At 34.7% G+C, this 276,814-nt stretch overlaps 13 protein-coding genes, 2 long non-coding RNA genes, 24 other non-coding genes and 1 pseudogene across 55 annotated transcripts; 34 read left to right on the forward strand and 6 right to left on the reverse strand.

Annotated features, from left to right (window-relative positions):
• Positions 1–4,611: 4,611 nt before the first annotated feature.
• On the forward strand, positions 4,612–8,997 carry LOC110632017 (probable sulfate transporter 3.4). Its single transcript, XM_058148895.1, has 13 exons — positions 4,612–5,003; positions 5,498–5,546; positions 5,635–5,842; positions 6,124–6,295; positions 6,430–6,495; positions 6,591–6,704; positions 6,790–6,906; positions 7,032–7,158; positions 7,239–7,525; positions 7,629–7,819; positions 8,029–8,114; positions 8,417–8,493; positions 8,596–8,997. Exons 1-13 carry the CDS (start codon positions 4,674–4,676, stop codon positions 8,737–8,739), a joined length of 1,968 nt encoding a protein of 655 aa, XP_058004878.1. The 5' UTR covers positions 4,612–4,673; the 3' UTR covers positions 8,740–8,997.
• A 1,967-nt stretch (positions 8,998–10,964) lies between these two features.
• LOC110632018 (uncharacterized) lies at positions 10,965–13,406 on the reverse strand. The gene is made up of 3 exons (XM_021780106.2): positions 13,104–13,406; positions 12,173–12,399; positions 10,965–11,431 (listed from the first exon to the last, which is right to left on the reverse strand). Exons 1-3 carry the CDS (start codon positions 13,325–13,327, stop codon positions 11,424–11,426), a joined length of 459 nt encoding a protein of 152 aa, XP_021635798.2. The 5' UTR covers positions 13,328–13,406; the 3' UTR covers positions 10,965–11,423.
• Positions 13,407–14,353: 947 nt separating this feature from the next.
• Positions 14,354–18,971, reverse strand: LOC110632016 (MAR-binding filament-like protein 1-1). Its single transcript, XM_021780104.2, has 4 exons — positions 18,582–18,971; positions 16,811–16,854; positions 16,581–16,721; positions 14,354–16,256 (listed from the first exon to the last, which is right to left on the reverse strand). The coding sequence occupies exons 1-4, from the start codon at positions 18,859–18,861 to the stop codon at positions 14,547–14,549; spliced, it is 2,175 nt and encodes a 724-aa protein (XP_021635796.2). The 5' UTR covers positions 18,862–18,971; the 3' UTR covers positions 14,354–14,546.
• Positions 18,972–21,572: 2,601 nt separating this feature from the next.
• LOC110632019 (FCS-Like Zinc finger 10) lies at positions 21,573–24,737 on the reverse strand. 5 transcript variants are annotated; one of them, XM_021780108.2, is made up of 3 exons: positions 24,491–24,737; positions 22,222–23,304; positions 21,573–22,119 (listed from the first exon to the last, which is right to left on the reverse strand). In XM_021780108.2, the coding sequence occupies exons 2-3, from the start codon at positions 23,202–23,204 to the stop codon at positions 21,966–21,968; spliced, it is 1,137 nt and encodes a 378-aa protein (XP_021635800.1). In that variant the 5' UTR covers positions 23,205–23,304; positions 24,491–24,737; the 3' UTR covers positions 21,573–21,965. The 5 variants fall into 5 exon arrangements, with proteins under 5 accessions (XP_021635800.1, XP_021635801.1, XP_058004880.1 ...); XM_021780109.2 differs by having other exon boundaries at positions 22,222–23,307; XM_058148897.1 differs by lacking the exon at positions 24,491–24,737 and adding an exon at positions 24,231–24,476.
• A 3,712-nt stretch (positions 24,738–28,449) lies between these two features.
• On the forward strand, positions 28,450–30,776 carry LOC110632020 (trihelix transcription factor ENAP1). Its single transcript, XM_021780110.2, has 2 exons — positions 28,450–28,644; positions 29,021–30,776. The coding sequence occupies exon 2, from the start codon at positions 29,360–29,362 to the stop codon at positions 30,602–30,604; it is 1,245 nt and encodes a 414-aa protein (XP_021635802.2). The 5' UTR covers positions 28,450–28,644; positions 29,021–29,359; the 3' UTR covers positions 30,605–30,776.
• A 5,123-nt stretch (positions 30,777–35,899) lies between these two features.
• LOC110632021 (heat shock 70 kDa protein 14) lies at positions 35,900–41,673 on the reverse strand. 2 transcript variants are annotated; one of them, XM_021780113.2, is made up of 10 exons: positions 41,520–41,673; positions 39,023–40,263; positions 38,366–38,593; positions 38,157–38,252; positions 37,849–38,070; positions 37,515–37,709; positions 37,275–37,421; positions 37,004–37,153; positions 36,785–36,915; positions 35,900–36,556 (listed from the first exon to the last, which is right to left on the reverse strand). In XM_021780113.2, exons 2-10 carry the CDS (start codon positions 40,190–40,192, stop codon positions 36,343–36,345), a joined length of 2,553 nt encoding a protein of 850 aa, XP_021635805.2. In that variant the 5' UTR covers positions 40,193–40,263; positions 41,520–41,673; the 3' UTR covers positions 35,900–36,342. The 2 variants fall into 2 exon arrangements, with proteins under 2 accessions (XP_021635805.2, XP_058004881.1); XM_058148898.1 differs by lacking the exon at positions 41,520–41,673 and adding an exon at positions 41,310–41,480.
• Positions 41,674–42,707: 1,034 nt separating this feature from the next.
• LOC110631958 (regulator of telomere elongation helicase 1 homolog) lies at positions 42,708–149,739 on the forward strand. Of its 12 annotated transcripts, none has more exons than XM_058148907.1 (24): positions 42,708–42,894; positions 43,350–43,606; positions 43,966–44,114; positions 44,591–44,672; positions 44,771–44,918; positions 45,098–45,254; positions 45,476–45,759; positions 46,099–46,144; positions 47,200–47,341; positions 47,428–47,582; positions 47,677–47,768; positions 48,279–48,377; positions 48,479–48,547; positions 50,060–50,146; positions 50,873–50,932; positions 51,022–51,152; positions 51,285–51,342; positions 51,418–51,523; positions 51,839–51,906; positions 52,008–52,628; positions 53,255–53,400; positions 54,236–54,374; positions 55,255–55,327; positions 55,424–55,879. In XM_058148907.1, exons 1-22 carry the CDS (start codon positions 42,793–42,795, stop codon positions 54,330–54,332), a joined length of 3,156 nt encoding a protein of 1,051 aa, XP_058004890.1. In that variant the 5' UTR covers positions 42,708–42,792; the 3' UTR covers positions 54,333–54,374; positions 55,255–55,327; positions 55,424–55,879. The 12 variants fall into 12 exon arrangements, with proteins under 12 accessions (XP_058004890.1, XP_058004891.1, XP_058004884.1 ...); XM_058148908.1 differs by having other exon boundaries at positions 55,464–55,879; XM_058148901.1 differs by having other exon boundaries at positions 54,236–54,318; positions 55,260–55,379; positions 55,464–55,879.
• On the reverse strand, positions 56,028–57,305 carry LOC110632027 (transcription repressor OFP14-like). Its single transcript, XM_021780117.2, has one exon. It carries the CDS (start codon positions 57,224–57,226, stop codon positions 56,342–56,344), a length of 885 nt encoding a protein of 294 aa, XP_021635809.1. The 5' UTR covers positions 57,227–57,305; the 3' UTR covers positions 56,028–56,341.
• LOC131181293 (U1 spliceosomal RNA) lies at positions 73,632–73,791 on the forward strand. The gene has a single exon (XR_009149919.1). It is a non-coding gene; the product is annotated as a U1 spliceosomal RNA (small nuclear RNA).
• On the forward strand, positions 74,160–74,356 carry LOC131181233 (U2 spliceosomal RNA). Its single transcript, XR_009149859.1, has one exon. It is a non-coding gene; the product is annotated as a U2 spliceosomal RNA (small nuclear RNA).
• On the forward strand, positions 75,569–75,685 carry LOC131181291 (U5 spliceosomal RNA). The gene has a single exon (XR_009149917.1). It is a non-coding gene; the product is annotated as a U5 spliceosomal RNA (small nuclear RNA).
• Positions 76,490–76,651, forward strand: LOC131181067 (U1 spliceosomal RNA). The gene has a single exon (XR_009149694.1). It is a non-coding gene; the product is annotated as a U1 spliceosomal RNA (small nuclear RNA).
• LOC131181211 (U2 spliceosomal RNA) lies at positions 81,077–81,272 on the forward strand. Its single transcript, XR_009149839.1, has one exon. It is a non-coding gene; the product is annotated as a U2 spliceosomal RNA (small nuclear RNA).
• Positions 82,704–82,819, forward strand: LOC131181245 (U5 spliceosomal RNA). The gene has a single exon (XR_009149871.1). It is a non-coding gene; the product is annotated as a U5 spliceosomal RNA (small nuclear RNA).
• On the forward strand, positions 118,884–119,000 carry LOC131181292 (U5 spliceosomal RNA). Its single transcript, XR_009149918.1, has one exon. It is a non-coding gene; the product is annotated as a U5 spliceosomal RNA (small nuclear RNA).
• Positions 119,749–119,910, forward strand: LOC131181078 (U1 spliceosomal RNA). Its single transcript, XR_009149705.1, has one exon. It is a non-coding gene; the product is annotated as a U1 spliceosomal RNA (small nuclear RNA).
• Positions 137,991–138,186, forward strand: LOC131181222 (U2 spliceosomal RNA). The gene has a single exon (XR_009149849.1). It is a non-coding gene; the product is annotated as a U2 spliceosomal RNA (small nuclear RNA).
• On the forward strand, positions 139,620–139,735 carry LOC131181256 (U5 spliceosomal RNA). The gene has a single exon (XR_009149882.1). It is a non-coding gene; the product is annotated as a U5 spliceosomal RNA (small nuclear RNA).
• Positions 149,740–150,598: 859 nt separating the features above from the next.
• On the reverse strand, positions 150,599–153,300 carry LOC110642443 (transcription repressor OFP14-like). Its single transcript, XM_058148049.1, has 3 exons — positions 153,061–153,300; positions 150,808–151,410; positions 150,599–150,610 (listed from the first exon to the last, which is right to left on the reverse strand). Exons 1-3 carry the CDS (start codon positions 153,298–153,300, stop codon positions 150,599–150,601), a joined length of 855 nt encoding a protein of 284 aa, XP_058004032.1.
• A 2,621-nt stretch (positions 153,301–155,921) lies between these two features.
• Positions 155,922–156,083, forward strand: LOC131181239 (U1 spliceosomal RNA). Its single transcript, XR_009149865.1, has one exon. It is a non-coding gene; the product is annotated as a U1 spliceosomal RNA (small nuclear RNA).
• Positions 156,084–159,257: 3,174 nt separating this feature from the next.
• Positions 159,258–159,453, forward strand: LOC131181178 (U2 spliceosomal RNA). The gene has a single exon (XR_009149806.1). It is a non-coding gene; the product is annotated as a U2 spliceosomal RNA (small nuclear RNA).
• A 10,827-nt stretch (positions 159,454–170,280) lies between these two features.
• On the forward strand, positions 170,281–170,397 carry LOC131181296 (U5 spliceosomal RNA). The gene has a single exon (XR_009149923.1). It is a non-coding gene; the product is annotated as a U5 spliceosomal RNA (small nuclear RNA).
• Positions 170,398–171,162: 765 nt separating this feature from the next.
• LOC131181304 (U1 spliceosomal RNA) lies at positions 171,163–171,324 on the forward strand. Its single transcript, XR_009149931.1, has one exon. It is a non-coding gene; the product is annotated as a U1 spliceosomal RNA (small nuclear RNA).
• An 8,144-nt stretch (positions 171,325–179,468) lies between these two features.
• On the forward strand, positions 179,469–179,630 carry LOC131181023 (U1 spliceosomal RNA). The gene has a single exon (XR_009149652.1). It is a non-coding gene; the product is annotated as a U1 spliceosomal RNA (small nuclear RNA).
• A 4,580-nt stretch (positions 179,631–184,210) lies between these two features.
• LOC131181122 (U2 spliceosomal RNA) lies at positions 184,211–184,406 on the forward strand. The gene has a single exon (XR_009149750.1). It is a non-coding gene; the product is annotated as a U2 spliceosomal RNA (small nuclear RNA).
• Positions 184,407–185,891: 1,485 nt separating this feature from the next.
• LOC131181287 (U5 spliceosomal RNA) lies at positions 185,892–186,007 on the forward strand. The gene has a single exon (XR_009149913.1). It is a non-coding gene; the product is annotated as a U5 spliceosomal RNA (small nuclear RNA).
• A 417-nt stretch (positions 186,008–186,424) lies between these two features.
• On the forward strand, positions 186,425–187,221 carry LOC131181004 (uncharacterized). The gene is made up of 2 exons (XR_009149640.1): positions 186,425–186,756; positions 186,991–187,221. It is a non-coding gene; the product is annotated as an uncharacterized LOC131181004 (long non-coding RNA).
• A 1,588-nt stretch (positions 187,222–188,809) lies between these two features.
• Positions 188,810–189,205, forward strand: LOC131180685 (uncharacterized). Its single transcript, XM_058148050.1, has one exon. It carries the CDS (start codon positions 188,810–188,812, stop codon positions 189,203–189,205), a length of 396 nt encoding a protein of 131 aa, XP_058004033.1.
• A 766-nt stretch (positions 189,206–189,971) lies between these two features.
• LOC131180686 (uncharacterized) lies at positions 189,972–190,406 on the forward strand. The gene has a single exon (XM_058148051.1). It carries the CDS (start codon positions 189,972–189,974, stop codon positions 190,404–190,406), a length of 435 nt encoding a protein of 144 aa, XP_058004034.1.
• A 130-nt stretch (positions 190,407–190,536) lies between these two features.
• On the forward strand, positions 190,537–191,648 carry LOC131181005 (uncharacterized). The gene is made up of 2 exons (XM_058149315.1): positions 190,537–191,045; positions 191,372–191,648. Exons 1-2 carry the CDS (start codon positions 190,553–190,555, stop codon positions 191,383–191,385), a joined length of 507 nt encoding a protein of 168 aa, XP_058005298.1. The 5' UTR covers positions 190,537–190,552; the 3' UTR covers positions 191,386–191,648.
• An 18,119-nt stretch (positions 191,649–209,767) lies between these two features.
• On the forward strand, positions 209,768–211,246 carry LOC131180687 (uncharacterized mitochondrial protein AtMg00810-like). The gene is made up of 2 exons (XM_058148052.1): positions 209,768–210,133; positions 210,278–211,246. The coding sequence occupies exons 1-2, from the start codon at positions 209,768–209,770 to the stop codon at positions 211,244–211,246; spliced, it is 1,335 nt and encodes a 444-aa protein (XP_058004035.1).
• A 2,426-nt stretch (positions 211,247–213,672) lies between these two features.
• LOC131181034 (U1 spliceosomal RNA) lies at positions 213,673–213,834 on the forward strand. Its single transcript, XR_009149661.1, has one exon. It is a non-coding gene; the product is annotated as a U1 spliceosomal RNA (small nuclear RNA).
• Positions 213,835–222,739: 8,905 nt separating this feature from the next.
• Positions 222,740–222,846, forward strand: LOC131181166 (small nucleolar RNA R71). The gene has a single exon (XR_009149794.1). It is a non-coding gene; the product is annotated as a small nucleolar RNA R71 (small nucleolar RNA).
• Positions 222,847–229,508: 6,662 nt separating this feature from the next.
• On the forward strand, positions 229,509–229,704 carry LOC131181134 (U2 spliceosomal RNA). The gene has a single exon (XR_009149762.1). It is a non-coding gene; the product is annotated as a U2 spliceosomal RNA (small nuclear RNA).
• Positions 229,705–231,189: 1,485 nt separating this feature from the next.
• Positions 231,190–231,305, forward strand: LOC131181288 (U5 spliceosomal RNA). Its single transcript, XR_009149914.1, has one exon. It is a non-coding gene; the product is annotated as a U5 spliceosomal RNA (small nuclear RNA).
• Positions 231,306–231,983: 678 nt separating this feature from the next.
• On the forward strand, positions 231,984–233,014 carry LOC131181006 (uncharacterized). Its single transcript, XR_009149641.1, has 2 exons — positions 231,984–232,062; positions 232,297–233,014. It is a non-coding gene; the product is annotated as an uncharacterized LOC131181006 (long non-coding RNA).
• Positions 233,015–242,120: 9,106 nt separating this feature from the next.
• On the forward strand, positions 242,121–242,282 carry LOC131181045 (U1 spliceosomal RNA). Its single transcript, XR_009149672.1, has one exon. It is a non-coding gene; the product is annotated as a U1 spliceosomal RNA (small nuclear RNA).
• Positions 242,283–246,857: 4,575 nt separating this feature from the next.
• LOC131181145 (U2 spliceosomal RNA) lies at positions 246,858–247,053 on the forward strand. Its single transcript, XR_009149773.1, has one exon. It is a non-coding gene; the product is annotated as a U2 spliceosomal RNA (small nuclear RNA).
• Positions 247,054–256,254: 9,201 nt separating this feature from the next.
• LOC131181290 (U5 spliceosomal RNA) lies at positions 256,255–256,370 on the forward strand. Its single transcript, XR_009149916.1, has one exon. It is a non-coding gene; the product is annotated as a U5 spliceosomal RNA (small nuclear RNA).
• Positions 256,371–258,454: 2,084 nt separating this feature from the next.
• LOC131180688 (uncharacterized) lies at positions 258,455–271,667 on the forward strand (annotated as a pseudogene).
• Positions 271,668–276,814: the final 5,147 nt, after the last annotated feature.

Below are 276,814 nucleotides of genomic sequence, written 5' to 3' on the forward strand. Positions count from 1 at the left end.
GCTATTGAGCGTATATTGATGAAGTGCCAAGAGAGGAAACTCTATACCTGTAGAGTACAAAGTGACCATACACCATAGGAGCCATAGTTCCTCGAGAATAAGGTCCCTGTCGGGATGAATGCTAAAGCAGGTTTAAAAAGGATTGTCAGGGATAAAGAGAGAGGAAGAGGGGAGTAATCCTCTCAGGGTATTTCTAGCACTAAGGTAGTGAAATAGATGATCTTTTGCAAATTGTGTTATTTTTGGAATGGGTTGATTGGGAGAGCATCCTGGAGGGAAACTGTCTAGTGTGGGGATGAGAAAAACAAGGGTATCTAGAGAGGATGAAGAAGCCATTAAGATTAAGGAGAATGTAAAATGTGATCTGATGAGGTGAAGTTCTCTGGGTCTAGACAGGAGGTCTGGGATTAAATTATGCTTTCCCTTTATGTGCTGGATTGTGAATTTATATTTGACGAACCAGTCCTTTAGCCTTAACAGCTATGGTTCTGGAAGTAACTTGTTCTTGAAGTCCAAAATCTTTGGGAAGGATGAGTTGTCCATGATTACAGTGAAATGGTGTCCAATGAGATGAAACTCTAACTTTTTGATACCATTCTTGACAGCCATGATTTCTTTATACACCGAGTGATAATGCTTTTGGGAGTCTGGGAACTCACCACTAGCATGTCCACAGATGTATTTTTCTCCTTGAATTTCTTCAATAAGGACAGCACCCCAGTGGGTGTCACTGGCATCAGTTTGGAGCATGCGATGTCCTGTACTGGGAATCTTAAGTGATGGTGGATTTGAAGCCACTGCTTTAAGAGCTTTGACTACCTTTGTTTGTTCTTTTCCCCAAGGAGGTGCAGTCTTCTTGAGCATCTTTGAAAGCTTGCAGGTGTGAGTGACAACATGAGGAATAAACTTTTTGATGTAATTAACAATGCCTAGGAATTGTTGTATCTGTTTTATCGATAAGTCTTTGTCAGAAAACTTTAGCAATTCTTCTGCAATATGTGGCCCTGGTTGATATTTTCCATCGTTGAATCTCATTCCAAGGAAATCAATATCAGATTGTGCCAAGGAACTTTTCTTTTCAGACAGCATTATGCCATAAGAGTCTACTATGGATTGAAAAGTGGTCAAAAGTGCTTTATGAGCCGTGACATATTTTGAGAACAGAAGAATGTCATTAACATAAATAAGGGCACTGTGGAGTATGGGCTCAAATATTTTTGTCATGGCTTTTTGGAAAAGAGAAGGTGTTGTCTTTCGGCCAAAAGGGAGAACAGTCCATTGGCATTGGGCTATGAGAATGTAGAATGCAGTCTTGGGCCTATCTATAGGTTCGATACCCAGTTGTCAAAAACCAGCCTTGAGATCAAACTTTGAAAAGATGTGGGCTTCATGAAGTTGGGTGAATAGGGCTTCAGGCTTGGGTAGTAGAAATTTGTCATCTTGTAGGAAATAGTTAAGAGGCTTATAATCAATTACGAGCCTCTTTTTGCCTCTCAGTTTCTCAAAACGTTTTTCCACATAAAAGGCTTGGCAAGTCCATGGAGAGGATGTGGGTTCTATTAGGCCTTGTTGAAGTAACTGTTTACATTCCTCTTGAGCCAAAGTCAAATCTGTTGGATTCATTTCTAGGTGTGATGCCTTGGTGGGATTTATGTCTTCATTCAACTTAAATGGTAGATGGATAAAGAACTCTGGGTTTTTCCATAAGGGGTGATGATGATGGAATGCATGAGAATCTGCACAAGACTTCAAGAGAAGTTATTTGGTATTCTTGGAATTCCATTGAGGCATCTGCTAAGGAATATAGTTTAGGAACAGAAGTGAAAGGTTGGAAGTGTCTTTTATATTTCAATCCCTTTGGCAGAATCTTCAAATGTTTTGCTTGCTGGTATAAATCAAACTCAATCAGCAAGTCTTTATTAGGGAGGTCTGATCCAATGATCTTGGTCCAAAGGATGCAGGTGGGAAAAAACTGAATACCAATGGGTTGTTTAGTAATTAGGCTAGTTTTGAAAATGTTTCCATCAGCTACTTTGAAATGCTCTGTGTGCGGGATCCAATATTCTGAAGGGAGTATGGTTGGATTCATCATACTCTTATGGGCTCCAGTGCCAAGAAATCCAATAACATTTATCGGCCGCTCATATTTACTGGGCAGAACATGTAATGGGACCAGAGGGACAATGATAGTGTTTGGGCTGTAGGTAGGGCGAGAGGACTGGATGTTTTGGGCCAGGTAAAATGGGTAATGGGCCTCTGAGTCAGATTTTGAGCTTTCTGAGGATGGGGACTGGGCTTGGTCAAAATCAGTATCATCTTCTCCAAGGGCGAAGGCAGTTTCTGTATCAGGTTCATCTTGTTCCGAAAACAAGGACTCTATGTCATCATGCTCCAAAGAGATATGAGAAACTTGTTGGATGTGCTGTAGAAGCTTTACAGTTTTGTTTGGATTCTTGGGATAATTTTTTGCATAGTGCCCTTGGTTTCCACAAATGTAACAACAATCAGATCTCTTTGTGCCCATTCTTCTTTTCCTGAAATATCGGACTGGCTTCTTTTCCTTTCGATGTTTGAAAGGAGGCTTGGATCCCGAAGAACTGGAATACCTTTTATAATGACCTTTCTTTTTAGGCTTACATTCACAGTTCTTTTCTTTGCACTTGATGGCAAGGTGGGACTTTGGCAGATATTCTTCAGTGTCTTACTGTTGTCAATAATGTCTTTAAACAATTTCTGTTGTTCACACATTTTTTCAAATAGGCCAGTGTCATTTGGTGTATTTCTCCAATGGTTATAGCATTCATAGCTCTGCGAGTGGCAGCAATGCTATGATGTAGCTCTGGTTATAATGCTTCTGGGAGGGAAGCAACATAGGTATGCCGCAGGTTTATATCATTGTAGCCATTCAGTAGATAGTAGTACTGGACCATACGCTGGTAATGCTTTTCTATATCCATTCTCTTCAAGGAATAATAACGCATGTCAAAGAATTCTTGACGTAGTTGTTTGTTATATAAAGAGGCATCTCCAAGAAATTCAACGAAGATCGCATTGATTGCTTGCAGGATAGTTAAGTGACAAAATTGAGCTTTGTGATATTCTCCAAGGAAAGCGAACCAATCTTGAAGAGTACTAATGGTCCGAGAAATAAATTCTCTGAGAACAGCATGGGAATCAGCACCTTCTCGAAGCATTTGGATGTCTAGCCAGGCTTTGAATTCTGCAAGGCGGTCTCACCATTTGGATGGAGGTATTTCATTCAAAGTGAACCATGGGCCTGTGCTGGGCTTTGACTGTTGTTGGGTATTTGGGAGACCAAAATCTAATATTGGATCATCTTTAGGAATTTCTACAAGGGGATCTTGGGCTTGGGGAGGCCCTGTAGGGCCTGTAGTGCCGCTGGTGGAATCCGTGGTCTGAGAAGGACCGGTTTGAGATGAGGTTGGTTGCTGTGGAGGATCAGCCATGAGTAGAGTTGTAACATCCATTTTCCCAGATTCACTATCATCACTGGAAAAATAATCTTCATTATGGGAAGAAGCATCTTCTGAGTAAGAAGGAACATATATCATGTGCTGAGGTGGTGGTTCAGGATACATCTTTTCTTTGCCCTTGTTAATTTTTCTTTTGGTGGCTTGGGATTCATCAGAAGATGATAAACTACTAGGCTTATATCTGGAGGGTGCCGGAGGAGGTATTGGTCTATAGAATAAGGGGGATGGATTATAAGTTATAGGAGTAGGATCATAGTTGAAAGGATCAAAAGGAGAGTAGGTAGGTTCAGGTATTGCAAGAAAAGGATTTTGTGATCTTAGGGCAGAGAAAGGGCTATAAGAAGCAGGTGCTTCGGTTGGCCTGTGAAGGTTTGCTTCAACTTGAGCCAATTGCTTCTTTAGTTTTCTGATCTCAGCTTCCTTTTGGGTAAACTCCATACCAAATCTCCTTTGTTGAATCAAGGACTTAAGATCCTTGTCAAGCTGTACAATTTTTCCTTGTAATTCTCTGTATATATTATGGGCAAATGCAGTAAAGGAATCCACCTTTTGATCAATGTGTTGAGTTCTCGTAAGAACTTGATGTAATAAATTGGTGGTGTGAATTAATTCTTGCATTCGTATCCCCTATGTTATTATTATTATTTTTTAAATATTTGCATTTTTGTTTAGATTTCTCCATTTAGGATAATTATGCAAACAATTTAATTTAATTGATTTATTTTATAAAAAAATATTTAAAAATTATATTAAATGAATTTATATTTACTTTTTAATGTTTACTATTATAGTATTTTTAATCAATTTTTATATATTAAAATTAAATTTTCTTTTTATATATTTTTAAAGATGTACATTCTTTATTAATTTAATATTTAAAATATTGATTTAATATATTCAAAAAAATGTTATTAAAATACATCTCGGTAGAGTCGAATTCCATTTAAAAGAAATTAGAGTTTTTACCCTGGACTCTCATGCATGACCAAACTACCCCTAGCACATCAAAACCATGTGGTAATAACTTTGTCGAAAACACATTAAAAGGACAAAAAAGCCCCTACCAAACAAATATAGACAACTGTTGAAGTAACTGGTTCCCCTATAAATTCAAAGCCACGCTAATGTCTTTCTTCAGCAAGTTGTATTCTCACTTCTTGTTTTCGCTTTGGTTAAAACATGGTCATCAATTCTAATAGAGTAGAGGATTTCTCTAGCCATGAAACTGCTCTCAGAATCACCACTGAAGCAATGCCACCCACGGAGATACACAGTGTGTGTCCGCCGAACCAACAAACCACCCTCCAGAAACTGAGGCAAAGGCTTGGTGAGATCTTTTTCCCTGATGATCCCCTCTACAGATTCAAGAATCAAACTTGGAGCAAGAAATTGCTTCTGGGTCTTCAGTTCTTGTTCCCCATCTTCCAATGGGGTTCTGAATATAGTTTAAAGCTGTTCAGGTCTGATATCATCTCTGGTCTCACCATTGCCAGTCTTGCCATCCCACAGGTAATTAAGAACTTTGTATTTTATATGAATACATGGAAATGTCTCATGTACATGCATACATATATACAAGTGTGTGTGTGTTTGTGTGCATGTGTAGGTATGCATGTGATGTGGTGCTAATGGTGTTTGTCATCTTATGGTTTATGAGCTTTAATGGACAAACGATTCTTAGTTGGGGTTGCCATTTATTCTTTGCACTTTTCTATGTATCATTAGAGTGGCAGTTATTATTAATTTAAGCCTAATATCAAATTTTAATTTTTTATTAGTGAATTTTATTCTCATTTTATTCTGTCTTTGTTTTGTCTGGGAACATGATTCTTGTCTTAATATTTGACGTTATTTGGCAATCAACATGAAGATCAATTCATTTCTGTCCTAATTATATCTGGATAAAAAGTTAGATTGTAAAAAAAATCACAAGGGTTTAACTGTAAATTGGAAATGAATGCTTCTACATTTCCAGTGATCTGATAAATTTTCTTATATTGCAGGGAATCAGTTATGCAAAACTCGCTAATTTGCCACCTATAGTTGGGCTATGTTAGTATCAAGTATTTGAATTCAGTTATAAACAGATGTAAAATATGATTTTCGAAGTAAAAATTTATAGTGAGTAATTTTGATGCAGATTCAAGCTTTGTACCTCCATTGATATACTCTATCCTTGGAAGTTCAAGACACCTTGCTGTTGGTCCAGTCTCTATAGCATCATTGGTGATGGGGTCCATGCTGAGTGAGGCAGTTTCTCCTACTGAAGATCAAATTCTTTATCTGAAATTGGCCTTCACTGCTACCTTCTTTGCTGGTGTGTTTCAGGCTTCTCTAGGTCTACTAAGGTAAAAGATCACTTCATTTATTCCTGTTATGAGAAGTTGATAGTGAGTTTTGGCTTGAATTTTTATGATAACAACTTACTCTTTTGTTCTTCTCTTGATGTTGACCTCAATTTTTACTGAACAAATTTCACTAAAAACAAAAAAGCTGCTTCAAATTTGCGGCAAATTTGAGCAGTATCATTTCTTTGACAAAATCGTAAGAATTTGATGATGAAAAGGAAACATGATTCCTCTGTTCTTGAATTTGAACTGATATTGCTTTTATGATTGTATGATTGCAGGCTAGGCTTTGTTATTGATTTTCTCTCAAAAGCCACTCTTGTTGGATTTATGGCTGGTGCAGCCATCATTGTTTCACTGCAACAGCTAAAAGGGTTGCTTGGAATTGTTCACTTCACCAGCAAGATGCAGTTTGTTCCAGTGATGTCCTCTGTTTTCAACAACAGAGATGAGGTAATTTTCTCACAGAAGGGTTCTTTATTTTGCAATTTAATTGGAAAATAACTTGTTGGGTCAAATTATTGAATGAAATTAAATTGGTCTTTTTTAAGCATTGTATGGTAACACAGTAGCAATTAAATGTGCAGTGGTCCTGGCAAACCATTGTCATCGGCTTCGGTTTCCTAGTCTTTCTATTAACAACAAGGCATATTGTAAGTGCCTCCATCTTGCCTAAAAAAATACCTCAGTAATTTCTCATATGACTGATTATAGTTCTTAACTTTCAATATTGGATGGATTGACACAGAGCATGAAGAAACCAAAGCTTTTCTGGGTGTCAGCAGCAGCTCCATTAACATCAGTGATTGTCTCTACCCTTTTAGTTTTCTGCCTCAAGTCAAAGATTCATCGAGTCTCAATTGTAAGAATTGACAGCCAGCTTAAGCTCTGCTACTTCTATATTAGAATCATCTGTACAAGTTCTTTATGTGCACTTCTCTTAACAGATTGGTCATTTGCCTGAAGGCTTGAATCCTCCTTCAGCAAATATGCTATATTTTAAGGGTGATTATCTGGCAGTTGCTATCAAAACTGGCATTGTAACTGGAATCCTATCTCTCACTGTAAGTTGCCCATATAGTCAGTTAGTCACTGCACCTGCATGTCCAAATTTGGGATTCTTAGCCTTCTTTCATAGTAATCTTAGTCTTGCTAAATATTTCCGTCTTTTGTTTTTATTTTTTTCTAGGAAGGAATTGCTGTGGGAAGAACATTTGCTGCACTAAAAAACTACCAAGTTGATGGTAATAAAGAAATGATGGCTATTGGTCTCATGAACATGGCTGGTTCTAGTTCTTCATGCTATGTTACAACAGGTGATGGTCCTTTTGTAATTTTAACTTTTCATGGTAGTACTGACTGTGATTCTCACGACTTCTAAACCACGCTGTTTCAGGATCATTTTCTCGATCTGCAGTCAACTACAATGCTGGAGCACAGACAGCAGTTTCGAACATAGTATTGGCTTCAGCTGTACTTGTGACTCTGTTGTTTCTCATGCCTCTCTTTTACTACACTCCCAATGTAATCTTGGCAGCCATCATCATAACAGCTGTGATCGGACTAATTGATTATCGGGCTGCATATCAATTGTGGAAAGTTGACAAGCTTGATTTCTTGGCTTGTTTGTGTTCCTTCTTTGGGGTTCTTTTCATTTCAGTGCCTTTAGGTCTTGCCATAGCAGTAAGCTCACTGATTCCCTTAGCTTGTCCCAAATCTAGGCTTTAAAACAACAGAAATGAATGGATAAGACCTAACTTGCCTCATTTCCTGGCTGGGAATTCAGGTTGGAGTTTCGGTATTCAAAATTCTACTGCACATCACAAGGCCAAACACTCTAGTTATGGGAAACATACCAGGAACTCATATATACCAGAGCCTTAACAGATATAGAGAAGCTCGAAGAGTTCCTTCATTTCTTATACTCGCTGTTGAGTCTCCCATGTACTTCGCAAATTCTACTTACCTCCAAGAAAGGTTAGTTCACCTTTAATTCCCAATACTTGATAGCACTTGCTGCTCACAAGCTTATTATTGGCATAGAATTTGAATCATATCTCCTAATTTTGTCAATTCAAATGATAAGCTCAATACTGCCAAGCTAAAAAATGACCCCAATTTTGCTAGAGTGATCTTTTTTACAGTGTTGAGGTCGACGTTCTGAAATGAAAGATCTTCTGTTGCAGGATATTAAGATGGGTTCGCGAGGAAGAAGAGAGGATAAAATCAAATAATGGAAGTACTCTTAAATGCATAATTTTGGACATGACAGGTATGTCACCTTTTTATCTTAAAAAAATGTTGTCATTTCTTGAATCTATCTCAGTTCAGGAACCTACGTAAATTCCATGCTGGTAGTACAAGGTTCTTCTAATGACACTAGTTATGCAATTTATGTATGTCTGGTAGAATAGATTTTGCATCCGAGCACTTTTCAGCACAAGATAAATGCATGAAGGCACAAAAATACCATGTAAAATACAACTGTGGAAATATTTAGTTTTCAATTCAACGAATTGCAAGACGGGTTTGCAGCACCAACACTTACAAGTTTTTACCTCTTTGTTTTTTCAGCTGTTACAGCCATAGACACAAGTGGCATTGAGTTGGTGTGTGAGCTAAGAAAGATGCTGGAGAAGAGATCTCTTCAGGTAAGACCAAGTCAATTTCACAGGATTGCTTTCCTGGTTATTTCAAGGTATTTTACTAATGGTGGTGCTTCTTATAACTTGGTCACTTTTTTTCTTATGCAGCTTGTATTGGCAAATCCTGTTGGAAGTGTCATGGAAAAGCTACAGCAATCTAAAGTACTGGAGTCCTTTGGATTAAATGGACTCTATCTTACAGTTGGAGAAGCTGTAGCTGATATCTCGGCCTTATGGAAGTCTCAACCATGACTTCCTTGAGGTTAGGACTTAGCACAGTGGGAAAAAAAAAATTAAAAGATTGACTTTAACTCTCAGATAATGGCAAGTTAGATAGGAAGAGCTGTAGTCAGGAGAGGACTCATCTTTCTCTGTTTGAGTTCAATCAAGGCAATGGGAAATGTTGCCTTCTTTTTGAAAGAGGGAATAGGTGAAAAGTATGCTCTTTTGAGAAGAGATTTTGAAGTTCTTAACTCTCAACAAAGTTAATGAATTTAATTTTACTGCTGATTTCATGCATATTATGTTGGATAGAAGAAAGCTGTTGGAGGTATCTGTTTCATTGCCATGAAAATATATGAAAGGTAGAGAGAAAAAAAAATGAAGATCATGGACAAAAGGAGACTCACACTCACATCATCATTAACACGAACAAATCAATGTGCAAGATAGATTAACAGTGAGATGTAAGAACTTATACAATCAAAAGAATTGCTTCTGCTCCTCAATAAACCCAGAAATTGTAGCTATAACCCAGAAGGTACAAAGATCAAAATAAGATGGAATTTTGAATATGATCAGAAGCTTCTCTTATAAGCAGCGGTTTGATTCTCAGAATTTGTGCAACACTTGCACAGATCCGAGCACTCAAACTTGCTTTTAAACGAAGGTAGGAATTCTGTTGGATCTTGAAAAGTTCCATTCTAGCTATTAGTCACTGAAGCATCATTTACACAGTAAACCCCTTTGAAGAACAAAGAATTTGATGTTCCCTTTATTGATATTTACGTGTGCAGTGTGCAATATGTACTGCTTGGCTTTTGCAAATATGACAAAGTTGAACTTAGAAAAATGCTAAAAATGCTAACTTTAAAAGTGAAGCCATCCTCAAATCTGAACTGAGGAGATGCCACAAAAAGAAAAGAAGTACGGCTCTCGCTTACCACCCCATAACACCACTATCTAAGCACTGGCTATCTAAATTATTCTTTTCTAATGACCCTCAACACGGATTAAAAAACCAAACACTTTCAAAGGGATGGTGTTGGCTCTTGATTCTCTTCTATCCGGCCATGCACACAGTTCTGGGAATCTGATGTTCTCGGGAATCATCACAGCAAGGTATGGCCATTCCACAATGATAAGTAAATTAAACTTTCCATTTTCATGGGTAAAACCATGTTTTTACTAGGATAAATTGCACCCATGAGATTTGATACATATGCTTTCATTTCTAGTGTTTCAAAATTAGTTACTTTCGTTCTTGAAATTTTAATTTTTAATTATATTTTAATCTCTAAATTTTTATATTGTATTAAAATACTTAATTTTGGATAAATTATACAGATAATACTTCAACTAAGGAATATGTAATAGTAAGGTATCTAAATTTCAATTTGTAACTTAAAACCCCTGATTTTTAATTTTAGGTAACATAAAACTGACTTCTAGCAACCAGTTTTTCTATTATTTATGCTGATGCAACATCTATCAAAATAAAAAAATTATATTTTCATAAATTGATAGTTTAAGATAAATAGGTTATAGATTAGGTTATGAATTTCTAAAATATCAATTGTATCAATTTGTGCAATTTAAGTCGTCAGCGCCATACATAGGGATGGAGAAACTATAGAGAAATTAATTATAAAATATTATTTTTAAGTAATTAAAACAGGTAAAAAAAATAATTCCTTTAATTTAATAAGTAAAAATAACTTAAAAACTAACTATTAAAAATCAAAGAGAATTTATATTAATCTTAAAAATTTGTGTTATAAATTAAAATTTAACTTACTCTTATGTACTCCAAAGTTAAGGTCTATATAATTTACTCCTTTAATCTTTCAAAAGCTTATACATATCCCTAATGACAATATAAAGACAAATTATTAATCATGAAAAAATAAGTATCAAAGTTTTTATTAGGCCAAACCTCAAAGCTTTTAGCAGTTTATTGAATAGAAAATGTCAAACATTTTCACTATATTCTAATTTTGAACAGAGTAATTATAGCCAAACTTATTTGGGAAATTTGTGGATAACAAAATGAATCAAAATAACAGTTTAACACCTTAAAATTTTCAATTTTGCTGCTACAGATTTTAAAAATCGACTACAATTACTACAACTAATTTCAAAATTAGAACATTTGAATATGATTGTCAAAGCGAAGAGGTTTGGCTTTTTCTATCCAATTGGCCAGCTTTTAGCACGTTATTACCTTATAATTTCTAGTTCATGCGTACTATGTTGAGTAGCTAAAAAACAGACCTATTATAAAGATTGAACAAATCAATGTTAGTTAACAGCCCTACAAGAATTCCAAAGACAATGAGAAACAATATTTTCGCAGTTCATGGAAATTCGTCTATATGTCATATTAAAATAAGGCACAGAACGAGAAAATAATATCAGAAGAACAAGAAGCATCTTCCCCAGAAACCATCCACAATTGTACACTACTAGTTTCCTGACACAATGCATACCTAGTCTCGCATGCTCCACTCCCCATCATTTACACCATCTTCTGCGCCATCTTGTATCATTAACTACAGCATAGTCAATAGAATCAGTAGGCTAAAACTATTCATCCTATCATAGTTTGGATTTCATATCTCACAAGCTTCATCCAGGAGCTCCTTCAAACCATTCGATGATCAAAAAGTATGGGCCCAAACAAAGTTTGCTCCTGCCTATGGAGTTTTCCTTGTAAATCAAACATCTGCATGGAAATATATTGTCTGTGATTAAAAACATCATTCATGTTACGATAGAAATTTGTTATCATCAAATTGGCCATTGGCCTAGTAGTTCATTGCTCACACCTCAAGCCAAAGTGTTCCAGAGTATTGAGATTCTATTATCAAATCCCAAAGTTAACAATTCCCTTTTGAAGGGATTGTACTTGGTTTTTATAAAATGGGCTCTGGTGAGAGAGCGTGATCCCCCACCAAAAGGCCAAATGGACCTCCCAATAATAATAATAATAATAATAATAATAATAATAATAATAAAAGAGCATAAATCATTAGAATAGAATTATATAAAAAGGCGAAAAAAAAGGTCCATGACCACACTTGAACCAAGTCTTGTTCAATCTGAACACCTAAAAATGAGGCTTGGACTCGGCTCATTCACTAAAAATAAAATAAATATGAAGCTTATCATGCACGTGCACCTAACTGACAAAAAATGGCTCAGTTTGCTTGCAGCCGGCCACAAACACGAATACCAGCTGCATGACACAACACATTATGTTGGGCAACAAAAGATCACAGCAAAACCAAAATAGATCCTACTCACAGAACAAGGCTAGTCATTTCTCAATAACTGGAGTTAACTGTAGTCCCTCAAAAGGAATATCACAAAGGAAGAATTAGGGAAGAAAAAGAAATTTAAGAAAAAAAAATATAACAAAATTCTCTTAGGCAGTTGCCTAACATATACAGGGATAAGTTCTTACTTGATCGGTATCGTGTAATTGGAATCTCTCGGAGTTCACGTCTAATGCACAGATATTCACCTAGTAAAGCCATCACTGCAAGTCCAGTACCATTCACAATCCACCATGTTATTGAGGAAGGCCAACCTCCGTATATAATGCATATAAAGAGATGGAAGATGTAAAGAGTTGCAGAAAAATCAAAGCACTTCTTTGACCTCTCAATCAAGTGAAGCATATATCCAGTTCTACATAAACCAAACAAACAAAAATAGGCAAGTTTAGTATATATTATAAACAAAATACAGTAACTGTACATTCAAATGCTACCAAATACAGACATGAACAAAATCCATGCAAAGGTATATGAAATTTTCTTAGAGAACAGCAAATTTACAAATATAAACAACAATCTTTCCTACTGACATCAATCATATCAACAGAAAGAAGAAATACATGGCATCTCCAGTTCTCCACACACAAAGACAGAACAGCTGCTCAAACTACCTGACCAAACAGGAAATGTTAAAACCAGAATTTGTTGAATTCCCACTATCCAACCCATATTAAAAGCATTATATATTCCAGGCGTCCTTCCCAGGCACTGCAGAAAACTAAATATCCTTCTAATATCAATCAGGAAATTGAGGGATGTAGTCAACTAATAGATAGCATAGCTGATGTCAACAAGAAAACGTTTATTTCCTCCAAACCTTTACGGTCAACAAAATGTAACTAATAAAATGTAAAGCAATACCTTAAATAGTCAATCATACTGTATAAGCTACATTTCTGATGAATTAAATAGACTAAAACAACACGAGGGATTCAAAAATTATTTAAATAGCACAGGAAAAAAAAAAACTCTAAAAACAAATAATTCGGGTTTCTACAAGTCTAAAAATACAATTTCAGGCAAAAAAAGAAAAGGTAAAGTTGATCAAACACTTACCCAGCAATGGAGCTGAGGAGAAAGGAGGTGATTACACGCCAACCGGTGATGGTAGAGGTGGTGACAGCAACGAAATCAAAGAAATAGACAAGACTCATGCGAGACACGCGAGTCCCAACAAGAATCGATAAGAAAGAACCAAGCGTGAGATAGTAAAGACATTGAAGGCACGCTATTTGGGCAACAATTAACCATGGATCCCATACCACTGCACCATAGAACATGACTAACCCTAATCCTAACACTGACCTAAACTCTCCAAAATCAATCCGCTACAGAACCAACTCGAAATTTTTAATCCCCACAAAAAAAAAAAAAAAAAAAAAAAACCACCTCTAGCAAAATCAAAATTCTCGCCCCATCTTAAGCTTTCTGAAAACAGGAAAGAGAGAGAGAGAGATTTTTCTGAATTTTGAAGTGAAATTTGTGGAAATGAAAAGTGGATGGATTGGATCCGAGTATATATTCGATTGGTAAAATTGAGGAAAAAAATTGTGAAGAAGCAAAACAAAACCCTAGATTTGAATCGAGAGAGACACGAAGTGACTGTTTATAAAGAAGATTGAAGAAGAAGAAGAAGAAATAGCGATTAGGAGCATCCAGGCGACGCTCATTTTTTGGAGCTACTAAATTGTGCCGCGCAATGTAAAAGCACAAAAGCCACCTTTTTTTATTGCCGACAGGTGACAGCTTCATTCGTAGTAGCGCGATAAGGGACAAATACAGTACATGGGAAGCCAACCAACGAATCCACCTGAGAGCTTGAGACCTAACCCAGCGCACCAAATGCCTCCTATGGCCTCCTTATCCTTGGAGTGTTGGTGACCTGCGGGGATATTCTTCTTCTTATTTACTTCAAAACATACATACATATGTAAATAAATACTTTATAATTAGTCCTAAATTTCAATTTCAATTAAGTATTTTTCATTTTATTAATGATTAATGGGGTCCAGTAGTTTAAATACTCAATCTTGAAGTTCAATTTTTATTATCTTGGGCAGTGGTTATGATCATATACACATATAGGTGAACCAACTAACGGCTAATTAACATTCAACACCCAAGACCCAGTGAAGATGCAATGCTTTCGCCTACTCACTCAATTTTGGAAGAAAACTATCCCACAGATGTTTGCAGCAACATTCAAATGATTAAGTAATTTCTATTAGAGGAGGAAAATTTCTGCAAAATTTTCCAGAAAAATTTTGAATCTGATCTAATATGCTTGCAGCAAACACCATGGGAAAGATTATGAACAAGGATTTCCTCATTTTATGCCTCGAGATCCCATCTATACAATACATTGGCATGGAGAAAATCTCCACTGAAGAAATGGATGAAAACCTAAAAATATATTGTTTGAAGGATGATAACAGCAAAACAATTTAGAATATGAAACTAATCAGATATTAATATTGGCAGTTCGTGTAATACAATACTTCATTGGGAGCTAGCTCTTCTTCTTCTGCCAGTTCTCTTTGCAGTAACAGTGACCTTGTCTTCAGCTTCACCTTTCTGAGATTGATGCTCTTTTTCTGGAGCTTTTGAGGAATTTATCTTACTCCTTAATCGTAATATTTCACCCTTGGCAGAGGCCAACTCTTCTTCAAGTTTCTTTGCCTTCTTCTCCAAACTCTCCCTTTCCTTTCCAAGCCTCAAGACGATGTTATGGGCATCTTCCATATTCTCTTGGGCCTCTTTAGATGCATTCTTCTGCTCTGTTAGGGACTTGTAAAGCACCTGTTTCTCATCTTCAAGGTCAGAGATCCTAGAATTAGCTATCCCTAACTCCCCAGAAAGTATCAATGCATTTCGATTCATCTCATCCAGTGATTTAGTAGCCTCTTCTAGATCTGTTTCAAAAGATTTTCTTGCCCCATTGTCCTTCAATATTTGATTCTCCAGGCTTTGTAGCTCTTTGTTCAAAGAAGAAACTAATTTTTTCTCTTCTCTTAGTTCATTGGCTGTGACTTCAGCTTTCTTACAGACATCGACTAATTCCTTCTGCAAACTATCACGATTTTCTGTAACAGCTGCCAGTTCACGGGACATTAATTGCAGCTCCACTGTGGTTTTCCTCAATTGTTCCTTCACTGCTACAATCTCCTTAGCTAACACTTCACTACTTTGTTTCACCTTCTCAAGGCTCTTCAGCATTGTTTCTGTAGCTTCAGCAAACTCAGCCTGAACTCTAGAAACCTCAGCCTCAAGCTCAGTGCACCTATTTCTTGACAGCTTGAGTTCTTTTGCCACATCAGAAGCCTCATTTCTCAGCTTTCCAAGATCTTCCCGAGTGCTTTGAAGTTCATGTTTCAGATTCGTTACATTGTTCAATTCTGTATCAAGGATTTTTCTCAAATCTTCCTTTTCCTGTGTCAAATCTGTAATCATGGCTTGGTTTCTGCTCACTTCATTCTGAGCAAGCTCAAGCTTCTCCTTTAGTTGGTGAAGCTCATCTTCTTTTTCTGCCAACAACTTAGCATCCAAAGCAGCCTTCTTTTCAGAGGATGACTTCAGATCACTGAATTGCTCCTGAACAGCATCAATTTTCTTGTTAGAATCACCCCTCTCAATGATTAAAGAACTCACTGTCAAATTTAATTCATCCACCAAAGAATTCTTCAATTCCAGTTCCTTTCCATTTCTCTGAAGTTCATCTTTCAATGCTTTGATTTCTGTGTGTGCCTTGGCCAGTTCATCTTTTGTTTCCTTGTAGGTAGAATTCAAGTTCTTCAATTCCAGTTCCTTCCCAGCAAGTGAAGAGATGAGATGTTGAGCATTATCTTCCTTATCCTTGAGCTCTAAACTAAGCAAGTTATTCCTATCTTGTAAGACTTCAATTGAATTGAGTTTTTCCTTTAGTTCTTGTTCATGAGCTTTCTTATCTTCCTCAGCCTTTGAAAGGCTGGTTTCTAGACCATCTATTTGAACTTTGAGCTTGTCAACTATTCTTTTCTCATTTTTCAGCTCCTGTCCTAGCCCTTTAATTGTAGTGTTAGCCGATTGTAGTTGGTTCACAAGAACCAATTGTTCATCCTTTGCCTTTCTGAGTTGCTTTGTCCATTCTTCCTGTTCATTCAATAGCTTTGACTCAAAGTTCTTCTCTAAGGACACAATGGCAGCTTCCTTCTCTTTCAGTTTGGCTGTCATCTGTGCATCCCACCAGTTCATGTTAGTTAAGAAAAAACAATCACCAAGCAATGCAAAATAGAAGAAGTAAGTTTGAGGAAGCCTAAATTAGAGAGGAAATAGAGGATTTCTTCTGCTTTGAACACATAGATAAAGAGAGATTTTAAAAAAGAAATAATTAAAAAAAAAAGTTTGGAATCCTTGAACATCCAAAGGCACAAGGGGTATTTATCTTAAATTCTCTCAACAGAGAAATCCCCTATGGATTTCTCTTTGAATATTCAAAAGCATCATAGCAAAATTAGGTTCTTTGCAAAACAAGACAGAAAATCAGCAGTAACTTACAGATTCTATTGCTGTTTCAGTGGCTTTTTTCTCTTTCTTAGTCAATGCAAAGAGTGCACCAAGCACACCCGTACCAAATATACCAAGTCCATTCAGGACAGACAAGAAGGGATTTGGTGGTGTATATCTTTGAATTGCAGCCTGTCCACAAACACAACCAATTAAGAACATATAAAACAAAAATTCATTACTAGTCTGTATTTATTTGTGAATGAAGTAGAGATTCAGACCCCTTCTTTTTTGTTATCTTCAAGTGTCTTGAGCTCACTTTCTTCTGAAATAAAATAAATGAATACTTAACAGTTAAAGAAGGAGATGATACAGATGGGTGCCAAAAGCAATCATTATAATTAAGAAAATAATTTTCCTTCAAGGGGAACAATCAAATCATGTGGGACAGGTGCCACAAGCAATCATTATAATTACAAAAAATATTTTTTTTCCTTCAAGGGGAAAGATCAAATCTGTAGGAGAGTCATCCGACATAGATGTAATACATGCTATATCTTGCTACAAATAATGTTAAGCCTGCAGGTCATTACTTGATCCCACAAGGCTTCATAGAGGATTTCATGTTGTTAAATTCGGGGAGAGTACTGATAAAATTAAAATTTAATTCATTTTAATTCGGGCTTATATAAGTGATTAGATTGCTTTACACATCAACATGACTAGCCAAGTTAATGTTATAACCCAACCACTTATATATTGCCCTTTTTACTTCATATTATTTCAATGTGGGATTCCAACACTTCCCCCTCAAGTGCAACCACATGGTTGTCACTTGACAATTAGTTTGTATTTTTATTTTTAACCCAATACGAGCCCAATTATACAGTCTTATGGGCAGTTGAAACCCACAATCCAGTTGCTCATATAACAAAACTAGAACACAGAGACATTAAGTTTCCGATAAAAAAAAAAAAGAAATAGTAAGTTATCAAAGCAAAAAATATATATTATTCACACAAAACCTTCATTCCATCAGTATTTAAAATAATGGTATTTTTCATTTTACATTAGACATTGACATGTGTGCCATTTATCTAGAAGAAAGGGAAGCGACCATTTACAGTACGATAAATCAGCTAATCCTCCAGGTCCTTGGTTCTAAGATCAAACCAGAAAAGAAAATGATATAGCTATCAAAGACTCTTGTAAGATTAGAAGTATCATTTTTTTAGATATATGCAACAAGACCTTAATAATTTTATACAATTATGATACCACATAAATTCTTCTATTCTTTAGGTTCAAATAAGCAGTTCCAAGGTGTTTGACACCTTCAAGAATTTAGTATTCACTAGCTCAGGATTCAATATTTCAGTGAACTAAACTGCCTTAACTTAAAATTTGATAAACTATCCATTTATTCATTTCACTTCCCATTTTTGCTTCTTGTTTATCCACCACAAGATCCACATCCCAAACCCTAAACTTCATTAATCATTAATAAGAACCCTATGACACTCAATGGAGGAAATTTTTTGACGTAGTAATGTTCATAAAGAGACTATCAGAAATTTTGAAAGTTAACTGGAATAAGTTTGAAAATTAACTGGAATAAGGGCATTATTATATCCAAGAATCCAGAATACGACTTTAGATAACATTCATTATGCCCCTTGAAAATATTTTAAAGGAGGTACCAGAAGTTAGCCGAAACCGACTATAAGTTCAGTCCAGCGCAAAAAGAGAACATCAAATCAACCAGCATGTCCAGGTATTTATAACCAAATAGCAACTAAAGTAAATGTTTACACTATCCCAGATGCAATAACCTATGATACAAGAACAAAACCAGCGTTTACCCCATACCATAAACAAATTATACCAAGAACCAGCTAATAGAACTTGAAATAGCAAAAGCACACTCGTATCAGTTCTTATCCTCTATTTGAAGAAAAAATGTGACGAACCCACATCACCCAATTCAACAATTTCCAATGCTAAAAACAAAAAAGAATCTCGAAAAGGCAAAGAAGTGATAAAAACACTCACTTGTAAGTGAACCTTCAAGAGCTCTGGCTCTAAGTTGCAAGAAGGGAAGAATCGAAATACCCACGAAGAGAACCGCTCTCTTCTTGCTAAAAACGATATCGTATTGATCTTCTTGGCGAGTACAAGCAACAGTAATTGCCCTCTTCTTTATCTTGGTCTTCCCATTACAGCTCTTGACATGGAAAAAAACAGAATGGGAATGAGAAGAGGAGAAAGTAGAAGAAGAAGAGGAGGGAAAATAAGATTGTAACAGGTGTGAGCTTCCCATTGCAAAGCCCATGGCCTAGTTTTGTCGATGCAGATAAAACAGAAGCGCTATAGAGCCATGGTTTTAGCGTGGACTGGCCTCTGCTATATCATCCCAGCCGTGTCACACTCTCACTCGCCGTTGTTTAAGCCTTTAGCTAGTTCTTGGACTTGATTTGCGAAATTGTCCTTATTTGCTGAAGTAATTATCAAAAATAAAATGAAAATGAACAAGGTTACCAAGGGAAATTACAGTATTCGTGCCCTATATTTCTTTAAAAAAACAAATTATTATATTTCGACCCAAAAAACAAATTATTATAATTAAAATTTATTAATTTAATTTTAAATTATTTTTTAACTTCCTCTCAGCAATATATCTAAAAAAGTGCTCAACCTTTATCTTGTTTTTTTCTGCCAGTAGAATTTTGGCATCTTATCTTCAGCCTGCGAATCATAGGTTCCCACGTCAAAGTTTCATAAAATCATAAATTTAACATGCATTTTTTATAATATATAAAATAATATTTTTTGAAAAACTAATTTTAAATTTTTTACTATATTTTAATAAATTGGTGAGGATTAACTAACATTTTATTAATAGGGACATATCCGAGATCAGCAATTTTTATTAATATTTTTGAAAATAAAAATATGCTTATTTTAATTTTGATGTGCATTCAAATTAAATCAAGTTGATATAATATATTAGTTGATTTGATTAAAAAATTGAGACTTCAAACTCAATTTTAGTTCATCTAAGTTTGTAATTTTTCGTTGAAATTCAACCCTAAATATATTTGAACTCTGTTTAATTAAATTAAGTACTTATTTTTTAACTTTAAATAACTTATTAAAATATTAAAAATGGTATATAATTGAATGCTGTGATTATAAAAATAAGGATAATATTGGTATTTTTAAATATTATTAGGATATATTATCTCTTATTTATGATTTTTTATTTATTTTAATTAATTTTTTAAATTTATAAGTTAAAATAAACACTAATTTACTTTTAAGTAAGCTTGACTAATTCATAAGTCAAAATTAAATACTCTCTAATTACTATTAAAATTTTGAATTAAACTACTTACTATTCTCAAACTAAATTTTTATAAAACTTGATTGAGAGATTATTTAGTTTAACTTATGAAAATCAACTCATAGACATGTAGTATTTATAAATTAATTTGGGCTATTAAGTATTTAAAATTTTAAATAGTTATATGTTTGATTAAAGTATTTATAAATGACTGATTACCAGTTAATGTGTTTAATAAAAAAATAGCATATAAGTATATTTATTATTAAAATAACTAAAAAAATATTAAATTAGATTTATGATAAAATTTTAAAAATTAAATAAGGATAATATACTAAAATACTTACTTAAACTATGATTTATAAGTACTAAAATAAAAAGTTAGATCCTCAATTTATTTCTTTTAGCGTACAAACTTAACTTATAAGCTAAAAAAATTATTGTAAATAAATAAATCAACTATATTTAAAGCTTATAAATTGATTTAACCATCTTATAAGTAAAAATAAACACTCTTTAAGTTTCAATATATATATATATATATATATATATATATATATATATATATATATATATATATATATATAAAATAGTTTAGCTAATTAAGTTTAGTTACCAAAATGAAGCATTCACATCCACACCTCAAATGTTAGGGCTTGAAATTATTTTCTAAAAGAAAAGAAAGAGGAGTTGTTTTCTTAAAAATAAAGAAAAGAAAAGAAGAGTAGTTAGGGGATGGAAAACTGGAATAACATTGACATGTCACATATTTATGTAAAATCTCTATGTTGGTCAGTTTATTCTCTCAACTACTGCCTAGCTATCATATATTTGCATGGGGAAGGAATCAAAACTATTGAAGTCAAAAGATTAATAAAATTAATTAATTAACTGCTTATCAAAGGACCATTTCATTTTATTCTTTACAAAGGGTATTTTGAAAGTTTGAACATCCCATCATCATCCTTGCTCTGTTTATTCTTTCTTTACAGGAATATAAGAATCTTATGCTTGATTTCACAAGCTTTGGGTGATAAAAGAAAGATTTATCAGGTTGGTAACCACCCTTCTTTGTTTCAGAGACTCGTGATTATTATTATTATTAGAAGCCATAATTTCTTGGTTTAGCTCTAATCTTTCAAAATCCCTTAATTTTCAATCATCAAATTGGTGGTTTTGGTTCCTTGATCATGGCAGACATTATTGTATAAATTTATTTAGTTTTACTATTTATGCCTAAAGTTTATGTTCATGAGCCCCACCACTGCAAATGGTTGGCTTCCCAGCCATTGACTAGCAAGTGTGTGTGTGTGGCATTCAAGGCTCCCCAGCACCAGACAATTCCATAGACTCTCATTCTGGCCTTTTCAAAAGCGTGGCTGTGATCGTCAACCAAGTTGGTGTTTCCCAAACAATGAAAAATTGATTGTTCCAAATTGCAAAATTACTTGCCAATCAGATAATACAAATATCAATATGGGGTTAAGATACAGAAAGAAAAGGCTAGACACTAACACAGAGAAATGTGAAGTTGATATAGAAACATGCATAAATGCCTAACAGCAACTTTTTCTTTGATATGGTAACAAATACAAATAGTTGTTGGCCACTAAAGATGCAATTTATCAGAAGCTGGAAATGACTGCAGAGAAATTTGATTGATCAAAATTTCTTCAACTGAGTATCTAGAGAATGTCATATGGTATATAATGATGAGAAGCTTTAATAATGAGTTCAATTGGTTCAAAAGGCAACTACATGAACTCTTGATAAAGGCAGGACAATGAAAAATGTAAAGAAAACTGATGAGTGAGGGCTCTTGGCCACTTCTAACCCATCTAATAGAAAACATAGAATCACAACAATCTAAGATAATGTTTATGCCTCAACTACAAAAACAGAAACTCTATGCTTGTTGCTGCTCAGGAATCATCGATGCCTTGAAAGCTGAGACACAATCAGAAAATAGTATTATTCAACCTTGTAATCATCCATGATAGCAAGCAGATACACATAAACAGCCCTTTGGAAACAGATGATCCAGTTGTTCATCACCAGACATGAGAGTCTGAAGGGGGAGCAACATCAGCCCATTATATAACAATGGGCACATTTGTTAGGAAAAGATCTTCATCATAGCTGGACGCAGGAGAGCTTTTGGGGGAAGCATTACAAGTTTTCTCTGTTTCATCCTCGACAAAAATTTCTTCACAACGGCAATCAAAACTGCAAAATGCTTTCTCACCTCTACAAAACATCAAAAGCCACAATATGTACATGATAACAAGCTAACTTCAATGGTCAGAAACAGAAGTAAGGCACTTCGTACACAAAATTTTGAGGGCATACCTGTAGATATAAATGTCATCTCCTTTCTCCAACACTTTTTTGCAAGAATAACAGAAACTCAAAAACTTATCAGATGGATAAGGAGTTGGACCCTCCAGGCAATTAGCCTCTTGAGGCAATTCAGACCCCAGATTTTGTGTCTTGTCAAAATTGAACAACTCATTTGTGTGACATTCCAAAATACAGTCACCAAAAATGTGAGTTGTTTTAGGGTTTGGACCATAGGAAATTATACAAGTATAATCCTCAGAAAGCTCAATCTCACGTGCAGAGATAGAACCTACATACCCATGGCTAGAACCAATGGGTACTGGAAGCGAACTTGATTTGCTTTCCAAAGAATTATCAGTTCGTGCACCTTCACCACTAAACAGTGATAAACTTGTTACAGTATTAGTTCTATTCTCTGAACAAAACTTTTTAGAACTCAAAGGGGAATTGGGGGATAAGCTAATTGGAGAAGAAATTTCAAAGGGTTTAGGTTCCATCTGGACTCTATCATTCCCAAAGAGAGAATCAGAATCAGATTTACCTAATTTGGGGTTATGAGTTTTGGTTTGTGATGGTAGCAAAAGCATGTAGTCTCTTGGCAAAGATACAGAGTAGCCAGTCTTCACCTGTGATCCAAATATTATATTCTTCCTCTTTGGTGAACTAAGAACTTCACCAGTTGATTTGGTTTCATCAACAAGTAAATTTATGATGCTGAGACCTACTTTACTGCAATCCCATTTCTTTTGATGGCCATCCTGGGTTGGAAATCTTGGAGACTTGTGGCTAAATGGGTTGCTAAGATTGGAGAAAAAACTGAAGTCAAGAGGAGATTTAGGGCTCCTAATTGAGTCAGAATCTGATGAACCTCTAGAACCGAACCCCACAAAGAAACCAGGAAAATTGAAAAATGAGCTGCTTATGTGTCTCAGGCTAGAAGCATCAAATTGGCAATGGGATTCTGAAGCAGAATCAGCCATTAGTTTGAACATGCATGCTCCTTCCTAGTTCCTAGTTCCTAACATGATCTGCTTCTCCTTCTAAGCATAATTAAGAGCCTCTCAATGCTTGAAGCAAAATACTGGCAATTTCCTGCTGTAATAGTCGAAGTTAATAGATCAAAGAAAAGCAGAGAGCATCAAAATCAATAGAAATTGTGACAAAACTGTCAAGAATTAGCCTGAGAAATGAAGCATTTAAAAGAGATGTGTAACAATGAACAACATATCACATAATTGTTGCCCATGATGGCAAATCTTTGGTTACATTAAAGCTCCAAAAAGATTTTGAAACATTTATGAGCTTTAAATGAAATCTGAGAACCACATTCAAAACAAGTCACTAACAATAGAACTTCGCTTATAGACCCATAAACGTCACGATATAATCTATAATCAATAAAAGCAAAAGATCTTAAAAACCCAGAAACCAGTGAATAAATTCAGGACTAGGAATCCTATGACTGCAGACCATTAAAGAGAGACATAAAAGAGGCATAAAGATCTCTTAAACACAAATCAACAATAAAACTATTAAAACAAGTAATAGCAATCAGCAAACTTGTAAGTCACGAGCATGCAACAATTCAACATGTAAGGCAAAGGCTTGAGAAACATTAGTTTATAATATTTTCATACACAAAGAAGGACTAATGCAAGCATATATATGGAAATAAATAAATCTAGGCCTATAAGTCATCAAGACGGGGAATGGTCCAGAAAACAGTAGATCAAGAATCCCCCAAGTCCCCAACTCTCACTCCCTTTTCCCCAGAGAGAGAGAGAGAGAGGCATAGAAACAACAGAAGAAATGCATTACATTCTTACTGAAAGAACCTATATCAGAGAACTTTTCTATAAAATGTATCACTGAATGACTACCCTGATCATATGCATCACCAGTGCTATAAAACACAAAGATTTAGATTTTCACAGGAAATAAATCAAAATCAAGCATGCACAAAAAGTGAAAGGATGGAAAAGATAAAAATACCAAAAATGGAAAATTAATTACTTTACCCCTCAAATTCCTCAGAGGGTGCTTAAAATTAACATCAGATCAATGTCACACAGAGATCCACAGCTTGCATAAAACAGAACCTCAAAAACACCAAAAACCAAGTAAAATAATCTGACAAAAAAAAAGAAGTAGAAGAACTGTGGCATCAAATAGAGGCCAAGGATAGAAACTTCAAAAATACCCAAGAACTAATGCATCAAATGGATCATCGATATAAGCTATAAAATCAAGCAAAATAGGAGAAACATGAAAAAACCACCTGGGTTTCCCCTTCTTAAAACTACATAGAAGGGCCGGACAGAAACACAAATGCAAGTAGAGACACGTACTGAAGTGGACAAAGCACGAGCACAACTCCCCCTATATATTTCTCATTTCAGCTTTATTTTTTATTTCAATTTTATTTATTTTTATCACTTCTCTAGCATAAAAATCAGAGCAGCAGTGAAGCACTGAGACTTCTGTAGTTCTGAGACACACACACACGGAGCCACCCTCTCTCTCTCTCTCTCATATGATTAAGAAGAAATACGTATGGTACACAGTATTGTATTAAACTACGTATATTCCATGTTTTATAGCACAAGACAGGACAGCTTTTCTTAAATTGTATGCCATTCACGCCCAAAGAAGTTGTACACTGCAAATCTGGCTACAGATTGTGAGAATCAGATCCCTGAAAATACAATGTTTTAGAACTACCTTTTGATTTTCCTTTTCAATTTTGTTTGAATGACAAGCAAATCTCTTTTCCCACTTATCTTCAAATAAATTTAAAATTAATAATATTTTAAAAAATATTTTATTTTCTTAATTTAAAAAAATATATTTCAAATCACGATACAAGACAAAGCTATCTATGTAAATGTTATCAACCTCATTTTATAATTACGAGGCTATTAATTCATAATATAAAATAAAATATTTAATAAATTTACAATTAAAAATTTAGTAATTAATTTACTTAATAAAATATAAAAAATAAAATTTTAATTTATTTTGATGTCGCATAAATTATCAGGAGATGATGCTTCTTATTATATAACTTAAATGGCAAGTAAATGATAAGTAGATGTGGTCACGATTGATAAAGAGTGGGGTCCACAAAAAATGGTGCTTGTGTTCTATACCTTAAATTTTCTGCGTGTAAAATAAAAACACATTTTCAAGAGTTTAAGAGGAGTCAGCACTAAAAGACAAAATAGGAGTTGTTGTTTTCGAGTGACCAAACGGCTGAGTCTACCGATGTTTTCTGTTGTGTTAATGGCGAAATTCTGAGGGAAAATTTACCCACAATGCCCTTTACTCGGTTACATAATATTTATTATTTTAATTAAAATTAAATTTTTTTATATATATTATTTAATAATATAATATAATATTTATATTAATATTTAAAAATTAAAAAATAATTCATAAAAAATTATTTTAATTAATTTTTAAAAATTAAAAAAATATTTTATTTATAATTAATAAAATTATATCACTATTTTTAAATTTAATAATTAATTTAATAATTATTTTTATATAATATTTTTATTTTAATTATTATATAAATAATTAATTATTAATATTTAACCGTTAATGATAAAATTTATTAATTATTATTATTTCTATTAAGTAATATTAATTATTTTAATAATTATTAATTATTTTAATAATTAGTTATTAAATATTAATTTTTAATAATTAATTATTTATATAATTATTAAAATAAAAATATTTGATAAAAATAATTATTAAATTAATTATTAAATATAATAATAATTAAATATTATTGACATTAATAAAAAAATTCTTTCAATTTCTATAAGTTATGAGAGATAATTTTTTAAAAAAATATTTTTTTTAAATTAATATAAATATTATATTATTAAATAATATAAATAAAAAAAAGTAATTTAATTTTATTTAAAATATTAAATATTATTTTAAAAATTATTATTGAATAAAATTTTAAAATAATTAATATTATGTCGTCTAATTAATCTAACTCTGAACTAACGGCGTGAACATGGCTTAGAGCTCATGATTTGGTGGGTCCCAGAAATGGACCCCACAACCGCAAAGAGATATGAGAGCTTTGTGATGAATTATGATTCCCATTAAGGCCCTTGAGAAAATTATATTATAAAGTCGTTTTTATTCACAGTTTGCTCTTGTCGTTTTGTGTGAGTCAGCTTTTTTAAAATTTTTAAACATCCTTTTTTTTTTGTATAATCAATCAATCAAAAGTGCAAATCACACGCGTCGATTTGTATTGTTCTAATCCAACGGTCTAGATTGGGAGATTCTCTGTGAAGAGTTCAGATCATCTGACGGGAAACCAACTCCTGCAGTGGGGTCCACCACTCGTGTTTGGCATGTGATGGAGTGAGGATTGAATAGGGATTTTGGAGTGACGTAACATGTTTGTTGTGGCTCACAATTTATTACGATTGTGGAAAATTTGGCACGTGCGTTAAATGGAACAGAAAATATCTTTAAATTTTATTATTATTAACATTTTTTATTTTATATTCTGAAAAATAAATCAAAGCATATTTAATATTTATTTTTATTTAAATACTTTAATATGTAATCAATAAAATTTTCAAGTAAATTATTATTTCGATTTTAAATATTATTATTATTATTATTTTAATACTTTTATTTTTTATTTTAAAAATTTTAAATTAATATATTATTTAATTCATTAGTTTTAATAAAAGTATTTTGATATTTTTCATGAAATATCAACAATTAAATAGATTAAAATAAATTAAATGACTAAAGCATTTAATGAAAATAAATTTTAGAATTTTCCAATTTATTTTTTTAAAATAAAATAACGAAAACTAATTATAAAATATAACAAATAAGAAATAATTTACCCATAGGCTACTTTTTGTATGGGAAGAATAGTGATTTAAAACAAAAGTTATAAATTATTTAAAATATATTAATTGGTCAATACCAATTAATGTAGGACTAAAACCCTATGTAGGTTAGGATTCTTTTACTAACCCTTTTATCTCATTCCATATATGACCAACTTTATCTTTTTTAAAACCATATTCATTAATGAGTGGATCTTTAAATTATATTGATTAAATCATTTACATAATAATAATTTAACTTTTTATAATAATTCTAATTAAATTCAAACTTTAAAATTCTAAATACTATTTTTATTTTCAAAAAATAATTTATATATAAAAAATATTTTTAATGAAAAATATTAAAAAATATTTTTCATAAAAATATTTTTCGTTAATCGATTGTAATAATAAAGTAATAGTATGTATTTATATCATATATGTATAAATGTTTTAATATTTCAGTAAAATTATCAATGTATATAAAATAAGAAATGATTTAATTTTTTTTCTAGAAAAATATTTTTATTGACTATTTTTTAAGTGTCCTAAACCCTAAAAATTATAAAAATTATTTTTTCGTGAAATAAATAAAATCTTAATATTAATTTTTCTAGCGAGTATAATCGAGTGCATCTAATATAAATTCATCATCATATGAGAATAAATTTAATGATCACTAATCAAATATTTGTGTTGAGATTTGTGTAAAATTAATTGAAGTATATATAATAAATATATGAATCTAAATACAAATATTTAATTTAATAATTATTAAATTAATATTCATACGAGTTTGAACTTTCAATAGTCGCATTAGTGCAACATTGCATTTGTTAAGACTCATTAGATACGATTAGTTATTATTAAATTTGTATCAATAATATAAAATATTTTTTATATAGTGCATCCAGTTAAACTCAACCTTGTGTAAGAATAAATTTATAACCGTTAAATCAAATATTTTATATCAAGGTTTATGTAAAGTTAATTAAAGTATATTTAATAAAGACACAAATCTAAATGTAAATATTTAATATAATATTACATAATTTTATATAATATTAACAATTCTCAATATAAAATTAATGATAAATAAATATTTATTGAATTTTAACAAGGTAATATTACATTACTTAGAAAAATTATTTTAATGTTATTGAATTAAAATTTACGGTAATTTATTTTTTATATAAATAAGAGTAGAAAATAATAATGTAAATATAAAAAATAAATGAGTTAAGATGTAGGCCAACTTGTAAATTACATCTGATCTGACCATGGGGAAACTTGGGCCGGATTTTTGGGCCACCAAAATCACATTGAAAGCACCGGGCGTAAGGTAGCTGCAACCCTTCCTTAATCCCCAATTTTTTTTCTGTCCATTTTCACATTTCTTGTGCTTTTCATCTTTGATTTTATAGGAGACTTGTATCCATTTGTCTTCCATTCCTTAACTCAGGGGTTTTGTTTACAAGCTTCAATTAATGTTTAATTCGTGAGAAAGTTCGCGATTTTCACTTCTTTCAAGTATTCAATGTGATTTTTCTTTGAGGTAAGAGACACGGGCTTTGTTCTTCTTTTTATTATGATTTTAGCTTAAAAATGGGTTTTATGGGTCTTTTTTTTGTTTATTTTGAATGATAGGGTCTGTTTTCATGGGGTTTTGATCATGTGGGAAGAGAAGAAATGGTAACTTTTAGCTCAAAAAATTTGGGGTCTTTTGAAAAAGAAAATTTGAGGGCTTTGTTTCTCCTAGATTTGAATTTGATATGGAATAAGCGAGTCTGGTGATCTTGAACTAGATTTTTAAAAAAAAATTTGTTTGGTGGATGATGTATTATATAATTTTATGTTTTTACTATATGTTCTAAAATTTTAATTTTTTTGGGTCTGGTGCGATGTTTCTCGAGTATTTGGTCGTCTGGAAGTGAAAAGTAAGATTATCTGTCAGCAATATTCTTGGGTTTTTGCTGTTTCTGGGACTGGGTTTATATTACACGATAAAATTGTGGAACTAAATATGGCACCAGAAGCTTTTGCGGTGTGTTGACTTGTGAATACTGATTTGGTTAAGAGCAGGGAAGTTGAAATTGGGAGTGGAAAGTGAGATACTTTGGGGATGAAAGGAATCATAGTTGGTGTTGGGAGGAGTTGGATTTTAAAGTGAAGAAAAATTGGTAATTTGAAGTTATTTAGAGGCTGTAGTGGATTCGTAAAGCGAGTTTTTTTTAGGTTTACTCGTTCTTGAGGTTGAATTGTGCTTAAAAATGGATGACACTGAGGATGATGCAAGGTACCCCCCAAACCCATATGGTGTGAATCACCAGCAGGGTTATGGTTCTTCAAATCGACAAAAACTTCCTGTGAAGAATGCTCCATATTCCAGGACAGTTGGTAATCAATATGTTGATGTTGATGAAGAAGACGAGAATGAAGAAGAAGAAGAAGAAGATGAAGAGGAGTTGGGAAAAGACTATAGAGAGAATAATCAAAATAATGGTATCCGGTATGTGGGAAAAGATGTGGATGATGGTGAGGAGGATGAGGATGACGATGATGATGAGGATCCAGATGTTGATGAAGAAGAAGAAGAAGAAGAAGAAGAAGAGGATGAGGAGGGCAATCAAAAGAATTATAGCAGGAGGATTGATGATGTTGATTTGGAAAAGCATCCTAAAAAACGAAAGCTAAAAAGCTTAGTTTCAAGCTATGAATTTGCTCCTCGTGTCCCGGCACCTCCTGTTACAACCTCATCAGCTCCAAAACCCTCATTTGCTGGGCGTAATCCACTCACTGATTGGACTGAGCATGAAACTTTTGTTTTGCTGGATGCTTGGGGTGATAAATTTTTGCAACGTGGGAGGAAGAGTCTTCGTTCTGAGGAATGGCAAGAAGTTGCAGAGAAGGTATCAGAGGTATCAAAGATTGAGAGAACAGACACGCAATGTAGGAATCGTTTGGATACATTGAAAAAGAAGTACAAAAAGGAGAAGATTAGTCTAGCAGAGACAGGTGGCAATAGTAGCACATGGGTTTATTTCAAGAAGATGGATATGCTAATGTCAACATCTGCACAGCAAGGCGGGCTTTCATGTGGGGTGGACTCAGGAGAGTATGTGTTCATGAACCCTAGAGTATACCTAAACCGTGCAAATGGGTTGGATGAGATGAGGGATAGTCCAGGCAATTCAGAATCAGCTGATGAGGCAGAGGATGATTCAGATGGACTTCCACCAAAGAAGAGAAAGTCTGGAAGGGACCGCAGTGAAAGATCCTCATTTAGATTGCTGGCAGTGGCAGATTCTATTCAGAAATTTAGTGAGATATATGAGAAGATCGAGAATAATAAAAGGCAGCAGATGTTGGAACTAGAGAAGATGAGGATGGATTTCCATAGGGATTTAGAAATGCAGAAAAGACAGATAATGGAGAGAGCACAGGCTGAAATAGCTAAAATTCGGCAGGGTGATGATGATGAGAATGATCTTTCTGCTGATAATGCCAGTGGATAATGTTTCTAGATCTGATTTGCATCTGTATCATTAATTAGCACATTTGCTGGTTGTTGTTGTTGTATAATGCTGAGGCCTTCTTTTACTCTTGTAAGGCAATTGAATTGTTGGCAATATTGTATTAGCTATAACAGAGGAAATAATAGAATGTTTGAGGATTTATTCAATCAAATTTACTCCTAGGTAGATGTAATCAGCCTATTTTTTAGTTTTCTTATTGATTGCAATTGTAATTGCTGGCAACTGAGCTGGATCTTGTGATGGAAGATCTGTGAGTTTCTTTGCCATGATTACAAGTTTGACAATTTAAGTTATTCAGTGCCGAGGCTGATTTCTTTTAGATTTTATTTCTTCCTTTAAATGGACTAGTTTCATAAAATAAAAACAGGATCTATGGGAAGGCAAATTAGAGCTATTAAACAAAAGGTGAAATTTATTTGAAATAAATTATTTGCAAGAAAATAATAAATTCTCACACAACTCAAGCAAGAATTTTGTGCAAGATGTTTGGAAGATCATGCAACCTGATCTAAAATGGTCTTTTAAGGATCTGAACTATTGTAAAGGAGAAAGTGCATCCTGAAGCATTCTTGCCCCATCTTATGTTTTGTGGACGAAGAGTGATAACATAAAAAATGAAAAACTAATGATAAATAAAAAGCACCAAGCAAACTGGTATGACAGATGAAAGCTGCCATGTAAAATTTCCATTTCAGTCCCAATAATAAAGGCTATATCCATATTGGAATAATGAGCTTGCATTTGCTGTATATGTTTGTGCTTCACATTATGTAATTTCATTTGACAAACATGTATTTCTGATATTAGTTTCTCATGATATGTTAGCCCTCTGATACCAACTCGAACCCTCATAGTAATGGATTGTGTCCATATAGATTTCAAATGGTTAAGTTCTGCACATTATCCCATTTTGAATACAGCACAACTGTCCTTGTTCCTAATACGTTCAGTTCAAAGAGGAATGATGTTGGAATAGGATTTCCATTAGAGTGTCTGGTACACCTTCGAAGTTGGGAAAAGCCATGACATCAAGCTTGCAGGAATAGACTCCTCTGTTTCCCAGTCATACCAGGGATCAAAGTTCTGTTGGTAAAGTTTCATTTGTCCATCAAGCCCCACCAAATCGAAGGGACCTAGTACCAACAAAAGCCTGTTCAAAGACCCAGTTTATATTTTTGCTGATGATTTAAGCCAAACAGCAATAGTAACTTTGTATCATACACAGGATGCCGCTTCTTAATAGGAAAAAAAAGAGAGTTCTGTACTGCTTCAACTTTGCCTCAACCAAAATTCCAGTGATTTTCATATTTGAGCAGTTCTGCAGGTGCTTGGCTGTTCAAATGAATGTTTGTTGGGTCTCTCTAACACATTATGCATCAAAATGAGCTAGTGTTTCACACTGCTTCTAAATTTGCAGAGGTCTATTAATTTTCACCACAATAATGTAAGCTATGCCTTGCAGTTGGACCTGCAGTCGAGAAGTCAACCACTTAGCTAAATTATGGCAAATTCAATGAAAGAGCAAAGCAGACAAGCTATTTCAGAAAGTCTTACTGTAATGCAAAATTATAATGCATATGTCATCAGATAACGGAAGATTCAATTCTGCTCCAGAATTTCATTAAAGGCTCTCTCTCTCTTCCCTAGGACATTTCGTTCTCTTTAATAAGATAAGGAGGAAGGTTAGTTGACCCATGAAAATGACTTGCAATGCTGTTTCTAATTGCTTCAAATGTGAAATTTTTTCAAGTATGTTAAAGAGAATCAAGACAGAGGAATGCTCTTACATATATAAAAGGGATCCCACTCCTACTTTACTTTCCAAGTGGCTTCATATGTGTTAAACATTTTTATGACTAGAACTACTTAATTTTACTTGTAAGGAAAAAAAAAAAAAAACTAACTATAGAATTGACACCATCTGCAGCTTTATGGTTTTAAGTGATCAGAAAATCGACTTTTGGGAATCATATAGCCCATCTCCTGCGATGATTCTCTGATTTATTATAATTTTCTACTTTTTCTCAAGTAGGAGCACTAGTCCAATTTCCTTAACTTGATGTTATTTACATTAGCTCAGTGACTGTTAAGTTCACTAAATATAAACAAAAAAGGTGCAAGCCCCTCATAGCAGATATTCTTCTATTTGATTATTACTTCAGATAACCAACCTTCTGCTATGCATTTGCCCATACAGATTTACTCTCCTATTGATCATGGTATAGAAAAGCACCAGATAACCAGGAAAATGAGGCACCACTGGGCCCCAATGGTGTGTTTATGAATCATAAAGTACATCAACTGTAAATAAGAGCATTGTAAAATTAGCAATACCTTAGGGAAATAATATGACATCACCAGGTCTCTTTCACAAAAGAGTAGCTGCATGATCTTCATCAACCTTACCAACTGCCCCAAGAATTGATGAATAAGTGATGCGATCATATTCAAAGCCTTTTGAATTCATCTCTTTCATCAGCTTGGCAGCTTCTTCAAGCATAACAGCATGACTCAGACAGCCAAGAACAATGTTTTGAGAAACTGCATCTGGCTTAGTCATGGAATGTTTCATCTTCATGAACATTTTAATTATCTGGTTGGGACTGCCTGTCCTACCCAAGCCATTTAGGATAACGTTATGTGAGTTTATGTCTGGAAAGCAACCATTTTCCTCCATGGTTCTCAGCAAGGAATGAGCTTCTTTTATCATGCTGGCTCTTACCATCCCTGACATGAGTGCGTTGTATGCATAAATGTCAGGCTTGCATCCAAGTTTCTTCATTTCGTTAAAAAGATCTAAAGCATCAATAAGACAGCCACACTTCCCAAAATGTTTGATCATTACAGCATATAGACGAGCACTTGTACATCCACAATTCTTGCAGCTTCGTATTGTTTTACCTTTCCAGGACTGTTGATCAGGCTGCAATAGGCAGCCGGGCAAGGAGGAAAACCCTTTTCATCCATCTCTTCGAGACTCCAGAGGCAACAAAGCTTTCTCAACTCTATTTGTTTTGCAAAAACCATTAAGAAAAATTAAGTATATGAGCTAAGAGCAACGCCATTTGCTTTCATTTTCTCAAACCATGAAGCAGCCTCTGAAGCTGGAGCGTCGCATCAAATAAAGCTTTAATTATTGTTGTGCACCGCGGAAATGTGTAAGCTGCAAAGAAATAAAGCAAACATACAAAATACCAATATTTACGTGGTTCACCCTGTGTGTCAACATAAGACTACATACACGAGCATACTATCTTCCATTATCAACAATAATATAGCTATACTAACCATCAATCCAAATACACCTAAGGTAACCCATACAACATAGTAAATATATTAGTTAGTACTCTCAATCTCCTCTAAACATAATCCAATATATTTACCATTAGAACACTACACCGTAAAGGGTGTCTTCAACTATATAGGCAAGAACCCTTTCACCAATGGACAAAAATCAATTCCTCTTGAATTATATGTCCTTTCTACACCTTAGGCCTAAGTCTCTCTCCACTGCAATGGGCAAAAGCCCCTCATCAATGAAAAAAATAAAATCCGCAGCAATTGACAAGGTCTCTCTTTACAATGGGCGACAGCTTCACTCGATGAGCTGAAAGACACTCTCTTCAGTGGGCAAAAACCACTCTCTTCAATGAGCAAAAGCCAAATAATTTTTTCTATCATTCTCCTATTTATAGTGTTAATTACTTCAATCCTTATTTGATTAAGAGTCCTACACAATTTAGTAATAATACTAAAATAAGAGTTCTACTCATTATAGAAAATATTTCTAAATCAAATATTTCTCCCACTCAAATTAATTAAGAAAAACTCTCTCCCAAATCCCATTAGAATTTTGAGTCATAATTCTAACAACTACGAGTCACCAAATTTGGTTTATACTGCCAAGCATCCAATTGGTTAAAAATTTGTCTGGAATGTTAATCAAATTATTTATGAACACAACATCAGGCTTGCTACCATCTTTTAACATATCCAAAAACACAATGTAAGCATCATCAGCCTTCCCAGCGTTTCCAAGCCCCTTAATTCACCCTGGGTAGGTAAATACAGTCCAAGTGTAACCCTTACTATTCATCCCCAGGATCAAATCCAAGGGTCTCTCATTCTTCGCCGACACCGAAGATGTGATTTCATTTGCTCACTGAAGAAGCATAAAATATGAAAGCTACCTGTTTGTTTAACTCTCTCACAGAGATGAGTAAAAGTTGACACTGATGCTTTGAAGCAATAGATTTCAAAACCGTCTTTCCCATTTGCCTAAAACTCTTTGCATAGAAAATTTGGGATTACTTCACCAATTCCACGAGAAGACTATCTGACGTCACCTTCCAACAACACCTGAGAGAACCACAGACCATTAAACGAAGGTATCCTATACAATTCCCCCAAAATTTGCAAGAGCTAAACTTTAAAAGGAAAAGACTCTTGGCTCTGGTAACAAAGTTGTTGAATTATTCCCATGTACCCACAATCACTAGGATTCAATGACAGAAGGCCAAAAGATTCCTACATATTATCTTGCATTAAAAAGGTTCAAGAGTATCACAAATGAATTTCAAACTAAAACAAGGAGTACAAAAATCCTTTTTCCGCCCTTCTTGTTCAATGTGTCATCTTTCTTCATGGAGATGGAGAGAAGGGCGGGCTGGAGTACCCCGAACTCGAAGCCAAGTATGAATGGAATTAGCTAACAGAGGAAGAGCAGAACAGAAGACGGAAGAAATAAGTCTAGCGAGCTGCATCTGGTCTAGGTTTTGGACCATAGGAATCGAAGCCCATATAGCTCTTAGTAAGGCACATGAAAGCCTTTTCTTCTTTTATTAAGGATCATTTATGATTTTTTTTGTTAAATTAATCAATTTTATTAAATTAATACTTAATTTTAAGTACATGAAATAAACAATTCTTTTTACACATTTCAGGTAAGTTGTTAAAGTTTAATATGATTGGCAATTTCAACCAAAATGAAAAAGAACGTACATATAAAAAGCTTGCATACCAATGTTAATTGATGAAAAGTACATTTTTATTTTCTTCCGTATTACTGTTTTACATTAGTGTTACTTTCTGATAAATGTAATTTGGTGTTTAGAACAATGAAGAGACCAGCTGACCCAGTCGCTCTACCTCAGGCCATTCAGTCCATAGAGGCAGATTTTGCTTAATTAAATTTGTCTTCTTGCCTAAAAATAATATCCTACGTTTTCAGCTTCCCTTCGTTGCTGTCATATGCATATATCCAACTTGCCAACATTTTAAAAAAATGGACACTCTTTTTTCAGCGAAAATAAAATAGAGGACTTCAGTTTATAATCAAAGCAACAAAATCAAGACCCAAAACGAAGTTGGTAAATCGAGGCATATCCTGAGATCAAAAAATAGTAAAACACTTGGAATCCTTGAAAGTGTAAATTTCTACCCAAACACCAGAACTCGCGTCCGACTATAAAAGACCAAGTCTTTCACCTTTCTCTAAGAAACCCTTCTTTAAAAAAACGGATTCTAGAGACTCGCTGATAAAATACTAAATTTTTGCAGACCATTCAACAGAAAAGGCGTTACAGATGGAAATGGAAGTCGTCAAACATCCCACATGCCTCCATGTCAGCCCTCACCAAAGAGTTTGTCTCCAGCTCAAATAGTTCTTATACAAGATGAAGCAAATTTTTTCAACTACGCAGGCCTGTTCTGCTGAATTATGCAGTTGGGCTGTCTGACTTTTCAGTGTCCATTGGTTCTCCAGATGCTGGTGGAACCTCATTGTTGCCAGCTCCTGTGTTCTCATTGGCACCAGCATTGGCATCTCCACCCTGTGGTTGCTGTTCACTTCCCTGCGGAGGAGGTGTTGCCGGTGTTTCAGGACTAGATGGTTTAGCTGGTTTTGGTTTCGTCATTATCGGCCTACAGAACCTGTCGAAGAAACGTCATAACTTCAGTAATATTTCCACACAGGAGAATAACAACTGACTCGAAGAAATTCACACAATATTACTATATCATTTTTTCCTGTGGAAATGGTCCACTGCAATAGACACCATTTCCCACAGTACATCTTGAGCAACAGGCAAAACCTTCAATTCTCATCATATAAAAAAGAAAATGAACAAATATGAAACAGCTATAAGACAATAACATTACCGGTCAACCGCTTCTGCTTTCCTTCTCACATCAGCTGACAATAGAACTGGAGTGGCATATTTAGGAAGCGAGTCCTGCTGCTGCCTTTTCTCTCTTAACCAGGCTTCTGCTTCTACACACTCATTCAATACCTATAGAATATCGGAGCAACAGTTCAAAGAATACCAAACAAAGAAAAAAGACGAGCAACCAGATACAGAGAGATTGGACAGCCTTTACCTTCTGCTTCTCAGCAAGGTCAATGTGATCAAATTTAGGATCACTGGACATTGCAGCCTCTCTGTAACTATTGATACAATAAGCAAGTTGATCGATTACTGATCCCCTATCTGTGTACTCTCTGTAGCGCTCTTCAATGGGATCACCTTGCTGCAATTTGTTACATCATTAAACATACATGGCAAACAAGAATAATTAACAGATAAAAGATGCAAGGAAAAGAAAGAAACACAGCAAATAACCATCACCAAGAAATAAATGAGACGCTCACGTTTTTGAGCTCTTCAAGCTTGGCAATGTAAACACCTTTGGTTTCATCCTCACCATCTTCATACAACCAGTCTTCAACCTCCTGCAGCTTGGTTGTGAATTCTTCCCTCTCTGGGTCCGTAACAAACTCCTGATATTTGTCACAAAGCTGGAAGAATAAAAGAATTAGTAGTCTACATATAAACCACTAACCAAAGGCTGTCAATCAAAGTAACGCAGAAAGTCTGCAAGAAAAATCTACCTTGTTCCTCATATCATAGACATAGGCTTCCACAGCATTTTTCCTGTCTTTGGTTTCTTCCATAACCCGATCTTGCAATGCCATTTCAAACTCCTTTTCTATTGCTTTCTGCACATCTGCTGGGGGCATTCCACCATAAACTAGTTCTGCAACAGGTATATTTGTCTTCTTTACTTTCTTCTTTGGAGCCTCAACCTAACAGCCAGATGCAAGTAACCAGCATAAGTACAGAGCATAATTCAAGAACAAGAATACCATTTTCTACAAAGCTGATGACATTTGATAAAATTTCATATAAAAAATCCTGTTAATCTACATATAAGGGTTAACTCACCTTGGTCTCGGTTTCCATTTGTGTGGGCTTGTCCCCAGATTCAGGAACACCATTTTCAACCCCAGAAGCTTCAGCAGTTCCTTTAGCATCTTGCATACTGACATCAGCCTCATTACTACTGGGAGGAGCAGCATCACCAGGTGCTTCATCAGTGTCCATCTTGGTAGCTTCCTTTGTTGGCTCTTTTGTGACAGGAACTTCAACCTCTTCTTCCTCCAAAAGCTGACACAAGCACCGAAGACATAAATGAAGTGTTCAAACAAAGATAAAAACACTGCAACTAGATTGCAAATCTCCACAAGACTCACCGTTGCTGACTCAACAGACATAATTCCATGCAGATTTAGGCGAACTTTCACCTTCACTTTTGCTCTCTCACTTGATGAAGATTGGAAAGGACCAATCTGCCAAAAGAAAGAAAGAAAATAATATAATAATTTTGAAACTTAGAAAAACATAGCCATCATCATGTAATCATGGATTGCAAATCAATGACTTCTGGAAGCTAACTCCTTACCGTATACGTACTGATCTTAGCAGGCACCTGCAGTTCGCTCACATCAGCATATTGTACATCGATGGTGAATGTCCCTGACCTGTAGAATGTCAAAGCCTTTATACTGGGTATGGGATTTCCCTTGGGAAAGACAATAGTGCTTTGCTGATTATCTGCTGCTCCATTCTGCGAATCTGGTGCAGCACCTTTCCATGATAAAGCAACTGAAAATGGGAAGCTCTCATGGACCTGCAGATAAAACCATAAACCATTTCATGAAGCAAATCATGCACAGAAAATGACATCGACACTGCAAATCAAACCCTTCAGTAAAGGCACAATTCAACGCAATAGTAGAACCACTTTGGATAAAATAGCATTAAGCTAACATCATGTTAATGCAGGCATAGTCGTATCCTCTGACCAATGCCAACTTACAAACGCAAGTGTAGATTTCTTTGCACTCTCCGATATGCATTATCAAACACAAAGCAGAGATTCAAGAAACGATCTCCACAAGGCAAATCAAATGCTTCAATAAATGCACAATTTCAACAGCAAAAGTAGCATTGCTCTATAGAATTGTCCAAAGCTAAAATCATTTTAGAAATAGTTGTATCATCTGACCAGCATGTAAAGCCGGCAGAATAAGAAACAAGTTAAAAGAAAGGCTGTTACCTGGAACTCTCTCACTTTGAAAGTGGGACTGAGAATGGCACACTGCAAAGCACATCCCCTGGCAACACACTCACTGGCATTCATAGTACGCCTAGGCTCCTTCCCAAAGAACTCGGTCAAGATCTTGATTATGGCAGGTATGCGAGAGCTAGAACCAACCACCTCAACCATGTGCACATTATCAACTGTCAACTTAGCATCTTGAAGTGCCTTCTCCAAAGGCCTTTTAACACGTTCCAAAATTGGAACACAAATCTGCTCAAACTCATCTCTCTTAATGAAGCCTCTAACATCCTTCTCATCCATTAAGCATTCAATATTCAGAGGTGCCTCAGGGTTGGCACTAAGAACCTTCTTTAGCTTCTCACAAGCAGCTCTAAGCCTAAGACAAGCCCTTGCATTCTGGAAAACATCAATCTTATACTCTTCCTTGAACTTAGCAGCAAAGTGATGAAACAGAACCTCATCAAAATCTCTACCGCCCAGAGTCCGATCGTAAGAATGAGCCAAAATCCTGAGTTGGCCTTTTTTGAATCCAGCAATGCACACTTGCATACTTGCATCTCCAATGTCAACAAAAGCAACATTCAATTGATCATTCTCAGGCAGATCAGTCTTATAAATACCATATGCCAATGCTGTAGCTGTGGTTTCATGAATCAAACGAAGAGGATGCAGTCCTGCAATGGTGGCTGCATCCAAAACAGCCCTTCTTTGGAGGTCAGTGAAATAAGCTGGAATTCCAATGCAGCAATCCACCACTGCTGCATTTAGATTCTTCTCAGCTATGCATTTCAAATTTGACAACACCATGCCCAAAACTTGCGTTGGCGTAAATGTCTTCACTTCACCTAAGTACCGTGCATGAATCAAAGGGAACCCATCAGGACCTTCAGTTACAGCAAAGGGAAATGACTTGAGATCCTTTTGCAACTCAGGATCAGAGAATTGGCGGCCAATTAGCCGCTTAATCTGAGATATGGAGTTTTTGGGGTTCATCATAATTGAGGCAGCTCCTGCAGTCCCAATGAATCGCTGTTTGTCTCCGAAGCACACAATAGAAGGGGTTTCACGCTTTGATTCATCATTAAGCACAACATCAATCCCTCTTTGCCGTGCAACAGCTACAACGCTGTTGTCATTGCCAAAATCAAATCCAACCACACTCATTTTTTTTATAAAATTTACTGATTTATGGGGTAAATCGGTGTAGCCGTCACAAATTTATGTTGTAATGTAACCTGTATGAAACAATCTATAAATCAAATGTACTACACAGTAAATAGACCAATAAGAAAAAGCATGTTCAACATAAATTAGCATTTACTGCATGGATGTAACTTAATCCATCAACATGAGAAATCATACAACCAAATGGAACATAATATTAAATCATACTAAATCCTAAAACAATACCCAATGAGTGTGCAATCAATACACATCAATGTTTTTGCAGGTAATGAGAATCATTCAGTTTCAGGGCCAACAATAAAACCATCTAAAGATCATTACAAGCAAAGCTCATAGAACCAAGCAAAGGGAAGAATCTAGCACATGTACACAAATATGAAGCCATGCATCTAAATTGAATTTAAATAAACTTCACTCCAAGATAATAGAAGAAACTTAAAAAATGAAATCATCACAAATCATAATTAAGTGCATGGTTCAAATAAATCATTACTCACATATCAAAATCCTCATAGACATCCAACAAACAAAGGTGAGATAATCATAGTTTAACAGCTTTCCTATTTTCCATGCAATAAAAGGAAAAAAAAATAAAAATAAAAAAAGGTTAGAACCTTTGCATTAATTTTAAACCTAGGGCAGTTTTGTTGCAGCAAGAAGTGTACCCACCTATCCTAAAAAAAATAGCACGACCTAGACAGACAGTTAATTATATGGAGAGCTAATAGCACAAAAAAAGAAAAATTACTAAATAATGTGCATAGATTAACACCTGCAATGTTCATAAATCCATTATCAAGAAACACCAAGGATAGAAGGGAAGAAGCAGAACCCAAAATGCACATGCAAATGCTAATCTACCTAATTAATGTGTAAAATTTGAAAAAGGTTATCACATTAATGTAATCAAAAGGAACAATCAAAATGAGGGAGGAATAAAACAGCACAATCAGTACTAAAAACAAGCCCATCAACAAATTTTAAAACGAAAAAACTCAAATCCATAACAAGCTAAATACGATCATCAAATCTAAGCAGCGAATTACCAAAAAAAAAAAATTAAAATAAAACAAAATAAAACAACCGCCGCCTGTACCTGAAAAGCCGAACCAATCTAGTAGTAGAATCAAACAATCAGAGACACAAAATCCCCGTTACAAAGCTAAATCTCAGAAGAAAAAACACAGATCTACAAATTGCATCAAAATAAATAGAACATGGAAGCGAGACCTAGATTGACTAGCATACAAGAGAAATAGGCGAGGAAGAGTTACAAGAGAAATAGGCGAGGAAGAGTTATTTATACCTTAAAAACAAAGGAACAGAGGAGAGGCAGAGGTGGCTATGCTGTTCTAGAAATCTCTTCCGTAGCGAAACGAAAAATGGAGCGTACACCGGAACCTTTTTATTGCGAGTGTATCGCATTAGACAATATTTTATTTTCTTTTTTTTATTTATTTAATTTTTTGTTTACTATGGAGAGGAAGTCAGTGGGGTCGACCGGTCCAGGTGGTCCTGGAGGTGTCTAGACTCTGCGGTTCGTTCTTTGCTTTGCTACGCCACTTCTAGAAAGATCTATTTGAACTAAACGTGAATCAACGTGAGATTTTACTCTTGGGCTGGGCTTGTTCGATTGAGGTCCATTATTTTTTTTTTAAAATCTTATATTAAAAGATTTTAGAGAAATTATAATAAAATAATTATAATAATTCAAAAAATTAATAAGAGAAATTATTAGAGTCGTCAATTAAATTATAAAATTTTAAATTCAAATTTTAATTAAAATTAAATAAAATTTATTATTATATAAAACTAATATATAATGCACATTAATCTCGTAAAATAATTTTTTAAAGGAATTAGAGTTCAAATAGTGCAAAAACAATTTTTTAATTTAACATATAAACTATTAATAACAGGTAATATATTTGAATGACATATACATTCAATTGCAAAATAAATGAGATATACATTTTATTTGAAAATTTGAATGAGATATACTTTTGTTTTTATATTTGTTTTCTTCTTATTTTATTTTTAAAAATTATATATTTTATTTTAAAAATGTGTAAATATGAAAAAAGCACTATTATTGGTGGAGTGTATGTTTAACCTTCCTTTTAGGCCCTTTAACAGCATCAATTGTTTTAATTATTATTAATTATTTTAATAATCATTACCTTTTTTACTATTTATTAATTATTAAATTTTATTAAAATTAATTATATTGAGGAATTTTTTTGAAATAAAAAATAATATTTTTTAATTAAATTTAAAATAGTAAACATTACTTTACCTTATTCGTATTCCACTAATGAGAAAATTTCTTTCATCTAACAATTTAAAATCATCCAAAAATTATTTTTACATAACTTATAGAAAGAAATCATAATATAAGATGTATGTAAGAGCCAAACGACAGCGGTTTAACCAAAACCAATGGCGGGAAAATCATAATTCTCGCTAGGGTTTTATTTTCCCCTCTCGTTTTCTTTTTATTTTTATTTGTGAAGACTCATAAAACTTTCCAGCTATTTTCTTTCACTTTCTCTGAATCCAAACTGAAAAGGAAAAAGAAAATGCCGACGTACAAGATTAGGGGAATCGACGTCGACTTCCCGTTTGAGGCCTACGATTGCCAGCTCGTTTACATGGAAAAAGTCATCCAGGCTCTCCAAAGCGTGAGTTCATAAAACAAGTGTCGTTTATTGTTTTCCTCGAGCTATCGTTCTAATGTTGTGCGATAAAAATCCAAATTTTAATGATTAACGAAATTTATTTCATAATTTCTGTCGACTCATCATTATGCGCGTCATTTGATTTGTTTTTGTTCCTGAAACTGGTTCATAGTTGTTGCTTTTTTTCTAAATAATTTTGTTTTATGAGTGAAATTGGCTTCGATGTACGTTATATATAGTTCCTGTGTCTACACTATTATATGACTGGGGGGCTTTTGGCATTTTTGTGTTTTTCTTTTTGTAGTTTTACAAGAATCATGTTGTTTTAACTACTTATTGAATTTGATTTTGACATGCTATGCAGTTTAATAACTTGAACTCAATTCTGTGAATCTGTATCAATAACATCACTGGAATTATCTGACACTTGTTGCTGTTGTGCATTTATGATGTGGCAGAGATGTAATGCACTCTTGGAGAGTCCTACTGGGACTGGGAAAACTCTGTGCCTTCTGTGTGCTACATTGGCTTGGAGGAAAAGTTTTGGTCCATTTTCGACTGGTAAGATTGAAAGGAATGGTCGGACTGCAGGAAGCAAATCTGATGATATGCCATCAAACTCTGAGGGTAATGGCCTTCCTACCATAGTGTATACTTCACGTACTCACAGCCAGCTTCGGCAAGTTATTCAAGAGTTGAAGAGGTCAAGCTACAGGTTGGAGTTCATCTCCTGTCTCATTTCTATTTTACAATTAGGTTTTCAGGATTAGATGGAACGTTAATTTTCCTTAATATGATTTTATTGTTTTATTTCATGTTTGCTATTCTCGTGGTTGTGTAGTAAGATGTTCCACAGCACTTGTCCACCATATTTGTGTTTTGAATTGTTTTCTTTATTTTCTCCCTCATGATAAGAGCACTTAACTATGGGGGAAAAGAGTAACAAATACTTTTTGAAGGGATCTGCCAAAAAATTGGATTTGATATAATACCCTTCATACCATGACAGGCCTAGCAAATCAGTCTGTTATTGAGTTTAGACCTTCAATGTGCTCAATTTTAGTCAATATGCAGGCCAAAAATGGTAATATTAGGATCACGGGAGCAATTGTGCATTCATGATGAAGTCAGTTTACTACGTGGAAAAGCACAGACAAATGCCTGCCACTTTGTTTGCAGAAAGCGGGAAAAGAGTCAATGCACTCATTATGCTCGTGTTGGAGGTATTTAATGTGTGCATTCCTGCAAATTTGATTAGATATTTCTGTATGTATTCTTTTGCTAATATAACTATATGTGTATTATAGTGGTAACCTGAGAGCATAATGTATGTGTTTCATTTTATATGAGCTGAATTATCAAGATACTAATTATCAAGATACTATTATAATTCAAAAAATAACTTGGATTATCATACAGTACATGAAAATTTTTGAGGGTGCAATGAATTAGCATATCATTAAAAGAGTCCTTGCCAGGTTTTGATGATGTGTGCTTTTGTGCTAGTGACTAAATTCAAAATTCAGCCTGATAAGGATTTTTTAAAGCAATTGAGATGGCATTATGGTTTCTGGACTGGAAACTCCTGATCATGTGCAATGAATATGTCAAATAATTGTGCTTAGTATTTATTTGTTCTTATAATAATTATTTCAACAAAATCTGACTATTCTCTCTGCACTTTGTGCTTTCATTGTAGACTATGTGCGGCACAATCCCCATCTCGGAGATGAACCTGTTGACATAGAGGATTTGGTTAATATTGGAAAACAATTTGGACCGTAGGTTCTATTACTGCTATTCTTTTCATTATGCTGTGCTAGTTGTAAAATCCATTGCTGTTGGTATGGTGTTTACGTTCAAATGATAATGATTGTAGGTGCCCTTATTATGTTTCAAAGGAGCTCCACAAGGTGGTAGATATTCTATTTGCACCTTATAATTATCTTATTGATCGTAGCTATAGAAGATCTCTTAAAATTGATTGGGACAACATTATACTGATATTTGATGAAGCTCACAACCTGGTAAGTCAAAACAGTTGAAAATTGTCTTCGAGAAAAATGGATTGGCTCCTGATACTTTTGAAACAATAAATGTTGATTTTAAACCAGCTTACTTATTTCAGAAGCTAAATGATTTTCTGATGGGAACTTGCCTCTTAAATTATATGAGTGAAGATGCTTATGTGATGCAAACAATGCAGGAAAGCTTATGTGCAGATGCAGCATCTTTTGACTTATCTTCTGGGCTTCTGACAGCTTGCATTTCTGAAGCAAAATCTTGTATTGACCTTTCTGTAGCAAGAAGAGAAGAATCCAATGATAAATCACGAAATCCAGATAATTTTGCTATTCTTAAAGGTATTTATTCAGTTAATATATTGAGTGTATCCTTTATTCTACAGCAATGCCTACTACATGCAATTTTTTTTCTCTCGTTATTATATGCAATATAGGTTAGAATCTCTTGGGCAGTATTTGCAGCCATTTTTCTGGAAACTCCAGTTTTTTTTTTTTTTTTTGTCTTTTTTCAAACTTTTTATGGTCATGCTTCTTTGAGTGAATTTATTGATCTCTTACAGCAATTCTGTTGAAACTTGAGAAGCGGATTGCTGAAGTGCCTATTGAATCCAAGGAATTGGGATTCACAAAGCCTGGGCCTTACATTTATGAACTACTTGCTGATCTTAATATCAATCATGAGACTGCTACGAAGCTCACTGATATAATTGAGGAAGCTGCTCTGCTTCTTGAGGAAGATAAGCAGCATAGAGCAAAAGGCACAGTCTGCAGGCTGGAAAGTATTGGAGATATCCTCAAAATTATTTTTAAAGAAAAGAACAATGGTCATGCAAATTTCTATCGTGTAAGTTTGTTATTCAATAAGTTGTTCAAAGAATTTTATGATTTACATTGTTGATGTAGCCAAACGATAACAGTTGTGGTTATCACTATTGTATTTTTTTTTTCAGAAAACATATTTAAAGCTTTTTTATACGAGTAATTGCCATTAAGCTGTTACTAAAGACCTGGAAGGGGTTTTTTTGGTTCATATATGGTAAATTCAGATATATGGTAGTACATGACACATTGGACTAGACTGAGTGATATTACCAATCTTGCGTACATCTTTCAGAATAGATGCTGTTACTGTATTTTCTTTTATATGTTGCAAATTTGACATGTTTGTCTCTGTTCATTTTAGGTTCATGTTCAGGAGGTTGAGGCCAGTGCTTCAGATGCCTTAAAAGGTAATTCAAGGACAAAATTGCAGTGATATTTGTGCAAGAACCTCATTTTATGTTTATGCTCTTATTTTCTTATTTGTGTTTGTTTGACTTACCAAATACCAATTTAATAATTTTTTCTGCAATGTAATAAAATATTTCACACATGTTTAATGCATTAAATAAGCTGTAATTTCTCAGTAAGTTTTGTAAAAAAATCATCTTGAAGAATATTATTGATTTACCTCTCATAACAAGGAGCCTGACTTGTTTTCCTAGAATTAGAATCTTTCTTGATAACGAAATAATTATTCGATTCATGAAGCGAAGCAGTTTAATGGCATTGGTGGCAGCATAGTGGAGAGGGCTAACAGATTTTGGTTATTATGGAGTACAAATATTAGGGCACTGGTTTTCAAATCATTTGAAAATGCAACATAGGTCTCAAGTTCAACTTGCCTAGGGCCTTTGCTATTTATGCGTGTAGTTTGCAAATGATTATGTGCATACTTCTATCAAATTGTAAAATAGTTTGACAAAGCATTGTGATTGCGCACTAGTAAATTATTATGAATCAATAAAAAGCATTATTTATTTGACTAGAATACAGAGAAAATAGAGAGGCAGGTCTCTATATGATCTTCGTCTCCCTCTTTTTTTTAAGAATATTTAATTGATAGGTTTAAAAATTTCAATCAACTTTAGCATAAGAAATATTGTATGGTTAGATTTGGCCTGCAGGCACTGCAACATGTCCATTTCAATTATCTACCTCAACAAATACACAATCTGCATCCACATTTTGAGTTAGAGCCTTAGTATTTTCTTGGAAGCTTTCTTCAATATTTATAGAGTGTCTGTAAAACTAGTGTTGCTCCTTAGAATTATATTCTGCAATTCTTTTCGAGTCTGACTGAATGTGTTTTATTTTATGATAAAAACTTCATCCTTGTATATTTGCTTTAAAATAAAAACAAATTGAGTAGAGTTTTATTCAAACAGACCAGTTCATCATTGTTTTTAAAGATTTGCTTTCCTGTGCAAGGCTGGTTATATACATCCATTATTTTCATGTGCAGGTAAAGCTTCTAGAACTCTCAGCTGGTGGTGTTTTAATCCTGGTGTTGCCATGGAAGAGTTCTCCAGGATGGGTGTTGGCTCCATTATATTGACATCCGGAACATTATCTCCTATGGAGTCGTTTGCACAAGAGTTGAAATTGTAAGTCTCTCTTTGCACATCATGTGTTATGATAATGACATTGACTTAAGAATTTCTAAATAGAGAATTTCGTCTGGCTGCCTCAGAAATTTTCCTATTCGGCTGGAAAACCCTCATGTCATATCCTCAAATCAGATATGGGCTGGTGTTGTGTCAGCTGGCCCTTCTGGCCGTCCATTCAACTCATCTTATAGAAATCGTGATTCAATGGAATACAAACAAGAGCTTGGGAATGCTATTGGTATGTAACACAATTGTGAACGACAATGATAGTTTCTCAGTTATCTGAATTTTATTTTGAGTGACTATTAAATTTCATGAATTTTATCTTCCAGTCAATTTTGCTCGAATTGTACCTGATGGATTGCTTGTGTTCTTTCCATCTTACTACCTTCTGGAGCAATGTGTTGGGTGCTGGAAGAATGTGGTAAGGCATCAAGCTGATCACTTGTGTTGCAAAAATTTTTCCTGTTATTCTGTATATATCCACTTTGTTTTCAATTTAGTTCTACTGCTAGAATCCGTTTCAATTATTTAATAACAGAATTCATATATTTGGAATAATTCTTAAAATGATAAAATTCAATTGAAGTTTAGTGTTTGGAATAATTGAAAAGTGAATTGGATTTATATAATTTTGTACACTACCCCTAATTATAGTAGTACGAATTGCTTTTAATGGTGTTTCTAGTTTTCATTTTCATTGATAGGCCTCACAGCCATTAAATTAATAACTTGAATTCGTGCAAAATCACTTCTTTTAAATGATTTCCAATTCTTGCAAAATGTTGTCTTCTTTTCTCTTTTTAAACGTTGAGATTCTACCACATATAAAGGGGTTTCAAACATGATAATAGAGAAAATTGAATTGAATTCTTGAATTTTAAGACTTAATGAACACACTGATCATGTTTATTTATGTTTTGGATTGGTCCAGAGTCTAGCAAGTTCAACAACAATATGGGAAAGAATATGCAAACATAAGAAACCTGTTGTAGAACCTAGACAATCTTCACTGTTTCCTTTGGCAATTGAGGTAACTAACACTATTTGCAAGTTCAGTTATCATCCACATATTTATTGTTATGTGTCATCACTTAGCATGTTTATTGGATATATACATGTGTGTTTGGCTAGGATTATATGGCTAAGCTGAAGGATATCTCAACTTCTGGTGCAGTTTTTTTTGCTGTGTGTCGTGGTAAGGTATGCCTTTGTTTGGATTTTTGTTGAGCTCTTTTCTGTGGTGCTCCGGCAAACTTCTGTCCGCTGCAGTGAGTTATGAATAGGGGAAGACATTTGCTTCAAAATATTTTTATTTTATTACTGCTGGATGTCTTTAAAACCCTTCATGATGATGTGGTCTTTTTAAGATGCATATTGTTGTGTAGCTGTTGACGGTTGTCACTTTGCTTTGTAGAGCCTCTGGAATATCGTGACATCTAATTAATAATTCAATGACAACTTACGAAAAGATCAAGTAGAGGTGCTGTAAACAAACAAAAAACCAAAGCTTGTGCTATTAATGGCTTTGAAGATCTTTACTCTTGGTTTGTATCAGTGGTTGGAATGAGTTTGTTGGTGCTATGAATCATGAATTCAAATCGCAGCGAATGTAACAGAAATGGGGCTGTTGTGGCCACAGCATAACACTAATGACCTAACGGCTGCAAATTTTTAGAAAAATTTGCAAAATGTAGGAAACTAATAGATATTAATAGAATCAATAAAATAAAGAGATTCAACTAATTAATATGCATAAATATATTAAATAAAGATGTTAGATCCATGACTTATATTCTTTATCAACAATTATCTTGACTAACTAGAATGACATAGAGTAGAGGATCGAAATCTAACCTTAACTAATAACTTTTTAGTCCTTCATACATGATCTTTCTCTTGATCTTCAATAAAATGTGAGATTATTTTGAAGTGAAGTGAGTTAAAGTAATGAAAACCAGAGAAAGGGATTTTTTGAAAAAAATGAGTGTCAAAGGCTTGGGAAAGTGGGTTTGATCTGCTGCTGTCTCAAAAAGAAGAAGAAGCATGTTTCATTTGGCAAAGGCTGTAATGGCCTTTACTTAATGGAAAGCAAATGGAGAACAGCCTCTACCATTGCATAATGGTGGTAACAGCCGTTACAATAACAAAAAAAAAAAAAAAATCTCTTTAGATAATATGTTTGACGATAATGGTACCCAAAAAGCTTTGTATAACGGCCATTAAGTACCATAAGTGCTTTTATTTAAATCTATGCTATGAATACCTCTAGCATGGATTATACAAATAATAAATAAATATCTAACAAAAGAAATTCCCACTTGCTTCTTATCTGCTAAGCTCTCAGCTGCATTTTATCTACTAGCTTTATCAAGTGGAATTTTCTTAGTGTGATCCTTAAATGGATGTTGACCACTTGATAGTACAGTACCATTGACAGTTTTAAGCTCCTAAATGATAAGTCAACAGGATAGCTGTGGTGTAAATTTGCTGGTGGATATTGAGTATAAGTTGTGTTGCATAATCTTTCCTCAAATAATTTGCATTTCTGAAATTGTCTTTGCTTGGTCTAAATTCATCTGTTGTTTTACAAATCGTATTTGACTGCTAATAATAATTATGTTTGTTTCAATTTTTAACTTCATATATATACCATGAAAATTATTCCCAGTGTCCAGGGTTGTCTGCCATGGTTGATTGCTACTAATTTGTCAGGTGAGTGAAGGATTGGATTTTGCTGATCAGGCTGGAAGAGCCGTAGTGATCATTGGTATGCCCTTTCCCTCGAGAAATGATCCTAAGGTTTGATCATCTGTTACCCTGCTTTTCCTTGGGGCTTTAGTTTTAACTTACAGTGGGAGCAGTAATACCCAATGAAGCATTATATGTACATTTGAAATATTATTAGGTTAAATTGCTGGCGCCAAAATATGTTGCTTTGTTGGCCCACAAGATGCTATTTATCCATAACCATCATTATACCTGAGGCTACAGTGCTTTAGTTGATCATTTGAAGATCCATGACGTTTTTTTGTGGTCCCATTTTCATACTGGTTACTTTTACAGATATTGACTCAGACAAACTAAGCGGTTGTTGCACTTATTTTATGTTTTCTTGGGATAGAATTTTTCATGTTTCACATGTATATGTTCCAATGAGTTTACTTATTTTGATTGCAAGTTGGACTTCAAATTTTTTATTTTGTGATGTTGCTGTTTTGATAATAGATTTTCTTCTTCTGTCTCCAATGAAATCAGTCATTTTTGTGTCTTTATGGAAACTCTCTCTCTCTTTTTGGTACTTCTTGAATATTGCTGAAAAAAACAGTAGAGGCACATGCTTGGAATTGGCTTGTGTTGGAATTGGTTTCTGTTTTTTCCTGAAACTCTGACAATGATTATGTTCTGCATACAAAGATACCATGTGTGTCCTTTTTATGCTGGATCTGAGATGTTGGCATATTTCATGAATATAAAGTATTACTACATTATAATTCAAGCTAGCATATCTCATGTTGTGTATGACAGGTTAGATTAAAACGTGAGTTCTTAGACGAACAGTTGCGCTTGCAACGGGATGCGTGCAAGGTAATATCAACGATATGCATCATGTAGGGCATTTCCTTTTGCGGATCTATACCTAAAACTGTTGACTGTATTCCTACTTATTCAATCAGATGTTGAAGTTACAGATTCTAAGCGGAGAAGATTGGTACACTCAACAAGCATCAAGAGCTGTAAATCAGGCTGTTGGACGTGTAATTCGTCATCGCCATGATTATGGCGCAATTATTTTCTGTGATGAAAGGTTCTATCCTTTTCTCCCTCAAATATATGATATTAATTTTTTCTGACCTTTCACTAAAATGTACACAAATGACAAACATGATTGTGATTTAGATTTTTTGTGGTTCTTGCTTAACTATTAAATATGTAACAGGTTTGTGAATTCAAATTCTCAGTCGCAAATATCACTTTGGATACAGCCTCATATTAAGGTACAAGATGTAGGTTTTTGAATGCTGATTTTTTGTCTGCAAAGCTTTTGTGATTACTCATTTCTGCTTTTTTAGTGTCACTTCAAATTTGGGGATGTGGTTTTTACATTGAGCCGCTTTTTCCGAGATGGAGGAGTTCAGGTTCCCACAAAGCTCAAGTCAATACAAAGTGAAGACATGGGTAAAATATCTTCTTGCTAAATGATATTACAAATTTTTTTTTCACTATGCTTTTTGCAAGTATATTTTTTTAATGATATTTGGCAGTTTCTGTTTGGGTTTGATGATCTGCCCTGCTGCTGTGGAACCCTGGGTTCTGATAGCCATAAATAACCAAAATAGTTTATTTCAACCAAAAACTAAATATGCTTGCAGTGGCTTCAACTTATGTGGTGGAAAGATTCTCATTCTTTTTCGTGATTTTAATTAAGTCTTCCATTCCTTTTCTTTTTAAGAAAAACAATTTATGCTATGACGTGGCGATGTATTGTTGCAGAAAGTGCCAAAGAGGTGAAGACTTCACAGCCCGTAGACAAATTTTACCTGGATGATTTTCTTAATTCGGTAAATTTTCAATTTTCCTGAGCATGGCATATTTTTGTTTTGTGGCATGTTCTAGTATTTTTTTCTATCATGAACCTTTGCTTGATCATATTTATCTGCAGACCGCACCGACAGGTCAGAGTTGCGGTGTAAAATCATTGTCTTCTTTTCTTGATGCTAGAAGAGGCAAAGATTTGAGGCATGTGGAGGAGGTTCTTCCAGCCAATCGATCATCTCTCTCTACTTTCAAGGAATGTAAGGATTTCAAATTGAAGTATTCGAATGGTCTAATCTGTAGTGAGAAAACATCTCTAATATGTGAGAGGGAAAATATGCAATGTCAAAATCAAGATAGAATTGATTTGACTGGCAAATCTGTTTTGGATGAAATCCCAAGCAAGGAGAAATTTTTGGTACCATATACTGCAAAGAAGCGTAAAGGATATAACTCAAAGCATGAATTAAAGGGACAGATAGAAAGTACTCAGGTGCATACTTCTAGTGCCAAAAGGTCACATTCAAATAACCCTTATTCCCCTTTTAGTTTGGTGGTGAAACCAGAGAATCCACAGCTTTCTGATGATGGAAGCAGGCAAAATGCTCAAGTTGTTTCAGTATTGCCATGTAAAGATCATGGTATTGCACAGGACTCAAAGTCCCTTACTCAGAGAAACAAAGTTGTTCAGACTACTCTGGTACCTTGTAGTGATGAGGAAAAAAGAGGATCTGCATTTCTGATTCAGGTGATATGTTTTAACAAATGAAGAATTTATAAACTTGGCATTATTTGGTTTGAAATTGTGAAGGAACTACTGGAATAAAAGACTGTCATCTGTCCAGTTTCTAACATAAACATAGGCTGTTCAACATTGACCCACAAAACAGATGAAACTGTACCATAGCTTATGGTTCTTAATGCTGTTTTTATCATGATATGTTGCACAAGGCTGTGGTTGTTAGATTTATATGAGCTTCACTTGCCTCTTTTCAGATTTTAAATTATTGATGTTTTTCTTCTGACTTCAGATATGCAGCTATACCTTTATTTGGTTGAATACCATATGATAACCTCTCAAATATATATTTTTGAAACATATTATTGGAGTTTGTGTAACAATTACTTATTAAAGGATTAAAAGTCCTCTCCACAACATCCTTGGGTTTACTTGCTTTGTCAATATGTTTTTATGGGAGTGAATCTTCCCATCAGATCCTGTTTTTGAGTTGTTAGAACTATTTATGCTGATTTCTTTACATTGTGTTATGTCTTGCAGTAAGATATCTCGTTAAATTAGATTAAACATTTTAACTGATTACATTAACAATTTCTCAACTTTGGTGTTTGACTTTCTATAAAAATGTCTCACAGGTCAAACAGAAACTTACAGCAGCAGAATATAAAGAATTTGTGGGGTTTATGAAGGCACTAAAGTCCAAAGCAATGAAAATAGGCAGTGTTCTAGAATCTATTGTGATATTGTTTTCTGGACCAGATAGGCGTCCTCTTCTTAGAAGGTATGCAAGTGTTACTTACCTTATACAGGAATTGCAAACGTACTTGTTCTAAATTTTTACTTGGAAGTCTGGATCTGGTCTTATTTATTTATTTAGGTATATTCTATGGATACTTTGTTTAAAACAAAGTAAAATTAATTTGTTATAGAAAATAAGGCGATTTAACAAAATTTTACAATTTATCTAATTAGATTTTTGTAAAATGATTTTTTTTCCCGTAAAGTAGTCAATTGCGAAAATTTTATTAACTTAATAGACAAAAAATAACTATTCAAGATCTTAAATTATCATATTTTGCGCAACGTCTTAAATTTTAATTAAAATCATAGATTTTAAATGTGAAATGCTAGATGAGTATATCTTATTTGATCTTATCTATAGTATTTTTTTAACATTATTAAAAAATATTATATAAGTTTTTTTATGTGAAAATTTTTATTTTTGCTGTAAATTAATAAATTTTTTTGTAATTGACTACTTTACGGGAAAAAAGTATCATTTTACAAAAATCTAATAAGATGATTTATATATTTATGTCAAATTAGTTTATTTTTTGTAACAAAGTAATTTTACTTTGTATTAAACCAAGTAAACATAGAAGGCATCTATTTAGGTACTTATTTCTGTTTTTCATGCTATGATGATCTTGTTTTCTGAGAGGCATCATTTGATTGTATAATGTGGTGTTTGTTTTTCAATTGAGTGAGGCATTTGTTTTATCATCTTTCTTTCTCTCCATATTAACACTTTTCAGTAATATTAGACGTAAAGATATCTTTTATTGATAATAGCTGGTTCAAAGCAGGATCTCACTGTACTTTTGTCTTTGTTACAGATTCAAGGATTATATTCCTGCAAAGTATCATTCTTTATTTGAGCACTATCTTGAAGCAAATGATGAAACACTCAATGAGCAAAGTAAGGAGTTCTAGTCCTGTAGTAGACTTGAAAGTCCAAAGCCAGAGACTCAAATGGTGCTATATTTGAATTATTTTTAGTGTTATTCTTGTAGGAAGCGTGTGGTTTGGTTTCCTGGATGATACTTTTGAATTAAAGAAGATTGTATGAATTGGATATGTACTTTGCAAGATATAGGGATGATAAGCTATGGCCATTATTTGAAGAAGCTATATGATCACTGTGTTCAAGTAGAGCTTGGGCTTGTTTTCGTAAATGCTGAATGCTGATTATAGATGTGCTATTTTTTTTCTTGGTTTTATTTTTTGATAATATATGTTGATTTGCAACATGCATTAAGACTTAAATGTGCAATCTCTTGACGGGAGTTCTTGAAATTAGAGTAATGACTGATGGATGTAAGAAGTGTGTGGCTAAAGCATGGAATGTAATTGCATTACATTGGGGAGTGTAGATGAGGAAGTAATCAAGATGAATATAAGATGCTCGAATTTCAGATTGAAGAGGAATTTGGCATCTAGAAGATATGACAACATAAGGTCGTGGGTGGGGTTGGGGTTTATTAGATCCTAGGTAGGTTCAAATCTTCTCAAGCAAGCAAAAAGATAAAAAATGGATTTAGCAGATAATTTCTCGGGTATCTTTGGGATTTGCATGCGTATTTGTTTATAGAATATATGATACGTAAATGTCAATTGGGATTGCATACTTGTTCTTTGCAGCCTAAAGGAATTAAATTAAAGGGGCTTTAACCTTTTTCCTTTAGGATGTGTTGGGGCTTTGGAGGTGGCTTTTTTTTTCCCTTTTTGGCTCTATTGGCATATGGTAGTTTATAGAAGAGTATGACTAGAATTTTTCTTTTTATTCTTTAATTCTTTATCTTTGATATATGTTCAAGGAAAGTTGAATTTTCATTTTCATTTTCATTTTGTACAGTTCAGCAATCGTGATTGGAGAAACAGTATGACTACATCAGCTACAAAACTGCCAATTGAAGCGATTGAATTGTGTAAGCATTTTTTTTTTTACCAGAATCGAATATTCCTGGTGTGGTACAACTAGTAACTAATTGTTCTTTCTGATTCATTGGGATATTTGATTCCAGACTTGAATATTCAAGCAACTAATTGTTTATCCATTCCTAGAAATGTCCCGTGTGATCAGGAAACGCTTTCCTGTATTTTGGTACAAGGCTACACTCCTTGGCTGATGAGAGATGCTTTTTTTCAATGTTTTTGGCTTAAAAGCAAACAAGCTATGCTGATAAAGTCAAGTACAGGACCTGAAGACGGACTCCATCTCTGCTTCCTGGTTTTCATGTTGCAAAGAATTTGGGTTCGCCAATTATTTTTCGCAGAGCAAGTTTACCGTTTGTATATAAGTTTGAACAAGCTTTTGAGAAAGAAGCTGCAATAGGATGCAACATTAATGCCAAGAAAACGATTTGAGCCCTCTTATTTCTTGTTTGGACGCTTCAGAAGCTTTAAAAGCAGGGCATCTGTAGCATAAGAAAACTTTTGTTTATTTAATGATTAATGAAACCGAGTTTCAATTCTTTCTAGTGCTAATTCTTGGTATCTTGGCTGTCTGCTTTCTAATTTTTATTTGCAATTGCCTTGATCAGTTGGATCTTGAAAATTTTCAAAAAGAAAATATTATAATATTGTAATGAATCTTGAAGGGAGCTTTATATTACATAAAAGGGTGCTCATGAAATTTATAACATGTAATTTCTAATTAAATTGCAAATTAACAACAATTTAAACAATTGATTGAGAGTTGGAGACAATAATCTCTTTATGTATGTCATCCATATATCCTAGTGAATCAGCTGCAGGGAACAAGCAACAGACAAAGACTAAAGAGTTCCCCAATCTCTCACCAAAAACCACAAGATTACAAATCTCAAATCTTAAACTAAGTATTCGTGGTCTCGAAATTTACTAATCCAGAAATAAATAAAGCATATTGCATGTGAGGCCTTAGGCGAATGAGGCCAAAAACATACAGTTTAACCAAAATCTTACGTAACATTCCTCAATTTCCTCATCCTCTCTCTCCCAATTCGACAGCTCCTCCGTGGCTTCGCCGGAACTTCGCCTGAACGTTGACGCAAACCCACAACAAGATCCACGAAAGCGCTCAATATGAACTTATGTGACTTCTTCTCATTTAAGTCCAAGTAAGAGAATAGAAGTTCTTGCATGAAATCCCAATTAACCTTCCCCTTCCTTTGTAATCTTGCTTCCACCATTTCCTGCATGGACAGCCGGAAATCTTCATTTGGGCTCCGAGAGTACTTTATCACTGTGATACAGTCGTCAGGGAGTGCAACGTTTATGTTCTTTATGTCAGTGCTATTAGAACAACTTCTTGCAGAGTCAATTATGGTATTGCTGGTTGAGCTTGAGCTTGATTCCCCTTCCTCGGAGGTGACGGTTAGACTCAACCGGGCCTCTTCGATGAGCGAGCTGGACGAACCGGCGGTGACGAAGAACCGGTGCGACCCACAGAGGTCCGGCGGTATTTCGAAGAGTCTAGGGGAGTCATAATGATCGTGATACAATACCCCACGAGGACCTCGAACTCGGTTATCATAATCTCCATCACCTCCTCCTTCTTCTTCCTCTTCTCCACATGTCTTCTTTTGGGGATGATCTTCCTCGTCGTTTTTGATATAGAGAGACTTAAAATTCTCGAAGAGGAAGCGATCGATATCGGAGAGAGTTGCTGCACCATCCCTTTCGTGTCCCTCGTTTAGGCTACGATCTCTGGCAAATGAAGGGGTCTTGGGGTTTTTGCAGCCTGATAAAACCCAGTTCTTAGAAGATGACATGGAATTAGGAGGAGTAGGGTTTTTGATCTTAGAGAGGTAATCTTGGAGGGACTTCTGGAGTTTCGTTGGCATCTTCTTATGGAGCTTTAGGTTACTACTTTTGATGATTTTCTGCTAAAACAATGGATGAAGATATATATATATTTATATATAAATATTTTGGTGGTGGTGGTGACGGTGAGTTAAGATACGGAGGTTTGAAATATGCGTTTCTTTAATCCATCAAGTAATATAAATTTGGAGAAAAAAAACAGAAGGGATGACTTATATTAAATGCTGTACATTTTCAAATTTCACCTTTTTTCAGAAATTTTATTTTTAGGTTGTTGAATTGTGATGATCAACTTGCACGATTAGGGCAAATTAAATACCTTAAATTTTTTTCATCTAAATGTAATTTATTATAAGTTTAAGATATAAAATATATAATGAGATTATTTTTTAAATTTAATTATTTATATATAAAAAAATTTTTCACTTAAAATATAGAGACTATTATTTAAAAAAAATTACATCTAATGTAAACTTAACTTCATATGAGAATGAGTTTTATAATCATTAAATTAAATATATATATCAAAATTTATGTATAATTAATATAAACTATATATAATAAGTGCATAAATATAAATTCAAATATTTGATTAATAGTTATTAATTAAGTTATTTTTGGATGAGAACTAGCTCATATATAATATCTGCAATTAAAGGAAAACAACAAAAAAAATATTTAAGCGTTAAATTAATTATGAATCTAAATATGGTAAATAATCTGGTTGTATACATTAACTTTTTTGTTTTTGTGTGGCAATTAGTATTAATTTGAAGCTGGAGTTATGGATATTCCAATTTATATAAAGGAAAGATTTACTTTACTTGCCAATTAATGAACCTTAATTTAAGGATATTAATGGATAATTTTGACATATAATACCAGACAAATTTCCCTCCCAATAATCTTAATTAAAATTTAATGAAAAATTAACTGTTCTTCACTTTACTTATATTACAGGAAGATTCTGAGTAGATTATTGCATTTGATTTGCATGTGATTCTCTCTCTTCATATAAGAAGAGAAAACAAAAATTATACTTAATTTAAAAAAATGCATTATTAATTTATTATGCTTTAAAATAATATTTTGTTACGTTTGGATTTCATCCTATGAATTTCAATAATACATCTCCCCTCATGCGTCGATATAACAAAAATTTTAATTATTAAAAAAAACAATAATTTCAAATTAAATATTGCAATAAACATATATAGTTTCATAAGGTCAAATTAAGGCATGAGTCATCTTGCATGCCACCGTATCTTTTACTATTATAACACGTTGAGACTTAGCTCTAAGTTGTTAGCTTTTGCTTCGTTCTAAGAGTTAAATCTATAGGTTAACCTCTTATATATATATATATATATATATATATATATATATATATATATATAACACAGATAGGAATCACATTTCTCTTTAAAGATATATAATTGATAATGAATAAATATTTCATATTTTAAAGGGATATAATATACATTTGATAAGTGCATAATTTATTAATTTTACTCCCATCACATTTAATGTTTCTAGGGTATCTTTATACCTAATTCAGTTGATTAAAGTATAATTATCTATCAGGCATATGTTTAGAGAGTTGTTGAAATAATTGTGTTAAATGGAGAATTTTTTGGTATTTGCATTAATCTGACTCTTTCTGTATTTTTCAGGGTTTTGGTGAAGTTCCAGAGCATAGAAGTGTGGAAGGAAGCTTGAAAAGGGCGAATGATTGAGAAGTGTTGTTGATACAAAGTACACGGATCGTGTAAGCACAACCACAGACCCGTGTAACATTCTGCCAGAAGAAATCCAGAGAACCGAGGAAGAAACAAAGTACACAAGCCGTGTAACTTGACCCATGTAAATCCTGGAGACCTGTGTAACATTTTGTGCCAATACAAAACATACCCACTCAGCTCCAGTAAGTTACACGGCCCTGGGCTGTGTAGTGATACACGGGCCGTGTATCCATCGACAATCAGTTTCCTGATTTTGCTCCAGTTGCAGTTTTTGACAAAGAGAAAGACTCTTAAACCTAACCCTAGGCCATTTATTATAAATAGAAGAGGCAACAGCTGACAAAAAGGGATTCAGCAGCCTCTCGACAGAGGAGGATCAGACTTTCGTTCTCCATTCACATTCTAGATTTCTTCAATTTTTTTCCTTTAATTTTCTGTAAGTCATGAATATGAGTGACTAAGTTTTTAATTCAGTTCAAGGGATTCAAGTTTTTTTGAGTGATTTGTGAGACCAGGTTCTTAATTTAATTTTTGTCTTTTTGAATATCTATTGTAACACCCTCACTATAGCAATTCTGTACATTCTATTGTTCCGGTGACTGGTGTCGGTCTGGACAGCTGGAACGCTTGGAAAAATATTTAGACTAGAGTGAGGAGTCATAAATAACTCAAATAATAATAAGAAAAATTTAAGAAAAATTTTAGAAATAAAATACAACCAAGTTAAATGAGCCTGTGCCCTAGCAATGGGTAACCTAGTAGAAAGTTGCGGTCCTCGCAGCTAGGAGCCCTAAACCCAGGGGAAAATTCATGAAATAATTTTTGGGACTTCAGAGAAGAGTCATTGAGGTTTCTATGGCATTAGAATGCCAAGAAAAGGCTTAGAAAAACTTTTAGATCGGTACAGTCGATTTTGGTTTCTTAAGCTAAACGGAGGGCATTTTGGTCATTTCGCTTTCAGAGACGATTTTTGACCAACTTGTCCAGTTAAGTAAATAATTATTATGACATAAAATGTGAATAAATATTGCTAAAAATTTAATTGAAAATGAGTAGAAAAGAAAAGGAAAGAAAATGAAGGAAATTGGTAATTATGACATCACATGATGTCATTAAAATGCTCCCACCTAATCACACTGTGACACATATCTTTAAACCACTTAAAATGAGTAAATGGGCAGAAATAAAAGAAAAAAAATCAGACTTTGTCTTCCTTCTTTCGCGGTGAAACCCACTTCACACTCTCCTTTCCACCATTAAAGCTCCAAATGCTTGATTTCCTAGCCAATCTTACCCCATAACCCTAGGACCCTTCACTAAAAATATTTCCTACACATTGAGGAAGCTTTGGGTTGCAATTTGAAGAGGAAAAAGTGAAGTTAGAGCTTAGAAAAATTCTGCACTCAAGAGGTTAGTGCTACTTTTGTTTATTTTCCTCTTATGTTCCTTGTTACAACATCAATTTAAGGTAGAAAATATGAAATTGGAAGAAAAATAGGCATGTTAAAGTCCCTTTAAAATTTCAGTAGCCCTAAGGTTCTATAAGGTTTCCATGATTCAAGTGAATTATAATTGTGTATTGATGCCATAGAATATGGTTTGATGATTAGAACACTTACATGTAAATTGTTTGAACAAATTGAAGTTGTGGAGTTAGGGTTTGGGAAAAACCTAGGGTTTTGCTCATGTGTTGATGAGTGAAAGTTTTAATGGTCAATTAGCGACTATTTGGCTGAGTATAATGAGGAATTGAAGTGAATTATCACTTTGGATTGAGGTTGGGTGTACTGCCTTGAGTGACCTGCAGGACTAGATGTGAGTCCAGCATGTTTGGGCAGCTATAACTTGATTTGTATAGTTCAATTGGTGCAAGGCCAATTGGACATGAAATTAGACACATAATGGCACAACTTTGATGAAGGAAAACTGTCCAAAAAACAAACTTAGGATGCCTTAAAAATTGACCAAATCTGGGTAGCACCAATTTTGCCTGTGCAAAATAACTAAATGAACAGTGTTCATTCATTTGGTCATAACTCACTTTAAAAATGTCCAATCAACCTGAAATTCATATCAATAGAAAGCTTAGACAATTTATTACAACTTTCATGAAGGACACAACTTCAAATTTTGACCAGAACTTAATGAAATTGCCCACTAAACTCAGGACACCAAAACTGCCAGAATGGATTCTGCCCAGAAATTCTGGGTATTGCCCTATCCGGCCAGTTATTGTATTTAGGCCATAACTTGAGTTACAAAATTTCAAATAGAGTGATTCAAAAAGGGAATTAAATATGACACATAAAGGAACAACTTTCATGAAGAGAATTTTATCAAATTCCCACTGTACAAATGACCAATGGAACAATAATCTTAGTGCTTGAAATCTGAAAATTGTAAATAATCAATACTAAGCTTTGAAATGGTATTGGTAATCAATGCCAACAAAAATAAAATGTAAAATGTGGTATCTTGGTGAACTTAGATTTAAGAAATCTATTATAAATTAAAAGTCAACCTTTGAAGGGAAATGGTCAAGTGAATAGTAACCTCAATAATATTAATGCAAGGGATCAAAACTTAAATTGCAAATGATAAGTTATATAAATAGTGTAATGAATAAATGGATCATGTTAATGTATGAATGAGACATTAGTTCTCATTATTGTAGAAAGGAAAAGTACTTTGAGTATAATGGTATAGAAGGATAATTGATGTGAATTATGATTATATGAATGATCAAATGAATGTATAAATTATAATTGGAATTTGTTATGAAATAATGAAGATTGAAAATTTTCATACATGAGTTGAGCATGAATGGTAATGTATGGAAATGGATATAAATGAAATTGTATGGATTGACTACGGAATTGAAATATATAGATGATGCATGAAATGATGAGATTTTTATTTTAAAATATTATTGAACATTTCAAACAGATGAATAGTGAAACACGTCAAACTTTATTAAAATAGGGGAAATTCCGTTAGTTTCTCCGTCGAAAAATAATTGATATTAAAAGATAATAACTTGAAAATGATTAAAGGAATAAAGTAAGATAAGATAGGGTGCTCCGGCATCGAATGTAGCACACCTCGCTCGGCTACACTGTAGTCGGGTGAGGGGTGTTACATCTATTATTTTCTAATTTCATTGTCTTTGATCTATTGAATGATTTGTTAAAAAGGCCTATTAGTTAATTGTTTGATGTGATCAATTGCTAGTTCATCTTCATAATCCATAATTATTGTGTAAGATTGAACATTAGTAGCAATTAAGTTTTATTGATTATGATCCCAGTTTTTGATAATAACCTAAGGAAACAATATGGTGAATTAAATGATTTATGCTTTATAAATTGTTGTTCAGCTTAACTACTTTCTATTCTTAAAGAAATTATTAATTTGATGAGGATTGCTTAATACCAATTCAGTTAATAATTAGAGTCAACAAGAGTGCTGGGCTCGAATTGATGAGTATAGGGAAGTTAGGGGTTTACCTCGCTGTTTGGTAAATCTACGTTAAGTATTCAATAAGAGATAATTGTATTTCTTTTTTCTATGATCAAATCAATGCATTGAAATGTGAATTACTTTGGACTGAAGTTTGTTTAATTCAAGAGTTTCTTATTTAATTTTAGATCTTAATTTTGGATTTTTGATTTCTTCTTTGGATTGTGAATTAATACCCCCCCCCCCAACCTTTGTTTCTTTTTCCATTACACAAGTGCACGAAATTTAATAATTCAGTCTCTAGGGTTCGACCTGGATTTACCACTTACTGCAGAAAATATTTCATAATTGGTGATTTCAGTTAATTTAATTTCTGGTGGATTCGACACCCATCAAGAATTTTGGCGCTATTGCCGGGGATTGAAATTTATTGGATTTCGTATTTTTAGTGTTAGGATATTCTGTTATTAATTTTGTTTGTGAGTTATTGTTGTTTTCAGGTTTTTGAAAAAAAAAATTATAGTGTTACTATTCATTAAGAATTTTGGTTGAATTAGGAGGGTGGCCCATACCTATTTTGAAGGAAATGACGTTCTGATCAAGATTAATCAATCCATAGGATTCCTTGGCCCCACAACTTGAGACCAAATTCTATTGTTTTCTAGGGTTTTAAGGCATTTTTCTATTTTTACTTTAATTTCTTTTTGTTTATGACAAGAACTTCTCAATCTGGTGAGTTGATCTTTGATCCAGAAGTAGAAAAAATAGCTAAACAGTCGAGAAAATCGGCTAAGCAGGCTAAGCAGATTCCGAGTACATCTGAAGGAATCCAATCTCCAAAGGAGTTAAGTTCAGAGTCGGATTTGGATTCAAATTCCAAAAATGAAACCATGGCTACTAGAACTTTGAAAGAGTTGGCTGCTCCTGATATAAACTAACAGCCTTTGTGTATTCAATACCCTACTTTAAATGTTGCTTTTAAGTTGAAATCTGGACTAATCCATTTGTTGCCTAAGTTTCATGGTCTTGTAGGTGAGGATCCACATAAGCATTTAAAAGAATTTTATGTTGTGTGTTCCAGCATGAAACCTCCAGGAGTTTCAGAGGATCAAATCAAGCTTCAAGCTTTCCCTTTCTCACTGGAAGACGCAGCTAAGGATTGGTTATATTACCTTCCTTCCGAGTCTGTCAACTCATGGAATGGGATGAAGCAGATATTTCTGGAGAAGTATTTTCCTGTTTCCCATGCTGCCAACATAAGAAAAAAATTTGTGGCATCCGGCAGTACAATGGAGAGAGCTTGTATGAGTATTGGGAACGATTTAAGAAACTGTGTCCAAGCTATCCCCATCATCAAATAAGTGAGCAGCTTTTGATTCAGTATTTCTATGAGGGACTTCTACCAATGGACCGCAGTATGATAGATGCTGCTAGTGGAGGAGCTTTGGTTGACAAGACACCAGAAGAAGCAAGGAGGCTGATTGCTAACATGGCAGCAAATTTTTAGCAGTTTGGAATAAGAATGAATCACACACCTATGAAGGTTAATGAGGTAAGTACATCTAACCTTGAGAAATAAATTTTTGATTTAACTTTTTTGGTGAGGCAGTTGGTTGTAGGGAACATGCAAACTATTAAGGTATGTGGAATTTGTTCGGGTTTGGGTCATGCTACTGACATGTGTCCTGCATTACAAGAGGATGAATCAATGCAACATGCTAATGCAGTAGGACATTATGGACAGCCACAATGCAGGTATGATCCCTTTTCTAATACTTATAATCCAGGATGGCGAGATCATCCAAATTTGAATTATGGGGATCAACCGGTACAAAATCGATACCAGCAGCAAAGACCATAAGTGAATCAACCACCTCCACCTCCACCTCCCTCAAATCAAGGTATGTCACTTGATGAAATTGTTAAGGCTTTGGCTAATAATACACAACAGTTTTAATAGGAGACCAGAAACAGCATTCAAAACATAGAGAGGTAGATTTGTCAGTTAGCCTCATCTGTGAGTAAGTTGGAAGCTCAAGGTTCTGGAAAGCTTCTATCACAAACAGTTATGAACCGCAGAGAAAATGCGAGTGCTATACTATTGCGGAGTGGGAAAGAAGTTGATAACCAGACTCCACATGAGCCAATGAAAAAGAAAAAGCAAGGAGAAAAAGAGCCAAAAGAGTCTAAAGTTCCTGAAGTTGAGGTAAATACTGAACCTAACTTGAATAAAGTTAATAATTCTGTTCTTCCTCCATTCCCATACAGGTTGGCTGAGACTAAGAAAGAAGAACAAGAGAAAGAAATTTTGAAGACTTTCAGAAAGGTGGAGGTGAATATACCTTTACTTGATGTGATCAAATAAGTTCCCAAGTATGCTAAATTTCTTAAGAAACTATGCACTATAAAGCACAAGTTGAGGAATAATGAGAAGATCATTGTAGGAGAAAATGTGTTGGCATTAATTCAGCAAAAATTACCCCCTAAGTGTAAGGATCCAGGTTCGTTTTCTATTCCCTGCAGAATAGGTGATTCTAAATTTGAATGTGCAATGGCAGATTTAGGAGCATCTATTAATGTTATGTCAAATTCAGTTTTTCAAACTTTAAATTTGGGTACTTTGAAAGAAACTAGTACCATTATTCAGTTAGCTGATCGTTCTAATGCTTACCCATTGAGAGTAGTTGAGGATGTGTTGGTGCAGGTTGGAGAATTGATTTTTCCTGCAGATTTTTACATTTTGGATATGGAAGATAGTGTTCCCACATCAAAGTCAGCTTTAATTTTGTTTGGAAGACCTTTCCTAAAAACTGTCAAGACAAAAATTGATGTGGATGATGGTACCTTAACTATGGAGTTTGATGGAGAGACTGTCAAATTTAATATCTTTGATGCCATGAAGTATCCTGCTGATGACCATTCTATTTTTTCTATTGATGTTGTTGATTCATTTGTGCAGGGTGTTTTTGAGTTAAGCATAGAGGATGAGTTAGAAGTGGTGATTAGTCAAGGAATTCAAGAAATCAGTACCAATCCAACATTAAGTGTAGAGGTTCAAGATATAGTAATGGTATTGCAGTCATTACCTCCTGTTCCAAAAAGGTATGGAGTATCAAAGATTGACTTACTTGTATCTCACACAAAATTATTACCTTTTGTGGTGCAGGCACCAGTTCTTAAACTCAAGCCTTTACCTGAGCATTTGAAGTATGTTTACTTGGGAGACAATGAGACACTTCCAGTTATCATCTCAAGTAATTTAACAAAGATTTAAGAAGATAGATTGATTAGAGTTTTGAGAATACACAAGGAAGCAATTGGATGGACAATAGCTGACGTCAAAGGTATAAGTCCATCAGTGTGCATGCATAGGATTTTACTGGAGGATGACGCTAAACCAAGTAGAGAAGCTCAAAGGAGATTGAACCCACAGATGATGGAGGTTGTGAAGAAAGAGATTTTAAAGCTACTAGATGTAGGAGTTATTTACCCAATTTCAGACAGCAAATGGGTAAGTACAGTCCAAGTAGTGCCAAAAAAATCAGGAGTCACTGTGGTAGCAAATCAAGATAATGAACTTGTTCCAACAAGGATTCAGAGTGGATGGCGAATGTGCATAGACTACCGCAAGCTGAATTCAACAACAAAGAAGGACCACTTCCCACTACCATTCATTGATCAGATGCTTGAGCGGTTAGCAGGTAAGTCTTATTTCTGTTTTCTGGATGGCTTTTCTGGATATAATCAAATTGTGATTGCACCGGAGGATCAAGAGAAGACTACCTTCACTTGCCCTTTTGGAACTTTTACTTTTAGAAGGATGCCCTTCGAGCTTTGTAATGCACCTGCCACATTTCAGAGATGCATGATGAGCATATTTTCAGATTACATTGATACTTGCATTGAGGTGTTCATGGATGATTTTACTGTGTATGGTGATTCATTTGATGCACGTTTACATCATTTAACTTCTGTTCTTGAGAGATGCATTGAGAAAAATCTTGTTTTGAATTATGAGAAGTGTTATTTTATGGTGGAACAGGGGATTGTTTTGGGTCATGTTGTCTCTAATAGGGGTATTGAGGTGGATAAATCTAAAATTGATTTAATTGTGAACTTATCCTACCCCACAACTATGAGGGAAGTACGCTCTTTTCTTGGTCATGCAGGTTTCTATCGCAGGTTCATTAAGGATTTCTCTAAGATAGCATTGCCTTTTTCCAAACTCTTGCAAAAAGATGTTCCTTTTGAGTTCAGTGAAGAGTCTGTCAGATACAATCGATACTGGCACTCCATGCAATTTTACAATTTCATATATGTACAATCTAGCCAATCTTTCTAAGCTATAGTCCATCCAAAATGGCAAAAAGTGAGCAGACTTGGTCAGTCTGTCAACTATAACCCATACTGCATCATGACTATTCTGTGTCCTCGGAAGTCCCGTAACAAAATGCATAGTTATCCATTCCCATTTCCACTCTGGTACTGGCAATAGATGTAATAAACTTGCTGGTACTTGATGTTCTGCCTTCACTTGCTGACAAGTTAGGCATTTGGAAACAAATTCAGCTATATCCCTCTTCATACCTATCCACCAGTAATGCTCTTTTAGCCCTCTGTACATTTTAGTTCCACCGGGGTGCATAGCAAAAGGAGACTCATGTGCTTCTTTCATAATGATCTGTCTCAATTTCACATTATTAGGAGCACACATTCTGCCCTGATGTAGTAGTAAGCCATCATCTCTCACAGAAAATTCAGGTTTCTTACCCTACTGGACTTCTTTCAGTAGCTTTTGATATTTTTCATCATTCTGAGCAGCCATTCTGATCTGATCAATCAACACTGGCTGCATATGCCATGCAACTACTGTTTGTCCCTCATCATCAATATCCAAACTGGCATATTGTGCTTTCAATTCATGTACCATAGACAAAGGAGAAATTCTGAGACTTTCCATAGTCTTGCGACTTAAGGCGTCAGCCACCACATTTGTTTTTCTTGGCTGATAGTCTATTAAGTAATCATAGTCTTTAATCAGTTCTAACCATTTCCTCTGCCTCAAATTCAATTCCTTTTGGGTACCTAAGTACTTCAAGCTTTTGTGATCTGTGTAGATATAGCATTTCTCTCCATACAATCCAGATCTTCAGAGCAAAAACAATAGCTGCTAACTCCAAGTCATGTGTTGGGTAGTTCCTCTCATGCGGTTTCAGCTGGCGTGATGCATAAGCAATGACATTCCGATCTTGCATCAATACACAGCTTAACCCATTGTGAGAAGCATCACTATAAACTGTGTATTCTTTACCCGGTGTAGGTAAAGTAAGGACTGGAGCTTCAGTCAAACACCTCTTCAACTCATCAAAACTCTACTGGCATTTATCTATCCACTGAAATTTTACATCTTTCCGAAGCAGCTTGATCAGTGGAGAAGCTAACATAGAAAACCCTTTCACAAATTGACGATAATATCCAGCTAAACCCAGAAAACTGCGAATTTCTATGATATTCCTGGGTGGCTTCCAATTAAGGATAGGCTTTTGACAAATTGAAATCTGCATTGACATCACCCCCTATTATCCAGGCTCTTGATTGGACTATACCGTTTGAAATTATGTGTGATGCGAGTAATTATGCAGTGGGAGCAGTTTTAGGGCAGCGTGTTGGGAAGTTCTTTCATGTGATTTATTATGCATCTAGAACACTCAATTCAGCTCAGCGCAATTATTCTACGATCGAACAAGAGTTTTTGGCTATAGTTTTTGCTGTAGATAAATTTCGGTCATATTTGCTTGGTTCTAAAATAATTATCTTCTTTGATCATGCAGCGTTGAAGTATCTCTTGGCAAAGAAGGAAGCAAAACCAAGGTTGATTAGATGGATCCTTCTGCTGCAAGAATTTGATCTTCAAATCAAGGATAAGAAAGGAGCTGAGAACTTGGTAGCATATAATTTGAGCAGGTTAGTGACACAAGAAGATCCACTTCCTCTGTAGGAACTTTTTCCTGATGAGCAGTTATTTAAATTGCAAGGTATGATCCCTTAGTATGCTGATTTGGTGAATTATTTGGTTACTAAGGTTGTGCCTTTTGATTTGAGTAGAGTTAAGAAAGAGAAATTGAAAAGTGAGGCCAAGTATTATGTGTGGGATGACCCATCAGATCAAATTATTAGGAGATGTGTTCCTGATAATGAGATTCAATCTATTCTTACTTTTTATCATGCCTATGCATGTGGAGGTCATTTTGGACCTAAGAGAACAGATAGAAAAATATTAGATTGTGGTTTTTACTGGCCCACTATATTTCGTGATTCATATTTGATTTGCAAAAATTATGAACAATGTCAAAGAACAGGAAGTTTAACCTGTAGGAATGAGATGATTCAGAATCCAATACTTGTTTGTGAGATTTTTGATGTGTGGTGTATTGATTTTATGGGTCCATTTCCTTTTTCCTTTGGCTTTGTTTATATATTACTTGTTGTTGATTATTTTTTGAAATGGGTGGAAGCCAAAGCCACCAGGACTGATGATTCTAAAGCTGTCATAGGTTTTATCAAGTCAAACATTTTTAGCAGGTTTGGAGTTCCTAGAGCTTTAATCAGTGACCGGGGCGCACATTTTGGTAATAAAACTGTTGAGAAATTGTTGAGGAGATATGGTGTTTTCCATAGAGTATCTACAGCTTATCATCCTCAAACAAGTGGGAAAGCAGAGGTGTCTAATAGAGAGATCAAGTCTATTTAAGAAAAAACAGTGAAGCCAAATAGAAAAGATTAGAGTCGTAGACTTGATGATGCTTTGTGGGCTTACAGGACTGCATATAAGACACCCATAGGTATGTCCCCCTATAGATTGGTATTTGGTAAGTTGTGTCACCTTCCTGTTGAGTTAGAACATAAGGCTTATTGGGCTGTTAGACATTGTAATTTGGATTTGGATACTGCTGGTGTGAAAAGAAAATTACAATTGCAGGAATTAGAGGAAATTCGACTTGCAGGAATTGAAGCTGATGCCTGGTAAGTTGCATTCTCGTTGGATTGGACCCTTTGTTGTTACTAATGTGTTTCCTTATGGTGCAGTTGAAATTCAAAGTTTAGGAACTAATAAGGTGTTCAAGGTCAACGGTCATAGACTCAAGCCATTTTATGAAGGGTTTCAGGAGCATATAGTGGATGAGCTCAAATTGAGTAACCCAATTAAGGAGCTTTACCATCTCGAGCTAACGACGATAAACAAAAGCGCTTATTGGGAGGCAACCCATGGGTGGCTTGTTAGCTACAATAAGATTTGTTTTCTTTCCTTTATCTTATTTTATTTTCTAGCATTTTTTTTCCTTTTCTTTTGCATTTGGGCTTTACAATGGGGACAATGTAAGTTTTAAGTGTGGGGGAGGAGAAATTTGTTGCTGCAATCTTTTTGAATATTAAAAAAAAATTAAAATAAATAAATAAATAAATTTCTTCTTATAAGCTTGATTCATGATTCTATATTAACTCTCGGAGAGAAGTGATTTGTCCTTGAAATGACTTTTCTATTTTAGATTGAATTTTTGAAATTTTAGATAAGGTAATAGTAACTTTAATGATGGATTTTCTCTCTTCTCCATACCATAGAACAATTCTTTTGTCCTGCATAAATCATTTAGGCTTGATTTAATGGTGAAATGATTAGTTATGTGTGTTTTAAACTAGTGTCATGCATATTTCAGAACTTTGTTTAATCTATCAGAGCACTTTATAATATGTAGATACATAAATTGGGGGAAATAAAATGCTGAACTTGAAAATTGCTCCGCTATTTAGTTAAGCAAAGTAACCGAGAGTCTTCATGAACCCCATGTCGATTCTCAGGCCAAAAGCTAGCTAGGATATGAGCAAGGTACTTTTCTGAAGGTGATGGTTAAAAAAAAAAAAAAGTAACTGTGACGAGAGAGAAGTACCAATTTCAAATAATAAAAAAAGCCAATTTCTATCTCGCCTAAGATTTGCAAAGAGCTATAATTATTGTGCCTTGATAAATTAGCCTTGTGTTTTGATATGTATTGATTTAAAATTTTATGAAACTTTAATTGTGTGAGCTTAATTGATTTTAAGCCTTTTGTTTTGTGTTGGAAAATTGTTGATATATTGGTATGGTATTGATAGAATTTGTTATGATAATTATTACCTTACTTGCCTCTTCTTTCAAACTTTTAATATTTTGTTAGAGAATGTTGTGATAGGGTAAAGTTAAGGAACTTCTAAGTGGAGTTGATTGAAAGTTTAAGTCATGCTTGAGGACAAGCATGTAATAAGTATGAGGGAATTTGATAAGTGCATAATTTATTAATTTTACTCCCATCACATTTAGTGTTTCTAGGGTATATTTATGCCTAATTCAGTTGATTAAAGTATAATTATCTATTAGGCATATGTTTAGAGAGTTATTGAAATAATTGTGTTAAATGGATAAATTTTTAGCATTTGCATTAATCTGACCCTTTTTGTATTTTTCAGGGTTTTGGTGAAGTTCCAGAGCATAGAAGTGTGGAAGGAAGCTTGAAAAGGGCAAAGGATTGAGAAGCGTTGTTGATACAAAGTACACGGGTCGTGTAAGCACAACCATAGACCTGTGTAACATTCTGTCAGAAGAAATCTAGAGAACCGAGGAAGAAACAAAGTACACGGGTTGTGTAACTTGACCCGTGTAAATCCTGGAGACCTGTGTAACCTTCTATGCCAATACAAAACATACCCACTCAGCTCCAGTAAGTTACACGGCTCTAGGCCGTGTAGTAATACATAGGCCGTGTATCCGTCGACAATCATTTTCCTGATTTTGCTCCAGTTCAGTTTTTGACAGAGAGAAAGACTCTTAAACCTAACCCTATGCCATTCATTATAAATAGAAGAGGCAGCAGCGGACAAAAAGGGATTCAGCAGCCTCTCGACAGAGGAGGATTAGACTTTCATTCTCTATTTACATTCTAGATTTCTTCAATTTTCTTCTTTGATTTTCTGTAAGCCATGAACATGAGTGGCTAAGTTTTTAATTCAGTTTAAGGAATTCAAGTTCTTTTGCATGATTTGTGAGACCAGGTTCTTAATTTAATTTATGTCTTTTTGAATATCTATTGTTTTATGATTTCATTGTCTTTGATCTATTGAATGATTTGCTAAAAAAACCTATCAGTTAATTGTTTGATGTGATCAATTGTTGTTGCGTAAGATTTGTTGTGTAAGATTGAACATGAGTAGCAATTAGGTTTTATTGATTATGATCCCAGTTTTCGATAATAACCTAAGGAAACAATAAGGTGAATTAAATGATTTATGGTTCATAAATTATTGTTCAGCTTAACTACTTCCTATTCTTAAAGTAATTATTAATTTGATGAGAATTGCTTAATACCAATTCAGTTAATAATTAGAGTCAACAAGAGTGCTGGGCTCGAATTAATGAGTATAGGGAAGTTAGGAGTTTACCTTGCTGTTTGGTAAATCTATGTTAAGTATTCAATAAGAGATAATTGTATTTCTTTTGTCTATGATCAAATCAATGCATTGGAATACGAATTACCTTAGATTGAAATTTGTTTAATTCGAGAGTTTCTTATTTAATTTTAGATCTTAATTTTAGATTTTTGATTTCTTCTTTGGATTGTGAATTAACCCTCCCCCCTCCCAACCTTTGTTTCTTTTTCCATTACACAAGTGCGCAAAATTTAATAATTTAGTCTTTAGGGTTCGACTTGGATTTACCACTTACTGCAGAAAATATTTCATAATTGGTGATTTCAGTTAATTTAATTTTTGGTGGATTAGACACCCATCAACATTAAAAAGAAAAAATGACCTAGTATTAAATTTTAGTATTCTTTGTATTGTATAAATATGATCTCCTCATAAATTATAATAAAATGAATCTAAACCTCATATTTATGGTTAATTATTAGATATATCGAGACTCAAAAAATAATGCTCTCTCTCTCATAGAAAAGTTGACCCTCCTTATATTATGAAAAGTGAGTCACATATGATTGTGAGAGATTGCATGTGCACCGAATTCATCTAATAATTTCTTCATATTTACATGAATAAAAGAGTATATATTTTAATTATATTTTTAGTGTATTGTATAATTTATCTAAAAAAAGTGATTGCTGAGAAAATATATATATATATATATATATATATATATTAATTTTGGGATTGCAAAGAAAGATTAGTTGATGAGTTTTAAATGAAGAAAATGATTATTTGTAAGGAATTTTTTTTTTAAATTCGATTTATTATAAATTTAAAGATATAAATATACAAAATTTTTATATTTAATAAATAGTCTTATCATGATAAATAGAATTTAAATAAAAAAAAAATTCCACTATTGAAAAGATTTTGTGAACTATACCGCAAAAGTGCAAAAATTAAATGAAAGCAGCTAGCACAGCAATTTTGAACCAAAGGAGAAAAACGACGCCGCTTATAGTATCCATATCACAAATACTTGCAATGCGTGCGTCAGATTCTCAGCTTCTGGAATTCTGACTCAGATGGTGACGCTATGATTCATAATCATTCACACTACCCTTTCTTTGTTCACCTACTCCCTCCTAATTTAAGAAAACTATTTTGTTCTACTTAAATAAAAATAATATTTGAATTTTGATAAACATATCACAATAAATTATACCCGAATCCAATGGAGATAATTTTTTTCTTTATTTTATTTTATTTTATTTTATTTTATGTCAATAATAGTTAAATTTATTAGACTTACATTTTTTTTTTAAAATAAATCATATATATTTCCAATTTTGAAGGATTTGTGCTCTCTTTTTATTATAATTTTATTTGTTTTGTTATTTTATTAATTGATTAATTGGTATATAGTGCAAAAACAAAAGAACAAATTTAAAAAAAAGAACAAATTAATTTTCTTTTTAAGAGCATATTTTATTTTGGTGATTATCATAGCATATTCAGAAAGAGAGCATTAAACTGAAAAGTGATTAAAAATTGCTATAAAAAAAATATACTTCTTGTCGTATGGGTAACTAAAAGTTTATCGTGTTCCTATCTGTCACAGTACTGAGCGTCTTCAAAAAGATGAGTAAAGCTGCAAAAACTCTCTTCTGCTCCATTCTTCACACATGGCATTAAATCCCACATTGGATAGTTACGAGAGTTGAGAAGCGAATAGAACATATAAGTAGGAAGCTAATGGCTAATCGATAACATACTTACCTGGACGGGGTCAATGAGTGATCAAGGAGGCCCATGGCCTAGGTAGGTGGCTTCCATTGCACTTGGGAGGTGCACCTGCCTAAGGTCTCCCCAACTGGGAGAGTCTACGTCATAATTTGTGGCAGTGGGGGCCTGCGTTCGCGCGGCCCCTGTCAATTTTAGTTCTACTTTCTTATTTGTGATTTGGCTTAGTACAGTGGTGTCTTTGATTTATTCCTTTTATGTTATTATCATTATCTTAATTATCGTCTTATTTTTAGCTGTCATTCTCTAGTGATGATTTGTCCGCCTTTTTCCTTTTTGTTCATACGATGCATAAATTTTTCTCCACGCATAGCATATAATATGCCTCCTTTAGATCCAACTAATTGAATTTTTTAGCTGTCTTGGAAGGACAATATGTTTGTTTTTTAAGGAGGAAGCCAAAACCAATACAATTCTCGTATCCTGCATCGAGTAATTAACAAGAGTTGCTAAGGATGAGAGAACTTTAAAAGAAGCATGAGAGACTGGCATAAGCATACCTTTCTCGGCCTTTTGGCTAAGATCAAGTGTAGCATCTGTTCTTATCAGTTTAATATCTGATACGTGAGCCATCAGTCCGCATGATATTAAATTAATTTTTCTTCGGGAAAGGGCCTATTGCAGTAGCTTGCTACTGGGGCTCACAAGCGTCGCCCCTGCATTGCACTATTGCAAGGGCCTGGCGCATCCCATCAATTCTAGTTTCGTAGCTTCATTCCATTATTATATACATATAATATGGGCCAAACAAAGCATGTTCCCATATAGCTGCAATTCTACATCACTTGAAATCAGTACCCCATACTATTCTATCTCTTTTTACTAAAAAAAAAATTGGCATTTGCCTATTTTTGGAAGTAGAGTTTTCCCTTACCAAAATAAGTTCAATCTTTTTTAAAGCCTTTATTTATATTTTTTCTTGTATATCATTGTTAAATGCCAATAGGTTCTTCATGGAGTTGCTGATCTTTTTGTCTTTTCGTGGCAGTGAAAAGGTTTTTAAGTTAAAATTGGAGCATTAAATTGAATGCTACAAATCCTTGTGTCATTATTTATTAATTTTTTTTTTTAAAATCTGTATTCTTGCTCCGTAAATAATATTAATAAATGGAGGAATTTGCTTTTGTTATGATTTTTGTCAGTGATAATATATATTATCAGTATTTTGTACTTACCCCAAAAAGAAAAACAATATCAATAGGAAAAATCTGAAATTTTAGCAAGCAAACGATATTGTTATATATATATATTGTTAAGCCATTCTCATAAGCGCTTTTGCCAACCAAATATTTTATATTTTTCAGTGAAATTTCAAGTATTTTTAAGGTAAATTCAATGGGCTCTCCTTAAAAACTAATCCTTCAATTCAAGCTATTACTATTTTAAGCTTACCAGCAATATATATATACACACACACAGTGTGCTTGCGGTGGCTTATAGTGGCATACGATAATTTTTGGTTGGGCTGCTCTTATGACGGAGCTTAACCTCACCTCATACTAAGTTCACTCTTTTATTATTCCCATCTCGTGGTTTTTGGCCATTTGGGTGCTCTCCTAGCACTAATTTTTTTCGTAACGTTAAGCTGTTAAACATTGGCAAAAGATACTATTCAGCAAACCATTTCTTTTCCTGAAAAATAGTCAGTTCGTTTCAGAAGGAAGACTACTCGGCAAAACTAAATACAAGAGGTCCAGAATAATATGAATAGAAATATATATGGACATGTATGAAGATGTTGAATGCCATTGTTTGAGTTAACACGTAACTACACGTCACTGATTGCTGCATGTTGCTTGCTAAATATATATAGAATGATGATGCAATCCCACATCGGTTGACAATTAATTCACATAACGCTAAACTTCCTATATAGCTAGTAGCTATCTAAACAGCATTTTATGAAGCCACGTAGTAAACACAAAGCGAACTATTCTTTCGCCTTTTACTAAAGAATACCGTGTGCTTGCTACTCAATAGTGGTATGTGTCTATTTTTGGAGGGCTGATCTCATTAGAGCACAGCCCAAAACCAATACTAGTTTAATTTTATTTCATTTTACATTAGTAATAGGTTTTTTTTTCACTAAATATACTGAATTATATACTGAATTACATAGTTGTCGATTTCATATGTTAGTAGGGATGTTCCACGTGAAGATTATCATAATTTATATTGTTAGCATTCAATAACTAATCAAAATTTTAATTGATTTTAAAAATATTTACTAAAAGTTTTAATTGATTTTAAAAATATTTACTAAACAAAATAAAAAAAAATGTTTGATGATTATAATTAATTTAATTACTAAAAAAAGTTATTATATATATAATTAATTAAATAATAAAAATATTTATAATCTTTTTTATTTATAAAAAATCAACAAATATGATTTATTATTAATAAAAAAATAAAACTAAATTGAATTAAAATAACCAAACTTTATCAATTTGATTCAATTATAACCGAATAATACACATTAAATCAGGAGATATTTATACATTTTCAAAAAAGTAATTGAAATACTTTAATATATGAATTTAACACCATCCCTCATTACCAAAATAAAAAGTTCTCTTGTTCCTATATGTCACAGCTTGAGGGAGCAATGACATATTTAGCATGAACAATCCACGATAGTTGTTTTTCCATTACAACAATTCACAACGCCAAGGATGAGCACTGGACGTCCTCACAAGATAGTTAAAGCAGCGCAAACTCTGTCCTCCTCCCTTTTTCACACATGGCATTAATCCCACATCGAATAGATGAAAAGTTGAGGAGTGAACAGAACATATAAATAGGAAATAATGGCTAACTTACAACATACTTACCTGGACGGGGTTAATGTGTGATCAAGAAGGCCCATGGCCTAGGTAGTTGGCTTCCATTGCACTTTAGGGAGTGCATCTGTCTAAGGTCTCCCCAAGTGGGAGAGTCTACGTCATAATTTGTGGCAGTGGGGGCCTGCGTTCGCGCGGCCTCTGTCAATTTTAGTACTACTCTTTGGACTCACTGGCAACGGGGAAGTCGTTTGCTTCAACTCGATCCTTTCTCTTGTATGGAGCATGGTTTTAAATTACAGTTGTGGTCGCAATTGCGGTCACGGTTGCAGGTAACGGAAATGGCCCTGTGACCTGTGAGGGTCGTACCATAACGGTAACGGCCTGGCAGCGTCGTACCGTAATGGTAATGGCCTGCCAGTACACAAATTTTTTTGAAAAATTTACAAAGTTCATAAAATAAATAGATATTGGTAGAAATAAATAAAATTAAGATATATAACTATATACTAAGCAGTTATATATCAAATAAAGACATTATCATCTATCATATTTGGACATCATTAACATTAACTAATTTAGACATAAAATAATTACATAAATTCCAACATTTACACTTATACTTAGTTTTAGCAAATAGGAAATATCTAAAAAATTAATTAAAATTGTATTTGATGTTATTTTGTAATTAATAATTATTTTAATAAAATTAATTCTAAAAATGTTTCAAGAAGCAACAAATAACAATTATATACTTGTTTTTTAGAAAAATAAATCAACATTAGAAAAAATGCACATAAACTATAATTAAGTTTAACAATAAATCTAACATTAACAACAATTTTCAACAATAAATATGCAAAAAAAAAAAAGAAAAAAAATCAGTAAATAATTGACATAAATACCAAAAAAAATAAAGAATACTCACATTTTTAAGACGTTGCAACTTGCAAGATTGTAGAACTTGTAGTAGAGTAGAGAATAGAGAATGTTAAGTCCTTTTGTTTGCAAAAACAAATTTAGAACACTCAATGGGGGGCTGTTCACTGCTGTCTTTTATTTCCAAATAAGAGAAAAATGAGTTATTAAGGTGGAGACTAGAGAATTGTCACGACCTAACCTATGGGCCGGACCGGCACTAGGACCTGGGCCAGCCTAGAGCCCCCAAGACCCGTAGTAAGTCTAACTATTCCTACCATAATCCTAAGGCCCATATTGAGCTCCATTTCAAGAAATCAACCGGATAGAGTCCGGCCATAACATGGATCATCCAATGGGGAGTTTTTGACTCACCCGACCTGTAAGCTACTCATCATGTCATAAAATCAAATGGGAGCTTAGCTCCCTCATCCAATTCAATCATACATGCATTTAATAGATTTACAGATCCAACATGGCATTATATTACAGATCCAAATCAAATAAAATACTTCTAACACATGCGGAGTTCTAGAATTTAGTAAAGTTATACAAAATATAATAGATATTACTAAATGACCTGTGAAGGAGAGAGGCAGGTTAGAACTCAACAAGAAATTTCCTGTATCTTAAAAAAATAAGATGAATAGGAGTGAGCGTTTGACTCAGAGAGTAAAATACTGATTTTAAGTACAATTTCTATAGTTATCTAAAGCTAATGCATTCTAAAGAGTGGAATACAACACCTTCATAGTTTTCATACAATTCACATCGTAAACAACAAAAAGGTAATTTGGAGAACTCACATACCCATATAATATTCAAATAGTACATATATGGGAGCTAATCCCCTATACAACTCTCTTAATCCAACCTCTGCCAGCGAGTACATCTCAAGCCGGACTTTCTCTTAATAGACCAAATGCGGGGGCCAGCGAGATCATCTCGAGCCGTGCCTACCCTGACTTATCCATAAAAGGATCGGGTCTCATCGAGTCAAGCTCCAGCCGCGTCTACCCATCCTGTCCACATCCAATATCACACACCACACGCATGCCAATATACGCACACTGCTCCAAATTACCATAAAACATCCATAACATTTTATCAAATAAAAAATGTAATATAAAACGTGCCTAGTATTTAACTACATAAATATATATTTATAAGTGATACATGGGCATACCTGAACATATAATAATATACATGGGTATGCCTGAACATATAATAATATTGAAATTATAATTAAAATCAATATTTTACTCACAGACGTAAACTGAGGTCACTGTGATGGCTAGGAGGAGGAGGAAGGCTGTCCTGACTCACCTGATAATTACATTATAATTATTTAATATAATTGACTCAATACAAGCTTAAAAAAAAAATCAAAGACATCCTAAGTTGTGCCAAAAATCCAGCAGAGTTTCCCCTATACCTAGGACCTACCCCACCTGCAAAAGGGCTCAAAATATACTTCTATATCCACAAGTCATACAACCATATCTCAATCACATCACATGGCCCCTCATGGGCCCATCCAACTGTCAACAACCACAATTTTGAAAAATTACAATTTAGTTCATACAACTAACACTTTTTATAAAAACTACCCAAATGAGCTTTAAAAATTCTAAAATTTTGCGCTACAGTCCTTAGCAATATTACTAAGCCAATATAAAAGGAATTATAATTTTCTAACTACCTACGAATATTTTATGGATTTTTAATCCAAACCTGAAACTAAATAATTAAGGGAACTTAGGGTTCGGGCTTACCTACGCCAATTTTGATACTGGAAATGTATCCGAGATGTCTGAAAATGGTGGAGTAGTCTATAATCTTGACCCAATACTGAAATAGCTTCGGCTGTCTGTCTGTCACGCCCGAAAATGCAGACTCGATCGATAGTCGAATTTCCATGAATTGAATATACCTACATGAAGCCCATAACACGGGGGTTAGTGCATAATTTTTATAAAATTTATTAAGCTCATTACGAAATTCGGTGGGACCCACCGAAAACGGTATCGAAAAATTTTGAAATGGGTATTGCCGCTAAGCTCTCGTCGAGGGGAGCACTCTGTTAATCTCAGATTTTTTGTGGGATTCACAGTTTACGAGAAATTTAGCCCAAAAGTCAAAATGAGTTAAAACTTTCCGGGCAAAAATTGGACAAACTGTTCGATGGATTTAGGTGTTTTTAGTGTCTATGGAAAATTCTTGAGATGTAGATGGGTGGGTTTTGCAGCATGTTGAAGGAGCTTTGCTCTTGCTTTTCCAGCCACAGGAGAGACGGCCGGTAGTGGGGGAGGTCTCTGGAGGTGCGCCGGTGAGCTGAGGAGGGAGGGGTGGCGGCTGGCCGGCAAGGGGAGGAGGGAGGAGAGAGAAAATGAAGAGGGAAGGGAAGGGTGTCTGGTGCGATGCGGGAGGGGAGGAAAAAGGAGAGGGCCGGTCTAATTAGACCAGTCAGACCCGGTCCAGTTCGATTCGACCGATTAGATTCAAAATACCCAAAATTGAATTTTTACTCTGCCTTGAGACAAAAAATGAGGCCCAAAAATTTTGAAAAAATTTCAAAAAACTCAAAAAAATTTGTAGAGTCTAAATATAATTTTAGATTTGCCACGTGGTCTTTTAAATTAATTTGTAAAAATTAACAAAGTTTATTAATTTTGAAAAATCAAATCCGATTCCTAAAATTCGAAAAATTTCAAATAATTTCCTAAAATTTTAATAAAAATAAAATACTAATATTTACCTATAAAATAGGTATTTTAAAAATTAGGGGTGTTGCAAGAATAGAGCATTATTTGAAAGTAAAAAAGTGAGTTTGGACTGAATTATTACTCTGAATTATTCTCTGCTATTTTAGACTGAAATTAGGTAGTTTTTGGACTGTTTTGGACTGATAAAATCACATTATTTTTGCCCCCCACCAGCCCACAAATTTTGCCACATTGATAACGGCCGTTACTGTTATTTAACGGCCGTTACCATTATTTAACAATGGTAACGGCCGTTATTGTGCAAATCAAAATAGGCCAGTAAATAACGGTCTAACGGGTAACGGCCTCCTTTAAAACCTGTAAATAACGGCCATTACGTTACATAACGGCTGTTATTTGATTTTATGGCGTGGAGTTCAATCCAACTTAATTTTGAAAGAAAATATTGCAAGTAATTTCAAGTTTATATAAAACTTTATCTTTAGCTATGTCATAATTGTCGTTTTGATGTTGGATATTAAAAATGGAAATAATATACGTACCTAATATAATTTGAAGTTGTCGTTCTTTAGTGATATTTCTACAATTGGTAGGCATTGTGAATCTTATTCAGTAAAATGTTAATCAGCAGCAAAATGAAAATTCAATCAGTAAATGCACTTTGACAAGTCCTACACAAATCATTAGGAAATTAAGATAATTTAAGGCAAAAGTTGAAATTTGTGATGATTGGTACAGCTATTTCTTGTTTGGTCATACAATGTATAAAATTTTCTCCAAGTTAATCACACACATAGCATATAATATGCCTCCTTCAGATACAACAAATTGAACTCTTTAGCTTTCAAGACTTGGAAGGACAAATATGTTTGCTTTGTGGAGAGGGAGCCAAAGCCAACACAGTTCACGTATCCCACATTGACAAATTAACAGGAGTTGCCAAGGCTGAGGGAGCTTTAAAAGAAGCATGAGAGATTATTTTAAGCATACCTTTCTCGGCCTTTTGGCTAAGATCAAGTGTAGTATCTGTTCTTATCAGTTTAATATCTGATACGTGGGCCATCGGTTCACATGATATTAAATTAATTTTTCTAGGGGGAGGGCACATTATAGTAGCTTGCTACTAGGGCCCTCGAGCGTCGCCCTTGAGTTGCACTATTGCAAGGGCCTGGCGTGTCCCACTAATTTTAGTTATGAAAAACTTCTACAAAATACTTAATGAAGAGTTGATAAGATTTTTGTTAGAATTTTGAATTCAATTATTGCTCTAAACATTTTTTTTACTGGTAAAATCAGCAAATAGTGTTTCAAGAATATTTAAATTAATTAATGAATATTTAAATAATTTTAGAAAAAGTGATATATTATAGATTCACTTAATCTCAAATGATGATATTTAATTTGTGTAAATTTCCTTCAAACTTCTGTTTTCTTGATTTGAAGTAAACATGGGATTTGGCTCTAAGGTATCTAGGGAAAGTAAATTCCTACCAACGGTATTCTACAAGTAACCTCTAGTTCTTCCCTACCTAAATTCTTTGAACTACCTTCCCTTCTTCCCCCTAATGCATATTGCGCTTCCAATGATTTCAGAGTTGCTTAGGTCTTAGTTGAATAGATCAGGTGCTTCTCAATATTCGAACATGCCCTCCTGAAAGCAGCCTCATTTTTGCTTCCTGCTCTGCAAGATCTGTAATTTCCAGTTCTTCTGTTGTTTTCTGAATTATCATCAAGCAGGAATCTTCTCTGTGAGCTTCCTGCATAGGCTAGTGGTTATCTGTCATCTTTGTCTCCAATGAACATGAATGCTATATGGAAGCATCTTGGTGGTGTTGATATTTTCTCTGCTAATACAATACCTCTGTCTTGAACATGGGGCATTTCTAAGCATTTGTTCAATCCTGAATCATCAGGGAGTCACAAATTGGATTTGCAAGTGATAATTTTGAACTTGCTAGTGGATTTCATGGACAAGTAAGGAAAATGAAGAATGATGAAGCATTGCTTGCTAAATTTGTCAGCTTCTCGTTCACATACTAAAGCCCAGGATGATCCCCATCTAATGTTCCATCCGCATTCGGGTTCTTGTAAAATGACAAGATGATCAACAAGACCAACTACTCTGCTCAAATGCAAAATGTCTTGGGTCATATTATTGAAAGATGAAAGAGAAAACATTCTTTTGAAAGTGATACCGCCCCCATTTTCATTTGCATAAGCTTGGATTGTCTCCGGGTGATCTGAATCTGATCTCTCATGTCTGTTACTTCCTTATCAGTAATTGTTATTGTCCATTCCAGCAATCGATTGCACTATTTACTCTATAAGTTCAACCATATCAGGGGCATATAAACCAACTGAAGTAGTTTTCCCAAGAGTCATTGATCCTGATGATTAGGTGCAACTTTGACTATCCGACGCATATAGCAGGCTACTTATTAAGGATTAGAAGAGAAGGGCTTGGCTGTCTTTCTCTATCCAAAAACTGATTGCTGCATATTGCTTGTTAAATATAATATAGAATGATGTTGCAATCCCACATCATTTGAAAACTAATTCACATGACACCAAACTTCCTATATAGCTAGCAGCTATTGAAATGAGATTTTATGGAGCCATGTAGTAAGCACAAAGCGAACTATTCTTTCGCCTTTTACTAAAGAATACCGTGTGCTTGCTACTAATAATGGCATACGTTTATTTTTGGATGGCTGTTCTCATTAGAGCATAGCCAACAGGACTAGTATAATTTTATTTCATAAGCGGGATTACATAAATGCCATGATCTGATACTACTTGAACATTTCATTGATTGAATCAATCTAAACAAATTTCAACTAATCTATATATATATATTCATTTGTTATGGGTTATAATTAACTAAATATAAATGTCTGTAAATTATATATATATATATATATATATATATATATATATATATATATATATATATATAATTTACGGACACATACTTTCACAAGAGATGTGCGACGCCGAAGCGTCAATCCACAAACTCAGCCGGAACACTCACACAATGCCTCCACATAACATATTATTTTTTTTTTTCGTCATTGAACCCAATGTACGTGTATTTCTCATATCTCTAAATATAAATAAATATATAAATTAATTAATAAGATATTAATAATCTTTTTTATTTATAAAAATAATAAATAATATATTATTAATAAAATTATAATTAATATATTAGTTAATAAAAATTTAATTTATAATAATTTCCAAATCATTAAATAATAATAAAAACAGAAAAAAAATTATTAATAAACAATAAACGAAGTAGATGAAGTTAACAAAATTTTATTGGTTTGATTTGAATATTCAGTTATAATATATGTTTATACATTTTCAAAAAAGTAATTGAAATACTTCAATATATGGATTTCATGCCATTCCTCATTATAAAAATAAGAAGTTCTCTTGTTCCTATCTTTCACAACTAAGGAGCAATGATATATTTAGCATGAACAATCCACGATAATTGTTTTTCCATAGCGACAGTTCACAATGGCAAGGATAAGCACTGAACATCTCCACAAGATAATTAAAGCTGCGCAAACTCTCTTCTCCTCTCTTCTTCATACATGGCACTAATCCCGCATCAAATAGTTATGAAAGTTGAGAAACGAACAGAACATATAAATTGGAAGTTAATGGCCAACTTGCAACATATTTAACTGGACGGAGTCAAAGGGTGATCAAGAAGACTCATGGCATACGTAGGTGGCCTCCGTTGCACTAAGTGGAAGAGTCTGCGTCATAATTTGGGGTAGTGGGCCTGTTTTCGCGCGGCCCCTATCAACATTATTTCCAAAGTAATTTTTATGTTATCTGGACATTGGATAAGCACCAGTGAATGATGATCACCAACTTTCAAGCTGCAACGGGAATGGAGCAAACACAGTTTATGTTCTCATTGCTGATTTGCATTTCTGTTCATTTTCATCAAGCAGGAATCTTCTCATTGCGAGCTTTACTCCTGGATGCTGCACAACGCGACCTGCATAGCCTCTGTTTCTCCAATGAAGATGACTGCTACGTCGAAGGATCTTGCTGTTGATGATATTTTCTTTGCTAATCCAATACATCTATCTACTAGAATCCCCACCACACATGGGGCATTTCTAAGCATCTGTTATAATCCAGAACCATCAGGAAGTCGCAAATGACTAAGAGGATTTCATGGACAAGAAGGAAAATGAAGAATTATGAAGAAATGCTTGCTAAATTTATCATGTTTCCATCTGGTTCACAATGCGAACAAACAAGCAATGGTGAAAACCAATTTCTGAAACTCTATTTTGATTGACTAACATTTGCTTCTCCAGCATTAGCATAAAAATTTATAGCCATTACAGTTGAGTGCCTTCAAACGTGTAAGCAGATGGTTTGCATGCATTGCAGAAGTGAGCTTCAAACTGGAAACAAGCAACTTAAGAAAGTTATTCAGGAGTAATCACCGTTATCCTGTGAATAACAAGAATAAAAAAAAAAAAAATAGAGAAAAGGGAAGAAAAGAAAGGACGCCTGGGTAGAAGATAATTGAGAAAGAAGGGAAGAAGAGAAAATCGAGAGAAAGAGAGAGAATTTGGGGATATGTAGGATATACTGATTTTGTGTATATGTGAAGAGTGTTGCAAGTTGAATATTTACAAACCTAGGGGTGAGCCTAAATCTAATTAACTTACGAATTTTATTTACAAAAGGATATAAATTTTCTGTACAAAATTGTTTAGTCCAGTGATTGAGAATATATCCAATTATTAGATTCAGATTCGAGATTTTATTCTCCCATCCCCTTATATATATATATATATATATATATATATATGTATGTATGTATAAAATAAAGTTCGATTACATTGAGAACGAACCTTATTTTCCTTTTGGGCCTGGTGATAGTGGCATCTTCAGCTTGGAGGATGAAAGCTTTGCTCGCAAAACGTTTCCAACATGGTGATGTATTGTTGCAGAAAGTGCCAAAGAGGTGAAGACTTCACAGCCTGTAGACAAATTTTACCGGGATGATTTTCTTAATTTGGTAAATTTTCAATTTTCCTGAGCACGGCATACTTTTGTTTTGTAGCATGTTCTAGTATTTTTTTCTTTCATGAACCTTTGCTTGGTCATATTTATCTGCAGACCGCACCGACAGGTCAGAGTTGCGGTGTAAAATCATTGTCTTCTTTTCTTGATGCTAGAAGAGGCAAAGATTTGAGGCACGTCCAGGAGGTTCTTCCTGCCAATCGATCATCTCTCTCTACTTTCAAGGAACATAAGGATTTCAAATTGAAGTATTCGAGTGGTCTAATCAGTAGTGAGAAAACATCTCTAACATGTGAGAGGGAAAATATGCAATGTCAAAATCAAGATAGAATTGATTTGACTGGCAAATCTGTTTTGGATGAAATCCCAAGCAAGGAGAAATTGTTGGTACCATATACTGCAAAGAAGCGCAAAGGATATAACTCAAAGCATGAATTAAAGGGACAGATAGAAAGTACTCAGGTGCATACATCTAGTAGTTTGGTGATGAAACCAGAGAATCCACAGCTTTCTGATGATGGAAGCAGGCAAAATATTCAAGTTGTTTCAGTATTGCCATGTAAAGATCATGGTATTGCACAGGACTCAAAGTCCCTTACTCAGAAAAACAAAGTTGTTCAGACAACTCTGGTACCTTGTAGTGATGAGGAAAAAAGAGTATCTGCATTTCTGATTCAGGTGATTTGTTTTAACAAATGAAGAATTTATAAATGTAGCATTATTTGGTTTGAAATTGTGAAGGAACTACTGGAATAAAAGACTGTCACCTGTCCAGTTTCTAGCATAAACATAGGCTGTTCAATATTTGACCCACAAAACAGATGAAACTGTACCATAGCTTATGGTTCTTAACACTGCTTTTATCATGATATGTTGCACAAGGCTGTGGTTGTTAGATTTATATCAGCTCCACTCGCCTCTTTTCAGATTTTAAATTATTGGTGTTTTTCTTCTGACTTCAGATATGCAGCTATACCTTTATTGGGTTGAATACCATATGAAAACCTCTCAAATATATATTTCTCAAACATATTATTGGAGTTTGTGTAACAATTACTTATTAAATGATTAAAAGTCCTCTCCACAACATCCTTAGGTCTACTTGCTTTGTCAATATGTTTTTATGGAAGTGAATCTTCCCATCAGATCCTGTTTTTGAGTTGTCAGAACTATTTATGCTGATTTCTTTTCATTGTGTTATGTCTTGCAGTAAGATATCTCATTAAATTAGTTAAACACTTTAACTGATTGCATTAACAATTTCTCAACTTTGGTGTTTGACTTTCTATAACAATGTCTCACAGGTCAAAGAGAAACTTACAGCAGCAGAATATAAAGAATTTGTGGGGTTTATGAAGGCACTAAAGTCCAAAGCAATGAAGATGGGCAGTGTTCTAGAATCTATTGTGATATTGTTTTCTGGACCAGATAGGCGTCCTCTTCTTAGAACGTATGCAAGTGTTCCTTACCTTATACAGGGATTGCAAACGTACTTGTTCTAAATTTTTACTTGGAAGTCTGGATCTGGTCTTATTTATTTATTTAGGTATATTCTATGGTTACTTTGTTTAAAACAAAGTAAAATTAATTTGTTATAGAAAATAAGGCGATTTAATAAAATTTTACAATTTATCTAATTAGATTTTTGTAAAATGATTTTTTTTCCCATAAAGTAGTCAATTGTGAGAAATTGAGGCAGTAACTGATTGGCTTAGGCCTACAACAGTCACTGAGGTGCGAAGTTTTCTGGGCCTAGCTGGCTACTATAGGCGTTTTGTATAGAATTTCTCCAGGATAGCAGCTCCCCTAACTAAGTTAACTTGGAAGAATGTTCCGTTCATTTGGACAGATGATTATGAGGAAAGCTTCCAGAAGCTTAAGGAATATCTAACTATAGCCCCTGTGTTGACATTACCAATGAGTGGTGAAGGATATATTATGTACTGTGATGCCTCCAGAGTTGGTTTAGGGTGAGTTTTGATGCAGCATGGAGAAGTAGTGGCTTATGCTTCAAGGCAGCTAAAGAGGCATGAGCATAACTATCCCACCCATGACTTAGAAATGGCGGCTGTAGTCTTTGCATTAAAGATCTGGAGACACTATCAGTATGGTGAAATGTGTGAGACATACACTGACCACAAGAGTTTGAAATACATCTTCCAATAGAGGGATTTAAACTTGAGGCAGAGGAGATGGATGAAACTTCTGAAGGACTATGATTGTACCATCCAGTATCATCCTGAGAAGGCCAATGTAGAAGTAGATGCTCTGAGCAGAAAATCTTCTGGCAGCTTGGTGCACATATTAGCGGTGAGGAGATCGTTAATTCACGAAGTATACGAGTTGATAGATCAAGGTCTAATCTTGGATATTTTAGATGAGGCAGTATTATTGGCCCATTTTTCAGTAAGACCAGACCTGTGAGATAGAATCAGAGTTTCTCAGCACAGGGACCCACAATTAATGAAGATTATAAAAAAAGTACAGCAGGCTGAAGGTTGTGAATTTGGATTTGCTAGTGATGATGCTCTTATGCAAGGTTTCGGGATATGTGTGCCTAACGTGGGCAACCTCAGGAATGAGATCATGCAAGAGGCACACTGTACACCCAACAGTGTCCACCCAGGCTCGACCAAGATGTACCATGATGCGAAGGATAACTACTGGTAGAATGGCATGAAGAGGGACATGGCAGACTTTGTCTCCAAGTGCTTGACTTGTCAGAAGGTGAAGTTTGAACACCCGAGGCCGTCAGGGAAGCTGCAAGAGCTCCCTATCCCAAAATGGAAGTGGGAAATAATCACTATGGATTTTGTAACTGGGTTGCGTCGTACCACGTGGGGATATGATTCGATATGGGTAATTATAGATCAGCTGACTAAATCAGCTCATTTCTTGCCTGTGAGAACCACTTATTCTGTTGCACAATACACCAGGCTCTATGTTCGAGAAATAGTCAGATTGCATGGAGTTTCTGCTTCCATAATATCTGACAAAGGGCCCCAATTCACTTATAGGTTTTGGAGAAAGCTGTAAGAGGCACTTGGCACGCAATTAAACTTTAGTACCGCCTTCCACCCCCAGACAGACGAGCAGTCCGAAAGGACAATTCAGACACTAGAGGATATGCTTCGTATGTGTGTACTGTATTTCGGAGGTCAATGGGATGATCAGCTACCCTTGGTGGAGTTTGCCTACAACAATAGTTATCATTTGAGTATCGGGATGGCACCCTATGAGGCACTATATAGCAGAAAGTGTAGGTCTCCTCTGTGTTGGACGAAAATGGGAGAAGCAAAGGTGCATGATGTAAACCTAGTGCAATACACTTCTGAGATGGTTCCTTTAATCAAGGAATGATTGAAAACGGCTTTCAGTAGGCAGAAGAGTTATGCAGATCCCAGACGGAGGGATGTAGAGTTTGCAATCGGCGATTACGTATTCCTGAGTTTCTCCGATGAAGGGAGTTATGAGATTTGGAAAGAAGGGCAAGTTGGCACCTCGGTATATTAAACCTTTTGAGGTTACTGATAGAGTCAGAGCGGTTGCCTATCGGTTGGAGTTACCACCCAGCTTTTCTCATGTTCACCCTGTGTTTCACATCTCCATGCTCAGGAAATACATACCTGATCCTTCTTAGGTGCTACATCCGGATACAGTAGAGCTGAAAGAAGACTTGACATTTGAGGAGCAGCCAGTAGCCATAGTAGACTACCAAGTGAGGCAACTAAGATCAAAACAAATCCCTATGGTTAAGGTTTGTGGAGAAGCCAGTCAGTGAAAGAATGCACCCGGGAGTCAGAGTGGGACATGCGTAGCAATTACCCTTATTTGTTCAATGTGTGTGTAATTCTGTTCTTTTATTCTACCTTGTGCAAAAATTCGAGGATAAATTTTTTGTAAGGGGGGAAGAATGTAACACCCCTAATTTTTAAATAAATTATTTTATGGGTAAATATTAATATTTTATTTTATTTAAATTTTGAGAAATTATTTGAAGTTTTTCAGATTTTAGAAATCGGGTTAAATTTTCCAAAAATGTGAAACTTGGATGATTTTTAAAAATTAATTTAAAGACCACATAGCAAAATTAAAAATATATTTAGACTCTATGAATTTTTTTTCGAAATTTTTGGGCCTCGTTTTTGGTCCCAAGATAGAGTAAAAATTCAATTTTTGGTATCCTGAATCGAACCGGCTGAATCGAACTTGACCGGGTCGGACCGATTGAATCGAACCGACCCTTTTCCTTTTTCTTTCCTTCTCCCTCGCACATCCCGACTCCCTCTCTTCCCTTCCCTTTTTCTCTCTCCTCTCTCCTCCCCACTGCCGACCGCCGCCACCCAGCCCTTCCCCTCACGCCGACGACCACCCTGGTACCCTTCCCCTTGTCGGCCGCCGCCTGGAATAGCCGGAAAACGTGCCCCAAAACTCCCCTTTGCGTAGCGCGCCGCTTTAGCTTCCCTGGCTAATTCCGGTCGATCCGGCCACCGATTGGACCAGGTCTTGTCCTAAAACCCATCTACACCTCAAGAGCTTTCCATAGACACCAAGAACACTAAAATCCATCGAGTAGTTTGTTTAATTTTTGTCAGGAAAGTTTTAGCCCATTTTGACTTTTGGGCTAGATTTCTCGTAAATCGTGAACCCCACGAAAAATCTGAGAGTACCGGAGTGCTCCCCTTAGCGAGAGCTTTGCGAAAATACCCATTTCGAATTTTTCCGACATCATTTTTCGGTGGGTCCCATGGAACTTCGTAGTATTTTTCTAAGTACTAAATGAGCTTAATAAATTTCATAAAAACTATGTACTAACCCCCGTGTTGTGGGCTTCGTAGAGGTACCTTCAATTCATAGAAATTCAAAAGTTGCTCGGATCTGCAATTTTAAGTCAGACAGGCAGGCTACCCAAACCTTACTTTTTCTTAATTATCTAGTACTTGATTACAATTAAAAATCTATAAAATATTCGTGGTAGGTTAAAAAATTATAATTCCTTTTGCATTAGCTTAATAATATTGCTAAGGACCGCAGGGCAAAATTTTAGAATTTTTAGAGCTCATTTGGGTTGTTTTTGCAAAAGAGTTAATTATAGGGACTAAATTGTAATTTTTCAAATTATGGCTATTGACTATTTGGATGGGCCCAAGAGGGGCCATGTGATGTGATTGAGTTGGAGATGTGTGACTTGTGGATATAGAAGTGTATTTTGAACCCTTTTGCAGGTTGGGTAGGTCCTAAGTATAGAGGAGACTTTTGCCGAATTTTCGACACGACTTTGGGCTTCTTTGGTCCTTTCTAAAATTGTATTAAGTCAAATATATTAAATAATTATAATGAAATTATTAGGCGAGCCGGGACAGCCTTTTTCCTCCGCCCAGCCGCAGCAGTGATCTCAGTTCAAGTCTGTGAGTAAAATATTAATTTTAATTATAACTTCAATATTATTATATGTTCAGGAATGCCCATGTATCACTTATAAATATGTATCTATGTAGTTAAATACTAGGCACATTTTATATTATATTCTTAATTGATGAAGTGTCATGGATGTTGTTTATGGTAATTTGGAGCAGTGTGCGTACGTTGGTGTGCGTGTGGTATTGGATATGGATAGGACAGGTAGACGTGGCTTGAGAGACACTCGTTGAGATTTGGTCCTTTATGAATAAGTCGGGGTAGGCACGGCTTGAGATGATCTCGCTGGTCCCCGCATTTAGTTTATCTAGCGAAAGTCCTGCTTGAGAGACATTCGTTGGCAGAGGTTGGATTAAGAGAGCTGTATAGGGGATCAGCTCCCATATATATACTGTTTGAACATTATTGGGTGTGTGAGTGCTCCAAATTGCCTTTTTGCTGTTATGATGTGGTATGTATAAAAATTTCAATGGTGTTGCATTCCACTCATTATGATGCATTAGCTCTAGGTAGCTATAGAAATTGTTGTTAAAATTGATATTTTACTCTCTGAGTCGAACGGTCACTCCTGTTCACCTTATTTTTTCAGGCTACAGAAGGATACTTGTTGTGACTAATCTGCTTCTCTTCTTCACAGGTCAATTAGTAATATCTAATGTATTTTGTACAATTTAGCCAAAATTTTAGACTTCGCATATGTTAGAAGTGTTTTAATCAATTTGGGACTGTAATATAATATTATGTTTAATTTGTAAGAACATTAAATGCATGTATGTGTGAGTGTGATTAGATTGGATGAGGGAGCTGAGCTCCCATTTGATTTATGACATGATGAATATGTGGAGGGTGAGCTGAGCTCCCCAAATTGTTATATATTGTGTTTATAGGTTGGGCAAGTCAAAAACTCCCTGTTGTATGGTCTATATTATGGCCGGATTCTGTCTGGTTGAATTCTTGAAATTAGACTTAAAATGGGTCTTAGGATTGGGTTAAGGAATAGTTAGAGTTACTACGGGCCTCGGGGGCTTGAGGCTAGCCCAGGTCCTAGTGCCAGTCCGGCCCATAGTTTGGGTCGTGACATGGTGTAGGGGTGGGGCGTGAGGCGAAATATCATCCATTAGAATTATATAAAATGCACCAGGTAATGCCCAGGAAAGATGGTGGAGTCACAATGGTCTCACTTAAGTACCACCTCCTTAGACAGCATTTCCTAGACATGCACTTCATACAATCCTAATAGAATCAAACCACTGGTAAGTACCGTCTTCCCATAACACTACCACGGTACTAAGGATCCTAAACTACCTACGTATCCCCCTCGCTATCCTGAGGAAGAATCAGACCCCCTCGTAGTTCGACACTTGAAACTGTGGTGATGCATGTTCTTCTACGCCTTACACACCTACATGTGACATGTTGATGCGTGTTCTTCTACGCCTTACACAACTATGTCGTGCCCCCTAAACAACGTCTAAGGACTTACCAAAAAATATCTAATTCGTGATTTGAAAAAAATTGGGATAACTTGGTCTCAAAATTCTCTCTGATTTTTGTACTTCCTGTATGCTATTTCCTATCATGAGAATGCAAATTTTATTGGAGATTCTATAAAAAACATAGTCCTCTGAGGGATCTCTTTTGCAAAAACTTTCTTTTAGCCTCAAAATTTTTGAGAAAAATCATTCACTAAAAAGACTTCCTTAAGGTCACAATACAATTTCCCTCTGATTTTTCTTTTTCTTCTCTCCCCCTATGGTTTCTTCCTTGACTCATTTATCTTCCATGAACTCCATTCTCTGTGCCCTAATTTTTGCCTGAAATGCCTTTTTGGGTTTTCATCTCAGCGAGCTTGCTCTAACTTTTGCCTGAAATGCCTTTTTGGGTTTTCATCTCAGCGAGCTTGCTCTAACTTTTGCCTAAGTGGCCCTTTCGAATTTTCCACTTAGCGAGCTCTCTTTTTTCTTTTCTTTTTCTTATTCTTTTTCTCTTTTTTTTTTCCTTTGAAATTAGACAATCACCAGGATATTCATATCAAGCACCTATTCTATCATGCTCACAAGACAATAGGTTAAATCAAAACAATGCAGTTCAATTACTTAATCTTTTGATGTTTCCCTCAAGACACAAACATTCACAATCATAATTAAATAAAACCTATTCCTGGTTAATGCAATAAAAACTTCTTTATTTATTCAGGTACACCATTACTCCCTCTTACATTTAGTTTTGCCAAATTTATAACCTTACAAAGTTAGAAATAAGCTTTATAACCTGCTGAATGGCCTTTTCAGGTTTTCCATCCAGTTCTTCTCTCATCTCTCCTTTTGCCTAGACTGCCTTTTGCAGGTTTTCAATCTAGCATTTTTTTCTTTTCTTTTTTTTTTTTTTTTTTTTTTAACCCTTACTTTTGCCTAGACTGTCTTTTGTAGGTTTTGACCTAAGCGAACTGTCTCACACAAAGTACCATTTGAGCTGTCTAAATTGGTAGTTATTGAAATTCATTTCCATCCAAGTCGATGTTCTTACAACACCTCTGGCAAGATCTTTTGACTATGTATGGACCATCCCAGTTTGGCTTAAACTTTCCTCTTAGATCAAAAGGGATGGGCTGAGCTTTGTTTCAAAACCATATCTCCCTCTTTGATCTTTCTTGGCTTCACCTTCTTATTAAAGGCTCTAGTTATCTTCCTTTGATAAGCCTACACATGATACAAGGCTCGCATCCTCTTTTCATCAATCAAAGCTAGTTCTTCATATCTCTTCTAGGCCCACTCATTTTCTAGGATCTTAGCTTCTAGCATCACTCTTAAGGATTTGACCTCTTGCTTAATGGATAGCACTACTTTAGTCCCATACACTAAAGAGAACGGGGTTGCCCTCGTGGATGTCCTTATAGTACTACGATAATCTTAAAGAACATAAGGAAGTTTTTCAGGCCTATCCTTATGTGTTTTGAACATTTTTTTCCCAACTAGAACCTTTCCATTCATATGGGGACCACACATTCCTACATGTACTTCTTTCATTATTTGGTCAGCCTATTTTTCTATCACACTTAAGAGTTTGTAGAATTGCCCCCCAGCTAAAGTAAGTTGAGCAGCTAATTTATGAATTATTGCTCTATCTCTTTTGTAGGCTTATTGCGAGTATTCTCTCACTTCCAGAGACCTCCTTATGTCTTCATATCATTTTCCTTCTCCCTCTAGGTCAACAGGTGCCACTTATTAATTCTTCATAGCATGAAATTTTACTCCTCATTAGGATAACTAGCCAAGTCAACTTTTGATCATTCTTTTCCTATGGGGACATTAGCTTGGCTTGGGAATCAGCCATCTAATTTTAAGCTCGAGGCATGTGCTTCTTGGTACTTTGTTAACAAGGCTATAAATTTATCTCTTTCTTCTTGGGTTAAATCTTCAGCTAACTTAATGTCTTTAGGATTATTTGGTGTACCCAAATTAATAGAGATTGATTTTGATGCATTAATAGAAACCGATTCTAAATGATTATGAATGTCATGCATATGCCCATTAGAATAAACATCAAACAAGTAAGCGTAAGAATTTGGTCATGTTGTTGATCTTCGCCTTAAAATCAGCATCAAGTACATCAAAAATGGAAACATCTGTATCACTACTATGAGCATTACAAAGACAAACTCAAACTTAGGAGTGTAGCTTTAGGTGCTTGACTTCCATGCGATCTTTAGATCAATGGTGCTGATTTTCTACTCTAATTCTTTCACATGTAGTAACCCCTAATCATATGTTCAAGTAATTGCCACCTCTTTCAAGAACTTAGGAGGCTTTGGCTTTTCTTTCTCTTCTATTGGCTCATAGTCCAAGCCATGACTCGTGATCTGCCCCTTTATCTCAAGAAAAGTCACCAGACCATCTATACTATCTCTTAGGCCTGCGCTAAGAAAAAACTTCATCTCTTTCTTCATAGTAGCCACTTTTAAACCCATCAAGTTTTCATAGATCCCAACAACTTGAAAATCAGACACTAGTGGGCTGAACCATCTAGTTGTAATGCAACTATCTCCTCATCAGAATCAGTCCAGACATCCAAAGGACCCTCATCATAGCTAGAATTATCACAAATGTCAACAACCATTATAGACTGAGGTTTATTGAGCTTTTGGATGGGTTGGATAGGTTCACTGGGCTTTTGGATGGGTTGGATAAGTTCATTGGGCTTTTGGATGGGTTGGATAAAGTTAATAGTGCGTTAGGGTTTTTGGGGTGATGGAGATCATATAGAGACCTAGTGTAGGTGGAAATTCTAGCTAGGCATGGGGCTTTTGGGTTGATTTTCTGGGTTAATTATCCTTTTGGCATCAATTAGGTCTTAGATATTATGCTTAAGTTGAAAGCATCAGTCGGTGTCATGATTATGGGCTTGGTAGAACCAGCGACATTGATTGATATCGTAGCTAGGTGGGAGTGGATTTGGTGGTGGTCTGGGTGCTAAGAGCTATAGGAGGTCTTGAACTTTGAGACGCTCCAAAACTTAGGATAAGGGTTGGCTGAATTGAAAAAATCTCCTTGGGGTGAGAGACATAATTTGAACCTCAATAACTTTAATGCCACTTAATTGGCCTATCTCAGGGCCTCTTTCCAAAGTTGACCACAATTTTCTTTTCTAGCTCAAACATCGTGGCATTCAAGGTTTCATTAAGCATGGCCATAGTTTCTTCCATCTTAAGTAGTGCAGGTGAAATCCTTACTAATCTTTTCCCTTCCATAACCCAAGTGACCTGATAGGAAGTCTTTTTGGTGTGTTTTGAGGCTATGTTTTCTCAAAAAATAGGATTTAAAGGTTAACCTAAGTATGCTATGTACATGAATGCAATGCATGAATGGACCAATTTTTTTCTTTTTTTTCTTTTTTTTTTCCTTTACTTTTATAAAACTAAAACCAAACCATACCAATAGAACCAAAACTGAACCAAAACCAGACCATATAAATTGAACTAAAATCGGACCAAAGACTGAATCAAAATCGAAAAAAAAAAAAAAAATCTCTAGAATTGAATCTTCGCCCCCTTATACCTTCAACTCTCACGTGCAGGGTAAGCAAAAAATTATATCCTAGGCTATGGTACAATGGACACACCAACAGGGGGTGGTCCAGGACGATCCTTCCCTCACAAACAAAGGATTTATATCCTTAAAGTTTAACCATAAGTAAGCACCCTCTTGCTTAACATGGGTTTTGAAATGGACTTGGGCCTATACACACATTGGGTTTATGCATAGGCTTAGGTTCATATCAACTACCACTAGAACTTATGGTTTGAACAGTAAGGATACGAATCCAGCACAACAAAAATCTACGGGGTACCTAGGGTTGAAATCTATGGCTCATGGGCTTTATTGGGTAGGAAAAGGGTCACCCATGCGAGAGCTTGTCCATTAAGCACAACGGCCGGAGCTGTGGCTCTTTTATATACTCAAAGGTACAGGCATGGGGTGCTAGCATTCACCAATTCGTCATAGCTCGAGTAGAACCATGGTCTCCTTGGCTAGTACTAACGGGGCTAAAAGGGTAAGGGTGATCCGTGTGATAGTGTAGTGCAATGCAAAAAGTTTAACAGAGGAATAATATTAGACTAATAGAAACATGTTGGAGTAACTATCCATTTAGTCCCCAGTGGAGTCGCCAAACTGTAGGGGTGGGGCGTGAGGCGAAATATCATCCATTAGAATTATATAAAATGCACCAGGTAATGCCCAGGAAAGATGGTGGAGTCACAATGGTCTCACTTAAGTACCATCTTCTTAAACAGTATTTCGTAGACATGCACTTCATACAATCCTAATAGAATCAAACCACTGGTAAATACCGTCTTCCCATAACACAACTACGGTACTAAGGATTTATGCTACAAAGGCATAGATAGACAGGAGTCGCCACCAGGTAATAACCGGAACATATTAAGTATTTCTTCTAAGGGTCATAGATGGAAACTTACTCCTTGCGAGTTTCCACAAGTCATTACCATAGCCCAATGTCTAGGTTCGGGATAGTGGAGTGCGTAAGGGAAGGTGTTAGGCACCCCCTTACGCTGGTCTAACCTCGTTAATTCAGTGCCAGTCCTCTACTAATGTTTCTAGAAGTCTTGTTTATTATTCCTTTATTAAACTTTATCCTAAAAAATGCAATTCTAATCCTACACACGCAAGTAATTCACAAAAAGGGTTGTTGTTTACACACAATTTTCATGTACAAGTAATTCCTATCTATGGGGTTGCTAATTATTTAAATGATATTTACCAGATGACTAAAATTAATTTATTATTGGGAATTTAATTTATAAACAAATTCAATTTCAAATAACCCTATGTTTCTGTTTAACCTAATTAATTAATTTTCACCAAGTTACCTTAAGGATAATTGAACTAAGTTAATTATGTACATGTGTAATTTATTCTAATATCACATAAGTCCCAAACAATCACAACCTAATAAAGATTTCTAACATGCAAATTTATTTTACAATTACCAAGTATTAAATTAAATTTATTTTACATGCCAATATTAGTTTAATTTACAAACAAGATTAATTTTAATTTACAAAGTATTTATTTAAATTAATTACATGCAAAAGTCAGTTAAATTAAAAACAAAGTTAATTTTAATTTACCAAATAAAAGTTATATTATTACTACAGTTTCATGCCAATGGTTATTCAAGAAGTCTTAGAGCTACTTAACTGTTGGTAAATGCAGTTGCCATTGGGGCAAGCTACCCTTAAAAAAGGGTCTTCTCTTCTAGTATGGCAATGATATCACAGCTTACTCCCGTTTAGCTCCATATAAGCTCCGCGCAAATGCCCTCTTTGGTACTTACCTTAGGGCTACTTACCAATTTTGTTTGTAATAAAAAATAAAGAAACTAAAGAAAATAAAAGAAATAAAGAAAATATTAATAACAATTTACATTGGATTCTAACTCTAGTCTCCTAAAGGGTTAAGATTCCTAATTAGTTACAACTACCTAATGGTCCAAGTCTTCTAACATGATCCAAACACCTTATAACACTTCTTGAATTAAAAGAATACAGAAAATAGATCAAATATCAATTAAAACCTAAGAAAATACAAGAACATGCATAAATATACAATCTTCAAATTTTGGCAGATTAACAGTAGCAAGAAATTCGATTTTTTAAAAATAGTTAAACATGCCTAAAAATCATAAAAAAATTACAGAAGACAGCATACATATCATACAATAACATAAAATTTATAAATCAAACAAAACCCTAGCCGAATGATCTACATAAATCGTAACTCTTCTAAGTGACAGAATCGTACTACTTTTTTGTAAAATTCATAACTCATTAACCACAAAAGATATGAATGCAAAACCAATTGGAAAAGATTCATAAGATTCTGAAGTTAATTTTAGACACTAAATTTGCACAAAAATATTAAGGAACAAGGGAGATATGGGCTTCACAAGTCGGATATCCTGCAAATCAGATTTTACAGGAACCCTAACTTCAAACAGCCATAACTTACAAAATATTAAAGCTTTTTTAGTGATTCTTGAGCCTAAAATTAATGGAATTTCGTGTAGAATATGAATATAATTTTTACAAATTTTTTACAGATTCAGAAAATAAAGAAAAATAATAAAAATACGAGAGACAGAAACTAAACATGTGCAGAGTTGTGTATCCCCTCAAATTAAACATGATTACATGATCTATATGAACATATAAAATAAATTGAAGACAAAGAGCATAGAATTAAAATATTGTGTGGCATAGATCTTGAAAAGAAAACAATAAAAACTGACCTTTCAGAAATCTTGTATGAAAATCTTCTTGAAGAAAAGAAAAAATAAGGAAGAACTCAAAGAGTCTTGAATATCTCTAAATTTCCTATAGCTCTGAATTTTCTCTTCCTCTTTCCTCTCATCATCCCTTCTTCTCTTCTCTAGTAGGGTATTTATAGGGTTTTGGGAGAGAGGTGTGATAGGGTTTGGAGTCTTAGGATGATAAAGTTTAGATGACTTAAACAACTAAAATTTCTGAGTTCGAATAAGACTGGGATATGGGTGAGGTGTTTCAACCAATAGGAAGGCAAGAAAAAAAATGGAAGGCACCAATAGGGAATGAGGAAGAGGGTGGGGCCAAGGAGGAGAGAGATATTTTATTATTTTAATTTTTAGAAAATAATTAAATGGGTCCCATTTAAAATTCATAACTAGGCTTTCTTAGGCCCATAGAGCCCAATTAAACTTAATTAGATCTATTTAAGAACTACCCATATTAAATTTAAACAAAATAAAATTTTATTTAAATTTAATTAAATTAATTTCCCCAAAACATTATTATTATTTTTATTTTTTCAAGATCATGCCACAGAATTAATAATTCAGCTCCATGACTTCAATTATATCTTACAGTCATATAATTTTTCATCATCGGGTTTCCCACGGCCTCAATGCACATACTCATTACAAATTAAGGGTCTACACATGGATAATTTTGACATATAATACTGGCCAAATTTCCCTTCCAATCTTAATTAAATTTAAATGAAAAATTAATTGTTCAATGCACATACTCATTACAAATTAAGGGTCTACAGTTTGCCCCCCACTTTGGCGAAAGTTGAAATTAATGCGAAAGCATTGCTCAAGTTTCGTCAAAGTGAAACTCAAATTTCTAATAACTATGAAACATTGGCTATGAGTACCAAGTATATCTTGCTCGGTCGACATACTCTATGTTATGAGACTAGCTACGGTCTCATAATAGTATTAACTGTGTCATGTGAAAAATGAGTGTATCTTGCTCTGTCGATACACTCTGCGTCATGAGACTAGCTACGGTCTCATAACAGTAATAACTGTGTCATGTGAAAATTGAGTGCATCTTGCTCTGTCAATACACTCTGCGTCATGAGACTAGCTACGGTCTCATAACAGTGATAACTGTGTCATGTGAAAATTGAGTGCATCTTGCTCTGTCGATACACTCTGTGTCATGAGACTAGCTACGATCTCATGACAATGGCAACTGTGTGATTCAAAATATTGTGGATTCGTATTTAGGACCACAGTCCTAAACTACTTACGTATCCCCCTCGTTATCCTGAGGAAGAATCAGACCCACTCGTAGTTCGACACTTAAAACTGTGGTGATGCATGTTCTTCTACGCCTTACACACCTATAGGTGACATGTTGATGCGTGTTCTTCTATGCTTTATACAACTATTCCATATGTCCTAAATAACGTCTAAGGACTTATCAAAAAATATCTGTCTTGAAATGTTGTGGGTTCGTATTTAGGACCGCAATCCTAAACTGCCTACGTATCCTCCTTGCTATCCTATGGAAGAATCAAACTCTCTCGTAGTTTGACACTTGAAACTGTGGTGATGCATGTTCTTCTACGCCTTACACACCTACAGGTGACATATTGATGCATATTCTTCTATGTCTTACACAACTATGCCATATGCCCTAAAAGTCTAAGGACTTAGCAAAAAACATCCGTCTTGAAATGTTATGGGTTCGTATATAGGACCACGATCCTAAACTACCTACGTATGCCCCTCGCTATCCTGCGGAAGAATCAGACCCCCTTGTAGTTTGACACTTGAAATGATAGTGATGCATGTTTTTCTATGCCTTACACACCTACAAGTAACATGTTGATGCATGTTCTTCTACGCCTTACACAACTATGTCGTGCCCCCTAAACAACGTCTAAGGACTTACCAAAAAATATCTAATTCGTGATTTGAAAAAAATTGGGATAACTTGGTCTCAAAATTCTCTCTGATTTTTGTACTTCCTGTATGCTATTTCCTATCATGAGAATGCAAATTTTATTGGAGATTCTATAAAAAACATAGTCCTCTGAGGGATCTCTTTTGCAAAAACTTTCTTTTAGCCTCAAAATTTTTGAGAAAAATCATTCACTAAAAAGACTTCCTTAAGGTCACAATACAATTTCCCTCTGATTTTTCTTTTTCTTCTCTCCCCCTATGGTTTCTTCCTTGACTCATTTATCTTCCATGAACTCCATTCTCTGTGCCCTAATTTTTGCTGAAATGCCTTTTTGGGTTTTCATCTCGTGAGCTTGCTCTAACTTTTACTGAAATGCCTTTTGGGTTTTCATCTCGTGAGCTTGCTCTAACTTTTGCCTAAGTGGCCCTTTCGAATTTTCCACTTAGCGAGCTCTCTTTTTTCTTTTCTTTTTCTTATTCTTTTTCTCTTTTTTTTTTCTTTGAAATTAGACAATCACCAGGATATTCATATCAAGCACCTATTCTATCATGCTCACAAGACAATAGGTTAAATCAAAACAATGCAGTTCAATTACTTAATCTTTTGATGTTTCCCTCAAGACACAAACATTCACAATCATAATTAAATAAAACCTATTCCTGGTTAATGCAATAAAAACTTCTTTATTTATTCAGGTACACCATTACTCCCTCTTACATTTAGTTTTGCCAAATTTATAACCTTACAAAGTTAGAAATAAGCTTTATAACCTGCTGAATGGCCTTTTCAGGTTTTCCATCCAGTTCTTCTCTCATCTCTCCTTTTGCCTAGACTGCCTTTTGCAGGTTTTCAATCTAGCATTTTTTTCTTTTCTTTTCTTTTTTTTTTTTTTTTAACCCTTACTTTTGCCTAGACTGCCTTTTGCAGGTTTTCAGCCTAGCGGGCCTGTCTCACACAAAGTACCATTTGAGCCTGTCTAAATTGACTGGTTATTGAAATTCATTTCCATCCAAGTCTGATGTTCTTACAACACCTCCTGGCAAGATCTTTTTGACTATGTATGGACCATCCCAGTTTGGCTTAAACTTTCCTCTTAGATCAAAAGGGATGGGCTGAGCTTTGTTTCAAAACCATATCTCCCTCTTTGATCTTTCTTGGCTTCACCTTCTTATTAAAGGCTCTAGTTATCTTCCTTTGATAAGCCTACACATGATACAAGGCTCGCATCCTCTTTTCATCAATCAAAGCTAGTTCTTCATATCTCTTCTAGGCCCACTCATTTTCTAGGATCTTAGCTTCTAGCATCACTCTTAAGGATTTGACCTCTTGCTTAATGGATAGCACTACTTTAGTCCCATACACTAAAGAGAACGGGGTTGCCCTCGTGGATGTCCTTATAGTACTACGATAATCTTAAAGAACATAAGGAAGTTTTTCAGGCCTATCCTTATGTGTTTTGAACATTTTTTTCCCAACTAGAACCTTTCCATTCATATGGGGACCACACATTCCTACATGTACTTCTTTCATTATTTGGTCAGCCTATTTTTCTATCACACTTAAGAGTTTGTAGAATTGCCCCCCAGCTAAAGTAAGTTGAGCAGCTAATTTATGAATTATTGCTCTATCTCTTTTGTAGGCTTATTGCGAGTATTCTCTCACTTCAGAGACCTCCTTATGTCTTCATATCATTTTCCTTCTCCTCGAGGTCAACAGGTGCCACTTATTAATTCTTCATAGCATGAAATTTTACTCCTCATTAGGATAACTAGCCAAGTCAACTTTTGATCATTCTTTTCCTATGGGGACATTAGCTTGGCTTGGGAATCAGCCATCTAATTTTAAGCTCGAGGCATGTGCTTCTTGGTACTTTGTTAACAAGGCTATAAATTTATCTCTTTCTTCTTGGGTTAAATCTTCAGCTAACTTAATGTCTTTAGGATTATTTGGTGTACCCAAATTAATAGAGATTGATTTTGATGCATTAATAGAAACCGATTCTAAATGATTATGAATGTCATGCATATGCCCATTAGAATAAACATCAAACAAGTAAGCGTAAGGATTTGGTCATGTTGTTGATCTTCGCCTTAAAATCAGCATCAAGTACATCAAAATGGAAACATCTCAGTATCACTACTATGAGCATTACAAAGACAAACTCAAACTTAGGAGTGTAGCTTTAGGTGCTTGACTTCCATGCGATCTTTAGATCAATGGTGCTGATTTTCTACTCTAATTCTTTCACATGTAGTAACCCCTAATCATATGTTCAAGTAATTGCCACCTCTTTCAAGAACTTAGGAGGCTTTGGCTTTTCTTTCTCTTCTATTGGCTCATAGTCCAAGCCATGACTCGTGATCTGCCACTTTATCTCAAGAAAAGTCACTGGACCATCTATACTATCTCTTAGGCCTGCGCTAAGAAAAAACTTCATCTCTTTCTTCATAGTAGCCACTTTTAAACCCATCAAGTTTTCATAGATCCCAATAACTTGAAAATCAGACACTAGTGGAACTGAACCATCTAGTTGTAATGCAACTATCTCCTCATCAGAATCAGTCCAGACATCCAAAGGACCCTCATCATAGCTAGAATTATCACAAATGTCAACAACCATTATAGACTGAGGTTTATTGAGCTTTTGGATGGGTTGGATAGGTTCACTGGGCTTTTGGATGGGTTGGATAAGTTCATTGGGCTTTTGGATGGGTTGGATAAAGTTAATAATTACATTAGGGTTTTTGGGGTGATGGAGATCATGTAGAGACACAGTGTAGGTGGAAATTTTGGCTAGACATGGGGCTTTTGGGTTGATTTTCTGAGTCAATTATCCTTTTGGCATCAATTAGGTCTTAGATATCATGCTTAAGTTGAAAGCATCAATCGGTGTCATGACTGTGGGCTTGGTAGAACCGGCAACATTGGTTGATATCATAGCTAGGTGGGAGTGGATTTGGTAGTGGTCTGGGTACTAAGAGCTATAGGAGGTCTTGAACTTTGAGACGCTCCAAAACTTCTGTAAGGGTTGGCTGAATTGAAAAATCTCCTTGGGGTGAGACATAATTTGAACCTCAATAACTTTAATGCCACTTAATTGGCCTATCTGGGGCCTCTTTCCAAAGTTGACCACAATTTTCTTTTCTAGCTCAAACATCGTGGCATTCAAGGTTTCATTAAGCATGGCCATAGTTTCTTCCATCTTAAGTAGTGCAGGTGAAATCCTTACTAATCTTTTCCCTTCCATAACCCAAGTGACCTGATAGGAAGTCTTTTTGGTGTGTTTTGAGGCTATGTTTTCTCAAAAAATAGGATTTAAAGGTTAACCTAAGTATGCTATGTACATGAATGCAATGCATGAATGGACCAATTTTTTTCTTTTTTTTTTTTTTGCCTTTACTTTTATAAAACTAAAACCAAACCATACCAATAGAACCAAAACTGAACCAAAACCAGACCATATAAACTAAACTAAAATCAGACCAAAGACTAAATCAAAATCGAAAAAAAAAAAAATCTCTAGAACTGAATCTTCGCCCCCTTATACCTTCAACTCTCACGTGCAGGGTAAGAAAAAAAATTCTATCCTAGGCTAGGGTACAATGGACACACCAACAGGTGGTCGGGGCGATCCTTCCCTCACAAACAAAGGATTTATATCCTTAAAGTTTAACCATAAGTAAGCACCCTCTTGCTTAACATGGGTTTTGAAATGGACTTGGGCCTATACACACATTGGGTTTATGCATAGGCTTAGGTTCATATCAACTACCACTAGAACTTATGGTTTGAACAGTAAGGATACGAATCCAAAGACAACAAAAATCTACTGGTACCTAGGGTTGAAATCTATGGCTCATGGGCTTTATTGGGTAGGAAAAGGGTCACCCATGCGAGAGCTTGTCCATTAAGCACAACGGCCGGAGCTGTGGCTCTTTTATATACTCAAAGGTACAGGCATGGGGTGCTAGCATTCACCAATTCGTCATAGCTCGAGTAGAACCATGGTCTCCTTGGCTAGTACTAACGGGGCTAAAAGGGTAAGGGTGATCCGTGTGATAGTGTAGTGCAATGCAAAAAGTTTAACAGAGGAATAATATTAGACTAATAGAAACATGTTGGAGTAACTATCCATTTAGTCCCCAGTGGAGTCGCCAAACTGTAGGGGTGGGGCGTGAGGCGAAATATCATCCATTAGAATTATATAAAATGCACCAGGTAATGCCCAGGAAAGATGGTGGAGTCACAATGGTCTCACTTAAGTACCACCTCCTTAGACAGCATTTCCTAGACATGCACTTCATACAATCCTAATAGAATCAATGCAATGATAAGTACTGTCTTCCCATAACACTACCACGGTACTAAGGATTTATGCCACAAAGGCAAAGATAGACAGTCGCCACGGGTAATAACCGACATATTCAATGTTTATTCCGAGGGTCATGGATGACAACTTACTCCTTGCAGAGTTTCCACAACCGTCATTACCATAGCCCAATGTCTAGGTTCGGGATAGTGGGTACGTAAGGGAAAGGTGTTAGGCACCCCTTACGCCTGGTCTAACCTCGTTAATTCGAGTGCCAGTCCTCTACTAATGTTTCTAGAAGTCTTGTTTATTATTCCTTTATTAAACTTTATCCTAAAAAATGCAATTCTAATCCTACACACGCAAGTAATTCACAAAAAGGGTTGTTGTTTACACACAATTTTCATGTACAAGTAATTCCTATCTATGGGGTTGCTAATTATTTAAATGATATTTACCAGATGACTAAAATTAATTTATTATTGGGAATTTAATTTACAAACAAATTCAATTTCAAATAACCCTATGTTTCTATTTAACCTAATTAATTAATTTTCACCAAGTTACCTTAAGGATAATTGAACTAAGTTAATTATGTACATGTGTAATTTATTCTAATATCACATAAGTCCCAAACAATCACAACCTAATAAAGATTTCTAACATGCAAATTTATTTTACAATTACCAAGTATTAAATTAAATTTATTTTACATGCCAATATTAGTTTAATTTACAAACAAGATTAATTTTAATTTACAAAGTATTTATTTAAATTAATTACATGCAAAAGTCAGTTAAATTAAAAACAAAGTTAATTTTAATTTACCAAATAAAAGTTATATTATTACTACAGTTTCATGCCAATGGTTATTCAAGAAGTCTTAGAGCTACTTAACTGTTGGTAAATGCAGTTGCCATTGGGGCAAGCTACCCTTAAAAAAGGGTCTTCTCTTCTAGTATGGCAATGATATCCCTGGCTTACTCCCGTTTAGCTCCATATAAGCTCCGCGCAAATGCCCTCTTTGGTACTTACCTTAGGGCTACTTACCAATTTTGTTTGTAATAAAAAATAAAGAAACTAAAGAAAATAAAAGAAATAAAGAAAATATTAATAACAATTTACATTGGATTCTAACTCTAGTCTCCTAAAGGGTTAAGATTCCTAATTAGTTACAACTACCTAATGGTCCAAGTCTTCTAACATGATCCAAACACCTTATAACACTTCTTGAATTAAAAGAATACAGAAAATAGATCAAATATCAATTAAAACCTAAGAAAATACAAGAACATGCATAAATATACAATCTTCAAATTTTGGCAGATTAACAGTAGCAAGAAATTCGATTTTTTAAAAATAGTTAAACATGCCTAAAAATCATAAAAAAATTACAGAAGACAGCATACATATCATACAATAACATAAAATTTATAAATCAAACAAAACCCTAGCCGAATGATCTACATAAATCGTAACTCTTCTAAGTGACAGAATCGTACTACTTTTTTGTAAAATTCATAACTCATTAACCACAAAAGATATGAATGCAAAACCAATTGGAAAAGATTCATAAGATTCTGAAGTTAATTTTAGACACTAAATTTGCACAAAAATATTAAGGAACAAGGGAGATATGGGCTTCACAAGTCGGATATCCTGCAAATCAGATTTTACAGGAACCCTAACTTCAAACAGCCATAACTTACAAAATATTAAAGCTTTTTTAGTGATTCTTGAGCCTAAAATTAATGGAATTTCGTGTAGAATATGAATATAATTTTTACAAATTTTTTACAGATTCAGAAAATAAAGAAAAATAATAAAAATACGAGAGACAGAAACTAAACATGTGCAGAGTTGTGTATCCTCAAATTAAACATGATTACATGATCTATATGAACATATAAAATAAATTGAAGACAAAGAGCATAGAATTAAAATATTGTGTGGCATAGATCTTGAAAAGAAAACAATAAAAACTGACCTTTCAGAAATCTTGTATGAAAATCTTCTTGAAGAAAAGAAAAAATAAGGAAGAACTCAAAGAGTCTTGAATATCTCTAAATTTCCTATAGCTCGAATTTTCTCTTCCTCTTTCCTCTCATCATCCCTTCTTCTCTTCTCTAGTAGGGTATTTATAGGGTTTTGGGAGAGAGGTGTGATAGGGTTTGGAGTCTTAGGATGATAAAGTTTAGATGACTTAAACAACTACAATTGCAGAGTTCGAATAAGACTGGGATATGGGTGAGGTGTTTCAACCAATAGGAAGGCAAGAAAAAAATGGAAGGCACCAATAGGGAATGAGGAAGAGGGTGGGGCCAAGGAGGAGAGAGATATTTTATTATTTTAATTTTTAGAAAATAATTAAATGGGTCCCATTTAAAATTCATAACTAGGCTTTCTTAGGCCCATAGAGCCCAATTAAACTTAATTAGATCTATTTAAGAACTACCCATATTAAATTTAAACAAAATAAAATTTTATTTAAATTTAATTAAATTAATTTCCCCAAAACATTATTATTATTTTTATTTTTTCAAGATCATGCCACGAATTAATAATTCAGCTCCATGACTTCAATTATATCTTACATCATATAATTTTTCATCATCGGTTTCCCACGGCCTCAATGCACATACTCATTACAAATTAAGGGTCTACACATGGATAATTTTGACATATAATACTGGCCAAATTTCCTTCCAATCTTAATTAAATTTAAATGAAAAATTAATTGTTCAATGCACATACTCATTACAAATTAAGGGTCTACAGCTTGCCCCCACTTTGGCGAAAGTTGAAATTAATGCGAAAGCATTGCTCAAGTTTCACAAAGTGAAACTCAAATTTCTAATAACTATGAAACATTGGCTATGAGTACCAAGTATATCTTGCTCGGTCGACATACTCTATGTTATGAGACTAGCTACGGTCTCATAATAGTATTAATCAGGTCATGTGAAAATGAGTGTATCTTGCTCTGTCGATACACTCTGCGCCATGAGACTAGCTACGGTCTCATAACAAGAATAATCGTGTCATGTGAAAATTGAGTGCATCTTGCTCACAATACACTCGCGCCATGAGACTAGCTACGGTCTCATAACAGTTGATAATCGTGTCATGTGAAAATTGAGTGCATCTTGCTCGCCGATACACTCGTGTCATGAGACTAGCTACGATCTCATGACAATGGCAACTGTGTGATTCAAAATATTGTGGATTCGTATTTAGGACCACAATCCTAAACTACTTACGATCCCCTCGTTATCCCGAGGAAGAATCGCACCCACTCGTAGTTCGACACTTAAAACCGTGGTGATGCATGTTCTTCACGCCTTACACACCTACAGTGACATGTTGATGCGTGTTCTTCACGCCTTACACAACTATGCCATATGCCCTAAACAACGCCTAAGGACTTATCAAAAACATCCATGAAATGTTGTGGGTTCGTATTTAGGACCGCATTCTAAACTACCTACGTATCCCCTCGCTTTCCTGAGGAAGAATCAGACCCCCTCGTAGTTCGACACTTGAAACTGTGGTGATGCATGTTCTTCTACGCCTTACACACCTACAGGTGACATGTTGATGCGTGTTCTTCTACGCCTTACACAACTATGCCATATGCCCTAAACAACGTCTAAGGACTTATCAAAAAACATCTGTCATGAAATGTTATGGGTTCGTATTTAGGACCACGATCCTAAACTACCTACGTATCCCCCTCGCTATCCTGAGGAAGAATCAGACCCCCTCGTAGTTCGACACTTGAAACTGTGGTGATGCATGTTCTTCTACGCCTTACACACCTACATGTGACATGTTGATGCGTGTTCTTCTACGCCTTACACAACTATGTCGTGCCCCCTAAACAACGTCTAAGGACTTACCAAAAAATATCTAATTCGTGATTTGAAAAAAATTGGGATAACTTGGTCTCAAAATTCTCTCTGATTTTTGTACTTCCTGTATGCTATTTCCTATCATGAGAATGCAAATTTTATTGGAGATTCTATAAAAAACATAGTCCTCTGAGGGATCTCTTTTGCAAAAACTTTCTTTTAGCCTCAAAATTTTTGAGAAAAATCATTCACTAAAAAGACTTCCTTAAGGTCACAATACAATTTCCCTCTGATTTTTCTTTTTCTTCTCTCCCCCTATGGTTTCTTCCTTGACTCATTTATCTTCCATGAACTCCATTCTCTGTGCCCTAATTTTTGCCTGAAATGCCTTTTTGGGTTTTCATCTCAGCGAGCTTGCTCTAACTTTTGCCTGAAATGCCTTTTTGGGTTTTCATCTCAGCGAGCTTGCTCTAACTTTTGCCTAAGTGGCCCTTTCGAATTTTCCACTTAGCGAGCTCTCTTTTTTCTTTTCTTTTTCTTATTCTTTTTCTCTTTTTTTTTTCTTTGAAATTAGACAATCACCAGGATATTCATATCAAGCACCTATTCTATCATGCTCACAAGACAATAGGTTAAATCAAAACAATGCAGTTCAATTACTTAATCTTTTGATGTTTCCCTCAAGACACAAACATTCACAATCATAATTAAATAAAACCTATTCCTGGTTAATGCAATAAAAACTTCTTTATTTATTCAGGTACACCATTACTCCCTCTTACATTTAGTTTTGCCAAATTTATAACCTTACAAAGTTAGAAATAAGCTTTATAACTCTTGAATGGCCTTTTCGTGTTTTCCATCCAGCTTCTTCTCTCATCTCTCCTTTTGCCTAGATCGCTTTTTGCGTGTTTTCAATCTAGCATTTTTTCTTTTCTTTTCTTTTTTTTTTTTTAACCCTTACTTTTGCCTAGATCGCTTTTTGCGTGTTTTCACTTAGCGGCCTGTCTCACACAAAGTACCATTTGAGCTCTGTCTAAATTGGATCGTTATTGAAATTCATTTCCATCCAAGTCCGATGTTCTTACAACACCTCCTGCAAGATCTTTTGACTATGTATGGACCATCCCGCTTTGCTTAAACTTTCCTCTTAGATCAAAAGGGATGGGTGAGCTTTGTTTCAAAACCATATCTCCTCTTTGATCTTTCTTGGCTTCACCTTCTTATTAAAGGCTCTAGTTATCTTCCTTTGATAAGCCTACACATGATACAAGGCTCGCATCCTCTTTTCATCAATCAAAGCTAGTTCTTCATATCTCTTCTAGGCCCACTCATTTTCTAGGATCTTAGCTTCTAGCATCACTCTTAAGGATTTGACCTCTTGCTTAATGGATAGCACTACTTTAGTCCCATACACTAAAGAGAACTGGTTGCCCTCGTGGATGTCCTTATAGTACTACGATAATCTTAAAGAACATAAGGAAGTTTTTCAGCCTATCCTTATGTGTTTTGAACATTTTTTTCCCAACTAGAACCTTTCCATTCATATGGGGACCACACATTCCTACATGTACTTCTTTCATTATTTGGTCAGCCTATTTTTCTATCACACTTAAGAGTTTGTAGAATTGCCCCCCAGCTAAAGTAAGTTGAGCAGCTAATTTATGAATTATTGCTCTATCTCTTTGTAGGCTTATTAGTATTCTCTCACTTCCAGAGACCTCCTTATGTCTTCATATCATTTTCCTTCTCCCTCTAGGTCAACAGGTGCCACTTATTAATTCTTCATAGCATGAAATTTTACTCCTCATTAGGATAACTAGCCAAGTCAACTTTTGATCATTCTTTTCCTATGGGGACATTAGCTTGGCTTGGGAATCAGCCATCTAATTTTAAGCTCGAGGCATGTGCTTCTTGGTACTTTGTTAACAAGGCTATAAATTTATCTCTTTCTTCTTGGTTAAATCTTCAGCTAACTTAATGTCTTTAGGATTATTTGGTGTACCCAAATTAATAGAGATTGATTTTGATGCATTAATAGAAACCGATTCTAAATGATTATGAATGTCATGCATATGCCCATTAGAATAAACATCAAACAAGTAAGCAGAAGGACTGGTCATGTTGTTGATCTTCGCCTTAAAATCAGCATCAAGTACATCAAAAATGGAAACATCTCAGATATCACTACTATGAGCATTACAAAAGACAAACTCAAACTTAGGAGTGTAGCTTTAGGTGCTTGACTTCCATGCAGTCTTTAGATCAATGGTGCTGATTTTCTACTCTAATTCTTTCACATGTAGTAACCCCTAATCATATGTTCAAGTAATTGCCACCTCTTTCAAGAACTTAGGAGGCTTTGGCTTTTCTTTCTCTTCTATTGGCTCATAGTCCAAGCCATGACTCGTGATCTGCCCCTTTATCTCAAGAAAAGTCACCAGACCATCTATACTATCTCTTAGGCCTGCGCTAAGAAAAAACTTCATCTCTTTCTTCATAGTAGCCACTTTTAAACCCATCAAGTTTTCATAGATCCCAACAACTTGAAAATCAGACACTAGTGGAACTGAACCATCTAGTTGTAATGCAACTATCTCCTCATCAGAATCAGTCCAGACATCCAAAGGACCCTCATCATAGCTAGAATTATCACAAATGTCAACAACCATTATAGACTGAGGTTTATTGAGCTTTTGGATGGGTTGGATAGGTTCACTGGGCTTTTGGATGGGTTGGATAAGTTCATTGGGCTTTTGGATGGGTTGGATAAAGTTAATAATTCTGTTAGGGTTTTTTGGGGTGATGGAGATCATGTAGAGACCTGGTGTAGGTGGAAATTTTGGCTAGACATGGGGCTTTTGGGTTGATTTTCTGAGTCAATTATCCTTTTGGCATCAATTAGGTCTTAGATATCATGCTTAAGTTGAAAGCATCAATCGGTGTCATGACTGTGGGCTTGGTAGAACCGGCAACATTGGTTGATATCATAGCTAGGTGGGAGTGGATTTGGTAGTGGTCTGGGTACTAAGAGCTATAGGAGGTCTTGAACTTTGAGACGCTCCAAAACTTCGGGTAAGGGTTGGCTGAATTGAAAAAATCTCCTTGGGGTGAGAGACATAATTTGAACCTCAATAACTTTAATGCCACTTAATTGGCCTATCTCAGGGCCTCTTTCCAAAGTTGACCACAATTTTCTTTTCTAGCTCAAACATCGTGGCATTCAAGGTTTCATTAAGCATGGCCATAGTTTCTTCCATCTTAAGTAGTGCAGGTGAAATCCTTACTAATCTTTTCCCTTCCATAACCCAAGTGACCTGATAGGAAGTCTTTTTGGTGTGTTTTGAGGCTATGTTTTCTCAAAAAATAGGATTTAAAGGTTAACCTAAGTATGCTATGTACATGAATGCAATGCATGAATGGACCAATTTTTTTCTTTTTTTTCTTTTTTTTTTCCTTTACTTTTATGAAACCAAAACCAAAACATACCAATAGAAACAAAACTGAACCAAAACCAGGCCATATAAATTGAACTAAAATCGAACCAAAGACTGAATCAAAATCGAAAGAAAAAAAAATCTCCAAAACTAAATCTTCGCCCCCTTATACCTTCAACTCTCACGCGCAGGGTGAGAAAAAATTCTATCCTAGGCTATGGTACACTGGACACACCAACAAGGGGTGGTCTAGGATGATCCTTCCCTCATAAACAAAGGATTTATATCCTTAAAGTGTAACCATAAGTAAGCATCCTCTTGCTTAACATGGGTTTTGAAATGGACTTGGGCCTATACACACATTGGGTTTATGCATAGGCTTAGGTTCATATCAACTACCACTAGAACTTATGGTTTGAACAAGAAGGATACGAATCCAAAGACAACAAAAATCTACTGGTACCTAGGGTTGAAATCTATGGCTCATGGGCTTTATTGGGTAGGAAAAGGGTCACCCATGCGAGAGCTTGTCCATTAAGCACAACGCCTGAGTCGTGGCTCTTTTATATACTCAAAGGTACAGGCATGGGGTGCTAGCATTCACCAATTCGTCATAGCTCGAGTAGAACCATGGTCTCCTTGGCTAGTACTAAAGGGGCTAAAGGGGTAAGGGTGATCCGTGTGATAGTGTAGTGCAATGCAATGCCAAAAGTTTAGCAGAGGAATAATATTAGACTAATAGAAACATGTTGGAGTAACTATCTATTTAGTCCCCAGTGGAGTCGCTAAACCGTAGGGGTGGGGCGTGAGGCGAAATATCATCCATTAGAATTATATAAAATGCACTGTAATGCCTGTGAAAGATGGTGGAGTCACAATGGTCTCACTTAAGTACCACCTCCTTAGACAAAGATTTCCTAGACATGCACTTCATACAATCCTAATAGAATCAAACCACCGTAAGTACCGCTTCCCATAACACTACCACGGTACTAAGGATTTATGCCACAAAGGCATAGATAGACAGGAGTCGCCACCCGGGTAATAACCGGGACATATTCAGTGTTTCTTCCGAGGGTCATGGATGGCAACTTACTCCTTGCAGAGTTTCCACAACCGTCATTACCATAGCCCAATGTCTAGGTTCGGATAGTGGGTACGTAAGGGAAGGTGTTAGGCACCCTTACGCCTGGTCTAACCTCGTTAATTCGAGTGCAGTCCTCTACTAATGTTTCTAGAAGTCTTGTTTATTATTCCTTTATTAAACTTTATCCTAAAAAATGCAATTCTAATCCTACACACGCAAGTAATTCACAAAAAGGGTTGTTGTTTACACACAATTTTCATGTACAAGTAATTCCTATCTATGGGGTTGCTAATTATTTAAATGATATTTACCAGATGACTAAAATTAATTTATTATTGGGAATTTAATTTACAAACAAATTCAATTTCAAATAACCCTATGTTTCTATTTAACCTAATTAATTAATTTTCACCAAGTTACCTTAAGGATAATTGAACTAAGTTAATTATGTACATGTGTAATTTATTCTAATATCACATAAGTCCCAAACAATCACAACCTAATAAAGATTTCTAACATGCAAATTTATTTTACAATTACCAAGTATTAAATTAAATTTATTTTACATGCCAATATTAGTTTAATTTACAAACAAGATTAATTTTAATTTACAAAGTATTTATTTAAATTAATTACATGCAAAAGTCAGTTAAATTAAAAACAAAGTTAATTTTAATTTACCAAATAAAAGTTATATTATTACTACAGTTTCATGCCAATGGTTATTCAAGAAGTCTTAGAGCTACTTAATCATGGTAAATGCAATGCCATTGGGGCAAGCTACCCTTAAAAAGGGTCTTCTTCTAGTATGGCAATGATATCCCCGGCTTACTCCCGCTTAGCTCCATATAAGCTCCACAAGAAATGCCCTCTTTGGTACTTACCTTAGGGCTACTTACCAATTTTGTTTGTAATAAAAAATAAAGAAACTAAAGAAAATAAAAGAAATAAAGAAAATATTAATAACAATTTACATTGGATTCTAACTCTAGTCTCCTAAAGGGTTAAGATTCCTAATTAGTTACAACTACCTAATGGTCCAAGTCTTCTAACATGATCCAAACACCTTATAACACTTCTTGAATTAAAAGAATACAGAAAATAGATCAAATATCAATTAAAACCTAAGAAAATACAAGAACATGCATAAATATACAATCTTCAAATTTTGGCAGATTAACAGTAGCAAGAAATTCGATTTTTTAAAAATAGTTAAACATGCCTAAAAATCATAAAAAAATTACAGAAGACAGCATACATATCATACAATAACATAAAATTTATAAATCAAACAAAACCCTAGCCGAATGATCTACATAAATCGTAACTCTTCTAAGTGACAGAATCGTACTACTTTTTTGTAAAATTCATAACTCATTAACCACAAAAGATATGAATGCAAAACCAATTGGAAAAGATTCATAAGATTCTGAAGTTAATTTTAGACACTAAATTTGCACAAAAATATTAAGGAACAAGGGAGATATGGGCTTCACAAGTCGGATATCCTGCAAATCAGATTTTACAGGAACCCTAACTTCAAACAGCCATAACTTACAAAATATTAAAGCTTTTTTAGTGATTCTTGAGCCTAAAATTAATGGAATTTCGTGTAGAATATGAATATAATTTTTACAAATTTTTTACAGATTCAGAAAATAAAGAAAAATAATAAAAATACGAGAGACAGAAACTAAACATGTGCAGAGTTGTGTATCCCCTCAAATTAAACATGATTACATGATCTATATGAACATATAAAATAAATTGAAGACAAAGAGCATAGAATTAAAATATTGTGTGGCATAGATCTTGAAAAGAAAACAATAAAAACTGACCTTTCAGAAATCTTGTATGAAAATCTTCTTGAAGAAAAGAAAAAATAAGGAAGAACTCAAAGAGTCTTGAATATCTCTAAATTTCCTATAGCTCTGAATTTTCTCTTCCTCTTTCCTCTCATCATCCCTTCTTCTCTTCTCTAGTAGGGTATTTATAGGGTTTTGGGAGAGAGGTGTGATAGGGTTTGGAGTCTTAGGATGATAAAGTTTAGATGACTTAAACAACTACAATTGCAGAGTTCGAATAAGACTGGGATATGGGTGAGGTGTTTCAACCAATAGGAAGGCAAGAAAAAAAATGGAAGGCACCAATAGGGAATGAGGAAGAGGGTGGGGCCAAGGAGGAGAGAGATATTTTATTATTTTAATTTTTAGAAAATAATTAAATGGGTCCCATTTAAAATTCATAACTAGGCTTTCTTAGGCCCATAGAGCCCAATTAAACTTAATTAGATCTATTTAAGAACTACCCATATTAAATTTAAACAAAATAAAATTTTATTTAAATTTAATTAAATTAATTTCCCCAAAACATTATTATTATTTTTATTTTTTCAAGATCATGCCACAGAATTAATAATTCAGCTCCATGACTTCAATTATATCTTACAGTCATATAATTTTTCATCATCGGGTTTCCCACGGCCTCAATGCACATACTCATTACAAATTAAGGGTCTACACATGGATAATTTTGACATATAATACTGGCCAAATTTCCCTTCCAATCTTAATTAAATTTAAATGAAAAATTAATTGTTCTTCACTTTATTTATATTACTGGAAGATTCTGAGTAGATTATTGCATTTGATTTGCATATGATAAATACTGGCTTGAAATTTCAAGATTCTCTCTCTTCATATAAGAATTAGATAACAAAAATCATTCTTAATTTAAAAAGTGCATTATTAATTTATTATGTTTAAAATAATATTTTGCTATGTTTGGATTTGATCCTATGAATTTCAATAGTACCTCTCCCCTCATGCGTTGATATAACAATAGTTTTAATTCTTAAAAAAATACAATAATTTCAAATTAAATATTGTAATAAACATATATAGTTTCATAAGGTCAAATTAAGGCATGAGTCATCTTGCATGCCACCATATCTTTTACTATTATAACACGTTAAGACTTAGCTCTAAGTTGTTAGCTTTTGCTTCGTTCTAAGAGTTAAATCTATAGGTTAACCTCTTTTATATATATATATATATATATATATATATATATATATATATAACGCACATAGGAATGACATTTCATTGGTAATGAACAAATATTTTATATTTTAAAGGAATATAATATACATAAAAAAAAAATTGACCTAGTTTTCTTTGCATTATATAAATATAAATCTCCTCATAAATTATAAGAAATGCATCTAAACCTCATATTTATGGTTAATTATTAGATATACCGTGAGTATTAAAAAATAATATATTTTCTTTTACAGAAGAGTGAACCTTTCTCATAATATGAAAAGTGAGTCCCATATGATTGTGAAAGATGATGTATGTGTACCGAGTGCATCTAATAATTTTTTCATATTTATATGAATAAAAGAGTATATATTTTAACTGTATTTTTAGTGCATTGTATAATTTATCTAAAAAAAGTGGTTGTTGAGAATATATATATATATATATATATATTTTTTTTTTTTAATTTTTGGATTGCAAAGAAAAATTGGTTTATGAGTTTTAAATGAAGAAAACAATTATTTTTAAAGAAAATTTTTATTTAAATTTGATTTATTATAAATTTAAACATATAAATACATAGAACTCATATATTTAATAAATAATCTTATAATAATAAGTTAAATTTAAGTAAGAAAAATTTCACTAGGAAACAGATTTTGTCAAACTACACCGCAAAAGTGCAAAAATTAAATGGAAGCAGCAAGCACAGCAATTTTATACCGAAGGAGAATAACGACGCCGTTTACAGTATCCATATCACAAATACTTGCAATGCTTGCGGCAGATTCAGCTTCTGGAATATGGTTGCGTTGACATTATTCGGACTCAGATGGTGACGCTATGATTCATAATCATTCACACTACTCTTTCTTTGTTCACCTACTCCCTCGTAATTTAAGAAAACTATTTGGTTCTACTTAAATAAAAATAATATTTGAATTTTGATAAACAAATTACAATAAATTATATCCCAATCCAATGGAGGTAATTTTTTTTCTTTATTTTATTTTATTTAATTTTATGTCAATAATAGTTAAATTTATTAGACTTACATTTTTTAAAAAATAAATCATATATATATATTTTCAATTTTGAAGGATTTGTGCTCTCTTTTTATTAGAATTTTATTTGTTTTGTTATTTTATTAATTGATTAATTGGTATATAGTGCAAAAACAAAAGAACAAATTTAAACAAAAGAACAAATTTTTCTTTTTAAGAGCACATTTTATTTTAGTGATTATCATAACATTGATCAGAAAGTGAGCATTAAACTGAAAAGTGATTAAAAATTGTTATAAAAGAATATACTTCTTTCCGTATGACTAACTAAAATACTTCATCAACTCAATTTAGCTTTAAACTAATATATTTGATTCATATATTTAGCTTTTAGTATATAAAAAATCAACATTATCAGAAGGTTTTATATAATTGCACCTTTGATTTGTATTTTCATATATATTTTTATTTATTTATTTTAAAAAACTACAATTTCTAAAATGAATATGGACGATAATTCATTTTAAAATCAATTCTGGTTTCGCGACTTCATTCCACTATTATACATATAAAATATAAGCCAAACAAAGCTTATTTCCATATAGCTGCAATTCTACATCGCTTGAAATCAGCGCCCCATACTATTCTATCTCTTTTTACTGAAAAAAATCTGGCATTTGCCTATTTTTGGAAGTAGAGTTTTCCCTTAACAAAATAAGTTCAGTCTTTTTTAAAGTCTTTATTCATATTTGTTCTTGTATATCATTGTTAAATGCCAATAGGTTCTTCTTGGAGTTGCTGATCTTTTTGTCTTTTCGTGGCAGCGAAAAGGCTTTTAAGTTAAAATTGGAGCATTAAATTGAATGCTACAAATCCTTGTGTTATTATTTATTAGTTTGAATAACTAATTTTTTTTTTTTTAAATCTTTATTCTAGCTCCGTAAATAATATTAATAAATGGAGGAATTTGCTTTTGTTATGATTTTTGTCAGTGATAATATATATTATCAGTATTCTGTACTTACCCCAAAAAGAAAAACAACATCAATAGGAAAAATCTGAAATTTTAGCAAGCAAACGATATTGTTATATATATATATTGTTAAGCCATTCTCATAAGCGCTTTTGCCAACCAAATATTTTATATTTTTCAGTGAAATTTCAAGTATTTTTAAGGTAAATTCAATGGGCTCTTGTTAAAAACTAATCCTTCAATTCAAGCTTTTGCTATTTTAAGCTTACCAGCAATATATATATACACACACAGAGTGTGCTTGCGGTGGCTTATAGTGGCATACGATAATTTTTGGCTGGGCTGCTCTTATGACGGAGCTTAAGCTCACCTCATACTAAGTTCACTCTTTTATTATTCCCATCTCGTGGTTTTTGGCCATTTGGATGCTCTACTAGCACTAAATTTAAAACACTGAAAATGATTCTGGGGATATTGCATGAAACTGCTACTTAATTTTTTTTTAATTTTTTATTTTTTTCGTAACGTTAAGCTGTTAAACATTGGCAAAAGATACTATTCAGCAAACCATTTCTGTTCCTGAAAAATAGTCAGTTCGTTTCAGAAGGAAGACTACTCGGCAAAACTAAATACAAGGGGTCCAGAATAATATGAATAGAAATATATATGGACATGTATGAAGATGTTGAATGCCATTGTTTGAGTACCACGTAACTACACGTCACTGATTGCTGCATGTTGCTTGCTAAATATTTATAGAATGATGATGCAATCCCACATCCGTTGACAACTAATTCACATAACACTAAACTTAATTCCTATATAGCTAGTAGCTATCGAAATAGCATTTTATGAAGCCACGTAGTAAGCACAAAGCGAACTATTCTTTCGCCTTTTACTAAAGAATACCGTGTGCTTGCTACTCAATAGAGGTATGTGCCGATTTTTGGAGGGCTGATCTCATTAGAGCACAGCCCAAAACCAATACTAGTTTAATTTTATTTCATTTTACATACTGAATATATAACTGTCAATTTCATATATTAGTATGGAACAATGTTCCACGTGAAGATTATCATAATTTATATTGTTAGCATTCAATAACTAATCAAAATTTTAATTGATTTTAAAAATATTTACTAAACGAAATAAAAAAAAATGTTTGATCGGTTATTGATTATAATTAATTTAATTACTAAAAAAAGTTATTATATATATTATTAATTAATTAAATATTAATAAAAATATTTATAATCTTTTTTATTTATAAAAAATCAACAAATATGATTTATTATTAATAAAAAAATAAAACTAAATTGAATTAAAATAACTAAATTTTATCAATTTAACTCAATTATAACCGAATAATACACATTAAACCAGGAGAGATTTATACATTTTCAAAAAAGTAATTGAAATACTTTAATATATGAATTTAACACCATCCCTCATTACCAAAATAAAAAGTTCTCTTGTTCCTATATGTCACAGCTTGAGGGAGCAATGACATATTTAGCATGAACAATCCACGATAGTTGTTTTTCCATTACAACAATTCACAACGCTAAGGATGAGCACTGACGTCCCCACAAGATAGTTAAAGCAGCGCAAACTCTCTCCTCCCCCCTTTTTCACACATGGCATTAATCCCACATCGAATAGATGAAAAGTTGAGGAGTGAACAGAACATATAAATAGGAAATAATGGCTAACTGACAACATACTTACCTGGACGGGGTCAATGTGTGATCAAGAAGGCCCATGGCCTAGTTAGTTGGCTTCTATTGCACTTTAGGGAGTGCATCTGCCTAAGGTCTCCCCAAGTGGGAGAGTCTACGTCATAATTTGTGGCAGTGGGGGCCTGCGTTCGCGCGGCCTCTGCCAATTTTAGTACTACTCTTTGGACTCACTGGCAACGGGGAAGTCGTTTGCTTCAACTCTATCCTTTCTCTCCTTGTGTGGAGCATGGTTTTAAATTACGATCGTGACCGCAATTAAGGTAACGAAAACGGACTTGTGACCTGTGAGGGTTGTAACGTAACGGTAACAGCCTGGCGCTATGTAAATTTTTTGAAAAATTTACAAAGTTCATAAAATGAGTAGATATTAGTAGAAATAAATAAAATTAAGATATACAACTATATACTAAGTATTTATATATCAAATAAAGATGTTATCATCTATCATATTTGGACATCATTAACATTAACTAATTTAGACCTAAAATAATTATATAAATTGTAAATAACTAACCTTCTTACCACCAAAATGAATGTTTATGAGGTTCTTGATATTCTTGACTTTTTCAACATTTATACTTATACTTAGTTTTAGCAAATAGGAAATATCTAAAAAATTAATTAAAAGTGTATTTGATGTTATTTTGTAATTAATAATTATTTTAATAAAATTCATTCTAAAAATGTTTCAAGAAGCAACAAATAACAATTATATACTTGTTTTTTAGAAAAATAAATCAACATTAGAAAAAAAATGCACATAAACTATAAGTTTAACAATAAATCTAACATTAACAACAATTTTTAACAATAAATATGCAAAAAAAAAAGAAGAAAAAAATCAGTAAATAATTGACATAAATATCAAAAAAATAAAGAACACTCACATTTTTAAGACGTTGCAACTTGCAAGGTTGTAGAACTTGTAGAGTAGAGAATAGAGAATGTTAAGGCCTTTTGTTTGCAAGAACAAATTTAGAACACTCAATAGGGGGTTGTTCACTGCTGTCTTTTGTTTCCAAGTAAGAGAAAAATTAGTTATGAAGGTGGAGACTAGAGAATTGTCACGATCTAACCTATGGGCCGGACCGGCACTAGGACCTGGGTCAACCTAGAGCCCCCGAGGCTCATAGTAAGTCTAACTATTCCTTAACTTAATCCTAAGGCCCATATTGAGCCCCATTTCAAGAAATCAATCGGACAGAGTCCGGCCATAATATGGACCGTCCAATGGAGAGTTTTTGACTCACCCAACCTGTAAGCTACTCATCACGTCATAAAATCAAATGGGAGCTTAGCTTTCTCATCCAATTCAATCATACATGCATTTAATAGATTTACAAATCTAATATGGCATTATATTACAGACTCAAATCAAATAAAATACTTCTAACACATGGAGAGTTCTAGAATTTAGTAAAGTTATACAAAACATAACAGATATTACTAAATGACCTGCGAAGGAGAGAGGCAGGTTAGAACTCAATAAGAAATCTCCTGTATTCTAGAAAAATAAGGTGAACAGGAGTGAGCATTCGATTCAGAGAGTAAAATACTGATTTTAAGTACAATTTCTATAGTTATCTAAAGCTAATGCATTTTAAAAAGTGGAATGCAACACCTTCATAGTTTTCATACAATTCACATTGTAAATAAAAAAAAGGTAATTTGGAGTAGTCACACACCCATATAATATTCAAACAGTACATATATAGGAGTTGATCCCCTATACAACTCACTTAATCCAACCTTTGCCAGCGAGTACATCTCAAGCAGGACTTTCTCTTAATAGATCAAATGCGGGGGCCAACGAGATCATCTCGAGCCGTGCCTACCCTGACTTATCCATAAAAGGATCGAGTCTCATCAAGTCAAACTCCAGCCACGTCTACTCGTCCTGTCCACATCTAATATCACACACCACACGCATGCCAACACACGCACACTGCTCCAAATTACCATAAAACAACATTCATAATATTTTATCAAATAAAAGATACAATATAAAATGTTCCTAGTATTTAACTATATATATATATATATATATATATATATATATATATATTTATAAGTGATACATAGGCATGCCTGATAGCTGTAATCCGCAAGTGCACGGGTCACAGTAGTATAGTTTTAAAAAATGATATCGATCCCACAGGGAATTGTGCTTAAATTGGAAATAAAAGGATAAGCTAATTAGAATGACAAAATTTAAAGATGTAAAATGAAATTTGGAATTAAAATTGGTATTTAAGGAATTAATGCTAAATCAAACAATTAATTAAAATTAATTAAACTAGATTACCAAAAATTAATTTGAAATTGCTATTTATAAATTTTGAGAGGAATTAAATCTAAATTCAATAAAAATTAAAGTGATTCTAGAGATTGGATTTTTCAATATTGTTTGCATGTGGTTTATCCCTAATTTAGCCAAACACATGAGAATTGCAATTTTGAGGGAAATCAATTCTTAAATTTTTAAAACCTTTTTCAAGCATTCCAAAGTTGGTTTTCATTAAATCAAACCCTGTTTTCACGGTATTTCAAACCTAACAAAAACCCATTTAAAGCTCTAATTGATTTTTGGAAAGTTCCCCTTAATCCTCTTAGCTTATCTCTAACACCAAGAAAATAAAGTTTATTGCAAGATTATCTATCCCTAATATTCACTTTTCAGTCCATCTATTAAGGATTAAAGCTTAACTTAATGAGGGCCCATTCATCAAGCAAAGCAATAAGCTCACAAGCAATAAATCAAAATATAACAAACCTCATTTAAATGGCTAAATCAGTTCAAAACCACAATACAAAACAATATTTACAAACCCATCTCTAGAATCTCAAATAACTACTCACTATTCATAGTTTCAAGACAAACCCAAATGTATAAATGAAGAAATAATGGAAATGTAAGCTAAGGAGTAGAAAAACCCAGAAAAATGCAGAAGAATCTGCTGCAGAAAAGTGCAGAAACATGCTCCTGCTGCTGCTAGAAAAATGAATCCCGTGCTCCCTCCTTCTCTCTTTCTATTCTTGCCAAAAATGCCTCCCTTGCTCTCTATGGAAAGAAAATGATAAAGGAGGCTTTATATGAGCTAAGGGTCTGCCCTAGAATGGGTAAAAAGGAGGAAGGTTCCAGAGAAAGTGAGGTAAAAAGTCGGAGTAACGAAAATGCCACGTCAGCCATTTCCAGTAAAAACGACATAAGCTGAGTCGGTTGTGTTGCGGGTTGTGTAGCTCTCGGCCTGAATATCTGACGATCGACACAACCTGCGACATAAGCTAACTCGGTTGTGCTGCAGGTTGTGTCGCTCTCGGCCATTTTTTTACTCAACTTCAAAAATTTTGCAATTCGACTTTAATCTCCTCCAAATGGCTACTCTGATCAAAATACACCAAATTTCTCCAAATTTAACCTACAAAACAAGTAAATTCCAAAAATTAAACTAAAAAGTGTGAAATTTGTAAAATTGACTAAATATATACTAATATCTATAATAATAGCTATGAACAAGGGTAAATTATGTGCAAAAATTACTCCTAAATGATGATATAAAATGCATGCATCAAATTCCCCCATACTCAAACTCTTGCTTGTCCTCAAGCAAAATTTCATTAAAACTCATTTGGAAGGGAATAGAATCAGTCTTTGAAAACACAAAAATCACTAATCTAAACCACCAACTTACCTCTAGCCACCAACATTCCAAGTTCCCACCAGCAAAAGCACAAAGAATGAAGCAAGCACTCTCAACAATTACAGAATAGCTAAGAATTAACCAATCAACCCAAGCAACAAATACCAACCAGCTACAAGAGTCAATTGTGCCAAAACAAACCTAAATGAAATAGATAGCCAATGTGTCTCAAATAGATGGTGAGTAATGTATGGAAGATTATATTGCCAAACCCATATGCAAGCATAAAAGATCTAACTCTACTAATGTAACAAGTATTTTTCAAAGAATCATTAGGTCTTTTTAAGGGTTGTAATGGGGTCCAATAAGGTAAAATTGTGGTTAACAAAGAAAGGGAATAAGGTAAGCAAAATATGAGAATAATATTAATCATGAAACTCAAAGTGCATCCTTTTTTTTTTTTTTTAAATCAAGAGGAAAGAAATTCACAATGAATCTCAAGTGCTATCACAATGATTATACAAAGGGACTACTTTTTATACTTATTTTATTTTATTTTATTTTGATTTTGTATGTGTCCCTATTTCATGTCACACCCAAAATTACCTTTGGGATATTTTGGTGACCTCCTTTTTTTTTTAATATCAACTTTTCACAATTACTCTAGCACTTTTCAAGATGTTTCAATCCTCCATGTTTATATATATATATATATATTTTTTTATGCACTTAATTGCTAAAATATTATTCTCATAAATAGGTGGTAGTGTTTAGGTTTAATGGCTAGGTAAATGATTTGGGTTCCAAAGAAATTAGGAAATTAAGGTTCAAGGGGGTTTACGAGGGTTGAAATAAAATTAAGGTAGGATAAGGCTAAATGTGAGGTTTAAAATATGAAGGAATGCCTAAATCATATTCTTATCAAATGCAAGTTAAAAATTTCGCTTTGAAAGATCTAGGATGCTTGTTCTAGGAATGGTGAGACGACAATGACCATTTTCTTTCTTAAAGGCTTATCCAGACACTCAAAACTCAAAATAACTAATCAGAATCTGCATACCTAGATAAATATATTAATTTTCAGCTATTAAGTAAGAGAAAGAATAATGCTTAAGACTTTGTACCCAGCTGGAACTTTCATTCCACTAACCATCTAAAGGCAAGTTGGATTGCTTGAATAAGTGGCTTATGGAATTCAAAGACTGGTTTAAAAATCCAAAAAATTTTAAATGGATAAATGGAATGCATGAATGTATAAGTGTATAATGAATCTATATGCAACGAAGTATGTATAACTAAGTGTATGAAGTTATATGCAGTGTATATAGGTGAATATGTACAAGTATGAAGTAATGAATGTGTCGCTATATGCAAGTCAAAAAGGAAAAATAATTTTTGCAAAAAATTTACCCTCTCCCCCATACTCAGAATGAACATTGTCCTCAATGTTAAAATAGTGCAAGGAATGGGATAATTTGGCTATATGTGCAGAAAATGGGGGCTCATATGTGGATAAAGAATTAGTACCCTGTTGCATAAGTGATAGCACAACTTGTGTTAAAAGCGACACAAGCTGAGATGAGAATTGTTACCTCATTGAAGTGCAGCCAATTTAATTAAGTAAAATTTGGACAGCTGCTGCACTCATTGCAAAAGAAACAGTGCAATGGAATCCATTAAATCAATTAAACTCAAAAATTTGGAATGGGGAAGTTAAGCTCAAAAATGTAACCATCAAGTGTAAATCCGAAGTAGCACATAAAAGCAAGTGAGCAATGTACTAAGGACATAAAAGAAAAATGTATTTTATGAGGAACTAAAAAAACTGAATAAGTAAATGGTTCAAGTAAAAGAAAAACAACACAAGCAAAATATTAACTAAACAAGTTCAAAATACTAATTAATTAAGCAACGAAATTAAAGACATGAAATGTAAATGGAGAATAAAAGCTGGTCAGTCAGGTATGAGAACTCCTTTGCCCTTGCCATCTTGTGGAGGTGGTGGTGCTTTTGGTGGCTGCTGTGGAGAGATGATGCTCAAAATCAGTGCCTGGTTTGTTTCGATCTTCTCCAGCTTAGCTCGCATGACTTTCAACTCGTCTTGCATTTCAGCACTTCGATCCAAATATATGTCAGCTAAATCTCGTAGTGTCTGAAAAGAGACATCCGTCATTTGCCGAAAAGAATAGATCTCATCACTGAGATTCTCCATGAATGTCAAAAGAGTTGCTATGGATGGTCCGTGTCGTTGATGAAGCAGGTTGAGCAGCTGGTGGAGCTCGGCTTGAAGGTTGTGTAAAAGGCTGCTCAAATGGTCGCTCAGATGCTGAGGAGGAGCTAATTGTAGTGGGAGAACCAGGTGGTGGTTCTGTTAGTGCAGGAATCTCATACAGCTTGGTAGCCTCATTTTTGATACAAAATTTTTGGTTGGCCAAATGAGGTCCATCCAAAAATAACAAACCAGTTGGAAGAGCAGGACACTTGTGCATTTGAGGATTAAAGCCAAAATAATGTGCAATGGGTGTGACCAAACCTCCAAAGACAATGTTACCAGTACCCCTAGTGGTCTGGCGGATCACATGTCGGCAAAAATAATAACCAGGGGAAGCTTTTTTGCCAGTTTTTGCACACCACAAAAAGAATAGATCATACTGTGACATTGTGCCAACACTAGATCCTCTGCCTAAAATTGTATTTGCAATTAGTCGCTGAAGCAATCTCAAGGCATGATTCTCAATCTTGGAGGCCTTACTGTGTCCCGGTTTGAAGGTACCTGCTGAAGGTGCAATCCGCTGCCAAAATTCATACGCATTATAGTCCCTTTGGCTAGCAGGTATTTTGAACAGACCATCAGGTGGAAAGCCAAATATATGGTGAAAATTATCCATAGACAGCACCCTATCTTGACCAAGGCATCTAAAATGGATTGTCAAGTCATTATCCAAGGCAATTTTATGCTCATTAGTGGACAGGGAGGCCATAAATTCCTGCACTAAAATGGGGTAAACCAGTTCCTATTTATGTGCAAATCGCACCCAACCTAAAGCATCTAACAGAGTCTGCATTTCATCATATATCTTCAAGGATTTAAGTGTAGACACATCCAAATACCGAGTTTGAACCATTTGTCGAGCTACAACTCTTGCCTTATTTTTCTTCATGTCGTGAGGTAATACCCGGTGTAGCAAGAGAGGCAAAGAGGAAGGGAATGCAAAGTTACCTTTAGATGTACCGGGGCGCTTCACCGCCGACTTCGGGATGCCATGTCGGACAGCAGGTGCGGCAGTCATTGGAGGCGGGATTGGAGGTTGTTGTGTGGCCGGTTCAGGTCGCTTCCTCTTGACGCCGCCCGTTGATTTGTGTGGCTTAATGTTTTTCGCCTTTTTCTTTTTGAATGTGGCGATCGTGGCATCACCAGAATGGGCCGGCGATGGGTCGGCGTTCATGGGCGGGGTGCCTTGGGGCTGCGGCGGCTGTGAAGAGTGGGGAGGTGAGTTTTCGAAGGATAATGGGGAGTCGGACATGGCGAAATGGGCGTGATCGGAAAAGGAGAAATATGGGAAGAATGGTGGGTGGTGGAGGCGACGGTGAAGATGAAGGTTACGGCGGGCGATGTCGAGAGGAAGAAGAAGTTAGTGGGTCATCGGGTTAGGGGCTTTAGGTTTGGGTTGTGGGCTTGGGTGTAGTCGGTTGGGCTACGGGAGGTAGTGGGTTAGTCGGTTGGGTTTTAGGGTTAGTTTCGGGCTTGGGCTTATGGGGTACGATTTTTAGGGCTTTGGGTTTGCTGCTGGCCCATTCTGGTGAAGGAAGTTTTTATCCTGCAAAACAAACAGGCGACACAAGTTAGAACATAAGGATAGGGGGGGTTGTGTCGGAAGTTGTGCAACAATCTGCCCAAAAGTGTGCCCAGCGGACATAAGCGGTGACACAAGCAAACCCGGTTATGTCGCAGGTTGTGCAACAATCTGCCCAAAAATGTGCCCAGCGAACATAAGCGGTGACACAAGCAAACCCGGTTATGTCGCAGGTTGTGCAATCTGCTGCCCAAATTTGACCAAATTTCATAGCACCTAAAAATTTGAAACAAATTAGATTTCAAATGATTAAACCTTCATAACATGAATTCTAATTGTTCAACTTGTTATGTTCATTAAATACTCATAAAAAATAATTTTTCAAAGCACCAATTCACACATCCAAATTCAAATAATTTTCCTTTTAAACCAAGATGTCAAAATTTGGAAAAATTTTCTCTTAAAATTAACAAAAAGGGCAATGAATCCAGCAATATGCACCAGCAAATACTCAACAATAGAAAGATGAAAATTATAAGTGAACAAATTTGAAACTAAAATTTAAAGCCAAAAATTTAAAGCTAGACTAAAAAAAATTTTTTTTTATATGCTCATTTGCTTGTAATGCATTGTATCCCATCTGCACAAGGAAATTAAAACAATGTTAAACTCTGAATAAGGAGTATAGAAAAAACTTAAAACAAATATATATATGAAAGAAATAAAGAATCAATGAAAAATTATGAGTTATGCACAAAAATGCTAAGTTTAGGTCTTTAGCTTGACCATACTCACCCAAAATTTCATGGAGAATGAGAGAGATAGCAAGTTGCTATCTTCTCAATTGGCTCACCAACTGAATAATGCCTCAATCTTTGCCCATTTACCTTGAAATTACCCGATTTTTCACCAAAGATTTCCACAGCACCATGAGGGAAAACTTTTACAATTTTGAATGGACCGGACCACCTTGATTTTAGTTTTCCTGGAAAAAATTTCAACCTTGAATTGAATAAGAGAACTAAATCTCCTTCTTTAAAGTCCTTTTTCTTGATATGCCTATCATGACATTTTTTTGTTCTTTCTTTATAGATCCTAGCATTTTCATAAGCATCAAGTCTCAATTCTTCTAACTCATCAAGTTGCAAAAGTCTTTTGTGTCCAGTAGCTTGTAAATCAAAATTGATTGCTCTTATGGCCCAATAAGCTTTATGTTCTAACTCTACGGGCAAATGGCATGATTTCCCAAAAACTAACCTATAAGGTGTAGTCCCTATGGGGGTTTTGAATGCTGTTCTATATGCCCAAAGAGTGTCATCTAATTTAAGGGACCAATCTTTTCTGGATTTATTGACAGTTTTCTCCAAGATTTGCTTGATTTCTCTATTTGTGATTTCTACTTGGCCATTTGTTTGAGGGTGATATGGTGTGGCAATCCTATGCTTTACCCCATATTTTCTCATCAATTTTTCAAATTGGTGGTTGCAAAAATGGCTACCACCATCACTAATTATGGCACGTGGGGCACCAAATCTGGTTAAAACAAATTTTTTCAGAAATTTTACCACAACTTTTGCATCATTGGTAGGTGTAGCAATAGCTTCTACCCATTTAGATACATAGTTCACCCCTACCAAGATATATTTATTCCCATAAGAAGATGGAAATGGCCCCATGAAATCAATTCCCCACACATCAAACAATTCAACTTCTAATATGGACTGTTGGGGCATCTCATCTCTCTTGGAAATGTTGCCTACCCTTTGGCACCTATCACACTTGCTTACAAAATCTCTCACATGTTTAAACAATTTAGGCCAATAGAAACCTGATGTCAAGACCTTTTCAACAGTTTTTGAGACACTAAAATGACCACCATATTCAGAGGAATGACAATGGTAAATAACATCATGTATTTCTTCCTCTGGTATACATCTTCTAATTATTCCATCATTGCATCTCCTAAACAAAAGAGGTTCTTCCCAAGAATAAAATTTAACATCATGCAAGAATCTTTTCTTTTCTTTTAAGATAAATCAGGTGGCAAGACACCACAAGACAAGAAATTCACAATATCAGCAAACCATGGAAGTGCAGAATTCAACACATACAACTGCTTATTCATGAAAAACTCATCAATTGGCACAATTTCATCATCTTTATTTTCTGTTTTTATCCTAGAAAGGTGGTCAGCCACCACATTCTCAACACCCTTTTTATCTCTTATTTCCAAATCAAATTCTTGAAGTAACAAAATCCATCTAATCAACCTAGATTTAGCTTCTTTCTTGCTCATTAAATACCTTATTGCTGCATGATCAGTGAAAACAATTACCTTTGAGTTGACCAAATAAGAACGAAATTTATTGAGTGCAAATACTACCGTAAGGAACTCATTTTCAGTTGTAGCATAATTAACTTGAGCTTCATCAAGGGTTCGGCTTGCATAGTAAATGGCATAAGGTTTCCTATCTTTCCGCTGGCCAAGGACAGCTCCAACAGCAAACTCGCTTGCATCACACATAATTTCGAATGGCAAAGTCCAATCCGAGGGGTTGCATGATAGGAGCTGTTGTTAAGGCCGTCTTCAACCTGCAAAAAGCAACCATACGATCTTGATTAAAATCAAATTTAACATCATGATTCAAGAGATTTGTTAAGGGTTTAGCAAGTTTAGAAAAATCCTGAATAAATCGCCGGTAAAACCCGGCATGTCCAAGAAAACTCCGCACTCCTTTGACAGTGGTTGGAGGGGGCATTTTTTCAATAATTTCTATTTTAGCTCTATCCACTTCAATTCCCCTATTTGAGATCAAATGCCCTAAAACGATCCCCTCTTGGACCATAAAGTGGCATTTCTCCCAATTCAACACCAAATCATTATCAGCACATCTCTGCAAGATTTTAGACAAATTAGTCAAGCATGAATCAAAATTAGTGCCATAAACTAAAAAGTCATCCATGAAGACCTCCATAATTTCTTTAATAAAATCAGAAAAAATGGCCATCATGTACCTTTGAAATGTGCCAGGCGCATTACACAATCCGAATGGCATCCTTCGATATGCAAAGGTGCCATAGGGACAGGTAAAGGTAGTTTTTTCTTGGTCATCAGGATGTATTGGAATTTGAAAGAAACCAGAATATCCATCTAAGTAACAAAAGAATGAATGCTTGGCTAATCTCTCTAACATTTGATCCATAAAAGGAAGGGGAAAATGGTCTTTTCTTGTAGCATTGTTCAACTTCCTATAGTCTATGCACATTCTCCAACCTGTAACAGTTCTAGTGGGTATCAATTCATTATTCTCATTTTTAACAACTGTCACCCCACCTTTCTTTGGTACAACATGCACAGGACTAACCCACTCACTGTCAGAAATAGGGTAAATAATTCCAGCAGCTAGTAATTTTAGGATTTCCTTTTTCACAACATCTTTCATTGTAGGATTCAATCTTCTTTGATGTTCAATGGAAGGTTTACTATTTGGCTCAAGGAAAATCCTATGCATACAAACTGTTGGACTAATTCCCTTTATATCATCAATTGCATAACCCAAAACTCTTCTATATTCTCTCAAAACTCTCAACAATTTGTCAATCTCAATATCAGTCAAACATGCATTGATTATAACAGGATATGTTTCATTCGGTCCAAGAAAAGCATACCTGAGGTTGGAAGGAAGAGGTTTAAGATCTACCTTTGGGGCATCCTCTACCTTTAATGATAGTGGTTTGATCTCCAAATTTTGTACTCCTTCAAGTTGAAAAATTGTGGCTTCAGGATGTGGTGGAGAGCTCTCCAAGTGTTGTGCAAAAGTAGCTATGTTGTGATTGTCATCATCAATGCTCGCACCATGGACTAAGCAATTTTCAAGTGGGTCTTATAGATAGCCTTTTCTAAAATGCTCTTGAACAATCTCATCAATAATGTCTACCCGCAAACAAGACTCAACTTCTTCATGTTTCCTTTTCATGGCTGGATTGATGTTGAATATCATTTGATCATCTCCCACTCTAAGTGTCAATTTCTCACCCTTTACATCAATTAATGCACCAGCTGTTGCCAAAAAGGGTCTTCCCAATAAGATAGGAACTTTTGTGTCTTCTTCCATATCTAAAATGACAAAGTCCATCGGAATGTAAAATTTCCCAACCTTGATAGGCACATTTTCAAGAATGCCTTCCGGATACTTAATTGAACGGTCAGCCAATGAAAGATACATGTTAGTGGGCTTCAACTCTCCCATATTCAACTTCTCATATATTGAAAGTGGCATTAGGCTGACACTAGCTCCAAGGTCACATAAGGCATTTGCCACACAATTATCACCAATATGACAAGGAATGGAAAACACACCCGGATCTTTGAGTTTGGGAGGTAACTTCTTTTGAATTATAGCACTACATTGCTCTCCCAAGTTGATGGTGTCATAATCTTCTAGCCTTCTCTTGTTGGAAAGAATCTCCTTCAAAAATTTGGCATAACTTGGCATTTGGGATAGTGCCTCAGTGAATGGCACATTGATATACAACTTCTTTAGCACTTCAAGGAACTTGCCAAATTGTTTGTCTAGCTTGTGCTTGATGAATCTTTGAGGGTAGGGAAGGGTGGGCTTGTAAGGTTCAGGTGGGATGTATGGTTTCTCTCCCTCATCTTGCTCACTTTTGCTTTCTTCTTCTTTTTCATTTTTCTTGCTCTCAATTGAATTTTCTTCTTTTGTGCTCTCTTTTTCTTCTCTCTTGTTTTCACTCTCTTGACCAACTTTCTTACCACTTCTCAAGGTCACAACCTTACATTGTTCATGAGGGTTTTGTGGTTGGCTAGGTAGTTTCCCATAGGATTTGCTTGCCGATGAGCTTGCTTGTTGCGCCAATTGAGTCTCCAACATGCGGTTGTGGACTTGTAATTGATCCATGGTTTGTCTCATGTGTTGCATTTCTTCCTCCAATTTGCTATTCATCTTGCTTTGTTCAGAAAAAAATTTCTCCATCATGCTTTCCAAGGTTGGCTTCGGTTCATGAGGTGGAAGAGATTGTTGTGCTCTTGCTTGATATCCCGGTTGTGGCTGCCTTGTGGGTTGAAATTGAGGCTGAAATTGAGGCCTATTTTGCTGCATAAACTGCTGGTTTTGAGCATAATTTGAGCTTTGGCCTTGTTGAGCAAAAGTTGCTTGTGGTCTCCATGTTGAGTTGTTCACATTAGAGTAAGCATTTCCCATTGGTTTTTGTTGATAACCTCCTGCATAAGCAGCTTGTTCTTGCAAATAATCATCACCATAAGAAGAGTAATCAACTCCACAACTTTGAGTTCCATCTGTGTAGGCAACTTGTTGCATAGTTGTGGGAGTTGAGGTTGTTGCCTTTGTGCAAAAATCACTAAGAAGCTGAGTCAACTGGTCAAATCTTGCATTCATGTAGTTAACTGAGTCAAGTTCATAAATTCCAACTTTCTTTGGCTCAAGTGCTCTAGGATTTCCCCACAAATGGGTGTTATGAGCAATCTTCTCTAATAGATCATGGCATTCTTCACTTGTCATTCTCATGAAATCTCCTCCTGCTTGTGAATCAATTGTGTTTCTTATGGCTGGAGTAACTCTGGTGTAGAAATTCCGAACAATCATCCATTTGGGTATTTCATGATGAGGACATTGCCTTTCAAGCTCCTTAAATCTCATCCAAGATTCATACAAAGTTTCATCATCCCTTGGCTTAAATGTAACGGCCCGGCCCACTAGTGATATTGTCCGCTCTGGGCCGAAGCCCTCACGGTTTTAAAACGCGTCAATAGGGGTTAGGAACCTCCATCTTATGAACCCAGCATCTCTCCCGTGTTTTGTCGATGTGGGATTTGCCTAGGGTGTTACAATCCACCCCCCTTATGGGACTCAGTGTCCTCGCTGAGGTTTGCCCCACCATCGTTCAAGGTTGCACGCGGAGCGGCTCTGATACCACAAATGTAACGGCCCGGCCCACTAGTGATATTGTCCGCTCTGGGCCGAAGCCCTCACGGTTTTAAAACGCGTCAATAGGGGTTAGGAACCTCCATCTTATGAACCCAGCATCTCTCCCGTGTTTTGTCGAAGTGGGATTTGCCTAGGGTGTTACATTAAAAGCTACCATCAAATTCCTCAAATGAGTAGTCTTCCCAGGTGGGAAAAATTGAGATAGAAAAGCTTGAGATAGCTGCTCCCAAGTAGCTATAATAGCTTGTGGAAGTGAGTCATACCACTCCAATGCTGAATCCCGAAGAGAGAATGGAAATAAGGTGAGCCGAATCACTTCATCAGAAACTCCAGGTTGTCTTTGTGTACCACATATCATCAAAAATTTCTTCAAATGAGAATGAGGATTTTCAAGTGGACTACCTCCAAATTGTGAATTCTGAACCATTTGAATAAGACCAGTCTTTAACTCAAATTGATTAGCTCCAATGATAGGTCTGTTATCTCTCACATCTGCACATCTAGGAAAAGCATAATCTAACATGGATCTTCTTTGAGGATCATTTTGATTAGCAACTGCATTTTGCCCGTTTTGCTCATTTCCTCCATTGTCTCCACCAATAGCTCTATTTTGATTCTCCATATTTTCTATTGTCTCCTCTTGCTCAAATATTTGTTGTTCTTCTTTTTCTGCTTCCTTTCTTCTTTTGTATTCCTTTTTGTTAGCTCGGCAGAATTTTTCAATTTCAGGATTGAACAACAATTCAGTATCACTTGTGCTTTTCGATCGTCTCATAAACAAGAAAAGTACCTGAAAAACACAAGGAGTAGTAGTGAAAATAAAAGAAATAAAAATTCTAGTTAGCTTAAAACAATTAAAATCCAACTTAAAACAAACAATTCCCCGGCAACGGCGCCAAAAACTTGATAGCTTTAATCCGCAAGTGCACGGGTCACAGTAGTATAGTTTTAAAAAATGATATCGATCCCACAGGGAATTGTGCTTAAATTGGAAATAAAAGGATAAGCTAATTAGAATGACAAAATTTAAAGATGTAAAATGAAATTTGGAATTAAAATTGGTATTTAAGGAATTAATGCTAAATCAAACAATTAATTAAAATTAATTAAACTAGATTACCAAAAATTAATTTGAAATTGCTATTTATAAATTTTGAGAGGAATTAAATCTAAATTCAATAAAAATTAAAGTGATTCTAGAGATTGGATTTTTCAATATTGTTTGCATGTGGTTTATCCCTAGTTTAGCCAAACACATGAGAATTGCAATTTTGAGGGAAATCAATTCTTAAATTTTTGAAACCTTTTTCAAGCATTCCAAAGTTGGTTTTCATTAAATCAAACCCTGTTTTCACGGTATTTCAAACCTAACAAAAACCCATTTAAAGCTCTAATTGATTTTTGGAAAGTTCCCCTTAATCCTCTTAGCTTATCTCTAACACTAAGAAAATAAAGTTTATTGCAAGATTATCTATCCCTAATATTTACTTTTCAGTCCATCTATTAAGGATTAAAGCTTAACTTAATGAGGGCCCATTCATCAAGCAAAGCAATAAGCTCACAAGCAATAAATCAAAATATAACAAACCTCATTTAAATGGCTAAATCAGTTCAAAACCACAATACAAAACAATATTTACAAACCCATCTCTAGAATCTCAAATAACTACTCACTATTCATAGTTTCAAGACAAACCCAAATGTATAAATGAAGAAATAATGGAAATGTAAGCTAAGGAGTAGAAAAACCCAGAAAAATGCAGAAGAATCTGCTGCAGAAAAGTGCAGAAACATGCTCCTGCTGCTGCTGGAAAAATGAATCCCGTGCTCCCTCCTTCTCTCTTTCTATTCTTGCCAAAAATGCCTCCCTTGCTCTCTATGGAAAGAAAATGATAAAGGAGGCTTTATATGGGCTAAGGGTCTGCCCTAGAATGGGTAAAAAGGAGGAAGGTTCCAGAGAAAGTGAGGTAAAAAGTCAGAGTAACGAAAATGCCACGTCAGCCATTTCCAGTAAAAACGACATAAGCTGAGTCGGTTGTGTCGCGGGTTGTGTAGCTCTCGGCCTGAATATCTGACGATCGACACAACCTGCAGTGCGACATAAGCTAACTCGGTTGTGCTGCAGGTTGTGTCGCTCTCGGCCATTTTTTTACTGAACTTCAAAAATTTTGCAATTCGACTTTAATCTCCTCCAAATGGCTACTCTGATCAAAATACACCAAATTTCTCCAAATTTAACCTACAAAACAAGTAAATTCCAAAAATTAAACTAAAAAGTGTGAAATTTGTAAAATTGACTAAATATATACTAATATCTATAATAATAGCTATGAACAAGGGTAAATTATGTGCAAAAATTACTCCTAAATGATGATATAAAATGCATGCATCAATGCCTGAACATATAATAATATTGAAATTTTGATTAAAATCAATATTTTACTTACTGACTTAAACTGAGGTCACTGTGGTGGTTGGGAGGAGGAGGAAGGCTGCCCTGACTCACCTGACAATTACATTACAATTATTTAATATAATTGACTCAATACAAGCTTAAAAAAAAAAAAATCAATAACACCCTAAGTTGTGCCGAAAATCCCACAGAGTTCTCCCTATACCTAGACTTACCCCACCTGCAAAAGGGCTCAAAATATACTTCTAAATCCACAAGTCACACAATCATATCTCAATCACATTACATGGCCCCTCCTGGGCCCATCTAATAGTCAACAACCACAATTTTGAAAAATTATAATTTAGTGCATACAACTAACACTTTTTTGCAAAAACTATCCAAATGAGCTCTAAAAATTATAAAATTTTGCCCTGTGATCCTTAGCAATATTACTAAGCCAATATAAAAGGAATTATAATTTTCTAATTACCCACGAATATTTTATGGATTTTTAATTCAAACCTGAAACTAAAAAATTAAGGGAACTTAGGGTTCGGGCTAACCTACGCCAATTTTGATATTGGAAATGTATCCGGGATGTTTGAAAATGGTGGAGTAGCTTATAATCTTAACCCGATTCTGAAATAGCTTCGGCCGTCTGTCTGTCCAGCCCAAAAATGCAGACCCGATCGACAGTCGAAATTCCGTCAATCGAATGTACCTACATGAAGCCCATAACACGGGGGTAAGTATATAATTTTTACGAAATTTATTAAGCTCATTTAATGTCTGAAAAAACACTGCGAAGTTTGGTGGGACCCATCGAAAATGGTGTCGAAAAATTTTAAAATGGGTATTGCTGCTAAGCTCTCATCGAGGAGAGCACTCTAGTACTCTTGGATTTTTCGTGGGGTTCATGGTTTGCTAGAAATCTAGCCCAAAAATAAAAATGGGTTAAAACTTTTTGGGCAAAAAATAAACAAACTGCTTAATGGATTTGAGTGTTTTTGGTGTCTATGAAAAGTTCTTGAGGTGTAGATGGGTTTTGGGACAAAACCCAATCTAATCAGTAGTCGGATCGGCCGAATTTTGGCCAGGAAAATGAGAAGTCGCTCGGTGTGTTGAAGGAGCTTCGCGCGAGCTTTTCCAGCCACAGGAGAGACGGCCGGCGGTGGGAGAGGTCTCTAGAGGTGCACGGGTGAGCTGAGGAGGGAGGGGTGGCGGCTGGCAGGCAAGGGGAGGAGGGAGGAGAGAGAAAATGGAGAGGGAAGGGTGTCGAACGCGACGCGGGATGGGAGGAAAAAGGAGAGGGCCGGTCTGATTAGACTGGTCCAACCCGGTCCAGTTCGATTAGACCGGTCAGATTCGAAATGCCCAAAATTAAATTTTTACTCTGCCTTGGGACAAAAAATGAGACCCAAAAATTCCGAAAAAATTTCAGAAAACTCAAAAAAATTTGTAGAGTCTAAATATATTTTTAGTTTTGCCACAGTCTTTAAATTGATTTGTAAAAATTAACAAAGTTTATTGATTTTGAAAAATCAAACCAAAATCCTAAATTCGAAAAATTTCAAATAATTTCCTAAAATTTTAATAAAATAAAATATTAATATTTACCTATAAAATAAGTAATTTAAAAATTAGGGGTGTTACAAGAATAGAGCATTATTTGAAAGTAAAAAAGTGAGTTTGGACTGAATTATTCTCTGCTATTTTAGACTAAAATTAAGTGATTTTTGGACTGATAAAATTACGTGATTTTTGCCCTGTAAATAACGGCCTCCTTTAAAACCTGTAAATAACGGCCATTATGTTACATAACGGCTGTTATTTGATTTTATGGTGTGGAGTTCAATCCAACTTAATTTCGAAAGAAAATATTGCAAAGTAATTTCAAGTTTGTATTACTGTATCTTTAGCTCTGTCATAATTGTCGTTTTAATGTTGGATATTAAAAATGGAAACAATATATGTAACTATTGGCTTGGTTATTTTCTAGCTGTCATTCTTTAATGATATTTCTACAATTGGTAGACATTGTGAATCTTATTCTGTAAAATGTTAATCAGCACCAAAATGAAAATTCAATCAGTAAATGCACTTTGACAAGTCCTAAACAAATCATTGGGAAATTAAGATAATTTACGGCAAAAGTTGAAATTTATGATGATTTGTACAGCTATTTCTTGTTTGGTCATACAATGTATAAAATTTTCTCTAAGTTAATCACACACATAGCATATAATATGCCTCCTTCAGATACAACTAATTGAACTCTTTAGCTTTCAAGACTTGGAAGGACAAATATGTTTGTTTTGTGGAGAGGGAGCTAAAGCCAACACAGTTCACGTATCCCACATTGACAAATTAAAAGGAGTTGCCAAGGCTGAGGGAGCTTTAAAAGAAGCATGAGAGATTGGTTTAAGCATACCTTTCTCGGCCTTTTGGCTAAGATCAAGTGTAGTATCTGTTCTTATCAGTTTAATATCTGATACGTGGGCCATCGGTTCACATGATATTAAATTAATTTTTCTAGGGGGAGGGCACATTATAGTAGCTTGCTACTAGGGCTCTCGACCGTCGCCCTTGCGTTGCACTATTGCAAGGGCCTGGCGCGCCCCACTAATTCTAGTTATAAAAAATTTCTACAAAATGCTTAATGAAGAGTTAATAAGGAGCTCCAAAGTTGATAAGGATTTTGTTAGAATTTTGATTTCAATTATTGCTCTAAACATTTTTTTTACTGGTAAAATCAGCAAATAGTATTTCAAGAATATTTAAATAATTTTAGAAAAAGTGATATATTATAGATTAACTTCATCTCAAATGATGATATTTAATTTGTGTAAATTTCCTTCAAACTTCTGTATTTCCTTCAAACTTCTGTTTTCTTGATTTGAAGTAAACATGGGATTTGGCTCTAAGGCATCTAGGGAAAGTAAATTCCTACCAACGGTATTCTACAAGTAACCTCTAGTTCTTCCCTACCTAAATTCTTTGAACTACCTTCCCTTCTTCCCCCTAATGCATATTGCCCTTCCAATGATTTCAGAGTTGCTTAGGTCTTAGTTGAATAGACAAGGTGCTTCTCAATATTAGAAACATGCCCTCTTGAAAGCAGCTTCATTTTTGCTTCCTGCTCTGCAAGATCTGTAATTTCCAGCTCTTCTGTTGTTTTCTGAATTATCATCAAGCAGGAAACTTCTCTGTGAGCTTCCTGCATAGGCTAGTGGTTCTCTGTCATCTTTGTCTACAATGAACATGAATGCCTCTGTCTTGAACATGGGGCATTTCAAAGCATTTGTTCAATCCTGAACCATCAGGAAGTTACAAATTGGATTTGCAAGTGATAATTTTGAACTTGCTAGTGGATTTCATGGACAAGTAAGGAAAATGAAGAAGATGAAGCATTGCTTGCTAAATTTGTCAACTTCTGGCTCACATACTAAAGCCCAGGATCATCCCCATCTAATGTTCCATCCGCATTCGGGTTCTTGTAAAATGACAAGATGATCAACAAGACCAACTACTCTGCTCAAATGCAAAATGTCTTGGGTCATATTATTGAAAGATGAAAGAGAAAACATTCTTTTGAAAGTGATACGGCCCTCATTTTCATTTGCATAAGCTTGGATTGTCCCCGGGTGATCTGAATCTGATCTCTCATATCTGTTAGTTCCTTATTAGTAGTTGTTATTGTCCATTCCAGCAATCGATTGCACTATTTGCTCTATAAGTTCAACCATATCAGGGGCATATAAACCAATTGAAGTAGTTTTCCCATGAGTCATTGATCCTCATGATTAGGTGTAACTTTGACTATCCGACGCATATAGCATGCTACTAAGCTACTCCACTACTTTCCTCTGTTCTCTAGATTATTAAGGATTAGAAGAGAAGGGCTTGGCTGTCTTTCTCTATCCAAAAACTGATTGCTGCATATTGCTTGTTAAATATAATATAGAATGATGTTGCAATCCCACATCGTTTGAAAACTAATTCACATGACACCAAACTTCCTATATAGCTAGCAGCTATTCGGATGGAATCTTGTGGAGCCACGTAGTAAGCACAAAGCGAACTATTCTTTCGCCTTTTACTAAAGAGTACCGTGTGCTTACTACTAATAGTGGTATACGTTTATTTTTGGATGGCTGTTCTCATTAGAGCATAGCCAACAATACTAGTATAATTTTATTCCTTAAGCGGGATTACGTAAATGCAATGCCATGATGTGATAACATTTCATTGATTGAATCAAACGAAACAAATTTCAATTAATCTAAACCAAATCAGAATTAACTCAAATAAAAATATTCATTTGTTATGGGTTATAATTGATTTTATATATATATATATATATATAAATCATTGTTCCTATATAAATCCAACGCGCACACGCTTTCACAAGAAATATGGGACACCGAAGCGTCAACCCATAGAGCTAGCCGGAACACTCATACACTGCCTCCACATAACATACTTTTTTTTTTATCTCATCACTGAACCCAATGTACGTATGTTTCTCATCTCTCTAAATATAAATAAATATATATATATATTAATTAATAAAATATTAATAGTCTTTTTTATTTATAAAAATAATAAATAATATATTATTAATAAAATTATAATTAATATATTAGTTAATAAAAATTTAATTTATAATAATTTCCAAATCATTAAATAATAATAAAAACAGAAAAAAGAATTATTAATAAAAAAGGAACGAAGTAGATGAAGTTAACAAAATTTTATGGGTTTGATTTGAATATTCAATTATAATATATGTTTATACATTTTCAAAAAAGTAATTGAAATACTTCAATATATGGATTTCATGCCATTCCTCATTATAAAAATAAGAAGTTCTCTTGTTCCTATCTGTCACAACTTGAAGGAGCAATGATATATTTACCATGAACAATCCACGATAATTGTTTTTCCATAGCGACAGTTCACAATGGCAAGGATGAGCACTGAACATCTTCACAAGATAATAGCTGCGCAAACTCTCTCCTCCTCTCTTCTTCATACATGGCACTAATCCCGCATCAAATAGTTATGAAAGTTGAGAAACGAACAGAACATATAAATAGGAAGTTAATGGCCAACTTGCAACATATTTAGCTGGACGGAGTCAAAGGGTGATCAAGAAGACTCATGGCATAGGTAGGTGGCCTCCGTTGCACTAAGTGGAAGAGTCTACATCATAATTTGGGGTAGTGGGCCTGTGTTCGCGCGGCCCCTATCAACTAGAGATGAGCATTCGGTTCGAACCGAACCGAACCGAACCGAACTGAATTAAATTATAAAAACTAAATTTTAAATTTTAGAAACCGAATTGAACTGAAATGGGTGAAAAATCAAATCGAACCGAACCGCTCTATTTTGGTTCGGTTCGGTTTAAACCTATCGGTTTTGATTTTTGATTATTTTTTAATTTAAACTTGATTTTCAAGTTATTTGGTCTAATTTTGACTTTGGTTTGAACCTAATAACCATTAATCAATAAAATTAAACAATTAATATATATAAAATTAAATATAATTCATAAATTTCCCATAAAAATAAATCAATTCAATAATGGATTTGATTTGATTTGGTTTGATTTGAATATATAAATTACTATTTGGTTCGGTTTAACCGATTTTTTTCTCTTCAAAACCTTAAATTCTGTGAAGAGGATAGAATCCATCATCAATTGACTGTAAGTTATACTCCAGAGCAAAATGGTGTTTCTGAGAGGAAGAACAAGACGGTTATGGAAATGGCAAATGTATGTTGATTGAAAACAGGCTTCCTTTGATGTTTTGGGCTAAAGCAGTGTATACGGCTCTGTATTTGTTAAATAGGCTTTCTACCAAATCAATTTCAGGCATGACTCCTATTGAAGCCTGGTTGGGTATCAAACCTTATGCAAAGCATCTAAGACTATTTGGTTCTCTATGTTATGTTCATGTACCATCTGTCAATAGAGGGAAGTTGGATGATAAAGTAATAAAGGGCATTTTTCTTGGTTATGCTACACAAAGTAAAGGCTACAGGGTTTATAATCTTGAAACCAAGAAAATCATTATGAGCAGAGATGTAGAAGTGGATGAATCCACTTACTAGAGTTGGGATAAATGGGAGCCTCAGAAGAAATTTGATATGGTACAGCCTGTGATAGATTTGAATGGGAATTCAAGTGCTGGTTTTAGTTTAAATGCCCAAAATTCAATTGAAGACTCTACACTTGATGTTGACTCCACAATAGATTCTTCAATTTTGAAAACTAAGTCTCTTGCTAAAGTATATGAGAGATGTAATCTTGTAGTTTTTGATCCAACAAGTTATGAAGAAGCTTCCCAGCATGAAGAGTGGAAACAAGCAATGCAAGAAGAAATAGAAATGATTGATAAAAATGACATATGGTAATTAACAAGTAAGCCTAAAGATAAAGATGTTATTGGAGTAAAGTGGGTGTATAGGACCAAGTTAAATCCTGATGGTTCTATTTACAAACACAAAGCTAGACTAGTGGTGAAAGGGTATGCACAGATTGCCGGAGTAGATTATGGAGATACCTTCTCACCTGTGGCTAGGCATGACACTATCAAGCTTCTCGTTGCTATGGCAGCTCAATTGGGTTGGAAAGTGTATCATCTTGATGTAAAATCTGCATTTCTGAATGGTTTATTGCAGGAGGAGATTTATGTTCAACAACCAGAGGGCTTTGAAGTTTCTGGCAGTGAAGGCAAGGTCTACAGACTTAAGAAAGCACTTTATGGGTTGAAACAAGCCCCAAGGGCTTGGTACAGCAGAATTGATTCACATTTAATCAAACAAGGGTTTCAAAAAAGTCTCAATGAAGCCACACTATATGTCAAATGGTGTGAAAATGGAAAGCAACTGCTAGTTTCATTGTATGTTGATGATCTGTTAGTGACTGGCAATGATTCAGACATGTTGCAGCAATTTAAAAAAGAAATGGAGCAGCAATTTGAAATGTCAAACTTAGGGTTGATGAAATACTTTCTCGAAATGGAAATATACCAATGCTCTACTGGTATTTTCATTTCTCAAAGAAGGTATGCTTTGGATGTCCTTAAGAAATTTAAAATGGACCAAAGCAAATCTGTGGCTACTCCTCTGGTGCAAAATGTGAAATTAATAAGGAATGATGGTGAAAAAAAATGTGTTGCATCAGTTTACAGAAGTTTAGTAGGGAGTTTGTTGTATTTAACAACCACAAGGCTAGATTTGATGTTCTCAACAAGTCTCTTGTCCAGATTCATGAATACTCCAAGCCAATCTCACCTTGGGGCAGCTAAGAGAGTCTTGAGATACTTAAAAGGCACAGCAGATTATGGAATATGGTTTAAAAAAAAAAAAAGAAGCAAAGTTGGAAGGGTATTCTGATAGTGATTGGGCAGGCTGTGTAGATGATTCTAAAAGCACTTCAGGATATGTTTTCTCATTTGGATCAGGAGTGTTTTGCTGGAATTCAAGGAAGCAAGAGGTTGTGGCCCAATCCACTGCTGAAGCTGAATACATTTCAGCTGCTGCTGCTACAAATCAAGCCATTTGGCTTCGAAAAATACTGAAGGATTTGGGACAAGAACAAAGTGATCCTACTGTGTTATGGTGTGATAACAAATCAGCTATTGCAATTGCAAGTAATCCAGTGCAACATGGTAGGACAAAGCATATTAATGTGAAGTTTCACTCCATCAAAGAAGCTGAAAAGAACAATGAAATTAAGATGATGCATTGCAGGTCTGAAGAACAGCTAGCAGACATTATGACCAAGCCTCTACCAAGAGCAAGATTTGAAATTCTCAGAGAAATACTTGGAGTCTCAAAGAAAACTCTTAAGGAGGAGTGTTAGAGCTGTAAGAGTTTCCTTAGAGACTCAAAAGTCAAAGATATTTTGTATGTTAACTTTAGTTAGTATAATGTTTGGTGTAAAGGAGTGATAATGCATAATTTATGGAGTAAATTCTGAAAAGTAATTCTGCAGTAGGTATGGCTCATGTACTGCTTTTGTAATGTGTCTCCTATACAAGGAGCTTCATGTTAATGAAAGTGTGTGAGTGCAGATGTTCTATTCCAGAAAACTTATGTTTAGTTCTCTCAATTTTATGCTCTGAAATTTAACATTATGTTATCTGCACATTGGATAAGCACCAGTGAATGATGATCACCAACTTTCAAGCTGCAACGGGAATGGAGCAAACACAGTTTATGTTCTCATTGCTGATTTGCATTTCTGTTTATTTTCATCAAGCAGGAATCTTCTCATTGCGAGCTTTACTCCTGGATGCTGCACAACGCGACCTGCATAGCCTCTGTTTCTCCAGTGAAGATGACTGCTACGTCGAAGGATCTTGGTGTTGATGATATTTTCTTTGCTAATCCAATACATCTATCTACTAGAATCCCCACCACACATGGGGCATTTCTAAGCATCTGTTATAATCCAGAACCATGAGGAAGTCGCAAATGACTAAGAGGATTTCATGGAAAAGTAAGGAAAATGAAGAATTATGAAGAAATGCTTGCTAAATTTGTCATGTTACCATCTGGTTCACAATGCGAACAAACAAGCAATGGTGAAAACCAATTTCTGAAACTCTATTTTGATTGACTAACATTTGCTCTTCCAGCATTAGCATAAAAATTTATAGCCATTACAGTTGAGTGCCTTCAAACGTGTAAGCAGATGGTTTGCATGCATTGCAGAAGTGAGCTTCAAACTGGAAACAAGCAACTTAAGAAAGTCATTCAGGAGTAATCACCGTTATCCTGTGAATAATAAGAATTAAAAAAAAAAAAAAAAAAAAAAAGAGAAAAGGGAAGAAAAGAAAGGACGCCTGGGTAGAAGATAATTGAGAAAGAAGGGAAGAAGAGAAAATCGAGAGAGAGAGAGAGAATTTGGGGATATGTGGGATATACTGATTTTGTGTATGTGTGAAGAGTGTTGCAAGTTGAATATTTACAAACCTAGGGGTGAGCCTAAATCTAATTAACGTACGAATTTTCTTTACAAAAGGATATAAATTTTCTGTACAAAATTGTTTAGTCCAGTGATTGAGAATATATCCAATTATTAGATTCAGATTCGAGATTTTATTCTCCCATCCCCTTATATATATATATATATATATATATATATATATATATATATATATATATATATATATATATATAAAATAAAGTTCGATTACATTGAGAACGAACCTTATTTTCCTTTTGGGCCTGGTGATAGTGGCATCTTCAGCTTGGAGGATGAAAGCTTTGCTCGCAAAACGTTTCCAACATGGTGATGTATTGTTGCAGAAAGTGCCAAAGAGGTGAAGACTTCACAGCCTGTAGACAAATTTTACCTGGATGATTTTCTTAATTTGGTAAGTTTTCAATTTTCCTGACCATGGCATACTTTTGTTTTGTAGCATGTTCTAGTATTTTTTTTTTAATCTTTTGATTTGTATGCATCAACTAATTTAAAATATAATATAAATTATTCATTAAAATTTAAAATTAAAATTAAGTGATATTTATATCAATTACTGATAAAAAAATAAATTATTTCTTATTTCTCTTAAATATTAAGTATATATTTATTAAAATATCTCACTTTTTTACCTGTTTATATTAATAATTTAATTATTTTATTTTTTTAAAATTTACATAATTAATTTTTAATTATTTATTATATTTTATTTTTCAAATCCTCTATGTTTATAATAATAAATTGTTTTTTTCAATTTTCTTTGTTGTGTGTACAATCATACTCTATACTTCAAAATATAAACATCCCTAAAAAAGTTATTGAATTTGAAAATCAAATAACTAAAATAAAGAGACATATTATTAACCGTATAATTTTTAATTATTTATATAAAAAATATATTATTTAAAAAAATACAAAATATTATATAAGAAAATTAAACAATAAAAATTGTAGTTGCTAATAAGTATAAAAATTTCAATTTTAGAATAACAGACTTAAGACCTAAAAAATAAATAAATAAAATGTAAATCATAAATTAAGAAATTATTTGATATTTATTATTATTATTATTATTAACGTAATATTTAAAATTTTATTTTTAACCATATTTATTATTATAATTATTATGGACAAACTATTTCTAATAATATATCGTGTTTTTTAAATGCAATTATACTTTAAAAATATTATATTATTACATTTTTATGAAAATTATTTAGAGAAAAATAATTGATAATCATTCTAGAAATAAAAGTTTAATTTAATTTTTACATGAATATAATTACTGAAAATTTTAATAAAATTTTAATTGTATTTAATATAATTAACTAAAAATTTTATTATTAACAAAATTTTATAATAAAATTTTTAAATAAAACCTACTTTTATTTAAAAAAAAAAAAACTAAAACCTACTTTTGATTTAAATAAATTGTTATTTAAATTATAAAAAGTTATAAACGTTTACGAAACTTTATCCCATACAAATTTTAAATAATATATTTTTTAAATTGTTTTATATTTATGAGAAATTATTGCATAATCTCGATACACCCAATCAATGGCGATAAAAACGCATAAGTAAAATTATTGCATTTTGTTTTTCAATTACAGGAACCAAAAACTTACTAAGCCACATTTTGGCTTTAGAAGCATATAATAATTTTTGTATATTGTAGTGAAATAAGCTTTTCATTGATAAAAATAATCAATAAAAACTTTTTGAAAATTATTCCCACGTCTTCATAAATTGTCATTATTGCTGGCCATCATATTGACTTTGAACGTGATAATCTAAACTGTTGAAGTAATAAAGTTTTATTCAACCAAAATTTTGATGCAGTTCACATTTCATGCAGACTTAGCAGCCAATTTTCTATTGCTTTGAAAAGCTTCAATGGCTCATACAATTCTTGTGACATTTTAATATCAGACATGCAGCCATTTGTTGTGCTTTCTTCTCTTATTCTTCATTATTTATTATGCAAATCAATTTATTCACATACATATCATACTCATAAAATCACATACACATATTCAGCTGGTTAGCTGGTAGGTTCGAGTCTCTCAATCTCCAATCTGTGTAAAAAAATTTCGCCTGCATTTTTTTGGGAAGCAATGAGGGCCTGGAGTGAGAGTTGGGCCCCATACCCCTCAAATTTGAGACTGAAAGAAAAATCCATATCCAATAAGAAAATGGGCCAAACAGGTTCCAGTTCTAAGGTTGGGCTTCAACATGTTTAGCCGATGAAGAATAAAAATTATTAGAAAGTTTTAAACGTGATTAAGGATTTCAATAATTCACCAAGTTTAGTGGTGGAGTCGTAATCACTCAATTATTGTAGATAAAAATCTTTGCAAGTGGCCACAATTGAGCATCACAGCATAACACAATGGATGTAAACCTGCCTAGATAAGCCTGCATAATTATTAATTATTAACAAATTGAAAATCTAGATTAGTCTCTCGATATCAAATTTGTCTCTGTAAAAATCTAAAATATCTGCAGCCTTTGCTTCGTCATATTTATTTGCAGACCGCATCGACAGGTCAGAGTTGCGGTGTAAAATCATTGTCTTCTTTTCTTGATGCTAGAAGAGGCAAAGATTTGAGGCACGTGGAGGAGGTTCTTCCTGCCAATGGATCATCTCTCTCTACTTTCAAGGAAAATAAGGATTTCAAATTGAAGTATTCGAGTGATCTAATCTGTAGTGAGAAATCATCTCTAATATGTGAGAGGGAAAATATGCAATGTCAAAATCAAGATAGAATTGATTTGACTGGCAAATCTGTTTTGGATGAAATCCCAAGCCAGGAGAAATTGTTGGTGCCATATACTGCAAAGAAGCGTAAAGGATATAACTCAAAGCATGAATTAAAGGGACAGATAGAAAGTACTCAGGTGCTTACATCTAGTGCCAAAAGGTCGCATTCAAATAACCCTTATTCCCCTTTTAGTTTGGTGATGAAACCAGAGAATCCACAGCTTTCTGATGATGGAAGCAGGCAAAATACTCAAGTTGTTTCAGTATTGCCATGTAAAGATCATGGTATTGCACAGGACTCAAAGTCCCTTACTCAGAAAAACAAAGTTGTTCAGACAACTCTGGTACCTTGTAATGATGAGGAAAAAAGAGGATCTGCATTTCTGATTCAGGTGATATGTTTTAACAAATGAAGAATTTATAAATGTAGCATTATTTGGTTTGAAATTGTGAAGGAACTACTGGGATAAAAGACTGTCACCTGTCCAGTTTCTAACATAAGCATAGGCTGTTCAACATTTGACCCACAAAACAGATGAAACTGTACCATAGCTTATGGTTCTCAACACTGCTTTTTTCATGATATGTTGCACAAGGCTGTGGTTGTTAGATTTATATCAGCTCCACTCGCCTCTTTTCAGATTTTAAATTATTGGTGTTTTTCTTCTGACTTCAGATATGCAGCTATACATTTATTGGGTTGAATACCATATGAAAACCTCTCAAATATATATTTCTCAAACATATTATTGGAGTTTGTGTAACAATTACTTATTAAATGATTAAAAGTCATCTCCACAACATCCTTAGGTTTACTTGCTTTGTCAATATGTTTTTATGGAAGTGAATCTTCCCATCAGATCCTGTTTTTGAGTTGTCAGAACTATTTATGCTGATTTCTTTTCATTGTGTTATGTCTTGCAGTAAGATATCTCATTAAATTAGTTAAACACTTTAACTGATTGCATTAACAATTTCTCAACTTTGGTGTTTGACTTTCTATAACAATGTCTCACAGGTCAAACAGAAACTTACAGCAGCAGAATATAAAGAATTTGTGGGGTTTATGCACTAAAGTCCAAAGCAATGAAGATAGGCAGTGTTCTAGAATCTATTGTGATATTGTTTTCTGGACCGGATAGGCGTCCTCTTCTTAGAACGTATGCAAGTGTTCCTTACCTTATGCAGGGATTGCAAACGTACTTGTTCTAAATTTTTACTTGGAAGTCTGGATCTGGTCTTATTTATTTATGTAGGTATATTCTATGGTTACTTTGTTTAAAACAAAGTAAAATTAACTTGTTATAGAAAATAATGCGATTTAATAAAATTTTACAATTTATCTCATTAAAATTTTGTAAAATGTTTTTTTTTTTAGTAAAGTAGTCAATTGCAAAAAATTTATTAACTTAATGGAAAAAAAATAACTATTCAATATCTTAAATTATCATATTTTGTGCAACATCTTAAATTTTAATTAAAATTATGGATTTTAAATGTAAAATTTGATCTTATCTATAATACTTTTTTAACATTACTAAAAAATATTACATAAGTTTTTTTACGTGAAAAATTTTATTTTTTCCATAAAGTTAATAAATTTTTTTGTAATTGACTACTTTACCGAAAAAAAGTATCAGTTTACAAAAATCTAATAAGATGATTTATATATTTATGTTAAATTAGTTTATTTTTTGTAACAAAGTAATTTTACTTTGTATTAAACCAAGTAAACATAGAAGCCATCTATTTAGGTGCTTATTTCTGTTTTTCATGCTACGATGATCTTGTTTTCTGAGAGCCATCATTTGATTGTATGAATTGGATTTGTACTTTGCAAGATATAGGGATGATGAGCTATGGCCATTATTTGAAGAATCTATATGATCACTGTGTTCAAGTAGAGCTTGGGCTTGTTTTCGTATATGCTGAATGCTGATTATAGATGTGCTATTTTTTTTTTGTCTTGGTTTTACTTTTTGATAATATATGTTGATTTGCAACATGCATTAAGACTTAAATGTGCAATCTCTTGGCCACAGTTCTTGAAATTGAATTAATGACTCATGGATGTAAGCAGCGTGTGGCTAGAGCATGGAATGTAATTGCATTACATTCGGAAGTGTAGATGAGGAAGTAATCAAGATGAATATAAGATGCTAGAATTTCAGATTGAAGAGGAATTTGGCATCCAGAAGATATGACAACATAAAGTCGTGGGTGGGGTTGGGGTTTATTAGATCCTAGGTAGGTTCAAATATTCTCAAGTAAGCAAAAAGAGTATGACTAGATTTTTTCTTTTTATTCTTTAATTCTTTATCTTTGATATATGTTCAAGGAAAGTTGAACTTTCATTTTCATTTTCATTTTCATTTTCATTTTCATTTCGTACAGTGCAGCAATCGTGATTGGAGAAACAGTACGACTACATCAGCTACAAAACTGCCAATTGAAGTGATTGAATTGTGTAAGCATTTTTTTTACCAGAATCGAATATTCCTGGTGTGGTTGTGGTACAACTAGTAAGTAATTGTTCTTTCTGATTCATTGGGATATTTGATTCCGTACTTGAATATTCAAGCAACTAATTTTTTATCCATTCCTAGAAATGTCCCGTGTGATCAGGAAACGCTTTCCTGTATTTTGGTACCAGGCTACACTCTCTGGCTGATAAGTGATGCTTTTGTTCTATGTTTTTGGCTTAAAAGCAGACAAGCTATGCTGATAGAGTCAAGTACAGGACCTGAAGACCGACTCCATCTCTGCTTCCTGGTTTTCATGTTGCAAAGAATTTGGGGTCGCCAATTATTTTTTGCAGAACAAGTTTACCGTTTGTATATAAGTTTGAACAAGCTTTTGAGAACGAAGCCGCAATAGGATGCAACATTAATGCCCAGAAAACGTTTTGAGCCCTCTTATTTCTTGTTTGGACGCTTCAGAAGCTTTAAAAGCAGGGCATCTGTAGTATAAGAAAACTTTTGCTTATTTAATGATCAATGAAACTGAGTTTCAATTCTTTCTAGTGCTAATTCTTGGTATCTTGGCTGTCTCTTTTCTAATTTTTATTTGCAATTGATCAGTTGGATCTTGAAATTTTTCAAAAAGAAAATATTATAATATTGTAATGAATTGAAGGGAGCTTTATATTACATAAAAGGGTGCTCATGAAATTTGTAACTTGTAATTTCTAATTAAATTGCAAATTAATAACAATTTAAACAATTGATTGAGAGTTTGAGACAATAATCTCTTTATGTATGCCATCCATATATCCTAGTGAATCAGCTGCAGGGAACAAGCAACAGACAAAGATTAAAGAGTTCCCCAATATCTCACCAAAAACCACAAGATTACAAATCTCAAATCTTAAACTAGGTATTTTTTGGTCTCGAAATTTACCAATCCACAAATAAATAATGCATATTGCATACGAGGCCTAAGGCGAATGAGGCCAAAAACATACAGTTTAACCAAAATCTTACGTAACATCTCCGTGGCTTCGCCGGAACTTCGCCTGAACTTTGACGCAAACCCACAACAAGATCCACTAAAGCACTCAATATGAACTTATGTGACTTCTTCTCATTTAAGTCCAAGTAACAGAATAGAAGTTCTTGCATTAAATCCCAATCAACCTTCCCCTTCCTTTGTAATCTTGCTTCCACCATTTCCTGCATGGACTGCTGAAAATCTTCATTTGGGCTTCGAGAGTACTTTATCACTGTGATACAGTCGTCAGGAAGTGCAACGTTTATGTTCTTTATGTCGGTGTTATTAGAACAACTTCTCGCAGAGTCAATTATGGTATTGCTGGTTGAGCTTGAGCTTGATTCCCCTTCCTCGGAGGTGACGGTTAGACTCAACCGGGCCTCTTCGATGAGCAAGCTGGACGAACCGGCGGTGACGAAGAACCGGTGCCACCAACAGAGGTCCGGTGTTATTTCGAAGAATCTAGGGGAATCATAATGATCGTGATACAATACCCCGTGAGGACCTCGAACTCGGTTATCATAATCTCCATCACCTCCTCCTCCTTTTTCTTCTTCTTCCTCTTCTTCACCTTTCTTCTTTTGGCGATGATCTTCCTCGTCGTTTCTTGTGGAAACCATATATATTTATTATTTATTATTATTTTATTTTAATTAGTTAATAATAATTTAATATATTTATAAAAAAAATATTTTATTGGATGGCCTGCTTATTTATTTATATATATATATTATTTTTAAAATTAAATATATATCTGCAATTTGAATAACTCAGTTTAATAATAACTATTATCTCATTCTATACCTAATAGAACTCTTCAAATATATATACCCCAATCATCTCTTCTACTAAACTTTGCTCTTAAAACCTGTTTGTCATCTCCTTTTATACCAAATACTCTCAACAGGTATTTTCATTATTTTTTAATTATTGTTATATGTGTGTGTATATATATATATATATATATATATATATATATATATATATATATATATATAAATTTACGATTTATAATCTAATGTGCGCAGAGAATCCATAAATTCTTATTTCTCTATTCATCACATTGGATTCTATTTTCAAGAAGATTCGAATATTCAATCTGTCAGCTGAAATTGTCTCTCTTTCATTGAATATATCTATTGTCTTGGAGGTTTTAAGTGAGTGGTAATTATAGTACATGGCACCGTTTTAGTCCCTTTTAAAAATTTTTAGCATTAAATTTGTTATTAAATGAAATTTTAAATCAATATTTTAATAATTATTTTACATGTAATTTTCTAGAGTTTTATTTTATTATTGAATTTTATTCCGATTTTGATTAAATAATTGATTTTGTCAATTATCTTTGCATTAGAGCCATTAGGATTTTGGGAACAGAAATTTAATGTCTTTATATTGATTAATATCTGACTATAAAATTTATCGATGTGTTACACTAAATTGATTTGAGATTATTGACTCTCTGAAATTATTAAAATAAACTGTTGGAGTTACACTATCAGTTATTATTTGCTATCTAAAAATTTTTGTTGATTTTGATTGATTTGTACAAATTGATTTTCTGTTTTGAATTGATATTTGTGTCTAGTATCTGTTTCTGTTATCTGACCCCACCGTGTGGACTATCACGGTATTAGGTTGCATTGTCGAGTCATGCATTATTGCAGTTTATGGTTTGCATTAGTATCATATGCATTGAAAACTATGAAGGAGAAGAAATGTATCTAATATCTGATAGCGCGTTTACCATCTGGCCTTTGGTGATGTGGGGTATCATCACCCTGGTGCACCGTACCATAAAATTTTTATTGAATTAATTTTTTTTATTTATATGTTTTATGAAATTATTTTATTAATGATTTTGATAGCGGATAGAAAATTTATTGCGAAATTAATCAAGCGTCTACCTGTTCCTGTTCTGTTGTGTGCTATAATTATTATTCACTGAGCATTAGCTCAAAACACGTTTTCTCTGTCTGTTACCTGTTCCTGTTCTGTTCTTCGGGTTAATAATTAGTTTAGTTTATTAAATAGTTTAAATTTTCATTTGAAATCTGTAGAGACTCCGCAGTTTACTTATGAGATATTTATGATGTTTATTCAGTATTTTGTTTATTTGGATTTTGTCTTTTTTTTTTTTATTAGTAAGTGACAATATATTTATTCAAGATACTCTGTTAAGGCTTGCATATTTTAAGAATACTTAAATTATACGCCGATCATGGCTCAGAATTTTGGGTCGTGACATTTCTGATATAAAGAGACTTAAAATTCTCAAAGAGGAAGCGATCAATATCGGAGAGCGTTGCTGCACCATCCATTTCGTGTCCCTCGTTTAGGCTACGATCAGTGGCAAATGAAGGGGTCTTGGGGTTTTTACAGCCTGATAAAACCCAGTTCTTAGAAGATGACAAGGAATTAGGAGGAGTAGGGTTTTTGATCTTAGAGAGGTAAGCCAGGAGTGACTTTTGGAGTTTCGTTGGCATCTTCTTATGGAGCTTTAGGTTGCTTCTTTTGATGGTTTTCTGCTAAAACAATGGATGAAGATATATATATATATGGTGGTGGTGGTGGTGGTGAGTTAAGACATGGAGGTTTGAAATATGCGTTTCTTTAATCCATTAAGTAATATAAATTTGGAGAAAAAAACAGAAGGGATGACTTATATTAAATGCTGTAGATTTTCAAGTTTCACCTTTTTATGGAAATTTTATTTTTAGGTTGTTGAATTGTGATGATCAACTTGCACGATTAGGGAAAATTAAATACCTTAGATTTTCTTTTCTAGATGTGGTTTATTATAAACTTAAAATATAAAATGTACTATAATATGATAATTTTTTAAATTTAATTGCTCATATATATAAGAATTTTCTACTTAAAATATAGAGACTGTTATTTAAAAAAAAAAAGTACATCTAATATAAACTTAATTTCATATGAGAATGGGTTTTATAATTATTAAATTAAATATTTATATCAAAATTTATGTATAATTAATATAAACTATATATAATAAATGTATAAATATAAACTCAAATATTTGATTAATAGTTATTAATTAAGTTATTTTTATATGAGAACGAGCTTATATATAATATCTGCAACTAAAGAAAAACAAAAAAAGATATATTTGAACGTTAAATTAATTATGAATCTAAATATGATAAATAATCTGGTTGTATACATTAACTTTTTGTTTTTGTGTGGCAATTAGTACTAATTTGAAGCTGGAGTTATGGATATTCCAATTTATATAAAGGAAAGATTTACTTTACTCGCCAATTAATGAACCTTAATTTACGGGATATTAACGGATAATTTTGACATATAATACCAGCCAAATTTCCCTCCCAATCTTAATTAAAATTTAATGAAAAATTAACTGTTCTTCACTTTATTTATATTACAGGAAGATTCTGAGAAGATTACTGCATTTGATTTGCATATGATAAATACTGGCTTGAAATTTCAACATTCTCTCTCTTCATATAAGAATTAGGAAACAAAAATCATACTTAATTTAAAAAATGCATTATTAATTTATTATGTTTTAAAATAATATTTTGCTATGTTTGGATTTGATCCTATGAATTTCAACAGTACCTCTCCCCTCTTGCGTTGATATAACAATAGTTTTAATTCTTAAAAAAATACAATAATTTCAAATTAAATATTGTAATAAACATATATAGTTTCATAAGGTCAAATTAAGGCATGAGTCATCTTGCATGCCACCATATCTTTTACTATTATAACACGTTAAGACTTAGCTCTAAGTTGTTAGCTTTTGCTTCGTTCTAAGAGTTAAATCTATAGGTTAACCTCTTTTATATATATATATATATATATATATATATATATATATATATATATATATATATATATATATATATATATATATATATAACACATAGGAATGACATTTCTCTTTAAAGATATATAATTGATAATGAATAAATATCTCATATTTTAAAGGGATATAATATTGACCTAGTATTAAATTTTAGTATTCTTTGTATTATATAAACATGATCTCCTCATAAATTATAAGAAATGAATCTAAACCTCATATTTAGGGCTAATTATTAGATATATCAGGAGTATTCAAAAAATAATATTATCTCTCTCATAGAAAAGTGAACCCTCTTTATAATATGAGAAGTGAGTCCTACATGATTGTGAGAGATGGTGCATGTGCACCGAATACATCTAATATTTTATTCATATTTACATGAATAAAAGAGTATATATTTTAAAAAACTACAATTTCTAAAATGAATATGGACAATAATTTATTTTAAAATCAATTCTGGTTTCGCGACTTCATTCCATTATTATACATATAAAATATGAGCCAAACAAAGCTTATTTACATATAGCTGCAATTCTACATCGCTTGAAATCAGCGCCCCATACTATTCTATCTCTTTTTACTGAAAAAAATCTGGCGTTTGCCTATTTTTGGAAGTAGAGTTTTCCCTTAACAAAATAAGTTCAGTCCTTTTTAAAGTCTTTATTCATATTTGTTCTTGTATATCATTGTTAAATGCCAATAGGTTCTTCTTGGAGTTGCTGATCTTTTTGTCTTTTCGTGGCAGCGAAAAGGCTTTCAAGTTAAAATTGGAGCATTAAATTGAATGCTACAAATCCTTGTGTTATTATTTATTAGTTTGAATAACTAATTTTTTTTTAAACTAAATTGAATTAAAATAACCAAATTTTATCAATTTGATTCAATTATAACCGAATAATACACATTAAACCATGAGATATTTATACATTTTCAAAAAAGTAATTGAAATACTTCAATATATGAATTTAACACCATCCCCCATTACCAAAATAAAAAGTTCTCTTGTTCCTATATGTCACAGCTTGAGGGAGCCATGACATATTTAGCATGAACAATCCACGATAGTTGTTTTTCCATTGCAACAATTCACAACGCCAAGGATGAGCACTGGACGTCCTCTCAAGATACTTAAAGCAGCGCAAACTCTCTCCTCCTCCCTTTTTCACACATGGCATTAATCCCATATCGAATAGATGAAAAGTTGAGGAGTGAACAGAACATATAAATAGGAAATAATGGCTAACTGACAACATACTTACCTGGACGGGGTCAATGTGTGATCAAGAAGGCCCATGGCCTAGGTAGTTGGCTTCCATTGCACTCTAGGGAGTGCATCTGCCTAAGGTCTCCCCAAGTGGGAGAGTCTACGTCATAATTTGTGGTAGTGGGGGCCTGCGTTCGCGCGGCCTCTGTCAATTTTAGTACTACTCTTTGGACTCACTGGCAACGGGAAGTCGTTTGCTTCAACTCGATCCTTTCTCTCCTTGTGTGGAGCATAGTTTCAAATCATGGTCGTGGTCGCAATTGCAGTCACGGTTGCAGGTAATGGAAACGGGCCTGTGACCTGTGAGGGTTGTACTGTAACGGTAACGGCCTACAGCTACACAAATTTTTTTGAAAAATTTGTAAAGTTCATAAAATGAGTAGATATTGATAGAAATAAATTAAATTAAGATATACAACTATACTAAGCATTTATATATCAAATAAAGACGTTATCATCTATCATATTTTGACATCATTAATATTAACTAATTTAGACCTAAAATAATTATATAAATTGTAAATAACTAACCTTATTACCACCAAAATGAATGTTTATGAGGTTCTTGATAGTCTTGACATTTCCAACATTTACACTTATACTTAGTTTTAGCTAATAGGACATATCTAAAAAATTAATTAAAATTGTATTTGATGTTATTTTGTAATTAATAATTATTTTAATAAAATTAATTCTAAAAATGTTTCAAGAAGCAACAAATAACAATTATATACTTGTTTTTTAGAAAAATAAATCAACATTAGAAAAAATGCACATAAACTATAAGTTTAACAAAAAATTTAACATTAACAACAATTTTCAACAATAAATATGCAAAAAAAAGGAAAGAAAAATCAGTAAATAATTGACATAAATACCAAAAAAATAAAGAACACTCACATTTTTAAGACGTTGCAACTTGCAAGGTTGTAGAACTTGTAGTAGAGTAGAGAATAGAAAATGTTAAGGCCTTTTGTTTCAAGAACAAATTTAGAACACTCAATAGGGGGCTGTTCACTGCTGTCTTTTGTTTCCAAGTAAGAGAAAAATGAGTTATGAAGGTGGAGACTAGAGAACAGCCATATCTAAATCACATCACATGGCCCCTCTTGGTCCCATCCAACAGTCAACAACCACAATTTTGAAAAATTACAATTTAATCCATACAACTAAACTTTTTACAAAAATTACCCAAATGAGCTCTAAAAATTCTAAAATTTTGCCCTGCGGTCATTAGCAATATTACTAAGCCAATACAAAAGGAATTATAATTTTCTAACTACCTATGAATATTTTATGGATTTTTAATCCAAACCTGAAACTAAATAATTAAGGGAACTTAGGGTTCGGGCTTACCTACACCAATTTTGATACTGAAAATGTATCAGAGACGTCTGAAAATGGTGGAATAGCCTATAATCTTGACCCGATTCTGAAATAGCTTCGGCCGTTTGTCTATCTGGTCCGAAAATACATACCGGATCGACAGTCAAATTTCCCTCAATCGAATGTACCTGTGTGAAGCCCATAACATGCGGATTAGTACATAATTTTTATGAAATTTATTAAGCTCATTTAATACCTGGAAAAACACTGTGAAGTTCGATGGGACCCACCGAAAACGGTGTCGAAAAATTTTGAAATGGGGTATTGCCACTAAGCTCTCGTCGAGGGGAACACTCTGGTACTCTCAGATTTTTCGTGGGATTTACGGTTTGCGAGAAATCTAGCCCAAAAATCAAAATGGATTAAAATTTTTCGGGCAAAAATTGGACAAATTACTCGATGAATTTGGGTGTTCTTGGTGTCTATAGAAAGTTCTTGAGATGTATATGGGTTTTGGGACAATACCCAGTCTAATCTGTAGTCAGATCGGTCGAATTTTGGCCGAGAAAAAGAGAAGTCAGTGGTGGGGAAGGTCTTTGGAGGTGCGCCGGTGAGCTGAGGAGGGAGGGGTGGAGGCTGGCCGGCAAGGGGAGGAGGGAGGAGAGAGAAAATGGAGAGGAAAGGGAAGGGTGTCCAGCGCGACGCGGGAGGGGAGGAAAAAGGAGAGGGCCAGTCTGATTAGACCGGTCTAACCCGGTCCAATTCGATTCCACCGGTCAAATTAGAAATACCCAAAATTAAATTTTACTCTGCCTTGGGACAAAAATCGAGGCCCAAAAATTTTGAACAAATTTCAGAAAACTCAAAAAAATTTATAGAGTCTAAATATATTTTTAGTTTCGCCATGTGGTATTTAAATTAATTTGTAAAAATTAACAAAGTTTATTGATTTTGAAAAATCAAACCTGATTCCTAAAATTCAAAAAATTTCAAATAATTTCCTAAAATTTTAATAAAATAAAATATTAATATTTACCTATAAAATAAGTAATTTAAAAATTAGGGGTGTTACAAGAATAGAGCATTATTTGAAAGTAAAAAAGTGAGTTTGGACTGAATTATTACTCTAAATTATTCTCTACTATTTTATACTGCAATTAGGTGGTTTTTGGATTGTTTCGGACTGAAAAAATCACGTGATTTTTGCCATCCACCAGCCCACAAATTTTGCCATATTGGTAACGGTCGTTACTGATATTTAACGATCGTTACCGTTATTTAACAATGGTAATGGCCGTTATTGTACAAATCAAAATAGGCCGGTAAATAACAGTCTAACGGGTAACGGCCTCCTTTAAAACCTATAAATAATGGCCATTACGTTACATAATGGCTGTTATTTGATTTTATGGTGTGGAGTTCAATCTAACTTAATTTCGAAAGAAAATATTGCAAGTAATTTCAAGTTTATATAAAACTGTATCTTTAGCTCTGTCATAATTGTCGTTTTGATGTTGGATATTAAAAATGGAAATAATATACGTACCTATTGGCTTGGTTATTTTCTAGCTGTCGTTCTTTTGTGATATTTCTGCAATTGGTAGGCATTGTGAATCTTATTCAGTAAAATGTTAATCAGCAGCAAAATGAAAATTCATTCAGTAAATGCACTTTGACAAGTCCTACACAAATCATTAGGAAATTAAGATAATTTAAGGCAAAAGTTGAAATTTGTGATGATTTGTACAGCTATTTCTTGTTTGGTCATACAATGTATAAAATTTTCTCCAAGTTAATCACACACATAGCATATAATATGCCTCCTTCAAATACAACTAATTGAACTCTTTAGCTTTCAAGACTTGGAAAGACAAATATGTTTGTTTTGTGGAGAGGGAGCTAAAGCCAACACAGTTCACGTATCCCACATTGACAAATTAACAGGAGTTGCCAAGGCTGAGGGAGCTTTAAAAGAAGCATGAGAGATTAGTTTAAGCATACCTTTCTCGGCCTTTTGGCTAAGATCAAGTGTAGTATCTGTTCTTATCAGTTTAATATCTGATACGTGGGCCATCGGTTCACATGATATTAAATTAATTTTTCTAGGGGGAGGGCACATTATAGTAGCTTGCTACTAGGGCTCTCGAGCGTCGCCCTTGCGTTGCACTATTGCAAGGGCCTGGCGCGCCCCACTAATTCTAGTTATAAAAAACTTCTACAAAATGCTTAATGAAGAGTTAATAAGGAGTTCCAAAGTTGATAAGATTTTTGTTAGAATTTTGAATTCAATTATTGGTCTAAACATTTTTTTTTACTGGTAAAATCAGCAAATAGTATTTCAAGAATATTTAAATAATTTTAGAAAAAGTGATATATTATAGATTCACTTAATCTCAAATGATGATATTTAATTTGTGTAAATTTCCTTAAAACTTCTGTTTTCTTGATTTGAAGTAAACATGGGATTTGGCTCTAAGGCATCTAGGGAAAGTAAATTGCTACCAACGGTATTCTACAAGTAACCTCTAGTTCTTCCCCACCTAAAGTCTTTGAACTACCTTTCCTTCTTCCCCCTAATGCATATTGCCCTTCCAATGATTTCAGAGTTGCTTAGGTCTTAGTTGAATAGACCAGGTGCTTCTCAATATTCGAACATGCCCTCCTGAAAGCAGCTTCATTTTTGCTTCCTGCTCTGCAAGATCTGTAATTTCCAGTTCTTCTGTTGTTTTCTGAATTATCATCAAGCAGGAATCTTCTCTGTGAGCTTCCTGCATAGGCTAGTGGTTCTCTGTCATCTTTTTCTCCAATGAACATGAATGCTATATGGAAGCATCTTGGTGGTGTTGATATTTTCTCTGCTAATCCAATACCTCTGTCTTGAACATGGGGCATTTCTAAGCATTTGTTAACCATCAGGAAGTCACAAATTGGATTTGCAAATGATAATTTTGAACTTGCTAGTGGATTTCATGGACAAGTAAGGAAAATGAAGAATGATGAAGCATTGCTTGCTAAATTTGTCAACTTCTGGTTCACATACTAAAGCTCAGGATGATCCCCATCTAATGTTCCATCCGCATTCGGGTTCTTGTAAAATGACAAGATGATCAACAAGACCAACTACTCTGCTCAAACGCATAATGTCTTGGGTCATATTATTGAAAGATGAAAGAGAAAACATTCTTTTGAAAGTGATACCGCCCCCATTTTCATTTGCATAAGCTTGGATTGTCTCCGGGTGATCTGAATCTGATCTCTCATATCTGTTACTTCCTTATCAGTAATTGTTATTGTCCATTCCAGCAATCGATTGCACTATTTACTCTATAAGTTCAACCATATCAGGGGCATACATGTTTATACATTTTCAAAAAAGTAATTGAAATACTTCAATATATGAATTTCATACCATTCCTCATTATAAAAATAAAAAGTTCTCTTTTTCCTATCTGTCACAACTTGAAGGAGCAATGATATATTTAGCATGAACAATCCACGATAATTGTTTTTCCATAGCGACAGTTCACAATGGCAAGGATAAGCACTGAACATCTTCACAAGATAATTAAAGCTGCGCAAACTCTCTCCTCCTCTCTTCTTCATACAAGGGATTAATCCCACATCAAATAGTTATGAAAGTTGAGAAACGAACAGAACATATAAATAGGAAGTTAATGGCCAACTTGCAACATATTTAACTGGACGGAGTCAAATGGTGATCAAGAAGACTCATGGCATAGGTAGGTGGCCTCGTTTGCCCCAAGTGGAAGAGTCTACATCATAATTTGGGGTAGTGGGCCCGTGTTCGCGCGGCCCCTATCAACATTATTTCCAAAGTAATTTTTATGTTATCTGCACATTGGATAAGCACCAGTGAATGATGATCACCAACTGTCAAGCTACAACGGGAATGGAGCAAACACAGTTTATGTTCTCATTGCTGATTTGCATTTCTGTTCATTTTCATCAAGCAGGAATCTTCTTATTGTGAGCTTTAGTCCTGGATGCTGCACAACGCGACCTGCATAGCCTCTGTGTCTCCAATGAAGATGACTGCTACGTGGAAGGATCTTGGTGTTGATGATATTTTCTTTGCTAATCCAATACATCTATCTACTAGAATTCCCACCACACATGGGGCATTTCTAAGCATCTGTTGTAATCCAGAACCATCAGGAAGTCGCAAATGACTAAGAGGATTTCATGGACAAGTAAGGAAAATGAAGAATTATGAAGAAATGCTTGCTAAATTTGTCATGTTACCTTCTGGTTCACAATGCGAACAAACAAACAAACAATGGCGAAAACCAATTTCTGAAACTCTATTTTGATTGACTAACATTTGCTCTTCCAGCATTAGCATAAAAATTTATAGCCATTACAGTTGAGTGCCTTCAAATGTGTAAGCAGATGGTTTGCATGCATTGCAGAAGAGAGCTTCAAACTGGAAACAAGCAACTTCAGAAAGTTATTCAGGAGTAATCACCGTTATCTTGTGAATAAAAAAAAAAAGATAAAAAAATAAAAAAAGAGAAAAGGGAAGAAAAGAAAGGACGCCTGAGTAGAAGATAATTGAGAAAGAGGGGAAGAAGAGAAAATCGAGAGAGAGAGAGAATTTGGGAATATGTAGGATATACTGATTTTGTGTATATGTGAAGACTGTTGCAAGTTGAATATTTACAAACCTAGGGGTGAGCCTAAATCTAATTAACTTACGAATTTTATTTACAAAAGGATATAAATTTTCTGTACAAAATTGTTTAGTCTAGCTTAGTCCGTGATTGAGAATATATCCAATTATTAGATTCAGATTCGAGTTTTTATCCTCCCATATATATATATATATATATATATATATATATATATATATATATATATATATATAATAAAGTTCGATTACATTGAGAACGAACCTTAGTTTCCAACATTGCTCCCTTGTTTGGATTTTTCCAACATTGCACCCAAAATTGTCATGGAAATTCAGGCTGTAATAGAGCTTTTTATTTATTCTATTTTAGTCTTAAATATTGAGAAGGTATAAAGATGAGAGAATAGAGAAGCAAGAATATATGTTGAAAATGCAATTTCCATTACGGCACCGTTTCTGATATAACGGAAATCACTAACTGAATAGGCGTTTTTGAGAGGCAGAATTCGGAGGGAGCTTGGCGAGAGAGACAGAGAGAGAGAAATGGATAGCAATGTCAGACAAGAACGAAGAAGAAGAATTATGGAGAGAGGAAGTGATCGCTTGGCTCTCATCACCGGCCAAGTCCGTACTCTCAGTCCATCGCCGTCGCTAGCATCACCATCAAATCAACGTCAACGTCGACATGCGCACACAGAATCTTCTCCATCACTTGTGTTCTCTCCTAATGATAATGCTCAAATCAATGGTGCCCATTTTCTCAATCTGTTTAATAGTATAATACTATTATTTCCCCGATTGATTGACTGTTATTGATACAGGTTGGGCTAATGATAATTTATATTTGCATTATTTCTTTTTATGAATAAATTATATTTGCATTATTGAGATATCGTTAATGGAAAATGTTGATTATTTTATAATTTTTCCATTGGGGAAAAAAAATGAAGTCAATGGGCAATTTTCTTGATCTTTTTTAAAATTGAAAGGAACCCTCAAACCTTTTATTTTTCTATTCATCAATTATTTGTTAGATTTAGAATTAATCCTATTTGATGGTCATCTCAAAACATGTTGGTTTATTCATTTATGGCGTTTGCAGCTGGTCCAGAGGAAACAGATGATGTCTCTGGTTCAAATTCATGAAAACCAGGACCATCAATGAGTATCCAGGGGCCAGAAACTTTCATAGAGGAAACCAAGCGGAACCTCGTTTGGTGAAAAGTGCGACAAGTCCTGACACCTTGAGCAAACTGCAGCAGCCTTCTGAGGTCACACCATCAGTTCAAAAGGCACCAAGTTAGCCCAAATTGTTCTCCTCCAAAAGGATAAACTACTGCATTATAGCTTCTGAGGGAACGCGAGCTATTTGTTCTCTCATTGTAGCTTTTCTTGTCAATGTGAATTCAGATAGCTTCATTGCCTCAAGGCCTTTTTGCATAATCCTGTTAACTGATGTAACAATTGTGCTTGCCCGATTGTTTCGTGAGAGTGGAAATGACTCCGAGGAGATTAAGGAAGAAAAAAATGCAGGTAAAGAAGATGAAGATAACTGGGCTGGAGCAGTCAAGCTCTTGGAGAGAGGTTTGGTCCTGTACCAGGCCATTTGTGGCATCTTCATTGACTGCAGTGTTTATTTGCTTTGGACAGTGGTGTCTTTGATTTATTCCTTCTATGTTATTATCATTATTTTAATTATCGTCTTATTTTTAGCTGTCATTCTCTACTGATGATTTGTCCGCCTTTTTCTTTTTTGTTCATACAATGCACAAAATTTTCTCCACGCATAGCATATAATATGCCTCCTTTAGATCCAAGTAATTGAATTTTTTAGCGGTCAAGACTTGGAAGGACAATATGTTTGTTTTCTAAGGAAGAAGCCAAAACCAATACAATTCTCGTATCCCGCATCGACTAATTAACAAGAGTTGCTAAGGATGAGACAACTTTAAAAGAAGCATAAGAGATTGTGTAGAGATTAGATAAGTTATGTTGGTGGGAAGATTATTAAATAAGTAAAACGGTTTTGCTGAGCTGTAAAGGGATGGTTACAAGTTTGTTAGAGAGAACAATCTGGCATTTACGTGTGCCCATCATTTATATATACAAAATGTAGCAGATTAATAAAAGCAGTTTTTAGATTCTTCTCCATATATTTTTTTCTTCCTCTGTTTACTGTTACATGGTATCAGAGCTTGCTTTTTCTGTGTAGATGACAATTTTCTTTAGCCACACTGCAGACTAAATTCGATCAAACTGATTAAGGAGGCTTTTTCTTTCTCAAATTTCCTTGTTCTTGATGATATGGAATCTGATAACGTTAGCGAAGTAAGGGATGCGGCTGATCAGTACATCAATGAAGCATTGAAGTTGCAGAATTCTGATAATCCAGGTCTATCATTGGTAAGTGTTCCTTTAAACGGCATGAACTACTTAACCTGGAGTCATTCTATGGTGATTGCGTTATGTGCCAAAGATAAATTTGGATTTATAACTGGAAAGTTGAAAAACCACCAGATAATTCCAATCTGTTTGAGAAATGGAGGCGTGTAGATTACATGGTGATATCTTGGATCTTAAAATCTATTTCAAAGGAATTAGTTGAATCTTTCATATATACACCATCTGCTAAGGATCTTTGGAATGAGTTAGAACAAAGATTTGGTGTTAATAATGGACCTCTCTTATACAATATCAAGTGTGAAATTGCTTCGTTTACTCAAGGGAGTATGTCACTAATGGTGTATTTTAAAAAATTGAAGAGGCTATAGGATGAGTTAAGTTGTTTAAGGCCTACACTTGTATGTACCTATAATGGATGTAAATGTGGAGATGTAAAGGCGATTGCTGATATGGACGAAGGTGATAAGCTTGTACAATTTTTGATGAGATTAGGAGAGAATTACGATCATGTTCGTAATCAGATTCTTATTCAAGATCCATTACCGAATGTTAACAAAGCCTATTCCATGACTTTGAGTGTTGAAACACAACGAGAAGTTCATGGTTCCATGACACAGGTGAATGAGAATGTTGCTATGGTGGCTAAAAGTAATTTTGGGAAGAAGGATGCTGGAAGTAGTAAGACTCGTAAAGGAGATAAAAAGGATGATAGATTCTGCAACTATTGCAATAAAAGTGGACATGTAAGGGAAACTTGCTTCAAATTGAATGGATATCCAGATTGGTTTCAAGATTTCAAACAAAAGAAATTTGGAAAAAGGCAAGCTCATATGACTCTTCAAGACACACCATAAGATGTGCCAACAATAGAGTGGGGAAAGGAGTTTTCTACTGCTGTGCATAATGAGTCGCAAAGTATATGAAAGGCAAGATGAATGTTGAAGATGTTACCCATAATTGTTCTGGATATGCAAGTATGGCTCTCAATCATTCCCTCCTTAGTACTGAATATAATTGGGATGGTTCTTGGATCATAGATACAGGAGCTTCCACACATATGACCTATGATCACACACGTTTTACATCCTCACAACCAGCAAATAAACAAACCTATGTGTCTTTACCCAATGGTACAAAACAAAGTGTCAGCCAAATAGGTACTATTGCTCTACATCCTACCCTTTCCTTGGCAGATGTGTTTTGTATTCCCAATTTTCAATATAGTCTTTTATCTGTAGGTAAACTCACAGCTTCATCTAACATAGTTGTAATTTTTTTTCCTACCTACTGTTGATTGCAGGACCGATGGACTAAGAAAGTTGTAGCTGTTGGGAGATTGATAGGAGGGTTTTATAGGTTGGACAAGTATTCTTTTCAACTACCAAACAATCATACTGATTCAAACTTTTCTATACCTACCACCTGTACTAAGCAAAGTTGCAATAAAACAAACACATTTTGTGTTGATATAAATAAAGTCTCTCCTGTTCATGGCCAATTATGGCATAACAGATTGGGTCATGCCTCACGTGTTACAATCTCTCACATTTCCCAACTTTCACATGCAACACAAGTCACAGATTGTACCATTTGTCAAATGTCCAAGCAACAGCGTCTTCCTTTTCCTACAAGTTCATCACATGCTGATAAACCTTTCCAACTTATACATACTGATTTATGGGGACCGTATGGAACACCTTCAATATCCAGAGCACGTTTTATGCTAACAATTGTAGATGATTATAGTCGAGCCACATGGACGTTTCTTTTACAAGATAAGACCCAAGTGTCTTCTACTCTCAAAGTCTTCTTCAATATGATAGCTAATCAGTTTGATACTTCTGTAAAGGTTATACGAAGTGATAATGGCAATGAATTTCTCAATAAGGAATGCACTCAATTATTCCAAAACAGAGGCATACTACACCAACGCTCATGTGCATATACGCCACAACAGAACGGCATCGTTGAAAGAAAGCATCGTCACTTGCTGCAGGTTGCTCGTTCGTTGATGTTCCAGTCTTCTATACCATCTAAATTCTGGGGAGAGTCTTTGCTCACAGCAACTTACATTATTAACAGGCTCCCCATGAAAATTTTAGGATGGCGATCTCCTTATGAGCTATTGTATCACAAGAATCCAGATTATTCACTCATGAGAACCTTCGGTTGCTTGTGTTTTGCCACCAACACTTTACCTCATAAAAGAAAGTTTGACCCAAGAGCATATCATTGTCTTTTCCTTGGTTACTCCCCAAGTCAAAAAGGCTATAACCTATATAATCTTCACACCAAATCCATTTTCACCACTAGATACGTTACATTTAAAGAGAATATTTTTCCTTTCTCTCAACCTCACATGCTCAGTCTTCCTCCCAGTGATCATGTACAGCCCCTTATACATTTACCACAACCTCACACATTGTCTTCATATGAACAAACTACATTGTCCTCACCAAATATTGCTCAAGACTCCATTTCCAACAGTCCAGAATCCCCACATTCAATTCCTAGTCCATGTCATATCTCACAACCTGATTCTGTCAATCAGCTACCTTCCCCACCACCTGTTCGTCGCAGTAGTAGACCTATCATAAAACCATCCTGGCTTCAAGATTTTGTGGCACACGTCCAACCTAATACCTCATGTCATGATTCCAGCTCATCAACTGCTACTGGTTCATCGGTACCATTTCCTCTACCAGGTAATATTCCCTTGTCTTCATCATCACCTTTCACGAATTCTGTTGTTTTTGATCCCTCTTATATGAATTTCCTTGCAAATGTTTCTATGATTCCCGAACCCACCAGTTATAAACAGGCTAAGAATGACCCTTATTGGGTTAAGGCAATGAATAAAGAGCTTACTGCCTTAGAACATAATGGGACTTGGGAGCTTACGTCCTTACCACCTCATAAAAAAGCCATTGAATCCAGATGGATTTACAAGGTTAAATACAATTCTGATGGTACAGTTGAGCGGTACAAAGCTCGCTTGGTAGCTAAAGGATATAACCAATTGCCAGGGTTGGATTATACTGCTAGTTTTTCTCCAGTAGCCAAAACTGTTACCGTTCGACTTCTTCTTGCTCTTGCATCTGCTAAAGAATGGGCTATTCACCAACTTGACATAAACAATGCCTATCTCCATGGTTTCATCGATGAAGTGTTGTATATGAAACCCCTTGAGGGGTATGATAAGGCACAACCTGGACAAGTATGCTGATTGATAAAATCACTCTATGGCCTTAAGCAAGCAGGCCGACAATGGAATAAGAAGCTGACTTCAAAATTGCAAGCTTATGGTTTTGTTCAATCATCACATGATAGTTGCCTATTTACTAAAGGTTCTGGTACTCAGTTTCTTGCACTCTTGGTTTACATTGATGATGTATTAGTTACTGGAGTAGATGAGAACAATATTATTGATGTCAAATGCTATTTGCACACGTCATTTACTATCAAAGACATGGGACATGCTCATTATTTTCTTGGGGTTGAAATTGCTTGTTCTAGTGATGGGTTATTTCTTTCTCAGCGCAAATACATCTTGGACATTCTCCATGATGTTGGAATGCTTAATGCCAAGATTAAAGAATTTCCCATGTCCAAGTCTCTCAAGCTAGATGACACTGGACCATTAATTGTTGATCCAGAAAAGTATAGACATATTGTGAAACATTTATTGTATCTCCATTTAACACATCCTGATATTTCTTTTAGTGTGCAACATTTGAGTCAATTTTTGCAGCAACCTCGTCAACAACACTGGGATGCTCTCATGGCCTTGCTTCGATATTTGAAAGGTACTCCTGCCAAGGGGTTGTTCTTCCCTTCTAAAACAGAGCTTCAACTATGTGCTTATTGTGATGCTGACTGGGCTACCTGTTCTATGACAAGGAAATCTGATACGGGGTATTGCATTTTTTTTTTTGTTCATCTCTCATTTCATGGAAGACAAAGAAGTAAGCTACGGTTAGCAAATCTTCGGCGGAAGCCGAATATCACAGCATGGCAACTACAGTTTGTGAATTGCAATGGCTTTCCTACTTATTAAGAGATTTACAAATTTCCCTTCATTTGCCAATTCCTCTCATGTATGACAATAAATCAGTAGTTCACATTTCTGAAAATCCGGTATTTCACAAACGTGCCAAGCACATCGATATCAATTGCCACATTGTTCGACAACAGGTCATCAACAAGTTTATTTCCACTTCACATATTGGTGCGAAAACCCAACTAGCAGATTTATTCACCAAACCCCTCAATTCATCTCTTTTCCATCAGTTCTTGTCCAAGATGGGATTGGTTTCCCTATCTCCATCTCGAGGGGGGGTTGTAGAGATTAGATAAGTTATGTTGGCGGGAAGATTATTAAATAAGTAAAACGGTTTTGCTGAGCTGTAAAGGGATGGTTACAAGTTTGTTAGAGAGAACAATCTGGCATTTACGCTTGCCCATCATGTATATATACAAAATGTAGCAGATTAATAAAAGCAGTTTTTAGATTCTTCTCCATATATTTTTTTCTTCCTCTGTTTACTGTTACAGATTGGCATAAGCTTACCTTTCTCGGCCTTTTGGATGGCCTGGCGCATCCCATCAATTCTTGTTTCGTAACTTCATTCCATTATTATATATATAAAATATGGGCCAAACAAAGCATATTTCTATATAGCTGCAATTCTACATCGCTTGAAATCAGTACCCCATACTATTCAATCTCTTTTTACTAAAAAAAAATTGGCATTTGCTTATTTTTGGAAGTAGAGTTTTCCCTTAACAAAATAAGTTCAATCTTTTTTTAAAGCCTTTATTTATATTTGTTCTTGTATGTCATTGTTAAATGCCAATAGGTTCTTCATGGAGTTGCTGATCTTTTTGTCTTTTCGTGGCAGTGAAAAGGTTTTTAAGTTAAAATTGGAGCATTAAATTGAATGCTACAAATCCTTGTGTTATTATTTATTAGTTTGAATAACTAATTTCTTTTTTAAATCTGTATTCTTGCTCCCTAAATAATATTAATAAATGGAGGAATTTGCTTTTGTTATGATTTTTGTCAGTGATAATATATATTATCAGTATTCTGTACTTATCCCAAAAAGAAAAACAATATCAATAGGAAAAATCTGAAATTTTAGCAAGCAAACGATATTGTTATATATATATATATATACATATATATATATATATATATATATATATATATATATATATATATATATATATATATATATATTGTTAAGCCATTCTCATAAGCGCTTTTGCCAACCAAATATTTTATATTTTTCAGTGAAATTTCAAGTATTTTTAAGGTAAATTCAATGGGCTCTCGTTAAAAACTAATCCTTCAATTCAAGCTTTTGCTATTTTAAGCTTACCAGCAATATATATATACACACACACAGTGTGCTTGCGGTGGCTTATAGTGGCATACGATAATTTTTGGTTGGGCTGCTCTTATGACGGAGCTTAACCTCACCTCATTCTAAGTTCACTCTTTTATTATTCCCATCTCGTAGTTTTTGGCCATTTGGATGCTCTACTAGCACTACATTTAAAACACTGAAAATGATTCTGGGGATATTGCATGAAACTGCTACTTAATTTTTTTTTTTAATTTTTTATTTTTTTCGTAACGTTAAGCTGTTAAACATTGGCAAAAGATACTATTCAGCAAACCATTTCTGTTCCTGAAAAATAGTCAGTTCGTTTCAGAAGGAAGACTGCTCGGCAAAACTAAATACAAGGGGTCCAGAATAATATGAATAGAAATATATATGGTCATGTATGAAGATGTTGAATGCCATTGTTTGAGTACCCCGTAACTACATGTCACTGATTGATGCACCTTGCTTCCTAAATATATATAGAATGATGATGCAATCCCACATCGGTTGACAACTAATTCACATAACACTAAACTTCCTATATAGCTAGTAGCTATCGAAAACAGCATTTTATGAAGCCACGTGGTAAGCACAAAGCGAACTATTCTTTCGCCTTTTACTAAAGAATACCGTGTGCTTGCTACTCAATAGTGGTATGTGCCTATGTTTGGAGGGCTGATCTCATTAGAGCACAGCCCAAAACCAATACTAGTTTAATTTTATTTCATTTTACATCAGTAACAGGTTTTTTTTCCACCAAATATACTGAATTATATACTGAATTACATAGATGTTCCACGTGAAGATTATCATAATTTATATTGTTAGCATTCTATAACTATCAAAATTTTAATTGATTTTAAAAATATGTACTAAACGAAATAAAAAAAAATGTTTGATCAGTTATTGATTATAATTAATTTAATTACTAAAAAAAGTTATTATATATATTATTAATTAATTAAATATTAATAAAAATATTTATAATCTTTTTTATTTATAAAAAATCAACAAATATGATTTATTATTAATAAAAAAAATAAAACTAAATTGAATTAAAATAACCAAATTTTATCAATTTGATTCAATTATAACCGAATAATACACATTAAACCAGGAGATATTTATATATTTTCAAAAAAGTAATTGAAATACTTTAATATATGAATTTAACACCATCCCTCATTACCAAAATAAAAAGTTCTCTTGTTCCTATATGTCACAGCTTGAGGGAGCAATGACATATTTAGCATGAACAATCCACGATAGTTGTTTTTCCATTACAACAATTCACAACGCCAAGGATGAGCACTGGGCGTCCTCACAAGATACTTAAAGCAGCGCAAACTCTCTCCTCCTCCTCCCTTTTTCACACATGGCATTAATCCCACATCGAATAGATGAAAAGTTGAGGAGTGAACAGAACATATAAATAGGAAATAATGGCTAATTGACAACATACTTACCTGGACGGGGTCAATGTGTGATCAAGAAGGCCCATGGCCTAGGTAGTTGGCTTCCATTGCACTTTAGGGAGTGCATCTGCCTAAGGTCTCCCCAAGTGGGAGAGTCTACGTCATAATTTGTGGCAGTGGGGGCCTGCGTTCGCGCGGCCTCTGTCAATTTTAGTATTACTCTTTGGACTCACTGGCAACGGGAAGTCGTTTGCCTCACCTCGATCCTTTCTCTCCTTGTGTGGAGCATGGTTTTAAATCACGGTCGTGGTCGCAATTGCGTTGCACCTGTGACCTGTGAGGGTCGTAACGGTAACAGCTTGGCGCTATGCAAATTTTTTTGAAAATTTTGAAAAGTTTATAAAATGAGTAGATATTGATAGAAATAAATAAAATTAAGATATACAACTATATACTAAGCATTTATATATCAAATAAAGACGTTATCATCTATCATATTTTGACATCATTAACATTAACTAATTTAGAACTAAAATAATTATATAAATTGTAAATAACTAACCATCCAATATCACACACCACACGCATGCCAACACACGCACATTGCTCCAAATTACCATAAAACGACATTCATAATATTTTATCGAATAAAAGATGCAATATAAAATGTGCCTAGTATTTAACTACATACATATATATTTATAAGTGATACATAGGCATGCCTGAATATATAATAATATTGAAATTATGATTAAAATCAATATTTTACTCACTGACTTAAACTGAGGTCACTGTGGTGGCTGGGAGGAGGAGGAAGGCTGTCCTGGCTCACCTGATAATTACATTACAATTATTTAATATGATTGACTCAATACAAGCTTAAAAAAAATCAAAGGCACCCTAAGTTGTGCCGAAAATCTGACAGAGTTTTCCCTATAACTAGAACATACCCCACCTGCAGAAGGGCTCAAAATATACTTCTATATCTACAAGTCACACAACCATATCTCAATCAAATCACATGGCCCCTCCTGGGCCTATCTAACAGTCAACAACCACAATTTTGAAAAATTACAATTTAGTCCATACAACTAACACTTTTAGCAAAAACTACCCAAATGAGCTCTAAAAATTATAAAATTTTTCCCTGAGATCCTTAGCAATATTACTAAGAGATTGTGTAGAGATTAGATAAGTTATGTTGGCGGGAAGATTATTAAATAAGTAAAACGATTTTGCTGAGTTGCAAAGGGATGATTATAAGTTTGTTAGAGAGAACAATCTGGCATTTACGTGTGCCCATCATTTATATATACAAAATGTAGCAGATTAATAAAAACAGTTTTTAGATTCTTCTCCATATATTTTTTTCTTCCTCTGTTTACTGTTACATGGTATCAGAGCTTGCTCTTCCTGTGTAGATGACAATTTTCTTTAGCTACACTGCAGACTAAATTCGATCAAACTGATTAAGGAGGCTTTTTCTTTCTAAAATTTCCTTATTCTTGATGATATGGAATCTGATAACGTTAGCGAAGTAAGGGATGCGGCTGATCAGTACATCAATGAAGCATTGAAGTTGCAGAATTCTGATAATCCAGGTCTATCATTGGTAAGTGTTCCTTTAAATGGCATGAACTACTTAACCTGGAGTCGTTCTATGGTGATTGCATTATGTGCCAAAGATAAATTTGGATTTATAACTGGAAAGTTGAAAAACCAACAGATAATTCCAATCTGTTTGAGAAATGGAGGCGTGTAGATTACATGGTGATATCTTGGATCTTAAAATCTATTTCAAAGGAATTAGTTGAATCTTTCATATATACACCATCTGCTAAGGATCTTTGGAATGAGTTAGAACAAAGATTTGGTGTTAATAATGGACCTCTCTTATACAATATCAAGTGTGAAATTGCTTCATTTACTCAAGGGAGTATGTCACTAATGGTGTATTTTACAAAATTGAAGAGGCTATGGGATGAGTTGAGTTGTTTAAGGCCTACACCTGTATGTACCTGTAATGGATGTAAATGTGGAGATGTAAAGGCAATTGCTGATATGGACGAAGGTGATAAGCTTGTACAATTTTTGATGGGATTAGGAGAGAATTACGATCATGTTCGTAATCAGATTCTTATTCAAGATCCATTACCGAATGTTAACAAAGCCTATTCCATGACTTTGAGTGTTGAAACACAACGAGAAGTTCATGGTTCCATGACACAGGTGAATGAGAATGTTGCTTTGGTGGCTAAAAGTAATTTTGGGAAGAAGGATGCTGGAAGTAGTAAGACTCGTAAAGGAGATAAGAAGGATGATAGATTCTGCAACTATTCCAATAAAAGTGGACATGTAAGGGAAACTTGCTTCAAATTTAATGGATATCTAGATTGGTTTCATGATTTCAAACAAAAAAAATTTGGAAAAGGGCAAGCTCATATGACTCTTCAAGAAACACCATTAGATGTGCCAACAATAGAGTGGGGAAAGGAGTTTTCTACCGCTATGCATAATGAAGTCGCAAAGTATATGAAATGCAAGATGAATGTTGAAGATGTTATCCAGAATTGTTCTGGATATGCAAGTATGGCTCTCAATCATTCCCTCCTTAGTACTTAATATAATTGGGATGGTTCTTGGATCATAGATACAGGAGCTTCCACACATATGACCCATGATCACACACGTTTTACATCCTCACAACCAGCAAATAAACAAACCTATGTGTCTTTACCCGATGGCATAAAACAAAGTGTCAGCCAAATAGGTACTATTGCTCTACACCCTACCCTTTCCTTGACAGATGTGTTTTGTATTCTCAATTTTCAATAGTCTTTTATCTGTAGGTAAACTCACAGCTTCATCTAACATAGTTGTAATTTTTTTTCCTACCTACTGTTTATTGCAGGACCGATGGACTAAGAAAGTTGTAGCTGTTGGGAGATTGATAGGAGGGTTATATAGGTTGGACAAGTCTTCTTTTCAACTACCAAACAATCATACTGATTCAAACTTTTCTATACCTACTACCTGTACTGAGCAAAGTTGCAATAAAACAAACACATTTTGTGTTGATATAAATAAAGTCTCTCCTTTTCATGGCCAATTATGGCATAACAGATTGGGTCATGCCTCACGTGTTACAATCTCTCACATTTCCCAACTTTCACATGCAACACAAGTCACAGATTGTGCCATTTGTCAAATGTCCAAGCAACAGCGTCTTCCTTTTCCTACAAGTTCATCACATGCTGATAAACCTTTCCAACTTATACATACTGATCTATGGGGACCGTATGGAACACCTTCAATATCTAGAGCACGTTTTGTGCTAACAATTGTAGATGATTATAGCCGAGCTACATGGACGTTTCTTTTACAAGATAAGACCTAAGTGTCTTTTACTCTCAAAGTCTTCTTCAATATGATAGCTAATCAGTTTGATACTTCCATAAAGGTTATACGAAGTGATAATGGCAATGAATTTCTCAATAAGGAATGCACTCAATTATTCCAAAAAAGAGGTATAATGCACCAATGCTCATGTGCATATACGCCACAACAGAACGGCATCGTTAAAAGAAAGCATCGTCACTCGTTCGTTGATGTTCCAGTCTTCTATACCATCTAAATTCTGGGGAGAGTCTTTGCTCACAGCAACTTACATTATTAACAGGCTCCCCATGAAAATTTTAGGATAGCGATCTCCTTATGAGCTATTGTATCACAAGAATCCAGATTATTCACTCATGAGAACCTTCGGTTGCTTGTGTTTTGCCACCAACACTTTACCTCATAAAAGAAAGTTTGACCCAAGAGCATATCCTTGTCTTTTCCTTGGTTACTCCCCAGGTCAAAAAGGCTATAAGCTATATAATCTTCATACCAAGTCCATTTTCACCACCAGAGACGTTACATTTAAAGAGAATATTTTTCCTTTCTCTCAACCTCACACGCTCAGTCTTCCGCCCAGTGATCATGTATAGCCCCTTATACCTTTACCACAACCTGACACATTGTCTTCATATGAACAAACTACATTGTCCTCACCACATATTGCTCTAGACTCCATTTCCAACATTCCAAAATCCCCACATTCAATTCCTAGTCTGTGTCATATCCCACAACCTGATTCTGTTAATCAGCTACCTTCCCTACCACCTGTTCATTACAGTGGTAGACCTATAATAAAACCATCTTGGCTTCAAGATTTTGTGGCACACGTCCAACCTAATACCTCATGTCATGATTCCAGCTCATCAACTGCTACTAGTTCATTGGTACCATTTCCTCCACTAGGTAATATTTCCCTGTCTTCATTATCATCTTTCACAAATTTTGTTGTTTTTGATCCCTCTTATATGAATTTCCTTGTAAATGTTTCTATGATTCCCGAACCCACCAGTTATAAACAGGCTAAGAATGACCCTTATTGGGTTGAGACAATGAATAAAGAGCTTACTGCCTTGGAACATAATGGGACTTGGGAGCTTACGTCCTTACCACCTCATAAAAAAGCCATTGAATCCAGATGGATTTACAAGGTTAAATACAATTCTAATGGTACATTTGAGCGGTACAAAGCTCGCTTAGTAGCTAAAGGATATAACCAATTGCCGAGGTTGGATTATACTGCCAATTTTTCTCCAGTAGCCAAAACTGTTACCATTCGACTTTTTCTTGCTCTTGCATCTGCTAAGGAATGGGCTATTCACCAACTTGACATAAACAATGCCTATCTCCATGGTTTCATCGATGAAGAGTTGTATATGAAACCCCCTGAGGGGTATGATAAGGCACAACCTGGACAAGTATGCTGATTGATAAAATCGCTCTATGGCCTTAAGCAAGCAGGCCGACAATGGAACAAGGAGCTGACTTCAAAACTGCAAGCTTATGGTTTTGTTCAATCATCACATGATAGTTGCCTATTTACTAATGGTTCTGGTACTCAGTTTCTTGCACTCTTGGTTTACGTTGATGATGTATTAGTTACTGGAGTAGATGAGAACAATATTATTGATGTCAAACGCTATTTGCACACGTCATTTACTATCAAAGACATGGGACATGCTCGTTATTTTCTTGGGGTTAAAATTGCTCGTTCTAGTGATGGGTTATTTCTTTCTCAGCGCAAATACATCTTGGACATTCTCCATGATGCTGGAATGCTTAATGCCAAGATTAAAGAATTTCCCATGTCCAAGTCTCTTAAGCTAGATGACACTGGACCATTAATTGTGATCCAGAAAAGTATAGACGTATTGTGGGACGTTTATTGTATCTCCATTTAACACGTCCTGATATTTCTTTTAGTGTGCAACATTTGAGTCAATTTTTGCAACAACCTCGTCAACAACACTGGGATGCTCTCATGGCCTTGCTTCGATATTTGAAAGGTACTCCTGCCAAGGGGTTGTTCTTCCCTTCTAAAACAGAGCTTCAATTACATGCTTATTGTGATGCTGACTGGGCTACCTGTTCTATGACAAGGAAATCTGTTACGGGGTATTGCATTTTTTTTTGTTCTTCTCTCATTTCATGGAAGACAAAGAAGTAAGCTACGGTTAGCAAATCTTCGGCAGAAGCTGAATATCGCAGCATGGCAACTACATTTTGTGAATTGCAATGGCTTTCCTACTTATTAAGAGATTTACAAATTTCCCTTCATTTACCAATTCCTCTCATGTGTGACAAGAAAACAGCAGTTCACATTTCTGAAAATCCAGTATTTCACGAACGTACCAAGCACATCGATATCGATTGCCACATTGTTCGACAACAGGTCATCAACAAGTTTATTTCCACTTCACATATTGGTGCGAAAACCCAACTAGCAGATTTATTCACCAAACCCCTCAATTCATCTCTTTTCCATCAGTTCCTGTCCAAGATGGGATTGGTTTCCCTATCTCCATCTTGAGGGGGGCTGTAGAGATTAGATAAGTTATGTTGGCGGGAAGATTATTAAATAAGTAAAACGGTTTTGCTGAGCTGTAAAGGGATGGTTACAAGTTTGTTAGAGAGAACAATCTGGCATTTACGTGTGCCCATCATGTATATATACAAAATGTAGCAGATTAATAAAAGCAGTTTTAGATTCTACTCCATATATTTTTTTCTTCCTCTGTTTATTGTTACAGATTGGCATAAGCTTACCTTTCTCGGCCTTTTGGAGGGCCTGGCGCATCCCATCAATTCTTGTTTCGCAACTTCATTCCATTATTATATATATATATATAATATGGGCCAAACAAAGCATATTTCTATATAGCTGCAATTCTACATCGCTTGAAATCAGTACCCCATACTATTCAATCTCTTTTTACTAAAAAAAAAAATTGGCATTTGCCTATTTTTGGAAGTAGAGTTTTCCCTTAACAAAATAAGTTCAATCTTCTTTTAAAGCCTTTATTTATATTTGTTCTTGTATGTCATTGTTAAATGCCAATTGGTTCTTCATGGAGTTGCTGATCTTTTTGTCTTTTCGTGGTAGTGAAAAGGTTTTTAAGTTAAAATTGAAGCATTAAATTGAATGCTACAAATCCTTGTGTTATTATTTATTAGTTTGAATAACTAATTTTTTTTTTATATCTGTATTCTTGCTCCGTTAATAATATTAATAAATGGAGGAATTTGCTTTTGTTATGATTTTTGTCAGCGATAATATATATTATCAGTATTCTGTACTTACCCCAAAAAGAAAAACAATATCAATAGGAAAAATCTGAAATTTTAGCAAGCAAACGATATTGTTATATATATATTGTTAAGCCATTCTCATAAGCGCTTTTGCCAACCAAATATTTTATATTTTTCAGTGAAATTTCAAGTATTTTTAAGGTAAATTCAATGGGCTCTCCTTAAAAACTAATCCTTCAATTCAAGGTTTTGCTATTTTAAGCTTACCAGCAATATATATATATATATACACACACAGAGAGTGTGCTTGCGGTGGCTTATAGTGGCATACGAAAAATTTTTGGTTGGGCTGCTCTTATGACGGAGCTTAACCTCACCTCATACTAAGTTCACTCTTTTATTATTCCCATCTCGTGGTTTTTGGCCATTTGGATGCTCTACTAGCACTAAATTTAAAACACTGAAAATGATTCTGGGGATATTGCATGAAACTGCTGCTTAATTTTTTTTTTAATTTTTTATTTTTTTCGGAACGTTAAGCTGTTAAACATTGGCAAAAGATACTATTCAGCAAACCATTGATGTTCCTGAAAAATAGTCAGTTCGTTTCAGAAGGAAGACTACTCGGCAAAACTAAATACAAGGGGTCCAGAATAATATGAATAGAAATATATATGGACATGTATGAAGATGTTGAATGCCATTGTTTGATTACCACGTAACTACACGTCACTGATTGCTGCATGTTGCTTGCTAAATATATATAGAATGATGATGCAATCCCACATCCATTGACAACTAATTCACATAACACTAAACTTCCTATATAGCTAGTAGCTATCGAAATAGCATTTTATGAAGCCACGAAGTAAGCACAAAGCGAACTATTCTTTTGCCTTTTTTGGAGGGCTGATCTCATTAGAGCACAGCCCAAAATCAATGCTAGTTTAATTTTATTTCATTTTACATCAGTAACAGGTTTTTTTTCCACCAAATATACAGAATTACATAGCTGTCAATTTCATATATTAGTATGGAACAATGTTCCACGTGAAGATTATCATAATTTATATTGTTAGCATTCAATAACTAATCAAAATTTTAATTGATTTTAAAAATATTTACTAAACGAAATAAAAAAAAAATGTTTGATCGATTATTGATTATAATTAATTTAATTACTAAAAAAAGTTATTATATATATATTATTAATTAATTAAATATTAATAAAAATATTTATAATCTTTTTTATTTATAAAAAATCAACAAATATGATTTATTATTAATAAAAAATAAAACTAAATTGAATTAAAATAATAAAATTTTATCAGATTCAATTATAACCGAATAATACACATTAAACCAGAAAATATTTATACATTTTCAAAAAAGTAATTGAAATACTTTAATATATGAATTTAACACCATCCCTCATTACCAAAATAAAAGGCTCTCTTGTTCCTATATGTCACAGCTTGAGGGAGCAATGACATATTTAGCATGAACAATCCACGATAGTTGTTTTTCCATTACAACAATTCACAACGCCAAGGATGAGCACTGGACGTCCTCACAAGATACTTAAAGCAGCGCAAACTCTCTCCTCCTGCCTTTGTCACACATGGCATTAATCCCACATCGAATAGATGAAAAGTTGAGGAGTGAACAGAACATATAAATAGGAAATAATGGCTAACTGACAACATACTTACCTGGACGGGGTCAATGTGTGATCAAGAAGGTCCATGGCCTAGGTAGTTGGCTTCTATTGCACTTTAGGGAGTGCATCTGCCTAAGGTCTCCCCAAGTGGGAGAGTCTACGTCATAATTTGTGGCAGTGGGGGCCTGCGTTCGCGCAGCCTCTGTCAATTTTAGTACTACTCTTTGGACTCACTGGCAACGGGGAAGTCGTTTGCTTCAACTCGATCCTTTCTCTCCTTGTGTGGGGCATGCTTTTAAATTACGGTCATGGTCGCAATTATGGTAATGGTTGTAGGTAACGGAAATGGACCTGTGACCTATGAGGGTCGTACCATAACGGTAACAGCTTGGCACTACACAAATTTTTTTAAAAAATTTATAAAATTCATAAAATGAGTAAATATTAGTAGAAATAAATAAAATTAAGATATACAACTATATACTAAGTATTTATATATCAAATAAAGACGTTATCATCTATCATATTTTGACATCATTAACATTAACTAATTTAGACCTAAAATAATTATATAAATTGTAAATAACTAACCTTATTACCACCAAAATGAATGTTTATGAGGTTCTTGATAGTCTTGACTTTTCCAACAGTTACACTTATACTTAGTTTTAGCAAATAGGAAATATCTAAAAAATTAATTAAAATTGTATTTGATGTTATTTTGTAATTAATAATTATTTTAATAAAATTAATTCTAAAAATGTTTCAAGAAGCAACAAATAACAATTATATACTTGTTTTTAGAAAAATAAATCAACATTAGAAAAAATGCACATAAACTATAAGTTTAACAATAAATCTAACATTAACAACAATTTTCAACAATAAATATGCCAAAAAAAAAAAAGAAAAAAAATCAGTAAATAATTGACATAAATACCAAAAAAATAAAAAACACTCACATTTTTAAGACGTTGCAACTTGTAAGGTTGTAGAACTTATAATAGAGTAGAGAATAGAGAATGTTAAGGCTTTTTGTTTGTAAGAACAAATTTAGAACACTCAATAGGGGGCTGTTCACTGCTGTCTTTTGTTTCCAAGTAAGAGAAAAATGAGTTATGAATGTGGAGACCAGAGAATTGTCACGACCTAACCTATGGGCCAGACCGATACTAGGACCTGAACCAGTTTAGAGCCCCCGAGACCCGTAGTAAGTCTAATTATTCGTTAACCTAATCCTAAGGCCCATATTGAGCCCCATTTCAAGAAATCAACCGGACAGAGTCCGACCATAACATGGACCATCCAATGGGGAGTTTTTGACTCACCCGACCTGTAAGCTACTCATCATGTCATAAAATCAAATGGAAGCTTAGCTCCCTCATCCAATTCAATCATATATGCATTTAATAGATTTACAGATCCAACATGGCATTATATTACAGACCCAAATCAAATAAAATACTTCTAATATATGCGAAATTATAGAATTTAGTAAAGTTATACAAAACATAACAGATATTACTAAATGACTTGCGAAGGAGAGAGGTAGGTTAGAGCTCAACAAGAAATCTCTTGTATTCTAGAAAAATAAGGTAAATAGGAGTGAACGTTAGATTCAGAGAGTAAAATACTGATTTTAAGTACAATTTCTATAGTTATCTAAAGCTAATGCATTCTAAAGAGTGGAATGCAACACCTTCATAGTTTTCATACAATTCACATTGGAAGTAACAAAAAGGTAATTTGGAGTACTCACACACCCTTATAATATTCAAACAGTATATATATAGGAGTTGATCCCCTATACAACTCTCTTAATCCAACCTCTGCCAGCGAGTACATCTCAAGCCAGACTTTCTCTTAATAGATCAAATGTGGGGGCCAACGAGATCATCTCGAGCCGTGCCTACCCCTACTTATCTATAAAAGGATCGGGTCTCATCAAGTAAAGCTCCAGTCACGTCTACCCATCTTGTCCACATCCAATATCACACATCACACGCATGCCAACATACGCACATTGCTCCAAATTACCATAAAACGACATTCACAATATTTTATCGAATAAAAGATGCAATATAAAATGTGCCTAGTATTTAACTACATACATATATATTTATAAGTGATACAGGGAAATGTCTGAATATATAATAATATTGAAATTATGATTAAAATCAATGTTTTACTCACTGACTTAAACTGAGGTCACTGTGGTGGCTGGGAGGAGGAGGAAGGCTGTCCTGGCTCACCTGATAATTACATTACAATTATTTAATATGATTGACTCAATACAAGCTTAAAAAAAAATCAAAGACATCCTAAGTTGTGCCGAAAATCCGACAGAGTTTTCTCTATAACTAGAACATACCCCACCTGCAGAAGGGCTCAAAATATACTTCTATATCTACAAGTCACACAACCATATCTCAATCAAATCACATGGCCCCTCCTGGGCCCATCTAACAGTCAACAACCACAATTTTGAAAAATTACAATTTAGTCCATACAACTAACACTTTTGGCAAAAACTACCCAAATGAACTCTAAAAATTATAAAATTTTTCCCTGAGATCCTTAGCAATATTACTAAGCCAATACAAAAGGAATTATAATTTTTTAACTACCCACGAATATTTTATGGATTTTTAATCCAAACCTGAAACTAAAAAATTAAGGGAACTTAGGGTTCGAGCTTACCTACGCCAATTTTGATACTGGAAATGTAACCGGAACGTTTGAAAATGGTGTAATAGCCTATAATCTTGACCTAATTCTGAAATAGATTCGATTGTCTATCTGTCCGGCCCAATTGTGTAGACCCGATTGATAGTCGAATTTCCGCTAATCGAATGTACCTACGTAAAGCCCATAACACGGGGTTAGTACATAATTTTTACGAAATTTATTAAGCTCATTTAATACGTAAAGCCCATAATACGGGGGGTTAGTACATAATTTTTACGAAATTTATTAAGCTCATTTAATACCTGAAAAAATACTACGAAATTTGGTGGGACCCATCGAAACAGTGTCGTAAAATTTTGAAAGGGTTATTGTCGCTAAGCTCTCATCGAGGGGAGCACTCTGGTACTTTCAGATTTTTCGTTGGGTTCACGGTTTGCGAGAAATCTAGCCCAAAAATCAAAATGGGTAAAAACATTCCGGGCAAAAATTGAACAAACTGCTCAATGGATTTGGGTATTCTTAGTTTCTGTGGAAAGTTCGTGAGGTATAGATGAGTTTTGGGATAAGACCCAGTCTAATTAGTAGCAGGATCGACAGAATTTTGGCCGGAAAAATGAGAAGTCACGCGGCGTGTTGAAGGAGCTTCGCGCGAGCTTTTCCAGCCATAGGAGAGATGGTCGGGGTGGGGGAGGTCTCTGGAGGTGTGCCGGTGAGCTGAGGAGGGAGGGGTGGCAGCTGGCCGACAAGGGAAGGAGGGAGGAGAGAGAAAATGGAGAGGGAAGGGAAGGGTGTCAGGCGCGACGCAGGAGGGGAGGAAAAAGGAGAGGGTCGGTATGATTAGGCCTGTCCGACCCGGTCCAGTTCGATTCAACCGGTCAGATTCAAAATACCAAAAATTAAATTTTTACTCTGCCTTGGGACAAAAAACGAGACCCAAAAATTTCAAAAAAATTTCAGAAAATTCAAAAAAATTTGTAGAGCCTAATTATATTTTTAGTTTTGCCACGTGGTCTTTAAATTAATTTGTAAAAATTAACAAAATTTATTGATTTTGAAAAATCAAACCTGATTCCTAAAATTCTAAAAATTTCAAATAATTTCCTAAAATTTTAATAAAATAAAATATTAATATTTACCTATAAAATAAGTAATTTAAAAATTAGGGGTGTTACAAGAATAGAGCATTATTTGAAAATAAAAAAGTGAGTTTGGACTAAATCATTACTCTGGATTATTCTCTGCTATTTTAGACTGAAATAAGGTGGTTTTTGGACTATTTTAGACTGATAAAATCACGTGATTTTTGCCCCCCACCAGCCCACAAATTTTGCCACATTGGTAACAGCCGTTACTGTTATTTAACGGCCGTTACCGTTATTTAACAATGGTAACGGCCGTTATTGTACAAATCAAAATAGGCCGGTAAATAACGATCTAACAGGTAACAACATCCTTTAAAACCTGTAAAATAACAACCATTACGTTACATAACGAAGGTTATTTGATTTTATAGTGTGGAGTTCAATCTAACTTAATTTCGAAAGAAAATATTGCACGTAATTTCAAGTTTATGTAAAACTGTATATTTAACTCTGTCATAATTGTCGTTTTGATGTTAGATATTAAAAATGGAAATAATATACGCACCTATTGGCTTGGTTATTTTCTAGCTGTCGTTCTTTAGTGATATTTCTGCAATTGGTAGGCATTGTGAATCTTATTCAGTAAAATGTTAATCAGCAGCAAAATGAAAATTCAATCAGTAAATGCACTTTGACAAGTCCTACACAAATCATTAGGAAATTAAGATAATTTAAGGCAAAAGTTGAAATTTGTGATGATTTGTACAGCTATTTCTTGTTTGGTCATACAATGTATAAAATTTTCTCCAAGTTAATCACACACATAGCATATAATATGCCTCCTTCAGATACAACTAATTGAACTCTTTAGCTTTCAAGACTTGGAAGGACAAATATGTTTGTTTTGTGGAGAGGGAGCTAAAGCCAACACAGTTCACGTATCCCACATTGACAAATTAACAGGAGTTGCCAAGGCTGAGGGAGCTTTAAAAGAAGCATGAGAGATTAGTTTAAGCATACCTTTCTCGGCCTTTTGGCTAAGATCAAGTGTAGTATCTGTTCTTATCAGTTTAATATCTGATACGTGGGCCATCGGCTCACATGATATTAAATTAATTTTTCTAGGGGGAGGGCACATTATAGTAGCTTGCTACTAGGGCTCTCGAGCGTCGCCCTTGCGTTGCACTATTGCAAGGGCCTGGCGCGCCCCACTAATTCTAGTTATGGAAAACTTCTACAAAATACTAAATGAAGAGTTAATAAGGGGCTCCAAAGTTGATAAGATTTTTGTTAGAATTTTGAATTCAATTATTGCTCTAAACATTTTTTTTTACTGGTAAAATCAGCAAATAGTATTTCAAGAATATTTAAATTAATTAATGAATATTTAAATAATTTTAGAAAAAGTGATATATTATAGATTCACTTAATCTCAAATGATGATATTTAATTTGTGTAAATTTCCTTCAAACTTCTGTTTTCTTGATTTGAAGTAAACATGGAATTTGGCTCTAAGGCATCTAGGGAAAGTAAATTCCTGCCAACGGTATTCTACAAGTAACCCCTAGTTCTTCCCTACCTAAATTCTTTGAACTACCTTCCCTTCTTCCCCCTAATGCATATTGCCCTTCCAATGATTTCAGAGTTGCTTAGGTCTTAGTTGAATAGACCAGGTGCTTCCCAATATTCGAACGTGCCCTCCTGAAAGCAGCATCATTTTTGCTTCCTGCTCTGCATGATCTGTAATTTCCAGCTCTTCTGTTGTTTTCCGAATTATCATCAAGCAGGAATCTTCTCTGTGAGCTTCCTGCATAGGCTAGTGGTTCTCTGTCATCTTTGTCTCCAATGAACATGAATGCTATATGGAAGCATCTTGGTGGTGTTGATATTTTCTCTGCTAATCCAATACCTCTGTCTTGAACATGGGGCATTTCTAAGCATTTGTTCAATCCTGAACCATCAGGAAGTCACAAATTGGATTTGCAAATGATAATTTTGAACTTGCTAGTGGATTTCATGGACAAGTAAGGAAAATGAAGAATGATGAAGCATTGCTTGCTAAATTTGTCAACTTCTGGTTCACATACTAAAGCCCAGGATGATCCCCATCTAATGTTCCATCCGCATTCGGGTTCTTGTAAAATGACAAGATGATCAACAAGACCAACTACTCTGCTCAAAGGCAAAATGTCTCGGGTCATATTAGTGAAAGATGAAAGGGAAAACATTCTTTCGAAAGTGATGCCACCCCCATTTTCATTTGCATAAGCTTGGATTGTCTCCGGGTGATCTGAATCTGATCTCTCATATCTGTTACTTCCTTATCAGTAATTGTTATTGTCCATTCCAGCAATCGATTGCACTATTTACTCTATAAGTTCAACCATATCAGGGGCATATAAACCAACTGATGTAGTTTTCCCGAGAGTCATTGATCCTGATGATTGGGTGCAACTTTGACTATCAGACGCATATAGCAGGCTACTAAGCTAGTCCACTGCTTTCCTCTGTTCTCTAGATTATTAAGGATTAGAAGAGAAGGGCTTGGCTGTCTTTCTCTATCCAAAAACTGATTGCTGCATATTGCTTGTTAAATATAATGTAGAATGATGTTGCAATCCCACATCTTTTGAAAACTAATTCACATGACACCAAACTTCCTATATAGCTAGCAGCTATTGAAATGACATTTTATGGAACCATGTAGTAAGCACAAAGCGAACTATTCTTTCGCCTTTTACTAAAGAATACCGTGTGCTTACTATTAATAATGGCTTACGTTTATTTTTGGATGGCTGATCTCATTAGAGCACAGCCAACAACACTAGTATAATTTTATTTCATAAACGGGATTACAAAAATGCCATGATATATATATATATATATATATATATATATATATATATATATATATATATATATTAATTAATAAAATATTAATAATCTTTTTTATTTATAAAAATAATAAATATGATTTAGTATTAAAATTATAAAAAATAATAAATAATATATTATTAATAAAATTATAATTAATATATTAATTAATAAAAATTAAATTTATAATAATTACCAAATCATTAAACAATAATAAAAAAAGAATTATTAATAAAAAATAAACCCAAGTAGACGAAGTTAACAAAATTTTATTCGTTTGATTCCATTATTCAGTTATAATACATGTTTATGCATTTTCAAAAAAATAATTGAAATACTTCAATACATGAATTTCATACCATTCCTCATTATAAAAATAAAAAGTTCTCTTTTCCTATCTGTTACTACTTGAAGGAGCAATGATATATTTAGCATGAACAATCCCCGATAATTGTTTTTCCATAGCGACAGTTCACAATGGCAAGGATGAGCACTGAACATCTTCACAAGATAATTAAAGCTGCGCAAACTCTCTCCTCCTCTCTTCTTCATACATGGCATTAATCCCACATCAAATAGTTATGAAAGTTGAGAAACGAACAGAACATATAAATAGGAAGTTAATGGCCAATTGCAACATATTTAACTGGACGGAGTCAAATGGTGATCAAGAAGACTCATGGCATAGGTAGGTGGCCTCGTTTGCCCTAAGTGGAAGAGTCTACATCACGATTTGGGGTAGTGGGCCCGTGTTCGCGCGGCCCCTATCAACATTATTTCCAAAGTAATTTTTATGTTATCTGCACATTGGATAAGCACCAGTGAATGATGATCACCAACTGTCAAGCTGCAACGGGAATGGAGCAAACACAGTTTATGTTCTCATTGCTGATTTGCATTTCTGTTCATTTTCATCAAGCAGGAATCTTCTCATTGTGAGCTTTACTCCTGTATGCTGCACAATGCGACCTGCATAGCCTCTGTGTCTCCAATGAAGATGACTGCTGCGTGGAAGGATCTTGGTGTTGATGATATTTTCTTTGCTAATCCAATACATCTATCTACTAGAATTCCCACCACACATGGGGCATTTCTAAGCATCTGTTACAATCCAGAACCATCAGGAAGTCGCAAATGACTAAGAGGATTTCATGGACAAGTAAGGAAAATGAAGAATTATGAAGAAATGCTTGCTAAATTTGTCATGTTACCTTCTGGTTCACAATGCGAACAAACAAACAATGGCGAAAACCAATTTCTGAAACTCTATTTTGATTGACTAACATTTGCTCTTCCAGCATTAGCATAAAAATTTATAGCCATCACAGTTGAGTGCCTTCAAACGGGTAAGCAGATGGTTTGCATGCATGCATTGCAGAAGAGAGCTTCAAACTGGAAACAAGCAACTTCAGAAAGTTATTCAGGAGTAATCACCGTTATCTTGAGAATAAAAAAAATAAAAAAAAAAAAGAGAAAAGGGAAGAAAAGAAAGGACACCTGGGTAGAAGATAATTGAGAAAGAGGGGAAGAAGAGAAAATCGAGAGAAAGAGAGAGAATTTGGGGATATGTAGGATATACTGATTTTGTGGATATGTGAAAAGTGTTGCAAGTTGAATATTTACAAACCTAGGGGTGAGCCTAAATCTAATTAACTTACGAATTTTATTTACAAAAGGATATAAATTTTCTGTACAAAATTGTTTAGTCTAGCTTAGTCAAATGATTGAGAATATATCCAATTATTAGATTCTTCCATCCCCATATATATAAAGTTCGATTACATTGAGAACGAACCTTATTTTCCTTTTGGGCCTGGTGATAGTGGCATCTTCAGCTTGGAGGATGAAAGCTTTGCTCGCATAACGTTTCAAACATTTCTCCCTTGTTTGGATTCTTCCAACATTGCACCCAAAATTGTCATGGAAATTCACGCTGTAATAGAGCTTTTTATTTATTCTATTTTAGTCTTAAATATTGAGAAGGTATAAAGATGAGAGAATAGAGAAGCAAGAATATATGTTGAAAATGCAATTTCCATTACGGCACCGTTTCTGATATAACGGAAATAACTAACTAAATAGGCGTTTTTGAGAGGCAGAATTCGGAGGGAGCTTGGCGAGAGAGACAGAGAGAGAGAAATGGATAGCAATGTCAGACAAGAACGAAGAAGAAGAATTATGGAGAGAGGGAGTGATCGCTTGGCTCTCATCACCGGCCAAGTCCGTACTCTCAGTCCATCGCCGTCGCTAGCATCACCATCAAATCAACGTCAACGTCGACATGCGCACACAGAATCTTCTCCATCACTTGTGTTCTCTCCTAATGATAATGCTCAAATCAATGGTACCCATTTTCTCAAATCTGTTTATTAGTATAATACTATTATTTCCCCGATTGATTGACTGTTATTGATACAGGTTGGGCTAAAGATAATTTATATTTGCATTATTTCTTTTTATGAATAAATTATATTTGCATTATTGAGATATCGTTAATGGAAAATGTTGATTATTTTATAATTTTTCCATTGGAGAAACAAAAAATGAAGTCAATGGGAAATTTTCTTGATCTTGTTTAAAATTGAAAGGAGCCCTCAAACCTTTTATTTTTCTATTCATCAATTATTTGTTAGATTTAGAATTAATCCTATTTGATGGTCATCACAAAACATGTTGGTTTATTCATTTATGGCGTTTGCAGCTGGTCCTGAGGAAACAGATGATGTCTCTGGTTCAAATTCATGAAAACCAGGACCATCAATGAGTATCCAGGGGCCAGAAACTTTCATAGAGGAAACCAAGCGGAACCTGGTTTGGTGAAAAGTGCGACAAGTCCTGACACCTTGAGCAAACTGCCGCAGCCTTCTGAGATCACACCATCAGTTCAAAAGGCACCAAGTTCGCCCAAATTGTTCTCTTCCAAGAGGATAAACTACTGCATTATAGCTTCAGAGAGAACGCGAGCTATTTGTTCTCTCATTGTAGCTTTTCTTGTCAATGTGAATTCAGATAGCTTCATTGCCTCAAGGCCTTTTTGCATAATCCTGTTAACTGATGTAACAATTGTGCTTGCCCGATTGTTTCGTGAGAGCGGAAATGACTCCGAGGAGATTGAGGACGAAAAAGATGCAGGTTAAGAAGATGAAGATAACTGGGCTGGAGCAGTCAAGCTCTTGGAGAGAGGTTTGGTCCTGTACCAGGCCATTTGTGGCATCTTCATTGACTGCAGTGTTTATTTGCTTTGGACAGTGGTGTCTTTGATTTATTCCTTCTATGTTATTATCATTATTTTAATTATCGTCTTATTTTTAGCTGTCATTCTCTAGTGATGATTTGTCCGCCTTTTTCTTTTTTGTTCATACAATGCACAAAATTTTCTCCACACATAGCACATAATATGCCTCCTTTAGATCCAAGTAATTGAATTTTTTAGCTGTCAAGACTTGGAAGGACAATATGTTTGTTTTATAAGGAGGAAGGCAAAACCAATACAATTCTCGTATCCCGCATCGACTAATTAACAAGAATTGCTAAGGATGAGAGAACTTTGAAAGAAGCATAAGAGACTGTGTAGAGATTAGATAAGTTATGTTGGCGGGAAGATTATTAAATAAGTAAAACGATTTTGCTGAGTTGTAAAGGGATGGTTATAAGTTTGTTAGAGAGAACAATCTGGCATTTACGTGTGCCCATCATGTATATATACAAAATATAGCAGATCAATAAAGGCAGTTTTCAGATTCTTCTCCATATATGTTTTTCTTCCTCTGTTTACTGTTACATGGTATCAGAGCATGCTTTTCTTGTGTAGATGACGGTTTTCTTTAGCCACACTGCAGACTAAATTCAATCAAACTAATCAAGGAGGCAGTTTCTTTCTAAAATTTCCTTGTTCTTGATGATATGGAATCTGATAACGTTAGCGAAGTAAGGGATGCGGCTGATCAGTACATCAATGAAGCATTGAAGTTGCAGAATTCTGATAATCCAGGTCTATCATTGGTAAGTGTTCCTTTAAACTGCATGAACTACTTAACCTGGAGTCGTTCTATGGTGATTGCGTTATGTGCCAAAGATAAATTGGGATTTATAACTGGAAAGGTTGAAAAACCACCAGATAATTTCAATCTGTTCGAGAAATGGAGGCGTGTAGATTGCATGGTGATATCTTGGATCTTAAATTCTATTTCAAAGGAATTAGTTGAATATTTCATATATACACCATCTGCTAAGGATCTTTGGAATGAGTTAGAACAAAGATTTGGTGTTAATAATGGACCTCTCTTATACAATATCAAGCGTGAAATTGCTTCATTTACTCAAGGAGTATGTCACTAATGGTGTATTTTACAAAATTGAAGAGGTTATGGGATGAGTTGAGTTGTTTAAGGCCTACACCTGTATGTACCTATAATGGATGTAAATGTGAAGCTGTAAAGGCGATTACTGATATGGACGAAGATGATAAGCTTGTACAATTTTTGATGGGATTAGGAGAGAATTACGATCATGTTCGTAATCAGATTCTTATTCAAGATCCATTACCGAATGTTAACAAAGCCTATTCTATGACTTTGAGTGTTGAAATACAACGAGAAGTTCATGGTTCCATGACACAGGTGAATGAGAATGTTGCTATGGTGGCTAAAAGTGATTTTGGGAAGAAGGATGCTAGAAGTAGTAAGACTCGTAAAGGAGATAAGAAGGATGATAGATTCTGCAACTATTGCAATAAAAGTGGACATGTAAGGGAAACTTGCTTCAAATTGAATGGATATCCAGATTGGTTTCAAGATTTCAAACAAAAAAAATTTGGAAAAGGGCAAGCTCATATGACTCTTCAAGACACTCCATTAGATGTGCCAACAATAGAATGGGGAAAGGAGTTTTCTACTGCTGTGCATAATGAAGTCGCAAAGTATATGAAAGGCAAGATGAATGTTGAAGATGTTACCCAGAATTGTTCTGGATATGCAGGTATGGCTCTCAATCATTCCCTTCTTAGTACTGAATATAATTGGGATGGTTCTTGGATCATAGATACAGGAGCTTCCACACATATGACCCATGATCACACACGTTTTACATCCTCACAACCAGCAAATAAACAAACCTATGTGTCTTTACCCGATGGTACAAAACAAAGTGTCAGCCAAATAGGTACTATTGCTCTACACCCTACCCTTTCCTTGACAAATGTGTTTTGTATTCCCAATTTTCAATATAGTCTTTTATCTGTAGGTAAACTCACAGCTTCATCTAACATAGTTGTAATTTTTTTTCCTACCTACTGTTTATTACAGGACCGATGGACTAAGAAAGTTGTAGCTGTTGGGAGACTGATAGGAGGATTATATAGGTTGGACAAGTCTTCTTTTCAACTACCAAACACTCATACTGATTCAAACTTTTCTATACCTACTACCTGTACTGAGCAAAGTTGCAATAAAACAAACACATTTTGTTTTGATATAAATAAAGTCTCTCCTGTTCATGGCCAATTATGGCACAACAGATTGGGTCATGCCTCACGTGATACAATCTCTCACATTTCCCAACTTTCACATGCAACACAAGTCACAGATTGTACCATTTGTCAAATGTCCAAGCAACAGCGTCTTCCTTTTCCTACAAGTTCCTCACATGCTGATAAACCTTTCCAACTTATACATACTGATTTATGGGGACCGTATGGAACACCTTCAATATCTAGAGCACGTTTTGTGCTAACAATTGTAGATGATTATAGCTGAGCTACATGGACGTTTCTTTTACAAGATAAGACCCAAGTGTCTTTTACTCTCAAAGTCTTCTTCAATATGATAGTTAATCAGTTTGATACTTCCATAAAGGTTACACGAAGTGATAATGGCAATGAATTTCTCAATAAGGAATGCACTTAATTATTCCAAAACAGAGGTATAATGCACCAATGTTCATGTGCATATACGCCACAACAGAACGGCATCGTTAAAAGAAAGCATCGTCACCTGCTACAAGTTGCTCGTTCGTTGATGTTCCAGTCTTCTATACCATCTAAATTCTGGGGAGAGTCTTTGCTCACAGCAACTTACATTATTAACAGGCTCCCCATGAAAATTTTAGGATAGCGATCTCCTTATGAGCTATTGTATCATAAGAATCCAGATTATTCACTCATGATAAACTTCGGTTGCTTGTGTTTTGCCACCAACACTTTACCTCATAAAAGAAAGTTTGACCCAAGAGCATATCCTTGTCTTTTCCTTGGTTACTCCCCAGGTCAAAAAGGCTATAAGCTATATAATCTTCATACCAAGTCCATTTTCACCACCAGAGACGTTACATTTAAAGAGAATATTTTTCCTTTCTCTCAACCTCACACGCTCAGTCTTCCGCCCAGTGATCATGTATAGCCCCTTATACCTTTACCACAACCTGACACATTGTCTTCATATGAACAAACTACATTGTCCTCACCACATGTTGCTCAAGACTCCATTTCCAACATTCCAAAATCCCCACATTCAATTCCTAGTCTGTGTCATATCCCACAACCTGATTCTGTTAATCAGCTACCTTCCCTACCACCTGTTCATTGCAGTGGTAGACCTATAATAAAACCATCTTGGCTTCAAGATTTTGTGGTGTGACGCCCCTTACGCGTCTATTGTATAGCCGAGCAAGAAGTGCCACATTCGGTGCCGGAGCACCCTATCTTGTCTTGTCATGTCTATTGTAAATTTTAATGTCATTTAAATCAGGTAATTTATGTGTAGAATTTTTTTTTATATATATATATATCTTATTTCTGTGGAGACCCGGACAGATCCTCCTCTGTTTTATTAGCATCTGGCGGGTTCCACTATCACGTGTTAACATATTCATAGTCATCTCACATATTTCCATATCATATTTTCTTTTATTATATCATTCACAACTATTTATGAGATCTCAAAATGAAGTGTCATCTATTGCATTCATATGGAAATTTATAGATAATAAATTATAAGTTTTCATTTCAAGTCCAAAAAAATACATCATAAACTAGTAATTACATCATGACTAGACATAATGAACCAAAATACTAGTCTACACATGGGCCTTACCAAAATACAAAAGACTGATGAGGTGACTCTGATCGGTGGCAGATCTGGTCGGAACTCTGTCCGAATACTATTGTGGCGGCTGCTGATCTTCAGTACCTACGCGATGGAAAACCAACGCGCTAAGCATAACGCTTAGTGGTGCATAATTTATAATAATAATAATTAAATAATTGAAATAATATTTACAAATCATAAATTCTGGGTCTTTTACATTTTTTTACACTTTGGAATCAATTAAAATTATTGGGGTCTTTCCTGTTTACTTATTGTATATTCAGTATTAATTAATTATTATCAATGCCCAAGAAACCTATAACAAATTATAAAAGCTGGATACACGGGAGTATACGGGTTAGACAGCCATATGTCTACCCTGTTTACATCCATCGTGCACGAGGCCGGTATCGGGCACGAGACCATTGTCGAGCTTGTAAAGCCGAAATAAAGTAGGCACAATGGCCGATAGTAGGCATATAACCTGTAGAACAATCATATCGACATATATTGTCAGTTCATGATTTGCTCTATAAGCGATCGCTATCTGTGGTCCCTAATTGGTATACCAATTTATCCAAACTAAATAAATAAGTCTAGGTATACTACAGGCAATTAAACATTTTTAATTATTTTAGCACTATTCACTGTTACTATTTTCTAGTACTGTTCATTGGTACCATTAATTTAATATTAATGGGACATTAGTCCCAATTTTCATATTCATATCATTTTTAATATTTAATTATCCTTATGAGTATTTTAATTATCATATATAGCATTTTTCCCATGAACCTTTCTTTAGGTTCATGTTGATGTGTTATCTTTATCTAGGAATTTCACTAGGTTAGGATGTCTATTTAGTCACACTTCCTTCATAACAATTGTTCCTCTATGTTTAAACTTGAATTTCAGTTTTTGAATCACTGAATTTGGAGTTATAGTGCTCAAGTTATGGTCAAAATACCATAACTGGTCCCTTTGCCTCTAAGCTGTCCAGAATTTACAATTTCTAGTCAATAAATTTTGACCAGTCATTTGATCATTTTATTGTCATTTTTAGACTTAGGTTCCTTCACAAGATATGTTCCTCTATGTCTTAGGGACTCCCAGGTACAATTTCATAATTTTTCAAGCTTGGTATAGTGAGTTATGGTCAATGTATTAACCTAGACTCTCAGTCCTATAAGGGCAAAAATCAACATTAGGGCAGTATGTTTGACCCTCTTTTTAGGGTCTTTACACTTAGAATTTGGCAAAGTTGTCTAAATCAATATTGTATCCCTAAGTATCATGTTTCTAGATCATATTGGCAAATCTCAAATGGAATTTCCTAGTGGGAGTTATGGCCAAATGAACACACAGGTATCAAATGGCATTCTGGGTTCAACTTAATATTTTCTAGATTTCAATTCCTAACTTTGGCTAATATTTTCCCTAGAATGCAATGGTTTATAGAGCTTGGTCAAAACATAAAAATTGTTGTGCTATGTCTTATAAAACTTTTGGCACTAGTTTCACTCAATTTGCAGCTTTGGAGACCAAGTTATGGCATTTTTTCCAAAACTGGTCAAGCATACCAAAGGAACATTATTTTGGACAATTTCTGGGTTGGCAGTTTTAGTGACTCAACTTTTGCTAACAATTTGATTTGGTTAAAAGCAAAACTGGGTTAAGTGGCCTTCATGAAAAGTGTAGCCCTATGTCTAGACTTTCCATTGGTAAAATTTTAGGTCATTTGGACCAGTATAGAGAGAGTTATGACCAAATGAACATGTACTGTTCATTTGGTCATTTTCTGGGTTGGCAGTTTCAGTGACCCAACTTGTGCTAATAATTTGAATTGATTAAAGGAAAAACTGTGTCACGACCCAACCTATGGGCTGGACCGGCACTAGGACCTGGGCCAGCCTAAAGCCCCCGAGGCCCGTAGTAAGCCTAACTGTTCATTAATCCAACTCTAAGGCCCATTTGGGCCCAAATTCAAGAAAACAAACGGACAGAGTCCGGCCATAAAATGGACTTTCCAACGGGGAGTTTTCGACTCACCCGACCTGTAAACACAATATTTCATCAATTGGGGAGCTCAGCTCACCCTCCACATACTCATATTGGCATAAAAATAAATGGGAGCTCAGCTCCCTCATCCAATCCATCAAACATGCATATAATTTTACAGGTCCACATGACAATTTATATTACAGACCCGAATCATTTAAATATTTCTAACACATGCGGAAATTCTAGGAGTAAATAAAATTACACAAATATTGATAAACAACCTGCGAAGGAGAAAAGCAGGTTAACCAAAATAAAATCCTCCTGTAACCTGAAAAAATATTGAACAGGAGTGAGCGTTCAACTCAGAGAGTAAAATATCAATTTTAACCATAATCTCTATAACTATCTATAACTAATGCACCATGTAGAGTGAAATGCAACATCAGCAATAAATTCACATCATAGCATCAAAAAGGTAATTTGGAGCACTCACGCACCCTGTAACATCAATCATAATATATGGGAGCTGATCCCCTATACAGCTCTCTTAAATCCAACTTTGGTGCCACAAGAACTCAGCTCGGACTTCCACTTAATAACCAAATCGAGGGTCCCAGCGAAGAACTCAAGCCGTGACTACCCCTCGAAGGATCGGGTCCCAGCGAAGAACTCAAGCCGTGACTACCCGTCCTATCCATAGTCCACACCACATCACACGCACGCCAACGCACGCACACTGCTCCAAATTACCGCAATAACATTCATGGCACTTTAACAGTTATCAATGCAACATAAATCGTGCCTAGAGTTTAACTACATAATTATATGCATATAAGTGATGGATGGGCATGCTGACATATAATAATATCAAAATTACAATTAAAATTAATATTTTACTCACGACTTGGCAATCCAATCACTGGCGGTGGGCGGAGGAAGAAGGTCATCGGCTCACGACAATTATATTACAATTATTTAATAAAAATGAATCAATACAAATCAAGAAAAGACCTAATACGTCCTAAGTCGTGCCGAAAATCCGGCAGAGTCTCCCTTATACCTAGGACCTACCCAACCTGCAAAAGGGCTCAAAACACACTTCTATATCTACAATCCATATATCCACAACTCAAGCACATCACACCCCCCCTCCTGGTCCCATCATATCAATCATCCATCACAATATGTAAAATTTCAATTTATTCCTTATAATTGATCATTTTTGCAAAAAATTCTCAAATAAGCTCTAAAAATTATAAAACTCTGCCCCGCGGTCCTTAGAAATATTACTAAGCTATTGCAAAAAGAATCGTAATTTTCTAAGCTACCACGAATATTTTATGGATTTTTAATCCTATTTAAGCACTAGAAAATTACGAAAAAGCAAGGTTCGGGTTTACCTTTGCCGATTCCGACTTCGGGAACGTGCTCGGGATGCCTAACAATGGTGGGGTAGCCAAAATCTCGATCCAATTCGGAGACTTTTCCGGTAGCTGGTCTGTCTGGCCGGAAATTCACAGATCCGGACAACTGTCGAATTTCCGCGAATTGAGGATACCTACACGAAGCCCAATAATAATATATAAAAAAATCAGGGGTGTTACATTCTTCCCCCCTTACAGAAAATTCGTCCTCGAATTTTACACAAGGCAGAATAAAGTATATGATTACACATTGAACAGATAAGGGTACTTGCTACGCATGTCCCGTTCTGACTCCCAGGTGCACTCTTCCACTGACTGGCTCTTCCACAAAACCTTAACCATAGGGATCTGTTTTGATCTTAGCTGTCTCACTTGGTAGTCCACTATGGCTACAGGTTGCTCCTCAAATGTCAAGTTCTCTTTTAGCTCTATTACATCTGGTTGTAGTACATGAGAAGGATCTGGAATGTATTTCCTGAGCATGGAGATGTGAAACACGGGATGAACGTGAGAAAGGTTGGGTGGTAGCTCCAACCGGTAGGCAACTGCTCCAACTCTATCCGTAACCTCAAAAGGTCCAATATACCGAGGTGCCAACTTGCCCTTCTTTCCAAATCTCATGACTCCCTTCATTGGAGAAACCTTCAGGAATACATAGTCGCCCACTGCAAACTCCACATCCCTCCGTCTGCAAGTGCATAACTCTTACGCCTCGAAAAGCTTTTGATCGTTCCCTGATTAAAGGAACTACCTCTGAAGTGTACTGCACTAGGTCTACATCATGCACCTTCGCTTCCCCCATTTCTGTCCAACACAGAGGAGACCTACACTTTCTTCCATATAGTGCCTCATAGGGTGCCATCCCTATGCTGGAGTGATAACTGTTGTTGTAGGCAAACTCCACCAAAGCTAGCTGCTCATCCCATTGACCTCCAAAATCCAAAACACTCATGCGAAGCATGTCTTCCAGTGTTTGGATTGTCCTTTCGGACTGTCCGTCTGTCTGAGGGTGGAAAGCCGTACTGAAGTTCAATTGTGTGCCAAGTGCCTCCTGTAACTTTCTCCAAAACCGAGAAGTGAACTGGGGCCCTCTGTCAGATATTATGGAAGCCGGAACTCCATGCAATCTGACTATTTCTCGAATGTAGAGCCGGGCATACTGTGCCACAGAGTATGTAGTCTTTACAGGTAAGAAGTGAGCTGATTTGGTCAAGCGGTCTACAATTACCCATATCGAGTCATATCCTCGCGTGGTACGAGGCAACCCAGTCACAAAATCCATAGAAATCATTTCCCACTTCCATTCTGGGATAGGGAGCTCTTGCAACTTCCCTGACGGTCTCTGGTGTTCAAACTTCACCTTCTGACAAGTCAAGCACTTGGACACAAAGTCTGCTATGTCTCTCTTCATGCCATTCCACCAATAGCTATCTTTCACATCATGGTACATCTTAGTGGAACCTGGGTGGACACTGTACAGTGTATAGTGTGCCTCTCGCATGATTTCATTTCTGAGATTATCCACATCGGGCACACATATCCTAGAACCTTGCACTAGAGTGCCATCATTGGCAAATCCAAACTCACCACCTTCACCCTGTTGTACTCTTTCTATGATCTTCATCAATTGTTGGTCTCTGTCGGGAAACTCTAACTCGTCACTGCAAGTCCGGCCTCACCAAGAATGAGCCAACAATACCCCCTCATCTGAAAGATCTAGGATTAAACCTTGATCCATCAACTCATGTACTTCCTGAATCAACGGTCTCTTCTCTGCTGAAATGTGCGCCAAACTGCCAGAAGATTTTCTGCTTAAAGCATCTGCTACTACATTAGCCTTCCCAGGGTGGTACTGGATGGTGCAATCATAGTCTTCCAGAAGCTCCATCCATCTCCTCTGTCTCAAGTTTAAATCCCTCTGTTGGAAGATGTACTTCAAACTCTTATGGTCGGTGTATATCTCGCACACTTCACCATACAGGTAGTGTCTCCAGATTTTTAGTGCAAAGACTACAACCGCCATTTCAAAATCATGGGTGAGATAGTTCTGCTCATGCCTCTTTAGCTGCCTTGAAGCATAAGCCACTACTTTTCCATTCCACATCAAAACACACCCTAGGCCAACTCTGGAGGCGTCACAGTACACGGTGTATCCTTCACCGCTCATAGGTAGTGTTAACACAGGGGCAGTGGTTAGATACTCCTTATCCTCGTCATTATAACTGACTCTATCGAGCTCTCTTCCTGTCCTTTGCATCTTATCCACTTCCCTTTTCCTATTTTTGGTATTGTTGGTATCTTTTCAACCTGCTGTACTTATTCCTTAATTTTAGTCATATCTCATCCTTACACCTTTTCCTTCAAAGACGTCTATCACATCATCAACTTTAACTTTCTTTTTATTTCTTAGTCTTATCTTGATTACTAGTTCCATTACTTCGAAAATTCTAACCTTACGGCTTACTCCTGCCAGCACATTCTTCACCTTTTGTAACACTTATAATTAACCATAGAAAATTCGTTTTTGTAACCCCTTTCCCAACTTAACTATCAGAACATTATCATTCCCTACCAGCCTTAATAGGAAATTGCTCATCCTGGACGGATAGGAGCTCCAGAAACTATAAGTTCCATCTGAACTAACACGGCTGTGGGAAATGTATGTCATGCCTTAATTCTAAATAAGATACTTCACGTGTTAATTCTCTTTAATATAATCACATATACTGCCCACAACTTTCCAAACTTCAACCTCAAATTACCCATTAGCAATAATTTCATCTATTGAAACTCATCCACAATTAGTATTTCCTCCAGCTCATAATTTAAAACAGTTGCAAGCCTTAGTAGCTAACTCAATTTAACTCCTGTCATTACTCTGTTCGTCCTTTCATACTTAACACTAGGTATGCACTTACTGTCATTCTCATATCAGGAAATTGTATATGAATTGGTGCCTATCAAAATCTCAAATAACTAGGTCTCCTTGCCTCAGTCTCTGCTCCTTATATAACGCTCTGGAATCAAAAACACGAGCTAAACTTGAAAAGAAAGAAAATATCCTCTTATATTCAACTATGCCAATTGTCCATATAATAACGTTTAACCTATGTTTCTTGGTATTTCTCTTCAAATTTCATCCTCTTAGCACAATTGTGCTCTACCTATAAGATATCATCTGCATGAACACTTTACCGTACCATTGTCCTTCCTGACATAATATTTTATAATTTATTAACTTTACTTATACTCGACCAATGATTCATATCTATCATCGTTTATATTGTGCCATTAACTTTTGTTGATTCCTGAAAGATTTCTCTCACTAATAAATTCTTCCAACACCAATTCCACCCTTATCTATGGTCATTAATTTGATCCTTGAACTTTCTAGTGATTTATAACCACCCAGACTTGTCACTTTTCGCTCTACTCCTCTGTTGTTACGTCGTTATTGCTTCCTTTGCAAAGTGATTCGGTTGATCACACTAAAAATGTTTTCCTAACATTCATAACGAACCTCTAACTACCTTCTCACTATCTCAAAAGTCTAACCTAAAGCTTATGTGTCATTATCTATAATTCTTTCCACTCATCATACCTATTTGATCCCTTAGATTGACTTTTATTCAACTTACTACTTACTAACTTCGTTTTCTCTACCTAATTAGGTAGTCCGCAATACCATCGCACACCTTCTAGCATTTACTCATTATTATGTTATTCCATACCTCCATCACTATTCTCACTAATGTGGTCCCATTTTGGGTTTTCCATCCTTGTCATTCACCTTGCCAAGAATAACACTTAGCCTACCCTATATCTTAACTTTGTTCCTTTTATTATGCGCTCTTCAGGTTGTCCTTCCGTTTATCTCCTTTGTCTTACCCAAAATAGAACTTAACTATTCTATCCCTGGTTCTATTCTTCTTCCTAACATGACAGCTGTACCTGCAAACTATATCTTTCAGAGTTTCTACCACGTTATCACATGTCTATGCTACTCAGATTTGGTCCTTTGACCAGTCTAGCTAGTACTCCCACTGGCACTTAGATTATATTGCATCTGTAATCAATTATCTCAATTTTCATTCTACACTTTCTCTATCTACTGGCTTTCTGTGATTTATCTTCTCTAATTTATTACTCTTAACACTATTATAATTAGATTTTACTACTATTTGAACAATATGAAGTCAGAAAGGAACTCAGGAAATTGCAGTCATACTTTTTTTTGTATGATTTATATTCTTATCCTTTAGCTTACATAATACCCTTACTACCTCGAGAACTGATTCTGCAGTAATTTTATTTATTATTATTTTTATTATTATTATTATTATTATTATTATTATTATTATTATTATTATTATTATTATTATTATTATTATTATTATTATTATTATTATTATTATTATTATTTTCCATGTTTACTCACTTCCAAAACTTAAGATTTCGGGCACCCAAACCTGTCATCCAATTCAAAGGATTTACATCCATCGTGATCTGATTATATATGATTCCTATAATGGAACTTGTATCCTCTCCAGGATACCCGAGCCAACTACTCTCTACCACACTCTACAGTCCCATCTGGGACACTATTCCATAAGTCATCATTATCAGTAATAACCTTCGATCCATTACGAAAGATAGGACTATATCCTAACTTACCGCAACAAAGGTACTACATCTACCACCTTGCCGTAACCATGTCAAGTTAATGACTCTTTTATCATATCATAGCTCTATAAATCATCAATTCATAGTTTCGACCTTCTCTAGGTAGTAGAGTTGTACTTATTCCATACTGATACACACAAGGTATACTATTCTCACTCTATAAGTGTCACCTTTACTTTGCAACTAGTCCAAACCTGCAGTCCGGCAACTCTTGATGTAACTCTAGCTCATGCTGGGGTAACTGAGTCACTGACTCTAGTTATCACCCAACTGTGACCTTTCAATATTCTAACTCTAGACTCTTAGCCAGGAGTTCCCAACTCCTCTGCAAATATAGAACTCTGTTCTGGCATAACTGTACCAAAACAGAAGCCATCTCAAACACCCTCATTATGGAGCACCACGGGGATGCACGCAGCTCTACACAATAATCTCATGTCGATCTTTGTCTGCGACTTACAGAGCAGACATCGAGAACATTGTATAGTTACTACGATACGTCCTGACAGACTAGGTCTCCTAATTTCTTATCTCTCCTGAATCTTCTATTATCATAAACTTATTCTGACGGGGTCATCCACTGATGACTGCCTGCAGTGGTATCCTCATCCTTATCTAGGGCAACTGTACTTTCAAGACTCACGTTTATGTACTCGTGCCTTGCACGAAATGGGCACACCATTTAAACCCATACAGACAGAAACATAGCATTTCTTGGAGTACGTATCCTCATGATGGACCTCACATGTCTACTAACTCTATTTCACATTTCTGTGTACTCCACGAAAATCAAGACACTAACTGAGGTAATCTTATATTTTCCGAGGTATAACGTAGAATCTAGAAACAAAGAATTACAGGAAAAGACGAAACAGAATCCTATACTCCGCATGTGACTCCTAATAGACTCTTCCCAACACTTAGATAATTTTTCCCTATGAATCTGGAGCCTAAGCTCTGATACCACATTTGTCACGACCCAACCTATGGGCCGGACCGGCACTAGGACCTGGGCCAGCCTAAAGCCCCCGAGGCCCGTAGTAAGCCTAACTGTTCATTAATCCAACTCTAAGGCCCATTTGGGCCCAAATTCAAGAAAACAAATGGATAGAGTCCGGCCATAAAATGGACTTTCCAACGGGGAGTTTTCGACTCACCCGACCTGTAAACACAATATTTCATCAATTGGGGAGCTCAGCTCACCCTCCACATACTCATATTGGCATAAAAATAAATGGGAGCTCAGCTCCCTCATCCAATCCATCAAACATGCATATAATTTTACAGGTCCACATGACAATTTATATTACAGACCCGAATCATTTAAATATTTCTAACACATGCAGAAATTCTAGGAGTAAATAAAATTACACAAATATTGATAAACAACCTGCGAAGGAGAAAAGCAGGTTAACCAAAATAAAATCCTCCTGTAACCTGAAAAAATATTGAACAGGAGTGAGCGTTCAACTCAGAGAGTAAAATATCAATTTTAACCATAATCTCTATAACTATCTATAACTAATGCACCCTGTAGAGTGAAATGCAACATCAGCAATAAATTCACATCATAGCATCAAAAAGGTAATTTGGAGCACTCACGCACCCTGTAACATCAATCATAATATATGGGGTGATCCCTATCACTCTCTTAAATCCAACCAGTGCCGTGAAGAACTCGGCTCGGACTTCCACTTAATAACCAAATCGAGGGTCCCGGAAGAACTCAAGCGTGACTACCCCTCGAAGGATCGGGTCAATGAAGAACTCAGCCGTGACTACCCGTCCTATCCATAGTCCACACCACATCACACGCCGCCAACGCACGCTGCTGCTCCAAATTACCGCAACAACATTCATGGCACTTTATGATTATAAATGCAACATAAATCGTGCCTAGAGTTTAACTACATAATTATATGCATATAAGTGATGGATGGGCATGCTGACATATAATAATATCGAAATTACAATTAAAATTAATATTTTACTCACAGACTTGACGGCAATCACTGTGGCGGCTGGGCGGAGGAAGAAGGCTGTCCCGGCTCACCTGACAATTATATTACAATTATTTAATACAAATGACTCAATACAAATCAAGAAAAGACCCAATACGTCCTAAGTCGTGCCGAAAATCCGGCTGAGTCTCCCTATACCTAGGACCTACCCAACCTGCAAAATGGCTCAAAACACACTTTTATATCCACAATCCATATATCCACAACTCAATCACATCACACAGCCCCTCCTGGGCCCATCAAATCAATCATCCATCACAATATGTAAAATTTCAATTTAGTCCTTATAATTGATCATTTTTGCAAAAACTGCTCAAATAAGCTCTAAAAATTATAAAACTCTGCCCCGCGGTCCTTAGAAATATTACTAAACTATTGCAAAAAGAATCGTAATTTTCTAAGCTACCACGAATATTTTATGGATTTTTAATCCTATTTAAGCATTAGAAAATTACGAAAAAGCAAGGTTCGGGTTTACCTTTGCCGATTCCGACTTCGGGAACGTGCTCGGGATGCCTAACAATGGTGGGGTAGCCAAAATCTCGATCCAATTCGGAGAATTTTCCGGTAGCTGGTCTGTCTGGCCGGAAATTCACAGATCCGGACAACTGTCGAATTTTCGCGAATTGAGGATACCTACACGAAGGCCAATAATAATATATAAAAAAATCAGGGGTGTTACAAACTGGGTTAAGTGGTCTTCATGAAAAGTGTAGCCCTATGTCTAAACTTTTCATGGGTGAAATTTTAGGTCATTTGGACCAGTATAGAGAGAGTTATGACCAAATGAACACGTACTGTTCATTTGGTTATTTTCTGGGTTGGCAGTTTCAGTGACCCAACTTGTGCTAATAATTTGAATTGGTTAAAGGCAAAATTTGGTTAAGTGGTCTTCATGAAAAGTGTAGCCCTATGTATAAACTTTCCATGGGTGAAATTTTAGGTCATTTAGACCAGTATAGAGAGAGTTATGACCAACTGAACATGTACTGTTCATTTGGTCATTTTCTGTGTTGGCAGTTTCAGTGACCCAACTTGTGCTAATAATTTGAATTGGTTAAAAGCAAAACTGGGTTAAGTGGTCTTCATGAAAAGTGTAGCCCTATGTCTAGACTTTCGATTGGTAAAATTTTAGTCATTTGGACCAGTATAGAGAGAGTTATGACCAAATGAACATGTCTTTGTTCATTTGTTCATTTTCTGAGTTAGCGATTTGATGACCCAACTTGTGCTAATAATTGGTTAAAGGCAAAACTGGGTTAAGTGGTCTTCATGAAAAGTGTATCCCTATGTCTAAACTTTCTATGGGTGAAATTTTAGGTCATTTGGACCAATATAGAGAGTTATGACCAAATGAACACGTCTTGTTCATTTGGTCATTTTCTGGTTGGGTTGCGGGGTGTCTGAATTTAGGCAGAATTTAGGTCAAGTTTTGGACAGAATTTGGGCATGGTTTCTTCATAGAATATGGGCTATTTTGGGTCTAGTTTCACCCCCAATTAGCCTCATACCAATTGGGGTCACACAATTTTATTTATGACCTAAAATGTGTACTGCCCTCAACAACACAACCTGCAGAAAATAGCACTTCCAATAATTCATTTCTCCTCCAACTTCCTTGCTTCAATTTGACATTCAAGGAACTTCTAAATATCATCAACACATCTCAACAATCCCAATTGCATGATATAATACAAAAATACCAAAGTTAGGCCAAACCCTAACTCATAATTTCAACGTCATAAAATCTCAATGTAAATTAACTTCTAATACTTATAAATGCATCAACCAACATCATTAAATCACTTTATATACATCATAGTCATCAAAAACCATCACTCACCATGGGTACCAAAAATTCACTCCCCTCATAACTCACCTATTTCTTTTAGTTTCTTACAAATTTCACTTCATTTTAACCTTAACTCAAGGATTAATAAAGGAAGGAAGGAAGATTAGGCACTAACCTCTTGGGTAACTTGTTAAACTTCAACTTTTCTTCTTCTTTTCACTATCAATGGCTTCCTTATGGAGTGGGCTAAATTTTTAATGAAGGGGTCTATGGGTTTTGGTGAGGAGGAAGCTTGGAAAATCAAGCTTTAGGGAAGACAAAAATGGAGGGAGAGAGCTCCCATGGTGGACGGCAAGGAGAGAGAGAGAGAGAGAGAAGAGGGAAGAAGAAGATGGTTGGTGGGGTTTTGTCTCTTGTGGGTATTTATATATATACATTTATGTGTACTTTATTGTTTTTAAATTTCATAAATCTATTTCCTTTCTTTTCTTTTCTTTCCTTTTTTTTTCTTTTCTTCTTCTTTCTCTTCTCATTTTTCAAATTCAAATTCATAAATTTAATTTATGTTATTTATTTTATTTCCTAATTTTAATTTGACATTTATGTCAAAATTCACCTCTATGGGTGAAATGACCAAAATGCCCTTCATGGTGCATATCGGGTTATTTTTATTATTTTTGTACCAAATAAATAAATTCTCTAAATTTTATTTTATTTTCTCAAAATTTTTCCTACATTTTTTTTAATATTTATTTCATTAATTTATGCCTCCTCACTATAGTTTAAGTGTAGTTCCAGACATTTTAATTGTCCGAACAGACATTAGTCATCAGAACAGTAAAATGTACGGACTACCTTTGGTGAGGACGTTACAATTCTTCCCCTCTAAATAAAATTTCGTCCTCGAAATTTACACAGTGTAATTAATCGAGGGACCGCTATCTCCTTGTCTTTTCACCTTTTTGTGTTATAATACTTTACTTTTTTTTTTTTAGTCTGTCTTATTAATCCTAGTTCTACAATCTTATCCTTATCTCGATTTACTATTGGAAATACGTAGCTCTACACAATAGTCCCAAGTCGGTACTGTAATCTGCAGCTTACAGCACAAACATCAAGAGCATTGCATAGTTACCACGGTATATCCCAATAGACTATCTCTTTTTTTTTTTTTTTTTTTCAACCAGTTCTGTGCTCATCTTCTTTCATCTCACATACAGCCCCCTTCTCATTTCCATCTATTATCTTTAACACGATCCTTTTCGGTTGATAATCTACAATCATCTGGTGACCTAAAGGGTTGGTGACAAGTATGTCATCTTCTGACCCATCTATTGGTATCCTCTTTCAACAGGAGGTACAATGCATATATAGGGGTGAACATAGTTAGGGTCTATCAATACATACTTAAAGGTATTATAATTAGAGAATGTACCTCTAACAACGTCTACCAGGTCTGGCTCCTCTCGAGCCATAGTGTACACACAGGGTGCTACTTCAACCTCGGGTTGTTCTATAGTCTCAGAAGCTCTCTGTGATGTACCAGCTATCTCTGGTCTCATTGGTCTTCTACCCCTGCATCTTGTGAGGCGGACCTGAGTGCAATGGTGGGTGTGGGAGCACTCCTCCGTGGGCAATCTCTCAAAAAATGCTCTGTGGACCCACATCTGAAACATCCACCCATTAGCAATCTACACTTTCCTCTGTGGTTCTTCCCACAATGTGTACAAACTGGCATCGGGGTTAATCTCCATGCTATAGGACCCGTAGAATTGCCAATTGATACACCCGTTTGACCTCCTCTCCTCGGGGTAAATTGGAACCTCTCTGCCTCATTCTCTGCTCTGAATCGACCCTCGGACCCCACAGGTCTCTTGCTCTCTGTAACAGCTATTTGGGTGGCAGTCCGGACCCTCTCTTCTTGCTGTCCCTCTGATCGCTCATCATTTCTAACTCTCTCTCTGGGGTCATATATATTGGCTGGGGAGGTGGTGGCATAGCTCTGGTGACCTGACAGAGCAATTGAGTCATTTGCTCTAGGAAGGCTTGCTGTGTCCTTACTAAAGTACCCAATGATTGTTCTCTCTTACTACTCGCCCTCGACTACACGCAGTGCGGTGCGTGACTCTCTACTTCCTCCTCTATCGGTTACGGAGTGCAGGCTCAAGGATCGGATGCCATCGATCCTATAAAGCAGACAAAGAAAGCAGATCTGCATTAGTGTCACCTCGACTCTATTTAAAGGCCCATGCATGTGATGCAACTATTTCTTTCTATCTATCTAGGTCTAGTCTTTGCGTAAACCTGCGCTCGATACCACTAAATGTGACGCCCCTTACCCGTCTATTGTATGGCCGAGCAAGAAGTGCCACATTCGGTCTTAGGAGAACCCTATCTTGTCTTGTCATGTCTATTGTAAATTTTAATGTCATTTAAATCAGGTAATTTATGTGTAGAATTTTTTTTTTTATATATATATATCTTATTTCTATGGAGACACGGACAGATCCTCCTCTGTTGTATTAGCATCTGGCGGGTTCCACTATCAGGTGGTAACATATTCATAGTCATCTCACATATTTCCATATCATATTTTCTTTTATTATATCATTCACAACTATTTATGAGATCTCAAAATGAAGTGTCATCTATTGCATTCATATGGAAATTTATAGATAATAAATTATAAGTTTTCATTTCAAGTCCAAAAAAATACATCATAAACTAGTAATTACATCATGACTAGACATAATGAACCAAAATACTAGTCTACACATGGGCCCTACCAAAATACAAAAAGGCGATGAGGTGACTCGATCGGTGGCGAATCGGTGAACTCTGTCCGAATACTATTGTGGCGGCTGCTGATCTTCAGTATCTACGCGATGGAAAACCAACGCGCTAAGCATAACGTTTAGTGGTGCATAATTTATAATAATAATAATTAAACAATTGAAATAATATTTACAAATCATAAATTCAGGTCTTTTACATTTTTTTACACTTTGGAATCAATTAAAATTATTGGGGTCTTTCCTGTTTACTTATTGTATATTCAGTATTAATTAATTATTATCAATGCCCAAGAAACCTATAACAAATTATAAAAGCTGGATACACGGGAGTATACGAGTTAGACAACCATATGTCTACCAGATACATCCATCGAACACGAGCCAGGTATCGGGCACGAGACCATTGTCAGGCTTGTAAAGCCAGAAATAAAGTAGGCACAATGGCCAGTAAGTAGGCATATAGCCTGTAGAACAATCATATCAGACATATATTGTCAGTTCATGATATGCTCTATAAGCAGTACTGCTATCTGTGGTCCCTAATTGGTATACCAATTTATCCAAACTAAATAAATAAGTCTAAGTCTAGTTTCACCCCCAATTGGCCTCATACCAATTGGGGTCACACAATTTTATTTATGGCCTAAAATGTGTACTGCCCTCAACAACACAACCTGCAGAAAATAGCACTTCCAATAATTCATTTCTCCTCCAACTTCCTTGCTTCAATTTGACATTCAAGGAACTTCTAAATATCATCACCACATCTCAACAATCCCAATTGCATGGTATAATACAAAAATACCAAAGTTAGGCCAAACCCTAACTCACAATTTCAACGTCATAAAATCTCAATGTAAATTAACTTCTAATACTTATAAATGCATCAACCAACATCATTAAATCACTTTATATACATCATAGTCATCAAAAACCATCACTCACCATGGGTACCAAAAATTCACTCCCCTCATAACTCACCTATTTCTTTTAGTTTCTTACAAATTTCACTTCATTTTAACCTTAACTCAAGGATTAATAAAGGAAGGAAGGAAGATTAGGCACTAACCTCTTGGGTAACTTGTTAAACTTCAACTTTTCTTCTTCTTTTCACTATCAATGGCTTCCTTATGGAGTGGGCTAAATTTTTAATGAAGGGGTCTATGGGTTTTGGTGAGGAGGAAGCTTGGAAAATCAAGCTTTAGGGAAGACAAAAATGGAGGGAGAGAGCTCCCATGGTGGGTGGCAAGGAGAGAGAGAGAGAGAGAGAAGAGGGAAGAAGAAGATGGTTGGTGGGGTTTTATCTCTTGTGGGTATTTATATATATACATTTATGTGTACTTTATTGTTTTTAATTTATGTTATTTATTTTATTTCCTAATTTTAATTTGACATTTATGTCAAAATTCACCTCTATGGGTGAAATGACCAAAATGCCCTTCATGGTGCATATCGGGTTATTTTTATTATTTTTGTACCAAATAAATAAATTCTCTAAATTTTATTTTATTTTCTCAAAATTTTTCCTACATTTTTTTTAATATTTATTTCATTAATTTATGTCTCCTCACTATAGTTTAAGTGTAGTTCGAGACATTTTAATTGTCCGAACAAACATTAGTCATCAGAACAGTAAAATGTACGGACTACCTTTGGTGAGGACGTTACATGTGGCACACGTCCAACCTAATACCTCATGTCATGATTCCAGCTCATCAACTACTACTAGTTCATTGGTACCATCTCCTCCACTAGGTAATATTTCCCTGTCTTCATTATCATCTTTCACAAATTTTGTTGTTTTTGATCCCTCTTATATGAATTTCCTTGTAAACGTTTCTATGATTCCCGAACCCACTAGTTATAAATAGGCTAAGAATGACCCTTATTGGGTTGAGACAATGAATAAAGAGCTTACTGCCTTGGAACATAATGGGACTTGGGAGCTTACGTCCTTACCACCTCATAAAAAAGCCATTGAATCCAGATGGATTTACAAGGTTAAATACAATTCTAATGGTACATTTAAGTGGTACAAAGCTCGCTTAGTAGCTAAAGGATATAACCAATTGCCGAGGTTGGATTATACTGCCAATTTTTCTCCAGTAGCCAAAACTGGTACCATTCGACTTTTTCTTGCTCTTGCATCTGCTAAAGAATGGGCTATTCACCAACTTGACATAAACAATGCCAATCTCCATGGTTTCATCGATGAAGAGTTGTATATGAAACCCCCTGAGGGGTATGATAAGGCACAACCTGGACAAGTATGCTGATTGATAAAATCGCTCTATGGCCTTAAGCAAGCAGGCCGACAATGGAACAAGGAGCTGACTTCAAAACTGCAAGCTTATGGTTTTATTCAATCATCACATGATAGTTGCCTATTTACTAAAGGTTCTGGTAATCAGTTTCTTGCACTCTTGGTTTACGTTGATGATGTATTAGTTACTGGAGTAGATGAGAACAATATTATTGATGTCAAACGCTATTTGCACACATCATTTACTATCAAAGACATGGGACACGCTCATTATTTTCTTGGGGTTGAAATTGCTCGTTCTAGTGATGGGTTATTTCTTTCTCAGCGCAAATACATCTTGGACATTCTCCATGATGCTGGAATGCTTAATGCCAAGATTAAAGAATTTCCCATGTCCAAGTCTCTCAAGCTAGATGACACTGGACCATTAATTGCTGATCCAGAAAAGTATAGACGTATTGTGGGACGTTTATTGTATCTCAATTTAACACGTCCTGATATTTCTTTTAGTGTGCAACATTTGAGTCAATTTTTGCATCAACCTCGTCAACAACACTGGGATGCTCTCATGGCCTTGCTTCGATATTTGAAAGGTACACCTGCTAAGGGGTTGTTCTTCCCTTCTAAAACAGAGCTTCAATTACGTGCTTATTGTGATGCTGACTGGGCTACCTGTTCTATGACAAGGAAATCTGTTACGGGGTATTGCATTTTTTTTGGTTCTTCTCTCATTTCATGGAAGACAAAGAAGCAAGCTACGGTTAGCAAATCTTCGGCAGAAGCCGAATATCGCAGCATGGCAACTACAGTTTGTGAATTGCAATGGCTTTCCTACTTATTAAGAGATTTACAAATTTCCCTTCATTTACCAATTCCTCTCATGTGTGACAATAAAGCAGCAGTTCACATTTCTGAAAATCCGGTATTTCACGAACGTACCAAGCACATCGATATCGATTGCCACATTGTTCGACAACAGGTCCTCAACAAGTTTATTTCCACTTCACATATTGGTGCGAAAACCCAACTAGCAGATTTATTCACCAAATGCCTCAATTCATCTCTTTTCCATCAGTTCCTGTCCAAGATGGGATTGGTTTCCCTATCTCCATCTTGAGGGGGGCTGTAGAGATTAGATAAGTTATGTTGGCGGGAAGATTATTAAATAAGTAAAACGGTTTTGCTGAGCTGTAAAGGGATGGTTACAAGTTTGTTAGAGAGAACAATCTGGCATTTACGTGTGCCCATCATGTATATATACAAAATGTAGCAGATTAATAAAAGCAGTTTTAGATTCTACTCCATATATTTTTTTCTTCCTCTGTTTATTGTTACAGATTGGCATAAGCTTACCTTTCTCGGCCTTTTGGAGGGCCTGGCGCATCCCATCAATTCTTGTTTCGCAACTTCATTCCATTATTATATATATATAATATGGGCCAAACAAAGCATATTTCTATATAGCTGCAATTCTATATCGCTTGAAATCAGTACCCCATACTATTCAATCTCTTTTTACTAAAAAAAAAAATTGGCATTTGCCTATTTTTGGAAGTAGAGTTTTCCCTTAACAAAATAAGTTCAATCTTCTTTTAAAGCCTTTATTTATATTTGTTCTTGTATGTTATTGTTAAATGCCAATTGGTTCTTCATGGAGTTGCTGATCTTTTTGTCTTTTCGTGGTAGTGAAAAGGTTTTTAAGTTAAAATTGAAGCATTAAATTGAATGCCACAAATCCTTGTGTTATTATTTATTAGTTTGAATAACTAATTTTTTTTTAAATCTGTATTCTTGCTCCGTAAATAATATTAATAAATGGAGGAATTTGCTTTTGTTATGATTTTTGTCAGAGATAATATATATTATCAGTATTCTGTACTTAACCCAAAAAGAAAAACAATATCAATAGGAAAAATCTGAAATTTTAGCAAGCAAACGATATTGTTATATATATATTGTTAAGCCATTCTCATAAGCGCTTTGGCCAACCATATATTTTATATTTTTCAGTGAAATTTCAAGTATTTTTAAGGTAAATTCAATGGGCTCTCCTTAAAAACTAATCCTTCAATTCAAGGTTTTGCTATTTTAAGCTTACCAGCAATATATATATATATATACACACACACAGAGTGTGCTTGCGGTGGCTTATAGTGGCATACGAAAAATTTTTGGTTGGGCTGCTCTTATGACGGAGCTTAACCTCACCTCATACTAAGTTCACTCTTTTATTATTCCCATCTCGTGGTTTTTGGCCATTTGGATGCTCTACTAGCACTAAATTTAAAACACTGAAAATGATTCTGGGGATATTGCATGAAACTGCTGCTTAATTTTTTTTTTTAATTTTTAATTTTTTTCGGAACGTTAAGCTGTTAAACATTGGCAAAAGATACTATTCAGCAAACCATTTATGTTCCTGAAAAATAGTCAGTTCGTTTCAGAAGGAAGACTACTCGGCAAAACTAAATACAAGGGGTCCAGAATAATATGAATAGAAATATATATGGACATGTATGAAGATGTTGAATGCCATTGTTTGAGTACCACGTAACTACACGTCGCTGATTGCTGCATGTTGCTTGCTAAATATATATAGAATGATGATGCAATCCCACATCCATTGACAACTAATTCACATAACACTAAACTTCCTATATAGCTAGTAGCTATCGAAATAGCATTTTATGAAGCCACGAAGTAAGCACAAAGCGAACTATTCTTTCGCCTTTTTTGGAGGGCTGATCTCATTAGAGCACAGCCCAAAATCAATGCTAGTTTAATTTTATTTCATTTTACATCAGTAACAGGTTTTTTTTCCACCAAATATACAGAATTACATAGCTGTCAATTTCATATATTAGTATGGAACAATGTTCCACGTGAAGATTATCATAATTTATATTGTTAGCATTCAATAACTAATCAAAATTTTAATTGATTTTAAAAATATTTACTAAACGAAATAAAAAAAAATGTTTGATCGATTATTGATTATAATTAATTTAATTACTAAAAAAAGTTATTATATATATATATTATTAATTAATTAAATATTAATAAAAATATTTATAATCTTTTTTATTTATAAAAAATCAACAAATATGATTTATTATTAATAAAAAAAATAAAACTAAATTGAATTAAAATAACCAAAATTTATCAATTTGATTCAATTATAACCGAATAATGCACATTAAACGAGGAGATATTTATACATTTTCAAAAAAGTAATTGAAATACTTTAATATATGAATTTAACACCATCCCTCATTACCAAAATAAAAGGCTCTCTTGTTCCTATATGTCACAGCTTGAGGGAGCAATGACATATTTAGCATGAAAAATCCACGATAGTTGTTTTTCCATTACAACAATTCACAACGCCAAGGATGAGCACTGGACGTCCTCACAAGATACTTAAAGCAGCGCAAACTCTCTCCTCCTGCCTTTGTCACACATGGCATTAATCCCACATCGAATAGATGAAAAGTTGAGGAGTGAACAGAACATATAAATAGGAAATAATGGCTAACTGACAACATACTTACCTGGACGGGGTCAATGTGTGATCAAGAAGGTCCATGGCCTAGGTAGTTGGCTTCTATTGCACTTTAGGGAGTGCATCTGCCTAAGTTCTCCCCAAGTGGGAGAGTCTACGTCATAATTTGTGGCAGTGGGGGCCTGCGTTCGCGCAGCCTCTGTCAATTTTAGTACTACTCTTTGGACTCACTGGCAACGGGGAAGTCGTTTGCTTCAACTCGATCCTTTCTCTCCTTGTGTAGAGCATGCTTTTAAATTACGGTCGTGGTCACAATTGTGGTAACGGTTGTAGGTAACGGAAATGGATCTGCGACCTATGAGGGTCGTACCATAACGGTAACAGCCTGACACTACACAAAATTTTTAAAAAAATTTATAAAATTCATAAAATGAGTAAATATTAGCATAAATAAATAAAATTAAGATATACAACTATATACTAAGTATTTATATATCAAATAAAGATGTTATCATCTATCATATTTGGACATCATTGATAGGGTGTGTCCGCAAGTGCACGGGTCACAGTAGTATAGTTTTAAAAATTGATATCGATCCCACAGGGAATTGTGCTTAAATTGGAAATAAAAGTATAAGCAAATTAGAATGACAAAAATTAAAAGATATTAAAAATAAAATCTAAAAATTAAAATTAAGACAAAAATTAAAGATGTAAAATGAAATTTGGAATTAAAATTGGTATTTGAGGAATTAAAACTAGATCAATCAATTAACTAAAATTAATTAAACTAGATTACCCAAAAATTAATTTGAAATATCTATTTATGAAATTGAGAGGAATTAAATCTAAATTCAATAAAAATAAAAATAAAGTGATTATAGAAATTGGATTTAAATTTAAATTGCTATTTATGAGGTTTGGAGGATTTATATCTAATTTCAATGAAAAATAAATTGATTCTAGAGATTGGATTTTCAATATTGTTTGCATGTGATTTTTCCCTAATTTAGCCAAACACATGAGAATTGCAATTTTGAGGGAAATCAATTCTTAAAGTTTTGAAACTTTTTCAAGCATCTCAAAAATGGTTTTCATTTAATCAAAACCCTGTTTTCACGGTATTTCAAATCTAACAAAAACCCAATTAATGCTCTAATTGATTTTTGGAAAGTTCCCCTTAATCTTCTTAGCTTATTTCTAACACCAAGAAAATAAAGTTTATTGCAAGATTATCCATCCCCAATATTCACTTTTCAGTCCATCTATTAAGGATTAAAACTTAACTTAATGAGGGCCCATTCATCAAGCAAGGCAATAAGCACACAAGCAATAAATCAAAATATAACAATCTTCATTTAAATGGCTAAATCAGTTCAAAACCACAAAACAAATCAATATTTACAAACCCATCTCTAGAATCTCAATAAACTACTCACAAATCATTGTTTAAAGACAAACCCAAATGAAGAAATGAAGAAATAATGGAAATGTAAGCTAAAGGGGTAGAAAAACCCAGCAAATTTGCAGTAGATTCTGCTGCACAAAAGTGCAGAAAACGTGATCTGCAATTCTTTGGAAAAAGATGCAGAAGATGCTCCTCCTTTCCCTCTTTCTATCTTTCTAAAAATGCCTCCCTTGCTCTCTATGGAAAGAAAGTGATAAAGGGCACTTTATATAGGCAAGGGGACTGTTCTAGAATGGGTAAAAGGGGGAAGGATCTAGAGAAAGTGAGGTAAAAGGTGGAGTAACGGAAATGCCACGTCAAAAATTTTCGATAAAACGACATAAGCCGAGTCGGTTGTGTCGGGTTGTGTCGCTCTCGGCGTGAATATCGGCGATCGACACAACTGCGACATGAGCTAATTCGGTTGTCTTTGCGAGTTGTGTCGCTCTCGGCCATTTTTTTTTTTTCAACTTCAAAATTTTTGCAATTCGATTTTAATCTCCTCCAAATGGCTACTGATCAAAATACATCAAATTTCTCAGATTTAACCTACAAAACAAATAAATTCCAAAAATTAAACTAAGAAATGTGAAAATTGTAAAATTGACTAAATATATACTAATATCTAAAATAATAGCTATGAATAAGGGTAAATTATGTGCAAAAATTACTCCTAAATGATGATCTAAAATGCATGCATCAAATTCCCCCATACTCAAACTCTTGCTTGTCCTCAAGCAAAATTTCATTAAAACTCATTTGGAAGGGAATAGAATCAGTCTTTGAAAACACAAAATTCACTAATCCAAACTACCAACTTACCTCTAGCCACCAACATTCCAAATTCCCACCAGAAAAGCAAAAAGAATGAAGCAAGCACTCTCAACTATTACAGAATAGCTAAGAATTAACCAATCAACCCAAGCAACAAATACCAACCAACTACAAGAGTCAATTGTGCCAAAACAAACCTAAATGAAATAGATAGCCAATGTGTCTCAAATAGATGGTGAGTAATGTATGGAAGATTATATTGCCAAACCCATATGCAAGCATAAAAGATCTAACTCTACTAATGTAACGAGCATTTTTCAAAGAATCATTAGGTCTTTTTAAGGGTTGTAATGGGGTCTAATAGGGTAAAATTGTGGTTAACAAAGAAAGGGAATAAGGTAAACAAAATATGAGAATAATATTAATCGTGAAACTCAAAGTGCATCCATTTTTTTTTTTTTTTTTTATCAAGTCAAGAGGAAAGAAATTCACAATGAATCTCAAGTGCTAACACAATAAAGGGACTACTTTTATAATATATTTTTTATTTTGTATGTGTCCCTATTTCATGTCACACCCAAAATTACCTTTGGGATATTTTGGTGACCTTTTCAACTTTTCACAATTACTCTAGCACTTTTCAAGATGTTTCAATCCTCCGAAATTTTTTTTTTTTTTATGCACTTAATTGCTAAAATATTATTCTCATAGATAGGTGGTAGTGTTTAGGTTTTATGGCTAGGTAAATGATTTGGGTTCCAAAGAAATTAGGGAATTAAGGTTCAAGGGGGTTTGCAAGGGTTAAAATGAAATTAAGGTAGGTTAAGGCTAAATGCGAGGTTTAAAATATGAAGAAATGCCTAAATCATATTCTTATCAAATGCAAGTTAAAAATTTCGCTTTGAAAGATCTAAGATGCTTGTTCTAGGAATGGTGAGACGACAATGACCATTTTCTTTCTTAAAGGCTTATCCAGACACTCAAAACTCAAAATAACTAATCAGAATCTGCATACCTAGATGAATGTATTAATTTTCAGCTATTAAGTAAGAGAAAGAATAATGCTTAAGACTTTGTACCCAGCTGGAACTTTCATTCCACTAACCATCTAAAGGCAAGTTGGATTGCTTGAATAAGTGGCTTATGGAATTCAAAGACTGGTTTAAAAATTCAAAAATTTTAGATGAATAAATGAAATGCATGAGTGTATAAATGTATAGTCAACCTATATGCAACTAAGTACTAAGTATATATGAAGCTATATGCAGTGTATATATGTGAATATGTACAAGTATGAAGTAATGAGTGTGTCACTATATGCAAATGAAAAAGAAAAATAATTTTTGCAAGGAAAAATAATTTTTGCAAAAAATTTACCCTCTCCCCCATACTCAGAATGAACATTGTCCTCAATGTTAAAAATGTGCAAGGAATGGGATAATTTGGCTATATGTGCATAGAGAAATTATTACCCTGTTGCATAAGCGATAGCACAACTTGTGTTGAAAGTGACACAAGCTGAGATAAGAAGTGTTACCTCATTGAAGTGCAGCCAATTTAATTAGGTAAAATTTGGACAATTTCTTGCACTCATTGCAAAAGAAGCGATTGCAATGGAATCCATTAAATCGATTAATCTCAAAAATTTGGAATAGGGAAGTTAAGTGCAGAGAATATAATTATCAAATGGAAATTCCAAAGGAGCATATCAAAGCAAGTGAGCAATGAACTAAAAATGTATGTTATGAGGAACTAAAAAAAACTGAATAAGTAAATGGTTCAAGTAAAAGAAAAACAACACAAGCAAAATATTAACTAAACAAGTTAAAAATACTAATTAATTAAGCAACGAAATTAAAGACATTAAATTTTTTTTTTTTTTTTTTTTTTTTTTTTTTTTTTTTTTTATGCTCATTTGCTTGCAATGCATTGCATCCCATCTGCACAAGGAAATTAGAACAATGTTAAATTCTGAATACGGAGTATATAAAAAAAAAACTTAAAACAAATGAAAGAAAAATTGGGAGTTATGCACAAAAATGCTAAGTTTAGGTCTTTAGCTTGACCATACTTACTCAAAATTTCATGGAGAATGAGAAAGATAGCAAGTTGCTATTTTCTCAATTGGCTCACCAGCTAAATAATGCCTCAACCTTTGTCCATTTACCTTGAAATTACCAGATTTTTCACCAAAAATTTCCACAGCACCATGAGGTAAAACTTTCATAATTTTAAATGGACCGGACCACCTTGATTTTAATTTTCCTGGAAAAAATTTTAACCTTGAATTGAATAAGAGAACCAAATCTCCTTCTTTAAAGTCCTTTTTCTTGATATGCTTATCATGCCATTTTTTAGTTCTTTCTTTATAGATCCTAGCATTTTCATAAGCATCAAGTCTCAATTCTTCTAATTCATCAAGTTGCAAAAGTCTTTTGTGTCCAAAGACTTGTAAATCAAAATTGATTGCTCTTATGGCCCAATAAGCTTTATGTTCTAACTCTACGGGCAAATGGCATGATTTCCCAAAACTAACCTATAAGGTGTAGTTCCTATGGGGTTTTAAATGCTGTTCTATATGCCCAAAGAGTGTCATCTAATTTAAGGGACCAATCTTTTACGGACTTATTGTGATTTTCTCCAAGATTTGCTTGATTTCTCTATTTGTGATTTCTACTTGGCCATTTGTTTGAGGGTGATATGGTGTGGCAATCCTATGCTTTACCCCATATTTTCTCATCAATTTTTCAAATTGGTGGTTGCAAAAATGGCTACCACCATCACTGATTATAGCACGTGGGGCACCAAACCTGGTCAAAACAAATTTTTTCAGAAATTTCACCACAACTTTTGCATCATTGGTAGGTGTAGCAATAGCTTCTACCCATTTAGATACATAGTCTACCCCTACCAAGATATATTTATTCCCATAAGAAGATGGAAATGGCCCCATGAAATCAATTCCCCATACATCAAATAATTCAACTTCTAATATGGACTGTTGGGGCATCTCATCTCTCTTGGAAATGTTGCCTACTCTTTGGCACCTATCACACTTGCTTACAAAGTCTCTCACATGTTTAAACATATTAGGCCAATAGAAACCTGATGTCAAGACTTTTTCAACAGTTTTTGAGACACTAAAATGACCACCATATTCAGAGGAATGACAATGGTAAATAACATCATGAATTTCTTCCTCTGGTATACATCTCCTAATTATTCCATCATTACATCTTCTAAACAAAAGAGGTTCTTCCCAAGAATAAAATTTAACATCATGCAAGAATCTTTTCTTTTGCTGCCAAGATAAATCAGGTGGCAAGACACCACAAGATAAGAAATTCACAATATCAGCAAACCATGGAAGTGCAGAATTCAACACATACAACTGCTCATTCATGAAAAACTCATCAATTGGCACAATTTCATCATCTTTATTTTCAGTTTTCATCCTAGAAAGGTGATCAGCCACCACATTCTCAACACCCTTTTTATCTCTTATTTCCAAATCAAATTCTTGAAGTAACAATATCCATCTAATCAACCTAGATTTAGCTTCTTTCTTGCTCATTAAATACTTTATTGCTGCATGATCAGTGAAAACAATTACCTTTGAGTTGACCAAATAAGAACGAAATTTATTGAGTGCAAATACTACCGCAAGGAACTCCTTTTCAGTTGTGGCATAATTAACTTGAGCTTCATCAAGGGTTCGGCTTGCATAGTAAATGGCATAAGATTTTCTATCTTTTGGCCAAGGGCGGCTCAACGACAAACTCGCTTGCATCACACATGATTTGAATGGCAAAGTCCAATCCGGGGTTGCATGATAGGATCATTGTTAATGCCGTCTTTAACCTGCAAAAGCAACCATACAATCTTGATTAAAATCAAATTTAACATCATGATTCAAAAGATTTGTTAAGGGTTTAGCAAGTTTAGAAAAATCTGAATAAATCGCCGTAAAACCCGGCATGTCCAAGAAAACTCCGCACTCCTTTGTGATGGTTGGAGGGCATTTTTCAATAATTTCTATTTTAGCTCTATCCACTTCAATTCCCTATTTGAGATTAAATGCCTAAAACGATCCTCTTGGACCATAAAGTGGCATTTCTCCCAATTCAACACCAAATCATTATCAAGACACCTGCAAAATTTTAGACAAATTAGTCAAGCATGAATCAAAATTAGTGCCATATATTTGAAAAGTCATCCATGAAGACCTCCATAATTTCTTCAATAAAATCAGAAAAATGGCCATCATGCACCTTTGAAATGTGCGGGCGCATTACACAATCCGAATGGCATCCTTCGATAGGCAAAGGTGCCATAGGGACAGGTAAAGGTAGTTTTCTCTTGGTCATCAGGATGTATTGGAATTTGAAAGAAACCAGAATATCCATCTAAGTAACAAAAGAATGAATGCTTGGCTAATCTTTCTAACATTTGATCCATAAAAGGAAGGGGAAAATGGTCTTTTCTTGTGGCAATGTTCAACTTCCTATAGTCTATGCACATTCTCCAACCTATAACAGTTCTAGTGGGTATCAATTCATTATTCTCATTTTTAACAACTGTCACCTCACCTTTCTTTGGTACAACATGCACAGGACTAACCCACTCCTTTATCGGAAATAGGGTAAATAATTCCAGACTAGTAATTTTAGGATTTCCTTGTTCACAACATCCTTCAGTGTAGGATTCAATCTTCTTTGGTGTTCAATGGAAGGTTTACTATTTGGCTCAAGGAAAATCCTATGCATACAAACTGTTGGACTAATTCCCTTTATATCATCAATTGCATAACCCAAAACTCTTCTATATTCTCTCAAAACTCTCAACAATTTGTCAATCTCAATATCAGTCAAACATGCATTAATTATAACAGGATATGTTTCATTGGGTCCAAGAAAAGCATACCTGAGGTTGTAAGGAAGAGGTTTAAGATCTACCTTTGGGGCATCCTCTACCTTTAATGATGGTGGTTTGATCTCCAAATTTTGCACTCCTTCAAGTTGAAAAATTGTGGCTTCAGGATGTGGTGGAGAGCTTTCCAAGTATTGCGCAAAAATAGCCATGTTGTGATTATCATCATCAATGCTCCCACCATGGACTAAGCAATTTTCAAGTGGGTCTTGTCGATAGCTTTGTCTGAAATGCTCTTGAACAATCTCATCAATAATGTCTACCCGCAAACAAGACTCAACTTCTTCATGTTTCCTTTTCATGGCTGGATTGATGTTGAATATCATTTGATCATCTCCCACTCTAAGTGTCAATTGCTCACCCTTTACATCAATTAATGCACCAGCTGTTGCCAAAAAGGGTCTTCCCAATAAGATAGGAACTTTTGTGTCTTCTTCCATATCCAAAATGACAAAGTCCACCGGAATGTAAAATTTCCCAACCTTGATAGGCACATTTTCAAGAATGCCTTCCGGATACTTAATTGAACGGTCAGCCAATGAAAGATACATGTTTGTGGGCTTCAACTCTCCCATATTCAACTTCTCATATATTGAAAGAGGCATTAGGCTGACGCTAGCTCCAAGGTCACATAAAGCATTTGCCACACAATTATCACCAATATGACAAGGGATGGAAAACACACCCGGATCTTTGAGTTTGGGAGGTAACTTTTTCTAAATTATAGCACTGCATTGCTCTCCCAAATTGATGGTGTCATAATCTTCTAGTCTTCTCTTGTTGGAAAGAATCTCCTTCAAAAACTTGGCATAACTTGGCATTTGGGATAGTGCCTCAGTGAATGGCACATTGATATACAACTTCTTTAGCACTTCAAGGAATTTGCCAAATTGTTTGTCTAGCTTATGCTTGATGAATCTTTGAGGGTAGGGAAGGGTGGGCTTGTAAGGTTCAGGTGGGATGTATGGTTTCTCTCCCTCATCTTGCTCACTTTTGCTTTCTTCTTCTTTTTCATTTTTCTTGCTCTCGACTGAATTTTCTTCTTTTGTGCTCTCTTTTTCTTCTCTCTTGTTTTCACTCTCTTGACAACTTTTTTACCACTTCTCAAGGTTACAGCCTTACATTGTTCATGAGGGTTTTGTGGTTGGCTAGGTAGTTTCCCATAGGAATTGCTTCCTGATGAGCTTGCTTGTTGCGCCAATTGAGTCTCCAACATGCGGTTGTGGACTTGTAATTGATCCATGGTTTGTCTCATGTGTTGCATTTCTTCCTCCAATTTGCTATTCATCTTGCTTTGTTCAGCAAAAAATTTCTCCATCATGTTCTCCAAAGATGGCTTCGGTTCATGGGATGGAAGGGATTGTTGTGCTCTTGCTTGATATCCAGGTTGTGGCTGCCTTGTAGGCTGAAATTGAGACTGAAATTGAGGCCTATTTTGCTGCATAAACTGCTGGTTATGAGCATAATTTGAGCTTTGGCCTTGTTGAGCAAAAGTTGCTTGTGGTCTCCATGTTGAGTTGTTCACATTAGAGTAAGCATTTCCCATAGGTTTCTGTTGATAACCTCCTGCATAAGCAGCTTGCTCCTGCAAATAATCATCACTATAAGAAGAATAATCAACTCCACAACTTTGAGTTCCATTTGTGAAGGCAACTTGTTGCATAGTTGTAGGAGTTGAGGTTGTTGCCTTTGTGCAAAAATCACTAAGAAGCTGAGTCAACTGATCAAATTTTGCATTCATGTAGTTAACTGAGTCAAGTTCATAGATCCCAGCTTTCTTTGGCTCAAGTGCTCTAGGATTTCCCCATAAATGGGTATTATGAGCAATCTTCTCTAATAGATCATAGCATTCTTCACTTGTCATTCTCATGAAATCTCCTCCTGCTTGTGAATCAATTGTGTTTCTTATGGCTGGAGTAACTCTGGTGTAGAAATTCTGAACAATCATCCATTTCGGTATTTCATGATGAGGACATTGCCTTTCAAGCTCCTTAAATCTCATCCAAGATTCATACAAAGTTTCATCATCTCTTGGTTTAAAAGCTACCATCAAATTCCTCAAATGAGTAGTTTTCCCAGGTGGGAAGAATTGAGATAGAAAAGCTTGAGATAGCTGCTCCCAAGTAGCTATAATAGCTTGTGGAAGTGAATCATACCACTCCAATGCTGAATCCCGAAGAGAGAATGGAAATAAGGTGAGCCGAATAACTTCATCAGAAACTCCAGGTTGTCTTTGTGTACCACATATCATCAAAAATTTCTTCAAATGAGAATGAGGATTTTCAAGTGGGCTACCTCCAAATTGTGAATTCTGAACCATTTGAATAAGACCAGTTTTTAATTCAAATTGATTAGCTCCAATAATAGGTCTATTATCTCTCACATCAGTACATCTAGGAAAAGCATAGTCTAACATGGATCTTCTTTGAGGATCATTTTGATTAGCAACTGCATTTTGCCCGTTTTGCTCGTTTCCTCCATTATCTCCACCAATAGCTCTATTTTGATTCTCCATATTTTCTATTGTCTCCTCTTGCTCAAATATTTGTTGTTCTTCTTTTTCTGCTTCTTTTCTTCTTTTGTATTCCTTTTTGTTGGCTCGACAGAATTTTTCAATTTCAGGATTGAACAACAATTCAGTGTCACTTGTGCTTTTCGATCGTCTCATAAACAAGAAAAGTACCTGAAAAACACAAGGAACAATAGTGAAAATAAAAGAAAATAAAAATTCTAATTAGCTTAAAACAATTAAAATCCAACTTAAAACAAACAATTCCCCGGCAACGGCGCCAAAAACTTGATACGGTGTGTCCGCAAGTGCACGGGTCACAGTAGTATAGTTTTAAAAATTGATATCGATCCCACAGGGAATTGTGCTTAAATTGGAAATAAAAGTATAAGCAAATTAGAATGACAAAAATTAAAAGATATTAAAAATAAAATCTAAAAATTAAAATTAAGACAAAAATTAAAGATGTAAAATGAAATTTGGAATTAAAATTGGTATTTGAGGAATTAAAACTAGATCAATCAATTAACTAAAATTAATTAAACTAGATTACCCAAAAATTAATTTGAAATATCTATTTATGAAATTGAGAGGAATTAAATCTAAATTCAATAAAAATAAAAATAAAGTGATTATAGAAATTGGATTTAAATTGGATTTAAATTTAAATTGCTATTTATGAGGTTTGGAGGATTTATATCTAATTTCAATGAAAAATAAATTGATTCTAGAGATTGGATTTTCAATATTGTTTGCATGTGATTTTTCCCTAATTTAGCCAAACACATGAGAATTGCAATTTTGAGGGAAATCAATTCTTAAATTTTTGAAACCTTTTTCAAGCATCTCAAAATTGGTTTTAATTAAATCAATACCTGTTTTCACGGTATTTCAAATCTAACAAAAACCCAATTAATGCTCTAATTGATTTTGGAAAGTTCCCTTAATCTTCTTAGCTTATTTCTAACACCAAGAAAATAAAGTTTATTGCAAGATTATCCATCCCCAATATTCACTTTTCAGTCCATCTATTAAGGATTAAAACTTAACTTAATGAGGGCCCATTCATCAAGCAAGGTAATAAGCACACAAGCAATAAATCAAAATATAACAATCTTCATTTAAATGGCTAAATCAGTTCAAAACCACAAAACAAATCAATATTTACAAACCCATCTCTAGAATCTCAATAAACTACTCACAAATCATTGTTTAAAGACAAACCCAAATGAAGAAATGAAGAAATAATGGAAATGTAAGCTAAAAGGGTAGAAAAACCCAAAGAAATTTGCAAGAGATTCTGCTGCACAAAAGTCTGAAAACATGATCTGCAGTGCTGGAAAAGATGCAGAAGATGCTCCTCCCTTTCCCTCTTTCTATCTTTCTAAAAATGCCTCCCTTGCTCTCTATGGAAAGAAAGTGATAAAGGGCACTTTATATAGGCAAGGGGACTGTTCTAGAATGGGTAAAAGGGGGAAGGATCCAGAGAAAGTGAGGTAAAAAGGCTGGAGTAACGGAAATGCCACGTCAAAAATTTTCCAGTAAAAACGACATAAGCCGAGTCAGTTGTGTTGCGGGTTGTGTCGCTCTCGGCGTGAATATCTGACGATCTACACAACCTGCGACATGAGCTAATTCGGTTGTGCTGCAGGTTGTGTCGCTCTCGGCCATTTTTTTTATTTTTTTTTTTTTTCAACTTCAAAATTTTTGCAATTCGATTTTAATCTCCTCCAAATGGCTACTCTGATCAAAATACATCAAATTTCTCCAGATTTAACCTACAAAACAAATAAATTCCAAAAATTAAACTAAGAAATGTGAAAATTGTAAAATTGACTAAATATATACTAATATCTAAAATAATAGCTATGAATAAGGGTAAATTATGTGCAAAAATTACTCCTAAATGATGATCTAAAATGCATGCATCAATCATTAACATTAACTAATTTAGACCTAAAATAATTATATAAATTGTAAATAACTAACCTTCTTACCACCAAAATGGATGTTTATGAGGTTCTTGATAGTCTTGACTTTTTCAACATTTACACTTATACTTAGTTTTAGCAAATAGGAAATATCTAAAAAATTAATTAAAATTGTATTTGATGTTATCTTGTAATTAATAATTATTTTAATAAAATTAATTCTAAAAATGTTTTAAGAAGCAACAAATAACAATTATATACTTGTTTTTTAGAAAAATAAATCAACATTAGAAAAAATGCACATAAACTATAAGTTTAACAATAAATCTAACATTAACAACAATTTTCAACAATAAATATGCAAAAAAAAAGAAAAAAAATCAGTAAATAATTGACATAAATACCAAAAAAATAAAGAACACTCACAGTTTTAAGACGTTGCAACTTGCAAGGTTGTAGAACTTGTAGTAGAGTAGAGAATAGAGAATGTTAAGGCCTTTTATTTGCAAGAACAAATTTAGAACACTCAATAGGGGGCTGTTTACTGCTGTCTTTTGTTTCCAAGTAAGAGAAAAATGAGTTATGAAGGTGGAGACTAGAGAATTGTCACGACCTAACCTATGGGCCGGACCGGCACTAGGACCTGGGTCAACCTAGAGCCCCCGAGACCAGTAGTAAGTCTAACTATTCCTTAACCTAATTATAAGGCCCATATTGAGCCCCATTTCAAAAAATCAACCAGACAGAGTTTGGCCATAACATGGACCATCCAACAGGGAGTTTTTGACTCACCCGACCTGTAAGCTACTCATCTTGTCATAAAATCAAATGGGAGCTTAGCTTTCTCATCCAATTCAATCATACATGCATTTAATAGATTTGCATATCCAACATGACATTATATTATAGACTCAAATCAAATAAAATACTTCTAACACATGCAGAGTTATAGAATTTAGTAAAGTTATACAAAACATAATAGATATTACTAAATGACCTGCGAAAGAGAGAGGTAGGTTAGAGCTCATCAAGAAATCTCTTGTATTCTAGAAAAATAAGGTAAATAGGAGTGAACGTTAGATTCAGAGAGTAAAATACTGATTTTAAGTATAATTTCTATAGTTATCTAAAGCTAATGCATTCTAAAGAGTGGAATGCAACACCTTCATAGTTTTCATACAATTCACATTGTAAGTAACAAAAAGGTAATTTGGAGTACTCACACACCCTTATAATATTCAAACAGTATATATATAGGAGTTGATCCCCTATACAACTCTCTTAATCCAACCTCTGCCAGCGAGTACATCTCAAGCCAGACTTTCTCTTAATAGATCAAATGCGGGGGCCAACGAGATCATCTCGAGCCGTGCCTACCCCTACTTATCTATAAAAGGATCGGGTCTCATCAAGTCAAGCTCCAGTCACGTCTACCCATCTTGTCCACATCCAATATCACACACCACACGCATGCCAACACACGCACATTGCTCTAAATTACCATAAAACGACATTCACAATATTTTATCGAATAAAAGATTCAATATAAAATATGCCTAGTATTTAACTATATACATATATATTTATAAGTAATACATAGGCATGCCTGAATATATAATAATATTGAAATTATGATTAAAATCAATATTTTACTCACTGACTTAAACTGAGGTCACTGTGGTGGCTGGGAGGAGGAGGAAGGCTGTCCTGGCTCACCTGATAATTACATTACAATTATTTAATATGATTGACTCAATACAAGCTTAAAAAAAAATCAAAGACACCCTAAGTTGTGCCGAAAATCCGACAGAGTTTTCTCTATAACTAGAACATACCCCACCTGCAGAAGGGCTCAAAATATACTTCTATATCTACAAGTCACACAACCATATCTCAATCAAATCACATGGCCCCTCCTGGGCCCATCTAACAGTCAACAACCACAATTTTGAAAAATTATAATTTAGTCCATACAACTAACACTTTTAGCAAAAACTACCCAAATGAGCTCTAAAAATTATAAAATTTTTCCCTGAGATCCTTAGCAATATTACTAAGCCAATACAAAAGGAATTATAATTTTTTAACTACCCACGAATATTTTATGGATTTTTAATCCAAACTTGAAACTAAAAAATTAAGGGAACTTAGGGTTCGAGCTTACCTACGCCAATTTTGATACTAGAAATGTATCCGAAACGTCTGAAAATGGTGTAATAGCCTATAATCTTGACCTAATTCTGAAATAGCTTCGGCTGTCTATCTGTCCAGCCCAAATGTGCAGACCCGATTGATAGTCAAATTTCCGCTAATCGAATGTACCTACGTAAAGCCCATAACACGGGGTAAGTACATAATTTTTACGAAATTTATTAAGCTCATTTAATACGTAAAGCCCATAACACGGGGTAAGTACATAATTTTTACGAAATTTATTAAGCTCATTTAATACCTGAAAAAATACTACGAAATTCAGTGGGACCCATCGAAAACAGTGTCGTAAAATTTTGAAATGGGTATTGTCGCTAAGCTCTCATCGAGGGGAGCACTCTGGTACTTTCAGATTTTTCATTGGGTTCACGGTTTGCGAGAAATCTAGCCCAAAAATCAAAATGAGTAAAAACATTCTGGGCAAAAATTGAACAAACTGCTCAATGGATCTGGGTATTCTTAGTTTCTGTGGAAAGTTCGGTTTCTGTGGAAAGTTCGTGAGGTATAGATGAGTTTTGGGATAAGACCCAGTCTAATTAGTAGCAGGATCGACAGAATTTTGGCCGGGAAAACGAGAAGTCGCGCGGCGTGTTGAAGGAGCTTCGCGCGAGCTTTTCCAGCCATAGGAGAGATGGTCGGGGTGGGGGAGGTCTCTGGAGATGCGCCGGTGAGCTGAGGAGGGAGGGGTGGCAGCTGGCCGACAAGGGAAGGAGGGAGGAGAGAGAAAATGGAGAGGGAAGGGAAGGGTGTCAGGCGCGACGCAGGAGGGGAGGAAAAAGGAGAGGGTCGGTATGATTAGGCCTGTCCGACCCGGTCCAGTTCGATTCAACCGGTCAGATTCAAAATACCAAAAATTAAATTTTTACTCTGCCTTGGGACAAAAAACGAGACCCAAAAGTTTCAAAAAAATTTCAGAAAATTCAAAAAAATTTGTAGAGCCTAATTATATTTTTAGTTTTGCCACGTGGTCTTTAAATTAATTTGTAAAAATTAACAAAATTTATTGATTTTGAAAAATCAAACCTGATTCCTAAAATTCTAAAAATTTCAAATAATTTCCTAAAATTTTAATAAAATAAAATATTAATATTTACCTATAAAATAAGTAATTTAAAAATTAGGGGTATTACAAGAATAGAGCATTATTTGAAAATAAAAAAGTGAGTTTGGACTAAATCATTACTCTGGATTATTCTCTGCTATTTTAGACTGAAATAAGGTGGTTTTTGGACTATTTTAGACTGATAAAATCACGTGATTTTTGCCCCCCACCAGCCCACAAATTTTGCCACATTGGTAACAGCCGTTACTGTTATTTAACGGCCGTTACCGTTATTTAACGGCCGTTACCGTTATTTAACAATGGTAACGGCCGTTATTGTACAAATCAAAATAGGCCGGTAAATAACGATCTAACAGGTAACAACATCCTTTAAAACCTGTAAAATAACAACCATTACGTTACATAACGAAGGTTATTTGATTTTATAGTGTGGAGTTCAATCTAACTTAATTTCGAAAGAAAATATTGCACGTAATTTCAAGTTTATGTAAAACTGTATATTTAACTCTGTCATAATTGTCGTTTTGATGTTAGATATTAAAAATGGAAATAATATACGCACCTATTGGCTTGGTTATTTTCTAGCTGTCGTTCTTTAGTGATATTTCTGCAATTGGTAGGCATTGTGAATCTTATTCAGTAAAATGTTAATCAGCAGCAAAATGAAAATTCAATCGGTAAATGCACTTTGACAAGTCCTACACAAATCATTAGGAAATTAAGATAATTTAAGGCAAAAGTTGAAATTTGTGATGATTTGTACAGCTATTTCTTGTTTGGTCATACAATGTATAAAATTTTCTCCAAGTTAATCACACACATAGCATATAATATGCCTCCTTCAGATACAACTAATTGAACTCTTTAGCTTTCAAGACTTGGAAGGACAAATATGTTTGTTTTGTGTCGAGGGAGCTAAAGCCAACACAGTTCACGTATCCCACATTGACAAATTAACAGGAGTTGCCAAGGCTGAGGGAGCTTTAAAAGAAGCATGAGAGATTAGTTTAAGCATACCTTTCTCGGCCTTTTGGCTAAGATCAAGTGTAGTATCTGTTCTTATCAGTTTAATATCTGATACGTGGGCCATCGGCTCACATGATATTAAATTAATTTTTCTAGGGGGAGGGCACATTATAGTAGCTTGCTACTAGGGCTCTCGAGCGTCGCCCTTGCGTTGCACTATTGCAAGGGCCTGGCGCGCCCCACTAATTCTAGTTACGGAAAACTTCTACAAAATACTAAATGAAGAGTTAATAAGGGGCTCCAAAGTTGATAAGATTTTTGTTAGAATTTTGAATTCAATTATTGCTCTAAACATTTTTTTTTACTGGTAAAATCAGCAAATAGTATTTCAAGAATATTTAAATTAATTAATGAATATTTAAATAATTTTAGAAAAAGTGATATATTATAGATTCACTTAATCTCAAATGATGATATTTAATTTGTGTAAATTTCCTTCAAACTTCTGTTTTCTTGATTTGAAGTAAACATGGAATTTGGCTCTAAGGAATATAGTGAACGTAAATACCTGCCAACGGTATTCTACAAGTAACCCCTAGTTCTTCCCTACCTAAATTCTTTGAACTACCTTCCCTTCTTCCCCCTAATGCATATTGCCCTTCCAATGATTTCAGAGTTGCTTAGGTCTTAGTTGAATAGACCAGGTGCTTCCCAATATTCGAACGTGCCCTCCTGAAAGCAGCATCATTTTTGCTTCCTGCTCTGCATGATCTGTAATTTCCAGCTCTTCTGTTGTTTTCCGAATTATCATCAAGCAGGAATCTTCTCTGTGAGCTTCCTGCATAGGCTAGTGGTTCTCTGTCATCTTTGTCTCCAATGAACATGAATGCTATATGGAAGCATCTTGGTGGTGTTGATATTTTCTCTGCTAATCCAATACCTCTGTCTTGAACATGGGGCATTTCTAAGCATTTGTTCAATCCTGAACCATCAGGAAGTCACAAATTGGATTTGCAAATGATAATTTTGAACTTGCTAGTGGATTTCATGGACAAGTAAGGAAAATGAAGAATGATGAAGCATTGCTTGCTAAATTTGTCAACTTCTGGTTCACATACTAAAGCCCAGGATGATCCCCATCTAATGTTCCATCCGCATTCGGGTTCTTGTAAAATGACAAGATGATCAACAAGACCAACTACTCTGCTCAAAGGCAAAATGTCTCGGGTCATATTAGTGAAAGATGAAAGGGAAAACATTCTTTCGAAAGTGATGCCACCCCCATTTTCATTTGCATAAGCTTGGATTGTCTCCGGGTGATCTGAATCTGATCTCTCATATCTGTTACTTCCTTATCAGTAATTGTTATTGTCCATTCCAGCAATCGATTGCACTATTTACTCTATAAGTTCAACCATATCAGGGGCATATAAACCAACTGATGTAGTTTTCCCGAGAGTCATTGATCCTGATGATTGGGTGCAACTTTGACTATCAGACGCATATAGCAGGCTACTAAGCTAGTCCACTGCTTTCCTCTGTTCTCTAGATTATTAAGGATTAGAAGAGAAGGGCTTGGCTGTCTTTCTCTATCCAAAAACTGATTGCTGCATATTGCTTGTTAAATATAATGTAGAATGATGTTGCAATCCCACATCTTTTGAAAACTAATTCACATGACACCAAACTTCCTATATAGCTAGCAGCTATTGAAATGACATTTTATGGAACCATGTAGTAAGCACAAAGCGAACTATTCTTTCGCCTTTTACTAAAGAATACCGTGTGCTTACTATTAATAATGGCTTACGTTTATTTTTGGATGGCTGATCTCATTAGAGCACAGCCAACAACACTAGTATAATTTTATTTCATAAACGGGATTACAAAAATGCCATGATATATATATATATATATATATATATATATATATATATATATATATATATATATATATATATTAATTAATAAAATATTAATAATCTTTTTTATTTATAAAAATAATAAATATGATTTAGTATTAAAATTATAAAAAATAATAAATAATATATTATTAATAAAATTATAATTAATATATTAATTAATAAAAATTAAATTTATAATAATTACCAAATCATTAAACAATAATAAAAAAAGAATTATTAATAAAAAATAAACCCAAGTAGACGAAGTTAACAAAATTTTATTCGTTTGATTCCATTATTCAGTTATAATACATGTTTATGCATTTTCAAAAAAATAATTGAAATACTTCAATACATGAATTTCATACCATTCCTCATTATAAAAATAAAAAGTTCTCTTTTCCTATCTGTTACTACTTGAAGGAGCAATGATATATTTAGCATGAACAATCCCCGATAATTGTTTTTCCATAGCGACAGTTCACAATGGCAAGGATGAGCACTGAACATCTTCACAAGATAATTAAAGCTGCGCAAACTCTCTCCTCCTCTCTTCTTCATACATGGCATTAATCCCACATCAAATAGTTATGAAAGCTGAGAAACGAACAGAACATATAAATAGGAAGTTAATGGCCAATTGCAACATATTTAACTGGACGGAGTCAAATGGTGATCAAGAAGACTCATGGCATAGGTAGGTGGCCTCGTTTGCCCTAAGTGGAAGAGTCTACATCATGATTTGGGGTAGTGGGCCCGTGTTCGCGCGGCCCCTATCATCATTATTTCCAAAGTAATTTTTATGTTATCTGCACATTGGATAAGCACCAGTGAATGATGATCACCAACTGTCAAGCTGCAACGGGAATGGAGCAAACACAGTTTATGTTCTCATTGCTGATTTGCATTTCTGTTCATTTTCGTCAAGCAGGAATCTTCTCATTGTGAGCTTTACTCCTGTATGCTGCACAATGCGACCTGCATAGCCTCTGTGTCTCCAATGAAGATGACTGCTGCGTGGAAGGATCTTGGTGTTGATGATATTTTCTTTGCTAATCCAATACATCTATCTACTAGAATTCCCACCACACATGGGGCATTTCTAAGCATCTGTTACAATCCAGAACCATCAGGAAGTCGCAAATGACTAAGAGGATTTCATGGACAAGTAAGGAAAATGAAGAATTATGAAGAAATGCTTGCTAAATTTGTCATGTTACCTTCTGGTTCACAATGCGAACAAACAAACAATGGCGAAAACCAATTTCTGAAACTCTATTTTGATTGACTAACATTTGCACTTCCAGCATTAGCATAAAAATTTATAGCCATCACAGTTGAGTGCCTTCAAACGGGTAAGCAGATGGTTTGCATGCATTGCAGAAGAGAGCTTCAAACTGGAAACAAGCAACTTCAGAAAGTTATTCAGGAGTAAGCACCGTTATCTTGAGAATAAAAAAAAATAAAAAAAAAAAGAGAAAAGGGAAGAAAAGAAAGGACACCTGGGTAGAAGATAATTGAGAAAGAGGGGAAGAAGAGAAAATCGAGAGAAAGAGAGAGAATTTGGGGATATGTAGGATATACTGATTTTGTGGATATGTGAAAAGTGTTGCAAGTTGAATATTTACAAACCTAGGGGTGAGCCTAAATCTAATTAACTTACGAATTTTATTTACAAAAGGATATAAATTTTCTGTACAAAATTGTTTAGTCTAGCTTAGTCAAATGATTGAGAATATATCCAATTATTAGATTCTTCCATCCCCATATATATAAAGTTCGATTACATTGAGAACGAACCTTATTTTCCTTTTGGGCCTGGTGATAGTGGCATCTTCAGCTTGGAGGATGAAAGCTTTGCTGGCATAACGTTTCAAACATTGCTCCCTTGTTTGGATTCTTCCAACATTGCACCCAAAATTGTCATGGAAATTCACGCTGTAATAGAGCTTTTTATTTATTCTATTTTAGTCTTAAATATTGAGAAGGTATAAAGATGAGAGAATAGAGAAGCAAGAATATATGTTGAAAATGCAATTTCCATTACGGCACCGTTTCTGATATAACGGAAATAACTAACTAAATAGGCGTTTTTGAGAGGCAGAATTCGGAGGGAGCTTGGCGAGAGAGACAGAGAGAGAGAAATGGATAGCAATGTCAGACAAGAACGAAGAAGAAGAAGAATTATGGAGAGAGGGAGTGATCGCTTGGCTCTCATCACCGGCCAAGTCCGTACTCTCAGTCCATCGCCGTCGCTAGCATCACCATCAAATCAACGTCAACGTCGACATGCGCACACAGAATCTTCTCCATCACTTGTGTTCTCTCCTAATGATAATGCTCAAATCAATGGTACCCATTTTCTCAAATCTCTTTATTAGTAGAATACTATTATTTCCCCGATTGATTGACTGTTATTGATACAGGTTGGGCTAAAGATAATTTATATTTGCATTATTTCTTTTTATGAATAAATTATATTTGCATTATTGAGATATCGTTAATGGAAAATGTTGATTATTTTATAATTTTTCCATTGGAGAAACAAAAAATGAAGTCAATGGGAAATTTTCTTGATCTTGTTTAAAATTGAAAGGAGCCCTCAAACCTTTTATTTTTCTATTCATCAATTATTTGTTAGATTTAGAATTAATCCTATTTGATGGTCATCACAAAACATGTTGGTTTATTCATTTATGGCGTTTGCAGCTGGTCCTGAGGAAACAGATGATGTCTCTGGTTCAAATTCATGAAAACCAGGACCATCAATGAGTATCCAGGGGCCAGAAACTTTCATAGAGGAAACCAAGCGGAACCTGGTTTGGTGAAAAGTGCGACAAGTCCTGACACCTTGAGCAAACTGCCGCAGCCTTCTGAGATCACACCATCAGTTCAAAAGGCACCAAGTTAGCCCAAATTGTTCTCTTCCAAGAGGATAAACTACTGCATTATAGCTTCAGAGAGAACGCGAGCTATTTGTTCTCTCATTGTAGCTTTTCTTGTCAATGTGAATTCAGATAGCTTCATTGCCTCAAGGCCTTTTTGCATAATCCTGTTAACTGATGTAACAATTGTGCTTGCCCGATTGTTTCGTGAGAGCGGAAATGACTCCGAGGAGATTGAGGACGAAAAAAATGCAGGTAAAGAAGATGAAGATAACTGGGCTGGAGCAGTCAAGCTCTTGGAGAGAGGTTTGGTCCTGTACCAGGCCATTTGTGGCATCTTCATTGACTGCAGTGTTTATTTGCTTTGGACAGTGGTGTCTTTGACTTATTCCTTCTATGTTATTATCATTATTTTAATTATCGTCTTATTTTTAGCTGTCATTCTCTAGTGATGATTTGTCCACCTTTTTCTTTTTTGTTCATACAATGCACAAAATTTTCTCCACACATAGCATATAATATGCCTCCTTTAGATCCAAGTAATTGAATTTTTTAGCTGTCAAGACTTGGAAGGACAATATGTTTGTTTTATAAGGAGGAAGGCAAAACCAATACAATTCTCGTATCCCGCATCGACTAATTAACAAGAATTGCTAAGGATGAGAGAACTTTAAAAGAAGCATAAGAGATTGTGTAGAGATTAGATAAGTTATGTTGGCAGGAAGATTATTAAATAAGTAAAACGATTTTGCTGAGTTGTAAAGGGATGGTTATAAGTTTGTTAGAGAGAACAATCTGGCATTTACGTGTGCCCATCATTTATATATACAAAATGTAGCTGATTAATAAAAGCAGTTTTTAGATTCTTCTCCATATATTTTTTTCTTTCTCTGTTTACTGTTACATGGTATCAGAGCTTGCTTTTCCTGTGTAGATGACAATTTTCTTTAGCCACACTGCAGACTAAATTCGATCAAACTGATTAAGGAGGCTTTTTCTTTCTAAAATTTCCTTGTTCTTGATGATATGGAATCTGATAACGTTAGCTAAGTAAGGGATGCGGCTGATCAGTACATCAATGAAGCATTGAAGTTGCAGAATTCTGATAATCCAGGTCTATCATTGGTAAGTGTTCCTTTAAACGGCATGAACTACTTAACCTGGAGTCGTTCTATGGTGATTGCGTTATGTGCCAAAGATAAATTTGGATTTATAACTGGAAAGTTGAAAAACCACCAGATAATTCCAATCTGTTTGAGAAATGGAGGCGTGTAGATTACATGGTGATATCTTGGATCTTAAAATCTATTTCAAAGGAATTAGTTGAATCTTTCATATATACACCATCTGCTAAGGATCTTTGGAATGAGTTAGAACAAAGATTTGGTGTTAATAATGGACCTCTCTTATACAATATCAAGTGTGAAATTGCTTCATTTACTCAAGGGAGTATGTCACTAATGGTGTATTTTACAAAATTGAAGAGGCTATGGGATGAGTTGAGTTGTTTAAGGCCCACACCTGTATGTACCTGTAATGGATGTAAATGTGGAGATGTAAAGGCAATTGCTGATATGGACGAAGGTGATAAGCTTGTACAATTTTCGATGGGATTATGAGAGAATTACGATCATGTTCGTAATCAGATTCTTATTCAAGATCCATTACCGAATGTTAACAAAGCCTATTCCATGACTTTGAGTGTTGAAACACAACGAGAAGTTCATGGTTCCATGACACAGGTGAATGAGAATGTTGCTATGGTGGCTAAAAGTAATTTTGGGAAGAAGGATGCTGGAAGTAGTAAGACTCGTAAAGGAGATAAGAAGGATGATAGATTCTGCAACTATTCCAATAAAAGTGGACATGTAAGGGAAACTTGCTTCAAATTTAATAGATATCTAGATTGGTTTTGTGATTTCAAACAAAAAAAATTTGGAAACGGGCAAGCTCATATGACTCTTCAAGAAACACCATTAGATGTGCCAACAATAGAGTGGGGAAAGGAGTTTTCTACCGCTATGCATAATGAAGTCGCAAAGTATATGAAATGCAAGATGAATGTTGAAGATGTTACCCAGAATTGTTTTGGATATGCAAGTATGGCTCTCAATCTTTCCCTCCTTAGTACTTAATATAATTGGGATGGTTCTTGGATCATAGATACAGGAGCTTCCACACATATGACCCATGATCACACACGTTTTACATCCTCACAACCAGCAAATAAACAAACCTATGTGTCTTTACCCGATGGCATAAAACAAAGTGTCAGCCAAATAGGTACTATTGCTCTACACCCTACCCTTTCCTTGACAGATGTGTTTTGTATTCTCAATTTTCAATGGTCTTTTATCTGTAGGTAAACTCACAGCTTCATCTAACATAGTGGTAATTTTTTTTTCCTACCTAATGTTTATTGCAGGACAGATGGACTAAGAAAGTTGTAGCTGTTGAGAGATTGATAGGAGGGTTATATAGGTTGGACAAGTCTTCTTTTCAACTACCAAACAATCATACTGATTCAAACTTTTCTATACCTACTACCTGTACTGACCAAAGTTGTAATAAAACAAACACATTTTGTGTTGATATAAATAAAGTCTCTCCTGTTCATGGCCAATTATGGCATAACAGATTGGGTCATGCCTCACGTGTTACAATCTCTCACATTTCCCAACTTTCACATGCAACACAAGTCACAGATTGTGCCATTTGTCAAGTGTCCAAGCAACAGTGTCTTCCTTTTCCTACAAGTACATCAGATGCTGATAAACCTTTCCAACTTATACATACTGATCTATGGGGACCGTATGGAACACCTTCAATATCTAGAGAATGTTTTGTGCTAACAATTGTAGATGATTATAGCCGAGCTACATGGACGTTTCTTTTACAAGATAAGACCCAAGTGTCTTTTACTCTCAAAGTCTTCTTCAATATGATAGCTAATAAGTTTGATACTTCCATAAAGGTCATACGAAGTGATAATGGCAATGAATTTCTCAATAAGGAATGCACTCAATTATTCCAAAACAGAGGTATAATGCACCAATGGTCATGTGCATATACGCCACAACAGAATGGCATCGTTAAAAGAAAGCATCGTCACCTGCTATAAGTTGCTCGTTCGTTGATGTTCCAGTCTTCTATACCATCTAAATTCTGGGGAGAGTCTCTGCTCACAGCAACTTACATTATTAACAGGCTCCCCATGAAAATTTTAGGATAGCGATCTCCTTATGAGCTATTGTATCACAAGATTCCAGATTGTTCACTCATGAGAACCTTCGGTTGCTTGTGTTTTGCCACCAACACTTTACCTCATAAAAGAAAGTTTGACCCAAGAGCATATCCTTGTCTTTTCCTGGGTTACTCCCCACATCAAAAAGGCTATAAGTTATATAATCTTCATACCAAGTCCATTTTCACCACCAGAGACGTTACATTTAAAGAGAATATTTTTCCTTTCTCTCAACCTCACACGCTCAGTCTTTCGCCCAGTGATCATGTATAGCCCCTTATACCTTTACCACAACCTGACACATTGTCTTCATATGAACAAACTGCATTGTCCTCACCACATATTGCTCAAGACTCCATTTCCAACATTGCAAAATCCCCACATTCAATTCCTAGTCTGTGTCATATCCCACAACCTGATTCTGTTAATCAGCTACCTTCCCTACCACCTGTTCATTGCAGTGGTAGACCTATAACAAAACCATCTTGGCTTCAAGATTTTGTGGCACACGTCCAACCTAATACCTCATGTCATGATTCCAGCTCATCAACTGCTACTAGTTCATTGGTACCATTTCCTCCACTAGGTAATATTTCCCTGTCTTCATTATCATCTTTCACAAATTTTGTTGTTTTTGATCCCTCTTATATGAATTTCCTTGTAAATGTTTCTATGATTCCTGAACCCACCAATTATAAACAGGCTAAGAATTACCCTTATTGGGTTGAGACAATGAATAAAGAGCTTACTTGGGAGCTTACGTCCTTACCACCTCATAAAAAAGCCATTGAATCCAAATGGATTTACAAGGTTAAATACAATTCTAATGGTACATTTGAGCGGTACAAAGCTCGCTTAGTAGCTAAAGGATATAACCAATTGTCGAGGTTGGATTATACTGCCAATTTTTCTCCAGTAGCCAAAACTGTTACCATTTGACTTTTTCTTGCTCTTGCATCTGCTAAAGAATGGGCTATTCACCAACTTGACATAAACAATGCCTATCTCCATGGTTTCATCGATGAAGAGTTGTATATGAAACCCCTTGAGGGGTATGATAAGGCACAACCTGGACAAGTATGTTGATTGATAAAATTGCTCTATGGCCTTAAGCAAGTAGGCCGACAATGGAACAAGGAGCTGACTTCAAAACTGCAAGCTTATGGTTTTGTTCAATCATCACATGATAGTTGCCTATTTACTAATGGTTCTGGTACTCAGTTTCTTGCACTCTTGGTTTACGTTGATGATGTATTAGTTACTGGAGTAGATGAGAACAATATTATTGATGTCAAACGCTATTTGCACACGTCATTTACTATCAAAGACATGGGACATGCTCGTTATTTTCTTGGGGTTAAAATTGCGCGTTCTAGTGATGGGTTATTTCTTTCTCAGCACAAATAAGTCTTGGACATTCTCCATGATGCTGGAATGCTTAATGCCAAGATTAAAGAATTTCCCATGTCCAAGTCTCTTAAGCTAGATGACACTGGACCATTAATTGTGATCCAGAAAAGTATAGACGTATTGTGGGACGTTTATTGTATCTCCATTTAACATGTCCTGATATTTCTTTTAGTGTGCAACATTTGAGTCAATTTTTGCAACAACCTCGTCAACAACACTGGGATGCTCTCATGGCCTTGCTTCGATATTTGAAAGGTACTCCTGCCAAGGGGTTGTTCTTCCCTTCTAAAACAGAGCTTCAATTACGTGCTTATTGTGATGCTGACTGGGCTACCTGTTCTATGACAAGGAAATCTGTTACGGGGTATTGCATTTTTTTTGGTTCTTCTCTCATTTCATGGAAGACAAAGAAGCAAGCTACGGTTAGCAAATCTTCGGCAGAAGCCGAATATCGCAGCATGGCAACTACAGTTTGTGAATTGCAATGGCTTTCCTACTTATTAAGAGATTTACAAATTTCCCTTCATTCACCAATTCCTCTCATGTGTGACAATAAAGCAGCAGTTCACATTTCTGAAAATCCGGTATTTCACGAACGTACCAAGCACGTCGATATCGATTGCCACATTGTTCGACAACAGGTCCTCAACAAGTTTATTTCCACTTCACATATTGGTACGAAAACCCAACTAGCAGATTTATTCACCAAACCCCTCAATTCATCTCTTTTCCATCAGTTCTTATCCAAGATGGGATTGGTTTCCCTATCTCCATCTTGAGGGGGGGCTGTAGAGATTAGATAAGTTATGTTGGCGGGAAGATTATTAAATAAGTAAAACGGTTTTGCTGAGTTGTAAAGGGATGGTTACAAGTTTGTTAGAGAGAACAATCTGGCATTTACGTGTGCCCATCATGTATATATACAAAATGTAGCAGATTAATAAAAGCAGTTTTAGATTCTACTCCATATATTTTTTTCTTCCTCTGTTTATTGTTACAGATTGGCATAAGCTTGCCTTTCTCGGCCTTTTGGAGGGCCTGGCGCATCCCATCAATTCTTGTTTCGCAACTTCATTCCATTATTATATATATATAATATGGGCCAAACAAAGCATATTTCTATATAGCTGCAATTCTATATCGCTTGAAATCAGTACCCCATACTATTCAATCTCTTTTTACTAAAAAAAAAAAAATTGGCATTTGCCTATTTTTGGAAGTAGAGTTTTCCCTTAACAAAATAAGTTCAATCTTCTTTTAAAGCCTTTATTTATATTTGTTCTTGTATGTCATTGTTAAATGCCAATTGGTTCTTCATGGAGTTGCTGATCTTTTTGTCTTTTCGTGGTAGTGAAAAGGTTTTTAAGTTAAAATTGAAGCATTAAATTGAATGCTACAAATCCTTGTGTTATTATTTATTAGTTTGAATAACTAATTTTTTTTTATATATCTGTATTCTTGCTCCGTAAATAATATTAATAAATGGAGGAATTTGCTTTTGTTATGATTTTTGTCAGCGATAATATATATTATCAGTATTCTGTACTTACCCCAAAAAGAAAAACAATATCAATAGGAAAAATCTGAAATTTTAGCAAGCAAACGATATTGTTATATATATATTGTTAAGCCATTCTCATAAGCGCTTTTGCCAACCTAATATTTTATATTTTTCAGTGAAATTTCAAGTATTTTTAAGGTAAATTCAATGGGCTCTCCTTAAAAACTAATCCTTCAATTCAAGGTTTTGCTATTTTAAGCTTACCAGCAATATATATATATATATATATATATATACACACACACAGAGTGTGCTTGCGGCGGCTTATAGTGGCATACGAAAAATTTTTGGTTGGGCTGCTCTTATGACGGAGCTTAACCTCACCTCATACTAAGTTCACTCTTTTATTATTCCCATCTCGTGGTTTTTGGCCATTTGGATGCTCTACTAGCACTAAATTTAAAACACTGAAAATGATTCTGGGGATATTGCATGAAACTGCTGCTTAATTTTTTTTTTTAATTTTTTATTTTTTTCGTAACGTTAAGCTGTTAAACATTGCAAAAGATACTATTCAGCAAAGCATTTATGTTCCTGAAAAATAGTCAGTTCGTTTCAGAAGGAAGACTACTCGGCAAAACTAAATACAAGGGTTCCAGAATAATATGAATAGAAATATATATGGACATGTATGAAGATGTTGAATGCCATTGTTTGAGTACCACGTAACTACACGTCACTGATTGCTGCATGTTGCTTGCTAAATATTTATAGAATGATGATGCAATCCCACATCCATTGACAACTAATTCACATAACACTAAACTTCCTATATAGCTAGTAGCTATCGAAATAGCATTTTATGAAGCCACGAAGTAAGCACAAAGCGAACTATTCTTTGCCTTTTTTGGAGGGCTGATCTCATTAGAGCACAGCCCAAAATCAATGCTAGTTTAATTTTATTTCATTTTACATCAGTAACAGGTTTTTTTTTTCCACCAAATATACAGAATTACATAGCTGTCAATTTCATATATTAGTATGGAACAATGTTCCACGTGAAGATTATCATAATTTATATTGTTAGCATTCAATAACTAATCAAAATTTTAATTGATTTTAAAAATATTTACTAAACGAAATAAAAAAAAATGTTTGATCGTTTATTGATTATAATTAATTTAATTACTAAAAAAAGTTATTATATATATATTATTAATTAATTAAATATTAATAAAAATATTTATAATCTTTTTTATTTATAAAAAATCAACAAATATGATTTTTTGTTAATAAAAAATAAAACTAAATTGAATTAAAATAATCAAATTTTATCAATTTGATTCAATTATATCCGAATAATACACATTAAACCAGAAAATATTTATACATTTTCAAAAAAGTAATTGAAATACTTTAATATATGAATTTAACAACATCCCTCATTACCAAAATAAAAGGCTCTCTTGTTCCTATATGTCACAGCTTGAGGGAGCAATGACATATTTAGCATGAACAATCCACGATAGTTGTTTTTCCATTACAACAATTCACAACGCCAAGGATGAGCACTGGACGTCCTCACAAGATACTTAAAGCAGCGCAAACTCTCTCCTCCTGCCTTTTTCACACATGGCATTAATCCCACATCGAATAGATGAAAAGTTGAGGAGTGAACAGAACATATAAATAGGAAATAATGGCTAACTGACAACATACTTACCTGGACGGGGTCAATGTGTGATCAAGAAGGTCCATGGCCTAGGTAGTTGGCTTCTATTGCACTTTAGGGAGTGCATCTGCCTAAGTTCTCCCCAAGTGGGAGAGTCTACGTCATAATTTGTGGCAGTGGGGGCCTGCGTTCGCGCAGCCTCTGTCAATTTTAGTACTACTCTTTGGACTCACTGGCAACGGGGAAGTCGTTTGCTTCAACTCGATCCTTTCTCTCCTTGTGTGGGGCATGCTTTTAAATTACGGTCGTGGTCCCAATTGTGGTAACGGTTGTAGGTAACGGAAATGGACCTGTGACCTATGAGGGTCGTACCATAACGGTAACAGCCTGGCACTACACAAATTTTTTTAAAAAATTTATAAAATTCATAAAATGAGTAAATATTAGCATAAATAAATAAAATTAAGATATACAACTATATACTAAGTATTTATATATCAAATAAAGATGTTATCATCTATCATATTTGGACATCATTAACATTAACTAATTTAGACCTAAAATAATTATATAAATTGTAAATAACTAACCTTCTTACCACCAAAATGGATGTTTATGAGGTTCTTGATAGTCTTGACTTTTTCAACATTTACACTTATACTTAGTTTTAGCGAATAGGAAATATCTAAAAAATTAATTAAAATTGTATTTGATGTTATCTTGTAATTAATAATTATTTTAATAAAATTAATTCTAAAAATGTTTCAAGAAGCAACAAATAACAATTATATACTTGTTTTTTAGAAAAATAAATCAACATTAGAAAAAATGCACATAAACTATAAGTTTAACAATAAATCTAACATTAACAACAATTTTCAACAATAAATATGCAAAAAAAAAAGAAAAAAAAATCAGTAAATAATTGACATAAATACCAAAAAAATAAAGAACACTCACAGTTTTAAGACGTTGCAACTTGCAAGGTTGTAGAACTTGTAGTAGAGTAGAGAATAGAGAATGTTAAGGCCTTTTATTTGCAAGAACAAATTTAGAACACTCAATAGGGGGCTGTTTACTGCTGTCTTTTGTTTCCAAGTGAGAGAAAAATGAGTTATGAAGGTGGAGACTGGAGAATTGTCACGACCTAACCTATGGGCCGGACCGGCACTAGGACCTGGGTCAGCCTAGAGTCCCCGAGACCAGTAGTAAGTCTAAATATTCCTTAACCTAATCATAAGGCCCATATTGAGCCCCATTTCAAAAAATCAACCAGACAGAGTTTGGCCATAACATGGACCATCCAACAGGGAGTTTTTGACTCACCCGACCTGTAAGCTACTCATCATGTCATAAAATCAAATGGGAGCTTAGCTTTCTCATCCAATTCAATCATACATGCATTTAATAGATTTGCATATCCAACATGACATTATATTATAGACTCAAATCAAATAAAATACTTCTAACACATGCAGAGTTATAGAATTTAGTAAAGTTATACAAAACATAACAGATATTACTAAATGACCTGCGAAGGAGAGAGGTAGGTTAGAGCTCAACAAGAAATCTCTTGTATTCTAGAAAAATAAGGTAAATAGGAGTGAACGTTAGATTCAGAGAGTAAAATACTGATTTTAAGTATAATTTCTATAGTTATCTAAAGCTAATGCATTCTAAAGAGTGGAATGCAACACCTTCATAGTTTTCATACAATTCACATTGTAAGTAACAAAAAGGTAATTTGGAGTACTCACACACCCTTATAATATTCAAACAGTATATATATAGGAGTTGATCCCCTATACAACTCTCTTAATCCAACCTCTGCCAGCGAGTACATCTCAAGCCAGACTTTCTCTTAATAGATCAAATGCGGGGGCCAACGAGATCATCTCGAGCCGTGCCTACCCCTACTTATCTATAAAAGGATCGGGTCTCATCAAGTCAAGCTCCAGTCACGTCTACCCATCTTGTCCACATCCAATATCACACACCACACGCATGCCAACACACGCACATTGCTCTAAATTACCATAAAACGACATTCACAATATTTTATCGAATAAAAGATTCAATATAAAATATGCCTAGTATTTAACTATATACATATATATTTATAAGTAATACATAGGCATGCCTGAATATATAATAATATTGAAATTATGATTAAAATCAATATTTTACTCACTGACTTAAACTGAGGTCACTGTGGTGGCTGGGAGGAGGAGGAAGGCTGTCCTGGCTCACCTGATAATTACATTACAATTATTTAATATGATTGACTCAATACAAGCTTAAAAAAAAAATCAAAGACACCCTAAGTTGTGCCGAAAATCTGACAGAGTTTTCCCTATAACTAGAACATACCCCACCTGCAGAAGGGCTTAAAATATACTTCTATATCTACAAGTCACGCAACCATATCTCAATCAAATCACATGGCCCCTCCTGGGCCCATCTAACAGTCAACAACCACAATTTTGAAAAATTACAATTTAGTCCATACAACTAAAACTTTTAGCAAAAACTACCCAAATGAGCTCTAAAAATTATAAAATTTTTCCCTGAGATCCTTAGCAATATTACTAAGCCAATACAAAAGGAATTATAATTTTTTAACTACCCACGAATATTTTATGGATTTTTAATCCAAACCTGAAACTAAAAAATTAAGGGAACTTAGGGTTCGAGCTTACCTACGCCAATTTTGATACTGGAAATGTATCCGGAACGTCTGAAAATGGTGTAATAGCCTATAATCTTGACCTAATTCTGAAATAGCTTCGGCTGTCTATCTGTCCGGGCCAAATGTGCAAACCCGATTGATAGTCGAATTTCCGCTAATCGAATGTACCTACGTAAAGCCCATAACACGGGGTTAGTACATAAGTTTTATGAAATTTATTAAGCTCATTTAATACGTAAAGCCCATAATACGGGAGGTTAGTACATAATTTTTACGAAATTTATTAAGCTCATTTAATACCTGAAAAAATACTACGAAATTTGGTGGGACCCATCGAAAACAGTGTCGTAAAATTTTGAAAGGGTTATTGTCGCTAAGCTCTCATCGAGGGGAGCACTCTGGTACTTTCAGATTTTTCGTTGGGTTCACGGTTTGCGAGAAATCTAGCCCAAAAATCAAAATGGGTAAAAACATTCCGGGCAAAAATTGAACAAACTGCTCAATGGATTTGGGTATTCTTAGTTTCTGTGGAAAGTTCGTGAGGTATAGATGAGTTTTGGGATAAGACCCAGTCTAATTAGTAGCAGGATCGACAGAATTTTGGCCGGGAAAACGAGAAGTCGCGCGGCGTGTTGAAGGAGCTTCGCGCGAGCTTTTCCAGCCATAGGAGAGATGGTCGGGGTGGGGGAGGTCTCTGGAGATGCGCCGGTGAGCTGAGGAGGGAGGGGTGGCAGCTGGCCGACAAGGGAAGGAGGGAGGAGAGAGAAAATGGAGAGGGAAGGGAAGGGTGTCAGGCGCGACGCAGGAGGGAAGGAAAAAGGAGAGGGTCGGTATGATTAGGCCTGTCCGACCCGATCCAGTTCGATTCAACCGGTCAGATTCAAAATACAAAAAATTAAATTTTTACTCTGCCTTGGGACAAAAAACGAGACCCAAAAATTTCAAAAAAATTTCAGAAAATTCAAAAAAATTTGTAGAGCCTAATTATATTTTTAGTTTTGCCACGTGGTCTTTAAATTAATTTCTAAAAATTAACAAAATTTATTGATTTTGAAAAATCAAACCTGATTCCTAAAATTCTAAAAATTTCAAATAATTTCCTAAAATTTTAATAAAATAAAATATTAATATTTACCTATAAAATAAGTAATTTAAAAATTAGGGGTGTTACAAGAATAGAGCATTATTTGAAAATAAAAAAGTGAGTTTGGACTAAATCATTACTCTGGATTATTCTCTGCTATTTTAGACTGAAATAAGGTGGTTTTTGGACTATTTTAGATTGATAAAATCACGTGATTTTTGCCCCCCACCAGCTCACAAATTTTGCCACATTGGTAACGGTCGTTACTGTTATTTAACGGCCGTTACCGTTATTTAACAATGGTAACGGCCGTTATTGTACAAATCAAAATAGGTCGGTAAATAACGGTCTAACAGGTAACGGCATCCTTTAAAACTTGTAAATAATAGCCATTACGTTACATAACGGCTGTTATTTGATTTTATGGCGTTGCGTTCAATCCAACTTAATTTCGAGAGAAAATATTGCACGTAATTTCAAGTTTATATAAAACTATATATTTAGCTCTGTCATAATTGTCGTTTTGATGTTAGATATTAAAAATGGAAATAATATACGTACCTATTGGTTTGGTTATTTTCTAGTTGTCGTTCTTTAGTGATATTTCTGCAATTGGTAGGCATTGTGAATTCAGTAAAATGTTAATCAGCAGCAAAATGAAAATTCAATCAGTAAATGCACTTTGACAAGTCCTACACAAATCATTAGGAAATTAAGATAATTGAAGGCAAAAGTTGAAATTTGTGATGATTTGTACAAATATTTCTTATTTGGTCATACAATGTATAAAATTTTCTCCAAGTTAATCACACACATAGCATATAATATGCCTCCTTCAGATACAACTAATTGAACTCTTTAGCTTTCAAGACTTGGAAGGACAAATATGTTTGTTTTGTGGAGAGGGAGCTAAAGCCAACACAGTTCACGTATCCCACATTGACAAATTAACAGAAGTTGCCAAGGCTGAGGGAGCTTTAAAAGAAGCATGAGAGATTAGTTTAAGCATACCTTTCTCGGCCTTTTGGCTAAGATCAAGTGTAGTATCTGTTCTTATCAGTTTAATATCTGATACGTGGGCCATCGGCTCACATGATATTAAATTAATTTTTCTAGGGGGAGGGCACATTATAGTAGCTTGCTACTAGGGCTCTCGAGCGTCGCCCTTGCGTTGCACTATTGCAAGGGCCTGGCGCGCCCCACTAATTCTAGTTATGGAAAACTTCTACAAAATACTTAATGAAGAGTTAATAAGGGGCTCCAAAGTTGATAAGATTTTTGTTAGAATTTTGAATTCAATTATTGCTCTAAACATTTTTTTTTACTGGTAAAATCAGCAAATAGTATTTCAAGAATATTTAAATTAATTAATGAATATTTAAATAATTTTAGAAAAAGTGATATATTATAGATTCACTTAATCTCAAATGATGATATTTAATTTGTGTAAATTTCCTTCAAACTTCTGTTTTCTTGATTTGAAGTAAACATGGAATTTGGCTCTAAGGCATCTAGGGAAAGTAAATTCCTGCCAACGGTATTCTACAAGTAACCTCTAGTTCTTCCCTACCTAAATTCTTTGAACTACCTTCCCTTCTTCCCCCTAATGCATATTGCCCTTCCAATGATTTCAGAGTTGCTTAGGTCTTAGTTGAATAGACCAGGTGCTTCCCAATATTCGAACGTGCCCTCCTGAAAGCAGCTTCATTTTTGCTTCCTGCTCTGCATGATCTGTAATTTCCAGCTCTTCTGTTGTTTTCTGAATTATCATCAAGCAGGAATCTTCTCTGTGAGCTTCCTGCATAGGCTAGTGGTTCTCTGTCATCTTTGTCTCCAATGAACATGAATGCTATATGGAAGTGTGAAAACCCATATACAATTATTATTTATTATTATTTTATTTTAATTAGCTAACAATAATTTAAAATATTTATAAAAAATATATATAGTTTATTAGATGGTCTGCTTATTTATTTTTAGATATATAAATATATTATTTTTGAAATTAAATATATATCTGCAATCTGAACAACCCAGTTCAATAATAACTCTTATCTCATTCTACACCTAATAGAACTCTCGAAATATATATATACCCTAATCATCTCTTCTGCTAAACTTTGCTCTCAAAACCTGTTTGTCACCTCCTTTTTCTATCAAATACTCTCAACAGAGAATCCCTAAATTTTTACTTCTCTATTCATCACATTCGATTCTGTTTTCAAGGTAAAAATTCTCATTCTTTATTCAATAATGGGTGAATTTGATTTTATTTTTTTTCATTAATTTATTACAACTACCCTAGAAATTTATCTTTTTTCTTTGATTATTAGTATTGAATTGGTTGATCATAATTGCTATTGGACAATAATTAATTATTATATATATATATAAACTTTCATCCCCTGTTCATCCATCATCGTCCCCTGTTCGTCCACCGCCAAATTCGTCCCACCCAACATATATATATATATATATATATATATATATAAGTTATTATATTTTATTATTATTTGATATTTTTCTTTAATATTTTGGGTGTGTAGGAGATTTGAATATTCAATCAGTCAGTTGAAATTGTCTCTCTTCTATTGAAATAACTATTGTCTTGGAGGTTCCAGGTGAGTGGTAATTATAGTACATGGCACCGTTTTGTCCCTTTTAAAATTTCTTAGCATTAAGTTTGTTATTAAATGAAATTTTAAATCAATATTTTAACAATGATTTTATATGTGATTTTCTAAAGTTTTATTTTATTATTGAATTTTATTTCGATTTTGATTAAATAATTGATTTTGCCAACTATCTCTGCATTAGACCCATTAGGATTCCGGGAACAGGCCTTTAATGTATTTATATTGATTGATATTTGACTATAAAATTTACTGATGTGTTACTGAATTGATTTGAGATTGATTTGATTTTATTGAATTGATTTGAGATTGATTTGATTTTATTTACTCTCTGAAACTATTGAAATACACTATTGGAATTGCACTATCAGTTATTATTTGCTATCTGAAATTTTTTATTGATTTTGATTGATTTGTACAAATTGATTTTCTGTTTTGAATTGGTACCTGTGCCCAGTATCTGTTTCTGTTATCTGGCCCTGCCGTGTGGACTATCACGGTATTAGGTTGCATTATCGAGTCATGCATCATTGCAGTTTATGGCTTACATTAGTATCATATGCATTGATATTTGTGAAGGAGGAGGAAGGTATTTAATATCTGGTAGCGCGCTTACCATCTGGCCTTTGGTGATGTGGGGTATCATCACCCTGGTGCACTGTACCATAAAATTTTTATTGAATGAATTTCTTTTATACATATGTTTTATGAAGTTATTTTATTAATGATTTTTGATAGCATGAGCATGATTTTATTGAATAGAAAATTTATTGTGAAATTAATCAAGCGTCTGCCTGTTCCTATTCCGTTGTGTGCTATAATTATCATTCACTGAGCATCTAGCTCAAACCACGTTTTCTGTCATTATCTGCTTTTGAATCAGTAGAATTCTGCAGCTGATCCAAATATTCAGTTCATTTTCTGGAGAGGGACAACTTTGATTGGTTCTCATGGTATGCCCGAATTCATGTTTTATCGGGCTAATAATTAGTTTAGTTTATTGAACAGTTTAAGTTTTTATTTAAAATCTGTAGAGACTCTGCAGTTTACTTATGGGATATTTATGATGTTTATTCAGCATTTTATTTATTTGGATTTTGTCTACTTTTGGGATTAGTAAGTGACAATATATTTATTCAAGATACTCTGATAAGGCTTGCATGATTTAAGAATACTTAAATTATGCGCCGGTCACGGTTCAGAATTTTGGGTCGTGACAAAGTTGGTATCAGAGCTCGGTTGAGGTCTAGTAAACTTGCGGAGCATAGGATCCTTAACGTCTTTTCAGTTTATCATTGCTTTAGATATCTGCGTCCTTCGTACTTTTTCACCTGTCTTAATTTGGCTCACATTTTCAGATTTAATACTTGTTTATTAAAATGAATAGGTGCCTGTGTCTGTTAAACGTAAGAGGAGAGCTAGGGCCAAGGGTCTTAATAGTGCAAACCTTAATCCAACAAGGGAGGTACCACCTCAAACTATTAATCAGACATCTGAACAGACGCCTATGGCTAAGACTGGGGCACAACCATTCCTTTGTTTCTCCATACTTTTCCATGATATTTAGTACACCACCTACTTTGTTAGAGTATCCTTTATCTGTATCAACTCCTATGAGGAACGCAATAGACACTGATATGGTGTATAGGGGATGTATAGTTCACATTGGAAATAGGGAATTAGTTGCAGATCTTGTTTCTTTGGATATGTTTGAGTTTGATGTGATTTTAGGCATGGATTATTTAGCCACTTGTCACGTTTCATTGGATTGTCATAATAAAGTTGTACTCTTTAAAATTCCTGGGGAGGCAGAATTTCAATTTCAGGGAGATCGCAGTATGGCCTCTAGTAATCTTATCTCTGTAGTGAGTGCTAGACGATTATTGCGAAAGAGGTGTAAAGGGTATCTAGCTTATGTTAGAGATGTTCAAGTAGAAGGTGCAGGTTTGGAGAATGTGTAGTGGTTAAGGAGTTTCCTGATGTGTTTCCAGAAGATTTATCAGGTTTACCCCCGGAGCGAGAGATAGAGTTTGGTATAGACTTAGTTCCTGGAACTGAGCCCATATCTATGACACCTTATCGTATGGCACCAGCAGAACTTAAGGAGTTGAAGGAGCAACTACAGGACCTACTAGATAAGGGGTTTATTCGCCCTAGTGTTTCTCCATGGGGTGCTCCTGTGTTATTGGTACGAAAGAAGGATGGGTCTTTGAGAATGTGCATTGATTATAGGCAATTGAATAAGGTAACTGTGCGTAATAAGTATCCTCTTCCACGCATAGATGACCTGTTTGACCAACTTCAAGGTGCAAAGTATTTTTCCAAGATTGATCTTCGATCTGGGTATCATCAATTGAGGGTCAAGAAAGAATACATACTCAAGACAGCCTTTAGGACTAGGTATGGACACTATGAATTTCTTGTAATGTCTTTTGGTCTTACCAATGCTCCGGCCGCTTTTATGGATCTCATGAATAGAGTTTTCAAGCCTTTCTTAGATCAATTTGTTATAGTGTTCATCGATGACATTCTAGTGTACTCAAAAAGTAAGGAAGAGCATGAGCAGCATTTGAGAATTGTCCTTCAGACCTTACGAGAACACAAACTATATGCCAAGTTCTCAAAATGTGAGTTTTGGTTAGATAGTGTGGCCTTCCTAGGCCATATAGTATCTAAGGATGGGGTGTGCGTTGATAAGAAGAAAGTTGAGGCAGTGCTTCATTGGCCTAGACCCACAACTGTGTCAGAGATTCGTAGTTTCTTAAGTTTAGCAGGGTATTATAGACGGTTTGTTCAAGAATTCTCTCGTATTGCAAGCACCTTTAACTAAGTTAACACAGAAGAATGTGAAATTTCAGTGGTCTGAGGCTTGTGAAAAAAAGTTTTCAGGAGCTTAAGACTCGTTTAACTACAGTACCAGTGTTAGCCCTTTCGTCTGGATCAGGGGGCTATGTAGTGTATTGTGATGCTTCTAGGATTGGTTTAGGATGTGTTTTGATGCAGCATGGACATGTTATTGCATATGCTTCTCCTCAGTTGAAAAGGCACGAGCAGAATTATCCAACTCATGATTTGGAAATGGCTGCAGTAATTTTTACTTTGAAAATCTGGAGGCACTATCTGTATGGTGAGACTTGTGAAATCTTCACTGACCACAAAAGTCTCAAATACATCTTTGACCAACGTGATCTTAATCTTAGGCAAAGAAGATGGGTAGAATTGCTGAAGGATTATGATTGCAACATACAGTATCACCCTAGAAAAGCTAATGTAGTGGCTGATGCTCTAAGCAGGAAGTCTTCTGGTAGTTTAGCCCATATATCTACCAAGATGAGGCCTTTGATTGGTGAATTACATGGGTTGCTAGATCAGGGAGTAGAGTTTGAAATCATAGCTGGATCATTCTTAGCACATTTTCGAGTTAGGCCTATCTTGATTGATCGAATTAAGGCTGCTCAAAAGAGGGATTCTCAGCTGTGTGAGATTATAGATAATACTCATCAAGGCCAAGCTCAAGGATTCATGTTGAATGATGATGGAGTTCTTCGTTATGGCACTAGACTTTGTGTCCCCAATGTTAATGAGTTAAGAAGAGAAATCATGGAGGAGGCATACCATTCTGCTTACACAGTACACCCAGGTTCAACTAAGATGTACCGTGATTTAAGGGAGCATTATTAGTGGGGTGGCATGAAGAGGGATGTTGCAGACTTTGTTGCTAAATGTTTGACTTGTCAGCAGGTTAAGGCAGAACATCAGAGACCATCTGGGTTACTTCAGCCGTTGCCTATCCCTGAGTGGAAGTGGGAGCATATTGCCATAGACTTTGTTGTGGGTTTACCTAGTACACGAGGTGGTTACAATGCAATCTGGGTGATAGTGGACAGATTGACAAAATCTGCTCATTTCCTTCCTGTGAAGACTACATATGACTTTGCTAAACTCGCACAGTTGTATATAAACAAGATTGTTAGTCTTCATGGAGTTCCAGTTTCCATTGTCTCTGATCGTGGTACTCAGTTTACTTCTCGATTTTGGAAGAAATTCCAAAAAGCTTTAGGAACACGAGTAGACTTTAGTACTGCTTTTCACCCTCAGACGGATGGACAGTCAGAAAGGACCATACAGACATTAGAGGATATGCTTCGTGCATGTGTTATGGATTTTGGTGGCTGTTGGGATCATCATTTGCCTTTAGTGGAGTTTGCTTATAATAACAGTTATCAGGCAAGTATAGAGATGGCTCCATATGAGGCATTATATGGTCGAAAGTGTAGGTCACCGGTTTGTTGGGATGAAGTTGGAGAAAGAAGGCTTACTAGACCAGAGTTGATACAATTAACTTCAGAGAAGGTTCGACTAATTCGTGATCGACTTTTGACTGCTCAAAGTCGACAGAGAAGTTATACTGATCCTAAGCGTAAAGATGTAGAATTTATGATTAGTGATCATGTATTTCTGAGAGTTTCCCCTATGAAAGGAATCATGAGGTTTGGGAAGAAAGGGAAGCTTAGCCCTCGTTTTGTTGGTCCATTTGAAATTTTGGAGAGAATTGGAGCAGTTGCTTACCGTTTAGCTCTTCCACCTGGTTTTGCACATGTACATCCAGTTTTCCATATTTCTATGCTTAGGAAGTATGTACCAGATCCATCTCATGTTTTACAACCTCAAACCATGCAATTTAGGGATGATATGTCATATGAGGAGCAACCAGTAAAGATTTTAGATCGACAAATTAGGAAACTCCGATCTAAGGAAGTGGCTTTGATCAAAGTCTTGTGGCATAATCACTCAAGTAGTGAGGCCACATGGGAGGCAGAATCTGAAATGCAAGCCAAATATCCTCTCTTATTTGATTCTTCAGGTTAGAACTTTGTCTATTCAAATTCGGGGACCGAATTTTTTTTAAGGGGGGAAGTATGTGAAAACCCATATACAATTATTATTTATTATTATTTTATTTTAATTAGCTAACAATAATTTAAAATATTGATAAAAAAATATATATTTTTTATTAGATGGTCTGCTTATTTATTTTTAGATATATAAATATATTATTTTTGAAATTAAATATATATCTGCAATCTGAACAACCCAGTTCAATAATAACTCTTATCCCATTCTACACCTAATAGAACTCTCGAAATATATATATACCCTAATCATCTCTTCTGCTAAACTTTGCTCTCAAAACCTGTTTGTCACCTCCTTTTTCTATCAAATACTCTCAACAGAGAATCCCTAAATTTTTACTTCTCTATTCATCATATTCGATTCTGTTTTCAAGGTAAAAATTCTCATTCTTTATTCAATAATGGGTGAATTTGATTTTATTTTCTTTCATTAATTTATTATAACTACCCTAGAAATTTATCTTTTTTCTTTGATCATTAGTATTGAATTAGTTGATCATAATTGCTATTGGACAATAATTAATTATTATATATATATATAAACTTTCATCCCCTGTTCATCCACCATCGTCCCCTGTTCGTCCACCGCCGAATTCGTCCCACCCAACATATATATATATATATATATATATATATATATATATATATATATATATATATATATATATATAAGTTATTATATTTTATTATTATTTGATATTTTTCTTTAATATTTGGGTGTGTAGGAGATTTGAATATTCAATCAGTCAGTTGAAATTGTCTCTCTTCTATTGAAATAACTATTGTCTTGGAGGTTCCAGGTGAGTGGTAATTATAGTACATGGCACCGTTTTGTCCCTTTTAAAATTTCTTAGCATTAAGTTTGTTATTAAATGAAATTTTAAATCAATATTTTAACAATGATTTTATATGTGATTTTCTAAAGTTTTATTTTATTATTGAATTTTATTTCGATTTTGATTAAATAATTGATTTTGCCAACTATCTCTGCATTAGACCCATTAGGATTCCGGGAACAGGCCTTTAATGTATTTATATTGATTGATATTTGACTATAAAATTTACTGATGTGTTACTGAATTGATTTGAGATTGATTTGATTTTATTGAATTGATTTGAGATTGATTTGATTTTATTGACTCTCTGAAACTATTGAAATACACTATTGGAATTGCACTATCAGTTATTATTTGCTATCTGAAATTTTTTATTGATTTTGATTGATTTGTACAAATTGATTTTCTGTTTTGAATTGGTACCTGTGCCCAGTATCTGTTTCTGTTATCTGGCCCCGCCGTGTGGACTATCACGGTATTAGGTTGCATTATCGAGTCATGCATCATTGCAGTTTATGGCTTGCATTAGTATCATATGCATTGATATCTGTGAAGGAGGAGGAAGGTATCTAATATCTGGTAGCGCGCTTACCATCTGGCCTTTGGTGATGTGGGGTATCATCACCCTGGTGCACTGTACCATAAAATTTTTATTGAATGAATTTCTTTTATATATATGTTTTATGAAGTTATTTTATTAATGATTTTTGATAGCATGAGCATGATTTTATTGAATAGAAAATTTATTGTGAAATTAATCAAGCGTCTGCCTGTTCCTATTCCGTTGTGTGCTATAATTATCATTCACTGAGCATCTAGCTCAAACCACGTTTTCTCTGTCTGTTATCTGTTTCAGATCAGTAGAATTCTGCAGCTGATCCAAATATTCAGTTCATTTTCTGGAGAGGGACAACTTTGATTGGTTCTCATGGTATGCCCGAATTCATGTTTTCTCGGGCTAATAATTAGTTTAGTTTATTGAACAGTTTAAGTTTTTATTTGAAATCTGTAGAGACTCCGCAGTTTACTTATGGGATATTTATGATGTTTATTCAGCATTTTATTTATTTGGATTTTGTCTACTTTTGGGATTAGTAAGTGACAATATATTTATTCAAGATACTCTGATAAGCCTTGCATGATTTAAGAATACTTAAATTATGCGCCGGTCACGGTTCAGAATTTTGGGTAGTGACTCTTGGTGGTGTTGATATTTTTTCTGCTAATCCAATACCTCTGTCTTGAACATGGGGCATTTCTAAGCATTTGTTCAATCCTGAACCATCGGGAAGTCACAAATTGGATTTGCAAATGATAATTTTGAACTTGCTAGTGGATTTCATGGACAAGTAAGGAAAATGAAGAATGATGAAGCATTGCTTGCTAAATTTGTCAACTTCTGGTTCACATACTAAAGCCCAGGATGATCCCCATCTAATGTTCCATCCGCATTCGGGTTCTTGTAAAATGACAAGATGATCAACAAGACCAGCTACTCTGCTCAAAGGCAAAATGTCTCGGGTCATATTATTGAAAGATGAAAGGGAAAACATTCTTTTGAAAGTGATGCCACCCCCATTTTCATTTGCAGAAGCTTGGATTGTCTCCGGGTGATCTGAATCTGATCTCTCATATCTGTTACTTCCTTATCAGTAATTGTTATTGTCCATTCCAGCGATCGATTGCACTATTTACTCTATAAGTTCAACCATATCAGGGGCATATAAACCAACTGATGTAGTTTTCCCGAGAGTCATTGATCCTGATGATTGGGTGCAACTTTGACTATCAGACGCATATAGCAGGCTACTAAGCTAGTCCACTGCTTTCCTCTGTTCTCTAGATTATTAAGGTTTAGAAGAGAAGGGCTTGGCTGTCTTTCTCTATCCAAAAACTGATTGCTGCATATTGCTTGTTAAATATAATGTAGAATGATGTTGCAATCTCACATCTTTTGAAAACTAATTCACATGACACCAAACTTCCTATATAGCTAGCAGCTATGGAAATGAGATTTTATGGAGCCATGTAGTAAGCACAAAGCGAGCTATTCTTTCGCCTTTTACTAAAGAATACCGTGTGCTTACTATTAATAATGGCTTACGTTTATTTTTGGATGGCTGATCTCATTAGAGCACAGCCAACAACACTAGTATAATTTTATTTCATAAGCGGGATTACATAAATGCCAGGATCTGATAACACTTCATTGATTGAATCAAACTAAACAAATTTCAACTAATCTAAACCAAATCAGAATTAACTCAAATGAAAATATTCATTTGTTATGGGTTATAATTAACTGAATATATATATATATATATATATATATATATATATATATATATATATATATATATATATATATATATATATATATATATATATATATATAATCATTGTTCTTGTATAAATCCAAAGCACACACATTTTCACAAGAAATGTGAGATGCCGAAGCGTTAGCCCATAGAGTTAGCCGGAACACTCACACACTGACTCCACATAACATACTTTTTATTTTTTTCTCATCACTGAACCCAATGTATGTATGTTTCTCATCTCTCTAAATATAAACAAATAAATATATATATATATATATATATATATATATTAATTAATAAAATATTAATAATCTTTTTTATTTATAAAAATAATCAATAATATATTATTAATAAAATTATAATTAATATATTAGTTAATAAAAATTTAATTTATAATAATTTCCAAATCATTAAATAATAATAAAAACAGAAAAAAGAATTATTAATAAAAAATAAGCGAAGTAGATGAAGTTAACAAAATTTTATTGGTTTGATTTGAATATTCAGTTATAATATATGTTTATACATTTTCAAAAAAGTAATTGAAATACTTCAATATATGGATTTCATGCCATTCCTCATTATAAAAATAAGAAGTTCTCTTGTTCCTATCTGTCACAACTTGAAGGAGCAATGATATATTTAGCATGAACAATCCACGATAATTGTTTTTCCATAGCGACAGTTCACAATGGCAAGGATGAGCACTGAACATCTTCACAAGATAATTAAAGCTGCGCAAACTCTCTCCTCCTCTCTTCTTCATACATGGCACTAATCCCGCATCAAATAGTTATGAAAGTTGAGAAACGAACAGAACATATAAATAGGAAGTTAATGGCCAACTTGCTACATATTTAGCTGGACGGAGTCAAAGGGTGATCAAGAAGACTCATGGCATAGGTAGGTGGCCTCCGTTGCACTAAGTGGAAGAGTCTACGTCATAATTTGGGGTAGTTGGCCTGTGTTCGTCCAGCCCCTATCAACTAGGGGTGAGCATTCGGTTCGAACCGAACCGAATCAAACTGAATTAAATTATAAAAACTGAATTTTAAATTTTAGAAACCAAACCAAACCGAAATAGGTGAAAAACCGAATCGAACCAAACAGTTCTATTTCAGTTCGGTTCGATTTAAACCAATCGGTTTTGATTTTTTATTATTTTTTAATTTAAACTTGATTTTCAAGTTACTTGATCTAATTTTGACTTTGGTTTGAACCTAATAACCATTAACCAATAAAATTAAATAATTAATATATATATAATTAAATATAATTCATAAATTTCTCATAAAAATGAATCAATTCAAAAATGGATTCGGTTCGATTTGAATATATAAATTACTATTCAGTTCAGTTCTGTTTAATCGATTTTTTTTCTTTAAAATCGAACCGAACTGATTAAATTTTAAAACCGAACCGATTGAACCGAATTGACTCGGTTTGGTTCGATTTATCGATTTAAACCGAATTTTGCTCAGCCCTACTATCAACATTATTTCCAAAGTAATTTTTATGTGTTAGAGCTATAAGAGTTTCCTTAGTGACTCAAAAGTCAAAGATATTTTGTATGTTAACTTTAGTTAGTATAATGTTTGGTGTAAAGGAGTGATAATGCAGAACTTGTGGAGTAAATTTTGAAAAGTAATTCTGCAGTTGGTACGGCTCATGTACTGCTTTTGTAATGTGTCTCCTATACAAGAAGCTTTATGTTAATGAAATTGTGTGAGTGCAGATGTTCTATTCCAGAAAACTTATGTTTAGTTCTCTCATTTTTATGCTTTGAAATTTAACAAATGGTATCAGAGCTTGAATCTTAAGGGCTGTGAGGTTTAAGAAAAAAAAAAGGAAGAAAAAAAAATCTTGTGAGTTTGAGTGTTAAACACTAAGTGTGAGTGAAAATGTATGGTTTTTCTTCTATAACACCTCCTTATTTCAATGGAGACAACTATCCAGTTTGGGTAGTAAAGATGAGATCTTTTCTGAAAGTAATGAATTTATGGGAGTTTGTAGAATCAGATGCAGATCCACCTCCTCTTGGAAGTGATCCCACTTTGGCACAGATCAAGAAGTATGAGGAAGATAAAGCAAAGAAACATAAGGCTCTCACCTGTATCCATTCAGCCATGACAAATGCTACCTTTTCCAGAATTATGCCCTGTGAAACAGCAAAGGAAGCTTGGGATAAGTTGAAAGAAGAGTTTGAAGGGAGTGATAGAGTAAAATCAGTCAAACTCCTCACTTTAAAAAGAGAATTTGAGATGCTTAAAATGAAGGAGTCTGAATCTGTTAAAGATTACTTACAAAGTTGATGGATTTAGTTAATCCGATGAGACTTTATGATGAAGCACTCACTGATCAAAAGGTAGTTGAGAAAATTATTATCAGTGTTCCAGATAAATTTGAAGCTAAAATAGCAGCTATTGAGGAGTCTTGTGACTTGAAAAAGCTCACCATAGCTGAATTGATTAGCAAGCTTCAGGCACAAGAGCTGTAACACCCCTATGTTCGGTAGTGCGTTCTACTGTTCCAGTGACCAGTGTTGTCCGGACAGCTAGGATGCCTAAAACTACACTTCAATATGAGTGAGGAGACATAAAATAATGAAATACAAGAAAAGAAAATACAAGAAAAACAAAGGAAAAATAATAGCAAAGAAATGCAACCAAGTTAAGCGAGCCGAGAACCCTAGCGATGGGTGACCACACCGGGAAGTCACGGCGTGGACCGTTGACTAGCCCTGGACCGCGTGGAACCCTGAAAAATATTTTTAGGACTTAAATAGACTCGTATTGAAGTATAAATATCATTAGAAATATTAAATAAAAATTAAATAATTAGTACAAGGAAAAGTGGGAAATCGAAAAACGGACAAAACCCGGTGTTACCGAAAAATCGGGAATACAAGCCGAATAAGGGCATTTTGGTCAATTGATACCCCGAGTTGACTTTTGACCTAAATGTCCATAAATAATTAGTAGTGTTAAAAATTTAATAATGCAAAAAAAAATTGAAGTCAAATGTGTCGAGTAATTAAGAGGAATTAAGGGTAAAATGTGGAATAATTAAAAATTTAGATTATTTAAATGTTAATTATGTTAGTGGAGCACTATGGATTATTTAAACTCATTAAGTGGACAGATTTCATTACCAAAACCACCTCATTTCTTCATTCCAAGCAACATTGCCGAAATTGATTTTCTCTCCTTAAGACTCCATGGCCACCCACCATGCATGAACTCCAATCCTCCATTTCAAGCCATAATTTCTTCACTTGTTCTTCATTAAAGTTACTCTACATAGCTTGGGCAGTATTTGGGCAGCAAAAGGAAGCAAGATTGGTGAGTTTTGATCAAGCTCCACAAAAGGTTAGTGCTAGTTTTCCTTACCTCACTTGATTAAACTTTATACTAAGGTTGAAATGAGTTGAATGGTGAAGAAATTGGAAGATTTTAATGGGTTATTGATGTGTACAATTTTTGGCAGCCATGGAAAACCTTGAAGGCAGTTTATTTTTGCTTGTTAATGGTGAATTAAATGATTGATTAAATGTATATTGTGTAGGAAATTGTTTGGGTGATGTATACTTAGTGTATGTAAATGTGAATTGAAATTTGAAGCTTGGAAATTAATGGAATGTAAAGGTACCATTGTGGCAGTTTGTTAACTCTTGAAGAATGCTAGAATTCATGCTTGGTTTATGGAATAATGATTTTAAAATGTGTTGGTTGTTATGGCAGTTTGAATGTATGTATGGTGGTGTGAAGTTGGACATGTAAATGAGCATGAATTGGTGATTGAATTGTTGTAAATTGGGTTTGAAAAATTCTGCACTTATTGGTGCACATTGAATGCAATTGTAAGCAGCCAAAATGACCTATAAAATGTTTTGAATTATGTTTAGGTCATGGTACAACCAGAATTGGCTTGAATGTGAGTTTGGTAGGTGTTAAAAATGATCATTGATGTGTATGCAAGAAATGCAATAAGGCAGTTTGTGTTTTGGGCCTAGAACTTTAAGTGTGTGGCTCCAATTGGTATGAGACCAATTGGAGGTGAAACTAGGCACAAAATGTGCCAACTTTCATGAAGAAAGCTTGCCAAAATTCTGCTTGCAAGGTAGCTTGAAAAATGACCAAATCCGGATTAAGTGCAAATAAGGCCTAAAAATTGACCATTTGGGCAGCAGTTAGTGTTTAGGCCATAACTCACTCAAAACATGTCCAATTAACCTGAAATTTTGACCATGAATAGTTAAGACCCATATCTACAAGTCTTATGAAGACACCAAAGCCCAAAAATGACCATAAGCAAGTCAAACAGCTTGCATAAGTTCGGGTCCAAAAACTGGCCGAACCAAAATTGACCTAAAATGACCTAAAATGACCAATTGTAGTGCAATTTGACCAGCAATAGTAAAATGACCATAACTTGGTCTACACAACTCAGAATGACCTGAAATTTTGCCCCGCGTTCCATAAGACATAGATCTACAAGTTTGTAGTTTAGGCCGAAACCCGAAAATCGAGGGAATTAGGTCGTCTGGCTAGGTCAAACTAGTATCCCGAAATCCAGCAAATTGCAAGAAAATGCAGTATACACGGAAATGAACTTGGTAACATGTACCAACCCTAAAAGACTATCGAATGTGACATGTTAGTAACATTAAAACCTAATTTACCTAGAATACATCGAGGGTCGACATATTAGGTTGATTAAGCAAATAATAGCATTCAGTGAATTACTTATCAAGCATTATCGTTAGAGACAGTTTAATTTAGTACTGAAACACTTCAAATTGTGTTTCTCAGTTAGCAAAGACTCAGGAAAAGGGAAGGAAACACTGAGTCAAGACCAGGAGACAGTTATCAGAGGTTTGTGCACAACTTATTTTTAACTGATTTTGTTTTGAATATTTCATATGATTAAATGACATATTTTTCTTATGTATTATGTTTAACAAGCATTGGATTTAATTCAATGATTATTGAAATTGTTATAGTATGTATGAATTTAGCTTTGTGAAATGGTATTTCCACAAGTGTTAAGCATTGTTATGGATTGAATAAATTATGTTTTAGAAAATTGTGCTAGAACATGTTTTGAATTGTGATTGTAATTTTCATGGAAAAATGCAAATTTATGATTTGAATTGTGATGAGCATAAAAATTATTGGATATTGGAATTGAATTTGAATCGAATTATATTGTGATTTATGTTCACTAAAAGGATTGTGATATTGTTTTATATCTCACTATAGATGCATGACTAGGTTATTACCCGTCTCTCTCATTTGTTGAGAAGACAATGGAGTTAGTTGTGTTTTGATTACCATGGTACGTGCACAGGCTTAGATTTTCCTCTGATTTGAGGTTAGATCTAAGTTTATTTTATCGTTATGGCCCTTGCGGAAGATTCATTATTGTGATGGTACTGTGCACAATGATTCGACCTCCCCAACCATAGGGAGTTAAAATCTGATTCGACCTCCCCGACCATAGGGAGTTAGAATCACCCCGAAGATGGCCCTTTCGGATTAGTCTTGCATAGTTAGTGAGATAAAGAATGGTTTTTGAAATAAAGAATGATTTTTGAGATACAGCATGATTTTTGAGATACAGCATGGTTTTTGAGATACAACATGGTTTTTGAGACACATAATGTTTTTGAATGGTAAAGAATTATGATTTCAATTATGATTTATGTATAATTGATTTTGTTGGAATTACCTAAATGGTTAGTTATGATTTGATAAATTGAATTTCATGATCAAAGTCATTTTATACAAATGATTCACATTATTGGCAATTAATATTTTGAGTTTTAGAATTTGATGAGTATTCAGATTCCCAAATTATTTACTATAAATTTTATCAATGTATATTGTACTATGTTTTAAATTATAGTTGTGCACCACTGAGTTCACCACTCAGCGATAGCTTTGTATCTTGTCATGAGTAAGAAGAGCATAGAGCAGTGAGTAAGTTTCTTAGAAGACACTTTCAGATCAGCTCCAGGTATATTATAGGTATACCCATGTACATAGGTCTGATGTATGCATGTAATAATATGTATGTAAATTATTTGAGCAGTTGTAAATTAAAATTGTACATTGAAGTTGTAAAGTAAATTATGAATTATTTTGACTTGTAAAATTTGTATTATATTTCTTTTATCTCATCCTTTGAAAATACTGAAAAATTGTTGTGGATTTGAGTTGAGAAAAATATTGTGTTGAATTTTGTTGGAGTTTGAGATTGAGGAAAATATTGAAGTGCTTTTTACAGGTTTTCTGAAGAACTATTTTATCCAAAATATAGATGGCACTCCGCCAAATTTTTTACAGAAATTACTAATAGTCCAAATGAGTTAGCTGTTTCACTTCAGTTCAAAAAGGTTTTTAACACCTGCAAAAAGTGCTCACCACTGTATAAAAAAAAAAAAAAAAAAAAAAAACGTAAGAAAAGTTTTAAAATCCCTTGTAGTGTATTTAATGGGTTATCAGTAGACGGAGTTGGTAATTCATTAGGTACACTACGGGATCATGTTATGCCTTACAGAGGGGTAGGGTGTGACAAGAGCAGAGAGCTTCAATAAGAGTTGAAGGTGTCACTGAAGGTGCTTTTCAAGCAAAAACTAATGGAAAGCAGCCCAATGTTGGATCTAAGGACAAGAAGAAAGCTTTTAATGATAAAGATGGGAAAGGAAAAGCTCTAGAGGGTTCCAGCTCTAAAGACACAAATAAGAGAGGGAAATTTCCACCATGTTTAGTATGCAAAAGGACAAACCACCTTGAAAGGGATTGTTGGTTTAAGGATAAAGGAAAAATACAGTGCAGATTTTGTAAGAAGCATGGTCATATAGAGAAATTTTGCAAGCTTAAGCAGAATCAGTCACAACAACAAGCTTTCCAGCAAGCAAACTTTACTGAGGAGACTCAACAACATCATGATCACTTATTTGTGGCTTCACATGCTGCAAATGCATCTTCAAAGCAGCTATGGTTGGTAGATAGTGGCTGTACAAGTAATATGGCCAAAGATGCAGATCCTTTTACTATTCTTAATAGATCAATTAAAACAAAAGTGAAGCTTGGAAATGGAGCAATTGTGGAGGCTCAAAGCAAGGGTACTGTGGCTATTCAAACCAGGAAAGGTACGAAGCAAATTTCAGATGTTCTTTTTATTCCTATTTTGGATCAGAACTTGTTAAGCGTGGCTCAAATGTTAAACAAAGGCTATTCATTATCTTTTAGAGATAATTTTTGCATTATATATGATGCTAATGATGTTGAGATAGTAAGGATTAAAATGGTGGATAATAGTTTTCTTCTAAATTATGCCTCTGTTAATGATCATGCTTATGTTTCAAAAATTCATGAATTAGTGCTTTGGCATAAAAGATATGGACATTTCAATGTGAGATCTTTAAGGTTTATGCAGTCACATGGTATGGTTAGGGAAATGTTAGAAATACATGTTGTTGATAGTCTTTGTGAAAGTTGTGAGTTGGGGAAGCAACACAGAAAGGCATTTCCTGTTAATCAAGCATGGAGAGCTAAAAATAAATTAGAATTGGTTCACACTGATTTATGTGGACTAATGAGGACTGCATCCTTAAGCCAGAATTTGTATTTCTTGCTCTTCATAGATGATTTTACAAGAATGACTTGGGTCTATTTCTTAACCAACAAATCCCAAGTGTTCTCAATCTTCAAGAAATTCAAAATTTTGGTTGAAAACCAAAGTGGATGGAAGATCAAGACACTAAGATCTGATAATGGGAAGGAGTACACTTCACATGAGTTTAATAAAATCTGTAAAGAGGCTGGAATCCATCATCAATTGACTGTAAGTTATACTCCTGAGCAAAATGGTGTTTCTGAGAGGAAGAACAGGACGGTTATGGAAATGGCAAGGTGTATGTTGATTGAAAATAGGCTTCCTTTAATGTTTTAGGCTGAAGCAGTGTATACGGCTGTGTATTTGTTAAATAGGCTTTCTACCAAATCAATTTCAGGCATGACTCCTATTGAAGCCTGGTTGGGTATCAAACCTTCTGCAAAGCATCTAAGAATATTTGGTTCTCTATGTTATGTTCATGTACCATCTATAAATAGAGGGAAGTTGGATGATAAAGCAATAAAGGGCATTTTTCTTGGTTATGCTACACAAAGTAAAGGCTACAAGGTTTATAATCTTGAAACTAAGAAAATCATTGTGAGCAGAGATGTAGAAGTGGATGAATCCACTTATTGGAGTTGGGATAAATGGGAGCCTTAGAAGAAAATTTGATATGGTACAGTCTGTGATAGATTTGAATGGGAATTCAGGTGCTAGTTTTAGTTCAAATGCCTAAAATTCAATTGAAGACTCTACACTTGATGTTGACTCCACAATAGATTCTTTAATTTTGAAAACTAAGTCTCTTGCTGAAGTATATGAGAGATATAATCTTGTAGTTTTTGATCCAACAAGTTATGAAGAAGTTTCCCAGCATAAAGAGTGGAAACAAGAAATGCAAGAAGAAATATAAATGATTGATAAAAATGACACATGGGAACTAACAAGTAAGCCTAAAGATAAAGATGTTATTGGAGTAAAGTAGGCGTATAGGACCAAGTTAAATCCTGATGGTTCTATTTACAAACACAAAGCTAGACTAGTGGTGAAAGGGTATGCACATATTGCAGGAGTAGATTATGGATATACCTTCTCACATGTGGCTAGGCATGACACTATCAAGTTTCTCGTTGCTATGGCAGCTCAATTGGGTTCGAAAGTGTATCATCTTGATGTAAAATCTGCATTTCTGAATGGTTTATTGCAGGAGGAGATTTATGTTCAACAACTAGAGGGCTTTGAAGTTTCTGGCAGTGAAGGCAAGGTCTACAGACTTAAAAAAGCACTTTATGGGTTGAAACAAGCCCCAAGGGCTTGATACAGCAGAATTGATTCACATTTAATCAAACAAGGGTTTCAAAAAAGTCTCAATGAAGCCACACTATATGTCAAATGGTGTGAAAATGGAAAGCAACTGCTAGTTTCTTTGTACATTGATGATCTGTTAGTGACTGACAATGATTCAGACATGTTACAGCAATTTAAAAAAGAAATGGAGTAGCAATTTGAAATGTCAAACTTGGGGTTGATGAAATACTTTCTCGGAATGGAAATATACTAATGCTCTACTGGTATTTTCATTTCTCAAAAAAGGTATGCTTTCGATGTCCTTAAGAAATTTAAAATTTACCAAAGCAAATCTGTGGCTACTCCTCTGGTGCAAAATGTGAAATTAATAAGGAATGATGGTGAAAAAATGTCGCATCGGTTCTGAAGTTTAGTAGGGAGTTTGTTGTATTTAACAACCACAAGGCCAAATTTGATGTTCTCAGCAAGTCTTTTGTCCAGATTCATGAATACTCCAAGCCAATCTCACCTTGGGGCAGCTAAGAGAGTCTTGAGATACTTAAAAGGCACAGCAGATTATGGAATATGGTTTTAAAAAAAAAAAAAGAAGCAAAGTTGGAAGGGTATTCTGATAGTGATTGGGCAAGCTGTGTAGATGATTCTAAAAGCACTTCAGGATATGTTTTCTCATTTGGATCAGGAGTGTTTTGTTGGAATTCAAGGAAGCAAGAGATTGTGGCCCAATCCACTATTGAAGCTAAATACATTTCAGCTGCTACTGCTAAAAATCAAGCCATTTGGCTTCAAAAAATACTGAAGGATTTGGACAAGAATAAAGTGATCCTACTGTGTTACGGTGTGATAGCAAATCAGCTTGCAATTGCAAGTAATCAAGTGCAACATGGTAGGACAAAGCATATTAATGTGAAGTTTCACTCCATCAAAGAAGCTGAAAAGAATAATGAAATTAAGATGATGCATTGCAGATCTGAAGAACAGCTAGCAGACATTATGACTATTGACCCCGTGTAGCTCAAAATGAGCATTGATTTTGATAATAACAAAACTCAAATAGAATCTATCTAACTCAATTTTAAGTGATGTGTAGATTCTTTTTCTTATTCATGAAGAATCTTTGAGGTTGCATCAAAGGAGAAAGAGTACTAAAAGGCATCTCAAGATGAATCAAAGTTGAGAAAAGCTAAAACTCAAAGTAAATGTATGCAAGTCATAGAGTTAGAAATTAAGTTTTAGGACTTGTGTAAAAGGAATAGATGAAAGTTTTAGTCAAATGGAGCTCAAAATTAATTTTTCTTTCAATTACTTTATAAAATTTTCTCTCATCATGACTTTGGATATTGCTATTGGAATATATATATATATATATATATATATATATTAAGGTCTAAATTAGATTTTTAAAAATTACAATTTGAAATAGACATCTGGTAAATTAGTTTGCTAAAATATTAGTTTGCTAATGTGTTTGCTAAAACATTAGTTTGCTAACTAGTTTACTATTGTCGCAAAAAATTTCATTAGTTTACTAAATGATCAGAGTTGCTCAACTTCACACAAAAAGACAAAATAACAGCTACTTTGCCTAGAACAGAGTGTATAACATTCCAAAAAGGTTTCAAACAGTTTAAAATAATTTGGGACTATAAATATACCCTTTTTACTTCATTTTACATTTGATGAAAGCTTAAAATTGCACTCTAATCTTTATTTTTCATTTATTGCTTTCATTCAAGAGCTTTAAAGTGTTTGAGCTACCATTGGCAAATAAACTCATCTCTTCTTTATAGTTTGATTTGTATTGAATGAGAGTGAGTGTTAAAACATTAAATTGCATTTAAGAGAGGTTATAAAAGCATCTATTGAAGTTTGAGAGTGTGAGTGCTTGAGATAGCACTTGTCAAGGGTTCAAGCTACCTTGGTAAAAGCTTAGTGTTGAAAAAATTGTAAAGGGCTTTTGGTCTCTTACCTTTAAAAGAGCAAATAGTAGAGAGAAGACTCAAAGAGGGTTCTTTGAGAGAGTGGATGTAGGCTAGTTAAGCCGAACCACTATAAAAATCATTTTGTTTGATTTCTCTAACCTTAATCGCTTTACTTTTGTGGAATTCCATTTCTATGCATGATATTGAATGTTGATTGAATAAATTGAGTTGATATACTTGAAGATAGATTGAGTAGATTGAGAAATTAGTTGAATATTTTGTGACGCATGTTATGTCAAAAATTGCTATAAATATTGATTGAAGCTTGAATTGAAATTTAGGGACACATTATTGAAACACATATCACTTTCACTATATATAAAGGAGCACCTAGTTGAACAAAGCCACAATTTTTCATTAGGTTACAACCCCCCTCTTGGACTATTTTGGGACAACAATGACCAAGCCTCTACCAATAACAAGATTTGATATTCTCAGAGAAATACTTGGAGTCTCAAAGAAAACTCTTTAGGAGGAGTGTTAGAGCTGTAAGAGTTTCCTTAGAGACTCAAAAGTCAAAGATATTTTGTATGTTAACTTTAGTTAGTATAATGTTTGGTGTAAAGGAGTGATAATGCATAATTTATGGAGTAAATTCTGAAAAGTAATTTTGCAGTAGGTATGGCTCATGTACTACTTTCGTAATGTGTCTCCTATACAAGGAGCTTTATGTTAATGAAAGTGTGTGAGTGCAGATGTTCTATTCCAGAAAACTTATGTTTAGTTCTCTCATTTTTATGCTCTGAAATTTAACATTATGTTATCTGCACATTGGATAAGCACCAGTGAATGATGATCACCAACTTTCAAGCTGCAACGGGAATGGAGCAAACACAGTTTATGTTCTCATTGCTGATTTGCATTTCTGTTCATTTTCATCAAGCAGGAATCTTCTCATTACGAGCTTTATTCTTGGATGCTGCACAACGCGACCTGCATAGCCTCTGTTTCTCCAATGAAGATGAATGCTACGTTGAAGGATCTTGGTGTTGATGATATTTTCTTTGCTAATCCAGTTGAATGCCTTCAAACGTGTAAGCAGATGGTTTGCATGCATTGCAGAAATGAGCTTCAAACTAGAAACAAGCAACTTAAGAAAGTTATTCAGGAGTAATCACTGTTATCCTGTGAATAATAAGAATTAAAAAAAAAAGAAAGAAAGAGAAAAGGGAAGAAAAGAAAGGACGTCTGCGTAGAAGATAATTGAGAAAGAAGGGAAGAAGAGAAAATCGAGAGAGAGAGAGAGAGAGAGAGAGAATTTGGGGATATGTGGGATATACTGATTTTGTGTATATGTGAAGAGTGTTGCAAGTTGAATATTTACAAACCTAGGGGTGAGCCTAAATCTAATTAACGTACGAATTTTCTTTACAAAAGAATATAAATTTTTTGTACAAATTTGTTTAGTCCAGTGATTGAGAATATATCCAATTATTAGATTCAGATTCGAGATTTTATTCTCCCATCCCCTTTTATATATATATATATATATATATATATATATATATATATATATATATATATATATAAAGTTCGATTACATTGAGAACGAACCTTATTTTCCTTTTGGGCCTGGTGATAGTGGCATCTTAAGCTTGGAGGATGAAAGCTCTGCTCGCAAAACGTTTCCAACATGGTGATGTATTGTTGCAGAAAGTGCCAAAGAGGTGAAGACTTCACAGCCTGTAGACAAATTTTACCTGGATGATTTTCTTAATTTGGTAAATTTTCAATTTTCCTGAGCATGGCATACTTTTATTTTGTAGCATGTTCTAGTATTTTTTTCTTTCATGAACCTTTGCTTGGTCATATTTATCTGCAGATCACACCGACAGGTCAGAGTTGCGGTGTAAAATCATTGTCTTCTTTTCTTGATGCTAGAAGAGGCAAAGATTTGAGGCACATGGAGGAGGTTCTTCCTGGCAATCGACCATCTCTCCCTACTTTCAAGGAAAATAAGGATTTCAAATTGAAGTATTTGAGTGGTCTAATCTGTAGTGAGAAAACATCTCTAATATGTGAGAGGGAAATTATGCAATGTCAAAATCAAGATAGAATTGATTTGACTGGCAAATCTGTTTTGGATGAAATCCCAAGCAAGGAGAAATTGTTGGTACCATATACTGCAAAGAAGCGTAAAGGATATAACTCAAAGCATGAATTAAAGGGACAAATAGAAAGTACTCGGGTGCATACATCTAGTAGTTTGGTGATGAAACCAGAGAATCCACAACTTTCTTATGATGGAAGCAGGCAAAATACTCAAGTTGTTTCAGTATTGCCATGTAAAGATCATGGTATTGCACAGGACTCAAAGTCCCTTACTCAGAAAAACAAAGTTGTTCAGACAACTCTGGTACCTTGTAGTGATGAGGAAAAAAGAGTATCTGCATTTCTGATTCAGGTGATATGTTTTAACAAATGAAGAATTTATAAATGTAGCATTATTTGGTTTGAAATTGTGAAGGAACTACTGGAATAAAAGATCACACTGTCAGCTTTCTAGCATAAACATAGGTCATTCAATATTTGACCCACAAAATAGATGAAACGTACCATAGCTTATGGTTCTTAACACCGCTTTTATCATGACATGTTGCACAAGGTCGTGGTTGTTAGATTTATATCACTCCACTCGCCTCTTTTGATTTTAAATTATTGGTGTTTTTCTTCCGACTTGATATGCAGCTATACCTTTATTGGGTTGAATACCATATGAAAACCTCTCAAATATATATTTCTCAAACATATTATTGGAGTTTGTGTAACAATTACTTATTAAATGATTAAAAGTCATCTCCACAACATCCTTAGGCTTACTTGCTTTGTCAATATGTTTTTATGGAAGTGAATCTTCCCATCAGATCCTGTTTTTGAGTTGTCAGAACTATTTATGCTTATTTCTTTTCATTGTGTTATGTCTTGCAGTAAGATATCTCATTAAATTAGTTAAACACTTTAACTGATTGCATTAACAATTTCTCAACTTTGTGTTTGACTTTGTATAACAATGTCTCACAAATCAAAGAGAAACTTACAGCAGCAGAATATAAAGAATTTGTGGGGTTTATGAATGCACTAAAGTCCAAAGCAATAAAGATAGGCAGTGTTCTAAAATCTATTGTGATATTGTTTTCTGGACCAGATAGGCGTCCTCTTCTTAGAACATATGCAAGTGTTCCTTACCTTATACAGGGATTGCAAACGTACTTGTTCTAAGTTTTCTGGGCCTAGCTGGCTACTATAGGCGTTTTGTACACAATTTCTCCAGGATAGTAGCTCCCCTAACTAAGTTAACTCGGAAGAATGTTCCATTCATTTGGACAGATGATTGTGAGGAAAGCTTCCAGAAGTTTAAGGAATGTCTAACTATAGCCCCTGTGTTGACATTACCAATGAGTGGTGAAGGATATACTGTGTACTGTGATGCCTTCAAAGTTGGTTTAGGGTGTGTTTTGATGTAGCATGGGAAAGTAGTGGCTTATGCTTCAAGGCAGCTAAAGAGGCATAAGCAGAACTATCCCACCCATGACTTGGAAATGGAGGCTGTAGTCTTTGCATTAAAGATCTGGACACACTACTTGTATGGTGAAGTGTGTGAGATATACACTGACCATAAGAGTTTCAAATACATCTTCCAATAGAGGGATTTAAACTTGAGGCAGAGGAAATGGATGGAACTTCTGAAGGACTATGATTGTACCATTCAGTATCATCCTAGGAAGGCCAATGTAGAAGTAGATGCTCTGAGCAGAAAATCTTCTGGCAGCTTGGTGCATATATCAGCGGTGAGGAGACCGTTAATTCACAAAGTACACGAGTTGATAGATCAAGGTCTGATCTTGGACATTTTAGATGAGGCAGTATTATTGGCCCATTTTTCAGTAAGACCAGACCTACGAGATAGAATCAGAGTTTCTCAGCACAGGGACCCACAATTAATGAAGATTATAGAAAGAGTATAGCAAGCTGAAGGTTGTGAATTTGGATTTGCTAGTGATGACACTCTTATGCAAGGTTCCGGGATATCTGTGCCTGACGTGGACAACCTCAGGAATGAGATCATGCAAGAGGCACACTGTACACCCTACAGTGTCCACCCAGGCTCCACCAAGATGTACCTTGATGTGAAGGATAACTACTGGTATAATGGCATGAAGAGGGACATAGCAGACTTTGTGTCCAAGTGCTTGACTTGTCAGAAGGTGAAGTTTGAACACCAGAGGCCGTCAGGGAAGCTGCAAGAGCTCTCTATCCCAAAATGGAAGTGGGAAATAATCACTATGGATTTTGTAACTGAGTTGCCTCGTACCACGCAGGGATATGATTCGATATGGGTAATTATAGATCGTCTGACTAAATCAGCTCATTTCTTGCCTGTGAGAACCACCTATTCTGTTGCACAATACACCAGGCTTTATATTCGAGAAATAATCAGATTGCATGGAGTTTCTACTTCCATAATATCTGACAAAGGGCCCCAATTCACTTCTAGGTTTTGGAGAAAGTTGTAAGAGGCACTTGGCACGCAGTTAAACTTTAGTACCGCCTTCCACCCCCAGACAAATGAGCAGTGCGAAAGGACAATTCAAACATTAGAAGATATGCTTCGTATGTAGGGGTGGCCACGGTCTGATTTTGAACCGGAATCGAACCGGAACTGGTTCAGTCAAAACCAGACCAAAATCGGTCAAAACCAAAATCGACTTCAAATCAAACCGAATCTGTCCTTCTGCGATTTGGTTCAGGTTCATATTTTTTAAGAACCGTGAACCGGCAGTTCCGAACCGGGTTGAATCGATGATTTCGAACCGAATTAAACCAGTGATTTAAATATAAAAAAAATTCAATAAAAATGTTACCTCACTCCTAATTCATTTATATATATCATTAATTCTCTACACAATTATTCTCTGCATTTTCTTCAATTTTTAATATTTTTTCAATTTTTCTCAAATTCTCTAAATAATTATTTTCTACACTCATTTTAATTTCCAATACTCTCTCAATTTTCCTACTTTATTATTTTATATACTTACTGAAATTTTCAATATTATCTCAATTACTTTGTTATTACTTTAAATCCTCAATAAAATTTTCAATACCCTCTATTTTAATTTTTTTTCTCTTTTATACTTTTTAATTATCAATTATTATATAATTTTTTTAAAAAGGCAAGAAACAGTACTAGAAATTTTTATTCCTCTAAATCCTAAGGGATACATTGGCAAAATTAAGTTTATACACTTTTTGCTAATTTCTTTAAAAAAAATTAATTTCATCTCTAATTTTTTAATCAGGTTTAAGTCTTATTAAATTTTTCTTAAAGATAAATTATTTTCTTTCTTTTTTTTCTTATTTTATTTTGATTGAAAGATTTCTAAGAAAAATTAAAATATTTTTACAAATAGAACTTAAATTTTGAATCAATAAAAATTTTCTCTAATTTTTTTTGTCTAAGCTACCCTTAAACTATCCCTAAGCCGCTTTCAAACCGTCCTCCAAACTGTCTTGAACCATTCTTTTTTGAACTGCCCTTCAAACCGTTTTAAACCGGGGCTCAAATCAGAACCGATGGTTCAGGAACCTTCTTCCAAACCGTCCCCTAGCGGTAAACAGGTTCATGATTTCATTGAACCTAAACTGGTGGTTCAGGAACCATAACCGGCGGTTCCTCAACCGTGGCCACTCCTATTCATATGTGTGTCCTGGATTTCGGAGGTCAATGGGATGATCAGCTGCCCTTGGTGGAGTTTGCCTACAACAACAGTTATCATTCGAGTATCGGGATGGCACCCTATGAGGCACTATATGGCAGAAAGTGTAGGTCTCCTCTGTGTTGGACGGAAATAGGAGAAGCAAAGGTGCATGATGTAAACCTAGTGCAATACACTTCTAAGATAGTTCCTTTAATCAGGGAATGATTGAAAACGACTTTCAGTAGGTAGAAGAGTTATGCAGATCCTAAACGGAGGGATGTAGAGTTTGCAATCGGCGATTACGCATTCCTAAAGGTTTCTTCAATGAAGGGAGTTATGAGATTTGGAAAGAAGGGCAAGTTGGCACCTAGGTATATTGGACCTTTTGAGGTTACTGATAGAGTCGGAGCAGTTGCCTATCGGTTGGAGTTACCACCAACCCTTTCTCATGTTCACCCTGTGTTTCACATCTCCATGCTCAGGAAATACATACCTGATCCTTCTCAGGTGCTACATCCGGATACAGTAGAGCTGAAAGAAGACTTGACATTTGAGGAGCAGCCAGTAGCCATAGTGGACTACCAAGTGAGGCAACTAAGATAAAAGAAAATCCCTATGATTAAAGTTTTGTGGAGAAGCCAGTCAGTGGAAGAATGCACCCGGGAGTCAGAGTGGGACTTGCGTAGCAATTATCCTTATTTGTTCAATATGTGTGTAATTCTGTTATTTTATTCTACCTTGTGTAAAAATTCGAGGATAAATTTTTTGTAAGGAGGGAAGAATGTAACACCCCTAATTTTTAAATAAATTATTTTATGGGTAAATATTAATATTTTATTTTATTTAAATTTTGAGAAATTATTTGAAATTTTTCAGATTTTAGAAATCAGGTTAAATTTTTCAAAAATGTGAAACTTAGATGATTTTTAAAAATTAATTTAAAGACCACGTAGCAAAACTAAAAATATATTTAGACTCTATGAATTTTTTTGAGTTTTCTTGAAATTTTTTCGAAATTTTTGGGCCTCGTTTTTAGTCCCAGGATAGAGTAAAAATTCAATTTTGGGTATCCTGAATTGAACCGACTGAATCGAACTTAACCGGGTCGGATCGATCAAATCGAACCGGCCCTTTTCCTTTTTCTTTCCTTCTCCCTCCCACATCCCGACTCTCTCTCTTCCCTTCCCTTTTTCTCTCTCCTCTCACCTCCCCACTGCCGACCGCCGCCACCCAGCCCTTCCCCTCACGCCGGCGACCACCCTGGTACCCTTCCCCTTGTAGGCCGCTGCCTGGAATCGCCGAAAAATGCGCCCCAAAACTCCCCTTCGTGTAGCGCGCCGCTTCAAATTCCCGAGACTAATTTCAGTCGATCTGGCCACCGATTGGACCGGGTCTTGTCCTAAAATCCATCTACATCTTGAGAGCTTTCCATAGACACCAAGAACACTAAAATCCATCAAGCAGTTTGTCTAATTTTTGTCAGGAAAGTTTTAGCCAATTTCGACTTTTGAGCTAGATTTCTCGTAAACCGTGAACTCCACGAAAAATTTGAGAGTACCGAAGTGCTCCCCTTAGCGAGAACTTTGCAGAAATACTCATTTTAAATTTTTCTGACAACGTTTTTCAGTGAGTCCCATTGAACTTCGCAGTATTTTTCTAAGTACTAAATGAGCTTAATAAATTTCGTAAAAATTATGCACTAACCCCGTGTTGTGGGCTTCTCGTAGGTACCTTCAATTCAAGGAAATTCAAAAGTTGCTCGGGTTTGCAATTTTAAGTCAGGCAGGTAGGCTACTGAAAAAGTTTTTAAATTGGATCAAAATTATAGGCTACCTCATCATTTTCAGACATTATTCGTGGTAGGTTAAAAAATTATAATTCCTTTTGCATTAGCTTAATAATATTGTTAAGGACCGCAGGGCAAAATTTTAGAATTTTTAGAGCTCATTTGAGTAGTTTTTGTAAAAGAGTTAATTATAGGGACTAAATTGTAATTTTTCAAATTGTAGCTGTTGACTATTTGGATGGGCCCAGGAGGGGCCATGTGATGTGATTGAGTTGTAGATGTGTGACTTGTGATATAGAAGTGTATTTTGAACCATTTTGCAGGTTGGGTAAGTCCTAAGTATAGGAGAGACTTTGCCGAATTTTCGATACGACTTTGGGCGTCTTTGGTCCTTTCTAAACTTGTATTGAGTCAAATTTATTAAATAATTATGAAATTATTAGGCGAGCCGGGACAGCCTTTTTCCTCCGCCCAGCAACAGTAGTGACCTCAGTTCAAGTCTGTAAGTAAAATATTAATTTTAATTATAACTTCAATATTATTATATGTTCAGAAATGCCCATGTATCACTTATAAATATGTATCTATGTAGTTAAATGCTAGGCACATTTTATATTGTATTCTTAATTGATGAAGTGTCATGGATATTGTTTATGATAATTTGGAGCAGTGTGCGTACGTTAGTGTGCGTGTGGTATTGGATATGGATGGGACAGGTAGACGCGACTTAAGAGACACTCGCTGGGATCCGGTCCTTTATGAATAAGTCGGGGTAGGCACGACTCAAGATGATCTCGCTGGGCCCTGCATTTGGTTTATCTAGCTAAAGTCCAGCGTGAGAGACACTCGCTGGCAGATGTTGGATTAAGAGAGTTGTATAGGGGATCAGCTCCCATATATATACTGTTTGAACATTATTGGGTGTGTGAGTGCTCCAAATTGCCTTTTTGCTGTTATGATGTGATATGTATGAAAATTTCAATGGTGTTGCATTCCACTCATTATGATGCATTAGCTTTAGGTAGCTATAGAAAATGTAGTTAAAATTGATATTTTACTCTCTGAGTTTGTAACACCCTCCCGGTAGCAACTCCGTACATTCTACTGTTCCGGTGACCGGTGTCAGTCCGGACAGCTAGAACGTCTGGAAAAATATTCAAATCAAAGTGAGGGACCATAATTAACTCAAATATTAATGAGAAAAATTTAGTAAAAATTTTAGAAATAAAATACAGTTAAGTCAAAAGAGCCGGTGCCCAAGCGATGGGTAACCAGAGGTAAGTTACGGTTCTCGCAACGAGGAGCCCTAGACCCAGGGGAAAAATTATAAAATAATTTTTGGGACTCCAGAGAAGGGTCATTGAGGTTCCTATGGCATTAGAATGCCAAGAAAATACTTAGAAAAATTTTTCAATCGGTACATACAATTTTGACCCGTTAAGCCAAACGGAGGGCATTTTGGTCATTTCGCCTTCCGAGGTGATTTTTGGCCGACTTGTCCAGTTGAGTAAATAATTATTATGATATAAAATATGAATAAATATTGCTAAAAATTAAATTGAAAATGAGTAGAGAAGAGAAGAAAAGAAAATGAAAGAAAATGCTAATTATGACATCATATGATGTCATTTAAATTTCCTCCACCAATCACAATTTGTTAAACTTATTAAAAGAGATAAAAGAGACCAAAAATATGAAAAACCAATCTGTATCTTCAACCTTGGGCAGCCTAAAAAAACGTTGAGAGAGAGAGAGAGAAGAGGTTCCACCATTAAAGCTCCTTTAAGCTTCATTTCTCTCTTGTTTCCACTACTAAACCCTAAACCCCTTTCATTAAAACTTGTCCATAGCTCTTGGGAAAGTGTT

This window comes from Hevea brasiliensis, chromosome 6, assembly GCF_030052815.1.
Source record: "Hevea brasiliensis isolate MT/VB/25A 57/8 chromosome 6, ASM3005281v1, whole genome shotgun sequence".
NCBI lineage: Eukaryota > Viridiplantae > Streptophyta > Magnoliopsida > Malpighiales > Euphorbiaceae > Hevea > Hevea brasiliensis.

What these genes read in the sequence shown, in the direction of transcription:
- LOC131181005 (XM_058149315.1), top strand. Translation starts at nt 190,553, where the DNA reads ATGGGATTAGGAGAGAATTACGATCATGTTCGTAATCAGATTCTTATT.
- LOC131180685 (XM_058148050.1), top strand. Translation starts at nt 188,810, where the DNA reads ATGAAAACCAGGACCATCAATGAGTATCCAGGGGCCAGAAACTTTCAT.
- LOC110632016 (XM_021780104.2), bottom strand. Translation starts at nt 18,861, where the DNA reads ATGGGCTTTGCAATGGGAAGCTCACACCTGTTACAATCTTATTTTCCC. An exon ending in TCTTGAAGGTTCACTTACAA is followed by an intron (nt 16,855 to 18,581) that starts GTGAGTGTTTTT and finishes ATTTTATTTCAG; the next exon opens with AAGAAAGTGAGCTCAAGACA. An exon ending in CTGAAACAGCAATAGAATCT is followed by an intron (nt 16,257 to 16,580) that starts GTAAGTTACTGC and finishes TGGGATGCACAG; the next exon opens with ATGACAGCCAAACTGAAAGA.
- LOC110632019 (XM_021780108.2), bottom strand. Translation starts at nt 23,204, where the DNA reads ATGTTCAAACTAATGGCTGATTCTGCTTCAGAATCCCATTGCCAATTT. An exon ending in GATGACATTTATATCTACAG is followed by an intron (nt 22,120 to 22,221) that starts GTATGCCCTCAA and finishes GATGTTTTGTAG; the next exon opens with AGGTGAGAAAGCATTTTGCA.
- LOC131180687 (XM_058148052.1), top strand. Translation starts at nt 209,768, where the DNA reads ATGAATAAAGAGCTTACTGCCTTGGAACATAATGGGACTTGGGAGCTT. An exon ending in ATAAGGCACAACCTGGACAA is followed by an intron (nt 210,134 to 210,277) that starts GTATGCTGATTG and finishes TCTGGTAATCAG; the next exon opens with TTTCTTGCACTCTTGGTTTA.
- LOC131180686 (XM_058148051.1), top strand. Translation starts at nt 189,972, where the DNA reads ATGGAATCTGATAACGTTAGCGAAGTAAGGGATGCGGCTGATCAGTAC.
- LOC110632018 (XM_021780106.2), bottom strand. Translation starts at nt 13,327, where the DNA reads ATGTTCTATGGTGCAGTGGTATGGGATCCATGGTTAATTGTTGCCCAA. An exon ending in CTCCTCAGCTCCATTGCTGG is followed by an intron (nt 12,400 to 13,103) that starts GTAAGTGTTTGA and finishes TGGTTTATGTAG; the next exon opens with AACTGGATATATGCTTCACT.
- LOC110631958 (XM_058148901.1), top strand. Translation starts at nt 42,793, where the DNA reads ATGCCGACGTACAAGATTAGGGGAATCGACGTCGACTTCCCGTTTGAG. An exon ending in TTGAAGAGGTCAAGCTACAG is followed by an intron (nt 43,607 to 43,965) that starts GTTGGAGTTCAT and finishes GTCAATATGCAG; the next exon opens with GCCAAAAATGGTAATATTAG. An exon ending in TTGCTGTGTGTCGTGGTAAG is followed by an intron (nt 48,548 to 50,059) that starts GTATGCCTTTGT and finishes CTAATTTGTCAG; the next exon opens with GTGAGTGAAGGATTGGATTT.
- LOC110632027 (XM_021780117.2), bottom strand. Translation starts at nt 57,226, where the DNA reads ATGCCAACGAAACTCCAGAAGTCCCTCCAAGATTACCTCTCTAAGATC.
- LOC110642443 (XM_058148049.1), bottom strand. Translation starts at nt 153,300, where the DNA reads ATGCCAACGAAACTCCAAAAGTCACTCCTGGCTTACCTCTCTAAGATC. An exon ending in AGTCTCTTTATATCAGAAAT is followed by an intron (nt 151,411 to 153,060) that starts GTCACGACCCAA and finishes AGAAACGACGAG; the next exon opens with GAAGATCATCGCCAAAAGAA.
- LOC110632021 (XM_021780113.2), bottom strand. Translation starts at nt 40,192, where the DNA reads ATGAGTGTGGTTGGATTTGATTTTGGCAATGACAACAGCGTTGTAGCT. An exon ending in TCAAAGTGAGAGAGTTCCAG is followed by an intron (nt 38,594 to 39,022) that starts GTAACAGCCTTT and finishes TTTTATCTGCAG; the next exon opens with GTCCATGAGAGCTTCCCATT. An exon ending in TGTCTGTTGAGTCAGCAACG is followed by an intron (nt 38,071 to 38,156) that starts GTGAGTCTTGTG and finishes TGCTTGTGTCAG; the next exon opens with CTTTTGGAGGAAGAAGAGGT.
- LOC110632017 (XM_058148895.1), top strand. Translation starts at nt 4,674, where the DNA reads ATGGTCATCAATTCTAATAGAGTAGAGGATTTCTCTAGCCATGAAACT. An exon ending in CCAGTCTTGCCATCCCACAG is followed by an intron (nt 5,004 to 5,497) that starts GTAATTAAGAAC and finishes CTTATATTGCAG; the next exon opens with GGAATCAGTTATGCAAAACT. An exon ending in TTCATGCTATGTTACAACAG is followed by an intron (nt 7,159 to 7,238) that starts GTGATGGTCCTT and finishes ACGCTGTTTCAG; the next exon opens with GATCATTTTCTCGATCTGCA.
- LOC110632020 (XM_021780110.2), top strand. Translation starts at nt 29,360, where the DNA reads ATGGATGACACTGAGGATGATGCAAGGTACCCCCCAAACCCATATGGT.